The 248,733-nt window shown below is 45.9% G+C and overlaps 5 protein-coding genes, 1 long non-coding RNA gene, 1 other non-coding gene and 1 pseudogene across 22 annotated transcripts; 3 read left to right on the top strand and 5 right to left on the bottom strand.

The window, feature by feature from the left end:
* Window positions 1-12,904: 12,904 nt before the first annotated feature.
* On the bottom strand, window positions 12,905-12,969 carry LOC127696869 (U7 small nuclear RNA). Its single transcript, XR_007980321.1, has one exon. It is a non-coding gene; the product is annotated as a U7 small nuclear RNA (small nuclear RNA).
* Window positions 12,970-25,555: 12,586 nt separating this feature from the next.
* Window positions 25,556-44,371, bottom strand: Patz1 (POZ/BTB and AT hook containing zinc finger 1). Of its 7 annotated transcripts, none has more exons than XM_052199667.1 (5): window positions 42,192-44,371; window positions 40,765-40,828; window positions 35,073-35,244; window positions 28,310-28,447; window positions 25,556-26,980 (listed from the first exon to the last, which is right to left on the bottom strand). In XM_052199667.1, the coding sequence occupies exons 1-5, from the start codon at window positions 43,463-43,465 to the stop codon at window positions 26,562-26,564; spliced, it is 2,067 nt and encodes a 688-aa protein (XP_052055627.1). In that variant the 5' UTR covers window positions 43,466-44,371; the 3' UTR covers window positions 25,556-26,561. The 7 variants fall into 7 exon arrangements, with proteins under 7 accessions (XP_052055627.1, XP_052055628.1, XP_052055629.1 ...); XM_052199669.1 differs by having other exon boundaries at window positions 26,850-26,980; window positions 28,310-28,382; XM_052199672.1 differs by lacking the exon at window positions 28,310-28,447 and adding an exon at window positions 39,602-39,693 and having other exon boundaries at window positions 26,882-26,980.
* A 4,818-nt stretch (window positions 44,372-49,189) lies between these two features.
* LOC127696592 (uncharacterized) lies at window positions 49,190-59,018 on the top strand. The gene is made up of 5 exons (XR_007980262.1): window positions 49,190-49,310; window positions 49,386-49,528; window positions 49,660-49,770; window positions 54,024-54,161; window positions 58,859-59,018. It is a non-coding gene; the product is annotated as an uncharacterized LOC127696592 (long non-coding RNA).
* A 2,735-nt stretch (window positions 59,019-61,753) lies between these two features.
* Window positions 61,754-62,327, bottom strand: LOC127696771 (40S ribosomal protein S15a-like; annotated as a pseudogene).
* An 8,605-nt stretch (window positions 62,328-70,932) lies between these two features.
* On the top strand, window positions 70,933-88,952 carry Drg1 (developmentally regulated GTP binding protein 1). Its single transcript, XM_052198448.1, has 9 exons — window positions 70,933-71,075; window positions 72,280-72,403; window positions 75,153-75,328; window positions 77,961-78,030; window positions 80,762-80,931; window positions 84,791-84,921; window positions 86,371-86,538; window positions 86,756-86,878; window positions 88,503-88,952. Exons 1-9 carry the CDS (start codon window positions 71,034-71,036, stop codon window positions 88,600-88,602), a joined length of 1,104 nt encoding a protein of 367 aa, XP_052054408.1. The 5' UTR covers window positions 70,933-71,033; the 3' UTR covers window positions 88,603-88,952.
* A 4,750-nt stretch (window positions 88,953-93,702) lies between these two features.
* Window positions 93,703-140,904, bottom strand: Eif4enif1 (eukaryotic translation initiation factor 4E nuclear import factor 1). Of its 2 annotated transcripts, none has more exons than XM_052198441.1 (19): window positions 140,811-140,904; window positions 140,050-140,173; window positions 126,587-126,660; window positions 123,822-123,949; window positions 119,294-119,580; window positions 118,504-118,705; window positions 114,992-115,167; window positions 111,213-111,348; window positions 110,836-111,015; window positions 108,782-109,014; window positions 104,039-104,110; window positions 103,485-103,668; window positions 102,115-102,194; window positions 101,418-101,557; window positions 98,579-98,663; window positions 97,161-97,293; window positions 95,508-95,852; window positions 94,903-95,070; window positions 93,703-94,439 (listed from the first exon to the last, which is right to left on the bottom strand). In XM_052198441.1, the coding sequence occupies exons 2-19, from the start codon at window positions 140,143-140,145 to the stop codon at window positions 94,201-94,203; spliced, it is 2,958 nt and encodes a 985-aa protein (XP_052054401.1). In that variant the 5' UTR covers window positions 140,146-140,173; window positions 140,811-140,904; the 3' UTR covers window positions 93,703-94,200. The 2 variants fall into 2 exon arrangements, with proteins under 2 accessions (XP_052054401.1, XP_052054402.1); XM_052198442.1 differs by lacking the exon at window positions 140,811-140,904 and adding an exon at window positions 140,412-140,430.
* Sfi1 (SFI1 centrin binding protein) lies at window positions 140,426-205,638 on the top strand. 6 transcript variants are annotated; one of them, XR_007980157.1, is made up of 35 exons: window positions 140,426-140,516; window positions 150,161-150,515; window positions 151,544-151,637; window positions 155,821-155,943; window positions 157,405-157,575; window positions 159,288-159,359; window positions 161,019-161,129; window positions 162,591-162,685; window positions 168,477-168,594; window positions 175,163-175,265; window positions 179,559-179,715; window positions 184,118-184,279; window positions 185,496-185,566; window positions 186,852-186,944; window positions 188,060-188,157; window positions 189,798-189,864; window positions 192,596-192,726; window positions 193,563-193,644; window positions 193,897-194,075; window positions 194,593-194,668; window positions 195,088-195,183; window positions 195,533-195,609; window positions 196,519-196,621; window positions 198,026-198,122; window positions 200,209-200,369; window positions 200,771-200,845; window positions 201,482-201,556; window positions 201,659-201,835; window positions 201,908-202,167; window positions 202,848-202,952; window positions 203,062-203,248; window positions 204,302-204,439; window positions 204,547-204,625; window positions 205,193-205,304; window positions 205,383-205,481. XR_007980157.1 is itself a non-coding variant. In XM_052198437.1 (35 exons), the coding sequence occupies exons 4-35, from the start codon at window positions 155,921-155,923 to the stop codon at window positions 205,485-205,487; spliced, it is 3,660 nt and encodes a 1,219-aa protein (XP_052054397.1). In that variant the 5' UTR covers window positions 140,429-140,516; window positions 150,272-150,515; window positions 151,544-151,637; window positions 155,821-155,920; the 3' UTR covers window positions 205,488-205,638. The 6 variants fall into 6 exon arrangements, 5 of the variants coding, with proteins under 5 accessions (XP_052054397.1, XP_052054396.1, XP_052054398.1 ...); XM_052198437.1 differs by having other exon boundaries at window positions 140,429-140,516; window positions 150,272-150,515; window positions 204,302-204,443; window positions 205,383-205,638; XM_052198436.1 differs by having other exon boundaries at window positions 140,429-140,516; window positions 204,302-204,443; window positions 205,383-205,638.
* On the bottom strand, window positions 205,582-248,523 carry Pisd (phosphatidylserine decarboxylase). Of its 4 annotated transcripts, XM_052198443.1 has the most exons (8): window positions 248,436-248,523; window positions 237,997-238,076; window positions 228,218-228,393; window positions 208,332-208,568; window positions 207,982-208,120; window positions 207,626-207,772; window positions 207,218-207,378; window positions 205,582-206,686 (listed from the first exon to the last, which is right to left on the bottom strand). In XM_052198443.1, the coding sequence occupies exons 1-8, from the start codon at window positions 248,498-248,500 to the stop codon at window positions 206,462-206,464; spliced, it is 1,230 nt and encodes a 409-aa protein (XP_052054403.1). In that variant the 5' UTR covers window positions 248,501-248,523; the 3' UTR covers window positions 205,582-206,461. The 4 variants fall into 4 exon arrangements, with proteins under 4 accessions (XP_052054403.1, XP_052054407.1, XP_052054404.1 ...); XM_052198447.1 differs by lacking the exons at window positions 237,997-238,076; window positions 248,436-248,523 and adding an exon at window positions 210,045-210,210 and having other exon boundaries at window positions 228,218-228,345; XM_052198444.1 differs by lacking the exons at window positions 228,218-228,393; window positions 237,997-238,076; window positions 248,436-248,523 and adding exons at window positions 210,045-210,210; window positions 211,667-211,853.
* Window positions 248,524-248,733: the final 210 nt, after the last annotated feature.

Genomic DNA, 248,733 nt, shown 5'->3' with positions numbered 1-248,733 from the left:
TTTTTGAAAACATTACGTCCATACTGGAGAGATGTCTCAGTGGTTAAGAGCACTTGTCGTTCTTGCAGAGGATCTACGTTCAATTCCCAACACCTCGATTAAGACCATCTATATCCAGTTCCAGGAGATGCAGCTCCTCCTTCTGACACTCAAGGGTGCACATACACACATGCTGACAAAACACACATGTAAATAAACACCCCCCAAAAGGAGAGAGAGAGAGAGAGAGATTAGAGGGTAGTGTGTGCCCATGTGTGTAGATGAGGAAGTCAGAACAGGATGCCCAGTGTTTTACTGCCTTGAAACAGAGTTTCTTACTGCACCAGAAGTACGTGCGACCTTTAAGCTGGTCTGGCTGGCCGGTGATCCTCCTGGCTACACTCTCCAGTTTCAGGGATCCTCCTGGCTGTGCTCTCCAGTGCTGGGTTAGAGGTGCATATAACCATGTCTGGCTTTTAATGTGTGTGCTGAGGATTAGAGCTCAGATCTCATAGGTGCAGAGCCATGTTCTTTATAAACGTCTCAGTTGATAGTCTGCTTGCCTAACATGCCAGAAGCCTTGTGTTTGATTCCCAGTGCAACAAACTGAGTAGGGGAGTTGAGTCTGTAATCCCAGCTCAGGAAGTGGAGACAGGAGGATCAGAAGCTCCAGGTCATCCTTGAGTATGTACGGAGGAAGTTTAAAGCCAGCGTGGGCTACATGAGACCCTATTTAAAAAAAAAATTTTTTTTACTTTTGATAAACATTTTTGTTAATTTTACAAATATTTAGTTTTGAAAACCTACTACATATTAGATGATATTTTTAGATACTGGGACTTCATTGTGTGAACAAAATATTTGAATTCGTACTCTCATGAATCTTAAGTTCTAGTTGGAAAAGATGTATTTAAAGCATTGGCATTATCACTGAGAAGAATGTGAGATGGGCAAGAGACAGACAAGTGGAGAGGGTTTAACTGGATAGAGAATGTATGTGAACTGGGCGCATGCTCAACTTAGGAGGGGGGGGGCTGTTTACCACACTAGATGGTGGCATGAGTCTGGGAGAGTGAGTGAGGGGAACTAAAGTCACACGCAGTAGCCAGCTTTACTCAGAACATCAGAAAGTTTGCACTCTGAGGGTTAAGAATCACATGAGGCTGGAGAGATGGCTCAGCAGTTAAGAGCACTGACTGCTCTTCCAAAGGTCCTGAGTTCAGATCCCAGCACCCACATGGTAGCTCACGACTATCTGTAATGAGATCTGATGCCCTCTTCTGGTGTGTCTGAGGACAGCTACAGTGTAGTTACATATAATAAATAAATAAATCTTAAAAAAAAAAAAAAAAAGAATCACATGAGTAAGGTATTCAATCTTGAGGACAAGCCACAAGTCACAAAAACATGCTTTTCTGTAGAGGCACGTGAATAACAACAGCTGAAGTAAATTCACTTCTGTCTGCTACAAATGGGAGGGAGGGACACAGGAACACATTCCAAGAATAATTCTGTGTTTTGAAGAAACTGAGGTCTCAAGACTCTCTTTTTCTTGGAGTATTCTCACAAGCACTCAGAATTCTCATACAACTCCATTCTCGGACTCTGTTCTAATAGAGGATCCTGAGTTTTTGACACTTACTGGGCTACATATCAAGTTCAGGACTAATCTGAGGAATTTAGCGACAACTTGTTTCAAAATAAAAGTAAAGAATAGTGCATGGGTATGCCGGAGGCACTTGACAACGTGCTTGGCAAAAGTGAGCTTTTGAATTTCAGAGCAGCGAAGGTTCTTTGAGGTTGACCCAGTAGCACCTAATCTATTGTTCCTCCTGTGACTCAAAATGGGTGCTTCTGCTGGACTATTTCTCCTGAAGTCATTGTAAGGACAGGCTGTTGCGGCTAGTTAGCACGCACATCGTTTGTAGAGTGTCTACCACGCCCATGTGTGGATAGATACCAGTATGTCTACATCGGAACCCCAGGGCTCTGACGCCCTCCTCTGACTCCAAGAGCAGCAGCACTCACATACTCCTTAGACATAAAAATATAATAATTAAAAATGAATCTTAACAAACACGTAGGACTAGGTATGTAGCTCAGAGACAGAAGGCACAGCATGCACAGGGCTGTGAGGTCCATCATCAGGACTGACAATCCAAACCTATACATCAAGCATATATGAAATGCAAGTCCATACTTTTTTTTTTGGTTTTTTTCGAGACAGGGTTTCTCTGTGTAGGCCTGGCTGTCCTGGAACTCACTCTGTAGACCAGGCTGGCCTCGAACTCAGAAATCCGCCTGCCTCTGCCAACCAAGTGCTGGGATTAAAGGCATGTGCCACCACCACCCAGCAGCAAATCCATACTTTTAAAGAGATAACCTTGCAATTTGTAATTTTGACTAAAATATTATTTCTTTAACAAGATTCATAAAACTATTGCCTACAGTTTTTGTTTGTTTTGTTTTGGCACTAATATTTTTTGAAGGAATTGTAAGTCTGGAAAAACCATAAAATAGCCATAATACAATACGGGAAGAAGAAACATTCAATTGTGCATAATCAGAAAAAGGCTCAGTAATGATGACAGGCATACCTGTGAACTAAGCCTGATTTCATGAAGCTGGGCATCAAACCTATTAGGCTGAGAGTCCCTTTGTGACTACTGATGTTCATATTGACAGGGTCTCAGGCTATCCTTGAACTCCTGATCCTTCTGTTTCCACCTCCCAAGTGCTAGACCACAGGCACGCGCCCTTACACCTACAAATACAAACCTTCTATTACCGGGGGTGGGGGGGGTGGGGGACGGGGGGTGGGGTGAGGGGGTGGGGGGTGGGAGAAGGGGGGGAAGAGGGACTAAATCATGCTGATAAATTGGTTACAGGGAAGAAGAAAATAAGGAAAAGCTAAAAAAAAATATTGTAGCTTTTCATGTTTTCTATGTAGTGTGCCAAAGACACAGCACTGAATACAATATTGTAAAGTTTTGGGGTGTTCAGTTCGTAGGGTCTCTCTACATAGCCCTGGCTGTCTCAGAACTCACTATGTAGACCAGGGCAGTCTTGTACTGAGAGATTTACCTGTTCTGCCTCCCGAGAGGTGGGGATGGCAGTTTTTTTTTTTTTTTTTAAGATTTATTTTATGTGTATGAGTACACTGTAGCTGTCTTCAGACACACCGGAAGAAGGCGTCAGATCCCATTACAGATGGTTGTGAGCCACCATGTAGTTGCTGGGAATTGAACTCAGGATCTCTGAAAGAGCAGTCAGTGCTCTTAACTGCTGAGCCATCTCTCCAGCCTGTGATGGCAGTTTTTGAAAGAGAAAAATTGAGAGCACGGCAACAGGTTATGGAGTGGCCAGAAAGTTGTTGGTTTTCAGTTACTTGAAACCATGGTCAGCTCATAAGTCTTTTGAGCCCTGCAGTGGTGGCGCATGCCTTTAGGAGGCAGAGGCAGGCAGATATCTGAGTTCAAAGTCAGCCTGGTCTACAGAGTGAGTTCCAGGACAGCCAGGGTTATACAGAGAAACCCTGTCTCAAGAAAACAAAAAACAAACCCAAAAAGGCTTTTGGGCCAAAGTATTTTCACTTTAGTGTTAGACCATCACATCCCCTCTCAAGATTGCTAAGAGACTAACCTTGACTTGGGATGTGTAACCTAGCTGTGTCTGCAGAGTGATACATATTTTATCTGACTGCTCAGTGCATTACAAACAATGGTTTTCCATGGAACAGTAATAAATGTATCTAACATTGGGTCTTTTATGGGACAGATGCTGTTCATAGTGCTTTCTATACCTGTCTCTACAATCATTCAGAAACTGTGTAGAAATACCTCCTTGTACAATGAATCAGTTGTACAGAAGTTAAGCAGTTCTTTGAAACCCATAGAGATACGTGGACAGGAGGGCTGCTGGCTCAGGCCCATGCTCTCCACACCCTGCAAGGCTGAGAGGCTGAGACAGGATCACAAGCTGAAGTTCTGCCTTGAGTGCAGCCTGGGAACTTAGTGTAACCCTGTCTCAAAAAAGAAAAGCATGTAAACGAAACTTTTTATAAATAGGACAGAGCTATGGGTAGAGCTCGGTGCTGGAGCACTTGGCCTAGCGGGCACAGGATCCGGCTCACCCCGGTATTGCCCATCTCTTAACAGGTAAGTAATGGAGCCAGCCGCTTGCTCAGTGTGATGGGTACCTGTGCAGTAGCCACATGGCTGGACACGGGAGCTTTGATGTGAGAGGCAGAATTCTAAGTCTGGCCCCACCTCCCACTCCACTATCTCAGAGTACTACTAGAATGAATTTGGAGAAATTGCTGAGCCTTGCTGAACCTCAGTCCCCTACCTGTAAAAGGAAGCCGGTAATGTACTGTTCACAGGATGGCTGTAAAGAATGCCTTACACTTGACTGTTATTGACTGGTCTTGAACTTGCAGCAATCCTCCTGACTCTGCCCTCCCAAGTGCTGAGACACAGGGACAGCCTGTTTTATATAGTGAGTTCCAGGCCACCCAGGGCTTGAGTGAGAACCTATCTCAAAAAATAAATGTGTAATTGAATTATGAAATATTAAGTTAATGTCATCATCTCTGACTTTTTGTTTTTTGTTTGTTTGTTTTGGGGCACTTTTGTTGTTGTTGTTGTTTTTTGGTTTTTTTTCGAGACAGGGTTTCTCTGTATAGTCCTGGCTGTCCTGGAACTCAATGTGTAGACCAGGCTGGCCTCAAACTCAGAAATCTATCTGCCTCTGCCTCCCAAGTGCTCGGATTAAAGAAATGTGCCACCACTGCCTACCCATCTCTGTTTTCTTTCTTGCTTTTTTTTTTTTTTTTTTTTTTTTTTGGTTTTTTTGGATTTGTTTTTTTCAAGACAGGATTTCTCTGTATAGCCCTGGCTGTCCTGGAACTCACTCTGTAGACCAGGCTGGCCTCAAACTCAGAAATCTGCCTGCCTCTGCCTCCCAGGGTGCTGGGATTACAGGCATGTGCCACCACCGCCCGGCCATCTCTGTTTTCAAAGCACTGCACTAGTATTAAAAGTAGAATAAGAAAGCTGTGCTTTAAAAAAAAAAAAGATTTATTTATTTATTATATGTAAGTACAGTGTAGCTGTCTTCAGACACACCAGAAGAGGACATCAGATCTCATTATGGATGGTTGTAAGCCACCATGTGGTTGCTGGGATTTGAAGTCAGGACCTTCAGAAGAGCAGTCAGTGCTCTTAACTGCTGAGCCATCTCTCCAGCCCAAGCTGTGCTTCTTTGAGGCTCCAATGGAAAGTGGAGAAAGCAGGACAAACATGGGATCTGTTTACATATAGGAATTACAGGAAGATTGGCATTGCCTCAAATGCCTGTAATCACAGCAGTAGGAGGCTGGGGCAAGAGGATCCTTAAGTTTGAGGTTTTCTTGGGCTCAGTGAGATGCGGTCCAAACCAAAACCAGAAAAGATGGGGAGCAAGGGAGAGAATGAGAGAAAGAAAAAGCTGAGAGGATGATGGCTCAGTGGGTCAGAATAATTGTGCAGGCATGAGGCCCTGAGTTAGAAGCCCAGAGTTGAGGCCAGAGAGGACACTGGGTGTCTTTCTTGTCACTCTGGCACTGTAGTTTCCCTTAGGGCATGGCAGCAGTCTGAGGCAATGGCTTGTGAAGGTTCTCACAGACTTCAGGTATTGGGGTCCTTAACAGTTGCCTGTGGCCAGTGTTACAGATCTAATCCTGGGGTCTGAGACTTAAACCACTCCTGGAGTTGTTCCTGTGACTCACACATGTGTGCATGTACCCCCACCCTGCTTTCATTCAGGTCCTCTTGAATATTAGACAAGTACTCTATTACTACATCCCCAGCCCCTTTCACTTTCTTGATAGTCCTTCTGTGTGTAAAAGTTTTGAATCTTGTTGAACTGCAGTTCTGTCTTAAGTGGTTTTAATTCCACTGTGGAAAATTAATAGTCTATAGATCTACTTATTTTTAGACTCTTTAGTTTTGTTCATTGAGGTACACACACCCTCTATACCAGTATAATATAATTTTATTTAGCTTTGTAAATGTTCTTTTTGACTCTACTTTTTTAATTATTTTTTTTTAGCAATTCTCACTGTCACCCAGGCTGACTTCAAACTTCCAATCCCACCTCACCACACCCCCGACACACCCCTGGATTTCTTTCCTGTCTTTATTGAATACTCTTTTCCCTTTGAGCAACGCAGAGAATGCGCATCTCAGTGTTTTTTCCATAGACAGTTTTGAGTTTCTTTTCATCTTCTGAAAAATGAAGTTGACATTCCTTTTTAGGTTCTGTGCCCATGTCAATACAGTTCTCGGTGCATAACTATTTGTAACATAGCTCTTTAGTCTTTGTGCCTATTGAAGTTAGTGTAGATAAATGAATGGACTTTTATACAAGATGAAATTTAATTCTACATGTGAGATGGGTAGGGCAAAGTAAATCTGAAATTCAGGCTACTTGGGAAACTGAGTCAGAAGGATCACAAGATCAAGGCCTGCCTGGGACACCTTAGCAAGACCCTCAGTGGGAAAATTAAAAAGAACTGAAACACAACTAAACGTTAGAGCACTTGTAATGCCTGCAGTTCAATCCCCAGCACCACGTTTAAAAGGGGGCTGGAGGGCTGAAGAGGTGGCTCAGCAGTTAGAGCACTGGTCGCTCCTTAGAGGGAACAGGTGTAGTTTCCAGCACTCATGACAGCTCAGGACTATAACTCCAACTGAAGAGAATCTGATGCCCTCTTCTGGCCTCCAGGAACACTAGACTGGCACAGTCTATATACAGACATATGTATAGGCAAAGTATCCAAAAACATAAAATAAAAATTATGCAAAGATCATGTGGTAAAAGAGGCTTGAAAGTATATGGTATGTAACTATATTGTGTGTGTGTGTGTGTGTGTGTGTGTGAGAGAGAGAGAGAGAGAGAGAGAGAGAGAGAGAGAGAGACTGTGCCTCTGCAGAAACCAGAAATCAGCTTAGGTATTATTCCTCAGGCACTGTCCACTTTGTATTTTTGAGACAGGGTCTTTGGTTGATTTAGGACCCACAGATTAGGCTAGGCTAGGCTAGGGTCCACTTGTATCAGCCTCACAAGCACTGGGATTATAAGAAGTGCAATGGTACACTCAGCTTTTTCTTTTTTTAAGCAGGGGTTCTGGTGATCAAACTGAGGTCATTGTGCTTTCAAAGAAAGAACTTTACTGATTGAACCATCTCCCCAGCCCTGATATTTCTTGACTTGGATTAATAATATAGATTTTCTTAGGGTTGTTTTGATTTGCATTTCCCTAATGACTAATGAAGTTGAGCATTTTTTAAGATGCTTCTCCGCCATCCGAAGTTCTTCAGGTGAGAATTCTTTGTTTAACTCTGTACCCCATTTTTTAATAGGGTTGTTCGGTTTTCTGGAGTCTAACTTCTTGAGTTCTTTATATATATTGGATATTAGCCCTCTATCTGATGTAGGATTGGTGAAGATCTTTTCCCAATTTGTTGGTTGCCGATTTGTCCTCTTGATGGTGTCCTTTGCCTTACAGAAACTCTGTAACCTTATGAGGTCCCATTTGTCAATTCTTGCTCTTAGAGCATACGCTACTGGTGTTCTGTTCAGAAACTTTCTCCCTGTACCGATGTCTTCAAGGGTCTTCCCCAGTTTCTTTTCTATTAGCTTCAGAGTGTCTGGCTTTATGTGGAGGTCCTTGATCCATTTGGATTTGAGCTTAGTACAAGGAGACAAGGATGGATCAATTCGCATTCTTCTGCATGCTGACCTCCAGTTGAACCAGCACCATTTGTTGAAAAGGCTATCTTTTTTCCATTGGATGTTTTCAGCCTCTTTGTCGAGGATCAAGTGGCCATAAGTGTGTGGGTTCATTTCTGGATCTTCAATCCTGTTCCATTGATCCTCCTGCCTGTCACTGTACCAATACCATGCAGTTTTTAACACTATTGCTCTGTAGTATTGCTTGAGGTCAGGGATACTGATTCCCCCAGATTTTCTTTTGTTGCTGAGAATAGTTTTAGCTATCCTGGGTTTTTTGTTGTTCCAGATGAATTTGATAATTGCTCTTTCTAACTCTGTGAAGAATTGAGTTGGGATTTTGATGGGTATTGCATTGAATCTGTATATTGCTTTTGGCAAAATGGCCATTTTAACTATATTGATTCTACCGATCCATGAGCATGGGAGGTTTTCCCATTTTTTGAGGTCTATTTCATCTTACACCAGTCAGAATGGCTAAGATTAAAAATTCAGGAGACAGCAGGTGTTGGAGAGGGTGTGGAGAAAGAAGAACACTCCTCCACTGCTGGTGGGGTTGCAAATTGGTACAACCACTCTGGAAAGCAGTCTGGCGGTTCCCCTGAAAACTGGGCACCTCACTTCCAAAAGATCCTGCTATACCACTCCTGGGCATATACCCAGAGGATTCCCCACCATGTAATAAGGATACATGCTCTACTATGTTCATAGCACCCTATTTATAATTGCCAGATGCTGGAAAGAACCCAGGTATCCCTCAACAGAAGAGTGGATGCAAAAAATGTGGTATATCTACACAATGGAGTACTATTCAGCCATTAGAAACAATGAATTCATGAAATTCTTAGGCAAATGGATGGAGCTAGAGAACATCATACTAAGTGAGGTAACCCAGACTCAAAAGGTGATTCATGGTATGCACTCACTAATAAGTGGTTATTAACCTAGAAAACTGGAATACCCAAAACATAATCCACACATCAAATAAGGTACAAGAAGAAAGGAGGAGTGGCCCCTTGTTCTGGAAAGACTCAGTGAAACAGTATTCGGCAAAACCAGAACGGGGAAGTGGGAAGGGGTGGGTGGGAGGACAGGGGAAGAGAAGGGGGCTTACAGGACTTTCAGGGAGTGGGGGGCTAGAAAAGGGGAAATCATTTGAAATGTAAATAAATTATATCGAATAAAAAAATAATCAACAGAAGAAAAAAAATAATATAGATTTTCAGTGCTGGGGATTGAATGAGGGTCATGTGTGCAAGCTAGGTAAGCACTGAGCTACATTTGATTTTTATTTTTGGTGTATGTTGTTGTGTTATTTGGGGGAAGGGGTTGTTTTGTTTTGAGACAGGTTCTCACGATACAGTCTCCACTGGCCTGGAGCTTGCTATGTAGTCCAGGTTGGCCTTGAACTCATAGAGATCCGCTGGCCTCAACCTCTCAAGTACTGGGACTAAAGGCATATGCCACCATGCCCAGCTTTGCATTTAGTTTATCTTTAGACTTTTTCTGTTGGTATTTTGCCTTGCATGTATGTCCATGCACTGTGTACATGCCTGGTCCCCATGGAGACAAGAAGGCACCGTATCTCTTGCCATGGGTAAGCCTCCTCTTAGATAAACTGAACCTGGGTCCCTGCAAGCATAGCGAGTGCTCTTAACTGCCCAGCCGTTCCTCAAGCTGTGGCCTCGTTGTGTAGCTTCCAAGAGTGAGTGTATAAGATCACAATTTCCCACATTCCCCAGGTTTGCCTCCTTCCCCCCTTCCCCTTTCTCCCATTGTAACTATCCTCAGTTAGTGTGGTAGTGCAGTGAATATTTCTAAGCCACCATGAGTCATGATCCAGTATCATACTTCATGTACAGTTCTTCTAAAGAATCACAGCATACTAAATGCTCATTCCACAGATTTTTGTTGAGTCCTAAATAGATTCTTGGCATAGACCTGGGCATCCAGAGATGAGGCAGGCCCAGTCTCCTCCATGAACAGTACAGTAGGAGCACCGAGTGGGATGCTTCTGGACTTGGTGCTGCTTTCTAAGGAGTGGAACCATAGGTATTGATTGCAGACCTGTGACGCTGGAGGACTGGAGCAAAAATGTCCCCAGTTCAGTGAGTCCTGGACAATTTAAGAACTTCAGATGAATGCCAGGCGGTGGTGGCGCACGCCTGTAATCCCAGCACTTGGGAGGCAGAGGCAGGCGGATTTCTGAGTTCTAGGCCAGCCTGGTCTACAGAGTGAGTTCCAGGACAGCTGGGGCTACACAGAGAAACCCTGTCTTGAAAAACAAAAAACAAAAAACAAAAAACAAAAAAAAAAAAAAAACTTTGGATGAGCAGAGGTACTCAGTTTTCTTCCCTAATGGGATATCCTCTGTTAAACTTGGCTGGGGGTGAGGGGGTGGGGGACTGACCACATATAGACTGATAATCTTACAAGAGTTTGAAATGAACAAATGAAGAGATTAGCACATTGGGCTTCCAGGTACTTCTCAGTCAGCCAGTGCGACCACAGACAGCCAGTCTCGTTCCAGCTGTCCCTCTGCTCCCTTCTTTTACTGGGATGTGCTGGGGTAGAATTGCATTCATCACAGTTTTGTTCTCTGCTTGTTCTTGATGCTGTTCCTCTTGGATGATGAAAATATGCTTAATTTTGATTGCTTTTGGAAGGTTTTTTATTGTATGTAAATGAATGCTCTATCGGTATGTACACCTGCATGCCAGAAGAGAGCACCAGATCACAGTGTAGATGGTTTTGAGCCACCATGTGGGTGCTGGTAATTGAACTCAAGATCTCTGGAAGAGCAGCCAGTGCTCTGAACCGCTGAGCCATCTCTCCAGCCTCTTTTGGAAATTTTATTGTACCTAACAGTCTCTTTATGTCTGTGTTGGGGGCTGCACAAGTACACTTGTGTACACATTTCTGTATTGTGTAAGATATACTGTAAATTGAAGTTGAAACCTGGTAAATGCCAGGCCAGTGCTCTACCATTGAGCTATCTGTAGAATCAGTGCGTTGTGGCCTCACATTGTATGATGCTGTTTTTGGGGACTGGGAAAGTTAAGGCAAGGCCTTGCTTTGTAGCCTTTGCTAGTCTTAAACTTGACATGTAGACCAGGCTGGCCTTGAACTCAGAGATATGCCTGCTTCTGCATTCTGAGTCCTGGGATTAAAGGCATGTGTCCATCAGGCTTGTTTATGTGCATGTGTGTATGCCTGCATGAGTTTATGTGCACCACATCCATTCAGGTGCCTGTGGAGGCCAGAAGAGGGTGCTGAGTCCCTGTAAGCAGAGTTGAAGCTGGTTGTGAGCCGTCCGATGTGAGGGTTCGGATCACACTCCAGTGCTCTGACAGCAGCAAGTGCACTGAACCATCAGCCTCTCCCCAGCCCTGGCAATATCCTTTTGTCTGTCCCACTTGAGTCCCATGAGCCTCCTACCCACCACATTGTCCCAAATGCTTAGGGGCTTTGCCACCAGTTCTTCCAGTTCTTCATGGTAATGCCTGAGGTTAGGGATGAACTTGGGGCCTTTCGTTTCCTAAGAAGCACTTTATTAGTTGTTCTACATCCCCGGCCCCTTAGTAAATTGTTGGTTGGTGGGTAGACTCCATTGCTGTGTGACACTATTCATGGGGAGAGGGCACAAATGTTTTCTCATCCTAGACCGAATAGTGACAGAACAAAGAAAGATTCCACCAAAGTCAAATGGCAAACAATTGAGTGCCTTGGTGTTACCTACAGGAGTATGGGTGAAGAGTTACAAGACAGAAAGACTCAAAGACTGTATCATCCAACCCCCCACACACACACTCACACACACGGGCGGGGGCAGGGCAACTGGACAGGTTGGAGAAAGTTTCAGGCAGCTCAGCTGCTCCGAGCCTCTCTGATTCCTGTCCGAGCTGTCTCTCATGAGTTCTTACTGTCTATATATTTTGGGGATAAAGGGGCCTATGGTTTTTGCCCGTTTCACGGACTTGCTGAAATCTTTTGAGTTATGTACTTCCTGGGTTTTAATGAGTTTGCCCTCAGGATGGAATATTCACCAGAACATATTTTATTTTAACAGTTTTGCTTCAAGATGCAGTATTTTTTTAAAGATTTATTTATTATTATATGTAAATACACTATAGCCGTCTTCAGAAGAGGGCATCAGATCTCATTATAGATGGTTGTGAGCCACCATGTGTTTGTTGGGAATTGAACTCAGGACCTCTGGAAGAGCAGTCAGTGCTCTTAACCATTGAGCCATCTCTCCAGCCCCAGTAATAAAGGGGCCATCTTAAATAAAAAATAAACAGGACCATCTTTGATGTAATCTCTGTGAAACACTTTAGCATTATAGTTAACTCAGGAGCTTTTTTACCACCAAGGTGAAGAACAAGACAAGGATTTTCTCTCCGTAAGAAAAGTCATAGTAAATGCAATATAACAACAAAAAGAAATAATAAAAAGGTGCAAAGCTTGAAAGAAAAGAGAAGCCGGGAGGCGGTGGCGCACACCTTTAATCCCAGCACTTGGGAGGCAGAGGCAGGAAGATTTCTGAGTTCAAGGTCAGCCTGGTCTACAGAGTGAGTTCCAGGACAGCCAGGGCTACACAGAGAAACCCTGTTTCGGAAAGAAAAAAAAACAAGAAAGAAAAGAGATATGCTCACAGGTCACATGAATATCTTAGAAAATCCAAAGAACTAGCAGACAAGCTGTTCCCTTTTGTTTTTTTCCTTTGGATTTGGTTATATCAAGACAGGGTTTCTCTGTATAGTCCTGGGTGTCCTGGGGCTCACTCTGTAGACAAGGCTGGCCTCGAACTCAGAAATCTGCCTGCTTCTGCCTCCCAGAGTGCTGGGATTACAGATGTGCACCACCACCACCCGGCAAGACAAGCAGTTCCTAATAAGACATTGCAGAGAACGAGAACAAGAACACTGCAGGATGTAAGGTTAATATATGCCAAGGACCAGCCTTGCTTGGAGAGGGGGTTTTGGGAGAAACAACTTGAAGCCAGTGACGTCGGGTGCAAGCTGACAGCTCTGTGTTCTGCTTGAGACAGCTCTCCAGAGATCTCCAGACAGCTCTGTAGATAGCGCTTGGCTCTGTAGTCTGCTCAAGATAGCTCTCTGCTTGAGACAGCTCTCTCAGGCTAGAAAAAATTCTTGGATTTTTCCTACCAAAGTTAGAAATCCTGCTAGAAAAGTTCTAAAAGAGCTGTGTTCACTCTCCAAGTACTTCTCTCTGGGTAGCTCTCTCTCTTTCTCTCTCAGACCAAAATCTGGTCTTTTATTTACATATCAAGTGATTTACTCCACCTTTTGATTATCTCAAGAATCACCATTTCATGACCAAAGCACCTTGATCCTTAGGAAAAGACAGCAAGTGCATTTTTTTTAACATTGAAAATGAATTCAAAGATCTGCCTGCCTTTGTAAGCACAGACAATAAAGTAGCTGAGTGGGATCCCATCCTGATACTATTCCCATCATGCCTAGACTTAAATTCACTCTGTCCCAGGATAACCATGGACTCAGGAATCTGCTTGCAGTTGTATCTCTCTAACAAGCTGGTTTATTGGTGCAGCTACCTTTGTTCTTTTAGATCTGCGAAGCTCCATATACAATTAATATTGTATGCTTATATTTTGCATAGTTGAGAAATTATACATTCTGGAACTCATGTTCAAGCTCAGAGTTCTTTCCTACAGCCTTAAGGTCTGTCCTAAAAGTCACAGTGTTCATCATTTTTACTGAGGAACATGGACACACCCTCAACTCCCAGACTTGTGCTATTTCTAATTATCATGAAGTCATTAACCTTGGCAGGGGAAATATTTCCTGAAGGAGGAATATAAAGTAAAATATGTACATTATTATACAAACAAGCTCTACACCCACAGTAACCATAACCAGTCCTGGGGGCCCACGCCCTGCTGAACCATACTACAAAGTCTCTTCCATGGCCACGCAGGACTCGACAAACATATAAAACTCAGTTGTTTCCCAGTACACTCAAAGTGAGCCAGTAGAAAAATGGAACAAGTCATATTTAATGAGGTGCCTACAAAACTCTGATGAACAAAATCAAATAACATTGTCCAAGTTTGTGGTTAGGATGACTCAATGTTGCCAAAATATGTGAGTCCTTCCAACCCCAACCTATAGATTCATAACCATTCCAAAGTTCCAGTAAGTTATTTGTGGTTATAGACAGACTGATCCATAATGTTTGCATGGAGAGAGGAAAAAGACACAGAACAGCCAAACCAACACTGAAACAGGGGTCTTCAGACTCAAAACAAGGGGGTGCCAAGATGGCTCAGTGGGTAATGGTACTTGCCACCAAGCGTGACAACCTGAGTTCTATCCCTGGACCCACATCATAGAAAGAAAAAAACCAACAACCAACTGAAAGTTGTCCTCTGACTTCCACATTCAAGCTACACACATGCACATAAATAAATGCAAAACAAAATTTTCTTACACCTAGACAGCCTCTTATTGTGAGAAGACAATCACATACTTCATCAATAGACAAATAGATCAGTGCAAGAATAGGGCCCACAAAGAGCACAAGAGATACTGAAAGCGGATTTTTCTTAAGGTAGGTTTCACTATGTTGCCCAGAGCAATCCTGAGCTCCTGAGTCAGCCTTTGTCCTCCCAAGCAGCTGAGACTACAGGTATGTTACCCTGTTTCCAGTGGAGAGACTGGTCGTTGACAAAGGAACAGAGAATACACTATCTTGGTACAGAAAAACTATGCAGCCACATAAAGAAAAGTAGACTCATATATTATACACCTCACAAAAATTAATGTATTATAGAAAAAAAAATAAAATGTACAACCAAACATGGAACTCCACAAGGGGGTGGGAGCTAATGAAGGAGGGGCCATGGAGATGGCTCAGTACATAAAGACAATGTTTACCATGATAACAGCCCGAGTCTAATATCTGGGATGCACACAGTAAAAGAGAACCAGCTCTAGCAATAGTCATCTAACATGAGCATGCATGTGCACACGCATAATTATTCTTAACGTCTAGAGGGTGTAGGTTAGTGACGATAGAGACAACACATCAGGGCTAGTGGGTGGTCGATCCAGCACTCAGGAAGTTGAAGTAGGAGGCGCTCCACAGTTTGGATGCTGACCCAGATTATATCCCAGACAGACAGACAGACAGAAAGGTAAGGGAGAGAATGCCAAAGGCATCATGCAAATGCATGAAAGAAACCACTGATAGGATGGACTTAATGAAAATTACAAAAATGAATGTTCTGGGAAAGAATGTCAGAGAAGGAGAGGATGAACCAACACACTGAAAGAAAACACTTTCATGGGAACTGGAGAGATGGATCAGCAGTTAAGAGCACTGACTGTTCTTCCAGAGGTCCTGAGTTCAATTCCCAGCAACCACATGGTGTCTCACAACCATCCATAAAGAGATCTGATGCCCTCTTCTGGTGTGTCTAAAGACAGCCACAGTGTACTTAGATATAATAATAAATAAATCCTAAAAAAAAAAAAAAAACCAAACACTTTCATGACACACAGCTATGAAGGACTCTTGAGCAAATATACACAGAACTTTGGGGGCGGGGGGTTGCAGTTGGGCTCCGTGTAGCCCTGGCTGTCATGGAACTTACTGTGTAGACTAGGCTGGCCTCAAACTCAGACATACATTTGCCTTGCCTCCCAAGTGCTGGGAACTAAAGTCGTGCACCACCACTGCCAGACCAGAACTTCACTAAGTCACCCAGGCTGTCCTGAAACTTTTTCTTTCCTTAAGAAAAAATTTTTTGAATATATTAGATCTATTTAGGAGACAGAGTCTCACTATTGTAGTCCCGATTTGCCTGAAGCTCACTATGTAGACCAGGCTGGCCTCAAACTCCCAGAGATCCACTTGTCTCTACCTCTTGAGGGCTGGTAAAGTTGTGCACCACCACATCTGGCCCAAGATATATATTTTTAATTTTCTGTGTGTGGATGTTTTGCCAGCAGGTATGTGTGCATTCCATGTGTGCCTGGTACCCACAGAGGTTGGGGGTAGGGTGGGGGATGCAAAGATTCCTCTAGAACTGGAGTTACTGATGGCTGTGAGCTGCCTTGTTGGTCCTGGAAACTGAATCTGGGTCCTCTGCAAGAGCAACAAGTGCTCCTAAAACCTGAGCTGTCTCTCCAGTCCCTGCGTTGGAACTTTGAATTCTCCCTTATCTGTTTCTGTTGTTCAGGACCTCTGGAAGAACTCTTAACCAAAGAGTTCAAACCAAAGAATTAGACAAAGGTGAAAACAGAAAAAGCCAGTGAATGAGAAAGAGCAGATTGCTAGGGGCTGGAGAGATGGTTCAGTGGTTAAGAGCACTGATTATTCTTCCAGAGGTCCTGAATTCAATTCCCAGCAACCACAAGGTGGCTCACAACCATCTGTACTGGGATCTGATGCCCTCTACTGGTGTTTCTGAACACAGGGACAATGTATTCATATTCATATATATTTTTTTTTAAGTATGTACTAAGGGCTGAGCTACACAAATAGAAACAGTGTTTTTCAGTATATAACGTAATCTCAGTGTTAACAGTGTTAACAAATATCCTGAAACATATACTCTTGAAACTTAACCCATTTTAAAAAAGGAAAATAAAACATAAAAAACAACCTCTCCAAACTTTGGCTTAGTGTCAGGACACTCACTCATATTCAAATGCTGGCTTCCATCCCCAGCAATCACCTTTAATCAGAAGGAAAACCAGGAGGATCTCTGTAAGTTCAAAACCAGCTTTGTGTGTGTAATGAGACACAGTCTCAAAAACAAAACAAAATCAGAGCCAGTTGTGGTGCTGTACACAGTACTTGGAAAATAGAGGAAGGATCTGGAATTTGGGGCTTCCTAGAACTGATTATAAGGTCAAGGCCAGGATATGCTAAATAAGATTCTCTCAACAATGATGGAGGAGGAGGAGGAGAAGGAGGAGAAACTGTGGAAATGGTTCAGTGGTAAAGTGATTGTTGCCAAAGTATAAGAATCTTTTTTTTTAAGATTTATTTATTTATTATATGTAAGTACACTGTAGCTATCTTCAAACACCCCCAGAAGAGGGCATCAGATTTTATTACAGATGGTTGTGAGCCACCATGTGGTTGCTGGGATTTGAACTCAGGACCTTTAGAAGAACAGTCAGTGCTCTTAACCACTGAGCCATCTCTCCAGCCCAAGAATCTTGAGTTTGGAGCCCTTATACCTTCATAAAGCCACTCAACCGCACAGGTGCACAGGTGTGTAATCCCAGCACTGGCGCTCGCTCACCGCTCACCAGGGTGCCAGTCAGTGTGGCCAAATCGATGAGAAGGAACCCAGTGTCAGTCTCTGGCGTGCACACACACACACACATACACACGGAAAGGAAAAGGATTGCCATGTTCATGCCATATGATTCAGTAAGCATGTTCCTTGGTATTGACAGAGTTGTTGAAAGCATGTGTCTGCCCACCCAGCTACACATGGGCCAGGCTGTGTGTGCTCTATCACACAGGCAGGCTTGCGGAGGACATTCTATTCTCAACTACAGCATCTGCCTTCCACATGAGCCACCAAGAAAGCGAGCTGGAGACAGACATCTCAAAAATAAATATTAGGGCTGGGATTGTGTCTGATGTCAGTGTCTTTGCCTAGCATGAGCAAGCACCTGCATCAATCAACACACACAGAATCAATGAGTATTTTTGTTGGTTTTTTTTAAGGTTTAATTTTATACTTAATGGGTGTTTTACCTGTATGTATGTGCACCACATGTGTGCCTGGTACCTGTGGAGGCCAGAAGAGGCATAGGATACACTGGAACTCAAGTTAGTTACAGTTGTAAGCTACCATGTGGGTGCTGGGAACTGATTCTGGTCCCCTGAAAGAGTAGCTCTGAAGCATTGAGCCATCTCTCCAGCCCCAGAGTGGATCATCTTATATCATATCTTTAAAATGAGTCTTACAAAACAGAGACGCTTCTTACCACTTTTAAATTGTGTTGTTTCTGGGACCCAGCATCAAACTCAGACTTTATTCTTGGCCTTCTACCAAGCGCTCTTACCCCTGAGCCAACACCCCAAGCACTAGCTTGGTACACATCAAGCTACCCAAAGGGAAAGAAGGGCTTGACTTGTTAACAGTGAGAAGGACTCAAGCAAACCAGCTGCAATTACATTTCCTGTGTCTTTTAACTGTCAAACCTTGTAACATAAGCAATGTTGTTTACTTACAGCCTGCTGCTTTCTAGGGACTTTTATAAATTTTAACATTTTTATACAAATTTATTTCATTTGTGTGTGTGTGTTTGTGCATGTGTGTGCTTACATGGGTATCCTCAGAGGCCAGAGCTGTTACATCCTCTGGAGCTAGAGTCACAGGTAATTGTGAACTAACTTCCTGCTGCAAGTGCTTAGAGTCACACTTGGGTCCTCTGGAAGAGCAGCATGCAAATTTACCCACTGAGCTCTCTCTCCAGCCCATTGTATCATTTTTAGATTTATATGAGTATTTTGTCTTCACTTATTTATGCTTGCCAGAGTTAGAAGAGGGTGTCAGATCCCCTGGAACTATAGCTATGGGTGGCTGTGAGCTACCATGAGTCATACCTTGAACCCACCCAGGTTCTCTGCAAGAGCAACAAGTCTTCTTAACTGCCGAGCTATGTCTCCTGTACCAGAGTTACTTTCTTGGCTGTTTGTTTTCGAGTCAGGGTTCCTCTGTGTAGCCCTGGCTGTCCTGAAACTCACTGTGTAGACCAGGCTGGCCTCGAACTCGGAGATCTGCCTGCCTCTGCCTTCTAAGTGCTGGGATTAAAGGCATGTGCCACCACCACCCAGGCCACAATAGCTTCCCCATCCCCCACCCCATCCCCAGTCAGGGTTTCTCTGTATAGCCCTGGCTGTCCTGGAACTCACTCTGTAGACCAGGCTGGCCTCAAACTCAGAAAACCACCTGCCTCTGCCTCCCAAGTGCTGGGATTAAAGGTGTGCACCACCACACCCAGTTAGCCACAATAGCTTTTAACGTAAGCATTTTTCCTTGCATGGTATCAAATGTTTTGAGATGATCTTTATATATGAGCTAACCGATGGACATTTGCATGAGTTTTGTACAATAAGATCTTTGTTGTTCAGCTCAAAGACTCAGACTCCTAATTTAAAGGGGATATTTTAAAGATTGTTGACAATTTTGTGGGGATTTTTTTGTTGTTGTTGTTTTTGTGGTTTTTGAGACAGAGTATGTGTCATTGGGACTGGTCTCAAACTTGCTATATAGCTAAGTGTGACTTTGAATGTCTCTTGCACATTCCAAGTGCTATTACAAGTGTGTACACCACACCCAGTTTACCACGATACTGGGACAGAGCACCGGGCTTCCTGCAGGTTAGGCCAGCGCCCGAACAACCGAGCCACATCCCCAACCCATTCTTCTTATTGGTATTCTTATGCTTGTTTTTCCGGGAGTGGGTGTGTGCACTCTACAAAATAGTGGGAGGAATGTTGAGTCCCTGGTGAGGGTTGGCCCAGGACAAAGGAGAAAAGGGGAACTAATAAAGAGGTAGGCAGCAGGGAGGGGAAGAATGGCCAGCCACCAGGGGGCAGTAAGGGACGAGTTCTCTCCGGAATCATGGAAGGCCTGAAGCAGTAGTGTATCTGCACTAAGACTCAAACCCTCTGTGGCCTTGAACCTGTCCGTGTCCACATCTGAACACACTGATTTAGAACAAAATAAAGGAAAAGGTCTAGGTCCCAGCCTGAGCTGGTGCTGGAGGAGGAAGGGCTCAACTTCCCACCCCCAGACAGGGTTTCTGTGTAGACCTGGCTATCCTGAACTCACTCCGTAGACCAGGCTGGCCTCGAACTCAGAAATCGCCTGCCTCTGCCTCCCAAGTGCTGGGATTAAAAGTGTGTGCCAACACTGCCCAGAAGGGCTCATCTTTAAGGAGGGGGAATTCCACTAAAAAAAAAAAAATTAAAAATTTAAAAAAAGAAAAGAGCCCTCAAGGTTCCTTGTCAGTGTTGGGGTTCATCCTTGTGGGATGGACCAATGCATTTTGGTTTCAGTTACTCATGTGAAGAATAATATCCTTGTGGCAGGGGGGATTGGAGGGCAGAGTCCAGGCCCTCGTCCATAGAGACAAGGTTGACCTATTTGGAGTTCCAGGGTGCCTTTTACAGCTTAAAGTATTTAAGAAGTTTCCAAGACCTGGAGGGGAAGGAATCCTGGGAAGGGCCAAGTAGTGGAGCTGTCTAGCAGTCCCGGGTTTCCACCTCTCCCTGCATCATCCCGGAGGCTTGGTCTTTGCCGCTGCTCCAGCCCCTGCTTTGCAGGGAGACTCCGAGTGAGTGAGTGAGTGAGAAGTGTTAGTGAGCTGCAGGTGGAGCGGAGAGACCAAGTTAGGTTGTGGTGTGTTCATCCTGGCATGCAGCCCCAGTAAGCGCGCACTCAACCGTGTTTCTTTTCAGCCTGGTAACTGGCCAGCTCTTCCAGAGGCTCCTATGCAGTCTGACAGGGCTTTCCCTGGTAAATGAAGGGGTCTGTCAGTGTGATGTCCATTGGTATTTGTACTCACTAAGCCCTTGGTTCCTGTCACACCCACCTCTGCTTTTGCACTTGGTTTTCCTCATCCTCCATTATGTTCTCTCTCGTAGTAAAGAAATTTATTTATGCATATGTTCCATTCCCTATAACTATATGCTGAATATATGTAAGTTCATAATTATACATGTAATTGTTATACAAATTATCACATATATAAATTGTTATTGTTAATATATAAGTATACATACAGAACTAAACATATAAAAACATATGTATATAATTGTTTTATGTATATAAAATCTCCTAAGGCAAGGATTAAATCTTTTTTAGCATATGGTAACCATTTAGAAGGAACAGGTGTTGAATGGATTAGTGGCTGTAAAGTGTCAAGAACTATTCTAGGTAGTGGGAAAACAGATGAATTGTGTTTTTATACTTAACATTTTTACTTTACATATATATATGGGCCTTCTGCCTGCTTGTATCTGTGTACTAAATAAATCCCTGGTGCCTTTGGAGGCCAGAGGACGGCATAGCCTCCCAGGTGCTGGGAACACATGTCCTCTGGAAGCAGCCAGCTCGTCCGTCAGCATCACGCCATCTCTCCAGCCCTCAGGATGAGCTTCTTGACACCCCATCTTCAAAGAAACTTGGTCTTGTATGGGGAAAGTCACAAAAAAGATGGTAACAGGCTGGGGATAGGCTTTGGTGGTAGAGTGCTTGTCCAGCCTGCCTGTCCATTTGAGCCCGAGTATCACAAGGGGATAAGGGCCATGCACTAATGGTAACCGTGCAGACCAGGGAAGTGTGCAGAAGAGACATGCTGGGCTCCCCAGACAGCTCAGCTCTGAGCCCCCACCTTGCCCCTCACAGCTTCAGACATTAGCAGTCACTGCACTCTCCTGAACCTCCTCGTGGGTCACAGTGCGGGGCACACAGCAGGCATGCCAGCTGTCTCACAGCAGAGGTGGGGGCAGGGAAAACTGTAGACAGCAACAGTCAGATTTGGGCCTCTGGAGTTTCTCAGGCAGATAAAGAGATAAGAACTTTACGGGCAGAGGAAGCAGCTTACACAAGCAAACAAAGCTGTGAAGTTAAAGGGCTCAGGACTCCAGTACCAGTACATCAGGAATTCAGGCTAGCAAGAGCTACTTGGTGGGATCCTGTTCCCCACCCCACCCCCACGCATTCCTCCCCAAAAGGGCTAAGTGCTTCCTGCAAAACCTTGGGTTGGATCTGTAGGATCCACAGTGGAAGGGCAAACTCTAAAGAGCTATCCTATAAACCAGGTATGTTGTGCTTTAACCCAGCACTCAGGAGGCAGAAGGTAGATCTCGTGAGTTTGAGGCCAGCCAGGGCTACACAGAGAAACCTTGTCTCAAAAAACAGGGTAGAAAATGAATTGGTTAGGCAGCCCTGGTAACAAGCACATTGGACCTCCTTGTGTATATTTCCTCAGCACAGCCTTGCTAGAGGATACGGCACTGCACAGCTGACCAGCCTGAGCCGGCCAGCAGGAGGCTAAACCCTCTAAACCAGGATTAGCTGGTAAAAGCTGCACTCAGGGTAAAATGGCGGCTGGGGGCCCAGCCTCAGAATGATTGACTTTATTCAAGTTTATTCACAACTAAGTGCTTCACTTTCTTTGAACACAGCCCAAGCAAGCTGCTTTGAACTCCCTATGTGGCTGAGCCTGGCCTTGAACTCCTGATCTTCCTGCCTCTCTACCTCCTAGGAAGTGTTGGGATTATAAAAGTACACAACACCTAACCTGCAGTTTTAAATGGTCAAAATAAAACAAATCCTTCCTCTTTCAGTGACAAACATGCTCACCTGTTGGCAGTGCACAGAAATTGTCCTGTTCTTGTTCACTCTCATTACAATGAAGGCGCTGAGGCAAACTGAAGCAAGTTCTGAGTGTTTCCTAGTGTGCTTTACCAGCTATCAGCTACTTTGGTCTCCTAGCAGCCCTGGAAGAACTGCTTCTTTGTTATCGTTGGTTTTGGTGAGGAAACAGACCCACATCACTCTGACAGAGGTCCTGTAGGGTCTGAGCCAGGCTGGCAGTCTCCTGGGTAAGCATGAACCAGGGCAAGCATGAACCAGGGCACAGTGCTGATAACCCAGAGGAGAGACAGTGCTCAGAGAGAGCAGCAACAGTTAAGGGTGGGGTGGGGTGGGGTACTTCAAGTGAAACACATTCTGTGGGGCAGAGCAAAGAGGCACAAGGCTGGGGGTAAGCTTGTCCCCGTGGACACTGCGGCTGGGGTAAAGTCGTACCGGTCCCACTGCATGGCACAGAAGCTGCTCAGGTTGTCCGGCTGCCTGCCTTTCTCACTGCCTGGATCAAGCCTGCTGATTGTTAAAATAGCGCGTGCCTTATTCTGAGTGACTATGAATTGATATATGTCAAGGCCAGACAGGTAGTTGGCACCTTTAGTGTGTCATTATTACTAATGGTTAGTGTATTTATTTGTTAAGGACATATGACTGGAAAACATCATAAAGGCTGACAAGATTAAAAAAAAAAAAAAAAAAAAGACCTACAAGTGTGGACTTGTGCTCAGGAAATACCAAGTAGGAAGCAAATCCAGCCTGGGAAACTCAGAAATGAGCTACCCTACACAGAGTTGATTTTGGGGGAGGTGGGGGACTGCTAAGAAAAAGAAAGGCCAGGGTAAGACCAAGAGCCATTTACTCATTCCCACAGGGAGTCTGCTTTTGTACCCTCCTGATAATATTCTTAAGCTTACTACAGCCCTCCCCACCAGTCCTGTCACCCACATTACAAGCAAAGAAGGCTAGGCCAGGGTTGCATAAAGCATCGACTGCGTCCTGGAACTGCCACAGACCACCCCGCTAGGCCTCCAGCTTCTACTTTCTAGTGATCACATTTCTCTGCAGCTGTGTTCATTTGGACCATGGGGTCTCCCTTACCTTCACACGGTAGTCTGCCAGAGGTGGTGATGCAGGGCCCGGGCTGTGGCTTGTTCGTGGCCCAGACCTTCTAGCAGTAGCTGGGCTAGCTCTCGGCGTGCTCACAGGCAAATCTATATTAACTTTAGTAAAGCCCAGGGGAGTTTGGGGTGTGGCCCCAGTCGCTGTGGAAGGTCACTCTAAGCATGGGTAGATCCTTAGCTTATGATGACGGTCTTTCAGCCTCCCCTTGGTCTGCCGGTGGGGAGGCTGACCTTTGGAAATTTGCTCAGGACTTGGCAGCTCAGGAGCCAAAGCACACACCCTAGGTAGGTGTGAAGGCCATCACCCTTTCTGCACCGTGATCCCCACAGCTCTGTCTCGGGCGTGGAGGAGACAGGAGGGGCAGGAAAGGCACCTGCCTGCTTTGCTGTTCTGCCATAGGACAGTGAGAGAGAGAAATGCAGTGCCGGGGTGTCCAGGGCCAGAACTAAGAAAGCCTTAGGAAGGACTCAGGGCAGCTCCATCCAGTCCTTGACTCAAGGCCAGATCTGTACTTTAACACAAGTATGACTGGTGGCAAATTCTGTAATGGTCACAAAGCCACATACATCTATAACACTTGAACATTCTACATCAGCCTATTTGCTGAGTCGCATCAAGTGGCCAACCCTCTATTTTACAGTCCACAGAGCCCAGCAAGTCACCCAAGAGCTCATGTAAATGCATGGCTTGTTTTTAAAAGAATCTAACCAGAAGGCTCTGCCTTTAAACCAGAGCAGCAATGTAATCACTATTAACGTGGAGCTAAGTAAAGTTGTGCATTGTCCTTCTGGTCTGTTTCTCTCTTTATCACTGATTGTTACTTTTTTTCCTATTTGGAGATGAAAGACTATTTCTATTCATTTTGAGATTTCTCAAGGAGTGCTGTAAGCTTGCCAGTCCCTCTGGCGACTCCCACTAATCCTCTGTGGGGCTGGGGGATAGCTCAGCTAGTAAAGTGCTTGCCTTGAAAACATGACCTGATCTCGAGCCCCAGAACAAACCCATGCTTAAAAAAAAACTAACGCCAAACAAGTGATGTGCACTTGTAATCCCAGAACTGAGGAAGACAGGTGACCCCAGGGGCCTGCAGGCTAGCCAGCCTGGCCTACTTAGTGAACCCCAGGTCAGTGAAAGAACTCCTCAAAAAATAAGGTGGTAGCTGGAGAGGTGGCTCAGAAGCTAAAACATGGCTGCTCTTCCAGAGGACACAAGGTCAATTCCCAGCACCCACGTGGCAACACACATGCTTGTGCCTTTAGTTCCAGGGTTCCTGACATCATCAGACATACACGCAGGCAAAACACCAGTGAACATTAAAAAAAAGGATTGCCGGGCAGTGGTGGCACACGCCTGTAATCCCAGCACTCTGGGAGGCAGAGGCAGGTGGATTTCTGAGTTTGAGGCCAGCCTGGTCTACAGAGTGAGTTCCAGGACAGCCAGGGCTATACAGAGAAACCCTGTCTAAAAAAAAAATAAATAAAAAAAAATAAAAAACAACAAAAAAAATTGCTTCTATAGAACAGCACTGGAGCACTTGACCTCCATGTGAGCTCATCTGCAGACATTAGCGAATACACACACACATACACACACACACCACAGACTTTTCAACTCCTGTCCTGTTTGCTCCTCGCCACTCCTACCTCTACCTCAGAGAAAGGCTGGGAAGTCTCAGAACTAACAATGTCTTCAAAGACACATCTTTTCTTCATTCGTTCACAACTAGCAAACAGCAAAGCAAGCTAGATAACACGGGGGAGCAGACCTCAAGCAGCTACTTAGAGCACCCACCCACCTCGAAATAATTTTTCCCTGCCATGTCTCTCCATAGGAGATGACTGCCTTGAGTCCCCTCCCAAGCCCTTGCCTCACACCTTCCTGGACCACCCTACCTACTACGGACGCCTGCTGTCACTGACCCACCACTTTTGCTGTCTTTCCTCTTGTATTTCTCATTATCCAGAAGCCATATCCAAATCTGCTTCTTAACTCTCTCTCCAATTAAGTCCAAAGGCTATTTTGTTCATTACAGACCCTGAAGCATACTTGGTTCACAGCAGTGAAAAGATGGGATAAGTGTTGGTTGAGTTAATGAGTCCTGGAACTTAAGTCTTTTGGTGGGAACATGTACCCAGTGGTCTGCCAGGCACACTGGAACAGGTGCAGTGGAGAAGAAACAAGGTCTCTCTGGAAGCACTCACTGCCCCTTCCAGGCAGTGGGTACAGACTGCTGATTCCAGGTCCCAAAGACACAGCTGAAAAACTGGACTCCGGAGAAGGCAGAGGTATCGTACTAACATTTTTAATATAGTCTGATCAGGTCAATTCACAACACAAGGTCAACCTGGGCTTGCTCAAGTGTAACAGTCAAGGTACACAAGGTCTACCTGAGGTTCTCCCACCTTCCTGGCTCCCAATACCACCGAACCCTCTTCCTGATCAGACTGGAATTTTTTTTTAAAATTTTGCATAAAACTATTTCTTCCATAGACTTCAAACGACTAGCCAAGTTAATTATGGTACACCTAAACAGAGTTTAATACTAACCCTAATGTGTGACTGCGGTTTACAAAGAGCTCTGTGTCACCTGGGGTAGCTTTCAGTAGCAATTCACTACAACTGGTCCTAAAAATAACAATAAGAATTAGAGAATCAAAACCCAACAGCAAATTGAATGGTTAAAATCAAGTAAGAACTGGAATTTGGGGTAGAGGTGTCCTCAGTAGACGAGCTTGTCCTGGTGGTGAACTGTCAGCTTCAAGCAGCTCAGGAAGACCAGGGCCAGCCTGAGAGGACACTCATCGCATGGTCCATGGGATGCTGTAGGTTTCTGGCTTCCTTAAAAATAGTTGGCCATAAGAGGGTAGAGACCCTACTTAGCTTCTTTTGAGGACAGAGAAGAGGGGAGGAATGGAAGAAGTGGGAGGGAACAAAACTACCTCGCAAGGCCCAAGAGTCCTTGGAGTTGGGTTTGGATCACCAAGAACTGAGCATCAGAAATTCTGGCTTCAGACCATTAGACTGGTGCTGCCTCGAAGGCCTATGTAGTGCTTTCTGACCTTGTCCCATACTGGGTCTCTCAGGTATTTCTACAGAGATATCAGTTGAGAGTCTATTTCTAAGACCACAGCGGGGTGGGGTAATGGAGGGAGGGAGAGGAGGGAAGGGCAGGGATGGGGGTTAAAAATGAATAAAACTCTCTCAGCTACAGAACCCAAAGGCATCACTTCCCCCGCATTCCCAGCAGTGCTTGGCAGTCCCCAGCAGTTGCTCTGTGGGGACACAGCATGTATCACTTCCCTTCAGGCCCCATGGGTTGCTGGTCCACCTCAGGATCCACTAAAGACGATGCAAACGCTGACTGAACAATCTGAAATCCAAAGGACTCAAGAAGAGACATGTTCTGCTGGGGAGAGAAAGGTGAACCAAGGGCGGGGCCCAGGTCCCCCAAGGGACCCCCAAGGGACCGAACATGCACCTTCTGGATGTGTTTGTTCAAGTAGGACTTCGAACGGAAGAAGCTCCCACATTCAGGGCATGGGTACTTCTTCTCCCCGTCAGACTCCATTTTGTTTTTAGGGACTGCCATGTCGCAGGAGAAGGAGCCGTTGGCACTCTGTTTCTCTGGCGTCTTCAGGTCACTGGCGTCTGAGAGGTCACCATAGGAATCAGAGCTCTCAATCAGATCCTGATGTGAGCATTTCTGGCCTTCTATGAAAAAACAAAACAGGGAAGAGATGAGGCCAGGCATCAGAGCTGTCCCCTCCTGGAGGGGCCTCGAGAGGTCAGCTCACAGGCCCTGGAGGGCCAACCCTGGCCAGTCACTAGCCTGGCGGAACCCACAGAGGTTTGGGTGGTCTGATTAGGAGTGTGGAATGCCTGTGGGGCAAGATGATAGTGCCCTGGAGCCACCAGCCTCCCTCACTATAAACTCTTCATGAGGATGTGTGCAGATTTCACCATCACCTCAGCCTGCTTCAAGGGAGGGAGGCTAGGAAGGGATTCCCCCCTACTCCCACCCAGAACGACCCAGAGAGCCCCAATTCTTAGGTGCTTGCAGAGGTGCCTCGGGGAGTAAAATTGTTCTGATTATGATGAGCAGGTGTCAGTGCCTTGTCCCTGTGCTACACCGGCAGCTACCTTCACACAGCAGGCAGAACTAGAACCATGAGTTCCTCTACTCAGCTAGATCCTTACTGATGGCTCACACAGCAACCAACACTTACACAAGGCCTCCCTTTCCACTTCTGCAAAGACCTTTCCAGGGCCATACAGCCAAAGGACACAGATGAAAAACGACTCTGAACATCTTTGTCAGCTGGGTAGCCCATCTAGACCAAGACATGGCCTTACTGCCCTACCTTGCCTGGTCCACACTGGGGTCTACTACCAACTACCAGCTTCCTGCCTGGGTCCAGAGAACCATGCCAAGATGGGAGGTCTGCGATGGGAGCATGGAGCATGCCATCTCTACCATCTGCCATGCCCCTGGCAAAAAGGCAACAACATGACACCCCAAACAACATGAACCAACAGGTTAACAGTGAGCCTGGAGACGCCTGTCACACCAACTCCAAATCAGAGGCAGGCAGGTAGCCATTTATCTGCCATGCATCTCACAAACCAGCCACTTACGGCAACAACCACCAGTATCATAGAAAAGCCAGCCACTGGCTCCCACCCACCCACAAGATCAACCAAGGAGAAAGCCTTCAGCACCAGGTCCACACCGCCCCACAGGGCAATAGGCAGTTTCTAGGGCAGAGTAACTTGTCATGCAGTGCTCCTCTTCCTGCCCCAGGACAACCCTGTAGGGCTCCAGTCAGTGGGGCTAGCCAAGAGGAAGGAAGAAGGCTGAGGAAGAGGAGGCAGGCTGGATCAGCAGTGCCCCAAAGCCTCACTCACTGCCCTGGAGTGAGACACCCGTGGCAAACTTTGTCCTAGAGTGCACTGCGATTCTTGCCTCCCCACCACCCGGCCCAGCGCCCCCACAACACAGTCTGCGCAGAGAAGCAAAGTGCAGAGCAAGGGGTCGCTTGCCTTTGTTGCCATAGGTCCTGGCGCAGTGGAACGCTGCTCCCCCATTCAGGATGGGTTCCTGGTGCCTGGAGACCTGGGGAAGGGGAACACCGTGGTGGGTTTTAACATGGACCTTTAAGTAGGAGGCAGAGGAGAAACCTAAACAAGACAAAAGGAGATGAGACCCCACAGCCAGCCAGAGATAGCTCTCTGCTCCCCATGCCTTTTCTCCGGCAGCTCTGGCTAGCATGCCCTGGTCAGCTGCACCTGGAAGGAGTCCTCGCCTTGGCTCAAAAGCATCTGCAATCATCACATGAGGCCATGAGGTTCAGGACGGAGCGCTCCACAGTCCACGAGTCAGCTTCTCTGTAAAGGCTACACTGAAGGGCCCAGGCCAGCCACCGGCTCGCTTGGTGCCGCAGTACCAGGAAGTTTGAGTAGATGTCCCATAGGCCCATGTCAGCTGCAGAGAGCATGGCTAGAACGTGGTCAGCAGAAGCCTGCTTTTATAATGTGAAGGGACGCCAGATGGAGACAAGTGAAGTCCCCAAGGACTGCTTCCAGGGGTCCCCTTTCTTCTAGCTGTTGGAGCATGCTCTATTTTAACCTTTCCACCTTCAGAATAATGATTTAAGAGATCCACCTTTTGAAGAATGGAGGCAGCTGTGACATCATGGTCATCCCTTATCTGTGGTGGTCTTTTCAGTTTGGTTTTGGAAAATGCGTCAAGTGCACCCAGAATGATTTCTCGCCATCTTGAAGTAGGCTCCACTTTACACCTCAAGCTTTGGTCAGTTCATAAGTATCTCAAGCTGGAAGAGCAGACGGTGGGCCAATCTCCACAGATGTCTATTACAAGGCCTTTGGAGGATGACAGCCACAAAACCAGGCAATAAAATGACTTGTTTCACAAGAAAGAGGTATGCCACTGAATCCCACCACAGTCAAGTATCAGAAAGTGCCTTCGGCAGGAACCAAAGCGTTTTAATATAAGGCTCAGTTGGGGTTGTCAGTGCCCTGTGTGTTCCTTTAATCCACTCTAGATCTGTCCAGCACATTCCGCGGGCACTTGCACTTCCATTTAAGTTTGTTTTATTGCATGTATTTACTTACTGGGGGGGGGGGGGTAGGTGGTGGCAGTCACACGACAGTTTGTCAGAGCTGGTTCTCTCCTACCATGGGACTCCCCAGCATTAAGCTCAGGTCTTCAGCCTCGGTGGCGAGTGCCTTTACCGCACAGAACCGTTCTGTTCGCCCCTTGTTCCCTTTTAAAATTACAGCCATAGAGTGCCCTGCTAAAGGTTCAGAGGTGGAAATGCATCGTGTGATTTCTGCACAACATTTTTTAACTGTGCGAACTGCAGGGTGGTGCATCCCAGGCTCAGGAAGCAGAGGCAGCTGGGTCTCTCTGGTCTAACAGAGTGAGTCCCAGGACAGTCAGGATTACACAGAGAAAACCTGTCTCAACAAACAAGCAAACAAAAAACTGTGAGTTGCTATAGTAGTCATACATTTCACTCATTTTCTGGTTGTTGTTTCTGTTTTTGTTTTTAATAACGGCCTCCGTGGCCCAGACTTCTGAGACTGTGGTGCCTCCCACAGCAGCTCCCAGAGCAGAAATTCTTGAATACTGCTTCAAGTGTAACAAAAGGTTCACTCTTTTTTTCTTATTTTCTTTCTCTTTCTCTCTTTTAAGATTTATTTACTCATTATAAATACACTGTAGCTGTCTTCAGACACACAGAAGAAGGCATCAGATGGCATTATGGATGGTTGTGAGTCACCTTGTGATTGCTGAGATTTGAACTCGGGACCTCTGGAAGAGCAGTCAGTGCTCTTAACCTCTGAGCCATCTCTTCCAGCCCCTTCTTTTCCTTTTTTTTTTTTTTTTTTTTAGTTTTTCCAGACAGCGTTTCTCTGGGTATCCTTGGCACGCCTGGACCTCGCTCACTCTGTAGACCAGCCTGACCGGGAACTTGGAGATCACCTGTCTCTTCTTGCACCACCACTGCCCTCCTCAAAGATTCACTTTTAAATGCTGATGGCGACCTAGATCCCAACATGTTACTCTGTGTAGTCTGGAGAGTTCCCCAAACTTGCTACCCACTGTAAAGTATTATTATACCCATTTTGCCAATGAACAGAGAAAAGGCTTAATGTGGTAAAGGAATTTTTATGCATGTGACATGTATGGTCACCCACCGGCAGAACCTGGCCTCACTCCAGGAACCCTAGAAATACATGCTCTCAGAACTTGGCCCTTAACTACTGGGCTCTGGACCAGGTCTGTGCCTTGACTTGGGGACAGAAAGAAACAGTCTGGGACAGCTGTGGACAGCCTGCCCGCTTTTCTGGGTTCTAACTCACAGCAGTGTAAGGTTTCCTTGTCCTTTCCATCGCTTTCTCAGATCTGACAGACATTGCTAATTTGAATGGCAAGACCCTTCTCGTCTGCATCTCTTCTCCCAGCAGCTACTGACTTTACAGCTTGTTTTCCTATGTGATGGCTGCTCTCGATTGTCAGCCTGGGTACCTCTGGAATTAACTGAAACCCAAGCAGCTGGGGACACCTGTGAGAGATTGTTTTTCTTAACTAATTTGAAGTGGGAATAAAATAATTTTAATCTGGGTCTTCTGAGGTGGGAAGATGCAAATTTTAATCTGGGCCACACCCTTGGCTAGCGGCCTGTATAGCCACAGCAGAAGGAAGCTCTGCCTTCCTGCTCTCGCTCTCCCTCTCCCTGGCAAGCCCATCCGTCCACGGCACTGGAACCCACTTCTTTGGGATTCTGGAGTGGGCTGAAGACCAGCTGAGCACCCAGCCTCGTGGACAACTTGCTGCTCCTGGGCCTCCGGGTGGCAGACATCTGCTGTTGGGCTAGCGGACCTCGGCCGTAAAGCATTCTAATCGATCAGTCCCTTCTCATGGATCTACGTTCTCACATTCTATCAGTTCTGTTCCTCTGGAGAAGTGGACTAATATGCCCTGACATTTTTCTTTCGAGCTCTAATAAAATTGCCCTTGAGCCTCAAAACAAACAACAAAGAAGTCCTCTGGACTTGTATGATGTTTATTATCACCACTACTGTGTGATAATAAATGTGTTAGAGTGGGGCTGCTAGCCCCCCCCCCCCCCCAGTACAGCAGGTGGTGGTAGTGGTCCAGGGGCAAACTGGGATCAGGACAGTGTTTCCTTTCTACTGAAGCTACTTTAGAGATCGATGCGGATCAGGTGCTAGCTTTCTAGCCTGCCTGGAAAGCTGTCTCTCATTGTACTTAAGTGTTTGGCTTGGGGCCAGACACTGGAGACCAGCCATTCCTAAGAAGCAGGTTGCAGTCAGGAGTGGTAGGCTAGGCTAAGGGGAAGGGGAGGAGGCTCCTAGCCCTTTAAACACAAGCCAGCCGGTACAGTGCTGCTACTTCACAAGGGAACTAACTCTCCTTTGGTTTCCATCCCTTTGGGCCTCTTCTGACGCAGTATGAAGCCCCGCTCGCACATGCCAGGGCAGGTCCACTACGATCAAAATGAATGGGGGGGAAAGCACCAGGAATTACTGTATTCACTCTGTGTAGGGAGAGAGAGTTATCCACCTCCGGAGTACAGCACATACACAAGAAAAACACCCTGCACATTGCTAAAAATCATTCTAAGGAAAACGCAGCCGGATCCTCCTGACTGTTTTGAATTGTACTATCTATAGCAAACTCACTTGGCAAGGGGAAAGAACGGAGCCACAGCTGCCACTTAAAGCCCACAGCTTAAGCACAGCAGCTCGGCAAGCCAAGTGTTGGGACGACACAGACGCTGAGTTTCTGAGCAGAACGCATCTTCAAGGCCAGATGTAGTTAGCTGAAATTGGGGTCACCCACCCTCTCTCTGGCCAAGAGTTGGCCAAAGAGGCAGCTTGATGTGGGTGGGGCCTCCGTTCTGTGACAACAGGAGCTGGCCAAAGCACTGTGCCCACATCAGCAGGGCCCGTCCCCTCTCCAAAGTCACTTCTTCAGTTATACCTTCCTGTCCGGTGTTCCCGAGGCTCACATTCTAGTCCTTGTCCATGCAGATTGGGGACTGCTTTCTGTGTCCAAACCCCAAAGGATTAACTTGACCAGGGCATTTAAGCCTCTGCCAATACAGGAGAAAGGCACAGCAGTACCTTGCTGCTGTATATAGTCAGTTATCTGACAGGAAGAAGTTTCCTCCGTCTGGTTTTGGTTGTTGTTTTATGATAGAAGGTTCTGACTGGCCTACTACTTGCTATTTTAGCCCAGTCGAGACTTGAATTCATAAGAATACTGCCTCCACCTTCCGAGTGCCACAGGAGTAGGCAGGTAGACCTGACCCTTTCTGCTCTGTGACAAGGTCGCACCTGCGCAGCCTTGGTTGGCTTGGAATGTGAGCTGTCTCCTTGCTTTAGTCTCCCAAACGCAACCAAGCAAGAGGGAAACTTTTGAGGCCAGCCTGGGCTTTATGTCAAAGCTGTAAGGGCGGCTCAGTGGTCTAAGAGCACTCCTCTGTACAACACCCAGGTTTCATTCCCAGCACCCACATCACGGCTTATGACCACCTCTAACTCCAGTTCTAGGTGATCCAATGACTTCCACGGGTTCCTGCATGCACATGGTCAACATACATGCACTCGTACACACATATATACATAAAATTTAAAAATAAATATTAAAAAGCAACAAAGCATTATTGGGAATGAAAGCGTTCAGAAGACACTTGTAAGACATCTGAGTGTTACCTGAGACCTCTGGGCAGCGCCAGGAACTGAACACAAAGCTAGGGCATCCCAGGCAGTGCTCACCACTGAGTCACAACCCCAGCTCTCAGAACAGTCCTTTATTTAAGCCCGATAGCCTCAGAGGCACAGGGCAAAGCCCCCTCATCCTCTTCCAGAAAAAGTCTTTCTTCCACCCTCTTGCTAGTTTTGTTGGCATCGGTGTGCTGCAGTTGTTATCTGGTATTTCTGCCGAAGAACGAGTCCAGAGGTAGCATCTACTTTTTCCTCTTCCACAAAACCTACGCGTAGTCCTCCTCTCTTCCAAGTGCCCAGCGAGAGCTAGACTTGGAGGAATGGGGGTCTTCCTTCAGTGGGCTGCACTTTACCTGGTCACCTGGCTTGTGGCTGTGGTTCAAGGTTCAAGTCCTCTTTGCAGATCATGAGGAACTGTATTGTGATGGGCTGGCTTCCCTGCTGCCTTCACTCCCCTGGGCTTCCTCTCAGCCCGGCGTCTGCGGCCCCCTGTCAGTTCCTTCTTGCCCTTTTCCATCATCTGGGCAGGACTGTCTGGTTTGGAGTTTATTTTTCTTTCTTTTGGCTTTCTGATTTTATCATTAACATCCTTCACCACCTTTAGCAGCTTTCAGCTCTGTCTGTGCACCGGGTCAGTTCAGGAACCAGTAACTTTATAGGAAACGTGACAAAGTCCTGCTGATGGTGCATTGTAGAAAGTTCAGTGTTACTTGGGAGTACACTCTGGAAGCCAGGTTAGGATGAAGCAAGGTTAAGAAGCCAGCTTTCTAAGACTGGAGCGTCCCCAGTCAAAGCTGGCCCACACAACACCCCACCCCCATGCCCACCCCGTTTGCTCCTAGAGGGAAACTTGAAGCCGCTGAAGCCGCAGAGCCTCTGTGCTCGCACTCACAGCAGGTTTCCTAGTGGAATAAGCGTCAGTGATCAGAGCTTATCAAGGCAAACCTGCGGTGGGCGTGTGTAGCCTCCGAACAGCACCTGGTTCCAAGACTCCAATAAAACCATCCACCCAGCAAGAGCACATCCATCAAGAACTTTGGGACCCGCGGAGACAGCGCCCTGTTCAAACCACACTATCACCGAGCATCACCGAACCATTTTACCACTTCACAACGTAAGGGGAGGCGTCCTAAAGGTACAACTCTGGATCCAGAGAACTCTCAGCCACTTCTGCTTAGGGTCCTCACAGAAACCCCACAAGAGGGAAAGGGGAGGGTCTAAGAAGAAGAAGCAAAAGGAGAGCCCAAAGTTACCTAGAAAGCCGCTGGAACTAAACCGCGAGTCTCCCTCCTGACTCCTCATTCGATGCTCAACCAGTCATAGACCAGATTTACAAAGACACTGACAAGAGTGCTCCAGGAGAACGAGCCTCGTGCCCAGCTGGTCAGAGCACGCATAGGAGGCCTCACACCACAGCCGCCCCAGCCTCTCCGCACAGACACTGTGCTTGCAAACAAACTCTCAGAACTGCCGACAGCTGGCTCAAGCCAGCAGACCCTCAGACATGCGGGAGTCCACCTGACACGAAACTGCAGCCAAGGCTAGACTGCTAGGCCAGCCTCAGCCTCAGGCACACTGCCCTGCCCAGCAAACTCAGAACTCTTGTCCACTTTTGCCTTTCCTCAAGGCCACAATCTGCTTGGAATCTCTTTTAAACATTTATACTTAGAAAGTTTTTGTCTCTTGTTCATCTCCAGGGCCAGCCTCTTTGCCAGTGAGTGGGCTAGCAGGATCCTTCTATTGCCCATTCAGGCTAATGACTCCCAGCCAAGGCCTTTAAAGTTTATTTGTGAATTCTTGCATCCTGCCACTTGAGCAGGTGAATCTGACCCCCAAGCTTGGGAATCCCGTGAGTCTTTCCTTCTGTTCCCATCATTAAGTCTCTTGGAAAGGAAGAGGTTTCAAACAACTAGCTGAGTGATGTGGTCAAAGCCTGGGTGAGGAGGGCATTTCTCGTTCGGTAGAGAGGGTGGGCTCCCCACAAGATCAGGCCCACTCTGAAGTGAGGAAAGAGTGGGGAAATTACCTCGGTTACAGATACTGCAGAAGTTGCTGGGCCCCTCGCTGTGCTTCTTCAGGTGGTCTGCCATGTACGCTGCCCGCAGGTACTTCCCACATACCTGGCAGGGCACCTTGTCTTCGTGACAGGCCAAGTGGGAGCGCAGGCGGTCTCGAGTCGCAAAGGAGGCGTTGCAGGTCTGAGTGCAGAAAGGAGACCAGCGTGAGGAACAAGAGGTCCTGCAGCTGCCAAGCACGCCAGTCAGCCCGTGCAATCAGTCCCTTTGAAGACTGGACAGCGCAGCCTGGCTCCACTCACCGCACCCAGTGGCTGCCCTTCCTTCCCACAGTGCCTTCTCATGGTTTATCTGATTTGGAATTATTGGTTCTTTACCACAGGCAAGCTCAAAGCATTGCCAGCCAAGGCCTATGTGCTTGTACTGAGTGAAAAGTTAAGTATTTATTCATTTTTTCCCCCAGCCCCTTGGTTTTTGAGACCTGGTCTCATGCAACCCAGTCATGCTAACCTGACTCTTACACAGCAGAACCTGATGTTGAACTGAGCTCCTTCTGCAGTGCGGGATTACAGGTGCTCACCACCACCACTATTCACTCTTAACTAGAAAGCACTGACCTTAGTTAGGAGCACTGGCCAGAAGTGAGTCACAGCACAGAAGCCAGGCTTCCTGTTCTCCACCCCAAGCTTCCCCTTACGGCCTCATCCAAAGAATCCAATGTATCCATTTCATTCAAATATGACATTCATGTTGGCTACAGGGAAATGGGAAAGGCAGGACAAAGTACAAAGAGAACACTTCCTAATATTCTTGTAATGCAAATAAAAAAGCAGCTTATAAAATAAATGAATGTCGGTCAGTTCTGCTAAGGTGAGACTGAGAAAGCGGACTGCAGGCATCAGAGCCATCTGCGGTGTGACTGTGGGGAAGTGGTGGGAAGGACGAGGACGGCGCCTGCCTACAGCACTGAACAGGCTCTGAGCACAGCCTGACAGAGGTGTGTGTGTGTGTGTGTGTGTAGTTCATCCACAGAGCAGCCCTAGGAATGTGCCGCCATCTAAAAGCACAACCCAGCACAACTCACGGCCAAGTCCTGCAGCTACGACCTACACTGAGGACGAGGGTCCAGCCCCCTACTCTCCAACAGCCCTCCTCTGCTGGGGTGTGCAAAGGCTGGGGTGCCTTGGGGACCACAGAATGTCACAAAGGCCCAGAAAAAAGGCCGGCCCGGTGGATTTCAAGCTATGTTTGGTTCCACAGGGATACCTCAGGGGCTCACGTCACACTGGACTTATTTCTCGTCTCCGTGCATGCTCTCTGCTTTAGGACTGTGAGGGGAAGTGGCTCTCACATCTGAGGGTGAAGAGGGTTAACTGGCTAGGATGGAGCTGCCTCCAGTTCCTGGTTAGAAGTGGATCTTGATAACCTGAAATCTCAAGGTGATAGTGTCTGAACACCATCACCACACACACACCTTACTGTATGGGCAAAGCCCAAAGTCGAGTGCTGTGACGGTAGATGCCGCCGCAGTTGGCCTCAACCCCAGATAGTTGCAGCACCAGCTCCCCGGTGCCCTGCAGCCACAGGTGAACAGTACTAACTTAAAACAGACAACTCGTCCCAGTGAAACTCTGCTTGTATGCTTCCTGTTTAACCTTGTGACAAAGGAAGCTTAACTTTGGGAAATGAACTTGCCTGAGACATGGGACTCAGGTACGAGAGAAAGGAGCACTCTAACACCTGGACCAGTCTTCAAGCAGTTCTCCCAGCTGAACAGAGGTTGCCCTACGAGGATGCAGAAGGACCTAGCTGAGAACAGGTCTCTAATTACGCCCTCAGCATTTCTGAAGTCAGCACAGGCACATTCTATGAAAGGAGTCGCCCCTGACCCTATGAGCTTGGTACCCAGTCCTCTCCTGGGCAACCCAGAAAGCATCAGGAGAACCAAACTCAGGCATATCATCATGACAGTGAGAGGCCACGGTGACAGGGAATTCAGTCTTCCAACCAGCCTGCGATCTGTAAACCACAGAAAGGTTCTCATACACTTCGGGGACCGTGAGGACTGCGAGGACTGTGAACGTGCTCTTTTGTCCAAGGACAAGAGCTGGCTCAGCCAGAGATTCAAGAACCGCCCTAACCCTGTAGCTATGAGTGGGGGCAGGTAGTTGTTGTTTTGAGACAAGGGCTTACCAGGTAGCCCTGGCTGTCCTATAACTCACTCTGTAGACTAGGCCATCCTTGAACTCAAGATCCACCTGCCACGGCCTCCTGAGTGCTGGCATTAGAGGTAGGCACCACCTCAACTACCAAGAAAGTTTCAAGTCTCAGAACAGAACTCTAAAGAACTGACAAGGACCAGGTGAAAAGAATTAGTATTCTTCCCCGTTCCAGAGAGAGGAGGCCCAAGGCACGAAAGCTACTTTGCTGCTTTTACCAACCACTTGGGATTGTTCCTGTAAAGGCTTTGCCCTGTCATACTCTGGTACCCAAGATAGTGGACAGCCAGCCCTCCATTATCCCCAACTGGATTAAATGTTTGGGGATTAACTAAGAAAAGTTAAAACCACAGCTGCAGCTGGTGTCCCTACCCGGTCCTCCACTGATTATCTCCTAAGGAGCCCGGAGCAAACATAATTAGGAACACCAGTCTTCTGCTGGGATAAAGAAGCCACAACGGAAATGACCACCTTGTCACCAGGCTAGCCCACAGAAGTTGTTGGCGTTCCTGTCCAGCGAGTCCTGTGGCTGGAGTCCCCAGGGTTTTCTGTGTTTAAAGTCCAAGTCTGGACCAACCAGAACTTTGGACAACACAGAGCACAGGTCACAGGACTCAGGAGAGCTTTGAGGGGCTGAGGAAGACAGGCCTTAAAAAGGACGCCCAGAACCTGAGTCTCAGAACTCCGCATCCTGTAGACAGGGAGTAAACAGAAGGGCCTTGAAAGGAGGCACAGTGTGACTGCCGGTTGGCTTGAGTGCCTACTGTGTGCACAGCCAAGGTTCACAAAGTCTGCTGCTGTTAGGAGGCATGCTAACACTACCTGCTACTGCTCCTCCCACGTCCCCTAAAGCTTCGGTCCTGAGCGGAACCCCAGGAGCACTAGCACGTACGTGCCAAGCCCAGGCGGACTTAGCAGTTCGAAAGCAACAGGGTGCATCTTGTGAAGCTTCCCGCAGCCAGGAAAAAAAAAATCTACAGGCCACACATGAAAGTCCAGCTCCAGTGGCTTCAACTGCCTCGTGCACCTCAGCTCAGCCTTACCTAACCAGCCTCAGGCATGGGGCCACCAGAAGCAATGGGAGATGGCTGAGACACTCCAGTCTCTCAGCTCTGGCTAAATTCCAGGCCCAGTCAATGGCTGGGGTATGTAGACCCGGTGAGGGAGTCTCAGGCCTGAGGCTCCCTGCTCCGTAACTTTTCTATCGTCTGAGTAACTGGCCCCTTTTATCCTCTATGGCTAAAGAGGTCCCTGCACGTTAACCAAGCCTACAGTGTGACAGCCAGCACCTTGCTGGGTCCTCTTTAAAAGGTTCTAGCTACTGTCAGGTCTGTGAAATTGTGTGCTGAAGGCAAAGGTAGGGCAGGAGCTGGCTCATACACCAAGGGACAGCGATGCCAGTTGTCATGACAGACCAAGGACAAAACACACAAAGCCTCAGATGTTAGAATGAAAACTTTTATCACCGATCCTGCTCTCCAGGCGGTCTGCAGGGGCTAAGGGACACACCAGGGGGCCCTGGGAGGGAGTGTCTACCTGGTCAGCCCACAGAGCCCTGGATCACAATACAAAGCTACGGGTTAGTTTAGTTCTGAGCAGACCAGCTTAAAACAAAACAAAACAAAAGAAACAACAATAAAAAAAAAAAAAAAACCACCTCAGCCATGAGAACTCACTAGCCAGAACTGAAAGCAGGCCCTTGTGAGAGTTCAGCTGTGCAGTAGTCGAAGCTGTACTGGACACTTGTCTGGAGGTGGGGTGACTCCCCCAAGTAGGAGGAGGATGACTAGGAACCCCAGTCAGTGTGAAAAGTGAGCCGGGGGAAGGGCACAGCAGCTGGGGCTTGACTCCCTAGAACCCTAACTTCTAGATTCCCCAGACAAGGGTAGCCGCCCTGCTGAGGTAGGGGAGGGGAAACAGAGAGAGCATTCAGAAAGGAGCCTAGGGGTCGGGGAGCCCTCAGAAAGGGGGGCCTTCCTATCACTACTTGAGAGCTTTGAGCTGGCAAGTGTTAGGACATCTTGGGAGGAGCTGGCAGTGGTGGGCAGGAACCATCTTGCTAGCTAGCCTCTGCCAAAAGCAGGGGTCTCCAGCGGGTCCACCATTCGCCTCCACCTCTCTGGGAGGACCCAGGCTAGCCTACAGGCCACTGAGTAAAAGCCCGGCTGCCGTCAGGGGTGGTCCATCCCTGTCTCAGGTATCCTGGTGGGGCTGAGCAGAGGAGTGCAGGGCCGGGATGGGCCGAACTCAGGCTTTCAAGGGCTGGGAAGGACTTTTTTAGAGAGAGGGGAAAGGCGGTATCAGGAACCGAATGGGACGACCTCCACAAAGCAGGCTGGGCAAAGTCCCATGATGGCAGGTCGCTAGGAAGAGGTTCCAGGGGTGGCAGGCCGCTGCTGCTCCCAACCCACACCTGGAAAAAGGGCAGAGAGTGCAGGTTACCCCCCCAGGCCACCGGGCATACCCCCACTGCCCTCTGGGATTCTCCTATCCTGTCTGGGGCTACTCAGCTCACTACCTGGGAGTCAGAATGTGCTCTGTGACAACAGAGACCAGAGATGGAGAGGCGGAAAGCAGCAAGGCAGAGACAGATCCCAGCAGGCCTATCTGGAGTCAGCACCCCTGGGAGAGGCTGCCTGGCAGAGCATCTGTGAACAGTGCTTCCCCTCGTCCTTGAGGCTCTGTGAGGCTGCGGACAGCCACTCCTCCCTATATTCTCCTGAACCCACCCTTGCCAGCAGGTCAGGAGAAGCAGGTCTCCCCTGTCAGAGGCTGTAGGAGAGCTCATGACACGCACGGCCTTGACATCAGTGGAAGGGACTTGCCACAGCAGAAGGGAGATAACCAAGAAGACAGTGGTTGGTGGACTTTGCATCAGAGGCCAAGAAAGAAAACTCATTTTCTAGGTGCCAGCAGAGTCCCTAGACAGAGTTCAAGCAGAGGAGAAAATGTGGTCCAGCCTTCCCTACTGATTCCACACTGAAGAGCAAGTCTTGCCTCACTCTTGCTGTTTGTGTGGGAGATGGGACCGCCCCCGCCCTACCTACGGTCTCTTCTTTTGCTATGCTTTCTCCACTGAAGGAACCCAGGAGTTCCCACTCAGCTCAAGCCAGGGAAGGGTTGTTGGCTGGGCTACCAGAAGCCCGAAACCCCTACGGTTCATACGAATTACTGGGAACCAGCAGCCAGGTCCAGCTAGGTGTCAGATCCACCAGCCCGGGAGCCCACAAATGCCAGGACAGGAGAGCTAAGCAACAGAAGGGAGGAAAAGACTGTGGAGACTAGAAACAAGTGACCAAAAAAGAAAAAAAAAAGTCTCATAGCCCTGGGGAAGCAAAGGAGGCTGGGGCTAGGACAAAGGAGAGCAGAGGAAGGACTGGGGCGACAAGGGGGGCGGGGTGTGCAAGGCAGTGCTCAGGCCAAGGCTGGGAGGCCAGCAGCACTCTTCCACCCGACTGCACCTGCGCCCTGGCCCAGCCCCTACCTGGCACTTGTGAGGCCGCTCAGAAGTGTGCACCTGCTTGACGTGTCCGTTCAAGTGATCCGGCCTGGAAAGACATTAATAGACGGTAAAAACAAGACGTCAAAAAAGATGGGCCAAACTTGGCCAGTCGCCCTCCACTCCCACCACCCCCCCCTTCTAGTGAGAACTCCACCCCAGCAAGACAAAGACAAAGTCACCACCCGGCTCTAGCTCCGGGGGCCCAAGCATCTCAGCCATTTCCCCCCCCTGGGGGGAGGGGAAGCAAATGTTTCCCTGTGATCTAGCTAACCCCACCCCACCCCACCCCCTGCAGAAATTCAATGATTCCTAGGACCTGAGGCAGCAGCTTTGGAATGACACAGGGATGCTTTGCCCAGCCTTTCAGGGAGGGGTGGGTGTGGGACTCATTGTCCAGACCAAAGCCCCTTAGAAGCAAGGCATTGCGTTCCCCTCCCCCCAGCCTCTCCCGCCACCGCAGCCAATGAACGCCACCCGCATGGAATTCAGTCCCCAGAGGCCAGGGAGGGAGCTCTAAGTCCCCAGCTGGACTGGCAGGCCAGATGCCCGCCAGAGCAGGTGGGCAGGGGCTGTCTGACCGGTAAGACTGGTTCCTAGTTGGGGCCTCTCTGGGGTAATTCTGTCCCTAAGCTCTCACATATACAAGATCCTTGGGATTTCAGTTAAAAGCAGACCAACCGGGAGAAAAACAAAAACAAAACCAGCCCTCTGCTCCCAGGCAGGTCCTCAGTTCCCAAGGCTCACGAGAAAAGTTGAAAAGAAGGTCTGTCCCAAGAACAGACGGAGGACCTGTGGGTCCCCTGGATTCCGAAGCCACCAGGTCAGAGCGCATCAGATTCCAGTATTACTATTGCAAAACAGGCCTGCGTAGCCGGCTTTTATGCCTCTCCAGCCTAGGGTCACATGAGGGGCAAAGCTGGAGAACCTACAGCTGCAGGCCAGCCTGCTCCAACGGGAGGGTCTGGGCCTCGGGAGTGGAAGGCGTCCCAGACACACTTGTTCAGTTCCTCCCTCCTAAGCCATTCAGGCGGGGAAAGTCGAGGGAGGAGCCCAGCCTCCCGCCCCCAGAGGGGGCCCCACGCCTGGTGCCGGAAACACAAAGGGAACCAGGGGAGAAGAATGGGGAGGCCCAATGGCTCTGGCCTAAGGAATCTGGCCCCTTCCTACAGGCCCCCAGGAGGGCGACGCTAGCAGGGCACCCTGGTGCTGGAGCCCTTGCCTGAAGCATAGATACAACTCTTGGTCACACCATCTCAAAGCCAGAGATCTTAAAACATTTAAACATAGTATATACTCTATTACGGTCCAGTGACCCTCTACCCCCACAAGATCCACATCCCCAGATCCTGGCAAGACAGAACTAAGATAATACACAGCAGGGAGGTGGGGGGGGAGGGTGCCATCCTCACCTGGAGAAACCTTTCCCACAGCTCTGGCAGATGTACGGTTTGCCCACTGACCCATCATGGGACCTCACATGGTACGACATGCGGTCTTTTCTCTTGAACCGCAGACCACACACCGGGCACGAATACGGCTTCTCCCCAGAGTGGGACAGCTTATGCCGGTTGAGATGGTAGACGTCACGAAAGATCTTGCCACAGATCTCACAAGCCACTTGCTTCCTGGTCCGGCTCCTTTTTCTGGGGCCGTCGGGGTCCTCGGAGATGGGTAAGCCATTCTCACCCAGCCTTGGAGGAGGAAGATCGATATAGCCCAACTGGAGGCTTGTGACGCCGTGCTGGGCCTCATGTTGCCGGAGCCGGTTGGCATCAGTGAACACCTTCCCGCACAGGCCACATGGAAGGATGCCTGCTTCCCTCAAGCCCCCTGGAGATCCAAACATGGAGTCCAGCAGGTTGGCCTTCCTGGGGCGCCCCCGGCCTCGCTTGCCAGTCAGTTGAGGTGCACTGGATGCCACATTGGGGAATGGAGAAGTCAGTAGTTGGGGGGAGAGGGGTCCAGCCACCATGGGCAATCTGTCCACCCCAGGTAACACAGGCAGGGAAGCTTGGCCCGCAATAGCAGCAGCACCTGTGGCCCTGGCAGCCTCCTCCTCGGGCTGCATGCTGCCAGCAATACCGTTACTGTTGGCTGCCATGGCTGCCCCGTTGGTCATGTCCAAAGGGAAGCCCAAGTCAGAAGTCCCAGGAGGGCGAAAGAGCATGATATCAGCCCGGGCAGGGGGCACCAGGATCTGCACGTTGGACTGTTTGATTACTTCCTGGCAGATCTCGATGACCGACCTCATCAGCAGGAACTTGGCGGCCGTCATGAGCTCGGGGAAGCTCTCTAGGCGCACAACGATTCGGGACGTGTAAGCGAAGTCCAGGATGTCTCCAAACACTTTGGAACTGATGGTGTGCATTTCCAGTTCGCGGCTACCTCCAGCCCCGCCGCCTGGAGCCGCCGCCGCGCCTCCCACATCAGCAGGACCACCGTCTGCAGCTCCGCCGTCGCCTAACTGGGCGCTGAACACAGACTCAAAGTACTCGCTGCAGGCAGCCAGTACGGCGCGGTGCGCTGGGAAGCTCTCGTCGCCTACCCGTAGGAGCACGTCGCAAAAGCGCCCACCGTTTTTACGTTGTTGGTTCAGGTTGTGCAGCATCTCCGTACTGTGTCTGCTCACCTGGTAGGTGTAGCAGCCCGACGGACCGCAAGAAGCGTCGTTGACCCGCTCCATGGTCGCTGCCCCTTCCCCCACTCGCCGGGCCGGGCACCCACCAGTCCCTTGTCCCTTCCCTTAGGCAGCGAGACGCCTTGTGCAGCGGACCACTCACACTCCCGGCACGTGCGGCCCAGGGTTCGGTAGTACTCTCAGGTGCGTCCAGCGCACACGCCCCCTGCTTTAATAAAAAAGGGCTAGACCCAGCGGGGCACTGCCCCCCACATAGCCGCCCTTAACCTCCGCGGGACCCGCGTAGCACTCCCTCTCCGCCTGCCCGCCTCCCTCTCTAGGTCTACCTTCCAGGGGGTAAACGAGCGAAGAGGTGCGCCCCTCCTGCAATCGCGGCTGCCACCTCCCCTCCCGCCCGCCAGGCGGCGCCGGCGCGCAGCCAAAAGACGCGCGCGCGCGGGGAGGAGGAGGGGTCCGCCGCGCAAGCGCAAGCGCGCGCTCGGAGGCTTTTCCCGGGCCCACTGGGGGCGCGCGCTGCGTCCCCTGCAAAGCGCGAGCCGGGGTGGGGGCGCCGGAGCAAAGGAAACAAAAGGCGAAGGCGAAGGCGGCGGTCCGCGCGCACTGGGGCGGTGGCGTAGGCCGAGTCTTGGAGCCCGGCGAAGGCGGCGGCCGAAGAGAGCGGGTGGCAGCAGCAGGGTGGGCCCTTTCCCAAGCCTGGCACGAGTGGCGGCGGCGCTGCGGCCCCAGGCTCCGTGCGTTCGGAACGGAGGAAAGATGGCAGCGGCTGCACTTCCTCTTGCACTTTCACCCCTGGGGGGAGGAGAAGGAGGGGGCGATACCAACAACACCCCCCCCAGCTTGCAGAAAGAAAAAAGCAGCGAGCTCGGCGTGGGGGGTCTCGGTGGCCCGGGCCCAGCACGTGCGCATCGGGCTCCCTAGCCTGGGCCGCCTAGCGCAGCAAACTTTCCACTTTCTTTGTGCCGAGCGCCCCCCCCTCACCCAGCGGAGGATGCACGTCCCCCATTCCCTATTTATACACCCCCCCCTGCAGCTCCGCTCCCCCCGCTTCCTGCCCCCACTCCCCAGCTCCGCCAATGCTAGCACAGCCTGATCCTCCGCCTCCCCACCCCGCCCGCGGGGCCGGGGGCTGCAGCCTCAGCCCCCCCCCCCCCCCCCGACCCCGACCAATACGATCCGAGCGCCAAGCCAGCAAACCAGCTACAGCCGCCCCTCCGCTGCCCGCCCAGAGTGTAGGCGAGCGTGCGGGAGGGGCGGCCGGAGCCTGAGGATCTGAGCCCCCCCAGCCTGCCTTGCGCACCCGCAGGTCGGACGGGCATCAGCACCCTGCCTAGCTCTCCTTTGATGGACGAAATCCCTAGAAGTAGGCTGAGATCTCCTGCTCTGCAGCCCTAGGAAGGACGCGGGATCCCGACCCGACGCAAGCGGAACCTTCTGCCTGCCTCACACTGACCGAGGCAAATGCCCTGCACGCCTGGATAACTAGAGATAGGTCGTTTTCCCCACCCACCGCTACTTGGGCTTTGTGCCCCAGGGAGCGTGAAGTCGCCAGCCCGCTCAGGGAAGGGACAGTATGATGGCGATGGGCAAAAATCAAAGTCCCCTGCATATCCCAGCAGTTTTGTAAGAAAATTAGAAAATCCAGAGATCAAGAAGCCCCCTCGATCTTCCCCAAGCATGCTTATTAGCCCTTGCCGCCCGGCAAAATGCCGGCCCCTCTGACCACGGACCGCGCGTCCAGGCCTGAGCGCTTTGTCCCTAAGACGCCTGAGGATGATTAGGCGAGGGTTGGACACAGGTTCGTCTGCTGCGGCTGTCGCTAAGCTATTGGTCTCAGAGCAAGTAGGCAAAGCACGTGTACGGGCGCGAAGTTCCCACAGTTGCTAGAGGAGCTAAGTACGCATTCCAAACTTTGCACGGTTCCAAAATGAGCGCTTCCATTAAATGTAGCGGGGTGTGTGGAAAAGCATTCTGGGTATTACCATGCAAATGAACGGCACGGGCTTTCAACTCTGCTGGGGGTTCCCACCACCGTGCGCCTAGCCGCGCCTCTCAGCTCACTGAGGCTTTTCGGGCGGCCTAAAAGAGGACCCTAGTTCAAATCCTAGACCGGAACTCTCTCGTTATGTCTTGGTGTAAGTTACTTGGCTTCTGTGAGCCAGTTTTGTAGCCTGTGCCCCGGACAAAGTTGAGAATTCACCCTCCTCAGACAGTGCACTCCAGACTTAACGGGATAAAATGAGGAATGAGGCTTGAGGAAAATTTCCTTACCCTAAAGGAAGATCTGTTCCCTTAAGCCCAAATCCTGTGTTAGAGCAGTCTAGTTATTGCTTTTAATTTCTTGGTCACAGTATTTTGGAGGCAGATTCTAGGAACTAGAAGTTCTTGTGTTCAATTGTGCTATTGAGGGTTCCAAGGTAGATCATTTACCTAGTATGTGCTGGGCTCCTGTTCTTTCCCAGGGCTTGGGACCAGAAAGAGAAAGGTCTACTTACTCAGTTCTCATTGTACTTATATTTTCCCACGTTAGAGAAAATGGAAAAGTGAGTGACTTGCCGACACTGTCAGTAGTAGCATCAGGAAATCAATCCAACTGTGTGTCTTCCTCACCAGGGAACTGAACCCCATGAGTGGTTTCTATGGGGCAGGCACTGGATCACAGCAGTCTGTGTTTAGAAAACTGGATGGCATATCCAGAGGGTCCACCTTGCAAAGTGACGTTCACAGGGCGCCTCATCTACAGAGCTCTGAGGAAAGCTAGGACACACATTAGCCCCATTTTGCAAAGGCTGAGGCTGGAGCAAGTTTAGTGACTCAGGACCCCGCCTTGGAGAAGAGGCAGGTGGTTAAGACCAGTGTTGACCTCAGCCCAGAGTTTTCTCCTGCATGTCACCTTGGTACAATTGATTATACAGGGGCCAGAGTTTTTCCATACCCCTGTTTTCCGTCATGCTCTGCTGTCTCTTGGGCCCCCAGACACCTATCCTGTAACTTTAGGCTTCCAGATGTCAGATGTGTTTATAAAATCTCATTACTTGTCTGGCTGTCTGGCTGTCTGTCGGTCTCTCTCTCTCTCTCTCTCTCTCTCTCTCTCTCACACACACACACACACATACACATGCCAAAGAATGAGCAGGCTGAGGCTCAGTGGTGTTAAATAACCGGTCCAAGATGACACGAAGGAGTCCAACCTAGAGTCTCCAATCTTTAAAGCTGTCCTGCCTGAGCCTCCATCGACCGCTTAACAAGCCGGGCTAAGATAACTCTAGTTGCGATCTTTCCCCCTCCACGTCTGTCAACAGAGCCTACTGCCTCGTTCTCAGTTTCCAGGCTACACCTTGAAGAGAAACAGAGCTCACAATCCCCGAGTCTGCCTCCTGCTGCTGGTCTGCTGGACCTTCTTTGGTTGCCATGGAAACTGTGTACCTCAGTCTTGGCTCGGAACCAGATGGTTAGCAAACTGAAGAGCATCATTGGCTCTCTGGCTGAGGGAAGCCGTCAAGGTCATCCATTCGTTCATTAGATTGGTATTGATTGAGCACCTACTAAGCACCAGACTTTCTTTGTTTTGTTTTGTGGGGGGTTTAGATGCTAGAGAGAGTACAGTAGTAAACAAACTAGACTTCAGACCTTGCCGTCAAGAATTCCAAAGCCCAGAGAGACAGACAAGACAAAAAATGAGGACACAAAAAAATTCTTCTCCCTGTTTCTCTGGCCAATCCAAGTTCCCCTTCCCATGGAGCCCCTCTCCCGGACCATCCTTGACCAACATAAAGCGCCACTCAACCTTTACAGCTTCCTTTCTCTTGCTAATTATTTTTCCTGACTGTAAAATCATAGGAATTTTAGAACATATATGAAAGCAACAAGAAATATAAGAGCCTGTGACTTCACCACCAAGAGTTAAGTGCTACCAATACTTCCTTTGAAGATTTTCTACACCTGTACTAGGTTTTTTGTTATATTCCCTCTCTCTCTCTCTCTCTCTCTCTCTCTCTCTGTCTCTCTCTCTCTGTCTCTCTGTTTGGTTTTTCAACACAGGATTTCTCTGTGTACCCTTGGAACTCACTATGTAGACAAGGCTGGTCTCAAACTCACAGAGATCCGCCTGCATCTGCTTCTCCAGTGCAGGATTAAAGGCCTGTGCCACCACGCTGGGCCTCTCTCCTGCTTTTTGTTTATAATTTTTTAGAATATTTTTTATTTCTTCATATATATATAATTATCTTGATGACATCTAAGATAAATGTTCCTTCTTACTACCCCAACCTCCCTATACTCCTCCCTTTCATAACTTTTTAAATATTTATTTTTAAGTATGTGAGTACACTGTAGCTGTCCTCATACACACCAGAAGGTATCAGATCCCTTTACAGATGGTTGTGAGCCACCATGTTTCTGGGAATTGAACTCAGGACCTCTGGAAGAACAGTCGGTGCTCTTAACCGCTGAGCCATCTCTCCAGCCCCCTTTACATCTTTTTTTTTCTTAAATAATTGTCTTAGGGTTTCTATTCCTGCACAAAACATCATGACCAAGAAGCAAGCTGGGGAGAAAAGGATTTATTTCAGCTTATACTTCCATATTGCTGTTCCTCACCAAAGAAAGGCAGGACAGGAACTCACACAGGACAGGAACCTAGAGGCAGGAGCTGATGCAGAGGCCATGGAGAGGCGCTGCTTACTGGCTTGCTTCCCCTGGCCTGCTCAGCTTGCTTTCTTATAGAACCCAAGACTACCAGCCCAGGGATGGCACCAGCCACAATGGTGGTTTCTTTCTTTGTGGTAACTCCAGCTTGTGTCAAGTTGACACACAATAACTCAGTGAGTGCAGTTGGTGCTGTCTGTGCCCAGGGCATGGGGCCACCCACTGATGGCCTAGCATTTCTTCAAAGAGAAATGAGGCCTTCTGCCACTTCTGTCCATCATTCCTCAGTGAATGATGGAACCCTTCCATTCCTGCCTGCTGATAACTGGCTTAATATCCAGGTAACCACAGCTGCTGTGAGTTCCTGCTGAAAGTGACCCCAGCTCTGTCCTGTAGACAGCATGTGACAGCACTTCTCCACTTAAAAAACAAAACAAGGCTGACTTACAGCCAGATGCCCCACACAAACACACCTCCAATGAATAACTAGGAAAACAGCTCCAGCCACCAATCCCAAGGTTTTCCTAATTTTTTTAGTATTATTTTCTCTATGTATTATTTTATAATATTGTTTCTGAAATATATTGTATAGATTGGTATAATATCTTAGCAGAAAAAAAATATGCTTTCCGCTAAACCCGATATCCCAAGTTGAATCCCCGGGGACCCACATGCAAGAGTGATGGAGCTAACTCTCAACGGTTGTCCTTGGGCTTTTGTAACCTCCTCACACACAAGTGGATAAATTAATTTAAACTTTTAAAATGTATTTTCTGCATGGCATGGTAGCACGTATCTATAGGCACGTAGGAACCAGAGGTAGGAGGACTGCCCGCAGGTTCAAGGCCAGCCTTCTCTACATAGTGAATACCAGACCTACCAGGGCTACATTATGAGACCTTGTCTAAAACAAAACATTTTTAAAATGCCAAGAATAATAATTAAAAAAAAAAAAAAAAAAGCTGGGCGGTGGTGGTGTACACCTGTAATCCCAGCACTCTGGGAGGCAGAGGCAGGTGGATTTCTGAGTTCGAGGCCAGCTTGTTCTACAGAGTGAGTTCCAGGACAGCCAGGGCTATACAGAGAAACCCTGTCTAAAAAAAAAAAAACAAAAACAAAAAAAAAAAAAAACAAATCCACCCCCCCCCAAAAAAATAATAAAAATCTATGTTTTCCCAGCGCCTTCCAAAGTTCCACAAGGACAAAACCTAGGCGCTGATGACAGCCAAGCCGTTGGCTACCCAAGGTAATGAGGCCCTGTTTTTGTTACCCTCCACTACAAGCCTAAGAGATTCCTACTCTGAAGATTCCTGTTTTACAGACTGAGGACTAGGCAGGTGACAGCCCTGGGTGACACCCTCACTGAAGACAGCTGGGGTGTGAGGAGCAGCGCACAGGTGACAGCGGGAACCCAGGGCTCTGAACAGCTGGCTCTCTGGTCACAGCAGCAAGAAGAGCACTCAGGTGGGACCGGAGGGCACACAGGCAGGCCCTCTTGCTGACACTAGAGCTTCGGGTAAAAGATGCTGGTTCTCATAGTCCCCTCAACCGTCCTCTGGGGAGGGGAATCATTGCTATCTTTTTATCATTTGCAGGAGTTGTTTGTCTCAGACAGGGTCTCTCCAGGCAGCCCAAAATGGCCTCAAAATCCTGGGAGAATTTGGTGGTGTAGGGATCAAACCCAGGACCTTATTTATGCACACGAGGTAAGCACTCTACGGCTGAGCCATGCGCCCAGTCCCTCTGGTTTTCCCATGACAGGCTTCCATGGCTACAGAGATGTGACAAGCACACACCCTGCCCGGGAGGCCACATCCTTGTGCTCCATGACTGATGTGTAGGAGCCAGGGGATTAAAAGTCCCCAACTTCCATCCAGAGGAGTTATCCCAGCCCTTCTCTTCCGTGGTCTTGGGGTCCTGGCAAACACCTAGTGGGTCACCATTTTATCACTGACTATGTTTCCTGTTTCTGTGTGGCCAGCAGAGACCTTAGCCCTTTTAGAAACAAAAACAGAGAAAACAACAGATAAAACCCCCTTCATGTGTATACACATGAATGCATTTCTGTATTTAGGAAACTTTCTTTCTTTTGGGATCCTGAAAAAGAAACCCAGGAATCGTCCCTTGCTAAGCCTGGGATCAGTGATACTGAGTTACACTACCGGCCCCAGAATTGTTTTAGGAAAGGAGGCAGGAGCTGAACAGAGTCTTACTATGACCCAGGCTCCAACTCATCAATCTTCTCGCCTTAGCCCCCCAAGGGCTGGCCTTGCAGGCGTGAGCCACCACACTTGTGTTTTGATTCTGCTGTCCTTGTTGTTCCCAACTGAAGAGTCAAGGGGTTCGCTGGGCAAATAGGACACACATATAATCAAGGTGTCTTGTATGTGCACGCGCATCGCATTCTCTCTCTCCTCTCTCCCTCCCTCCTCCAAACAAATAACCAGCTGAAGAAAACTCACTATATATTATAAATAATATCTTTAATAATAAAATGTAATATGAAAATAGTGCTTGGATGTGTGTGTGTGTACAATGTGTGCCAGTGTGAGCACTCATGGAGACCAGAGGAGAATGTCCTACTCTCTTTATTCCTTTTGAGACAGAGTTTCTACTGAACCCACAAGTAAGCCAGTGGACAGCAAGGCCCAGAGACCCTTCCGCACAGCCCTGGCGTTGCGGACGCACAGATGTTCGCGCCTAGCTGTTTCCCTGAGTGCTGGGATCCACACTCAGGTGCCCACACTTGCACAACAAATGCTATTATGAGTTGAAGCAAGTGTTTCACCTAATCACAACGATGTTTTTTTTTTAATTTATTTTATTCAGATGAGTACACTGTCGCTGTCTTCAGACACATCAGAAAAAGGCATCGTATCTCATTACAGATGGTTGTGAGCCACCATGTGGTTACTGGGAATTGAACTCAGGACCTCTGGAAGAGAAGTCGGTGCTCTTAACAGGCTCTGAGCCATTTCTCCAGCCTGTTTTTACATTTAAAAAAAAAATCAAGTATTTATGCTGGTCTCAAACTCCTTATCCTTCCTTCTCTAAGTGTTGAGATCATAGGAATATTCTACTAAGCTGACACACATATTTGTGTGTGTGTGTGTGTGTGTGTGTGAGAGAGAGAGAGAGAGAGAGAGAGAGAGAGAGAGAGAGAAAGAGAGAGAATATCAGAGAACAACTTTCAGAACTGTTCTCTCTTTGTCCCATGTGGGTCTCCGAAGCTGAGCTCAGGTCATCAGGCTTTAAACCGGCACCTTGTGGGGGGGGGGGTCTACCGTCTCCCCAGGCCTTCCTTTGTTTGTTTTGTTTTGTGGCTTTTGTTTTTTGCATGTGGAGTACTTGTATAGGCATGCTTTGCCATGGGAAGCTACGTAGATGTGAGGGTTTGAATACACTCATTTGCACAAGCACATGGAGGTGCAAGGTTGATTGGCAGTTCTGCTACCTCATCCATGTCACTCAAACCCAGTACCCATCAGCATGACCAGTGTGGCCCCCTGACTCTACTTTTCAAAGTTGGAATTTACAGGTAAGCCATTAAATAGATTTTAGGGGTTCGACACTCCCCAGACTTTGGTTTCTTTTTTGAGTGAGTCAGGCTTTGAACTCACGACCCTACCACCTTAGTCTGCCACATCCTAGGATTCATAAGCCTGTGTCACTGTGCCCTGCTTTTACGTTTCTTCTCAACACTACCTCATTATCTTCCTTGTCCAGCTCCATGTGTTGCACATAGAAGACACTCATACATATTTGTTGAATAAATAAAAATATCATTCTGAGGGAGTAACGGTGTGGTGTTGCACAGCAGTTGAACTGTTTGCCTAGCATATGCAGAGCTCTAGGTTCAATCCTGGTACTAAATCATTCTCCGATTTCAAACAACCAACTATTTTGCTTCATGTAAACAGGAAGGACTGTGTGTTTGCAGACCCTGCCGCTCAGTGGGTGAGTTGGTGCCCCTCTGCAGAGAGGTTCCGCAGTCTATTTTAAAGCCTTGGCAATGCATTTAGCTTCTGATCCAGTAATTTCAGTTGTTGGTATTAGTGTGCTGCGTGCCGGGACAGAGACGGGCTTGGGAGTTTTCAGGGCATCAAGCTGTACCTCAGGTCGGGTGTGGGAGCACTTGCCTGGTAAAGGGCAAGACCTGTGTCATTTCCAGGGCCAGGTAAACAACACAGGGCTGCACTTGGTGGCACATACCTGTAATTGAACCTGAAGGCATGAAGATGCCACTCGGGAAGGAGGGGGAGAATGGGGGTGGGGGGTTAGACAGCATCTTGGAGATGCAGTCAGGTCTGACATGTGGGGTTCAGGTCATTAAGCCAGTAAAGTGCTTTGAATTGCTCAGTTGTCTTGCCCCCCACCCACCTTGAACTTTTTTTTTTTTCTGAGAAAGGTTTTTCTATGTAGCCCTGGCTGTCCTGGAACTTGCTCAGAGGCCTTGTACCACAGAGATCCACCTGCCTCTGTAACTTTAATTTTTCAAATCTTTTGTTTGTTTGTTTGTTTGTTTGTTTTTTCTTTTTCTTTTTTTCCGAGATAGGGTTTCTCTGTGTAGCCCTGGCTGTCCTGGAACTCACTTTGTAAACCAGGCTGGCCTTGAAGTCAGAAATCTGCCTGCCTCTGCCTCCCAAGTGCTGGGATTAGAGGTGTGGGCCACCACTGCCCAGCCAAATCCTATTTTTTTTTCTTTTTTGGTTTTTTGGATTTGGTTTTTTCGAGACAGGGTTTCTCTGTATAGCCCTGGCTGTCCTGGAACTTACTCTGTAGACCAGGCTGGCCTCGAACTCGGAAATCCACCTGCTTCTGCCTCCCAGAGTGCTGGGATTACAGGCGTGCGCCACCACTGCCCGGCCCCCAAATCCTATTTTTAATGATGGTTCTTAAACACTTTAACCTCCCTTTAGCCCACCACCCACCAGAGGTAGAGGAAAAGGAAGGATATGGGGTAAGTGGACCTGTTTAGAAAGGTTCTTTGGAGCAACTCCCATCTGTGTTGTCTGGAAATCGGCAGTTCAGTGCACAGGTCAGCAGGCAGCGGCAGCTCCATCCACTCACAAACACCTTCCGGATACACCAGCTGTCCAGTTCGGTAGAGTTGGGTTAGCAACAGTGTCCCAACCTGGCAGAGACAGCCAGGCCTCAGTCAGCAGGAGGGACCAGCAGGAACCCCAGGAGAAGTTCTCAGCTGTGCCTCTCTCAGGGAAGCAAAGATCTGCACAGCCAGCTCTACAGTCAAGCCTACCTCAGCCTCAGTCACTGTCTGCCAGGTCCTATTTATACCCTCCAAACACCATGTGTCCTCCAAGTGCCTTGCCTCAGCATATATATCCAATCAGCCAAAGAAGAGGCAAGAAACTGCAGCACATCACCAGAAGGCTTCTCTCCATCGTGTCTATGCTGCTCAACCATGCAATATAAGGCAGATCAATACATGTGTGTAGTTAGCAAAGAATCTATTGCCGGGCGGTGGTGGCACACGCCTGTAATCCCAGCATCTTGGAGAACGTCTCGCTGAAGCAGACACAGGAGAGAGGATGTTCTGCCAAAGCACAAAAGTGAAAGGACACGTGACAATAGATTCTTTGCTTTTTATTTTTTATTTTTTTTATTTTTTATTTTTTTTGATTTGGTTTTTTTCGAGACAGGGTTTCTCTGTGTAGCCCTGGCTGTCCTGGAACTCACTCTGTGGACCAGGCTGGCCTCGAACTCAGAAATCTGCCTGCCTCTGCCTCCTGAGCGCTGGGATTAAAGGTGTGCACTACCACTGCCAGGCATAACCACCACTGTTAATCCCAGAGTCATCGTTCCAGGCCAAACTGACCTTTTTTTTTTTTTTAATATAAATAATGAAATCTAGAAACCATCTGTATGGACCCAATCAACACCGTGGGTAAAAGTGAGAAAGCTTTAACTTTGACTCCTGGGTGATGTCTGCTCCCTCCAGCTCCCTTTGTCCAAGTTGGACAGTGGCACCGGGAGGAAGGCTGAGAGGGTGGCTGCACTCCTGACACACGGCAGCGTGGACACTTGAAGTAGGTGACGCCTGTTGAACTGAGCTGATCCCAGCTGAGGGGTGGACAAGGTGAGCATAAGGCTGGCTTCCGATGGCTGTCCATGCCGGTCTCTGCCCGCCTCAGACATTTCCTGCTGCACTGCTCTTGTCTACAACTGCCTTTAAAATCAGCTTACAACATAGTGCCTTTCTTTTTGGTATTTTATGTTCTGTTTTTGTTATTGTTTGTTTGGTATTTTATGTTAGTTTTGTTTCTGCCTGGGTTAGGGTCACAGCACCCCACAACTGTCTGTGACTTTAGCGGTTCTGCCCTCAACCAACACCAAGCACACAATGTCTGTGACATACTCATAGACAAAATATACATAAAAATAAATTACAAGGTAAGTTTAAAAAGGGCTGGGTGTGGTGGTCCACACCTTTAACCTCAGCACTCGGGAGGCAGAGGCAGGTAGATCTATGAGTTCAAGTCCAGCTTGGTCCACAGGGTTTAAAGTTTAGAAAGAACTGAGAAATTGGGGGCTAATGGGATGACAAAAGATTTGACAGAATAGGATCCGCCCAACTCTCAGGAGAACAGAGAGGAGAGAGGTGTGAGGACAGAGAGCAGGGCAGAGAGAGAGGAGGAGGAGGAGGAGGTTTTACCAGCAGAATTTTACAGAGACAGCTGGTGAACAAGCTAGGCACTGGTGAAGATAGAATGAGCCAGAGAATGAGGAGGAGCCAGAGGATTAGAACAGATTGCAAGAGTTAGTTTGAATCCAAGCAGAGCAACTCCGTCATAAAGTGAAAAGAAGCCAGTTTGAACCAGTCAACGTGGAGAAGAGTTTTCCGCCAAAACAGCTGAGCTGAATTAACCAGCTGCAGTTCAGAAAGAACTAGAAAGAGTGAGTTTATTCAGCAGTAAGTCTCAGAGGCTGAAAACATTCTAGGCCTAGATTAGATTACACAGAAGCCAAAAGCTTCCAGGACTAGGCCCAGCTTAGCAGATGGAGGCAGTACGCCTCAGAAACAACAATTACATCTGTGGAATGAAAGTTGCTTTGACAACTAGATCTACCAGTTCCCGAAGGCCAAGGCCCCATGCACGGCATGCACGGATTGGTGCTGCTGTCGTTCTGGGAGCAAGCTTGCTGGCTGTAGCGGCTCCCCGTGCTCAGTCCTGCTGCCCCTGCCTCAAGGAGCCACCTTTCTCCCTCCTGCTGTTGCCACACAGAGGCCCAAAGTCCATCTTGGACATCCTGTTACAGAAGCAGAAAATGAACGAAGACCCCAGAGAATCCAGCTCTTTTGTCACAGGTTAAAGTTGTGAAGGTTGAATTTCCTTAAGGAAAAACCGGAGTACAGGTATAGCATTATCTCAGGTGGGGTGGGGTCTGACAGGGTTTCCAGAGGAGACTGAGGTGAGAGGTGGAGGGGGGATGACAGGTCCTAACCAGCCTGGGTACCACCTGTGTGCTCTGGGATCTGGGTAGATAAAGGAAGACAGTAAAAGATGTCCTCTTCCTGGAAGCCAGGACTCATTCTTCACCTCTGACCTTGAACATCTGGATTCACCCAATGGGGCTGAAGAGAGGAATTACCATTCATTTCCCTCATAATAGATGGATTCAAAACATTTTATCCAACATTTAGCATTCTTTTATTTACTATTCACAGGAACTCCTACTATAGCCTTGTGGGCCTAAGAAGGAACGTCCCAACCTCTTCCCTTTCCTGGCTGGCTTCTGCCCGGCCTCGGAAGGGATGTTAGGATTTACTTCTTTCTGAGACCGCTCTCAGCTGTACTCTCCAACACAGACCCGCACAGTTCGAGGTCACTGGTCCGTCCACTTTGCTTCTCACCTACCTTTCAGTGGATTTTGATTCAATCTATCCCACTTCCTTCCCTTCCAGTTCTGCTCCGCCCCCTGATTGGGCGTGACTGTCCTTCAAGCCAAGCAGCTACCTGCCATCTTGGGGCATTCAGCTGTACCCCCTTACACAAGGATCTCCCCAGCTGCTCTGGTTGATATTCATACCACCTCAGTGGAGGGGTGGCAGAGTCACAGGACCATCACTTACTGTCCAGCTGCTCCATTGTGCATAACTCTGCCTGAAGTGCACATGACCCCAGAGAAAGGGCTCCACCCCTCCTCCCTGCTGGGCAAAGCTTTCCGGGTGAGACAGTTGAAGGGGGAGCGTCCACACCCCTGTAAGTAACCCCCATTAGCTCCTCTAAGGAAGACCAAGAAACGATTTGTCTCCCAGAGAGAACATTAGCAGAATGGTGCCTCAGTTGGTCTTTGGGACCTTAGGAGAAGGGGCAGACATCCTGTCTCCATTTCCCTGGGAAGGGATTTAAGCAACATCTCCCACAACCTCTACTTTCCACTCCCAATTCCACATACTATTTTTCTAAAAAAGGAATTAATTTTTTACATTTATTTAATTATACATGGATGAGTATTTGCACATGGTATACATACATGCATGCATGTATGTATGTATACATGCATGTATATATACCACGTGCAAAACTGGTACTTGAGGACGGCCTCAGATTCCCTGGAACTGGGGCCACAGATGGTTGTGAGCCACCAATGCATGCTGGGAGCCCATCCTGGTTCCTCTAGAAGAGCAACAAGTACTCTCATTTCCTCCCAGCCAAAAATGCAGAAGGGAGGAAAGGCTAAGGTACCTATTAGCATACCAAAGCATCTGTGGGTATGCTAATAGCAGGCTCCCTCCGGACTTTCCTCACTTCCTCCCTCCCCTGAACTCCCCTAGTTCAAGACTCCACTCGCACAGTTACTCATTTTGCTTATAACCCTGCTATTTTTGGTATGTTCTTTCTCTTTGACCAATCCCTTGTTGTTTCCATTCACCACCCCCGCTCCCATCATGCTCCTGCTTCTCTCATGTCCAGCCTGCTGGCCGTTCGCCTGCTCTGGACTCCGTACAATACACACCTTCCCCTTTAACCATACTGCGCAGCGGATATGTTGTCAGTTTACACCTCCACTTACACAGCCGCTTGGTCCTGCCCTGTTGTGCGTGCGTGCAGGACAGTCTGCTGGAGCATAGGTGGCCTCTCAGTGGCCTCATCTCTGAGGAAACGGACCCCCTCCCCCTGCAGCCGCAGACTGCTAGGGGCTCCTCCGTTGGTGTAAGACTTTTTGAGTCTCTGCCCTGTCCATGGTGGGGATTTGGCGCCTTGATCTCAGCAGGTCTCGCGCCTGTGTCACGGTTGCTGTGGGTTTCTGTAGGCGGTGGTGCTGTGGTGGTCAGCAAATCCTGTTCGCTTCCGTGCGCTGCCTCTGGTTCTCACGGTTTTCCCAGGCCCTCTTCCACATGAGTCCCCGCGTTCACGGGTGTGTGTGTGTATGTGTGTGTGGTGTAGAGGTCCCACTTAGAGCTGAGCACCGCTCACTCGCTTATTCTCCGGACACTGCTGGTCAGTGTCATCTACTGTCCTCCAAAGGTTCCTTTTGTTTTGCTTTGTTCTCACTGTTTTACTGTTCTAATGTTTTTCTGATGAGAGTAGAGTGATGGGCTAGTCTGATCCTGATGGCCCACCAGTTGATGATTTGTTTTTTTTAACATCTCTGTCAATAATCAGGTGAGTCTCCTCTCATAGTGTCTCCACTGCCACTGAAAAGTGTCACAACCTGGGGATGGACGAAGCCTTCCTTTGGCACCTGGGAGACATCCAGGACCCAAACCACAGCACTGACTTACCACTGTTTTTTTGGGGGGGTGGGGGAGGTTCTAGACAGGGTTTCTCTGTGTAGCCCTGGCTGTCCTGGAACTCACTCTGTAGACCAGGCTGGCCTCAAACTCAGAAATCCACCTGCCTCTGCCTCCCAGAGTGCTGGGATTAAAGGCGTGAGCCACCACTGCCCAGCACCAACCAGCCTTATTATATAAATTTGTTTTACAAAACTTCATTTCTAGTAAACATTTTGTTCTGGGGAAGGCACATTTAAGATTAGATTGTTTTTCCTTCTCAGCAAAAAAAAAAAAAAGACTTCTGGCAAGGCAGTGGTGGTGCGCGTCTGTAATCCCAACACTCTGGGAGGCAGAGACAGGCAGATTTCTGAGTTTGAGGCCAGCCTGGTCTACAGAGTGAATTCCAGGACAGCCAGGGCTATACAGAGAAACCCTGTCTCAAAAAAAAAAAAAAAAAAAAGACTTCTGGTGGGGCCTTGGCCTTGTAGCTTAGTTGATGGTAGAGTGCATGCTTTAGCATTCATGAAGCTCTGAGTTTGATCTCCAGCATTTCCTGGTGCACACCTGTCACCCAGTGGACAGGAGGTGGGGACTGGGAGTTCAAGGTCCTCTTTAGCTATGCTATATATAGAGTCAGGGTTAGCCTGGGATACCTGAGACTCAGTTTCAACAAACACCTGTACTTCCTTTTTTTTTTTTAAGATTTATTTATGATTATATGTGAGTATGAGTACACTGTAACTGTCTTCAGACACACCAGAAGAGGGCATCAGATCTCATTACAGATGGTTGTGAGCCACCATATAGTTGCTGGGATTTGAACTCAGGACCTCTGGAAGAGCAATTAGTGCTCTTAACCACTGAGCCATCTCATCAGCCGTGTACTTCCTTTTTCACAGCACTATAGTGTACAGAGCCATATTGGGGCAGTCATGCACTTGGTCAGAGTTTGACTTTGATCAAGGTTAACTTCTCCCAGATAGCCAGGATCCAGCTCCACCTAGGGCCGAGTGCTCGAGTGCTCGAAGTAAAGGTTAAGTTCATTGTTCCTCCAGGTCTAGGAATTCCTGAATTAAGCAGGTGACCCACCCAGCTGCCGGAGCAGTCAAGACGAGGACCTCCAAGAGAAGCTAGACAACTTCCACCGGAACTCAGCCTGGAGTCTGGGGGGAAGGGTTTGCCCAAACTGTTAAAAGGTCTGGCGCCATTAAAGTTTCTGGCTTTGATCAGTGAATATTGTCTTAGCCATACTTCTTTTCGCCCCTCTTCCCTATTTATCCCTCAGCTTCTGTTCCAGAAACCCACTTCGTAATAGCTGCAGGCAGCTATGGAACCCAACACTATAGGGTCTGGAGAGAAGACTGGTGGTTTGTATAAGCTTGACCCATAGGGAGTGGCACTGCTGGGAGGTGTGGTCTTGTTGGAGGAAGTGGCACTGTGGAGGTGGGCTTTAAGACCTTCCACCTAGCTGCTTGCAAGAGTCTGTTTGCCTTTGGAACGAGATGCAGAACTCCCAGCTCCTCCGGTGCCTGCCTGGACGCTGCCATGCTTCCTGCCGTGACGATAATGGACTGAACCTCAGAACCAGTAACCCAGCCCCAGTGAAATGTCCTTTATAAAAGGGTTGCCTTCGATACAAAGAAGATGAGCTTGACTCTGTGAAAAGATGACATGCAAATTCTTGAAGTGTTCCATATTTAAAAGTAAATAAATAAAAGAGTTGCCTTGGTTATGGTGTCTCTTCACTGCAATGGAAACTAAGACAGGACCTGAGTTCATGGACGCTCAAAACTATAGCTCCAGTTGCGGACATCTGAAGAAGTCTCCATATACTGTGCAGATATATATGCAAGCAAGATGTGTATATGCAGAAAATATATTTTTTAAAAAGCCTTGATTCTAATGGTATTATGTAGGTTTAGAAAGAAATCCAGTTTCAAAAAAAATGAAGTGGAATATAATTACAGAACTCAATGTAAACCTCGGGTTTCCACACATATATGTACACATGAACACATGTACCCCAACCTCAACATGGGTGCATGTACATACAAAGATTTAAAAAATAAAAAGAACTGTTGGGTGACGGTGACACACGCCTGTCACAGAACGTGATGGCAGAGGCAGGTGGATAGCTACAGTTCACGGCCAGCCTGTTCCACAAAGAAAGTTCACGGCCAGCCTGTTCCACAAAGAAAGTTCACGGCCAGCCTGTTCCACAAAGAAAGTTCACGGCCAGCCTGTTCCACAAAGAAAGTTCACGGCCAGCCTGTTCCACAAAGAAAGTTCCAGGCCAGCCAGGCCTAAAGAAACCCTGTCTTGAAAGAAAAAACAAAAAGAGAGATGGCTCAGCAGACAACACTGACTGCTCTTCCAGAGGTCCTGAGTTCAATTCCCAGCAACCACATGGTGGCTCACAACCATCCATAATGCGATCCAACACCCTCTTCTGGAGTGTCTGAAGACAGCTACAGTATACTCCTATACATAAAATAAATAAATATTAAAAAGAAAAAAAGAAAGAAAAGAAAAAAGCAAAAAGAAGGAGAACCATTAAAAAAAAATTTAAAAATATGACAGATCTGTGACAGCAGTGCTAGATAAAAGAACTTAACAGACTAGAATAATCAGAGAGAACTTATCAAATATGCAAATATGGTGCAAGACAGCATTGCTGAGGGCCTGGGGAAGATTATCTGGGAGGGCAGGATGCTTTTCTCTGGCAGCTTTGAGGGAAGTTACTCATCTTATCACTCAGACCATTTGTGTGGGGTTCACATCTGGTCACATCTTGTTGAGGAGTAGATTTTCAGCTTAAGTGGCCTTTTTGAGACTATTTGTGTCAGGTACCACGGCTCACTCCCGGTTGGGCTCCAGAAGTCTGTGTGAGAAACCATGAGTCAGCCGCAAATGGTGGCGGCCTGATAGTGCGAATTTTTGTTTCAGCATGTTATCTTTCTGTTTGTGTCCTTTGTGAGTGTCTTTTCCTTCTCCTTTCCCGCTATCACAGCTTGACAGAACAGAGTTCCTCTCTTGCCTTTTCTTTCTTTTCAGTTATTTTTAACAAGTTGCTATTTTATTAATATTTTGCTATTTTTTCTTTATTATTGATTTTAATTTGTTTTGGTTCTTCCCAAGCCAAGTTTCTCTGTGTAGTCCTGTGTTTTCTGGAACTCTCTCTGTAGACCAGGCTGGCTTCAAACTCAGAGATCCACCTGTTTCTGCCTCCCAAGTGCTGGGACTAGAGGCGTGTGCCACCACCCTGCCTGTCTGCCTGGTTCTTTTATCAAGTCATTTGAAGGATGTTGCTCAGTGGTAGAGAACTTCTTGAGTCTCTGAGTTCAGTCATCAGTACTGGGTGGGGGGAAGTATGCTTGTAATTAACTATTTATTTATTTATTTATTGGTTTTTTGAGACAGGGTTTCTCTGTATAGCCCTGGAGTGTCCTGGAACTCACTCTGTAGACCAAGCTGGCCTCGAACTCAGAAATCCACCTGCCTCTGCCTCCCAAGTGCTGGGATTACAGGGGTGCGCCACCAGCCACCACTGCCCAGCTGTAATTAACTTTTTAAAAAGAGGTTTATCTAAATAATGAAAAAAAGAGACTTATTTATTTTATGTATGTGAGTACACTGTAGCTGTCTTCAGACACACCAGAAGAGGGCATCAGATCTCATTACAGATGGTTGTGAACCACCATGTGGTTGCTGGGAATTGAACTCTGGACCTGTGGAAGAACAGTCAGTGCTCTTAACCATTGAGCCATCTCTCCAGTTCCCCATGTAATTAATTTGAACATTTAATTTATGTATCCTTTTCCAAATAAATATAAAAACTTAATACTAGAAATTTTCCTTTAATTATAGCTCTATAAATATTTTTCAGGATTACTATGCACTATTTTATTTCATTTTTTCCCCATGGTCCACGAAGGCTTTTTATTTATGCTTTACATTTTAAAAAAGAATCCCAGGATTTTCCCTCCTGTATGTTTTCGTCTTGCCTCTTCATGGTCCGTGATGCCAGCTGAGGTTGTCAGCACACTGAAACCAAACTGCTGTCATGGGAGTCAATCGCTCTGCCATTTCTCTAGATCTTTATGTTGAACATCAAATCCAGGGTTTATAACTCCACACTTGTTCAACCTTCCTGTGAAGTGCACAACGATCTTCCCAGCTCTATGACCATCAATGAGCTCGAATTCACCAGTGTTTCATCTTCACAGTTAAGAACCAAAGCTAGAGATAGCTAGGCAGTGTTGGCTCACATCTTTAATCCCAGCACTCAGGAGGCAGAGGCAGGTGGATTTCTGAGTTCGAGGACAGCCTGATCTACAGAGTGAGTTCCAGGACACCGGGACAGCCAGGGCTACACAGAGAAACCCTGTCTCGATTAAAAAAAAAAATCTTAACAATGAGTTTAGAACACGGCCTGATGCCCAGGACCTGGCAGTTGCCTCTCTTCTCAGAGCTGTTGATGCTCTTGAGACCATCAGCCAAAACATTCATTTGCAACATGGTGAGGGAAGATGGCAGAAAGATCTATTTTGTTTTGTTTTGTTTTGTTTTGTTTTGTTTTATTTTATTTTGTTTTCTGAGATAGGGTTTCTCTGTGTAGCCCTGGCTGTCCTGGAACTCACTCTGTAGACCAGGCTGGCCTCGAACTCAGAAATCCGCCTGCCTCTGCCTCATACTTGCTTACTCTTACACACACTCATACACACACAAACACACACATATACTCACACACACATACTATAATAGATAAAAAATTTAAAGAGAATTACATATTTTAGAACATTCTTTTTTTTATTGCTTAAATAATTGTTCATATCAAGTAGTTCCACGATTTGAGGTAAACTTTTGCCAGCACAGAAGAGGAGGCCAGTGGATTGACAGATTGTGGCTGGTCAGAGGAAGAGAGTGGGTGTTTGGCGGGGTGGGGTATGGCGGACAGACTGACTGGCTATAGGACTTTCTCCCCTTGTATGCCTCTCCCACCCTGAGGCAATGTGAGGCTCTTTGCAAAAACATCCCTATCCCACCTTCTCTGTCTTTGATCATCTGCTCATAAAGTTTTCTTTCCCAAGTTCGTCCCTTTCTGTCCCCTCTGTCACCTAAATCAGATGTCCTGTAAGAACCTTCCTGTTTCTTCTGACACTTGTTATACTGGGCTTTGTGTTACTGAGGCCTGGGTGTGCCTGAATCTTCTTTACTTTCTTCTCTTCCTGAGGAATCTCTCTCTTTGCTGTTGTTTCTGAGGCTGGCCTGGAGCTCAGTACGTGGACTGCCTGATGGTGCGGGCTATAGACATTGGTTATTCAGCAGATAGCATTAGTAAGCACCTATCTCAGAGGGAGGACTGCCCACCATCTCCTGCTGTGATAGGCAGGGAAACTTAGATGTGTTTAGAAGTGGTAACAGCAGACAGGGGCACAGCTGTATTATTGCCTGTCTAGCATGTAAGGCACTGTGTTTCGTGTGTAGCAATGTGTAGCAACATGCATGCCAACATGGGTAACAAGACTAACAAGGCTTCTTGGGTATTGTTAGCATGTTGGGGCAGTGAGACTTGATTTGCTCTAAATTATGTAGCTGTCTGCATAAATACTCACTTAGAAAAAAAAACACACACTTTACCAGTTGGGGTGAATCTAGCATTTGGGAGTCACAGGCATGAGTTCAAAGCCAGCATGGAGTTCTAGACCAGCCAGGGTGAAAGAGTGAGACCTCTCTCTCTCTCTCTCTCTCTCTCTCTCTCTCTCTCTCTCTCTCTCTCTCTCTCTCGATTTGTTTTTTTTTTTGTTGTTGTTGTTGTTGTTGTTGTTTTCCGAGACAGGGTTTCTCTGTGTAGCCCTGGCTGTCCTGGAACTCAGTCTGTAGACCAGGTTGGCCTCAAACTCAGAAATCTGCCTGCCTCTGCCTCCCAGAGTGCCGGGATTACAGGCGTGGGTTACCACCACCTGGCCGCCCCCATCTCAAAAGGTAAAAAAAAGAATTGCTGGTTCTGCTTAATATGAAAGAAAAGTTTAAGAATAGTAGAATAATTTTATGGAGCCAGGTGGTGGTGGTGCATGCCTTTAATGTCAGCACTTGAGAGGCAGAGGCAGGCAGATTTCTGAGTTCGAGGCCAGCCTGGTCTACAGAGTGAGTTCCAGGACAGCCAGGGCTACACAGAGAAATCCTGTCTTGGGGGGGAGGAGCACTGACTCACTGACTGCTCTTCTGAAGGTCCTGAGTTCAAATCCTAGCAACCACATGATGACTCACAACCATCCATAATGAGATCTGACACCATCTTCCGTCTTCTGGGGTGTCTGAAGACAGCTATAGTATACTTACATAATAACTAAATAAATCTTTAAAAAAAGAGTAGTTTTATGTGTATCTGTGTTTATGTGCATTTATGTTCATGCCCCATGTGAGTGGTGCTATGGGAAATCAGAAGCCATCGGATACCCTGGAAATGGGGTTATGCAGAGTAAGCTGTCTCCCTATGCTCCTACCCCATCCCCAGTATTAAAGACATATTGTGTATGGAGTACTGTGCATGCTGTAGCATGAGTGTTGAAGTTAGAAGACAACTTTGTGGGATCTGTTCTTTGTACTTTGTCATGGCTGCTGCAAAAGAATGCACATTGTCAGGCAACAAGTGCCTTCGTTTGCTGAGCCATTTTGTAGGCCCCTTAAATTTGTTTATTTGGTTGGTTTAGTTTTTTGCGGGACAGGGTTTCTCTACATAGTCCCGGCTGTTCTGGAACTCACATAGATTTGTCTGACTCTTTTCTGAATGCTGAGCTTAAAGGCATGTAACACCAGACCTGGCTAAATTCTTGCACTGTTGTTTTTCCTGCAGGTATGTCTGTGTGAGGGTGTCAGATTCTGGAGTTACAGACAATTGTGAGCTGATGTGTGGATGCTGGGATTTTAACCCTGGTTCTCCAGAGCAATCAGTGCTCTTAACTTCCTGAGGTATGTAGGAAGACCCTGCCTTAGTTAGAGTTTCATTGCTATAAGGAGACACCAGGACCAAGGCCAACTCTTATAAAGGGAAACATTTAATTGTGGCTGGCTTACAGGTCCAGAGCTCTATTATCATGGAGGGAAGCATGGCAGTGAACAGGTAGACATGGTGCTAGAAGAGCCAAGAGTTCTACATCTTGATCCAAAGTAGAAGTAGACTGTCTTCAGCAGGCAGGCAGGGGGAGGGTCTCTTCTGCATAAGGTGGAGCTTGAGCACTAGGAGACCCCAAGGCCCGCCTACACAGTGACACATTTCCTACAACAAGGCCACACCCATTTCGACAAGGCCACACCTCCTAATGCCACTTCCTATGGGTCAAGCATATTCAAACCACCACAGACCCTGTCTGGAAAAATAAATAAATAGCACAAAGTCCTGGGTTAAATCAAAGCAGCACATAAAAACCCTTGTGGCAGGCACATGCCTGCTGTTCAGACCTCTTATCCCCATAACAAGTTCAGAGCTGACAGAGTGCCTTGGCTGTAAAAACAGAACTCCTATGATTTTATAGCTGACCTTGTTAATTGATTAGTCAGCCACAATCCTGAGACAAATGTTTGCTGAGACAGCCTGTTGCCATAGATTGTAAAATATTTTTTATTTGCTTGATGTAATTGTCATCTCTGAGAATTATTGTCTTGTCCTGGAAGCTTCTAGCCTTTACACAATCTATTCTAGGCCTAGAATGTTTTCAGCTTCTGAGACTGAATACACTTATTCTTTCTAGTTCTTTCTGAACTCTGGCTGGCTGGTTCTGTCTTCTCTCTCTCTCTCTCTCTCTCTCTCTCTCTCTCTCTCTCTCTCTTTCTCTCTCCCTCTCTCCCTCTCTATCTGAATTGCTCTATTTGGCCTCAAACTAACTCTGAGAATTTGTTCTAATCTTCTGGATCCTTCTTACTTTTTGGCTCATTCTATCTTCACCTGTGTCTAGCTTGATCTCTCTCTGCAACCTGTCTCTCTATAACTATCCAGATAAAACTGCCTGCCCACCCCTCGTGTGTGTGTGTGTGTGTGTGTGTGTGTGTGTGTGTGCTGCTCCCCTAAGTATTCTCTTCTTTGTCTCTTCTCTTCTAATTAGAGTTGGACAGATCCTAGTCTGTTAAATCTTTCTCTGATTCATCACTTTGTCTGCCACTCAATTTGACATCACTTTCAAACATGGCTGCTTCCTTCTACAAACTAACTTGACCTTCAATGTTTGGGATTAAAGGTGTGTGACAAGGGAGTGTCTGTATTCCAGCCAGAGGGATTAAATACATGTTCAAAGGGCTGAGCTATACCACACCTAGAAACGTTCTTTTAGTTTTTTCTTTAGTAAAATAACACATTCTTGGAGGTTCACAGTCATCAAATATCCTGTAGCAAAAGCTAGTCTGTCTCACCTGAACCGACAGCTCTGAGAAGAGGGACCCAGGTCCACAGCTCCTCCTACAGGTTCCTCAGCTTCCACATTCTCAAACTTTAAACTCCAAGTACTCTTGACCTCATGAATCCCTCCACTCCCCTTTCCCTGAGAAGGTTTATGTTCCTTAGTGTGTGTACCAATAAATACAGTACCGTCTGCTGAGGTCAGACTCTGGTCTCTCTCTTTCTTTCTTTTTTCTTTTTGGTTTTTCAAGACAGGGTTTCTCTGTATAGCTCTGGCTGTCCTGGAACTTACTCTGTAGACCAGGCTGGCCTTGAATTCAAAAATCAGCCTGCCTCTGCCTCCCAAAGGGAGGGGATCAAAGGTGTGTGCCACCACTGCCAGGCTCTGGTCTCTTCCTTACCTTTTGTCTCTTTTACTCTGTGCTTTGAAATCTAACAAAGGTCAACCTGGACTACAGGAGACTTTACTATGAACCTTTCCCCCAAAAGATTAGCAGATGGTTCACGTGGTAAAAGTGCTTTCTGGTCAAATCTTGATGACATGAGTCCACCCTGGGCCTCTAGTGGAAGGTGAGGGAGTTGACCTCTGACCTTCATGAGTCCATCCTGGGCCCCACAGTGGAAGGTGAGGGAGTTGGCCTCTGACCTTCTTTCATGAGTCTATCCTGGGCCTCACAGTGGAAGGAGAAAGAGTTCATCTTTGTACCCGTACACACACACACACACACACACACACACACACACACACACACACACAGATTTCTTTAAGATTTCTTTAATTTCAGAGCTACACAGAGAAACCCTGTCTCGGAAAAAAAAAAGATTTCTTTAATTTCATGTATATGAATAATTTGCCTGTGTACATCTCTGCATACCTCACTGTGCCTAGTCTTCTCAGAGGCCAGAAGACACGTTGGTCAGATCCCCTGGAGTGGGGTTACAGATGGTTATGAGAAGGTCCTTGGTTCTGGGAATCAAACCAGGATCCCCTACAAGAGCAGCAAGTGTGAAGTATGAGGAACTGCTGAACCCTTGTTCTACTACACTAGACACTCCCCCCACCCCCCCTGCCCATTTTTTTAAACAACAACAGCAACAACAACAACAAAATGTGCCATTGGGGAAGCAAAACCTAGAGCCCCTACCTAGCCTTGACTGCCAAGGAACACTTAAAAACTGTGAAACAGGGCTGGAGAGATGGCTCAGTGGTTAAGAGCACTGACTGCTCTTCTGAAGGTCCAGAGTTCAAATTCCAGCAACCACATGGTGGCTCACAACCATCTGTAATGGGATCTGATGCTCTCTTTAGGGGTGACTGAAGACAGCTACAGTGTACTTACATATAATAAATAAATAAATCTTCAGGCTGGAGTGAGCAAGGCCGGAGTGAGGGGGGACAGAGCAAGAAGAAAAAGTGGAGACAGCTACAGTGTACTTAAATGTAATAAATAAATAAATAAATAAATAAATAAATCTCTCTTATTGTTTTGGTTTTTTGAGACAGGGTTTCTCTGTGTAGTCCTGGCTGTCCTAGAACTCACTCTGTAGACCAGGCTGGCCTTGAACTCAGAAATCTGCCTGCCTCTGCCTCCCAAGTGCTGAGATTACGGGCATGCACCACCACAGCCGGGCTTGACATTAGTATTTTACTTGAGGTGATCTATCTTTGAATTTACCATGTAGCCCAGGCTACCTCCAAACTCACAGGATCTGTCTGCCTCAAATTCCAAGGCTGAAGTTACAGGTGTGAGCTGCCACACCTAGCTTCACAGGTTTATTCCCGTTCTATGGCCACAGGATCTCTCTGAAACATGGCTGTAAGGAGCTGGACTTACTCGGCCTAGATGTGCTCCTGATGTGCATACTTACTAAGGTAGGGCCTGTGCCTGCTTTGCTTTCCCTTGTCCCAGACCTGCCAGGCACCATCAGCGCCCAGTAAATGATTACTGGATGAACAGGATTGCCACCTGACGCTCTGAAGGTGAATATTACCCTCTGGCACACTATGGACAGCGCAGTCCAGCGTGTCTTTGAACAGGGTTAACTTAGCTGCAGGCCCTATTGAGAACCTCCTGCAGAGGGGTGCTTTGCTATGGTTCCATATTCCATGAGTGCTCTGGGTGGAATGGCCGCTGATTTGATTTTATCTGTCTTTTAAGACAGATCTATGGCCACGCCCCTTTCCAGCTGGACTTCCTGCCTCCTCTTCCCTTCTCCATTACTAATGGTGCTGGATCAAGTTACCTCATTATTCCTTAATTTATTTATGAAAAGGCTGAGGTTAAAGAAAAGAGGCAAAGCCAGGGCCCTCCGGGAACTTTCTGTAAAAGCTTTTCTTTCCCTTTCCCCTCCCTACAGCCAGACACAATTTCTCATCTTACCCCTGGCAAGCTGGAATAGTTTTTATTTACAAACTCATATAAATAAACCCTTCTCTGGGTGGGGCGTAGGCCAGCTGTATGGGTAAGCCTGTTCTGTCCATTCCTGATGGATTAATCTATCAACACAGTCCCTTATACAGAGCCGGCTTCTTTCAGGACAGCAGAACAGTCCCGGGCATGCTGGCTACCTCTCCATAACCAAACACGTGAAGAAGAGAAGGCTTTTTTCTTTTTTTAAAGATGTATTTATTAGGGACTGGAGAGATGGCTCAGAGGTTAAGGGCACTGACTGCTCTTCTGAAGGTCCTGAGTTCAACTCCCAGCAACCACATGGTGGCTCACAACCATCCATAATGAGATCCGACTGAAGACAGATCTGAAGACAGTGTACTCATATAAATAATAAATCTTTAAAAAAAAGATTTATTATATACACAGAGCACCAGATCTCATTACAGATGGTTGTGAGCCACCATGTGGGTGCTGGGAATTGAACTCAGGACCTCTGGAAGAGCAGTCAGTGCTCTCTGAGTCATCTCTCCAGCCCAAGAGAAGTCTTTTAAATGTTATCACTACACAGTATTTGTAGGTGCATCAATCGTGTATAGAATGGAAGCACAGAAATATATGTGAGTCAGCAAGATGGCTCCATGTATAAAGGTGCCTCCTGCCACGCCTGAGGATCCAGGCTTGTCCCTGGGGCCCATACTGTCTTCTGATCTCCATATGAGCACAGACCTCTAGGGACAGGGAGCTAAAGAGATGGTTCAGTGATTAAGAGTACTGTCTGTTCTTCCAGAGAACCCAAGTTCAATTCCTACTACCCACGTGGCAGCTTACAACTAACTCTCTGTATCTCACACCAAGGAACCTAAATTATATTTGTATATATAATTTATACATATAAAATATCTATAATTTTATGTATATAAATCATACATACCCTAAATATATGTATAATTTTTAAAAATTTAAAGAGAAAGTAGAACCAAGTAAAATAAGATTAAAAAAAAATCAGAAAACAAAGTGTCTTAGCACTCAGAACTAAGAGGCAGGCAAGATCTGAGTTCAAGGCCAGCCTGGTCTACAGAGTGAGTTCAGGACAGCCAGGGCTACACAGAGATTTCTGTCTCTAGAGAACAAAAACAAAAACTCAAGTAAAAGGTGGAGTGGTGGTATACTCCTTCAATCTCGGCACCTAGTCAGCGGATCTGGGTGAGTTCTAGGCCAGCCTGGTCACATAATGAATTTCAGGTCATCCAAAGCTACACAGTGAGATAAGGTGAAGGGTGCCTTCATGTCCTTCACAGTCACACCCACAGGAGGCTGAGCACTTTCATCTCTGGGTCCCGGGACCCTCCAGATACTGATGTCCCTGAGTCATGAGTCCCTGGCATTATAGGAAAAACCGTGTTTTGGAATTCATTTATTTCCCTCCTCCTTTTTACTTTCTTCTTCTTCCAGTTTTTTTCGAGACAGGTTCTCTGCTTTGACTGTCCTGGAACTGCTTCCCAAGTACTGGGATCAAAGGCATGCGTCTCTATCATCTGGTTTATCTACTTTTGCAAGAATGTACTTTCTGGCCTGCTGTGTGGTAGTCGAGTGTTTTTCTTGAACGCAGGAGACCCGAGGATCCACCATCAGCACCCAGAAACAAATTCGTGTACTTCTAACTAGCAGCCTAAAGGGGATAGTGAACCAAGGCACAGTTCCGTTTGTCCATCTGACAAGCCCGGGACACACTTCCAGGCAGACCACATGTGCACACTTCAGAGGCTGTAACCCTATTTTACGGAACAGAGATGCTTTTACAGCTATCTACTCCCTTCTAGTGAGCGCTAATATAATTTTCAACTTTTCAACCCTATAGCTGTTGCAAGTAACGGTTTTCTCTGCACTAGATCAGTCGATCTACTAACTGTGGCTCGCTGAGTGCCACCCTTTCTTCGGGGTTCCTGGTAAACAAAGGAACCCTCAAAAACTGCCCCCCCCCGAAGCTCTCCACCACCCAGAAAGCCGAGGTCACCGGGGCGTCTCTCCTGATGAAGAAAGGGGGCCCCAAGTATCTGCGCGCACTTTAATGGGAGCCGGGACTAGGTCTTTCACAGCTCGCACGCTGTACACGGAGCCGACAGGGCGAGCGCAAGTCCGGCGGGGTGGGGCCGAGCTGCGCGTGACCCTGGGCGCGCTCCGGGAAGTTGGCCCGAGCGACCGCTCTGGTCACCGCGGCCGCGGGCTCTATGACACCGCTCTGGCTGGCGGAACAGGGAGGAGTCGACGGAGAAGGCGGAGCCCGCCGGGCACCGAGTGAGTCGGCGCGGACTTTTCTCCGAACCGTGTCGCGAGAATTAGCAAGTCCCGCGCTTGCGCACTGCAGCGGCGGCCAGCGGCGGGGCCAGCGCGCGGAGGGCCATCTAGCTAGTGTGAAGGCCGGTGCGGCCTCGAGCCCCCGCCACCATGAGCGGGACCTTAGCGAAGATCGCGGAGATCGAAGCCGAGGTAAAGGGCGCAGTCGGCGCTTCCCTCCCGGCCCGAGCGTGACTTCTGCAGCAGTGCCGCTTCTCCGGTGTTCGGTCCGCGGCGTCAGGGCCTGGTTTCCGCCCCAGTGCCACCAACTCCCGTCGCTCCCTTAGCCTCAGCCTGCACGGCCTCAGCCCCTTATCGTGCACCCCCTCCCTGAGCTCCTCTTGGGCCCGGCCTCTCAGCTTCCATCAGCCAGCTTCCTCTCTGCTCTGCCTCCCAGATCCCACACCCAGCCCTCTGCCAATGCTCGCTCCGGTTTTCGGTGCAGATCTCGGTATTATTTCTGGTTTTCTTGCCCTTCTCGGAGCCACACGACTTCTGTCCCAGACTCCGTGACCTGATCACTTATTTTGAGGTCCTGTCCCGTTATTCCTTGCCTGCTTGCCACTCACTCATGATCCCCCTTTGGCACGTCATTGGTTGTGGCAGTAAGATCTGGAATAAATTGATTGTCCCTGGATAGCGTGTCCTCCCTGAGAAGTTCAGGGCTTTTAAAAAAAGTCCGTAAAGTGGGGCCCTTCTTTTAGATCAGGTACAGTGGAAACGAATCAGCAGATGGATTTTTAACCCCATCTGTGGATAGGAATTGGAATGACCTTGGGTCCTGTCACTTTGGGCCTCATTTGTTTCTTCTGTAGTGAAGAAAATGAACTGGATGGTAAGGAGAGGGAATTCAGTGTGTGTGTGTGTGTGTGTGTGGTGTCAGCATAACTTAGGGGAATCAGTTCAGTCATGGCTTCTGGACCTGAGATAGGTCTTCACATCTGGCAGCAAGTCTATTTATTCTTTGAGTGTATCTAACTGGCCCTGGATTTTTTCCCCTCTCTTCCCTCTCTCCTTTGTTTGGAAACCTCTGGATGTTGTGGTGTAGACAGGCTGCCCCTCTTGCTGGCATTAGCCAGGCTTGATTTTTCTTTTTGAAAAAATACTAAGGTGGAGCTCAGGAGCAGAGGCTGGTGGAACACTAATGAATTCAATGCCGACCTGGTTTACCTAGTAACTTGTAGGACAGTCAAGACTACATAAAGAGACAGACCCTCATGTAAGAAAAATTAAAATGGTTACACTGACATTAGTAGGTACTAGAAAACCAAAACATTGTGTTCTCAGTTTTTGGGAGCATTCAGGATTTTTTTCCTGATATGCTGCAGATTTTATGACTGTGATTCTTCCCTGATAGATGGCTCGGACTCAAAAAAACAAGGCTACAGCCCATCACCTTGGACTGCTTAAGGCTCGCCTTGCTAAGCTTCGAAGAGAACTCATCACTCCAAAAGGTGGCGGCGGTGGTGGGCCAGGCGAAGGTTTGTAGTTCCATGTAATATGTGTGTATATATAATATGTATGTGTGGTTTCTGTTACACTAATACAAATGTCTAATGTGTGTATGTGAGTGTTGTATATTCATATGCCAATAGAAAATTGTTTTGTTTTTCCTTTCAAGACAGGGTCTCACTATATACCTCTTATCCTGGAACTTACTATATAGTCTAGGCTAGCCTTGAATTCACAGAGATCCATTTGCCTCTCAAGTGCTGGGATTAAAAGTGCACAACACTAGCTGTGTGGTGGTGGGTGTACACCTGTAATCCCAGCACTCTGGGAAGCAGAGGCCGGTGAATTTCTGAGTTCGAGGCCAGCCTGGACTACAGAGTGTGTTCCAGGACAGCCAGGGCTATACAGAGAAACCTTGTCTCGAAAAAAAACCAAATCCAAAAAAAACCAAAAAAAGAAAAAAAAAAGTGCACAACACTGCCAGGCTTCTGAGAATGTGTCTCTCTGTGTGTATATGTGCTTAGGAAGATCAGACATTATTACTTTATTTCTTTTCTTTCTTTTTTTTTCAAATTGAGGTAGGGTCTTACTGATCCTGAAACTCACGAGTTCACTTAGACTATTGATTCTTCAGGCTCTGCAGACCTGCCTGTAATCCAGCAATGGGATTGTGGGCGTGTGCTGCTGTTGCCAGGCTTTCGCCTGTGGGTGCTGGGAATCCACAAACAGGCTTTTTTTGTGTTTTTTTTTTGGATTTGTTTTTTTTTTCCCCCAAGACAGGGTTTCTCTGTGTAGCCCTGAACTCACTCTGTAGACCAGGCTGACCTTGAACTCCCGTCTGCCTCTGCCTCTGCCTCTCTAGTGCTGGGATTACAGGCGTGCGCTGCCGCCATCACCACCACCACCTGGCCACAAACAGGTCTTATGCTTGTGTGGCATGTGTGGTTATTCTGGCCTCTCTCTGTAGACCAGGCTGGCCTTGAACTTAAAGGGATATGTCCTGCTCTGCCTCCCAAGTGCTGGGTTAAAGGCATGCAAACACCACATTAGGCTGTAGTTAATGTTTTTAGTTGGACAGTGGTGGCCAGTAGTGAGAACTAGAGGGTAGAGGGAGAAACCGGATATTAACCTCCAGCTTCTGCAAGCATGTACAATCTCAAACGCAACTAGCATACCTGTAATCACAGTACTTGGGAGTGAGGCTGGAGGATTGCAAAGTCCAGCCTTAACAATGTGGTCTACACTATATAAGTAATCCTATTTCAAAAAATCTGGTCCTATCATTCCCAGGGATAGGATAAAATCCAACCCAAGCTAAATACAGAGCTTAACTCTCTGCCTTGTTTCTGTGAGTCTGTCTGTTGTTTGAGACACTGTCACGCTTTGAGGCCAGGCTGACTCTAACCTCTCACAGTGCCTTCTGCCTCTGCCTCCAGAATGCTGGGATTAAAGGTGTTCAACACTAATCCTGGCTTTATTTTTTTGATTTTTAATTTAATATTTTAGGTTTCTATGTGTCTATGTGTGTGTGAAGGATAATGGTATATATGCCTTTGATGCCAGCACGTAGGGGACAGGACAACCAGAGCTACAGAGTGAGACTCTGTCTCAAAAGAAACAATTTTAAAAAAACCAAAATAAATTAGATGTGTGCATATATGTGGTTACTTGTTTGCATGTGCACCGGAGCTTTCAGAGCCCAGGAGGAGTAAAATCCCTGGAACTGCAGGACAGCTGTGCATGCTGAGAGCCAAGCCTGGGCACTGTGCAAGAGCCGCAAAGAGCCATCTCTTTCCAGCCCCATTCCAGTCCGTGTATGTGCTCTGCCTGTGTGCATCTTTGTACCGTGTGTGAAGTACCCCCGGAGGCCAGAAGAGCATATTGTATCCATCAGATCCCCTGAAACTGGAGTTACAGATCCTTGTTACCTGCCATGTAGGTGCTAGGGGGTTGAGTCTGGTCCTCTGCAAGAGCAACCAGTGCTCCAGCCTCAGTGTTTTATGTTTTTGAGAAAGGATCTCAGATATTCCAAGCTGTCCTCTAAACTTCTGTTCCTCTTGCTTTTTCCCTTCAAGTACTGTGATTATAGGCATATATCACCATGCCCGGCTAACCTTCATCATCTTCTCCTCCCTTCTCCTTTTCTTTTTCTTTTTCTTTTTCTTTTTCTTTTTCTTTTCTTTTCCCTTCTCTTCTCTTTTTTTTGTTTTTCTCTTCTCTTCTCCCCTGCCCTCCCCTCCCCTCCCCTCCCCTCCTCTTCTCTCTCTTTTTTTTTGAAACAGGGTTTCTCTGTATAGCCCTGGCTGCCCTGGAACTCACTCTGTAGACCAGGTTGGCCTAGAACTCAGAAATCCACATGCAAAGGCATGTGTTGCCACCACTTGGTTTGGATTTGGTTTTTTTGAGACAGGGTTTCTCTGTATAGCCCTGGCTGTCCTGGAACTCACTCTGTAGACCAGGCTGGCCTCAAACTCAGAAATCCGCCTGCCTCTGCCTCCCGGAGTGCTGGGATTAAAGGCATGCACCACCACCACCTTGTTGCCACCACTTGGAATGAATTCTTTTGTAATCTTTGGGCCTTAAAAATTAAGTGATAAAGGATTTCTTTGTTTTAGTCAAGTACTGCATTAAATTGAATTGTGAATGTCATGCTAGAGTTGTATTTTAGAAGTTAGAAAGTTAGAAAACCAGACCAACAATAATATGAAAAGAATTGGCTGAGGTGTACTATACTGAAGGATAATCACCTGTGTTTTTGATGTTTCTTTACTGTTTTAGGTTTTGATGTGGCCAAGACAGGTGATGCTCGAATTGGGTTTGTGGGTTTTCCATCTGTGGGGAAGTCAACCCTGCTAAGTAACTTAGCAGGAGTGTATTCTGAAGTGGCAGCCTACGAATTCACTACGTTGACCACAGTTCCTGGTGTCATCAGATATAAAGGTGCCAAGATCCAGGTGAGTAAGAATTTTCAGGCCAAGAAAGGGAAGAAATGCATTGTTTTCATTCCTTCAGGAAGCACTTCATTAGTAGCACACAGTAGGTCAGGTCTGTCTTGTTATTTAGTAACCCCTTGGTTCTTCACAGTTACTACACTTAACACTAAAGTTAAGACAGTGAAATAGGCCCCATGAAAATATACGAAAGAAAGGGTCTGCTTTTTCATCTGACAGTGAGGGAAGAACATCTAAGACAGGGCTTTATGCACAAAATGACTTGCAGAAGTGGATCTTTTTTAAGAAAAGGTTTTTTTTTTTTTTGATTTTTTTTTTTTTCCAAGACAGGGTTTCTCTGTATAGCCCTGGCTGTCCTAGAACTCACTCTGTAGACCAGGCTGGCCTCGAACTCAGAAATCCACCTGCCTCTGCCTCCCAGAGTGCTGGGATTACAGGAATGCGCCACCACTGCCTGACAAGAAAAGTGTTTTTTTTTTTTTAATTATTTTTTATCTTTATTTCATGTTCATTGGTGTTTTGCCTGAATCTATATCTGTGAAGGTGTATGATTCCCTGGAACTAGAGTTACAAGATGGTTATGTGCTGCCATGTGGGTGCTGGGAATTGAACTCAGGACCTCTGGAAGAACAGCCAGTGCTCTTAACTGTTGAGCTATTTCTCCAGCCCAAGAAAAGGTCTTATTATGTAGTTAAGGCTAGCCTTGAACTCCCGGGTTTGTCCTTGCTGCAGCCTATGAAGTGCTAGAATTAGAGGCGTGTGGCACTGCACTTGGGTTGGCAGTGTTTTGAAGTTAGTGTATGTCCTAATCATAGTTTCTGTTGCTGTGGTGGAATACCATGACCAGTTGGAGAGGAAAGGGAATATATGTATGTATGTATGCATGCCTGCTGCGTGTGTTTGTATGTGTGTGCGTGTAAAGACCAGAGTTTGAGATTGGAATGTCTTCCTCTGGTGCTCTCCGCTTTAATATTTTTGAGACGTAGTTTCTTCTCTGAACTCAGAGCTCATTGCTTCTGCAAGCCCTGGGAACTCCCACTTCACCCCACCCCCTGAGGTTATTACAGGAGCATCTGCTCTTGCTTCCGTGTGGATTCTGGGGGATCTGAACTCAAGTCCTCCTGCTTTTTGTTTACCTCAGATCCACCAAGCTCTCATCTCCCAGCACTAGTAACTTTGTTTTTGAGACAGATTCTTTCTGTGTAGCTCAGCCTGGCCTTGAGTTTGAGATTCTGCCTTTGCATCTATTGTGGGAGCTACAACTGGCTTGATGTTAATTTCTTTGAGTTTATTAAGTTAGTATTTGCAGAGCTTCTGAACTACCATGTTTTTTCAGAGCTAGTAAATGTTTCAGGGGAGATACTTTGAAAAAAATCTGCATTCTAATTCTCAAGATTTTATTTCATTATTAGGTTTATTTATGTGTCTGAGTATTTTTCCACATGTGTGCCTATGTACCAAGAGGGTGTTGGGAGCCCCTGGAAGTGAAGTTACAGATGATTGTGAGCAACTATGTGGTGCTGGACACTGAACCCCTGTCTTCTCAAAGGCACAGTCTCAGTGCTGAGCTATCTCTCCAAGTGCTTAACCTTTTCTGTGTTGTTACAGTGTTCCTGTGTGTTTCAGAATCCAGCACATTCCTTAAAATGTCTTTACTCCTTTATGGTGTCCTGTGACTTTCTTTCTTTCTTTTTTTTTTTGTTTGTTTGTTTGTTTGTTTTTTGGATTTGGTTTTTTTTGAAACAGGGTTTCTCTGTGTGGCCCTGGCTGTCCTGGAACTCACTCTGTAGACCCGGCTGGGCTTGAACTCAGAAATCCGCCTGTCTCTGGCTCCCAGAGTGCTGGGATTATAGGCGTGCGCTACCACCGCCCAGCTAACTGTGACTTTCAATGCTTTTTATCATTACATTTGTTAACTGGATTTCTAATAGAAGAGTTGTCCTTCGCCATGCAGTCAATAATTTATATAAATGTTGGGTTGTGGATATTTTGTTTTATGTGTTATAAATCAGTGTTGTATATACTCACATTTTACTAGCTTTGACCATTAGACAGTTTTTGTTTGTTTGTTCCGTTTTATCTTAGTTTGTCCAGACAGGGTTACTTTGTGTAGTCCTGGAACTCTGTGGTCCAAGTCATCCAGGTGGCATAGAGGTCATCTAGGTATTACACCTGTGGTCTCGCTGTGGAAGCGACTAGCCATGTAGATCTGTTTCTGCTTGGAGAAGCTTGGAGAAGCCCCTGGCCATACAGGTAATGCAGAGGTCACCGAGATTATTAGCCACCTCTGGTCCTGCTTGTGTGAGATTGGTACGGCCTGACCCCTTCAGATAGCACAAGGATCACCTAGGCTGTTAGCCACTTCTAGTCCCAGCCTTAGGAGCAGAAAACAGGTTATACATTTTTTTTTTCCTTTGAAAAGACAATCCTTCAAGTATTAAATTTCTAGGTTCCCTAATGTTATCTGTAAGTTCAAGGACCTTCATGTTCCCAACACAAAGAAAAGTTGGACTTAGTTCTAATAAATTTTAGATACTAGAGAAGTACTAGTATCAAAGAGGACACTTGTTAGTGTGATTGGTGTATTCATATTTATAACTGGTTGTTCATTTTGCTCCCACTCTTACTTTTGCAGCTCCTGGATCTCCCAGGTATTATTGAAGGTGCCAAGGATGGGAAAGGAAGAGGTCGTCAAGTCATTGCAGGTCAGTGGTCTGGGGCTACCCTCTGGGGTATCACAGATAGCTTCTGTTGGAGAACACTCTTTTAATTACCCAGTCTTGTAAGTTCTGGCCATTGCACATGTCATCCTCCTTTTTTTCCTAGCATGATCCTTATTCAGTAGAAATCCTTAATTTTGATCGATTGTAATTTGTCTCTAATATTTTTTGGACTTATTTTATATGTATTATTTATAAGGCTTGCTTTGACTGCATGTATGTATATATGTGTATCACATGTGTGTCTAGTGCTTGGGGAGGCCAGAAAAGGTGGTCATATCCCCTTGATGAGGGGCTTATAAGGGCCTGCTACCATGCCCAGCATTTTTACTTTTATGTATGTATGTATGTATGTATGTATGTATGTATGTATGTATGTATTTATTGGTTTTTCTTTTTTTTTTTTTTTATTTATTGGTTTTTCTTTTTTTCTTTTTTCTTTTTTCTTTTCTTTTTTTTTTTTTTTTTTTTTTTTTTGCTTTTTCGAGACAGGGTTTCTCTGTGTAGCCCTGACTGTCCTGAACTCACTCTGTAGACCAGGCTGGCCTTGAACTCAGAAATCCCCCTGCCTCTGCCTCCTAAGCGCTGGGATTAAGTAAGTGTAGCACCACTGCTCGGCTTTTTTATTTTTTAAAGTTTTAAAAATTTTTAATTCTTTTTGGGATCAGTTCTGGGGCTAAAACTCACGTCCTGATGTAAGTAGTTTACTTTCTGAACTATCTCCCCAACCTTGCAAGTTCTTACCTTTATCTTTCCTTAGGTTTTGTTGTTGTTATTTATTTTTATTATTTGAGTGAGGGTTTTGTCTGTATGCATGTGTAGCTTAGTGCCCGTGGAAGTCAGAAGAGTGCATTGTATCCTTTGGGCCTGGAATCCTGGGTGGTCATGAGTGTGAGGAAACCAATCTAGGTTCTTTGCAAGTGCTTCCAATCACTGGTCATCTCTCCAGCCTTGGGACTTAGTATTCTAATATACTTATCATGCTTTTAGTTTCTTGTGACAGAGTATGTCACAAAAAATTAAAAGACTTATTTTGGTTTAATATGACAGAGAGAACCTAGCAACATCTTATATTGATCAGGAGAAGAGGTGGACAGAAAGAGAAAGAGGATGAGGAGGGGACAATCTAATAAATACACAAAAAGATTCAACATTGTCATTGCAAGAGAGGTCATTAAATACCAATTAATATCACTGGCTGTTGGTAAGGATGCAAAGTACTTGGGAGGTTTTATTCACTGCTAATGGTAATATAAACTTATGTAAACACTTAGGTGACTGTTTAACAGTTTTTAATAACCTATATAATGTGATTTGGTGCAACAGTTTCACTGGTATTTATGTAGGAAAAATGAAAACTTACCCCAGAAAGACTTACCCACAGAAAGAATGACTGTTTAAAGCAGACTCAAATGTCCCTCCATAGGTGAATAGCAGGTAATAGATTACTATTCAGTTATAAAAGAAACAAGTTGTGGTTGAATATGAGGAAGTGTCAGAATAAAAGATTTGATCAGCCAGGCGGTGGTGGCGCACGCCTTTAATCCCAGCACTTGGGAGGCAGAGGCAGGTGGATTTCTGAGTTCGAGGCCAGCCTGGTCTACAGAGTGAGTTCCAGGACAGCCAGGGCTATACAGAGAAACCCTGTCTTGAAAAACCAAAAAAAAAGATTTGAGCAGAAAAGATGACATTTTATTCCATTTTTGTGAAAGTCTAAAATGTATAAACTACCCCTAGTGATAGAAAGTAGATAATTGATTGACAAAGGATAAGAGAAACTGGTGCAACTCTCAGGGGTGATAAGAATTTTCTGTATATTTTGACTTGCTTGTTTTTCTTTTTTTCTTTTTTTTTTTTTTTTTAATTTTGTATGTTTTTTTTTTTTCTGCATGTGAGTACACTGCCACAGTCCTCAGAGCATCGTATCCTATTGCAGATGGTTGTGAGCCACCATGTGGGTGCTGGGAATTGAACTCAGGATCTCTGGAAGTACAGTCAGTGCTCGGGTCCCCACTGGCTTATTTTTGACATAGTTTCATATTGCCTAGTTGTCCTTAATTTGTTATGTAGCTGAGCCTGCCCTGATCTTTGTGCTGTGATTGCAAGTGTCTGCTGCTCCAATTATCTTGACTATCCTGACTATTGGGGTGATTATATATCAGTAAATCATCTGCAAAACAACTATAATTTGTTTTTGTAAATTGTAATTCAATAAGGTTGATTAAATAATGTTAAGTGTGGGCTGGGGAGATAGCTCAGTGGTTAAGAGCAATGGCTGGTCTTGGAGAGAGGATCCAGGTGTGATTCTCAACACCCACTTGGCAGCTTACAACCCTCTGTCTCCAGTGTCAGAGGATCTTCTGGCCTTTGGGAGGAGTGTTCAGGCAAACACTCAAACACATTAAAAAACAATGTAGTTATTTTAGAGTTTGTACTTAAAAAATGTTTCTAAACTTATAGTTATTATTTGATGTGTATCTTTCTTTTGATTGTTTTAATCATATATAAAAGATGGGCCAGTTTTCTGGGTAGTTGTCTGATGACTTTAAGACATAACTGCCAATTGATAGCTCATATAAATATTTGGCAATCTTAATCATTTTATATGCATATAACAGAAACCATCTCAGTCAGTAGCTACAAACACTTCTGTTTGAGTTTTAGATTCTGTTTGAGACTGTATGTATTCAACTTAGGGTATCATTTTCACCCTCAGTGGCCCGAACCTGTAATTTGATCTTGATTGTTCTGGATGTCTTAAAACCCTTGGGACATAAGAAGATAATTGAAAATGAGTTGGAAGGCTTTGGGATTCGCTTGAACAGCAAACCCCCCAACATTGGCTTTAAGAAGAAAGACAAGGGAGGCATTAATCTCACAGCCACTGTAAGTGGGGAAGGGAACGTGGGACAGATCTACTGACTGAGGGATTGGAGTGAAAAGTGGATTCAAGTGTGCAGAAATGGATTATTTGAGAATTTTCTGGCTTTTTCCTACCTTTATTGAGATCATTCTGTGACCTTTTAATGAGTGATTGATAACAAAGATCAGGTTAGGACAGGAGTCATTCTCAGATTGACTTTTTCAACTTTATTTCTTCTTTTTGGTTCTCTACATAGAGTGATGCGGACATTTGGAACAACATGTCTGTGAATTAGTTGCCAATATCTTGTGCTTTCATTTATTTATCATGACTTTAGAAAGCACTAACCAGAGGCCAAGAGTTATTTTAAGCTCTGGACAGTGACAAAGGGAGGGAGGATGTAGAGGAAGGCACAAAATAGTCAGGGACCCTCGCGTTTGGGTACGTGAACAGTTACTAAGGGAATAGTAGACAGAAGTTCCAGATGAAGAGTAAACTAGGAAAGTGAGGAGGCCGTGTTTGTCCCTCCTCCCCAGACTGCTGGTGTCTCAGGTGGGCCTCAAACTTAATGGGCAGTGGTGGCGCACACCTGTAATCCCAGCACTCTGGGAGGCAGAGGCAGGCGGATTTCTGAGTTTGAGGCCAGCCTGGTCTACAGAGTCAGTTCCAGAACAGCCAGGGCGACACAGAGAAACCCTGTCTCGGAAAAACCAAAATCTAAAAAACCAAAAAAAAGTTATTTATGTGTATTTTATGTACATGAGTGTTTTGCCTGCATTTATGTCTATCACATGTGTGCAGTGCCTGAGGAAACCAAAAGAGGGCATCAAATACTCTGGAGTTGCCTGGCAGGAGCTGAAGCTAAGCCCTCTGCCAGAGCAACAGGTGCTCTCAACTGCTGAGCCATGTCTCCAGCCCCAGTGTTTATTTTTTTATTTTATATTTTAGTGTTTTGAGACAAGGCCTTTTATTTACCAGACTGGCCATGAACTTGGTATATTTCCAAGGCTTGCCTTTAACCCCTGAGTCTCCTTTCACTTCTTAGGTTTTAGAGTCATATGATACCACGCCCGACTTTTTGACTTAGAGTTAATGATATCTTAATCCAAATAAGCTTTTGTGTTTAATTGGTTTAAGAGATACAAAGAAGGAACCATGTAAGAGAGTATTACAATGCTTCCTTGAAGAACTATGTCTTGTAGTATAGCAGCATATTTCTGTAATTTCAGTAGTTTGGGAGTTGAGACCAATTGTGAGGTTTAAATAGCTCGGGCTACATAGCAAAAGCCTGTCTCAAAAACAAAAGGCTTTGGTTTGGCACTAGGAAGGCAGAGGCAAGTGGATCTCACAGAGAAATCCTATCTTTTTTTTTTTTTAAAGGTTTATGTATATGAGTTCTGTCACTGTCTTTAGAAAAGGGCATCCAATCCTATTACAGATGGTTGTGAGCCACCATGTGGTTGCTGGGAATTGAACTCAGGACCTCTGGAAGAGCAATCTTAACTCTTAAACACTGAGCCATCTCTCTAGCCCCGAGAAACCCTATCTTTTAAAAGAAAATAAACACAGTTTATTTTTTAATTTTGTGCATGTGGCTGTTTTCTGTGCATGATACATTAGAGTCATCACTTGTGTGCTTGGTGCTAGGAGGCCAAACATGTTTTTTTTAGACAGGGTCACACTATGAAGTACTAACTGGCCTGGAAGTCTCTGTGGAGACCATATTGGTTTTGAATTCAAAAGAGTTCTGCTTTCTTCTGTCTGCTGATGCTGGCATTAAAGGTATCCATCACCAAGCTAGATAATGACTTCTTTTTTTTTTCCCCCTTGGTTTTTTGAGATAGGGTTTCTCTGTGTAGCCTAGGCTGTCATGGAACTTACTCTGTAGACCAGGCTGGCCTTGAATTCAGAAATCCACCTGCCTTTGCCTCCCAAGTGCTGGCATTAAAGGCATGCACCACTACCGCCTGGCTAGACTTTTATGTTTTTAAAGTTTTTTCTTTAAGATTTATTTATTAATTATATCTAAGTACACTGTAGCTGTCTTCAGGCACTTCAGAAGAGGGTGTCAGATCTAATTACGGATGGTTGTGAGCCACCATTGGTTCCTGGGATTTGAGCTCAGGACCTTCGAAAGAGGAGTCAGCAGTGCTCTTAACTGCTGAGCCATCTCTCCAACCCCTAATGACCTCTTCTTTAAAAAATTATATTTGGCCGGGCGGTGGTGGCGCACACCTGTAATCCCAGCACTCTGGGAGGCAGAGGCAGGCGGATTTCTGAGTTCGAGGCCAGCCTGGTCTACAGAGTGAGTTCCAGGACAGCCAGGGCTATACAGAGAAACCCTGTCTCGAAAAAGCCAAATCCAAAATAAACAAAAACAAAAACAAAAAATTATATTTTACTTTGTATGTGTGTATGTGGGCTTGTATAGTGTGGGGGAGTGGGTGTTTGTGGTGGTGGTCAGAGAAATTACACCAGAGAAATCCTGGTGTCAGGCCTCCTAGTATTAAGAGTGAGTCTCCCTAGGTGGATGCTGGGAATGAACTGTGGTTCTTTGTAAGAACAGCAAGCACTCTTAAGTGCTGAGCTGTCTCTCCAGCCTCCCTGGTAACTTGTTACAGCAGGGTTGTAGCAGGAGGAGAGGTAGGTGGTTCTGAATGCAGCCAGCAGGACTCAGAGCCTCACTGTGAACAAGAGGTGACCATGCTTCTTTGAAAAACTACGCCTTGTAGTGTAAGAGGTGATTATGGAGGTTTTCCTGAACTAGAAAATGAACTTTTATTATACATCTGTACTTTGATTATACATTTGCACTTTTTTTGGACACATTTGCAGTGCAAAGTCATGGGAAGATCAGGACAGTGGATTTGAGATATACTTAGATATCCCAGTGCTTCTCTTAGAAATGTCTTTGGCAGATGGTCTAGCCTGGAGATTTAAGCCTAGATGATATTACTAAGGATATAAGTGTAGACAGAAAAGAAAATTTAAGACAAGACAACTTAATAAGGAAAACTGGAGAAAATTAGCTATTATTCAGACCAAATAAAATGTTTCTGATAGGAGATTAAGCAGTGTTATCAAATGCTGCAGTTTCGGTCAATGAATTAAGGTCTGAGAATTACCTGAGTTCAAATAAACTTAAGTTTAAGCTATCTCCTTTTATAAATAAAGGAGATTTATTTAGTTATATTTGAATTTATGTCTTTGAATTAGTATGCTATAGCTATTGTTAATAACTGTTGGCTGGCTTGAACTTTAGGATTACCAAAGTGAATGTTAGGTTGATAGTGGAATTAGGACTGCCTTAATGACCTGTTCTATTGTCACATTCTGAGATACTGAATATAGGACTTCAGTGTATGAATTACAGGGCATGGGCTAGGATACAGGACACAATTGCAAATTACATACCGACCTATGAGTTTAGAAAGGCTTTTTAGTTATATTCTACTATAAATTATTTACTCTTATCCGGGGCAATGTAAGAATTTAAATTTTAGCTAGAATTTTCTAGGTACAAGGCAGGGATATAGCTTGGTAGGTAGGATGCTTGCTTAGCATGTCAGAACCTTGGGCAAAGTCCACAGTGCCAGGTTAACAGAGCATGGTGTTGCATGCCTTTGGTCTAAGCACTTGCGAATCATAGTTAGGATTAGCATTATTCTTGGCTACTTGGTGAATTAGAAATCATTCTGAAAAAGAAAAGGTGCATGGATGCTGGGCATGGTGGTGCATTCCTTTAATCCCAGCACCCAGGCAGAAGATGGATGATGTTTATAAGTTCTAGGCCAGCTAGAGCTGTGTACTAAGACACTGTCTCAAAGAGAAAAGGACCTGCTTCCTTGTCCTCCCTGATTTGTCATTGTTTATTCTGTGCAGTGTCCTCAGAGTGAACTAGATGCTGAGACCGTGAAGAGCATTCTGGCTGAATATAAAATCCATAATGCGGACGTGACTCTGCGCAGTGATGCCACAGCTGATGACCTCATTGATGTGGTTGAAGGAAACAGGTACCTGATTCTTTGTAACTGAGTTTAAAGCTTTTGAGGTATGGAAGAAGTGGTCAAGGCAGGCCCGGCTAGCTGTGCTCACAAGTATGGGTTGGTCTTCATTTCTAACTTCTTTCCTACCTCTACAGTTTGATCAGTAATGTTTCCTGTTTTAGTCACTTGCTGTGATCTATGCTGACTCTTCAGCTCTGTCAAGTGGTCGTTGAAGAGAGTGGTCAGTCTGTTCTCTCCAGTTGCCCAATTGAGCAGTTGTTCAGGCCATCTTGTGGAAGTCAAGAGAGTGCCAAGATGTGTCTCTTCCATGCATCTTAACAGCATATGGCTGAAACCTTGTTCTATGAAACACCACTACTGTTAGCACTTGTAATAAACCAGTCTGTTGAAGTGATTCCTAGCATTTACAGAGAATCTTCTTTCTTTTTGTGTTTATATGAAGAATTTGACTTTAACTGAAAATAAATGCTTTGTACATTTTAAGTGAAGCAACTAAAATATGAGAAGTTGCAACTTGCCTAGTTTTTAGTAATCTTAGCTGTGATACTGATTAGACAGTAGGAATTTTACATTCCTAATGATATATTTTAAAAATAAGTTTGGGGCTGGAGAGATGGGTAAGTGGTTAGGAGCACTGACTGCTCTTCCAAAGGTCCTGAATTCTATAGACCAGGCTGGCCTCGAACTCAGAAATCCACTTGCCTCTGCCTCCCAAGTGCTGGGATTAAAGGCGTGCGCCACCACCGCTCGGCTTATTTATTTATTTCTAAAGATTTATTTATTTTATTTATTAGTACACTGTCACTGTCTTCAGACGCACCAGAAGAGGGTGGCAGATCTCATTACAGATGGTTGTGAGGCACCATGTGTTTGCTGGGAATTGAACTCAGGATGTTCGGGAGAGTAGTCAGTGCTCTTAACTGCTGAGCCATCTCTTCAGCTCCATGCACAAGGTTCTCCTTTTTGTGGATATGTCTGGACCTGTGTGCACATGCACAAGGAGGCCAGCAGAGGGTGGCCCCTGCAGGCCAGAGAGGGAGCCTCTGGAGGTAGCAAAGAGATAATTAATAAGGCAGTTTGGATAGTGGTGACCAAATGAGGTCTTGTGGAGGAGCTGCAAGTGCATTCATTTTTGTAGAGAACAAAATATATATATACTTACTATTATTTTGTGTGTGTGAGAAAGACAGACATATTTGTGAGTGTGTATACGAAGGAGGTCACACTTGTGGAGGTCATGTGGAGGTCAGAGGACAGCTTGGTGGAGTTGGTTCTCCTTGCACCTTGAGTTCTAGGGCTCAGGCCTGCCTGGGAGGCGCTTGTACACCTTGCTTCCTATGAACTGTGATGATGATCGTTTTGGAGAGCCTCTGATTTGGGGCTTAGGTGAAGTAACTTTATTGGTAGTCACTGTTTTGTCAGCAATCCAACTTAACATTTCTTCTCCTTCCATAGAGTTTACATTCCATGTATTTATGTATTAAATAAGATTGATCAGATCTCCATTGAGGAGTTGGATATTATCTATAAGGTGCCTCACTGTGTACCCATTTCTGCTCATCACCGCTGGAATTTTGATGACCTTTTGGAGAAGATTTGGGACTATCTGAAACTAGTGAGAATGTGAGTCTTAATGATAGCTTTGGGGATCTGTCACAAATGTCTCTTTTCTGGAGATAGAAGTAAAATGCTTCCTATAGACCATTGGTCATGTTGAGGGCTCTGTCCTCAGATTGGAGATCACTCTGACTTGATCTTGGAGCAATAGAGGGTTGGTTTATGTTCAGCTCATGCACACTTTTAAGAAGGCAGCAACCCTTATGTCTTTTCTCTGTTCTAGTTACACCAAACCCAAAGGCCAGTTACCAGATTACACATCTCCAGTAGTACTGCCTTATTCTAGGACCACGGTGGAAGATTTCTGCATGAAGATTCACAAAAATCTTATCAAAGAATTTAAATAGTAAGCATCATGGGCATGTGGTGCCTCCTTGTCTTGTGAGTTGCTGATTTTATTAATAGTACTAATTCTTGGAGGAAGAGTAAAGAAACCAGGTAACAGAGGCTGAAGTGATTTCTTTTTTTTTTTTTTTTTTTCTTTTTTTTTGGTTTTTCGAGACAGGGTTTCTCTGTGTAGCCCTGGCTGTCCTGGAACTCACTCTGTAGATCAGGCTGGCCTCAAACTCAGAAATCCGCCTGTCTCTGACTCTACTACTGCCTGGCTCTGAGGGGATTTCTGGATTTCTTGATTTCTTGCTATCTCTTTTTGTAATTTAACAGGCCTCCCTATGTATCCCTGGCTAGTCTGGAACTTGCTTTTTAGACCATGCTTGCCTTGAGCTTACAGGTCACCGAGGTCTGCCTACCACTGCCTCCTGACAACTGGGGTTAGAGGTGTGTACTAACATGACTGCCTTGTTTTTTTGCATGGATGCCTCAATGTGGTGCCGGGAATCAAACTTTTTGTTGTCTGCAAGAGCAGCAGTGCTCTCAGCCACTTACCCATCCCTCCAGCTCCCTCTCAATGTCTTCTTAAACAGAGTTCTCTGTGTGGTCCTGGCTATCCAGGAACTCACATTTTAGACAAGACTGGCCTTGAATTCATAGAGAGCCACCTGCCCCTGCCCCTGCCCCTGCCCCTGCCCCTGCCCCTGCCCCTGGAGTGTTGGGACCACAGGTGTGCTCCACCAAAATCTAACTTTCTCAGTATGTTCTTAAAGCCATGCCTACCTAGTTGGAGCAAGAGTTCCAGATGCCTCTTCAATTCAGGAGTGGTTGGTGGGACAGAGGTTTCTGCCTTGCCCTCATTAATTCACCTTCCCTTTAGCAGATATTAGTTTTAGGGGCTGGGGAGATGGCTCAGTGGATAAGAATGCATGCATGTTAAGCAAGGAGATCTGAGTTCAAATCATCTGCTGTCACATAAAAGCTGTGCATGCCCCACATGTCTATAAGCCCCGCATTAGAGATGGGTGGAGGCTGCACTTGGTGCCTGGCTAGTCTCCCTCTTCTGGAGAAGCTTTAAGTGCACTTAATTGCTTAGACACACCTTTCTAGCCTGTTTTGCTTTTGTTTTTGAAACATGGTTTCTCTGTGTAACAACATCCTTGGTTATCCTGAACTCTAAGATTTACCTGTCTCTGCCCTGAGTGTGTCCACTCCGGCTCAGCGGGTTTAAACTTTAATTGCCTGTAGAATGAGGGCGGTCCCATGACCCCTTACAGCCTTGCTCTAGAAAGTGGCTTTGACTGTTGCTTTATTCTGATGTCTTTGGAAGAGAGCTTTTGTCTGTTGTAGTTCTGTGTCTCTTAAGATCCAGGATGCTAGCCGGGCAGTGGTGGTACATGCCTTTAATCCCAGCACTTGGGAGGCAGAGGCAGGTGGATTTCTGAGTTCAAGGCCAGCTTGGTCTACAGAGTGAGTTCCAGGACAGCCAGGTCTACACAGAGAAACCCTGTCTCGGAAGAAACCAAAAAAAAAAAAAAAAAAAAAGATCCAGGATGCTAAATTTGATAAGTTTGGCACCTAGGCAGTTAGGGCAGCAGCGGTTTGTCACGGCCACTGAGTCTTTATTCCTCTCTGTACAGCGCTTTGGTCTGGGGTCTCTCTGTGAAACACAACCCTCAGAAAGTGGGTAAAGACCACACATTGGAAGATGAAGACGTCATCCAGATTGTGAAGAAGTGACATCCTGTTCCCATGTGCTGGCTGGCCACAGCAGTGTCCTTCCGACCACGCACCTTCCTCTGCCCCTCCCGTCTTCGGCAGCCTCTGGATTAGGACACAGGGATGGATATGGAGACTTCCAAACTGACACGCAGCTTGTTTTTGTTTTGTTTTTGAGTTAGTCTCTCATGCATTTCAGGCTGGCTTTGGACTCCTTGCGACTGAGGCTTGCCCAACATTCTTTATTCATCAGTCTCTATCTCCCAAGTGCTGGGCCTCCTACTGTGTCCTTGTAACACCTCAGCAACATCACCTTCCCTACTTTGGTGTCCCTTGTATTGAATTGTATAAAAAACCTGGTGGGCCCGTTGGCCATGTGTCACTCATTGTCAGACTTGCTGTGGGATGAGGTGAATAAGGGAGCGGCTGCTTCGTCCTGAGAAGTGGTGTGTGGAGAATGGGACGTGTGCTGACCCTTTGTCCATTGGTGGGATGCCACAATGATATGCTTTTACCTTGGTTTGGGTGTCTGTTCTTTCTAGTGGTTCTTCTCAGGACATGAGAGGAAGGTATACTGGGGAAAGGTAACTGGATTTCCTCCAGCTGGTCTGTTTTGAAACTATATGTATATATATATGGATAGCAGTTGAGTGGACTGTTGTGAGGAGGGGTTTGAGAGTGGGGTTCGAGTTGCGAGTTTTCTATTAGCTATGCACCTAAAAAGGTTACTCAGTTTTTGTGAACCTCAGTCTCATCATGTAATACAGGGACGGTGGGACAATGGTGTTAACTTTTTAAGGTTGGGATTGCTGGTGTTAAGGGGTGGGTTTGGGAAGTTGCTTGGCACAGTGTCAATCATGGGAAGTATTCACTGTATGGTGGTTCCTGTTGTCACTCAGAGTGTTTTTGGTTTTTTTGCCTTTTTTCTTGAGACAGGGTTTCTCTGTATAGACCAGGCTGGCCCTGAACTCCGAGATCCGACTTGCCTTTGCCTCCCAAGTGCTGGCATAAAAGGCCTGCGCCACCACCGGCCATCTGGAAGATTATTTTAATGTGGTCTGAAGGGATGATAGAGGAAGCGTTGAGGAACCATGGGTTTGTAGGAGAACTAGCTCATCTTCAAAGGAGATAAGCTAGAGCCTTTAGAGGTCTGAGGAAAGCTGTGGGGTTTACCACACATGGCCCTTGGCTCAGGGCTTTTCCTTTGGGTTTAACACTGTCCTTGGATTCAGGTCGGCCTCACAAACCTCAGAATATAGACTGATTTGTGACTGGGACATTGACTGGTAGGCTATGATTGGAAGCCTGACCCTACGCTACAATGAAGAATTGGCTTTCAGAACTGTGGAATTTCTAGCTATGTTTCTTCTGCAGTGAAAGCCTAGATTTTTTGGGAGTCTTTAGACCAAGCAAGATTCACTTTGCTTAAACCACAGGATGCTAAAGAGAGAAGGAAGTACAAATCCTGGGCAAGGCTTTGGTGGTTTTGAAGAGGCCTTGAGTCCATTGTTCAGTCCCCTCTCCACTTCCCTACCTTCCCGTCCAGTTGCAGGCCCACAGGATTTCAGAAGCTTCAGCCTGGTGTGGCAAACGCCTATAATTTGGAATGTAGAGGCAAGAGGGTTAGGAGTTGAAAATGATGCCTGATGGCATGCAGAATAGCTCAGGGCTGGCCTTGCCCACATGACATGCTGTCTCCAGCCTGCCACCAAACATACATTAATTTACCTTAGCTCTTTGGGGCTTAGACTTGACGGCTCTGAAGGAAGACAGTTTGTGTCAGATACAGGAGCTGGGAATGCGCTGCTGTGGTTGGGATCTGCCACAGGTGTTTCCAGGTTCTGGCCTTTTACTCAAAAAAATAGATGTGCACTAGAAGCAAGGTTTGGAACAAAGTGATAGTATAGATTATGGAAGGTAACACTGTCAAAGATTGACTACAGGCTGAGTGAGGGAGTACTTAGGGACCCAAGGCTGTATTGCCTAGGGTCTCAAGCTATCTAAAGAGAGGAAGGGTAGATTACTAATGAGCAGAGTTTGGGGTTCTCTATTTTTAAAAAGTTTTAAAATGTTTATATCAAGCAAGGCAAGATTTCTGTTGTCCTTGCTGGCCCGGAACTTGATTGGTCTTGAACTCAGAGATGATCCTACTTCTGCCTCCCAAGTGCTAATTAAAGATACGTGTCACCATGCCTGCCTTGGTGTTTTCTATTTATAGGTTATATATTCCTTTTTCCTATTGCATATGTCACTTCCCAAATTACATCTCAGTCATCTATGCATCCAATCATGAATAGGCACAAGATGGTAGATTTCCGCTAAAAGTTACTTAGAAGGAGTTTGCATTATTGCATATTACCCAGAATCAGTTAAGGCCAGGTCAGCCTTTCTATTCATACGTATAAACGATGGTAATATCCTTTAAGAGAAACTTTCTAGGTTTATTATCACAGGCAAGCCATGTTACTGTTAAGCTGTGGGAATGTGTGTAGCCTGCGGCAGTTGAAGGATTGGAAGCAGTTCTGGTATGTTTTAAGTGCACGGTGTATTTGGTATAGAGCCTAGGCTGCCTAGTCCCCTAGTCCGTTATGAGAAGAAATGTATAATGGAAACCAAACAGGGTCTCTGGTTAAACTCTTGGGCTTTCCTCCCCCAGGCTGCTGAATAGTTGCATTCTTATTTATTCACGCAGTCATTCTTTGGCTTTGTGACAAGGTCAGAGCCAGGTGGTCGTGGTTCACATTTTAGTTCTAGTGCTCAGGAGTCAGAGACAAGTGGTTCTACAGAGGCCAGCCTGGTTTACAGATCGAATTGTAGGACAGACAAGGATACATAGAGAAACTTGTTCTCAAAAAATGAAAAACAAAAACCAGAGGGGTATGTGTCAATCATCTGGCTAGAAGTGAATTTAGAGATCCTCCTGCCCCTGCCTCCCAAGTGTATGGATTAAAGGCATAGTCTACACTGAGGTGTGCTCTTACAGCCAAAGACTTTTCTCCTGAGGTCTAAGGGTCTAAGGAAGGCTTGTGGTGTGAGTCTCATGGCATGGAATGAATTTCCCGTTTGGTTTCCTTGGCTTTATTATAGCTAAGCAGACCCACCATTCTAAAGCACCGCTCATTAGTTGGGATGCTAATGCTCATTTAAGAGCTTAATATTGAAAAGGCATTTTCACAGAATTCATATGGCACTCCAGTTGCTTTCATTAGGTCATTTGAGAAACCAGATTCTCTCATCTATTCACCACAGCTTGCTGGTATTTGTAGGCAGGTAGCTCCTTTTGAAAATGACAACATGTCTCTCAGAGCCTTGAGCTGAATATCATCCAGAGAGTATTTGCTAGAGATTTGCTTATGTCTCACTAAATTACTAAGAAAGAAGTGTGCTTAGTCCTATAGACTGTCTCATTTGTGGACAAAGGGCTAGTGTCCATCATTGACTAACCTAGTCTGTATGTCAGTATACAGCCTTTGTACACTGTTCCCACTTCTGATTTCTACTGTCTTCACAAGGACTCCTGGTTCTTCAGTTTCCTTTGGGAAGTGCCACTTGCCCTCTTTTAATGTTTTTAGTCGTGTTTTGCTTATGTATATGTCTACATTCCACATGTGTGCTTGGTCACTGCAGAGGCCAGAAGAGGGTGTCAGATACCCTGAAACTAGAGTTAATGACACACTTCAATAACCATGTGGTACTTGAAATGGAACCTGGGTTCTCTAGAACAGGCTGTGCTGCTGTTTATTTTTAGCCTTTTTTAAAGCTTTGTTTTTCACATCTTTCCAGTCCCAAATGTTTCTAAATGTGTGTGATACATACTAGATGACCACAACATTGCTCTGGAGACACCTTTCCCTTCTGAGACTAGAATCTCTGGCTGGCCTTGTTCTAGCTAATCCTGTGTTAAATGTATGGAGTCATAGGGATACATGTGTGAGGTACCTCTCTTTTTGCCCAGGCATTACTGCTTTTTCTGTAAGGTTCTTATTCCTTTGAAGATTGTGTTTATGTATTCATTTTTTTTTGAGATTAAGTTTCAGGTAGACAAAGCTAGTCTTGAACTTCACTATATAGGGCTTACCTTGAACTCTTGAGTTTCTTCCACCTTTCTTCATTTAGCTTCTGTACACATTTTTTACATTTGTGTTTATGAATGCTCTGCTGTATGTACGCCCCACCAGAGAGAATCAGATCCTTTTATAGGTGGCTGTGCGCCACCACGTTAGTGCCTAAGATTGAACTCAGGACCTGTGGAAGAGCAGCCAGTTCTCTACCGCTGAGCCACCTTTGCAGCCTGTCTATACACATTTAACACCCCTGGTTCCTTTGTGCTGTGTTTTGCTGATTAGTGTTTGCCTTTGTTATCTGTCCACCAGCTTCAGCCTTTAGAGTAATTCTCTATTGGCAGTTTGACCCATCCTGCCCCTTACCTTACTACCACTGTTGGCTCAGCAGGACACCCAGGAAAAGTACAACAGTGTTCCTTTGCTGACAAGTGGACTGCTTTTTCCAGATTCCTCTTGAAGATGAGGAATCACTGAGAGAATGACAGCATCTAATGAGCTTGGAAGTACCAGACTGCCCTGATTCAGAGACAGGTTTGGTTGAAAAGTAACCCTTTTCTCACTCCCCAGGAAAGTGGGCAGCTGAAGGATTATAATCAATATTGTCAAGATTTGGGAGCCCCCGCAGTCAAAGTCCAAGAAAATATTATGAAATTGAGAATGGCTTAATCTCTACAGTAGAATTATAATAGCATTTGTGGCCCTAAATCCATAATTAATCCAGTGATTGGGCAAATTAATTTGAACCTGAGTATAACAAAGAGACTGAAAAACCTGTAATCAGTATACTATCCTTCAGAATGCTTTACATGCAATTTACATAATACTGGGCCTCAAGTTGTAACTTAACAATTTTGAGAGAAATTAATGCAGCAGAGGCAAGGGAAAGACTTAATACCATATATGACTTCCCTAAAGGTATATAGATATGCCTTGATACTTGCCACAAGCTACTCGTGCAGAAGTAATTCCAGAATTCCTAAGGTAAAATTAAAACATGAAAAGAATTCATTTAGACTGTCTTAAGTTCATGGAGGAAATAAACACAGTACCAGTCATATCGTTCACACACGTGGCATATGCAACTTTTAATAAACCAAAAGAAAAAGTCCCAAATATACAAGTGAAAAAAATCCAAACAGTTGACACAGGCCTAACTGATAGTTACTTTATGTACAGCTGTATGTATAAGTTCAAAAAAAGCTATCCTATTTGTATGTACAAAAGTTTATACACAGGTCTGTACATAAGGGTCTATACATTTTATTTTCTCAGAACCCTTAGGTGTCACCTCTAGAAGACACCAACACTTCATTCACATATTTTATAAAAGAAAGACTTCCAGAACTGACAATCTTGTGTCCCTTATATTTGAACCATGTAGGCTCCATTTGATTATTTAACAGCCTTCTGTCATAATGTAGATCATGGTAGTATGTGGATCCCCTAACCATCTTCACACAGCGTGCTCCAATGTAAATCCCATTACACAGATGGGGAACGAGTCATGACCAGGGTGCCCCACAGGTCCAGGTATGGGTGAGCCAGTCTGCCCCCGTCACTGTCTGTATTCCAGTTCATCTACACTGATGACTTTGGTGGGCATGGAGGGAAGAGGCTGCTGTAGCACATCTGAGCCAAACCATTTGGCAAGGCCCACAGGGGAGCTGCTCCTCTGGCTGGTGCGGTGCTCCAGCTGGGAGTGCATGTGGGGCAGGCCCGACCGGCTGGGTACATTCTGAGGAGTCTGAACGTTGATAGCTGCTGCCTGGGAACCAGAGCCTGGAGGATGCAGAACTGTGGGGAGAAGAATGTCAGTGCAGCCTAGTAGCTCTGCACTAGGCCATGCTTCATCCACACCTCACCCACAGATACCCACAAGTCTACTAAGGAGACCCTTGGATACTTGAGTCTTGTTCTCACTACTGAAAGTATTTTCTGACCTATACACAGCCAGAGCATGCCTGGCTCCCACTGTCCTTGCAGTGTAATATCCTGGCCAGAGACTGTACAGGTCAGCTCACCTGTTTTTCTAGTGATACCTAAGGAACAAAGGGGCAGAGATAACTCACTGCTGTTGAAAAATCTCAGAAACTTCGAGTGTGATCAGCTAGCCTGGCCTATTTGTTTTCTTTTTTTCTTTTATTGTTTTTTTGAGACAGCCCTGGCTGTCCTGAAACTCAGAAATCCACCTACCTCTGCCTCCTAAGGGCTGGGATTAAAGGCGCGCACCGGTGCCTGACCTATTTGTAAACCTTACCTGAGCGCTGTAGCTGCTGCTGCATCACTGCCAAATGCAGAGGGGTCCCAGGACGAGGGTTTAGGAGAGGGTGACTAGCAGCAGAGACTAAAGGGTATAGGGGTTGACCCAGGAGAGGGCCAGATAGTCCCTGCAAAGGAGCCATGTCTATCCCAGGCGGAAGCACACCTGATGGAGAGAAAAGAAATTTGTGAGTTGTGTCAATGTTCCTAAAAATGTCAAATTTTACTCTTTTTGTTGATTTGCAAACTGGTAAGGAGGTGGGTGTGGTGAACACTTGCCACCATATGACAGGATCTTTGAGTATACAGCCACACACACAATTTTAAATGAATGCCAAAGCCAGGGTTCCTCAGTGTAGCCTTGGCTATCGTAGAGCTCAACGAGACACACCTGCCTCTGCTTTCTGATTAAAGGCCTGTACTACCACTGTCTGGCAGGTTTTCTAATCTTTTTGTGAGTTAAGGAAGTGAGACTGGATTGGACTCACTACTTAGGCAGAAAAAGAATGCAAATCTAGTAAGGTCTTTTTGGAATATAATGTAACGCTTAATTAGTGGCAGCAATTTTTATACTAGGACCAATACTCAATGCCCACAACTCACCAGCTTGGAGCAAACTTGGAAGGTGCTGTGGATGTACCCCTTGGGCTATCAACCTTTGGACTAATCCTGGGTGAAGCTGGTGCGCAGGTCGAACAATAGGAACATGAGGGACGAGGGGAACTTGGTGGGTAGGACGGAGAAAAGGTGTTCCTGGGACTGGGGATGCCAAGGTGGGTGTTTTCCTCCCAGCTGCTTTAGGTCGATAATCTTGTTCTTTGGTATAACGGTTGGTTTGGGACAGTGGGGTGGAGCATGAAGACCTCTGTAATGTCAGAAGTTTAGGATTTGTTGTAGGAGAAGAGTCTTGATCAGTACTGGGTATGGGATTGGATGACAGCAGATTATCTGTAAAGATTCATTCACAAGATATTTTGGTATTGATATCCTTCATCAATTTATTTCAATTCCCAACAACACAGCCAATCTTACTTTTTAAAAATCTGACAATTCTTGTCCCCTCTTAACCAGGTTAGATGCTTTCATGGAACGTTACAGGAGTCGAGCTATGGTCACAGAGTAGTTAGGCCTTGAGCTACGACTAGATGCCAAAATTGTGTTTTAACCTTTTCTTATGTATGTGGATGGCGTTTTGCTTGCATGTAGTCTGTGCGCCTGTGAGTTCAGGGCTCAGAGAGGCTGGGGAGGGTGCTAGGTAACCTAAGGTTGAAGTCACAGAAGGCTGTGAGCTATCATGTGGGTGCTGGCAATTGAACCTAGGTCCTCTGGAAGTGCAAACAGTGCCCTGATCTATCTCTCCAGCCCATAGATGCCAAGGTTTTCAAATTCTTTCTTTGCTGAAATGATTTTTTTTTTTTTTTTTGGTTTTGGTTTTTCGAGAAAGGGTTTCTCTGTGTAGCCCTAGCTGTCCTGGAACTCATTCTTTAGACCAGGCTAGCCTCGGAACTCAGAAATCTGCCTGCCTCTCCTTCCCAAGTGCTGGGATTAAAGGCATGTGCCACCAATGCCCAGATAAATTTTTAGTTGTCATTTCCTTTCCTGGGGAAGGAACATGAACCCATAGTCTTGTACATGCTGGCAAATATTCTATTACTTAGTACAACTGAGTTGCATTCCCGGTGCATAAAAGTTTTTTGATATAACCCAAAAACCTCTTGACATAGTGTTTCAAAATAAAAAGCACAAGTTGCCAGGCATGTAGTTGAGGCACCTTTAATTCCAGGAATTGGGAGGCAGAGACCAGCAGATCTCTGTGAGTTTGAGGTTAGCCGCAGCTACACAGTAAGATCCAACAACAAAACAACGAACATGCATCTATCTATCTTCCTGGATACCTGGATACTCTGTGAAGAGGACCTAGTCCCAGCACCCACATGTATCTCACAACCACCTGTAGCTCCAATTCTAGAGGTTCTGATGCCCTCTTCTGGCCTCCTTAGGCACTGGATGCACATGGTACAGACATACCCACAAGCAAACAAACACATATGTTAAACAGAAAGATTTGAGCTATATCGACGTGCTAAATGAATTTGTTATTCAACTTGGAAGATTGTAAGAATCATAAGCTAAAGCACATATGTATCCCAGCTGGCCCCAATGTCAAGTGAGCAAGTCTGACTGAGCTCCCAACCATCTTCCTGACACTACAGTCGGGTGCCTAGGTTCTGACGCACAGACGGTAAACAGTAGTACCTTCGCTTGCCTTCTGAGTATCCTCTTTACCATCACCAGGAACCACTGGTCCAGGTGCCATTTCCTCCTTGCTTTTCTCTCTGCTTTCATACATCTTCCGGATCACTGAGGTAGGGGTGAAGGAAGGAGAAAGCTGCAGAGAAGAGGAGGCAGAAATCAGCACACTCACATGCCTTTCCCTAATACTAAGCCAGTCTTTTTTTTTTTTAAACTTTTTTTGGACATTTAATCCTGGGGATTAAACCTCAGGTCTACACATGCTGGAAGTAAGTTCTTGACCACTGGGCTATGCAGCACTTGCTCTTAAGCCTGGCTTTCTTTCCCAGGTGGAGCCATCTTCAATAGGGTGAACAGTCCCCATTTTGCCGACATGGGCAGAGGCAACTCTACTGTTCTGGTCTATAGCTACTAGAAGAGAATACAAAGGGGCAAGTAGTTATTGTCCCAAGAGCTTCAACCCATTTTGCTACCCTGTAAAATGGGCCTGCGTGTGTTCTCCTGTTCCTAACCCTGAGACAGGGCTAAGAAAAAGGAAGAGCATGACTGGTAAATGGAAAGAGATGTTTCAGAGACAAGCTCAGAACCTATGATAACCCTTTGTTCCTCCATTTTTCTTTTAAAATTATATACATGAAAATTCAATTAACTTACAGGTCTTGTCACCTTACTAGAACTTACCATTACGGATTCTTCGTTCCTGTTTATTTTATAATGAAATTATGTAATTTTATAAAGGAACAGATGGGGCCTAACTCATGAATAGAATTCCTTGCAGAGTTTCTCTAAGCAAGAGCTTTTGGGTTATTTAGTGCAGAGTCCCATATGCAGTCCTGAAGCACAGAACAATTAATTGTTCTTTCCCGTTATCTATCAGCTTTGATTGGATAATAAAAGTCTCTATCAGTTAAAAACAAAATCCAACCCACTGGTAAAGCCAGACTTATCACAAACCAATAAACCCATAAGAGAATAATCTACAGACCTGCCGGCATTTTCACTGGACTCCGTCATGTGACCACTCTTCTCTCATTTCCTGCCTTGCATTTGTCCTATTTTCCCATGACAGCTAATTTTGTTTCGTTTTATTTTTGGAGGGTCACACTAGGTCCTCACGTAAGGCCCCAGACTGGTCTAAAATTCTATTTGCCTCTGCCTTTCAAGTTCTGAAGTACTTGTCACCAGGCCAGACCCAGCTATTTTTTAAGCACTGATGAATTGTTTCATGGCACAAGTTCACCTATCCAGAGCATACTTTCTTTACAAGAATAATGTGTTAGGGGAAGATGTAATGAACAGACATATATGAAAGTTCAGTATTCCTTTGGGAAGGCATTCAGAGACACAGGTAACACACTGGTGCAACACAGATAACCAAATGGAGAAATCTTGAAGCCACGCAGATACTAAAGATCACTAACCATGCTTGTGATGGAGGCGGCAGGAGCTGGGGAAGAGGAATTTCCTCGGTGCATGGGTGCTGGTGACTTTGACATTCGCTGTTGCCTGCAAACCAATTAACAGTGCCAGTCAGCTCCAAAGTACTCAATGCCAAGTCTTAAAACTATGTAACTCAAGAACCAGTCCAGGAACTTAGCATACCTTCGTTTATCCAATTTAATTTCTCAAACATTCAAAATATAAAAAAGTGCATGGTAAATTCTGAGGGAAGAGAAAAGCTCTGTGTAGTGGGAGCAGTCAATAACCTGAGGCAAACTAAGGGACATAGATGTAAGATACTAACAATGGCAGATCTCTGTGTTCGAACCCAACTGGTCTTCAGAGTCAGTTTCAGAACAACAAGGGGTACATAGAGAAATCCTGACCAAACAAAGAAAAAAAAGCTAAGGAGAAGAAACAAGGTTCAGGCAGAGAGCACAGGGAATCAAGGGCTTTGGGCATGTAGAGTTCTCTATGCTGGTGTACAGTTTAGTCGCTAGAACAAACAGTTGGCTAGAAGCCTTCACTCTGGGGGCTGGAATACTTCAGATAGGTGAAAGCAGCAATTCACAGTGCCTGCAATGTAGCTGATGCTCTATCTCTAAGATACTAGTTCAAATCAAACAGAGTTGGGAACATCAGTTATTTCATAACCCAGTTGTATTCTTCAAGCCCTACCAAATGAGGTTTTGTTCTTTTTAGAGGTAGGGTCTCTTTACACAGTACTGACTACTGTGAAACTCACTGTGTAGACCAAGCTGGCCTTGAATTCAGACATCCTCCTACTCTGCCTCCCAAGTGTTAGGATTTTTATCCCCTCTATTTATTCTCCTTATCACAGAGGGAAAGAGGAAATAGGGCTGACATAGAAACAGGCTGAGAAAAAAGCTTATGTGTATGCATTGGCTAGGTGAGTGTTTCACTATAACTAAAGTGAATGAGCAAAATCCTCTGCATCAGGCAATGCTGGGATCTAAATCTGTAAGCTTTCCTCAGCATTCAGAAGCTCTATGACATTCTGAGATCAAGTCTGAGTGCATGGCAAAGTACTCTAAGTGGGAAAGATCTCCAAACCTGGAAGCTTCAGACAATTTATCATTTACTCCTTTTTGTACACAAAGCATTTTTGTGTTAGGCAACACTGTCAGCGCAGGAGACACAACAATGAACAAAACAGATGACATCTCTACTCTTAAGGGAATACTCTCAGGCTGCAGGGCAAAAGCAGGGAAACAGACCAAATAACCAAAACAAACAAAAAATGCCCAGTTAAGAAATAGAAACAACAAAACAAGCTGTGCTGCAGAGATGGCTCAGTGGTTAGTGCTCTTCCCAGAGGAAAAAGTACCAGGGAGTCCAACTCCCACTGCCCACATGGCAGCTCATTACTTGAAACTCCAGTTCCAGGTTCCTCTTCTGGTCTCTTGGGGATCCTGCACACATGGTACATATAAACTCACACAGACACACTAACCACGTGAGAACACACACACAAATTGTAAAAAGAAAAAAGCCTGGATCCATTAGTTCTATCAACAAACTGATGAAACAAAATCCCACATGAAGAGTGAATCTGTAAGTTAGTACATACAATCTATGACAAGAGGAAGCTACATCAAGTTTTGCTTTTCAACATCTCAAATAGTTGACTAAGAAGACTGTGATGCACATACACATAATCCTGGCACACAGGAGGGAAAGCCAAGAGACTGAGGACACCTGGGCTACACGGTTCAAGGCCAGGCATTTTGAGGCCATGATCCAAAAGACCAAGGGCTGGCTGAACGTAATGGTACCCACTCACAATTCCATCACTCTAGAAACAGACACAGAAGGTTTGCCAGGAACTTTAGTTCAATATACAGCGAGACGCTACCCATGTCTCAAAACAAACAACAAAAACAACAGAAACAAGGCTAGGCAGTGCACACCTTTAATCTCAGCACTCAGAAGACACTGACAGGTGGATCTCTTGAGTTCGAATCCAGTCTATTCTACAGAGTGAGTTCCAGGACAGTCAGAGATAAACAGAAATTCTCTGTCTCAAAACAAAAAAGCAAAACCAAAACTAAACCAAAACCCCTCAGAAACAAGAGTTAGTGGGTAAAATGTGTAAGAAAGTACTTCTCTAGTATGTCCAGGGTCCTGAGTTCAGTCCCCAGCACTGAAAAAAAAAAAAAAAAAACTAACTGGTAAAAACACAATCAATTAAAAAAATGTATTTACTTGTAATAACTTATAGGTACAATTATGATAGTATCTTCTTCTGATTATGTAGCTAACTGGAACCCAAAAGTTATTTACAAATTAAGAATATAAAACACTACATAGAATTTTAAAAAAAAATGAAGGTAGTGATCACTACTATTATTACTATTATTATTATTACTATTATTATTACCATCATCATTGGTTTTTTGAGACAGGGTTTCTCTGTGTAGCTCTGGCTGTCTTGGAACTCACTCTATAGACCAGGCTGACCTCAAACTCAGAAATCTGCCTGCCTCTGCCTCCCAAGTGCTGGGATTAAAGGTTTGTGCCACCACTGCCTGGCGGTAGTGATTATTTTTAAAGGTTAGACATTGTGCACTTGAGGGAGGTAAAAAGGTAACACTGACAAAGGGGACACAGGAGGACCTTGGAGATTTCAACCGTATTTCCTCTACCAATAGCATCTGCGGTAGGATGGAATTCCTATCTTACACTGGATCAGCATATGCAAGTTATATTTATGATACATGATTCATGATGAATATGATTCATACCAGTCTCAGGAAGACCATTTATAAATTAGTACCCAAATCTGTACAAGTAATTTACCTGTTTCTGAGCCCATCTCTGGTTCTGTCCACTTGTGGTTTGCTAAAACCAGGCTGGTAGAAGGGTGCTGCCTGTATTGCAAGGTCATGTGGTAGGGCTAGCCCTTCCAAAGCAGCTTGCTGCAATTCTAGCTGGCTCATCTGATCAATAGAAATAGCAGAAGACAGATAATCAGTAAAAGAATGAGGAAGTTCAACTCGTTTTTCACAAAGGTATGTCTCATGGTTTAAACAGTAGCTGAAAAATTGAATATTGCAAATAACTAAGTTATGCTGGTGTCCACTGAACAATATTTTTAAAAATTAACCAGTGGAATGAGAGATAGCTCAGTAGTTAAGAGCATTTATTGCTATTGCAGAGTGACTCCCAGGTTCAATTCTCAGACCCACATGGGAGGCAGTTCACAATTGTCTATAACTCCAATTCCAGGAGATCCAATGCCTTTCTGACAACTCCTTGGCAATGAGCACATACATGGTACACAAACATAAACAGAAGCAAAACATTCATACACATAAAGTAAATCTAAAGAAAAATTTTAATTTAAATAATACTCATCACTCAGCAATTTTCTCCTCTGTGTGAACATGAACTATAGTCACTGCAGAACAGACCATGCATCATTGTTGCAGTTCAATTCTCTACCCCACAAGCAACAGCAAGAACAAAAAGGCAAAGAGAAAGAGCTCAGCCTGACCTGGGCTGTGACAGGACTCATGGGCTTGCGCATGCCTTGGAATGGATCTCCAAGTAGTTGCTGGGGTCCTGATGGGAAACCTGCCAGGAAGGTTTCAGAGTCAACGAGTGTCAAGCAGTAGCGCCCAGGACAGCATAAGCACGCAACCAGTGTTGTCTCTTTGGTCTGAGAGTATAGGCCCTTCTCCCTCTCCTTCCACAACGAGTATATGGGCCTTAAGCAGAACTCTTAATGGTATTTCCTGCTGGTATAACCTTTACCCTGTCACCTTTGTCCTGTTCTGAGAGCTCTCGGGCTAAGAACATTTCTTCTTCTTTTTTTGTACTCTTTATTTTCCTTCCTTCCTTCCTTATTTATTTTATGGTAGGAGAGGTGGTCCTATGGTTAAGACTGCTCTTTCCAGGTCCTGAGTTAAATTTCCAGAACAACATGGTTGCTTCACAGCCATCTGGTACTTTTGCTAAAAACATTTCTATTCATCAAACTGGACATGCTTGACCATCCAGCTGGCACTAAAGCAGAATCCAGTGCTCTTAGACCTTCCTTACAACTCTACACGACTGTGGACAATGTTACGGTATACTACTGGCAACGGCAAGGAGCCAGCTGCCTCTAGTGTTCCAACGGTAGAAACACCAAGCCCACTGGAATTGCTTCTTCCAGGCACATTGTGAAACAACCACAGGACTCCACTGCGCACTGTTTACCAATTTCAAGTGCTGGCCAGAAAGCTATTTCTTGTGACTGGCTCCTTCGTGTAGCCTCAAACTCATTATGTAGCCCAGGATGGCCTTAAAACGTGAGACCCTTGTGCTTCATCATCTCAAGTTCTGAGATTACAGGAGTGTGCCATCATCACTCCTGGCCTTCCGAAAGTTCTTTATCAAGGATAGACGTAAGAATCCAAACTAACGGGCTGGAGAGATGGCTCAGCGGTTAAGAGCACCGACTGCTCTTCCGAAGGTCCTGAGTTCAAATCTCAGAAACCACATGGTGGCTCACAATCATCCGTAATGAGATCTGGTGCCCCCGTGTGTCTGAAGACAGCTATAGTATACTTACAAATAATAAAAAATAAATCTTTAAAAAAAAAAAAAAGCAAGGGGTTGTGGTCTACAGAGTGAGTTCCAGGACAGCCACGGCTTCACAGAGAAAAACCCTGTCACGGAAAAAACAAACAAACAAAACAAAACAAAACAAAAAAAAAACCCCCAAAAACCCACCCCCTCCCCAAAAAAACAAACCAAAAAAAGAAAACGGGCATGCTTATGAGCAGTTATTAGTTGGGAACCCGAGTCAGTGGTGGAGTGCTTAACTAGCAGGCATGAGGCTCTCGGCTCAATCTCCACAACTGCTAAAACACTAGTTACCAATTGGTGATGGTATCCTTGGTTGAAGGTAGTCTGCTGAGGCTGCTTGAGTTCGAAACACCTGTGACATTGGAGGAGAGGGCGCTCTTTGGCTCAATAAAGATGCAGTAGGCTCCAAACTCCCCATAAGGCCACTGAGAAGATTGGAAGAAGCAGGTCTCTGAACCGGTTGACCCAGAAGTTCCTATAGGCAGAAATGCCAGATCCCTGTGAACAAACCTATTTCTTCTTTCTAGTCAAAAGCTTTGAAATATCAATTCAGTTTTGGAAGTTAGCCAATGACTCTTCCTTGCAGCACTGAGGATCTGGCATCTATACATAAAAGACATTTCCCCAAATGTTTAGCTACCAACATTTGCTTTAAGTTAGTGCTACAGATACAGATTAGATAATCAAGTTCCAAAGAAACAACAAACTGGTAAACTAGAAACATTTAAAGCCATTGCACTCCACCCTCTGTGCATTGGGATAGCAGCATAACCTTACGTAGCAAAAGTATATCTGACTGTCACACACAGGTCACTCTGAGGGATAAGTGTAAGATTATAACATACCTGTAGGATGTTTTTAGAAACAGGCTGGCTTGGAATCTCAGCAGGGGCCAACAAGTGACTTTCAAGGTTTCGCTAAACAAAACAGAACAAAACAAAACTGTTTTTAATGTCAACACAATTTATAGGTTGGAGACCATATATATCAAAAAAAATATGCAACTCCCAAGGGAGTTGACTGTTAACAGCAGAATGATACTCAACATCTCAGAAAGCTTTCTTAAAGATTTATTTTATGTACATAAATACACTGATGCTGTCTCCAGACACACCAGAAGAGGGCATCAGATCCCATTACAGATGGTTGTGAGCCACCATGTGGTTGCTGGGAATTGAACTCAGGACCTCTAGAAAGGTAGTCAGTGCTCTTAACCAATGAGCCATCTCTCCAGCCCCCACAGAAAACTTTCAACCAACTCTCTCTTATCCCATACAGCTCTAAGGATCCTTCCCATGTGCATGAAGAGTCATTAGGAAATATTCCCAAAGCCAGAGTCCATTCCTGCGACCATGACAATCTGCCCCTATGATCAAAAAAGGGTTAGACAGATACCACAATTTATGAGATTTTCACTTTGAAGGAACCCTTACTGATCATTGTCATTAATGAGATTTATTGACTGAAGTATTAAAAACAAGGGCTGGAGAGAGCTCAGTTGTTAAGAGACTGACTGCTCTCCCAGTGGACCAAGTTGGACACTATGCCCAGCACCATATGACAGCTCACAAACCATCTATTACTCCAGTTCAAGGAGATCAGAAGTCTTGAGTTCAAAGTTAGCCTGGTATACATGGTGAATTCTAGACAGCCAGACCAACAGAGACCCTGTCTCATATAAAACTAAAAACCTCAGAAACTTAAATGTTACTATTTTATAAGTTAAGCTCCTTAAAATGTCTCATATGTGTGACAAAATTCAATCTCCTCTGCCAACAGACAAGTATCTAACCTGCACCCTCCATACCCCCAACACTGGATATCTGAATACTGTGTGACCACTAAGCTCAGCTAGAAGTATATTCTGATGCCAATTCCCTTTCCAGTAGATGGATCTATCCAAGTCAATAGCAGGCTCCAAGCCTTTTATTATTGGTTTTAGAATAAGGGCTAAGTGCAGATGATTTGAATAAAGAGACAACTTACTCCATGGCTTAGCACATTAGCAGGAGTCTGCAATTCCATGTAAGACAGTTTGGGGATAAACTTCATTACTTAGATGGACACAATCAGATGAGAACTAGTATCCAGCAGTCAGGACTAAAGACACTGACTTTAGCAGTAGAGCAGGATCTCACATGCAAACCAAGCCAACAGATACAATTCTGAGTTTGTGTAAATATTTGTCTAGCCGCTTATTACCAGGTGTCACCACACCTGAAACTAGGCATACATAAAAGCATGGAAACTCTAATATCAAATCAACTGTACTTACAACTTAAGGTCAATATTGTACAAAAACAATAAAAGGTTGAGATATGAACTACTGAACTGCCTTCTCTTTCCTTCAAGACTGTCTATGTAGCCCACGCTGGTTTCAAATTCCCTTCTCTTGCTTCCCCCCAACTGCTCCCAACTCTTTTGCCTCCACTTCCTTGGAGACTAACACTGGAAGGAAAAACAAACCCGATGACCGGATTTGAATAAAAAACTAGTTGTCAGGATGGCCGAGCAGTCTAAGGCGCTGCATTAACTTCGCAGTCTCCCCTGGAGGTATGGGTTTGAATCCCACTTCTGATAAATTGTAGCAGGGCAGTGGTGGTGCACACCTTTAATCCCAGCACTTGGGAGGCAGAATCAGATAGAATTCTGAGTTCGAAGCCAGCCTGTCTACAGAGTAAGTTCCAGGACAATCAGAGCTACACAGAGAAACCCTGTCTTGGAAAAAAAAAAGGCAACAAACAAACAAACAAAACAAAAAGAGATAATCAGTGCCAACCCCCAGGGTGACAGGAAAGGACAGCAGGAGTACTGAATTGCATCTATAGCCACTCGTTTTATGAACCCTGTCTTGCTGTGCAGTTCATGCTAGCATAAACTTACTAGGTAGTTTAGGTTGGCCTTAATCCCCCAAATGCTAGGATGTGTGACATCATACCTCATTTGACAGCATGGGTTTCCAGTACTTCTTTGTGTGGCAATAACTTTGAACCAGTTTATAGGATCTTTCTCCTCTGAGTTGTACAGTATAACCTGAGATGTACAACCTTGCTTCTTAAGGGCAAAAAGAAAGGCACCTGTTTTAACTGTTGGTCAGACAAGAAAAGCTGACAATCACTCCCTTCACTTGGTACACAACAACCAGGGCTGGAGAGACAATCAGCAGGAAAAGTGCCTGTTGTCAAGTCTTTTTTGTTTTTTGGATTTGGTTTTTTCGAGACAGGGTTTCTCTGTATAGCCCTGGCTGTCCTGGAGCTCACTCTGTAGACCAGGCTGGCCTCAAATTCAGAAATCCACCTGCCTCTGCCTCCCAGAGTGCTGGGATTACAGGCATGCGCCACCACCACCAGGCTCCTGTTGTCAAGTCTTAAAATCCAAATTCAATTCCATGACACAGTATGCAAAGAGAAAACCAATTCCCTCAAGTTGCCTCTAACCTGTACCCATGTTGTGGCATATGCCCATAAAAATGTAAACATATATAAATTCTTTTTAAAATGCATTTTTAAAAAGACATAGTAAATCAAATATTTATTACTGTTCACACAATAACTATTTGTAGTTCCTAGCCAAAAAGTTGAGGAAAAGAGGCAAAATTCAATCTGACAGACTTGCTATAACACAGCAACTGAAACTAGGCTTCATTCTTTACATCTATCTTGCTTCCCCATCCTTTTGTATACAAGGGATAGTGTGACATTAAAACCAAGCCTGAGCCGGGCAGTGGTGGTGCACGCCTGTAATCCCAGCACTCTGGGAGGCAGAGGCAGGCGGATTTCTGAGTTCGAGGCCAGCCTGGTCTACAGAGTGAGTTCCAGGACAGCCAGGGCTACACAGAGAAACCCTGTCTCGAAAAAACCAAATCCAAAAAAACTAAAAAACAAAAAAACAAAAAACAACAACAACAACAACAACAAAAAAAAAACGGAAAAATAAACCCAAAAAACCCAGAAAAAGAAAAAAAAAAAAGAAAACCAAGCCTGAAACTCACTTTCTAAACACCATTATGATACAAATCACTATATGTTATAGATTTGCATTAGGGGCTGGAGAGATGACACGGTAATTAAAAGGTGGGGGTCACAATTTAAAATATAAATCTGCACAAACTAGATTTATCCCTTAAAATGAACAACAAAATCAATCACAGCTTTTTACTATTAGTAAATTAACAAGAGTAACTGTTGTATGAAACACTATGGTGGCCAGATGTGGTGACACAGATCTTTAATCTGAACACTCAGGAGGCAGAGGCAGGTGGATGTCTGATTCTGAGTCTGATAAGTTTCATGACAGCTAAGGCAACACAGAAAAACCTGTCTTTTTAAACAAAACAAAAACAAAAACAAAACAAAACAAAAAACAACCAAAATAAAACAAAATCTCATATCTTTGATATTTATTTGGGGGAGGGGGAAAGGGAGGGAGGAGGCTCTCAGGACCAGGCTATCCTTTGAATTTGTTAATTATCCTGATCCCACTTTCCAAGTAGTGATGGAGCTACCAGTCTTTACCACCATGCTCAGACCTTACCACCTTTGGCATTGTAATTCATCAATGTGACTGTCTGATCAAGAGAGCAGGCAATCCAGATATTTGAGAGTGTGCACAAAGTGTGAAAATAAAGACTTCACTATTGGAGGCCGGTGAAACTGCTCAGCGGTTAGCACACCGGCTCCTCTTCCAGAGGACGTGTATTCATTTCCTAGCACCCACATGGTAGCTCAGAACCATCTGAAACTCAAGTTTCAGGGCAGCCTGATGTCCTTTCGGGGCCTGTGTGCAGCAGGCATGAAGTAGTGCACAGACATATACACAGACAAAATGGTCATACAGAAAAAATTAAATAAATCTTATAAAAATTTACTATAAAATTGTCTATGGCTAGGCACTGGTGACTCATATCTTTAATGTCAACATTTAGAAGGCAGAAGCTGGGAGATCTTTGAGTTTGTCAACAGCCTGGTTTACAGTCTGAGTTCCAGGACATCCAGGGATACACAGACAAACTATCTGGAGGGTAGAGGTGGGGTGGGGGGTGGGGGTTGAAAACAAAATAAAACAACTAGGTATCAGGTGGCCCTACCTGGTCCTGAGCTCCTGATCCTCTCAGACACTAGGGTTACAGGCACACATCACTATGATCAGTTCAGCACAAGGGATCAATTTCTTATTTTTCTCTCCTTTTTGCATCGATAACCCCACATACTAGGTATGTGTTTCTCCAAACTGGGTGAAAAAATCCACAACTCAATTACTTTCCTTTCTTAGGAAAGGACTTCATTAAAGTTATTGCATTAACTGATGCAACAGATTGAATTATTCAATCATCCTATGAATTGAATGTATGTCCCAAACATACACATTATTCACAGATGTGCCTTTTCTAATAACAAATCAATATCCATAATTAAGGAATAAACACACACCAAAGTCCAAACAACTTCTAAAGAAATTTCCAAAGACCAAACAAGTTCTAAAGAAATTTCCAAAGTACTCAGAATACCTTTATCAAACCCATTTATTATTGCAGTGGAAGGTGATACAGTAACAGGGAGAGGCTGGGTAAGGTGGTACTGAATACTTACACTGACTTTGGGCTGGGTAGGCAAAGTCCCACTAGCTTTCATGGTGTTAACTAGTTTGTTGAATGCAGTCATATCTCCATCTTTCTTGAGCTGTCGATTGCTAGTCACAGCACTCAGGGTCTCCTCTAAATGTTCTGCCATGAAGGGAGTTGAATTCTTCATTTGCTGGTCCACCTTCAAGCCCTTCAGCCCTGCTTCTACCTCTTCCACTGAAAGTACAACCCCTGAATGTGCTGAGAAGTTGAGAAAGTTCTTGTTACACCAAGTAAAGGGTATTTAGAAAGAATTCTCACTGGCTGCCAATGACAATTATTTTATCACTGAAGTAAGGCCGTCAAAAAGGCTGACACTAAAATAGGCAACCTGAACAATTAAGATCAGTTAGGAATAAGGCTGAAATTACAGACACCGAAAGGGAGGGTTGACACCTTTTATCCCAGGACCTAAGGAGGCATAGGCCAGCCATACACAGTGAGTCTCAGGACTAAAGAGACCCAGTCTCAAAAACAGAGAGGGTTTATAGTAGAAAGGGAGAGTGACACGTCTGAAGAAATGACTGAGTGATTAAGAGCCCATATTATTCCTACAGAGGTCCTGACTTCAATTCCCAGTAGCCATACCAGACAGCTCACAACTGCCCATAACTCTAGTTTCAGAGAACCTGTATATCTCACCACTTTGGGCACATACCGAGTTTCACTTTCATTTGTTCAGGTTTGGTATTTTGTTATCTATTGCAATGCTAAGTACAGGCCTCCTAGGACCTGGTTGTCCCAAACATGCAGACTTTGCCCCCAAATGATTTCTGATTGGTAAATAAAGATGCCAACAGCCGTCAGCTGGGCAGAGACATGGGGTTTAGGTTTACTGGACTTGAGGTCAGAGAAGAAGGTGCAGGAGGAAGAAGCAGCCACCATGAGCCATTAAAAAAACGTGGCCCAGAGGGCTGGCCAAGTGGAGTTAAGTGCAGCCCAGGTGAAACACAGTAAGTATTAAGTAATAACTTGGGGTTATTGATAGGAAAGTAGATTTTAACAACATCAAAGGTAGGCAGATGCCCAGCTGTTGTGCTGTTTAAGGCTTACTGTAAATATAAAGGCCATATTTGTCTTTTATCCAGGAACTAAGGGGTCAAAGGAAGGGTAGAAACACTGGGTTGGTAATTAATAAGTTTCTACAATATACCTTCACATAAATAAATAGTTGAAAAAGGAAATGGGGGCTGGAGAGATGGATCAGCTGTTAAGAGCACTGACTGCTCTTCCAGAGGTCCTGAGTTCAATTTCTACCACCCACATGGTGGCTCACAACTATTTGTAATGGGATCCGATGCCCTCTTCTGATTTGTCTGAAGATAGCTACAGTGTACTCAAAAAAAAAAAAAAAGGAAGAAATGGAATAAACTACACCAAAAATATTTAGATGCTAGAAACTGGGATGGCAGAACTATGGGGTATGAGATTTCAAACCTTGGTAAGATCTCTACATAGTGAGTTCCAGAATAAGCAGAACTACATAAAGAGACACTGTCTCAAAACACTTCATCCTATCTGTCACACAGAAAGATACTTTGTAATAAATCTTCCCAGACTCTTCTACCAGGGACAAGAATCCAGATAATTTAACAGTAGCAAGGCCTCACTGTGGTCTCCAGGCACTAACTTGTTGCCTAAGTGAGAACATGGCAAATGGCAGCAGTGTTGTGAAGAGCAGGCAGGCTATGCTTGGAAGGACAGAAGCATTCACTGGGCTGCTGCTATGACTGGGCCTCAAGGAAAAACCAGAGAGGACGGGTGGAGCTCACACCTTTAATATGAGCACTCTGGAGGCAGAGGCAGAGGTTCTCGGAGTTAACATATAACATATAACAAATCTAGGCCAGCCAGAGCTCAAGGCCGCGTGGCACCATGCTTGGATCTTCTTGAAAAACACTAAATTGCTGGTATCGCCTGACTTGATGAGAAGTAGTACATTAAAACTATTCTTTTCTTAGAACATTTAAGAACGCGGAAATTTAAAATAATAGCTAAAGCAGATTCTCAACAAATACTTACAGCTCTCCTTAAGTTTTTCTTTATTTGCAGAAAGGCTAGAAAGAAGAGGCTTTAAATCGACTTTGGCTTTTTGTAGCATTTCTAAAATGTCCACTTTATTTTCAGCATGTTCTTCCGATGGTATGGGAGCAAAATAATTCCCCGAGTTCTGTCCAGGAGAGAGGACGGCTTGCTCCAAACCTGATTTTGTAAATAAATGTCACAGTTGGTCCCATGGAGAATTAAAAACATCCCTTCCACAGCATAAAAAGAATAGAAACTGAAGGCTTTTCAGTATCCAAAACCTCTTTAACCCTAGTAGACCACTGATTAAGGAAGAAATGAAGCACAGCAGGGAAGGCCCACCTGACACCCAAGACTAGATGTGAAGTCCTTACCTGCCAGTCTCTCAAGTTCTTCATGAGGTGTGGATCCAAGGCTGCTGGATCTGCTCCCTGACCGGCTTGGGTTAGAGAACCACCTACTGAAGCGGCTGGCAGAGACCGACCCTTCCCCTAGAACATCTTCTATCATCTGATAAGAAAGGCAAAGGGGTTAAGGTGCAAAGACCATTGAGGTTAAATGTTAAGCCACTGACTCTGAAATTCCCTTTGACACTGCTGACCCAAAACCACTTTCAGAACTTAGGGACTGAGCCTTCTTCTTCCCTTTCCTGGACCTTTTCTGAGCAATGGAAATTTGGGCACGAAAAGCAGAGACCCCCTAAGCACAGACAGCAAAGTCTCCACGGTAGAGTGTTGCAGCGCTCTACCATTTGTCCCATTAGAAAGGCCATCTTCTCAGGAGACTTAGTTTCAAAACTAGTCAGCATCAGAGTGATGATGATGGCTTCAGTCAGGCATTGCTTAAAAAGGAATGCCTGAATGAAACTGTTGGTTCTCCCGACTGAAAAATTCAATTCAATCTTGACAACCTCGAGAAGCCAGAGGATAGAAATTAATTCTAGGATATTATCATTATTCCAACTAATGGTGGTGCCACACATGTAACTCTAGCACTTGAGAGGTGAGGGCAGCCTGGACAAGACATTGAGACCCTGTCTCAAAACACAAGCATCAAAAGGAAGAACACACAGAGGAACAACAGCTCCAGTCAGAGCACAGACAGTGGGTATAGAAGTACCCGAAATGATACTTCGCAGTGGAACAAATGAGCACAGGCAAAATACTACCAATTTGGCGTAAACAGCAATTATATAAAAAAAACCCCAAATCCAAACCAAAACAAAAACACCCCAGAACAAAACACCCCAAAAACACCCCAAAAACAAAAAGGTGTAGTTACTGTTTCAATGTTTAAAAAATGTAAACTTTTCCGGGCGGTGGTGACCCATGCCTGTAATCGCAGCACACTGGGAGGCAGAGGCAGGCGATTTCTGAGTTCAAGGCCAACCTGGTCTACAGAGTGAGTTCCAGGACAGCCAGGGCTACACAGAGAAACCCTGTCTCGGAAAAAAAAAAAAAAAGTTCAATTCCCAACAACCACATGGTGGCTCACAACCACATGGTGCCTCTTCTGGTGTGTCCGAAGACAGTAATAGTGGTGTACTCATATGCATAAAATAGACAAATTAAAAAAACATTTTAAAAGTAAAATTCTTTATCTACTAAGAATTTTAATTTACAAATAAAAATGATGGCTTTGCATTTTATCCTAATTAATATAATCTTACTAAATAGAAGTCAGAAGACACAAAGGGAATAAATATAAAGTTACCTGTACATTTTCTCAAGATATTAAAGTATTGAGACTATATTTTCTGTTTTTCTGAGACAGTTTTACTCTGTGGAGCCCTGACTGTCCTGGAACTCACTATGTAGACCAGAATGGCTTCAAACTGAGAGACCTGTCTGCCTCTGCCTCCCGAAAGCTGGGATCAAAGGCGAGCACCACCACTGCCCAGGGAGGGAGTAATTTTGATGTTTTGCTCTGTTACCAACTTTGTTTTCTTTTTAAAATTTGGCGATTTAAACTTTAAATTTTATTATATAAATTTTAAAACACTATGAACATTTTGCCTGCTTACTGGAGGCCAGATGAGGGGGCTAGATACCCGGGAATTGCAGTGAAGAGATAGTTGTGAGTTTCCATGTAGATAATGGTCCCTAAGAGCAGATATTGGTCTTAACCACTAAACAAACTCTCCTGGTCCCAGTTTTGTGTTTTGTAAAATTTTATATTCAAGAACACGAACACTTTTACACATTTGTGAAAATATTCATCTAAAAACAACAACAAAAAACCCCTAAGGGCTTGAGGTTTAAAAGAAACCTGAAAATACTCTGAAAATACTGGTTTTTCTTTTCCTTTTCCTTTTTTTTTGGATTTGGTTTTGTCAAGACAGGGTTTCTCTGTGTAGCTCTGGCTGTCCTGGAACTCATTCTGTACACCAGGCTGGCCTCGAACTCAGAAACCCACCTGCCTCTGCCTCTGAGTACTGGGATTACAGGTGTGTGCCACCACTGCCCCCCCCCCCTTTTTATACAGGGTTTCTCTGTGTGGTCTTGGCTAACCTAGATCTCATTCTGCAGATCAGGCTGGCCTCAAACTCATTTCTGTCACTGCCTCCCAAGTGTTGAGACTAAAAACATTCACTATCACACCTGGCAAGTTTGGTCATTTTCAACATAGGAGCAATAACAGCAGAACCTCTTTCCTGCACAGGAAATGGGCACAGCTTTGATTTCTAAGTCAGGATATTTTTGCTATGTCCTTTTCAGCTATTGGATGATGGAAGAGCTGGGAGATGTGATGTTAGCTATCCTTAGTAGAGGGTTTTTTAAATTAAAAAGTGTATACATATATATTTGGGGAGTGGTGATAGAGGCCTTTAATTTCTGAGTTCGAGGCCATTTAAGGATATACAATGACACTGTCTCAAAACAACAACAAAAAAAGATACCCATCCCTGGGGAAAACAAGAAACACTAGGTCAAATTTAACCATAATTAGCTGTTTCATCCTTTTTAAATTAAACAAATTTTTAAATATGAGTTTTACAACCTCTCTTCTCTCTCTTATTCTCTCACTCTCAGCCTCTCTCTTGCCCCCTCTTGGGCTCTCCTTCCCTCTCCCCTTTCATCACACAGTCACGGCAGGGCTCTGCTTCTCTCTTTTTTAAATAGGACATACATACATAATTTATTTATTTATTTATTTATTTATTTAATGTAAGTACACTGTAGCTGTCTTCAGACACACCAGAAGAGGGCGTCAGATCCCGTTATAGATGGCTGTGAGCCACCATGTGGTTGCTGGGATTTGAACTCAGATCCTTCAGAAGAAGAGTCGGCGCTCTTAACCACTGAGTCATCTCACCAGCCCAAAGTTAAGGTTCTCTCTCTCTCTCTCCTTTTTTTTTTTTTTTTTTTTGAGACAGGATTTTTCTGCGTAAACCTGCCTGTCCTGGAACTCACTCTGTAGACCAGGCTATCCTTGAATGAACTCAGAAATCCTGCCTGCCCCTGCCTCCCAAGTGCTGGGACTAAAGGTGTGCACCACCATTGCCCTGGCCTCTGCTTCTCTATTCTCTCCCTCTGTCTGCCTCTACTACCCCCTTAACTCCCCTCCCCATGCCTGAATAAACTCTATTCTATACTTTAATTAAAAAAAAAAAAAAAAAAGATGGGTTTTACTATGCAGTCAAGCAGGCCTTAAAATGACAATATAGCTCCAGCTAACCTCAGACTCAAACTCATCTCAGCATCCCAAGTGCTAAGATTCTAGGTGCACACCTCCACACCCAGATTCTGTAATTTTTTTAATTTGTGCACACGCGTGTGCATGAATGTGTGTATGGGGCAGGTATATATGGACAATTCTGTGTGGGGCACACATGTGTTTGGGAGCATGTGCTGTGTGTAAGCAGAGGTCAATAGGTTGATGCTAGGCATTTTATCACTCTCTATACATTGAACCACGGTCTCCATTTGAGCCCAGAGCTCACCAACAGGGCAAGTTCAGCTTGCTCCAAGAAACCTGTCTCCACTTTCGGTGAGCTGGGGTTACTGGAGGACCATCATGGTGCCCCAACATTTACTTGAGTTCTAGAGATCTAAATTTCATTCAGTCTTCACAATTGCACAGCAAGGGTTTTATGCACTGAGCAATCCTCTAGCCCCTCCATCCATGTTTACAAATGTGTTATTACACTCACCGAAGCCAAGCATGGCACCTTATCAAGGTTGAAGAATTCATTAAAGTCAAATTCTCCTGGGGACTGCTCAGGCAGGATGACATCCCTTGGAACTTCCTGATCAGCAGAGGGCTCCTGGGCCAGAATCACCTCCACCTCGTCCTCTTCAGCCACCCCTCCATTGCACTCCACTATGCCTGAAAACAAAACCAAGACAGAAACCACCTGTTCAGTTACATACCCAGTCTTACTCTGTGCCTGTAGCCATCAATAAACATGCAGAAGACACATGTGATTGTAAACAGACTTCTTCTTCTGTAGGTATGGCACTTCCTATAATAAATCACTTAGTACCCTTTCTCTGGGAACTGGAAGAAAAAAAAGTTCTTGCTAAGTAGCCAAAACACTAACAGAGTAGGAAAAGGACTGTGGACCCACTCCTAAATATGCCAAGTTTTCTACAGTATAGTGGTTTTTCTTTAAAAAAAAAAAAAAAGGAAAAAAATGATATTTACTTAGTATGTGTGTATATATGTGTTCGTGTGTATTGTATGGCATAATGTGTGCAGGTATCTGTAAGGCCAGAGAAGAAGGCATTGGCTCCCTCTTGGTGAATGCCTAACATATACATGTGCTTTTGAGCTGCTTGATGTGAGTACTAGGAAGTGAAGCCAAATTATTTGGCACTGTTTATACATGCATCTGGTATCACTGTACATGGGCAATTTTTATTTGTCTTTAAGTTTGGCTATAGTCCATGACCAATGTAAAGTTCGACTGTTACCCCTTCTAGTAAACCAACCCTGCCTTTAAAAATTTTTTTCTTAAGTACACTGATCTCCCCTTTAAAAAATACTGGTATTTATTACAGCAGTTCTCTAGTGAGACAGATCTTTACAGGATGATATCCTGCTCTAATGAGCTCTGTCTTAATCTTCAAGGTCAGGAATATCTGAAAGTCAGAAATGTCCACTTTTTTTTAGTTTAAGGCAAAATATGACCAAAACAGAAAACCAACCAACAAACCAACAAACAAAATAAAAAAAACCCCTGAAAACCCCAAATCTACTTTTTACAACTGGTTAACACACACACACACACCCCAAAACAAATATCGTTTAGAGTCATGACTCAGTGGCTAAGAATATATATGCTCATCCTGAGGATCTTGAGTTCAGATTGTAGCACCTACATCAGGAATCATAACTGTCTGTTGATGTGGCAATTCAGGCCTCCTAGCACATATGTGCATGTATACAAAGAAAAAAGTTGAAAAACCCTAACCAAACACAAAATAAACCATGTATGAATCCGTCAGCTGAATTCTCCTCCTCTGCATAAAACTGAGCTTACTGGCACATGCCTATAATCCCAGAACTCAGGTGGGGAAGGAAAACCAGAAAATCAAAGTTATGCATGATTACATTTCCAAGTCACATCTTATGTCAAAAAACAAAACAATAACACAAAAGCCAGGGGCTGGAGAGATGGCTCAGCCGTTAAGAGCACTGACTGCTCTTCCAGAGGTCCTGAGTTTAATTCTCAACAACCACATGGTGGCTCACAACCATCTGTAATGGGATCTAATGTCTTCTTCTAGTGTGTGAAGACAGCAACAGTGTACTCATCTTAAAGACAAGACAAAACAAGGCAACCAAAAAAGCAAACTCAAAACCAACAGAAAACCAACGAAGGATTACAGATATCCCTCAGTGGTAGAGCATTTGCTTCACAAGTTCAAGGACCTGGCTCTATCTCTACTACAGCAATAACTCTAAATCAACTTAAGAGAAACACTGTTGGCCTGGGAGGTAGCTCAGACTAGAGTGCCTGCCCAGTATACATGAAGGCTCTGAGTTGATTGTACCTCCAGCAATGCACACACAAAATTAAAACAAACAAACAATAATGGCCTTGGATTATGGTACAGTACAGTCTGAGACCACCCTTAGCTACATTGGATTTGGTGCCTGCCAGTCTGGGCTACATGAGACCTTGTCCCAGAACAAAACCCCGCACAAATGGCTGACATTTGAATTTTATCTCAGACACAGAACACATTATTTTCAACAGAAGCTTGGTCTCTCACATCAGTTATACAGCCACACTGGCTGATGATACTTGATTCTGGTGGAGAGAGACACTGGTATCTCTCAAAGGCAATTGAGCAGAATCTCCCAAGTGGGTGGTGTTGGCACCTGATTTTAATCCTAGCACTTAAGTGGCAGTGGCAGGTAGATATCTAAGGCTGAGGCCAGCTTGGTCTACAGAACTAGTTCCAGGACAGCCTGGGGTACACAGAGAAACCCTGTCTCAAACAACAACAACAACAACAACAACAACAAAAACCCTCAGAATCTCCAAAGTTATCTATGAATTCCCTGAACCAGAAGAGTATGTGCCGACACTTAAAAAAACAAAAGCCTACTGCACTTAAAGTATACAAAAACAAACAAAAAAGAAAACAGAAAAGTATTATGATGTCTCCTTTATTCTCAATTTAAAATATATTTCCAAGTTTGTTTGTTTTTTTAAATTATTTATTTATTTATTATATGTAAATACACTGTAGCTATCTTCAGACACACCAGAAGAGGGCATCAGATCTCATTACGGATGGTTGTGAGCCACCATGTGGTTACTGGGACTTGAACTCAGGACCTCTGTAAGAGCAGACAGTGCTCTTAACCGCTGAGCCATCTCTCCAGCCCCCCAAGTTTGTTTTAACTTATTTGGAAGTTGATACTAATTATCATTAAGAGCTTTCCCATTACCTAATATCTGCCAAACATATGTATTTTTTCCAACTATACTTGAAATAAGTACCCAGGAGAGTCTAAGTTCTTTTTTCTATTATAAAATTTATTTTTATTTTATATACATTAGTGTTTTACCTGCATGTATGTGGGTGCTGGATCCCCTGGAACTAGAGTTACAGTTATAATCTATCATGTGGGTGCTAGAAACTAAACCCAGGTCCTCTGGAAGAATAACCAATGATATTAACCACCGAACCATCTCTCCAGCCCCAAGTCCGAGTCCTTTTTTTTTTTTTTTTTTTTTTTTAAAAATGACTTATTTATTACAGTATTCTGCCTGCATGTATGTCTGCATGCCAGAAGAGGTCGTCTGATCTTGTTATAGATGGTTGTGAGCTATCATGTGGTTGCTGGGATTTGAACTCAGGACCTTTGGAAGAGCAGTCAGTGCTCTTAACCAATGAGCCATCTCTCTAGCCCCAAGTCTGAGTTCTTAGGAGTATATTTCATAATCATGATAAAGGTATATATGCCTAAAAGATTTGGCAGGCAAGGTCTTTACAAACAGACCCCCCAAAATAAAGCCAGATTTCATATCATGATAAAGGTATACATGCCTAAAAGATTTGACAGGCAAGGTCTTTACAAATAGACCCCCCAAAATAAAGCCAGAACACTAAAAACTTACCATTTACAAACTGACACCCATCACTAACTGATATTAAAGCAATCATCATGTCATTATTTCAAAACAAGTTGAAAATTGGTACTGACCTTCCTTCACAGAGGCAGTCCGCCGCCTTGTTCTTTTTCTCCCTTTGTGATCCTCTTCTAGAATCTTATCATCAAAGCCAGTCAACTCTATGGTTTCAGACTGACTGGTGGGTCCAGCTGAAAACCATTCTGGTTCTTCCTCAGTGTATGAGTCGTTTCTTCTACGCTCACCAAAGACACGTTTACTATCTCCAAACTCCCTCTGAAAGAAATACAAAGAGCAAGACTGAATGAATGACTGTAAAGTTCTAATGCGCCACTGTAGCCAGTCTTAATGAATTGATGACAGAAGCTGAAACACAGATGCTGTGTGCCCTGCATCTGGAGTGCATCCCCATTCTTGCACTGCCTTCTGAGTTCTCTGTGAGAGGTCTGTGATCCCCAGCTTTTCAAAGTAACTGGGGGGGGGGGGAGTGGGAGTGGGAGTGGGAGGGTGTTAGGAATATGCAACTCAGACTATGCTGGGGCACTTGCCAACAAGGTGCGGCCCTGAGTTTGATTCTCCACCATTATGAGAGCATCAACATAGAAATTCAGTATAAAGGAGGCGAGCATCAAATTTCTAAGCACTCAGGACTGGAGAGATGGCTCAGCAGTTAAGAGCACTGGCTGCTCGTTCAGGTCCTGAGTTCAAATGCCAGCAACCACATGGTGGCTCACAACCATCTGTAATGAGATCTGACAGTCTTTTCTGGAGTGTCTGAAGACAGCTACGGTGTACTTACATATAATAAATAAATTAAAAAAAAAAATCCAAGCACTTGAGAACCAAGGGGGTTAGAGGACAAACCCTGAAACGCTTGTCCTTGTAGTCCCTCTCTCTGTCTCGGTCTCTCAAGTCTCTCAGGTCCTTATCACTGAGACGGTGATCCTTCTCAAAGGCCCGGGCAGAAATTATCCTTCCACTGCCAATCCTTCGTCCACCAAGCAGGCGAAGCCCATCACTGTCTTTCTCCAATGGACTACCAGAGCGTCGGGAGCTAACAGCAGCTGTCACATGGCAGCCACCTCCAAAGCTTCGCCTCTGTGGGCTGAGAACAACATCCAAGTCATCTTCTTTCACTCGCTCTCGTGGATCTAAAAAGATGCCAGAAAGAGAAAGGTAAGCAAACCAACATGTCCTCGGCTGGCAATTGGGCTTATCAACAGATTCAAGGTAAAAACCCTTACAATAGTGCATGCATGCATATGCTGTGGCCCCTTTGTGGGGGATGTCTGTGGGGACAGGCTCTTTCCTTCCTCCATGTTGTCAGTCTTTAAACTCAGGTTGTCAGGCTTGGCAACAAGTGCCTTTGTCAATGAGATGGCTCATTATAATTCTTTTTTACATTAAAATTTAAAATATTTTTTCTTCAGAGAAACAAATGTACTTCATAATAAATGATTTTCTATGGTTAATCTACTTTTGCATAACTAAAATTTTATGCATACAATTTTAGCTAATCTTTTGTCTATTAATAAGACATGTATTTGAAAAAAAATGATTAGAAAGCAATAGTGAACGATATTCACACAACAAATGAACTTTATAGTGAATGTGTATGCCTGTAATCTCAATACTCAGGATGCTGAAGCAGGAGTATTACCATGAGTTCAAACCCAGCCTGTTTCAAAACAACAGATTAACTTTTAACTTGGTTCAATATTCAGTATTGAATTTTAATGCATCTAAACGTGTAACCTAAACTGTAAGAGAACACCAGTGCTGATGGTTAGGCCCGGTGTGTCTGAGGCCCAGCAGCTAGAGAGTTATCCACTGAGAAAGCCTGGTGAGCAAGGTTTGCTTCAGGTTTAAACCATTCTTTCAAGAAACTATTTAGAAATTTAAGATTGGGAAAAAAACATTTATAGGCACATTTCTCAGAAAAACACAAAACTACAGCACATAAAAACCTCAGTAACAGGGGGGCTGGAAAGATGGCTCATTGATTAAGAGCACTGGCTGCTTTTCCAAAGAACCCAGATTCAATTTCCAGCACCACGTAGCAGCTCACAACCATCTCTAACTGTAGTCCACGGGATTCAATGCCCTCTTCTATTATGCAGATGTACACATAGACAAAACACAATGTACATGAAATCCTTAAATCTTTCTTTCCGAGATAGGGTTTCTCTGTGTAGTCCTGGTTGTCCTAAAATTCCCTCTGCAGACCAGGATGGCTTTAAACTCTGAGACCTATCTGCCTCTGTCTCCCAAGAGTTGGGATTATAGGTGTGTACCAACACTGCTTGGCTCCTTAAATAAACTAAAAAATAAAATAAATAAAAAATGGACTAGTAAGCTAGACATAGTATAGAATGCCCGCCTATAAAGCCAGTACTTGGTAGTCTAAGGTAGGGACTGCTGAGTATGAGGTCGATCTGGGCACACCTGTTTCAAAAAACTAGAACAACAAAAAAGGATAAATGATTGAACAGACACTTCAGCAAAGATATGTGGATGGCACAATATACTGTAACAGCACTATGTACCAGTAGAGAGCTATATTTAAGAAGACTAACAATTTCAAGTGCTACCAAGATGTGGAGCAAGCAGAAAATACTGCTAACAGGATTATAAAATGTCCAGCTACCTTAAAAATAAGAAGCCTGAAGATTGCTAGGAACTGAACTTTGAAAGAGCAGTTATTGCATCTCTCCAGTTTCGGGGTAGTTTCTTAAGACATTGTATATACATACTAGCCATAACATTTCTAAGTATTCACCCACAAGATAAATACTCCTATATCCATGCTCATACTTACACCTAAATATTCACAGAAACTTTGGTTAGAAACAAATCAAATTATTATTCACAGATAAATGGATATAATGAATTTATACAATGAAATATTATTAAGCAATAAAAAGAAATGAACTACACATTCAACAACATGGATAAAGCCAGCTATAGTTCATGAGAGACTGACCCTGAGGGATAAACAGCCTGGTCTACAGAATAACCTTGTTTCCAGAAAGAAGCTTCACTGAAGAAAATGTATGGTGACAATTCTAGTTACATACAATTTTAAGAGTGCAAACTCATCTAGAAGAGCAGCTCATTTCTTGGAGGTAATAAGAAGGGGTAAAAAGGAGGCACTCAAACACTAGAGAACTGATAGGAGAGAACAGAATGCTTATTATTTTGATTGTAATAATGGGTTCATACAAATATACATGTCAGAACATCAAAGGCATGTTGTATGTATGGGTTCCATATGTAAATTCAATTTCAATAAAAGTAAAAAAAGCATGTCACAAGAAGATCCAAAGAGTCAACTAATCTGGGACCACGGGGCTCACAGAGCCTGGGCGACCCACAGGGAGCATGCAGGAGCTGGACCTGGACCCCCTACACATTTGTAGCAAATGTGCAGCTTGGTCTTTATGTGGGTCCCCTAAGAAGTGGACCAGAGGCTGCCTAGAGCTTTATTCCCTGTCATAGGATCCCCTTCCCCCTACCTGGACTCCCTGGTTGGGTCTCAGTGGGAGAGGATGTGCCTAGTCCTGCAGGGACTAGATATCCTAGATATCCCTAGGATGGGATGGTACCCAAGGGAAGCTCCACTTCTATGGGAAGGGGAGGAGCAATGGAAGATGTATTTTTATATATTAATAAATATGCATATTAATATATATATATATTAAAAAAGAAAGAAAGAAAAAGAAATAGAAAAGCATGTCACAAACAAAAAAACTAACCTAAAGCAGAGCCCAAGTAAGAAAAACACGTTTTAGGCTCTTTTTTTAAATCAGAAACAGCTTTTGGCTTATTTTAATTATTTTTCAGTGCCTCACCATTTAAAGTTACAAAGATCTTCCTGCTTTCTACCTTCTTAGTGCTGGGATTAAAGACTTGAATGACTAGCTGTCAACAAATAGCTCTTTCTAGAAGGTGAAGCAGGGTCTCATATAGACCAGCCTCTAGCTCACTATGTATGACTGAGGATGAGTTCAAACTTCTGGTGCTCCTTCTACCTCCTGGGTGCTCAGATTAGAGGCTTGAACTACCATGCTCAATTTATTCAGTGCTAGAAATTAAACCTAGGGCTTCATGTATGCACAGCAGGTGTGCTAGTTTGAATATGCTAGGCCCAGCGAGTGGCACTACTTGGAGGAGTGGCCTTGGAGAAACTGTGTCACTTGTGTGTGTGGCTTTAAGAACCAGTATTCTCCTAATGGACTTCAGATTAAGATGTAGAACTCTCAGTTCTTCCTGCACCATGCCTGCCTGGATGCTGTAATGCCCCTGCCTTGATGATAATGGACTGAACCTCTGAGCCTATAAGCCAGCCCCAATTAAATGCTGTCCTTACAAGAGTTGCCGTGGTCATGGTGTCTGGTCACAGCAGTAAAACCCTAACTAAGACAGGAGACAAACACACTACCATCTGTGCTATATCCCCAGCTGTCTTAGTTTCCTTCCCTGGTGTTGTGATAAAAAGTATTGAACAACTTAAGGGAGCAGGGGCTTATTCTGACTCACAGTTCAAGGATACAGTCCATAAAAGCAAAAAAAAAAAAAAAAAAAAACAAAAAAAAACAAGGCAGCAACAGCTTCTCCCCCGCCTCCCCCGAGACAGGGTTTCTTTGTGTAGCCCTGACTGTCCTGGAACTCACTCTGTAGACCAGGCTGGCCTCGAACTCAGAAATCCGCCAGCCTCTGCCTCCCAAGTGCTGGGATTAAAGGTGCACCGCCTGGCTCAGCAGCAATAGTTTCAAACAGCTGGTCACATTTAATACATAATCAGGAAGCAGACCCAGGTGTGTGTGTGTTCGCTTTCTCCATTTTATATTAATTCCCAGAGAATAGTCCCACCCACAGTTAAGACAAGGTTTCTCATATTAATCAGTTAACCTAAGGACCACAATCCCTCACAGGCAGACACCAAGGCTAAATAATTCCTGCACATGTCCTGGATGCTTATCTTCTAGGTGACTTCACATGTATTAAGCTGTCAATACTTTCAGATCAGCAAAGACAATGGTACTTTATAATTCAAAAGCATTGGGCTAGAGAGATGGCTCAGTGGTTAAGAGCACTTCCTATCCTGACTTCAAATTCCAGCAACCACATGGTGACTCACAACAATCTGAAACAAGATCTGATGACCTTTTCAAAAAGAAAAAAAGTATAATTCAAAAGCACACAGCCACTGTTATAGAAAGACTATTACTATGATTTTACTCAGCTCATTATGAAAAAGACAGCTGGTAAATGAGTTTTCTGATGATATTTCTCTTTGATATGTAAAACTCTTAAGGTCTAAGAAAGAAATCAGAAACCAGGAGCACGTTCTCCAAATCACACTACCATTAATAAATGACTGTGCACTTACCTGCTATTTTGCGCACTAGGGAAGGTCGATCTGATTCTGGCTCTTTCTTCAGACTTTCCACTGGCGAGCTCCGCCCCGAGGCTGGGTAGAGAGAGGCATGCCACTTCTCAGGGTCCCAGACACCATCACTACAGGTCAGAGAATAGCATTAGTTAGAGTTTGAAGATTAATTCTAATAGGCCCTCATTTCTAAATTTCATTAGGTTACATGATAACTATGGCTACTTCAAAATAATTACACTATTCAAGATGAAAGCAGAAACATTTATTATTTGAGTTTATTTCGAATTAACATAACACCAATAGGTACTTGAAAAACAAGAGTCTATATACAAATGAAACTGTCAGTCCAGAAACCCTGGGCTCTGTATGAACATGTAACTGTTCCACAGAAAGATCTTTCCCAAGTTCTGCAGAGGAGTCTTTAACTTTTTGACCTAAGTACCTCCTAAACAGTATGGTGTATATTTTTCTAGAATTTTTTTGTTGGCTTGAGTTTATTGTTATTTTGAGACAGTCTCTCTCACTACATAGCCCTGGTGGGACTAGAACTTACTATGTAGACCAGATTTACACCAATCCTCTTGTCCCTAACTCCTGAGTGCTGGGGTTAAAGGCATGCAGCACCAGACTGGGATAGAATTTCCATGTGTAATCTCGGGATTTTCCTAAAGCAGCTCTTACATTTTTTTTCCTTTACTGGGGATTAGACTCACTGGCACTCTACCTGCCTCTAGCTTAGCCATGAACACTGCTTGGAAAGCGTTCAGTTGAAAGTCAACAGTTCTGAAGCCCTCACAACAGGGAGTTACTCTCCACCTTCTAGGGTGTCTGTGAGGGATCCAACAAGCGCTCACTCTGCTTCACTGTCACTAGGCACAATATCTAATTTAGCATAAAAGCTAGTATGTCTGCTCATGATAACTCTATTTTATACAAAGAAAAAAGTTATAATAATAAAAATTTAAGTATACAAAGGCTTTACGATTTTAATGAAAAAACAAACAAGCCTATCTAAGACCCATGAAAATTCCTAGCCAATCAAAATAGCCATTATTTGGGTATCATCACCATCAGGAGAATGTGGTGATTTGTCTAGATTCAACAGACCTTCTCAACAGCCTGTATATAGGTTTTAAAAGTCTGTCCAGAGAGAAGATGTGGCTTAATGATAAAAACATTCACCAAACATGGGTAAGGCCTTGGGTTCCACCCCTAGCGCTAGGTGTGTGGGTATGTGGCACAATGAACCAAGAAAATTAAACATTTTATAAGTAAAAATAGTGGCCCACATGATATTTAAGAAATTACTAAAACTGCCAGGCATGGTGCGCCATGCCTTTTTTTCTCAGCACTTGGGAGGCAGAGACAAGTAGATCTCTGTAGTTTGAGGCAAGTATGGCTTATAGAGTGGATTGTAGGACAGCAAGGGCTATGTAAAAAGATCTTGTCTCAAAAACCCAAACCAAACCAAAACACCACAAAAATCCCCAAACAAACAAACAAACACTAAGGTAACCTTAAAAATATAATATAGGGAGCTGGAGAGATAGCTCAGGGGTTAAAAGCACTGACTGCTTTTCCAAAGGTTCAGAGTTCAATTCCCAGCAACTACATGGTGGCTCGTAACCATTTGTAATGGGATCTTCTGGTGTGTCTGAAGATAGCTACAGTGTACTCATATAAATAAACAAATCTTTAAAAAGGAGAAAGAAATACAATATAGTATTATTGTACATTTTCTTTTTTTTTTATTCCATATATTCTTTATTTACATTTCAAGTGGTTTTCCCTTTCCTGGATCCCCTCCCTCCCCTACTATACATTTTCAGATCATTTTTTAAGCCAGCTTCTTTAAACCTTTGCTTTTCCTGGAGGAACCTAAAACACAATAAGGCTTATCTAAATGGCTGTGATAAAGTCCTCATTCAACTTCCCCAAAGCAATGTTAAAGAAGTGAAATCACAGCAAGAACCACTGGGTCTGGGGAAGAAACCTTGGTATGAAGACTCCTGGGTTTAAATCTGCTCTGTGACTGTAACCGAGGCATTCTGTAGTTTAGTTTCAGTACTGGTTAGTTGATGGTCATGCTATTAACGCTTAAAAAACCTTCCTCAGTCATAGTGCTAACTAAACAACAACTTTCCAACAATGAAATTGTTTTCATTTAAATAAATTTTTATCTACTTACTTTTAAACTTATTTTTAAATTTTAACTTATATGTATGTACATATGAGTTCAAGTGTCCACATTGACCAGAGGTGTCAGATACTCCTGAAACTGGAGTTGACAGGTTGTGATCCACCTAGTGTGGGTGCTAAGAAGTCAACCTTGGCCCACAGAAAAAGCAGATGCTTATCTGCTGAGCCATCATTCTAGCCCCGACAATGCAATTCTTGTTTTGTTGTTGTTGTTGTTTTGGTTTTTGTGAGACAGGATTTCTCTGTGTAGCCCTGGCTGTCCTGGAACTCTCTCTGTAGACCAGACTGGCCTCGAACTCAGAAATCCACCTGCCTCTGTCTCCCAAGTGCTGGGATCAAAGGCGTGTGTCAATGCAATTTTTTTTTTTTTTTGGGTTTTTTGGATTTGGTTTTTTCGAGACAGGGTTTCTCTGTATAGACCTGGCTGTCCTGGAACTCACTCTGTAGACGAGGCTGGCCTCGAACTCAGAAATCTGCCTGCCTCTGCCTCCCAGAGTGCTGGGATTACAGCGTGGACCACCACCACCCGGCGACAATGCAATTCTGAACACTAATACTCATACCTGTCATATTTTTCAGAGAGGCATGATGGCCTCTGCTTGGAGTATGGCCGTTCTTTTATATCCAAGAGCTCCTCCTAAAAAGAGAAATCACATGAAAATTCTGAACTACATTTCTCAGGCCACATACTTCCAATTTATTTCCCTTCTGTGTATCTACTTTAAATATTTTATATGAGATTTTTTTGGTAGGGAGGGCAGGGAGCAATTTGAGATAAGTTCTCTAGACTGACCCTGAACTAACGATCAGCTCCTGCTTCTTGAGTGCTGAGATCACAGGTGTGGCTTTCACACAATTCTTACAATTTTGGAGTTAAAATTCCAAAAGGACTAGAATTTGATCAGGGAATTTATAAGACGCTCAAGATTATCTTTATGACTGGAATTAAAGATATGTACCACTATACCCAACTCAACGGTCCTTAATTCACTTATATCCTTAACTATTTTGGTGCCCAAACAGTTCCAGATTTTGTCAGGGGGAGCTTCAAGTGGGCTATCTGTCCAAAGCTTTAGCAAAACACTCACTGCCTTCTGCAGGGTATAGCAGTACACACTTGGAGCCCCAGCACTTAGGAGGCTGAGAGGAGTTTCAGGCCAGCCTAGGTTACATAATGGAATTGAGTCCAAAAGTTATAAATAAATGGGCAACATTGCCTTTCTGGTTTATCTTGTGTCCATCCTGACTCACTCTGGAGTCAGCCATTACTATGAGCAACTCTAGTTCCTTGAAGTGTGGAATGGTACTAGAAGTCAAGGCCTAAGATCTGGGTAGATTCTCATTTGCTTGTAATTTTAAGTCCTTTCATCAGAATCACAAATGTACATCCATCTATATGTGTATCCATAAACTATTAATACACACACCTGGTTATAGAAATGATTAGCCACAAATTCTATTACCTCTTATTAGAACACAATCATACATAAAACAAATTACACTGCCATTCATTAACTTTTTGATGAATACAATGCTCCAAATGCTTTGCAGAACATGGCAGGTCCCACTACTAGGTGACCTCTGCAAGGCACCTTTTCAGTTCTGAAAAACAATGCACAATGATTCTTACTTCTTAAGTCTTAGGCTAAAACTGGAAGGCAGCTCCCAGCCTAAAGCAACCATTGCACACAAGAACACCATGAATTCACAATGTTTTCAGAACAGCAAGTTGCCCTATGACCAGAAGACACTGCAGTCTTAAAATCAGGCTATGTGGTGAGGATGACAGCATAACCTGTCAGCAATCCTAGCACTCAGGAGGTAGAGGCAGGATGAATACAAAAGAGCAGGAACAATTACACAGTGAGATCTGTCTCAAAACCTGAGACTGGAACTAAGCAGGCAGATGACAGCAAACCGCCCATGGTGTCATCATACCTCTGTCATACAGGTATTTGAATGCATTTAGGATCCACTTATAAATTACTGATTTTTTTGTTTGTTTGGTTTTTTTTTTTTTTTTGAGACACTTTTATTTTGTAGCTTTGGCTGTCCTGAAACTCATTATGTAAACCAGGCTGGCCTCCAACTCAAAAAGATCCACCTACCTCTGGCTCTGGAGTACTGGATTAAAAGCATGTCCCACCAGGCACAGTCTGAATTACTGTTGTCTACACCCCCAACCCTCCACCCCCCTCACACGGTTTCTCCGTGTAACCCTTGTGATTCTGGAACTCTGTAGACCATGCTGGCTTTGAACTCACAAAGATCCACCTGCCTCTGCTTCCTGAGGACTGGGACTAAAGGCCTGCACCATTATTGTCCACCCAAGAGAAACTCTGAGATCTAGAGGCAATAGCTTTCTGTTTGTTTTGATAGAGGGCCCAGACCACAGCTCAGGAGCAGAGTACTTGCTGAGAGTTTATACACCTGTGTTAGGTCCCTAGTACAACCCCCTCCCAATCGAACCCCCAAATTTCCAGTAGAAATGGAAAGGAATTTAGAAAATACAAAACTGCAATTTTCTACTACTAGAATGCAAAGACTATTATAATCCTCCTCCCCAAATGCTGAACTAAGAACCCTACTTTACTACTAAACCAAAGACAATATACCTCACACTTAAATGCATATTGTCAAAAAAGAAACCCAAAGCAAAACAAACAAAAAAATCAATAAGGGGGAAATTTTGTTTGTAATGCTTTTTCCCAGGAGATAAAGAATTTAATAATAATTCACAAACATATAAGAGAAAATAGATGTAGTAATACACACTGTAGAGGCTAGAAAGGAGGAGCGTGAGTTTGGAGCCATCTTGGGCTATAAGATCTTGTCTCAACAAACCACCATCACCACCCCCAAAAATACCCAAAAGCACACACGCAAAAAACCAAACACAAAACAAAAGGTGCATCCTCCCACAAACAATTCAAATTAATGGGGTTGGAGAGATGGGTCAGGGGTTAAAAGCATTGGCTGTTCTTCCAGAGGACCCCAGACCCCAGTTCAATATCCTGAACCCACACGGCAGCTCACAATTGTCTGTAACTCAAAATTCCACTAGCTCCAACTCCTTCACACAGATATACATCTAAGCCAAACACCAAATGTACAGTTTTTAAAAAATTAAAAAACAAACAAACAAAAAACAAATTAATATAGGTTACAAAAAGCTTTACAAAAAAAAAAAAAGTAAAATCAAGGGACTAGTGAATGGCTTATCAGATAAAGGCTAATTTCAATCCCTGGCACCTACATGGTAAAAGAGGAACAGACTCTTTGGCTTCCATACATATATATGCAAGCATGTACATTTTTTTTTTTTAAAGAGACAAGGTCCCAAAGAAATGACTATAACTAAATGTAATATATTATCCTCGAAACAATCCTCAAGTGTGATTTTAGTTTTAAGAAACTGTGTTGGGGGCTAAAGAAATAGCTCAGCAGTTAAGAGCACTGACTATTCTTACAGATGTCTGAGTTCAATTCCCAGCAACCTCATGATGGCTCACAACCATCTGTAATGGGCTCTGATGTCCTCTTCTGGTGGGTCTGAAGATAGCGACAGTATACTCATATACATAAAACAAATAAATCTTTACCAAAAAAATGTGTTGGGAACTGGGAGTGGGGGAGATGGGGAGAGTGGAGTAGGAGATGGGGAGAGTGGAGTAGGGGCATGGGGGAAAAGCACTCAGAAGGCAGAGGCAGGTGGAGTTCTATGAGTTCATGGCTAGCCTGGTCTACAGAGGGAATTCCAGAACAGTTAGTACCACACAGAGAAACTTTATCTCAAAAAAAATAGCCAGGCGGTAGTGGCGCACGCCTGTAATCCCAGCACTCTGGGAGGCAGAGGCAGGCGGATTTCTGAGTTTGAGGCCAGCTTGGTCTACAGAGTGAGTTCCAGGACAGCCAGGGCTATACAGAGAAATCCTGTCTCGAAGAAACCAAAACCAAAAAACCAAACAAACAAAACGATACTATTACATGCTCTTTAGTTATAACTAATGTACTACATACTAAATACCAAAAAGTCAACAGAGTAAATGAACTGAAGGGCATATGGGAAACCTCTATGTATGTAAAAATTAGCTAAAATTTTAATCAAGGGGCAGGGGCTGTAGCTCAATTTTTGCTTAGCCAGCATGTGGAAAAACTAGATAGGAAATATAAAAAATGGTATGGCTGCTGTAGAATACATTTGCAATTCCTCAAAAAAGTTAAACAACATCAAATAATTCCACTCCTCAGTAGATACAAAAAAGTAAAAACAGTCTATCCCAAAATGTATACACAGATGCTTACAATGGCAACTCACAATAGTCAAAGAATAAAAACAACCTACGTTGTCTATTAGTGAGTATACAAACCATGATATAGCCACCCAGTGAAATACATTAGCAATCAAAAGAACAAAATTATCATATACAGGATGGAATACAACACAAAATTAGGCAATAGAAAAAAAAGTTCAAAATGAACCTGCAGAACTGCAGAATACTACACTAACTGAAGGAAGTCAAAACCTACTATTCTATATCATGTGTTCTGACAGGAAAATCTATGCTGATACAAAATAGATTAATCGCTTCTAGGAAGGGAGGGGAAAGGACAGTGACTGTAAGCAGCAGAGTTAGTTTGGGGATGAAAGTGATCTGGAGGAAGTGCACAGTAATGATAGTTGTACAACTGTGATTTCATCAGAAACAGCTGAATAGATTTCATACTTTAAAAAATAACTGAATTATAGCAAATTTTAAAGTTTATTTAAAGCAACCTGACAAAATAGCTCAGTTGGTAATGTGTTTTCCTTCTAAGTAGGAAGCCCAGAATCTACTTGCTTAAAAACAAAACAAAAAAACAAAACAAAAAAAAACAAAACAAGGGACTGGACAGATGGCTCAGTGATTAGGAGTACTGGTTGTTCTTCCAGAGGTCCTGAGTTCAATTCCCAGCAATCACATAGTGGCTTTCAACTATCTGTAATGGAATCTGATTGCCTCTTCTGGCATGTATCATATATGCACACAAAACACTCATACATAAAAATATAAAAAGAAGCAAGGAAGGAGGGAAAGGAAGGAAGGAAGGAAAGTAAGAGGGAGCAATGCATAGTTAAGACAAGAGACAGCCAGATTCCTGGAGCTCACTGGCTAGCCTGCCAGTCTGATATAGTCCATTAGGTACAGGACAGACAAATAAGGCAGATAACACCTGAGATCACATACTTACAGACACACATATAATCCTGGGTTATAACCACAAACATCTTAAGAAATGGCTAGTTTTGAGGCCTCAAGGTATGAGATATCCCTGTCCAAATCCTATGAGTATAGTGCTGACTTTCCAAACAACTTTGTGGACCTCAGAGATTAAGAATTAATGCTGAGCCGGGCAGTGGTGGCGCACACCTGTAATCCCAGCACTCTGGGAGGCAGAGGCAGGCGGATTTCTGAGTTCAAGGCCAGCCTGGTCTACAGAGTGAGTTCCAGGACAGCCAGGGCTATACAGAGAAACCCTGTCTCGAACAAAGCAAAAAAAAAAAAAAAAAAAAAAAAAGAATAAATGCTGGGGGCCTAGTGGTACACAACATTAATCCTAACACTAAGGCAGAGGAAAGAGGATCTCTGAGTGTTGAGACCAGCCTATTCTACACAGCTAGTTCCGCACAAGCCAGGGTTATACTATGAGACTGTGTCAGAAAAAAATCAACATACAAACATAAGCAGGCAATGGTGGTACACAGGTTTAATTCCAGCACTTGGGAGACAGAGGGAGTTTCAGGACAGCTGGGGCTATACAGAGAAATCCTGTCTTGAAACAAACAAAACTGAGTATAATGTTCTTGGGCTTGGGGTGTAACAGAACTCTTACATGAGTGAGGCTTTGGGCTTTCATCCTTGATACCATGAAAGAAAAATAAAGGCACTGTTACACGTTTTTGATCCTAACACTCCATCTGTGATTTCAAGCGAGCCTGGTCTACATAAAGAGACTGGCTCACAAAAACAAAAATCCAAAAACAAAAGAAAAAGAAACTAATACTTTAAATTATGTTGCTCAAAATGTGGATATTTAGGTGGGCAGAAGCCTTCTTGCTGGATTGGGAGAGCTGAAATGAACTACATTCAAGAAACGTCCCAAGGTATTTAAGAGACTATTAGCTAAATCAACACAGTTTACTCTTCCTTTCTCTAAGGAAGGGCCTTCCTCTGTATTGTAGGTCTGGCTAGTCTTGAACTCAAGAGATGCACCTGCTTCTGCCTCTTGGATGTTGGGATTAAAACGATACAGCTGGCAATTTCACCAAGCCTTAACATCATTTATTCCAAGAAAAGAACCCCTTTATGGGTATTTTCAAAGCAAATGTTTGATTTTGGCTGCAGATACCTACTGTAACGGGAGATGCTTGTTCCTCCTGAGCATTTCATCAGAATGTGAGAACACTCTTCTGTTGACTTTACAGACTGCAGACCAAACCCCTGAAATCATCCCATACATATGAGAGGATTTAGTCCTTGACTTATCAGTATTTGCACAAGTTTCTAACACTTGACCAGGCAGAAAGAAGCTACTAATTAACTGCTTAAACCACACATACCCAAGGAAGCTGTGTCAGACTCCCTTAAAAATCTTGTCAACCTTCCCAAAACAATCAATCTGGGAGATACTGACACACACTCCAGTAATCAGTGTAAAAGGAGACCATGAGTAAGTCTGGATAGAAATCCAAAGCAACAATGGCTAAGTTCCTGGTCCAAATACTTCTCTAAGAACTCTCTACAGGAAAGCAGCATTAGAATCCTTACATCATTGTAAAGTCACAAATGTGACAATGCAGAAGGGGACAAAAGAGGACTCTCTTTGTAAAAAGAATTAGATTCTTTTTGTTGTTGTTTGAGTCAGGGTCTCTATCATATAGCATTGAGTAATCTGGAACTCATTACATAGACCAGGCTGGCCTCAAACTCATAGAGATCTATTAGCCTGTGACTCTGGAGGACTGGGATTAAAGGCATATGCTGGGCTGGAGAGATGGCGCAGCGGTTAAGAGCAATGACTGCTCTTCTAGAGGTCCTGAGTTCAAATCCCAGCAACCACAAGGTGGCTCACAACCATCTATAATGGGATCCGATGTCCTCTTCTGGGGTGTCTGAAGTCAGCTACAATGTACTTATATACATAACTAAAAAAAAAAAAAAAAAAAAAAAGAAAGAAAAAAAAAAAGAAGAAGAAGAAGAGAGACAGGCAGTGGTGGCACACGCCTGCCTTTAATCCCAGCACTTGGGAGGCAGAGGCAGGCAGATTTCGGAATTTGAGGCCAGCCTGGTCTACAGAGTGAGTTCCAGGACAGTCAGGGCTACACAGAGAAACCCTGTCTTGAAAAACAAAAACAAGCACAAATCAAAACAAAAAGGCACGTGCCACCACATACTGGCACTGAATTTGATTATTAACAGTTCAGTACAAATAGGCTGTCTTGCTTTACTTTTCTTTCAAGACAGGGTTTCCTGATCTGGGTTTTAAAAATCAAGATTTTATTCTGGCAGGGGTGGTGCATGCCTTTAATCCCAGTACTTGGGAGGTAGAGGCAGACGGATTTCTAAGTTCGAGGCCAGCTGGGTCGGCAGAGTGAGTTCCAGGACAGCCAGGGCTACACAGAGAAACCCTGTCTCAAAAAACCAAAAAAAAAAAAAAAATCAATCAATCAATCAATCAATCAATCAAGACTTTAGTGCATTAAGTTCAAAGCCCTCTAGAAGAGTCCTATGCTCTTCCTAAAGAATGCTCTTGTCCTAACAATCGCCATTAGGTGGAGGCCCATCTCTGATCTCCTCTTCCAGTCCCTACCTTCCATCTGGCCATCAATACTGGGCTGGTCCTATCAGGCTTCTTATGGTAATGAGACACGGCTTTAAAAATAGGCAATAATGGGGGCTAGGGAGACAGTTCAGTGGACAGGAGTACTTGCTGTACAAACCCATGGAACTGAGTTTGAATCCTCTGGATCCATCTAAAGATCAGAAAATGGCTATACCCAGAATGGGGATGGAGAATAATGGATCCCATGAGCTTGCTGGCCGGCCAGGCTTGCCAAAATATGAGCTTCTGACTCAGTGAAGAACTGTGTCTCAGGACAATAAAGCAGACAGCACATACACGCATGGGTGTCACTACCTACACACTCACAGAGGTGCAACATACATATCCAACATATACAAAGACAACAATGGGGTAAAAACACCTGTGGCAGGCAATTAGGACAATATCACTGATGAATCTAGCCAACTACTAAATGAGATGCCAGGAATAATTTTGTAGATGGTTAGCACCACACTGAGCCATACCCACTCTAACCTAATGGTGGCTGATCTAACAAGAGATTTTTCTAGTGGAAAATGCACAGGAAACTGAAAATGTTGCTAGAAAAACAACACTACCCCACCTAGTTTTCTTTTGTTCAAATTTCCCCCGCTGTGCACCTGGCCAATGCAACAAAAATAAACCTTGCCTTTTAAATAGTCTATATAACTGTTAAAAAACAATGTAAAACTAGCCGGGCGTGGTGGCACACACCTGTAATCCCAGCACTCTGGGAGGCAGAGGCAGGCAGACTTCTGAGTTTGAGGCCAGCCTGGTCTACAGAGTGAGTTCCAGGACAGCCAGGGCTACACAGAGAAACCCTATCTCAAAAAAAAACCAAAACAAACAATCAAACAAAAAAACAAAAAAAAAAAAAAAAAAAGTAAAACTACAGAACAGTAAGCAGGTTCAAGAAAACCCCAAACATTAACGTTGCTTCGGAGTTAGACTGTTGATGGACAGCAGACATGACAGTAGACATGACAGATGGACAGCTTAGGGTAAGAGAGTATACCTAGTAGGCATTAGGTCATACAGGCTCCATGCCAGACAAAAACAGCAAAAGAAAGCAGTTATTTGCTCTATTTAGAAAGCAGTTGTCTTGATTCTAAAGCTGGTATTAAAATGAGACCCATCTTTGAATAGGCCTGTTTAATACATCATATAGTTCTTAGCAGAAATATGTACCAGACACTGGACCTGCACTTTCCCATTTAATTACCATAGAAGCTCCTAGAAAATCAGCAGTATTATCTTCATTTTAGAGGAAAAGGATTAAGATTAAGAAAAGCTTAAGTGACCAGGAGGCATGCCTTTTATCCCAGCATGGGATGACAAGAGAGTTTGAGGCCAGGCCAGCTCGAGACAGAGACTGGCTAAGTTTAAGATTGAAGGTCACACAGGTTAATGGTAAAGTAGTAATTCAGTCCATGAGTGGCACTCAACAATCCTTAGCCTCTCCTTCCTTCTCTTCTCCAAACCTTGCAAGGACAAGCTAGATCACCCCTTTCTGAAGCTATGCCACTAATTACCAGACTTGTTCCTGTGTAGCTGGACCACTGGGAACCCTCAGCAAACTCCCATATCCTTGAACAGGTTGCCGGTAAGCCTAGCATCCTATTACAGCAACCTTTCTTGAATTAAAGGTCCCTCCTAAAAATTTCTGTGTGCAATGACTGGCGTCTTATCTAGCTAAAGTTCCTACCATGATGGGCAAGTAGGAGAACACCATGGGAATCAAAGAATCTGAGTCCCAACTTTTCAAGGTGAGCTAGAACTAGAAAGGTAAGAAATGCCAGAACTGGGCTGGAGAGATGGCTCAGCAGTTAAGAGAACTGACTGCTCTTCCAGAGGACCTGAGTTCAAATCCCAGCAACCACATGATGGCTCACAACCATCTGTAATGGGATCCAATGCCCTCGTCTGGTGTGTCTGATGACAGTAACAGCGTACTCACATAAAATAAATAAATCTTTAAAAAAAAAAGTCAGAACCCAGTACCTATGGTCTTGCCAGCCAGCTAAGAACTTCCAGTTACCTACATCCTGAACAACTGACATATTAAGAATGGATAATGGCTGGGCAGTGGTGGCGCACGCCTGTAATCCCAGCACTCTGGGAGGCAGAGGCAGGCGGATTTCTGAGTTCGAGGCCAGCCTGGTCTACAGGGTGAGTTCCAGGACAGCCAGGGCTATACAGAGAAACCCTGTGGGGGGTGGGGGAGAATGGATAACGATTTTTTTTGTTTTGTTTTTTTTTTTGAGACAGGGTTTCTCTGTATAGTCTCGGCTGTCCTGGAACTCACTTTGTTGACCAGGCTGGCCTCACCTCTGCTGCCCAAATGCTGGGATTAAAGGCATGCAATATTCTTATTTTTATGCTAAATATATCACTGAATTGTCACCACTTAGAGGTTACTACTCAACTCAGTTTATGGGCAACTCAGTTTATGGGCAGTACATATAAAATGGCCAAAGATGATTTTTGTATAGAAAATGTATCAACCAATTCCCAACTTTTACCTAGAATTTAAATCTTACTGTTTTCTAAGGCTTACTCCCGGTCACCCCTGCGACCCGCCCCCAATCCCTGGCCCCAGAACAGGAAGACAGTGTCTCATTACATAGCCCTGGCTGTCCTGGAACTCACTCTGCAGACCAGGCTGGCCTCAAACTCACTGACACCTGTCCACTCTGCCTCTGAAAGCTCTGATTAAAAGCATGTGCTTCTCTGCTCAGCTGCAACACATAGCTTTTGTTCTTGGGACCACAGCTTAGCAAAACAGACCAGAGATTAAATATTAATGACTTAAGACTCACAGGATGACAGGAGCACATGATCAACCCATTTAACTTATACTATCCTGTCACAGAAGCTTAAGTGCTGGCGTGAAGACATCATGTGACTTTAACTTGAATTCCAAAGATACACTTGGAAGCAAAGCAGAGGCCACTTTGAACCTCAGGGTACAGCTATCTATCTCAGTTATCTGACAATACCATTTGCCATTCTGATGATGATTATGGTCATCTGACCAATATCACAAGAAAAGACAAACCTTCATTCAGGTCCACCCCTCATGCTTTTTGATGCCTGTAGACCTATATTGTAATTCCTGGGCACATTAAAGGAATGAGACTAAAGAAAACCAATGTTTGCCCTAGAAAGCATCCCACAAAACTACTACATTTTATACTACCAAGGGAAACAAAATAAGACTTTTCACATTATCCCTAAACTAAGAGTCAAAGGTAGGGTACCCTCTCACCTAATGTATTGTTCTCATCTTCTAAGTCAACATCTTGTACTTATAAAGACTTCTGCAGAACACACTATTTAAAAAAAAAAAAAATCACTGATAGCTGGGCAGTACTGGGACACATCTTTAATCCCAGGACTCAGGAGGCAGAGGCAGGAGAACCTCTGTGAGTTCCAGGCCAGCCTAGTCTACAGTGAGTTGTAGGACAGCTAGGACTACACAGAAAAACCTTGTCTCAAAAAAACCCACACAAACAACAAACAAAAACCCAACAAACAAACAACACTGATGACAGAAGCTCCCCCTACTACTCCTAGACATCTGGCCCATAAATGTAAACCTGAAGTAGAAGTTACTAAATGTTGTATTTATTTCAGTAATTTGATCTCTGTATCTAAAAGGGAATAGAATGCCTCAAATGTTACTGTAGTTGTTGAACTAATAATACTCATACAGTGCTGACAACACAGAATCATCTCAAGTTTTTTTCAAAGAGAGACAGGCTGCTCTCAATGAAATAACTAGAATGTTGAGAATTCTACCTTAACACTGCCCTAACATCACTATATATACACTATCCTAACATTACTATAGATACATCTGCTTCAATAAGAAGCAATCCTATTTCCATGTAAAAAACCTAAGCTCCTCAATAATTAAGCTTAAATTGTTTTTCTTTTTTTCTTTTGGTTGAGTCCTGGGATTAAAGGCATGTACCACTACTATCAGTTTTGTTTTGTTTTTGAGGCATGGTTTCTCTGTGTAACCCTGGTTGTCTTGGAACTAGCCTTGTAGACCAGGTTGGCCAAAAACTCAGGGATCTGCTTGCCTGCCTCTGCCATCCGAAGGTTGGGATTAAAATCCCGTACTACTGTACCTGGCTTCTTTCTTCTTACTCAAGACAGGGCTGTTGCTAGTATGCCAAGCTGACTGTGAAGTCATGGTAATTCTCCTGTTTCACCTTCTCAGGTGCTAGAATTACGGGTATGCGCTACTATCTCAGATAAAAATCCTTTGGTTAAACCGGGCAGTAGGTAGCACATGCCTTTAAGCCCAGCGCTTGGGAGGCAGAGGCAGGCGGATCTCTGAGTTTGAGGCCAGCCTGGTCTACAGAGTGAGTTCCAGGACAGCCAGGGCTATGTATGGTTTTACTGCCAAAATGGCTAACACTGACTTGTGTGTAGCGAATGGCTCATGCTTAAAAGCCCAGCATTCACAAGGCTAAGGCAGGAAGATTGTGAGCTTGAATACAGTGAGCTACATAGGAAAAAAAAAATGAACAACACTAATCTGTTTTATCATTTTCCTTTTGAGACAAAATATTAGAACATCACTCAGAATTTTAATTCAAAAAGTGCTTGAAGCTGAAGGCACTTGTACTACTGTACAAGTACCAAGTGCTTCACATTTGAAAAGTTTTACTCTTGTTTGTAAGGCACTTAGTAGGTTAGAATACAGGAAGATTAAGAGTTCAAGGCCAGCTTCACATCAGGTTTAAGGCCAGCTTGGGCTACATGAGACTCCTTGAAAAAAGCCAAACAAGAGCTAGGAAATTTGAAATCAAATAACCTTGCAAGTAGTTCAAAGCCATTCCCTTCATCCTATACATTTGGAATTCACCTGCCAACGTTTGAAGCAATGAGTTTAAGTTGTGGAGTCCTTTCCAAGCACGAGAGCATCTATATTTGGAAGGCAAAGCCTGAAGAGTTCAAAAGCTTTCCGACAAATGTTCATCTCAGCAATAAGCAGGCAGGGGCGAATGGCTTTCTGTGCATTTAAAGCCAGCATGGTCTTCATTAGTGAATTCCAGAACAGCCAGGGCTATGTAGAAAGACTCTGACAGCTAACATCCTATCACAACAGAACACACCGTGATAGGAAAGCACTGAATCAAGAACTCATGTTACACTTAAGAATTCCCTCCAAGGCATACTTAGTCATTTATTTAACCATTCATTCTCTCTTTACTTCTGAAAATGGCTACCTGACACCATCTGACACTTTATACCAACCAGGGAAAAGTAAAGGCAGTACACAAACTAGACCTAGCTTTAGTAAGCATCCTAGGAGGCCAGGGACAATAGGCCATGCTGAAGTTCATGATAGTATTCATACCGAGGAATTCTGACATGGGCTCAACTAAAGCTGTCCTGTCATCCGCATTTCAAGACTTTCTCCTTTAGGAACACTTTACTCTAGCCCTAGACATTTTAGAAAGCTAGAAACTAATTTACAGTTCACTGCAACTTGTTAATCTGTTCGGGAACACTCAGCAGCCAATATGACACAGATGCAGTATTTTACTACCTATAAAACCTTGCTGTGGTTTCCAGTCAGAGAAGACAGTAAGACAACCAGTTTAAAAGCAGCTCTACACACCTCTAAATTCACACTCAGAGGCTGAAGCAAGAGGGTATCACATAAAAACATATCTCCAAAAACTAATAGATGAATTAAATCACTATGAGTTTTCAGCAATGAAATGACTGAATGCTTGCTTTTGTGAGCTTATATCCAATTTATAAAAAGGAAAAAAAAAAGATTAAAAAGCCAATTACTCCAGCTAGACTCCTAGAGAAGTGGACTTCTAAGAAAATGTCCATACAAAAGACACTGATTCTGTGAAACATCCCAGAGCTGGAACTCTCACCGGATCCCTGCCACCCAATCGTCCAACTGTTAAAGAACATCTGGGTACACACACTTATCTACAAATTTCATACAGGGTCTGAGACAATAGCTTTTCACCTAAAACCTACAGTTAAACCCAGTAGTCACACTTAAAAATGACCAAACCTGATGCTTTACAAGATTTAGTCCCGGATGAGTCAGAGCAAAACTACCACTTTAAATAATTCCAATGAAATAGCTACACTTTATTACTTCATCTGAAACAAAACTTACTTTTGTATAGCGATGGGGAGATTTGGAGGTGGGCAGTTTCTTCAAGTCAAGGAAAGCATCTCCATTTTCTGTTTCATCCACACTTCTCTTCTCCATGGCTTCTTGGTGTACAATGTTTTTGCACCTGGAAGACAAAGTTAAGCACAAAGCTGTCAAACAGAACAATAAATATTCTGAAGCCTTAGCTGCTTACGAAACTGGAACTTTGCAGGGAAAAAACCTCTAGTTTTGTTTAAAAAAAAAAAAAAAGCCCAAACTACGCTATGAACCAGAACTAAACTGGAAAGAGAACCACCTGAAGTATTCAGAGTATCCATAGCAAAGGAAAGCAGAAGTAGAAGAGGCCCAAATCAGGGTACAACCTTTAATTATCCTTAATACAAAGGGAAACCAAAATAGTCGCTGCCACCCACGAGAATCGACCGGGCGCCGGTGGTGGCGGTGAAGTTTCCCGGAGTAGAGTAGAGGTAGGACTGGTTGGGCTGCCGATCCGGGAAGTCGGGCTGCTGGAAAGTGCCTGTCACTTGTCAATGGATGGCACCAGCTGCCCCTCATTACCCCAGTGTAAGGGGCTGAGGAACCAGCCGGAGCGCACCTCTCTCAGCCGGCCACACCTGTGGCCATGTGAGGGGCGTCCGCGGCGAGGGAGGGCCAGTGCGGGCCTCCTCTGGGAAACTCCGGCTCCTTAAACGAACCCCCGGGCCCTCACCCAGGCCCCGGGCTAGAGGCTCCGCCGGAAGAAGGGCAGGAACGGTACTCACGGAGGGTGGCGGGCCGCAGGGAGCAGGAACCAAGTCCACAGGTCGGCCGCCTAGAGCCGGCGCAGGCCCGCCTGCTGCCCGCCGGCCGCCCGCGCGCCTCGCGCCTCTGCCGCCCCCTGCGCGCGCCCTGCCGCCCGCGCTCCCGGGGCAGCGCGCCGTCCTCGCACGCAGGCCGGGGTCCTGCGCTTGCCGTATCCTTGCTCGGAGCGCCCGCTGCCGGGCGGCCCCGAGCCTCGGCCGCCGAGTTCCCCCGCGCCCGCTCCAGGCCCGGCGTCGCTGTCCGCGGCCTGCGCTTGCGCCCCCCCCCCCACCCGCTCGGGCTGGCTCTCCTCAGCCGCCGTAACCACGGCCCGGCCCTCCGGCGCAGCTCTCCGCCCCCTCCCCCTAATAACCCCCCGTCGCGCACCGCGGGGACCCAGGCACCGCCCTCCCAGTGCGCAGGACCTGGGGTGTCCGCGGCGGTGCCTGGCGGAAAAGCCGCACTGGGCGGCGCTATCCGCCGCGCTAAGTTCTGCGTGGGCCAGATGGCGAGGGCACAATAACCAGAAGGGCACGGCGGCTACCGGAAGGTGATCGCGATTGGAGCTGTGGGAGCCGGCGCCCGGGCTCACAGGCGGCCGCTGTGGGCAACTCAAGGAAGGGCACCGCGTTCCCAAGCGTCATGAGGGGCGGAGCCAGCGGCGCGCTGTCCGGGACCCGCGCCACGCGGGCGCGAGCGTGGTGGTCTGGGTGGGTCTGTGTTGTCTAGTTGCTAGCAGTCACCGGGCTGGGCCACTCCTGGAACTTTTGCTGCAGGGGTCAGCTAGGAAGACATTGTGGCGATCTGTTTGTTTACTATTGGTGTGATCAAGGGTAAAGTTCTGAGCGGCCCGATTTTTCGCGCTTTTTTGTCTGCTAAAATTGTCCCTAAAGTTACTATGAAGAGCATTAGTCATAAGAGATGGTGCATTAATAAGCAAGTTTGTCAGTATTATTTGTGATCCCACTCCACGTGAAGGAAATTGACTAATTAAAGTATCTTTCAGTGGATAATCTGAATTTTGCCTTACCCTGCACGAGAAGGGAAGAGTTAAGTATCTAAGGGAAATGAGAAAGCCTGGTCGATATTGAGAGCTTGGCCTTTGCCCGAGTGCTGAAACTCAAGTTGATGGAGGACACAGATACGCATATAAGTGACTAATACAAGAACTGCCACTCTGGGAGGGTCACTTGTGAACAGGTCTGTAAGAGTATGCCGAGCTGTTCCTGTACGGTGGGACTGCCCAGAATCGATATTTCTTTGTCATGGAGGAAGGCAGTTTTGTTTTGCTTTGTTTTGTTTTCCTCTTAACGGCGAGGTTGGACATGATGGCCTAAACCCGTAATCTTAATTTTTTGGAGTTTGAGACAAGGAGTCGAAAGCCAGTGTGAGCAGTATGGCATTAATTTTACTTGGGAAACCACTTCCCTTTCTTTCTGTGAGTCTTGGCAACAAAAGTAAATTTTTTTCCGTTTGTAATGATTAATAAACTATCTTTTGTGACAGGTTTTCACTATATAACCCTGGCTGGCTTTCCCAAGTGCTGGGATTGCGGGATTGTGTGTGTCTCCAGAATGCAGACAACAGAGAAACATTTGCAATTAGGCTTGATTCTCCATTGTCATATAGGCTTTGTAGAATTAGGAAATTATTTATCTTTAGCTTAGTTTGGGAGATGAAAATAGCAGTACTGAAGATTAAATTTGGTAACAAGGGGGGGAGCCTTATGTAATATGTATAAAGTTTCTCGAAAAAAATTAATATTTCCTATGGAAAGACACATTGTAAAGAACCAACACTGGTTGCTTTTATTTTCTTAAAAGCCATGTTTTCTAGGCTGGAGGTATAGCTCAAAGATAAGAGTGCTTTCTTGATCCTTAGCACCACAGACAGAACAAAAACAACCGATTTTCTTTGGGATCTAGATGGAGAGAAATAGGACTAATCCTCTTGATATAGAGTACAGAAGGTACCCACTCCCAGGTGCTGAGTTAGAGACCCAGAGCCAGGATCCACCTAAGTCATACAGTTTTAGGAGTCAAGCCCAGCTAATCAGTGCTAACCAAGTACTCTTTTTTTTTTTTTTTAAAGATTTATTTATTTGGGTTGGAGAGATGGCTCAGCGGTTAAGAGCACTGACTGCTCTTCTGAAGGTCCTGAGTTCAAATCCCAGCAACCACATGGTGGCTCACAGCTATCTGTAATGAGATCTGACACCCTCTTCTTGGTGTGTCTGAAGACAGCTACAGTGTACTTACATATAACAATAAATAAATCTCTTTTAAAAAAAAGATTTATTTATTTCATGTATGTGAATACACTGTTGCTGTTTTCAGACACATCAAAAAATGCCCATTACAGATGGCTGGGAATTGAACTCAGGACCTCTGGAAGAACAGTCAGTGTTCTTAACCTCTTAACCATTGAACCATCTCTCCAGCCCCCAAGTACTCTTAAAAATTAAGCAAGCAGCCGGGCAGTGGTGGCACATGTCTTTAATCCCAGTGCTCGGGAGGCAGAGGCAGGTGGATTTCTGAGTTCAAGGCCAGATTGGTCTACAGAGTGAGTTGCAGGACAGCCAGGGCTACACAGAGAAACCCTGTCTCGGGGAAAAAAACAAACAAACAAACAAAAAAACCTGAGTTAGCTACTTTTCTAGCCCAGGAAATTATTTTCTTGAAGCTATCAAGGGTCACTTAGTGAAATCTGAGTCTGTCTTGTAGATAAATTAGAGGTGATATTAGAATAGACTGGGTTTGGACATAGCAACACCCAGCCTGGAATTGTCACATTCAGGACACAGGCATATTTGAACTCCAGGATAGCATAGTCTATATCATGAGTTCTAGGCCAGCCAGGGCTAGCTACATAGTGAGATCCTGTCTCAAAAAATGAAAGGCATGCATGTAGCACACTGCCTCCCTTCAGGTAAATCACTAATACACACAAAATAAATCTTAAAAAATTAAAAAGTAAACAAAAATAGGGACTGAAGATATGTGGTAGAGTACAAGCTTAATATGTTGAAGGTATTTAATCTGATCCCTAGCAACCACTAAAAAACAAAAACAAAGCAAGCCAAACCCCAAACCAGAGGATTAGGCCAGTATTTTGCTCCACAGATTTATAAATTGGGTAGGTAGTGACAGCTGATCTCATTCATTCATCACCTTAAGGCCAGGAACTAAGACCCCTTAAAGGGTCCCTTATGCACATGCTTGGAAATGGGAGGGTCTGTGCACCATGGCTATGGGGCTTTGGAACACACATGCCCTTTTTTTATTTAAAAATATGTGTATGTGTGTGTGTGTGTACATGACATGCCTGGTACCCTCAGAGGTCCGAAGGTAATTCATCTGAAACTGGAATTACAGTGGAGTCAACACATGGATGCTGGGAACTGTATGTGAGTTCTCTAGTACTCTGCATGAACATCTCAAACATACCTGAAGTCTTCATTATGTGTGTGCACCACATGTGTGCCTGGTGTCCTCAGAAGTTAGAGGAGGGTAGCAGATCAGCCTGGAACTGGAATTACAGATGGGTTTTGAGACACCATGTGGGTACTGGGAATTGAACGTGGGTCCTCTGGAAGAACAAGTGTTCTTAACTTCTGAACCATTTTTTTCACTGTGGCAGGATCTTTGATCACACTGTGAACCCTGAGATTGGGTTATTTACTGGGAAAAAAAGTTTTTAGTTGTGGTGTGACTCAGACATTTAATCCAAGAGCTGCTTGAATATCATAAATAGAATTAAATAAAATCAATCATAGGTCAAGAAGTGGAACAAGCAACTAGTTGACAGGAAGTGAACATAGAATTATTAAGGAAAAAAAAAAACAGAGTAAGAGGTAGGAAGCCAGAGAGACAGATGCACAGGAAGTGGAAGGGAGGACCATTGAATGTGAAGGAGTTTTTTCTTTGAGTTGGTATGAGAGAGGGGATTCCCGGTGGGAAGTATGCTGAGGAGGAAGGTCAGCGGGTACTCTCTGCCTCTCTAGCAGGCGGTTCACCCCAGCATCTAGCTCCCGAGGAGTCTTCATTGGTAAAACCAAACGATGGAGATTTTGTTAAAAATAACCAACACTTTACCTCCCTCTACATGGCCTATTTTTTGTTGTTGTTTGTTTTGTTTTGTTTTGTTTGTTTGTTTGTTTTTTTTTGGTTTATTCGAGACAGGGTTTCTCTGTATCCTGTAACTCACTCTGTAGACCAGGCTGGCCTCGAACTCAGAAATCCACCTGCCTCTATCTCCCTGAGTGCTGGGATTATAAGCATGTGCCAACACCACCCGGCTTACATGGCCTTTTAATATGGCCTGGGTTTCAGGTTTTAAGTATGAATGTCCAGATAGTCACTGTGTGGGTTCTTGTTTTTTGTTTTTCCCTTGCTGAGAATGGAACCCAAGACCTTGCATACACTAGGACGGGGCTCTATCAAAAGCCATACATGTCATTGCCTTTTTCTAACATGCTCTTGAAGTCAGTTTTACTTTTGCTATATCCCACATTCTGGGCTTTGTAAAAGACTCAAAAACTGCATTCTGTAAAAGAGGACAAGACTTTTCTATATGGGAGAAATATAAGCTTTTATATTAAAAGTTCCACATATGGGCTGGAGAGATGGCTCAGTGGTTAAGACCACCTGCTGCTCTTCCACAGGTCCCGAGTTCAAATCCCAGCAACCACATGGTGGTTCAGAGATGGTGGTAAAGAGATCTGACGCTCTCTTCTGCAGTGTCTGAAGACAGCTACACTGTACTTACATATAATAAATAAATCTTAAAAAAAAAAAAAAGTTCAGCTGGGCGGTGGTGGCGCACTCCTTTAATCCCAGCACTTGGGAGGCAGAGGCAGGTAGATTTCTGAGTTCGAGGCCAGCCTGGTCTACAGAGTGAGTTCCAGGACAGTCAGGGCTACACAGAGAAACCCTGTCTCGAAAAACACACACAAAATAAATAAATAAATAAATAAATAAGAAAGAAAGAAAAAGTTCTACATGTATGATAATAGTGCTTAAGAAACTTGCTGTCAGGGCTGGAGAGATGGCTCAGCAGTTAAGAGTACTGACTGCCCTTCTGAAGGTCCTGAGTTCAAATCCCAGCAACCACATGATGGCTCACAACCATCCGTAATGAGATCTATTCCCTCTTCTGGGGTGTCTGAAGACAACTACAGTGTACTTACATATAATAAATAAATCTTTAAAAAAAAGAAAAAGAAACTTGCTGGTAGGGATGATACCTAGAACTAAATTCCTGAGCCCTCTGGTCTATTCTAGTTTGGGCCTACTTTCTATTGGAGGCTTCTCTAATGGACTGTAGAACTGTGACCTCTCCTCTCTTCATTCTTTTTTAAAGAATTATTTTATGTATGAGTACATTGTAGCTGTGTTCAGACATACCAGGAGGTATCAGATCCTATTACAGATGGTTGTGAGCCACCTTGTTGCTGGGAATTGAACTCAGGACCTCTGAAAGAGCAGTCAGTACTCTTAACTGCTGAGCCAGCTTCCCAGCCCCAACTGCCCCCCTCTCTTCATTCTTAAAGGCTTTATTTTACCTTGTGAAAAAGAAGACAGTTGCTACTTAGGATTAAAGGCAAAACTTTACTAAGGAGGGGCACCTGTAAACTTTCACCTCTGTGGAAAACTAGGCACTTGCTAAGCCTTGCTTCATATCTTTCTCTCTTTCTTTCTTCCTTTCTTCCTTCCTTTCTTCCTTTCTTCCTTTCTTCCTTTCTTCCTTCCTTTCTTCCTTTCTCTTTCTTTCTTTCTTTCTTTCTTTCTTTCTTTCTTTCTTTCTTTCTTTCTTTCTTTCTTTCTTTCTTTCTTTCTTTCTTTTCTTTCTTTCTTTTTCTTGAGACAGGGTTTCTCTATTATGTTGCCCTGGTTGTGAACCAGGCTGGCCTTGAACTTAGAAAGATCCACCTGTCTCTTCCTCCTGAGTGCTGGGATTAAAGCTCTTTTCTTGATTTCATCTTTGAAACAGTGGTGCTGGAGGGTTGGTCACCACTGTGCAGCTCAATGCCTGTGCCCAGGAACTATACCCTGTACACACCCTCAAAGTGACTGGCCAGGAAACCAAAGTTCACGTGGCCTCACTGGACGGTATTGTCCCCGAAGGTCAAGACGTGTTTCTGGCAGGCTCAACACTAGAGGATGATGCCACCCTAGGTCAGTGTGGTGTAGAGCCCCTGACTACTCTGGAAGTAGCTGGCTGCATGGTAGGGAGTAAAGTTCCTGGTTCCCTGACTTGTGCTGGAAGAGTGGGAGATCATACTCCCAAGGTGGCCAAACAGGAGAAGAAGACAGGCCCGGCTAAGTGACAGGAGTGGTACCCCTGTTGCTCTGTCAACGTTGTGGCCACCTTTGGCAAGAAGAAGGGCCCCTATTGTGATCCTGGCACTCGTTTTTTTTTTTTTTTTTTTTTTTTTTTGGGATTTGCTTTTTTCAAGACAGGGTTTCTCTGTATAGTCCTGGCTGTCCTGGAACTCACTTTGTAGACCAGGCTGGCCTCGAACACAGAAATCTGCCTGCCTCTGCCTCCCAGAGTGCTGGGATTACAGGCGTGCGCCATCACCGCCTGGCTGATCCTGGCACTCTTATAAGCTACTTTGCCCAGAAAAAAAAATCTCCACTAGGTCCTTTGGTTTTATACAAAGGAAATACTTCATGAAGTACTAGATACAAAGAAGGCTATACTATTATTACTATATGTGGTTGTTTGAATGAAAGTTGCCCCCACAGGTTTATTCCCTGTTGTTGGAACTGGTTGGAAAGAACTAGGAGCTGTGGACTTGTTGGAGGAGGTCTGTCCCAGGGGCCAGGTTCTGACTGGCATCTTCTACAGTGTGCCCTCTCTGCCTCTCTGCAGATCAAGATGTGAGATCTTAGCTTCTGTTCCAGGGCTATGCCTGCCTGCTTCCTCGCTCCCCACATGGTGCCCTCCTATCCCTCTAGAGCTATGAACCCCAAATAAACCCTACCTTTCTAAGTTGCCTTGGCCATGGGGTTTTTAATCCAACGTGGCAGGAGTAAGAGTCCCAAGCAGCAACATGTTGAGTGCAGGACCAGGGAAGAGAAATAAGACAAAAGCAATAGCTGTGACCAGGAGGTCTTCCATAAGCCGATGACTTATCCTAAGCTAGTTTATTAAGAAGTACAGCATTAGGCTGGAGAGATGGCTCAGTGGTTAAGAGCACTGGCTGCTCTTCCAGAGGTCCTGAGTTCAATTCCCAGCAACCACATTGTGGCTCACAACCATCCCATGAGATCTCTAATGGGATCTGATGCCCTCTTCTGGTGTATGTGAAGACAGCTACAGTGTACAAAAATTAATAAATTAAAAAAAATAAGTACAGTCGGGCCTGCCTTTAATCCCAGCACTTGGGATGCAGAGACAGGTGGATTTCTGAGTTTGAGGTCAGCCTGGTCTATAGAGTGAGTTCCAGGACAGCCATGGCTACATAGAGAAACCCTGTCTCAAAAAACCAAAAATGTACAGCATCATATATAGTATTTCTGGGATTTGGGGTGAGGAACAGCTAAGGTTAGCAGAGAGCTAAGTTATACATGTTGGTAAAGAAAACACAGGATACCTCAGGCACAGTTGCCTAAGGATTGGGGGCTGGGAGACAGAGGGGAGAGTTGAGTCCCCAGAAACCACAATCTCGAATTCTATGAGGCAACAGACAGCCCTTGCAAGTCACTCAGGTTTGATTCCCAGCACCTATATAATTGATAGTCACCTATAGCTCCAGCTCAGGGAATCCAATGCCTTGGATTTCCAGGGCACCTGCACTCACTTGACCATTCCCCATCAGACACATGCACACATACACATAATTTCTTGTCCTGGACATGTCAAACTTATATAATTTATGTGAAGCTACTGGTAAGACTAGTTTATAGTAAATTAAAAAGGGATCTAGTATGCTAGGCAGTGGTGGCACATGCCTTGGGAGGCAGAGGCAGGTGGATTTCTGAGTTCGAGGCCAGCCTGGTCTTCAGAGTGAGTTCCAGGACAGCCAGGGCTATACAGAGAAACCTTGTCTCGAAAAACAAAAACAAACAATCAAAAAACAAAAAAAACCCAAAACAAACAAACAAAAAAACCCAAACAACAACAACAACAACAAAAACCCAAAAAGGGTTCTAGTATTTTGACTATGAAATTAATCTAATTATCTTAGCAATACTTGAAGCTGTAACTTAGGATAAGCATTATCCCCCAAAGGTTGGTTTTGTCAATATGTTTTATTTTGTATACTCTATAACTTTATTCTGTTGGCCTTTTTGAAACAAGATTTTCTTTTATTAGCATTGGCTAGCCTGGAATTCTCTATGTAGAGGAGGCTAGCCTAAAACTCATATTCACCTACTTCTGCCTCTCCAGTGTTGGGATTAAAGGTATGTGCTACCACACCTGACTCCATTGATTTTTTTTGTTTGTTTGTTTGTTTTTGTTTTTGGAGACAGGGTTTCTCTGTGTAGCCTTGGCTGTCCTGGAACTCACTTTGAGGGGCAGGCTGGCTTCGAACTCAACAGAGATTCACATGCCTCTGCAACCATTCCTTTCCCTCTCCATCCCCCCAACCCCTTTCTTTTTTTGAAGACAGTCTTTCCAAATTTCTGACAGTGATCTTAAAATTAGTGTTTCCCCGCCCCCCACCCCCTCAACCTCCTGAGTAGCTAAGGGAGTACAGACATGCACCGGCAGGCCAGATTTATTTTTATTACCTCTATTTTTTTGTGTGCATGGCCATGGCTTGTGGCTAGAGGTCAAAGGATGACTTTTGAGAGTGAATCCTTTTTTGCCATAGGAATCCTGGAGATTGAGCTCAGGTCCTATGGCTCAGGGACAGGTGCCTTTACCTGCTGACTGGATTTAAACACCATTTCCTTACCCATTCTGAGTCTCATTCTAGCTCAGGCAGTGCTGAAATTCACTCAATAGGCCAGGTTGTTTTTAACCTGCAGGGATTCCCCTGCCTTAGCCTCCCACAAATGACTGCCACCAATAACTTCTTTTAAATCTTTGAATTACAAAATCACCACTTGTAAAAAGGCAAAACCCGTATTTCTTGGGTTTAGTCTTTTTAAACATTTTGAGTATGAGTGCTTTGCTTGCACATAGGTCAAAAGAGAGCGCGACTTGGAGTCACAACCGTTTATGAGCCACCATGTGGGTATTTTGAGTCTGGATGCGTGAAATGCGTGAAAAGTGCCTTTAATTGCTGAGTCATATCTCTTGCCCTTTCGTTTTCGTCTTCAGACACCCACCCAACAGTTTCCACTGTTCTTAGTATTTATCTCATTTTTCCTGGAAGTTCTGTCTTTTAAAGATACGGCTATTTGGCCTGTTTGATGCGGAGATTACTGACGTGAGCCACCACGCAATGAAGACAGACACTTTTCCGTCCCACACTGGTCCCGTGCAGGAGTTGTAACTGGAGACCCGCTTCCAAGAAGCGCTGAAACTTCAAATCAAGAAAACGGCAGGAAGCCGAGCTCAGAGAGAAGCCTCTGTTTCCCGGAAGGCAGCGCGCACTGAACGCTACAGAGCGGCTTCCGGCGCGGGACGCGTTGCTGTGGAGACGGGGGCGGGGCCGCCGCCGGCGAAGAGCGGGAAACTCCTTTGCTACTACCTCCGTCTGGCGTCTGCCGAGGAGTCGCCTCCCTCAGGTACGAGACCGGGCCTAACGCCCCCAGCCTTTGACTGGCTCGTCCTCCTGCTTTGAAGCTGCCGGAGCGCGTGTGTCTAGGAGCTTTGTCCTGTGACGGCTTGGCTGGGGCTTCCGCTCTTCTGTAGAAGTGCAGACGATGCTGCCTACCCACAAGGCTCTAGTCCATGCGTGGGAGTGCGAGCAGTGCGTGCTTAAGGTCGCTCGCAGTCACGGTTGCGCTCCCGCTGTTTCTGCAGGGTCTATGCATCCTTCTGCCCCTGGTGGAGAGCTCCTCAGGGTGATTCTCCCGCCCGTGCTATGCTTACTAGTCTGCGCAAATCCATAATCGATTCAGGGGCGTGGCGGCGCGTAGGGCTTGTGTACACCGATCTCAAGTGACCAAGCAGAGAGCTGAACCCACGTTGCCTTTGTACCATGGAACCTCTTCTGGTGGAGTTCCTGAAGGTGTATTGATGTTTGAACGCCAGTGGCAGCTTTGCCACCTGTTAACCTTGGGCATCAACCTGGAAAGTGACAATAAGCGCCAGCTGATTGTTAAAATGGGTCGTTGATAAAAAGTGCTTCCGGAAAAATGTGTGGAACCTGTGCTGTAAATGTTATCTTAATTGTAGTCTGAGAGCCTTTCATTGCGTGGGTAGACTGCTGGTGTCCTGGAGGCTTCGGAACCCATTTCTACCACCTCTGTAACACAAGGTAGCTCACACTAGCCTCATAACCCAGGCTAACTCCCAATTCATGATTATTCTAAAACATTTTAAAAATTTTTATGTGTGTGACTTTTTTGCCTGCATGGGTGTCTGTGTACCCTGTGTGTACCAGTTTTCCTTAGAGGCCCAAATGGAGAGGTCAGAAGAGGCCATTGGATCCCCAGAACTGGAGTTACAGGAGATTGTGAGCCACCCTTGGGTCCTGGCAACTTAATCTGGGTACTTTGGAAAGCCGTCAGCTGTTTCGTTGTTCTCAACAGTTGAGCCATAACTTAAGCCCCCATACCCCCCTAACAAAATTTACTTTTATTATTTGTAGTTCTGTGTCTGTGGGGTACGTGTGAGTTTGTACAGGCGCCCTTGAGCCAAGAGAGTTGGATCTCTTACTGGGTCCCTTGGAACTGTCCTTACAGGTGAGTGTAACCCATCCATTCTCTGTGGTAGGAATCAAACTCAATTTCTCTGCTAGAATATCATGTAGTATAAACTGCTGAGGTGTTTCTCCAGCCCTGATCTCAGCTTTTCAAACTGTAGGTCACAATTCCATATGGGAAGAGTCTTGAAACATTTGTCAAGAGTAAAGAAAGGCTTCTAAACATGTGGCCAAAATGAATTAAAAAAAAATCAAATGTTATGAATCTGAGTTATTTGGGCAAGCACTCATCTGTGTTGTATCATGTAACCTTGTTTATGCTGGGTTTTGCTTCTGTCATGGATGTGAAGTCTCAGTGCAAGCAGTCACATAAGCACAGGGCAACACGCAAGGCCCGTTCATGATCAAGTTATGGACTGCAGTATTTTTTTACTTTTTTTTAAAAGTTGGAGCCTGGTTGGTGGTGGCGCACGCCTGTAATCCCAGCGCTCTGAGAGGTAGAGGCAGGCAGATTTCTGAGTTCAAGGCCAGCCTGGTCTACATAGTGAGCTCCAGGACAACCAGGCTATACAGCGAAACCCTGTCACGAAAAAACCAAATCCTGAAAAACCAAAAACCAACCAACCAAACAAACAAACAAAAAGTTGGAAACTGCCTCTCTATGTAGCTTCCTTTCTTTCTCTGTCTCTTTTTTTCTTTCTTTTTCTCTTTCATCAAAAGAAGGCAGATCTCTGTGTGTTTGAGGCCAGCCTGATAAACATAGTGAGTTTCAGGACAGTCAAAGCTACACAGAGAGATCCTACCTCAACAATCAAATCAAAGCAAAACATCAAGCACACATACAAAAGTGGAATCATAATATATGGACTATTTAAGTATGTACTTACTGTTACATTTACTGGTTTTTTTTTCCCCCAGGGTCTCACTGTGTAGCCCTGACTGTCCTGGAATCACAGGGTGGTCTGGAGTTCACAGAGACTTGCCTCCCTCTGCCTCTCAAGGGCTACTAACGAGGGTGTGTGTCACCATGCTAGGCCCTGAACGTTCTCATCCAAGCTTGTGTGCAGCCATGGTTTCAGTTTTCTTTGGTATATGACTAATAGTGGAATTTCTGGATCAGTTTATCCTTAATTATCATCCTCTTAGTAGGACCATCAGTGTGTGCAACTGAAAGCCAGTGTCTAACAATCTTGGTTTTTCTTGGGCTGTCTTTGTAACATTTTATATATTTTCCTGGATGGTGGCAGTGCAAATTTTTAATCCCACCACTTGGAAGGCAGAGGTAGGCAGATCTTGAATCCAAGGCCAGCCTGGTCTACACAGCGAGTTCCAAGACAGGCAAGGCTACACAAAGAAACCCTGTCTTGAAAAACCAAAATCAAAAAAGAAAAATAATAACTGCAACAACAAAAATTTATGTATATTTCAACTTAGAAGCTAATTCATGTCCTTGTTGAGAAGAAACCTATCTTTTAGCCTTTCAGTACTATTTTTGAGGGTGGGGTAGGGGTTGAGACAGGTTCAGCCTTGCATGGCTGTCTTAGAACTCAGTCTGTAGACCAGGCTGGCCCGGAACTAACAGATATCTTCCTGCCTCTGCCTCCCGGGTGCTGGGAGTAAAGGTGTGCACCACCACCGCCTTTCAGTACTTTTTAATTTCATCTGTGAGGTTCCAGACATTTGTTTGTTTTGGGGCAGGGTTTTGATACACAGACCTTGTTGGCCTCAAACTTGCAGTGATTTGGGGGTGGAGAGAAGGCTCAGGTTAAAAACACTTCTCTTTCTTGTAGGGGACCCAGATTCAGTTCCTAGCATCCACATGGTGCCCGTAACTCCAATTCAGGGAATCTGATACCCCCTTTGGCCTCCAAGGAAGCTAGGCACTCATGTGGTACTCATACATACCATAGGCAAAGCGCTCCTAGACATACCCAGAATACATACATCTTTTTTTTTTTAATTTTTAAAGATTTACTTCTTTATTTTATGAGTACACTGTTGCTGTCTTCAGACACACCAGAAGAAGGCATTGATTCTCATTATAGATGGTTGTGAGCCACCATGTGGTGGAATTGAACTCAGAATCTCTCAAAGAGCAATCAGTGCTCTTAACTGTTGAGCCATTTCTGCAGTCCCAGAATACGTAAATTTTAAAGAAAGAGAAAAGCTTGCAGGCAGAGATCCTCCTGTCTCTGGGATTATAGGTGTGTGGCACCATGCCCAGTTCAGGGCCGATGACTGACCCTAGAGTTCTTTTTTTTTTTTTTTAAAGATTTATTTATTTATTATATGTAAGTACACTGTAGCTATCTTCAGACACTCCAGAAGAAGGAGTCAGATCTTGTTACAGATTGTTGTGAGCCACCATGTGGTTGCTGAGACTTGAACTCAGGACCTTCAGAGGAGCAGTCAGTGCTCTTAACCACTGAGCCATCTCTCCAGCCCGACCCTAGAGTTCTTTTGGTGGTAGGAAAGCACAATTAAACCATCTCCAGCCTTAAATGCAGATTTAATATCAGTTAAAAACTTCACTTTCAAGGATGAGATCTTTCATGGTTAATTTGTTGTTTCATTGAATGGTGTGGCCTTAATTATGATGGTGACATGAATTTCTTAGAGTATCATTGTAAGTATATTGTTTATAAACCAGCTTATAAGTAACTTTAAGAATACAAATTAGAATGCTGGGCGTGGTGGCGCACGCCTGTAATCCCAGCACTTGGGAGGCAGAGGCAGGCGGATTTCTGAGTTCGAGGACCTGGTCTACAGAGTGAGTTCCAGGACTGCCAGCTCTATACAGAGAAACCCTGTCTTGAAAAACAAAACAAAACAAAACAAAAAAAAAATTCAAATTATAAAGAATAAAGTGTCTTGGCTACTTTTAAGTCATTGGACACAAGAGTTATCTGGAGTGAGAATCCCAATTGAAAATTTGCTCATATAAGACCCAGCTGTAGGGCATTTTCTTAGTGATTGATCAGGGAGGGCCTAACCTATTGTGGGTAGTGTCACCCTTGGCTGGTGGTCCTGGGTTCATAAGATGGCTGAGTAAGCCATAGAGAATAAGTCAGCACCCCTCCATGGCCTCTACATCAGTTCCTGCCTCTAGATTCCTACCCTGTTTGAGTTCCTGCCTTTACTTCCTTCAGTGATATTGTTGGCATTCAGGAATCGCCCCACAAACCATACGGACACCGATCTCAGTCAGACAGGGATAGTTTATTAGCATACACCTCTGGACTAGTCAGCCAGGGCCATGGTCCAGATTCGGGAACTGAAGCATGCTATTAAGTTAAGATTCTATAGGGTTTTAAATTCCAAAATCCATAAACATATGTGTCAAGGTATTTCACCAATCAGGATTTAGGGATAGCGGACTTCCTTAGGAACTTGATTTTGTAGTACATCTATCCTGCTCTCATTGGTTGGGTATTCAACTGTGGCAGGGGACTTACGTTGTCTAAGATTCATGTCCTAATTTGTCTACCAGGATGGGACTTCTAATATTCATGGCTTAACTTACCAACCAGGAATTCAGCTACCCACTAACATCTCTCTTTCTTCCAAATAGGATTCAGATCCCAGGGAAGTCTTGGGAATTTAAACTTCACTAGGCCACTACTCAAAGTGGAAGTCTTGTTTCAGATAGTTTCTTATGTTAATCCAAGTGTCTCATGTTGGAGTCTATCCTAGGGGCAGCTTATACCATAAAAGCTTACACATAGGTGTAGGAAGTACTGTTGGGCGGTTGGTTCGTGTTCAAGCTGTGGATAACTATACAGAACAGTTCTACTGTCTTCTATTTTGATTGCTTTCCAGGGGCACTGAATATGTAATCAGTCTTGACATGAGAAAGTTTCCTAGTAACAGTAGAAACATGAACAAGTTTCCTTTTAATGACAGGCTGTCAAATAACAGCTACTTAGGCCTTAACATTTTACGTAGACCTTCCTAGGTAAAATGGCCATAATATTTTACCTAGGTCCTAACATTATGAAAGTATAAGCCAAATAGACCCTTTCCTTCCCAAGTTGCTTTCGTCATGGTGTTTCATCACAGCAACAGAAACCTTACAAGGACAGAAAGAGACCTTCTATGATTAGTTAGAGTTGAATTAAGAAGTAGAGGAGCAGGGACCTCCGCTCCAGAGCAGGCAGGCAGCTATTTAGAAGTGTGACCTCCAGGAGTGTACAAGCACTTACTCTATTTTATCTTTCTTGCAGTTATAAGAGGAAGATAAAAGGCTTTGGTTCATCAATAATCTGGTCACAGAAATACGTATCAACCTCTGGTTAAATTTCCATCAAGAGGATTTAACAGAGAATGGAGAAGAAGATTGGCTCTAGGTATGTGATGGATTAGGGCAAAAATGACAGCTGAGGTTAATGGCTCAACTTCTGGGATCATGGGCATGTGGCACCACGCCTGGGCAGTGTGGGAAATTCAGTGTTTGGTTAAAAGTATGTGTTTTCAGCCCAGGAAGCGGTGCTGCACACCTTTAATGCCAGCACTCAGGAGGCAGCGGTAGGCAGATCTCTGAGTCCATAGCTAGTGTGGTTTACAGAGTGAGTTCCAGGATAGCCAGGGCTACACAGAAAAGTCTCTTTCAAAAAAATCAAGCAGTCAGTCAATCAGTCATGAGGTTTTTATATTGATATTAAAGTCATGTTATCTGAAAATCTTTTCTAATTGCTTTTTCAAAAGGCTTTTTGAGCCCGGTGTAGAGGTCATCCCAGTGCTTGGTGAAACCAGGAGCATTAGATTAGGAAGTCAAGGCCAATCAGGGCTATATAAAATCCAGTCTGGAAAAAAAAAACCAAAAACAAAAATAAAGATTTTCTGATCATTTTCTTGTTTAAGTAGCTAATTTAAATTTTTATTTTGAATATTTTACTCTTTGTGTGTGTGTGCCCTCCCCACCTCCCCCAGCCCCACTACCCTCCCAAGACCCCCCACCTATCCACCCTCCTCACACAGCATACAGAGGTCACAGGGCACTGGATCTCTTGAAGCTAGAGTTAACAGTTTATTTTTATTTTTCAAGACAGAGTTTCTTTGTATAGCCCTGGCTGTCCTAGAACTCACTATATAGACTAGGCTGGCCTTGAACTTAGAGATCTACCTGCCTCTGCCTTCTGAGTGCTGAGGTTAAAGGTGTGAGCTACCACCACTCAGCTAAAATTTTTATTTTTATGTGTCTAGGTGTTTTACTTGCATATATGTCTGTGTACCAGTTCATGTCTAAGACTTTTGGAGGGCAGAGGTATCAGATCCCCTAACCTGAGTTACAAATGGTTTTGAGCTGTCCTGTGGCTGCTGGGAATGTAACCCAGGTCCTCTGGGTTTATACTTAGGAACTTGTTTGTACTTTATAAATGATCCTCTTTACAATAGAATAAAAACTAGTTAAAGAACATACCAGACCTACTGGGTAGTGGTAGTACATGCCTTTCACCTCAGTACTCAGGAGGCAGAGGCAGGTGGATCTCTGTGAGTTCGAGGCCAGCCTGGTCTACAGAGTGAGTTCTAGGGCAGACAACCAGGGCTGCACAGAGAAACCCTGTCTCCAAAACCAAAAAGAACATACTAGGCCTGCAGACCCCACCTGCTGTTCTCTATCTCCCACTTAGAGCTGACCTTGGGGTGCTATTTCTGTCAGAGGTCAGGCTGCTTTCTGTTTGGGGCATAGTCAGCACTTAGTCTCCATGGGTGTAACAGTATAACTTTGTTCAATGTTAAAATGTAGTTATATTGAATGAAAGGATTTTTTTCTTTTTTCTTTTCCTCTCTGCTTGCTCAAATGTAAGGTCTTTTAGGGATGGCGTGGTTAAGAAACCTTGTTCTCCAAAGGCATTGCCCCTCAAAAAGTCTTCTGCCTTCTCTGGGATCCAGAGGGAGTTACCTAGAAGCTGCCACTCCTTATACTATCATGCCTCACAAAATTGGACTCGACACCGATTACAAGAACTGCGCATCAGGTGAGACTTTTCATCTTTTTTTCCTTCTGGACCAAAATGGGATTAAAAAGATGATGTGTATATGCTCTCAGGTTGAGTTCTGCCACTGACCGCTCTAAGCTCCCACAGGCTGGCTCCACCCCAGATCCCCAGGTTTAAACTAGTCAGGCACAGAAAAGGTCCCTAACTAATCTTGTCCATGTTAAACTGTGTAGGACTCAATTTACTAGAACCTTTGAGACTTACAGACTCAGAGTTTTACTATAGCAGTTGCCTGTCTTTAAAGGAATAGTTATAAAATGGCTGGTTTGGCAAGTCAATGGCAGAATACCTGCTTAAGCTGCAAGAGGCTCTGGGTTCCATTCACACACACACACACACACACACACACCCAGAGATGGCTGGGGAAACATGACTGTACTGTGGAAACTGAATAAAGCCCAGACTTAACCTTATTTATGCATTTGTTTTGTTTACTAGACTTGTAAAATAATAATAATAATAATAATAATAATAATAATAATAATAAAAACAAAAAACAAACAGGATCTTGAGTCAGGTGAGATGGCATGTGTTTTTAATCCTAGCACTCAGGAGGCAAAAATGGATTTCTGAGACTTTAGCAGCCTAAGCTATGTATAAAGCAAAACCGTGAACTCAAAAAGAAGGTGCTTGATTTTAGGGTTTTTTTTTTTTTTTTGGTTTTTGTTTTTGGTTTTTGTGTTTTGCTTTTTTTTTTCCCCCCGAGATAGGGTTTCTCTGTGGTGTAGCCCTGGCTGTCCTGAAACTCATTTTTGTTTTTGTTTTTGTTTTTGTTTTGTTTTGTTTTGTTTTTGAGACAGGGTTTCTCTGTGTAGCCCTGGCTGTCCTGGAATTCACTCTGTAGACCAGGCTGGCCTCGAACTCGGAAATCCACCTGCCTCTGCCTCCCAAGTGCTGGGATTACAGGCATGCACCACCATACCCGGCCTATGTTTTGCTTTTAAACAATTCTTTTTTTTTGTTTGTTTTTTGTTTTTTGTTTTTTGTTTTTTTTTTAAAGATTTATTGATTTATTTTATGTATGTGCATACACTGTCGCTCTCTTCAGACACCCCAGAAGAAGACATCAGATTCCATCAGATGGTTGTGAGCCACCATGTGGTTGCTGGGATTTGAACTCAGGACCTTCAGAAGAGCAGTCAGTGCTCTTAACCCCTGAGCCATCTCTCCAGCCCCTTGTTTTTTGTTTTTTAAAGATTTATTTACTTATAAGTAAGTATACTGTAGCTGTCTTCAGACACTCCTGAAGAGGGAGTCAGATTTCATTACGGATAGTTGTGAGCCACCATGTGGGTGCTGGGATTTGAACTAAGGACCTTTGGAAAAGCAGTCAGTGCTCTTGACCACTGAGCCATCTCTCCAGCCCTATGTTTTGCTTTTAAAGATAGGGTTTCTCTGTGTAGTCCTGGCTGTCCTGGAACCTTCTCTGTAGATCATACTGGCCTTGAACTCATAGATCTGCCTTCCTCTGCCTCCTGAGTGCTGGGGTCTATCACCACTGCCTGGCTTGATTTTAGTTTTATAAGCCTGTCCTCTCCATTTTCTGTTTAGTGCAAGATTAACTATGACATTATCTCTTAATTCAGACGATGGTTCCTCCACTTGAAACCTTAAAGGTTCCCTCTCTTTTCCAGAAAGCCTGTTAGCAAGATAGTGTTTAAAGTGTGTGTGTCCTTTTTTTTTTTTTTCAGGTGTGTGGCCAGAAAGTTCCTGTATTTGTGGATGCGAGTGACTTTTGGAAGAGTCACTCCCTCCAGAGCCAGGTACTGCTGTCTTGGATGTTTGGATGCTGTGCTGCTGCTGAACTTCTTTTGTTTATGTTCATTTTTTTTTTTTTTATTTAAGAAATTTCTCCCCTCTTCTGCCAGGTGGTGGTGCACGCCTTTAATCATAGTATTTCAAAGGCAGAGGCAGTCAGATTTATGAGTTTGAGGACAACCTGGTCTATAGAGCTAGTTCCAGGACAGCCAGGGCTACACAGAGAAATCCTTTTTTTTTTTTTTTTTTTTTTTTTTTTTCTTTCTGAGACAGGGTTTCTCTGTATAGTCCTGGCTGTCCTGGAACTCACTCTGTAGACCAGTTCTCTTCTGCCCTCTTCTGGTGTGTCTGAAGATGGACAGTGTATTCACATACATAAAACAAATAAATAAACCTTTAAAAAATTAAAAAAAAAAGCTGATAATGATTGTGGTAATGTTGATGAGGAAATGAAAGGGATAAGAGATATTTTAACTAAAAAAAAAAAAATTTTTTTTCCCTTAAAACAGGATTTCTGCCAGCGGTGGTGGCGCACGCCTTTAATCCCAGCACTTGGGAGGCAGAGGCAGGCAGATTTCTGAATTCGAGGCCAGCCTGGTCTACAGAGTGAGTTCCAGGACAGCCAGGGCTACACAGAGAAACCCTGTCTTGAAAAACCAAAAAAAAAAAAAAAGAAAAAAGAAAAAAAGATGTGTAAGCCAGGCGTTGGTGGCACATGCCTTTAATCTCAGCACTTGGGAGGCGGAGGCAGGCAGATTTCTGAGAAACCCTGTCTCGAAAAACAAAAACAAAAGCAAAAACAACAAAAAAAAAGATGTGTAATTACTACTTTTTAGTAATAAAAAACATTTTTTAGGACTGGGCATGGTAGCACATACCTGTATCCCAGCTTTTGGCAGGTTAAGCCAGGAGAAGGCTTAGAGGGTCAAGGTGCTTGCTGTGGCCAGGGCTGGCAGCAAACTCCGTTCATCCTACTACTCTGGAAGCAGAGGCAGGAGGTTCCTTTGAGTGCAGGGCAAAGCTGGTCTACATAGTGAGACTCATGACTGCCAGGCTACACAGAGAAACCATGTCTCAGAAAACTAAAAAGAAAAGTGGGCCTTGCTCTTAAGGCCCAGGACTTGGCACAGTCTCTGGAACCTTCCCTGCTGCGCTTGGCTTGACACAAAGAAGAGAGAGTAAAGTCTCTGATTTACTCTAAACAGTTAAAACTTGACAGTTACAGTAGCGTTCCATTTCTACTATTAAGTTTGTGTATGGTGCGTGACTGTGTACATGCCCTGATACACTTGAGGAGGCCAGAGCACCACTTTGCACAGTCACTTCTCTCTTTCCACCTTTACATGGTCCCAAGATCAAGCACAAGTTGTCCGGCTTCTGTGACTTTATCTCACCTGCTCCCCAGACTCGTAGTTTTTGATTGCCTCCTAGTGTGAGAGGATTTCAGCTTTCCCTAGTGTCTGTAATAACCCAAGTCCTTAGTGTGGTTGGTTGTCTTGGTCCTGGTGTATGCCACACTGAGCTTGTGATCTGACAACCAGGGCATCAAGGCACTTGGCTCTTTTCCTTGAGAGGGTAAGGGCAGTGTGAAGTGACACTGACTGGACAGAGATGTCAGCCCAGCTGCCTCACATCAGCGTTCTGATGTTCTCTCCTTTCCTTAGGCTTTTCCATGAGCAGAAAATACTACAGAAGGTCTTCAGAGAATGGAGGGAAGAATGGTGGGTCTCCCAGAGGGAGTGGAAGCTCTGCGTGAGGGCTGACTGTCACTACAGGTTGGCTTTTATGTCTCATTACTTTATGCTTAACTGTCAAACAGTTATTCAATGTCTTGTTTCTGTTTCACAGGAGTAAAGTTTTGGATTGTTTTCTAGCTTTTTAAAAGTCCTTTGAGGCTAAGCAAATCCTTACTCACTTCCGGTTATGTCTGCACACACATACACGTGGACTTGGAAGTGTCACTCAAGGATTCCATTTATTTCTAAATCTGAGAGTTTTGTTTTGTATAGTGATTAACTCTAGCATACTGATTATGATCTAGAAAGGGCATGTCCCACATAGACATTTGGAAACCAGGCTGGGTCAGGTAGCTGAATGAGGTAGCAAGAGCTTAGCCTGTGCAAGGTCGTGGGTTAATCTCTAGCACCAAAAACACAATTTAAAAACTAAAGGGGCACAAGAAAGATCTTTTATGCCACTCATATTGCAAGAATAAATTAAAAGAGAAAAGTAAAAATTACATCAGATACCTGTTTTTAGGGCAAGTGAGGTAACTTAGCAGGTCAAGACACCTGCTGCCTCCTGATGACTCCAGCTGGGTCCCCAGAACCACATAGGCAAGAGCCAGCTCTGTTCTGCACAGTGTCCTCAGACCTCTACACTTCCACCACACCTTTGGCTACAAGGGGAGAGAGGGAGGGGGCAGAGGGAGAGGGAGGAGAGGGAGGGAGAAAAACAAAAACCAAAACCCCCAAAACCAAAAAAAACAAACGAAAACTCAGACAGCTTTGAGGACTTGGAAAGCAGAGCTGCCTTGGAGCAGTGAAGTGTCTCTCCTTTATCACATGCTGCTGTGCAGAGAGTGATTCCTTCAAGGAGAGACGTTTCACTGTGGCTGGAGAAAATGAATTTATTGAGGCCTTACAAGGCTTCATCGGTTTAGGAGCTTTGATGTTAATACAGAAATAGTGTGTCTGATGTATGGCTCAGAGTTAGATAAGCGTGTCCTCCACTGTGGAGCACAGCGGGGCAGGAAGGAACTCACTGGTGTGGACAGTAGGGAGGCTGGCGTTTTGAGCTATATTATATATGCAGGGGCTTTGCCTATATGTATGTCTATGCACCATGCATGCGGAATACATCAGAAGCCCGAAAAGGGTGTTAGATTCCCTGGAACTGGAGTTATAGATGGTTGTGAGCTGCCATGTGGGTGCTGGGAACCTAACCCAGGTCCTAGAGAAGCAACCAGTGTTCGTAAACACGGAGCAGTCTCTCCAGCCCCAATTATTTTTTTTTCAGATGCTTCTACCATCAAGGGTCAGAACAGTCCATTATTTCCTAGAGAAATCCTTGTGCTATTCTTAGGTAGCACCCACATTCCAAACAACCTTAACGAGTCCTTGTCAATCCTGTCAACTATAGCTTTCCCCTTCTAGAACATTCCTCAGTGTAGAAGCACTGGGTAGAAGTTACTTTGTTGTCTTACTGTAAGACCCGTTTGCATTTTGGCTCCTCAGATACTACTTGTACAACCTGATTTTCCAGAACTGGAAGACCTTCGTGCACCAGCAACAGGAGATGAGGAAGAGGTTCCGACTAGCTGAGCATCATGGTGAGAGATGGGAGAGTGTATCTCTCTCTCCCCCCTTTTTTTTTTCTTTTCGAGACTGTCTTTCTCTGTATAGCCTTCCGGCTGTGCTGGAACTCTGTAGACCAGGCTTGACCTCGAACTCAGAAATCCACCTGCCTCTGCCTCCCAAGTGCTGGGATTAAAGGTATGTGCCACCACCTCCCGGCTGAGAGTGTGTCTCATGAAGCCTTGCCTGGCTCTCCCAGGAGTTCTGGGAAGGAGTATCACCTGGGTGAAGCAGAAGACATGCCTGATTTCCTTTCTTCTTCGTAGAGTGTGATCAGATGCTGTGTCTACATATTTTGTAGTTTGGACATTTGAAGCTCATTAGGCAGAATGTGTGAGCTGACTGGACCTGGCCTACTGGTTTGCCTTAAATTTAGCAAAGCACAATTGCTCTCCCATGGTATAGACCTGCACTTCTTCCCTTCCCTGTCTCGGTGTGTGTGTTTGTATCTCCCTGTGTGAATGTCCGCTGTAGTTATAAACCTTTTGTTAAAGTCATGATTTGTGGGTGCTTTCTTCTAGTCTGTGGTTTGTCTTTGTAGCTTTATGGTGTCTGTTGAAATGCTTTCTTTTAGAAGTTTATTTTATATTTATTTCTTTTATGTATATTAAATGTTTTGCTGCATGTTTGTCCATACGCCACATGTGTGCCTGGTGCTTATAGAGGTCAGAAGTGGGCTTCTGTTTTGGAATAGGAGTTATTCATATGGTTGCTAGCCGTCCGCCATGTGAGTGCTGGGCATGAAATGTGCGTCTTCTGTAAGAGCAGCCAGTGCTTTTAACTACTGAGCCAGCGCTCCAACCCTATTTAAGATCTTTTAAATGGGGTTGTTTGTGTTCTTACAGTTTTGAGAGTTTTGTTCGATCTTGTTCTGGTGCTGATGATATATATTCTAAGGCATGCACAGTGTTAGAATAATCTCAGCTGTTTGGAAGGCTGAGGCAGAGGACATTTGAACTCAGGAATTGAGACAAACCTGGACCACAATGAAAGACTCCCTTAAACAAAGGTGTGTGTGTTCATGTCTCCCTCTGAATGTCTGCTGTAGTTATGAGCCTTTTATTAAAGTCATGATTTGCAGGTGTTTTTGTCCAGACTGGCTTCAATCTTGTGATCACCTACCTGAGTCTCTTGAATGATCTGAAATTATGTTTAGTAAAATCTGATAAGGTCCTCTATACCTAGATTCTCTATGTTGAAGGGTTTTAGCTTGACTTCAAGCTTTAGTAGCTGTAGGATGATTTAGTCTCTTCTCTTGGTTTGTCTTTGTATTATTTTAACTTTGATGTTTAATTGATCTATTTTTTTTGTTTTATATTATTAATGTCACATCTTACCTGCCATTATTTTTATTTTATGTGTATAACTTTTTCCTGTGAGTATGTATGTGCATTACATGCGTGTAGTGCCTGTAGAGTCGACAAGAGAGCTTCAGATTCCCTGGACAGGGGGTTGTGTGCCACCATGTGGGTCTTGGGAATCCTGGGTCCTCTGCAAGAGCAGCCGGTATATTTAACTAAGGGCTGAGCAGTCTTTCCAGCCTCTCTGTCGGTTCTTCTGTAGATACTCAGACAGTGCCTTTTCCTTTCTTGGCCTCCCCAGGACTGAGATTAGAGGTGCCTGCTGCCCCACCCAGCTTCTCATGGGGTTCTGAGGGGTCAAACTCAGGTCCTCATGCTTGTGCCACAAGCAGCTTGCTGATCGAGCATCTCCCCAACCACCTTCCCTCTTTGTTATTTTGACACAGGGTCTTGGTAAGTTGCTCAGACTGGCTTCAATTTTGTGATCGCCTACCTGAGTCTCTTGAATGATCTTAAATTATTTGTTAAATTTTTAGTAAAATCCAATAAGGTCCTCTATGCCTGGATTCTCTTTGTTGAAGGGTTTTAGCTAGACTTCAAGCTTTAGTAGCTGTAGGATGATTTACTCTCTTCATTGAGCTTCCAAGGAATTGGCTCATTTTTATATGGTATCAGATTTATGAGTCAATAGTTTTCCCTATTTTTTAAAAAAGATTTATTTATTTCATATATGTGGGTACACTGTTGCTGTCTTCAGACATACCAGAAGAGGGTGTCGGATCCCCATTGCAGATGGTTGTGGGCTACCATGTGGTTGCTGGGAATTGAACTCAGGACCTCTGGAAGAAGTGATCTTAACCACTCCAGCCCCAGTTTTCAGATATTACGCAGAATCTGTAGTTATAAAGTCACAGTCCTCTTGACTTTCCTCTGAGAGACCAGACCTGGCTGGGCAGTTCCGGCTGATGTGAGTGCTGAGATCACAGGCACACAACCCTTCCAACCCTCTTTGCTTCTTCTTCTTCTTCTTTTTTTTTTTTAAATTTGTGATATTAGGAATAATTGAATCTTTTTAAAAATGATTTATTTATTTATTATATTTAAGTACACTGTAGCTGTATTTGGACACACCAGAAGAGGGCATCGGATCTTATTACAGATGGTTGTGAGCCACCATGTGGTTGCTGGGATTTGAACTCAGGACTTCTGGAAGAGCAGTCAGGGCTCTTAACTGCTGAGCCATCTCTCCAGCCCCCCTCTTTGCTTCTGAGATGATGGTTTATGTCAGTCTGCCTCCAACTCCACCTGTTTTATTGACTTTGTTAAGAGTCCTAGTTTCTTTCTGTGCTGTGATAAAATGCTGCCCAAGGCTGGCTTGATGGCTCTGGCTTGGGGAGGCTTTTGTCAAGGATGCCAATGCAGGAGCGCAAGGCAGGAACAGAGTAGAGACCATGGAGGAAATCTGCTTTCTGGCTTGCTCCCCTTGACCCTGTATTGTGTCCTGGAAGGTAAAATAAACCCTTCCCATCTCAGGTTGGTTCGGGTTATTGTTGTATTGTAGCCATAGGAGGTAAGCAAGGACATCAAATAACTGACGTCTGTATCCATGGTATTCTCTATGGCTTTCCTGTCTCTAGTGCCTTCCTTGATTTGTATTCCTGTCGTTACCTTGAGCTGACTTCTGCAAGCTTTGGTTTGGATTTGGCCCTCTCGTTAGTTTTTTTTTTTTTTTTTGAGACAAGATCTCACACACACACACACACACACACACACACACACACATATACATACATACATACACACACAGCTCTGGTTGCCATCTTTGTCTAGATTTTTAAAAAGTATGTTTACTTTTATTATTTTTAATAATAGGCACATCTAATACTCAGAGATCTGTCTCTCTGTCTCCTGAGGGCTGTGTTTAAAGACCTGTACCACCATGCCTTTTCTTAAATTAAAAATCATATTTTATTTCTATGTGTACATATGTGCATACTTGTATATGAGTACCCATGGGGGCCAGAAAATGTTGCTCGTTCACCTGGAATGGGGTTATAGTTGTAAGCTGTTCAAAGTGGGTACTGGGAACCAAACTCAGGTCTTTTGGAAGAAGAAACAGTACTTGGTTCTTTTATTCTTTAATCCCAGCATTTGGGGTGCAGAGTATAGGAATCTCTGAATTCAAGGCCTGCCTAGTCTATATAGAGACTTACAGGACAGCCAGTGCTACACAGACACCAAAAGGGGTGCACCACTCGTAACCAGCTCGACAGCTCTCCGTCGTGTTTCTAAAAAATACATATATTTATTTTTATGATTTTTAATGTGTAGGTGTGCCAGCTGATGATGTACACCTGGAATCCCAGCACTTGGGAGGGAGAGACAAGTGGATCTCTTGAGTTTGAGGCCAGCCTGGTCTACTGAGCAAGTTCCAGGACAGCCAGGATACACAGAGAAACCCTGTCTCAAAAAACAAACAAAAAGAAAAGGTCTTCTATGACTCCTAGACAGTTGAGAACCTGGCGTAAAAAAGGGGGGAGGGGAGTTCCTGAGTTGTCTCAAGACATACTTCTCTTGGAACTTAGAAAATTATTTTATGTACTAATGTTTTGCCTTCACATATGTATGCGCAACGTGTGTGTTTGGCGTACACAGAGGTCAGGTGAAAACACTGGATCCTTTGGAACTGGAATCGCGGACTGTTGTGAGCTACTGTATGTGTGCTGGGGACTGGGCAGCCAGTGTTCCTAACTGCCTCTCTGCCTCACCCCTCAGGGCCTGGCCTTGGACTCCTTCAGTTAAGGTTTCTAGTGTGTTCCATTGTGCTAATACACAGGATGCTATTTAGTATGATTTCAGTTCTTTTACTACTTTAAGGCATAGATTGTCTTTGGTCACGTGGTTGGTTTGGGTTTGGGTTTTATTTTTTTGAGACAGGGTTTCTCTTACTGTCCTGGAACTCACTCTGTAGACCAGGCTGCCTTGAACTCACAAGAGATCCACCTGCCTCTGCCTCCAGAGTGCTAGGATTAAAGGTGTGCACTACCACCTTCCTGATTGCATAGATTTCTTTTCTTTTCTTTTCTTTTCTTTTCTTTTCTTTTCTTTTCTTTTCTTTTCTTTTTTTCTTTTCTTCTCTTCTCTCTTCTTTCTTTTTTTCTTTCTTTCTTTCTCTTTCTTTCCTCTTTCTTTCTTTCTTTCCTTCCTTCCTTCCTTCCTTTCTTCCTTCCTTCCTTCCTTCCTTCCTTCCTTCCTTTTTTCTTTTCTTTTCTTTTCTTTTGTTTTCTTTTGTTTTCTTTTGTTTTCTTTTTGGTTTTTTGAGACAGGGTTTCTCTATGTAGCCCTGGCTGTCCTGGAACAGGACAGTTAAAAGATTGTTTCCACAGTTGGGAAAATGGGTGTCACTGAAACTGCTTTGCAAGGGAAGCATGAGGACCTGAGTTCCATTCCTTCGAACCCACGTAAAAAGCCAGGCACGCCTCCACTCCTAGCATGGGGAAGTGGAGGCAGGAGGATTCCGGTGGCTCTCTGGCTTAGCTAGTCTAGTTTCATTGGTGGGCTCCAAGTTTACTGAGAGGCCCTGTCTTGATAAAGAAGGCCAGATGTGGTATGGTAGTGCACATCTCTGATCCCAGCACTTTGGGAGACAGGTAGGAGGATTCTGTGAGTTTGAGGGTAGCCTGGTCTGCCCTCCTAGAGGGAGTTCCAAACCTGTCAGGCTACATAGAGACTCGATCCCAAAGAAACAGAAGGAGGAGGTGGCAGGGATGGATGCCACACAGAGTGCCAGCAGAGTGCAGGTTACCTTTAAAAGCTTGTTAACATCACCACTTGTCATTTGAGTTGTCTTGCATCTTTCTTCATTTGTAACACTACACAGTATTTCCAGCAGAGGGCACTTGGAGAGTGGAGAACAGATACTGGCTTTGAAGATGGGCTAAGCACAGAAAGGCTTTGAGCTGGCATCTTAACACAATACATTCCTTGCACCCTTTAAGGGTTTTCTTATATTTGTGTGTTTGTTTAAGTGTGTGTGTGTGGGGTTCCTGTGTACCAGCTATGCTTGTATGAGGTCAGAAGACAACCTGCAGGAGTCACTTTTCCTTTTGTGTGGACTCCAGAGATTGAACTCAGACCACCAGGTTTGAGTAGCAGCAAAACTCCTTAATCACTGAGACATCTCACTGGCCCCCTCTCTCTACCCTTTCTATTTTTTTCTGATTTTATTTTCAATTATGTTTATGTGTTTATATCCATGTGTAGAGATGTGCAGATGCCTGCAGAGGCCAGAAGAAAGGCATCGGATCCATCCAGGAGCTGGAGTCATAGGTGCTTATGAGCTGCCCAGTGTGGCCGCTGGGAACTGAACTGGACCTGTGCAAGAACAGTAGATGCTCTTAACTGCTGAGCCATCCCTCCAGTCAGTTTCCACCTTTTTATAAAGATATCTCTTTGATGTCTCTAGATACGAAGCAGAAGATGTGCCAAGCCTGGAAGTCCTGGTTGATATACGTGGTTGCTCGTAGGACCAAGCTTCACATGAAGACCACTGCTGTAGAGTTTAGGAGGCGGAGTGTCTTATGGTGAGTGTGTAGGGAACAACAGGTCAGCAAACATCATTTTACCTTAGCATTGGTATGATGCTTTAGTTCACTCAGCACAGTGCTTAGGACACAGTTGATACCTATGGATAGCCATTGATAACATTCAACTGTAAAAGTGAACTGTTTTTCTTTTTTCTTTTTTTGTTTTTTTCAAGACAGGGTTTCTCTGTATAGCCCTGGCTGTCCTGGAACTCATGGTGTAGACCAGGCTGGCCTTGAACTCAGAAATCTACCTGCCTCTGCCTCCCAGAGTGCTGGGATTACAGGCGTGCGCCACTACTGCCCGGCTGTAGGGCATTTTCTTAATGATTGATGGGGGAGGGCCCAGCTCATTGTATGTGGTGCCACCCCTGGGCTGGTGGTCCTGGCTTCAATAAGAAAGCAGGCTGAGCAAGCCATGAGGAGCAAGCCAGTAAGCAGCAGCACTCAGTGGTCTCTGCATCAACTCCTGCCTCCATGTTTCTTTTCTGTTTGATTTCTTGTCCTGACTTCCTTCATTGATGAATCATGATGTGGATGTGTAAGCCAAATAAACTCTTAACTTGCCAAGTTACTTTGGTCATAGTGTTTCACCACAGCAATAGAAATACCAGTTAGGATGGTGGTACAGGGAGTTAATGTAGGGTCTATCACGTGGTTGATAAATACTCCACCACTTTTTCCTTAGCTGTCTTTTTTTCTCTGTAGACCAGGCTGGCCTCGAACTCACAGACTTCTTCCTGTCTTACCTCTTGAGTGCTGGGATTAAACCAAATTGCACCATGCCCAGATCCTTAGCTGTCTTTACTTTTTATTTTGTGTAGTCTGGCCTTGAATTTTCTCTATAGTCCAAGCTAGTGTTTGGCCTTTGACCCTCTTGACTTAGCCAATTAGTTGGGGTTACAGGTGTGCACTCACAGGTGGGACTGTGAATATGTTAAAATGCAAAGTATTCATTTATTTCTTGGCATAAAATATAAGTACATTACTACATACATCATCATTTACAGTAAGGTTCAGAAAAGTTGAAGGACTTGTCTGAATTCTTGTAAATCTGTCACTGAAAAAAAAAATGAGAGCTCACTCTCCTCTGCAGCCACTGCACTGCATCTCACCAGGGTCACTATCCATTGCAGCTACTGCACTGCATCTCACCAGGGCTCACTGTCCACTGCAGTCACTGCACTGCATCTCACCAGGGTCACTATCCATTGCAGTCACTGCACTGCATCTCACCAGGGCTCACTGTCCACTGCAGTCACTGCACTGCATCTCACCAGGGTCACTATCCATTGCAGCTACTGCACTGCATCTCACCAGGGCTCACTGTCCACTGCAGTCACTGCACTGCATCTCACCAGGGCTCACTGTCCACTATAGTCACTACACTGCATCTCACCAGGGCTCACTGTCCACTATAGTCACTGCACTGCATCTCACCAGGGCTCACTGTCCACTATAGTCACTGCACTGCATCTCACCAGGGCTCACTGTCCACTGCAGTCACTGCACTGCATCTCACCAGGGCTCACTGTCCACTGCAGTCACTGCACTGCATCTCACCAGGGTTCACTGTCCACTGTAGTCACTGCACTGCATCTCACCAGGGCTCACTGTCCACTATAGTCACTGCACTGCATCTCACCAGGGCTCACTGTCCACTATAGTCACTGCACTGCATCTCACCAGGGTCACTATCCATTGCAGCCACTGCACTGCATCTCACCAGGGCTCACTGTCCACTGCAGTCACTGCACTGCATCTCACCAGGGCTCACTGTCCACTGCAGTCACTGCACTGCATCTCACCAGGGCTCACTGTCCACTGCAGTCACTGCACTGCATCTCACCAGGGTTCACTGTCCACTGTAGTCACTGCACTGCATCTCACCAGGGCTCACTGTCCACTATAGTCACTGCACTGCATCTCACTAGGGCTCACTGTCCATTGCAGCCACTGCACTGCATATCACCAGGGTCACTATCCATTGCAGCCACTGTACTGCATCTCACCAGGGCTCACAGTCCACTATAGTCACTTCACTTCATGCATCACACCAGGACTCACTGTCCACTATAATCACTGCACTGCATCTCACCAGGACTCACTGTCCACTGCAGCCACTGCACTGCGTCTCACCAGGGCTCACTGTCCACTATAGTCACTGTACTGCATCTCACCAGGGCTCACTATCCACTGCAGCCACTGCACTGCGTCTCACCAGGGCTCACTGTCCACTATAGTCACTGTACTGCATCTCACCAGGGCTCACTATCCACTGCAGCCACTGCACTGCATCTTACCAGGGCTCACTGTTCTCTGCAGCCACTGCACTGCATCTCACCAGGGCTCACTGTCCATTGCAGCCACTGCACTGCATCTCACCAGGTCTCACTGTTCTCTGCAGCCACTGCACTGCATCTCACCAGGGCTCACTGTCCATTGCAGCCACTGCACTGCATCTCACCAGGGCTCACTGTTCTCTGCAGCCACTGCTCTGCACGGCATCTCTCCAGCATTGCGCATTCAGGACAAAGCTTTGACATCCATGGTAAACTGAGGCACGGTATAGAGTTGGCAGTTGACTGGGGCCATTGAAAATGTTTCCCTGGAAGGCCAATGAAGAATTCCTTTGGAGGTCAAAAGTGAAAAAGAAAAAGAAAAGGGGAGAAGGAGTCACACACACACACACACACACACACACACACACACACACACACACGCACGATGGATGAAGCAAGCTTCAACAAGTTCCAATGAGTAAGCTCCAACTACTTTACATACATATATACATACATACATACATACACACACACACATTTGATGAATGAAGCAAAGTTCCAATAGCTTCACACATGCGTGCCACGCGCACACACACAAACACACAAACACAAACACACACAGTCACACATTGATTAGATGGAACAAAGCTCCAACAAGCAGGCTCCAACTTTATTTTTTCTCCCATAGCTTATATATCCCCACAAAACCTTTTAAACAATGTAAAATTACAATGTGATTACATTCCATTTTTCCTCTAGTGAATGATTATGAAAAAACACTATGTTCCTTAATACCTTTACATGAAAAAACATTATGTAGTACATGTAAAAAAAAGAGAGAGAAAGAAATTATCCCGAAGAACCCACACACATTTGTAACTAAGCAACTTAGAAATTGACAAAGTGTGAGCAAGCTAGGATAATTTTCTCAACAAGTTGTTCTTACTGGCAGGCAGCGATTTGTGGTTACAAAGAAAGGATCAATTATCTTATTTATCTTAAAAAGGAATCTGAGAGCAGAACTGAATACAAGAAGTTAATCATCACCTTGATCTTGCTTTAGCTGGTGCTAGTCAGCCTGCCCTTGTTCTTATTCCCTGACATTTTAAGGTTCCTAGCTCAACTAGGAAGAGTGTGCATTTCTGAATGTCAAATTGTTCCCTAAGGTTTTCTACATCAGAGACACTAACCAAAACATCTTATCCTAGTTTCACTAACAATCTGTTTTTCCAAATGCTTTCTAAGGGTGGTAGTTCTTGCTAACAAGCTACATTTCTAAGTTCTTTCCAGAGGTAGTGATTGGCTCATTGATGTATTCCAGCAGCAGTGCTTGAGAAAGATCAAGTCCTGCTATTGAGTGCCAGAGGTACTGCCCAGCGAGGGGCTGGAAGCCCTGTAGAGTCTTTGTCTACTTCTTAGATTAAGAGGGATGTGAAGACAACAACAGAGCACAACTCCACAGCAGCACGGTGTCCTTAGGACACAGAATACTTGGGGTTCTGCCTCCCTGAGGCACACCCATCGTGGCTGTGCTAACCAGTGGGCTGAATTCCATGAGTCCCAAAGCCATTTGCTGTTCCTTCTGCATGGCCCTGACACAGTCTACTTTGAATCTCTTGATCCATCTGACAAAGCCTCCTCATCACTGGCTCTGTGCTTCGCCCCTTGTGGTTCTCTGGGTCCTGAGTGTCAGTACTACACAAGCACAGGAGCGATCCGTACTGAGTACAGCCTGCTAGCTTTACAGTTCTATTACTTAGATTTGAATCCATGACCCAACATGTGTCATTGGATTATTTCACCTCTCCATATTGCTATTTTCTCTTCTGTGAAATAGGTTTACCATAGTTATCGTTCAAGGTTCTCCCTGGGAATAGATCAGATAATATCTGTAAATTAGTCAGCAGTGTCCAGGATATCTGCAGACAGAAAGAATTATCTGTTTATTTAGTATATGTGCATGTGTTAAAGTGTGATTGCACATGTGTATGAAGATTGGTTTCCTCCTACTTTCTACTTAAAAAAAAAAAAGATTTATGTGAGTACACTGTAGCTGTCTTCAGATACAACAGAAGAGGGCGTCAGATCTCATCACAGATGGTTGTGAGCCATCATGTGGTTGCTGGGAATTGAACTCAGGATCTTTGGAAGAGCAGTCAGTGCTCTTAACCACTGAGCCATCTCTCCAGGCCCCTTATTGATTGATTGATTGATAGATAGATACAGGATTTTACTATGCTAAGTCTTGATGACCTCAAACTCATAGAAATCCTCCTGCCTCTGCCTCCTGAGTTTACCACCATGCCAGGCTCTACCTTATTTTTTAAGAAAGGGTCCCTCACAGAACCTAGAGCTCACCAGTTCAGCTAGGTTGGCTGGCCATCTCTTGAGCTTCCAGGGAACCCTCTTGACTCTGCCCCTCAGCATGGAGGTTACAGATGCTTGTCGCTGAGTCGGAGCTTTTATGTGGGTACTAGAGATTCATATTCCTGCTTGTTTTTTTTTTTTTGTTTGTTTTTGTATATATGTGTGTGTGTGTATATTATTTATTATATGTAAGTACACTGTAGCTGTCTTCAGACACCAGAAGAGGGCATCAGATCTCCTTACAGATGGTTGTGAGCCACCATGTGGGTGCTGGGATTTGAACTCATGACCTTTGGAAGAGCAGTCGGTGCTCTTACCCACGGAGCCATCTCTCTAGCCCCCATACTCCTGCTTGTATAGCTAACACTTTACCATCTGAGCCATCTCCCCAGCTGTAAGAAATTGGTTAAGTAAAAATAAGTTATTTAAAATGTATTTAGCTGTTGTTTTAAAATGTTTAGTGTGTAGCTCTACCTGAGCCTGTTTCTGTATCATGAGTTCATTAACTCTGTATTTTTATTGAGGAATTAATGTTCTGGCACTGTCTGGGTGCTGAGCACTATGTTCATGATTTTGTCAGAAGAAGAATCAAATCTCTGTGGATGTGGAAGGGAGCAGTGGTCTAGGAAGGGAGGCCTTTGTGAGTAGAGACAAAGCCAAGCAAGGTGTTTCAGGGCATTTGTTTTGTTTGTTTGTTTCTTTTAGTGGGTAGAGATGACTGACTTAGTTTCTCTCCATAGCTTTTTGTTTTTTAGAAGGTCCATTTTTATTTTATGTGTATGAATATTTTGCCTACATGTAAGTTTGCATACCACTGTTTGTTCCTGGTACCTGTAGAGGCCGGAAGAGGGCACTGGATCCCCTGGGATTGGAGTTCCATATGCTTGTGAGCCAACAAGGGGGTGCTGGGATTCGAACCTGGGTCCTTTGGTGGAGTAGCTATGGATATGAACCTCTGAGCCTTCTCTGAAGCCCATGCAGGTTGTTTCTTACAGCAGAGATGGCAAGTTTCTGTTCCTCCCTGTTGTTTTCCAACCGCAAATAAGAAACTTGCTAAGAGGAGGAGGCTGCAGTGGGGGAAGGAAGGAGAGACCTTGCAAGCTTGGACACCTGAAAGCCATTGTTCTTTGTTTTCAGATGTCCCGTGACATCTGAGTTTTAAATGTTGGCAGCTCCTGTTTTTGAAAACTAAATTGTGGCGCCAAAGAATCAGGGCATGTCTATGGTGCTGCGGGGCGGGGACTGTTACTCAGTAGAGAGCCTGCCTGACATGCATATGGCCCTGAGTTCATCTTCAGTACTGCAGACAGACAAGCAAGTGGATGGATGATAGCTTGTAATGCCTAAGTCTCCATCTGACATTATAGTTTCTGACCCTTAAATAAAATTAATTAATTAATCCATCCACCTGTTTATTTATTCTTGTTTTTTCAAGACAGAGTTTTTTTGTGTAACAGCCCTGGCTGTCCTGAAACTCACTTTGTAGACCAAGCTGGCCTCAAACTCACAGACACTTGCTTGCCTCTGCCTCCTGAGTGCTGGGTTTAAGTCATGTACCACCACTGCCTGGCTAATAGTCCTTAATTTTTTTAAAATTACAATTTATTTAGTGTGTGAGGAAGAGATGATGCCTGTGGAGGCCAGAGACAACCTGTGGAAGTCAGTTTTCTCCGTCTACCACGTGAGTCCCAGGACTGAACTCAGATCGTGAGACTTGGTGACATGAGCAGGAGGATTGCATAATGACTTTTGCTTTTCTTTGCAGCAGTAGGTCAGCAGGAGTTAGTTTAGAGATGGCACTGTGTGGGAGAGAGACTTGGGCTAAAGTTCAAAAGCACAGCTTTAATTTAGTGGTCCTTCTTTCTTCTGGTGGGTTCCCCCAACCCTGGACTGACTCCATCTTTGATTTGCTCTTTCAGTTCCTGGTGGAGCAAGTGGAGGTGGCGACTAGAACAAGCCCGTGCGGAGCAGGCTCTCCAGGCAGTGGCTGTGAAGCACTGGGCCCGGAGCCTCCAGCTGCAGGTTTGTCTGGCTTACTCAGGATCATGTAGTTAGCAGGACGTCTTCTCTCTGCTGCTGCTTGCTGGGAGTGCAGCCCAGGAGTCTGGGGCGGTGGGGTGAGAGAGCAGAGTCTGGGTGCTGCAGGTGAAGCTGTAGGGAGGGTGCTGCCGGAAGGGATATGCACTTGTTCTCCATGCGATTTCCATGCTAATTTGTATGCAGTTTCGCTAAATTCACTAGAACCTGTCAGAAGTGTGTTCTTATTTCATTATCTTTCTCTGTAGCAAACTAGAAAATAATGCAGGTCAAAACCAATACTGGGAGGAGAACCCTGCAACTTTGTCCTCACAGGGTGTTTGGGTTTTGATTTTTGTTTTTCTTTTTTTTCTTTTTTTACAAAATGATTTATTTATGTATTTTATATATATGAGTGCTTTGTCTTAATGCAAGCCAGAAGAATAAATCAGATTCCATTACAGATGGTTGTGAGCCACCATGTGGGTGCTGGGAATTGAACTCAGAACCTCTGGAAGAGCAGTCAGTGCTCTTAACCACCCAGCTGTCTCTTCAGTCTTGGATTTTGATTTTTGAGACAGGGATCCCACAGAATCTGGACTGTCCTTGACCTTGCTATGTGGTGGGAGATGGCCTGACCTTCTGACCCTCTTGCGTCCTCCTTCCAAGCGCTAGGACCATGCTCATCGACTGAAAGCCGCCACTCTGTGCTGTGAATATATGTTATTAAAACAGGCCTAGTCTCTGAGTCACCTGTACACACTTGGCATACAAACACACCTGCACATGAACACACAGACACATAAACAAATGGAATTGCCTATCTTGAAGGCTGAAAAGATGATTTAGTGGATAAGAGTGCATACTCTCTCGCAGAAGACCTGAGTTAGGTTCCTAGAACCCATATAGAGCAGTTCACAACCACCTATAACTCCAGCTCCAGGGCATCCGATACCATCTGGTCTTGTTGGGTACCGGGACTCTCTCTTACACACATACACACACACACACACACACACACACACACACACGGCTGGGGAGATGGCTCAGTGAAACATACACAAAGGAGGGCTGGAGAGATGACTCAGAGGTTAAGAGCACTGACTGCTCTTCCAGAGGTCCTCAGTTCAATTCCCAACAACCACATGGTGGCTCATAACCATTTGTAATGAGATCTGATGCCCTTGTCTGGGACGAAGGTGTGTACATACAGATAGAACACTCATGCACATAAAATAAATAAATCATAAAAAGTAGTTAAGTTAAATAAAAATAAATAAATAAAAAATAGGAAAAATAATAATAAGAAAGAAAGAAAACTCCAGGTGAACTTTTGGCACAATGGTAGTTGGGGGGTGGGAGAGCGAGAGTGAGCACATATTATGATTTATTTTACATATGTAAGTTTTCTCCTTCATGTATGTTTTTTTTTTTTTGTTTTTTTTTTTGTTTTTTTTTGGATTTGGTTTTTGTCGAGACAGGGTTTCTCTGTCCTGGAACTCACTCTGTAGACCAGGCTGGCCTTGAATTCAGAAAACCCGCCTGCCTCTGCCTCCCAGAGTACTGGGATTACAGGCGTGCGCCACCACAGCCAGGCTCATGTATGTTTTTTTAAAGATTAATTTATTTACATGAATACACTGTAGCTGTCTTCAGACATACCCGAAGAGGGCATCGGATCTCATTGCAGTTGGTTGTGAGCCACCGTGTGGTTGTTGGGAATTGAACTGAGGACCTCTGGAAGAGCAGTCAGTGCTCTTAACCTCTGAGTCATCTCTCCAGCCCTCCTTTGTGTATGTTTGTGTGTGCACCATGTGTATGCCTGGTGTACAGGGAGGGCAAAAGAAGCATTGAATCCCCTACTGGGGTTGCAGATGGTAGTGAGGTATCATGTGGGTGCTAGGAATCAAGCCTGAATCGGGACTCTTCACCACTGAGCTATCTCTTCATGCTCAGATTCTGTTTATTTTGAATGTGACTGATAGACAGGATTTGCTCATGGAGAGATTAAATGTGACTCCTGGCTTTGGCTGAGCAGATGCAACAGTGGAGTTGCCATTTTGTCATGGGACCACTGAAGGAGAAGCAACCTTGTGGGTAAGAACTGGGAGGAGCAGTGCTCCTCACTCTGGGTGCTCAGCATGATACATCCTTGAGTTGCCACAGAGAGTACAGACAGATGCTGAGGGAGCATTTGGAATGCTGAGGAGGGGTCCAGGCAAGAACATGCCCTCCTGAGTCCTTGAGGGAGGATGGCATTTAAAGCCAGGAGCTAAGTGAACAAGTGGGCAAATAGAGTACCTGGAGAGTCGTGGACGGCCCTGTGAAGTCCTCAGCAGGAAGGAGTACCCACCAGAGAAGGTGCTGTGTGCTGGGTCAGGCAGTGTGAGGACACGCCTGACCTTTGAGCTGAGCCACGTGGAAATGGAAGATAGGCTGATAAGCACAGTTTCGGTGAGGGTGAGCTCGCCGAAGTGCTTTCAAGAAAGCCTGGTAGGGCTGGGCGTGGTGGCGCATGCCTTTAATTTTTTTTTGTTTTTAAAAAACTAAAAAAAAAAAAAAAGAAAAGAAAGAAAGGCTGGTAGGGAGAAGTTGCAAAATGGCTTTCTGAGGAGTTAGGTAAGGAAAGAACAAGTGTCAGCCACATGGCACAGTGTCTGTGGGCATTGTGTCTGCAGATCCCAGAAATGTGGATGGTACGTACTCCTCAGCATGTTCAACCCATTCTTTATCGGGTTTTGTTTTTTGAGGCAGACTCTTACTATGTAGTCCTGGCTGTCCTGGAACTCTCTACATAGACCAGGTTGGCCTTGACCTCACAGAGATCTCTTTGCCTCTGCCCCACAAGTTCTGGGATTAAAGACATGCACCACCACACCTAGCCATTCTTCTTCTTTCTTTCCTTTTTTTTTTTTTGGTTTTTTTGGATTTGGTTTTTTCAAGACAGGGTTTCTCTGCAAACATTCTTCTTTTTTATCCTGGTCATTTTGTAGGCCCGGCTCACAGATATCCACCTGCCTCTGCTCCGGCCCCCAGGACTAGGATTAAAGGTGTGTACCACCAACACCTACCTCATCATGTTTTGACAGCCATTTAAATATATTTTTTATTCCTTTTTAAATATTCAGGAAAAATGGTAAGGGGGCCAGGAGAAATGGCTAAACAGTTAAGGGCACACCCTACGTTTCCAGAGGACCAGGGTTCAGTTCTCAGCACCCTAGCTCACAAGTTCCTGTAACTCCAGCCCCAGGGTATCTGACTCCTCTGGCTTGCACAGGTACCTGCACACACATGCACACATATATAATTAAAAATAAAAAAAAATCAGGATCTTATGCTGAAGACCATTGTGGTCTCAAATTCGTGATTCTTCTGCCTCAGACTCCCTAGTCCTGAGGTTACAAGCAGGAGCTCTCATACCAGTTTAAGAGTAAATATAGTTCTTTCTCTCTTTGGACTTCTTTTTTTTTTTTAAGATTTATTTATTTACTTATTTATTTCATGTATGTGGGTATACTGTAGCTGTTTTCAGACACACCGGAAGAGGGCATCAGGTCCCATTACAGATTGTTATGAGCTACCATGTGGGTGCTGGGATTTGAACTCAGGACCTCTGGAAGAGCAGTCAGTGTTCTTGACCACGGAACCATCTCTCCAGCCCTGGACTTTCTTGACAGGGTCTCATGTAGGCCATCCTAGCCTCAAACCCCTGATCCTCTTGCTCCTGCCTCCTGCGTGCTAAGGTCTCAGGTGTATGGCACTGTGCCTGGCTTGTGCTAATTTTTTTTCAACTACTTCAAAATTGTTCATGCAACATACACCCAAAATCTACTTTGGTCATAGCTTTAAAACAAAAAAGCTTTCTTTTACATAGCAACAATGTCATTTATTTCCAATGCATTTCATATTGATGTGACAATGTGTAACATACAGTTCATATTACACAACTTTAAAACAGAACAGCCATTGACATCAGTATTCCCTCCACTTGATTCATCTTCCTTTAATGTTTCCATAGCATGCATCTCTCCTTCCTCCCTTGTGAATTTAGAAACATCCTGTCTTCCCTCAGTTCATTCAGCATCCCAGCTCAGCTCCAGTTTCTCTTGAGCTCCATCATGTACTTGCAAATTACTTTCTACAACTTCTCCCTCTTTTTCTGTGTACTTGTAACCTTTTCCTCCCTTACCCTTTCAGTTTGTTTTGTTTTGTTTGAGGCAGAACCTCATATAGCCCAGGCTAGCCCAGGCTCACTGTGTGGCTTTGAATGGTGTTGAATTCCTGATCTGGTCTTTTCAGGCTTGGCTGCGATGGCTAGAACAGCTTCTAATTAGCCGGCGAGAGAGGGGGAAGGTGGCCACTGCTGTGCGACACCATCAGCACCGACAGAAGCAGAGATGTTTGAACGCTTGGCTTAAATACCTTGGTATCTGCAGAGTGAAGAGATGGCAGAATGGTGAGTCAGAAGCTGAGGCTCCCATGCCAGGCCTGAGCAGATGGCTCTCCCCACTGTCTGTGGCCCTTCAGGAAGAGGACACAGAAGCTATTACATCACAATGGTGATGACAAGAAATTTAGAAAAAAAGGATATCATCCTTGGTTCTCATTTCTTTTTCTTTTTCTTTCTTTTTTTAAAAGATGTATTTATTTGCTGGGCAATGGTGGCACATGCCTTTAATCCCAGCACTTGGGAGGCAGAGGCAGGCAGATTTCTTGAGTTCGAGGCCAGCCTGGTCTACAGAGTGAGTTCCAGGGCTATACAGAGAAACCCTGTCTCAAAAAAAAAGCAAAACAAAGCAAAAAAAAGATATATTTATTGATAGTCTATGTATGAATATCCTGTCTTCATGCACACCAGAAAAGGGAAACAAATCCCATTATGGATGGTTGTGAGCCACCATGTGGGTGCTGGGAATTGAACTCAGGTCATCTGGAAGAGCAGTCAGTGCTCTTAACCACTGAGCCATCTTTTCAGTCCCCCAATTTGGCTTTTATTAACATCTCTGTTAGTTGGAAGGCAGCTTGTTTCTGGATAGATCACGCCAGGCCAGCACAATTCCATGAGAAGAGGTTTTTTTATTGAATGGGGGAGAGGAAGAAACAAGGAAGAGAAGAGTGAGAAAAAGGGGGGAGGGGTCGGGGTCTCTTTTATTCAGGCAGTGATGTAGGTGCCTGGTAATGAATGATGTGCATCTCTTTGCACAGGAGAGGCATTTGCCTAAAGTGTGTGGTAGTTGCCATGGCAACAGATGCAATTGGGTCCTTACTGCCTAGGGGTGATGTCATTTGCTGGATTTGGAGGCTGACTGTAAACTGCTTCTGATGCTAACACTAACTTTAAATTGTGTTAAAGTAATTACTATATACATTTTACTTCAAATGGGGCTGTCCCTATTGTGATGGGTATAATGTAATTTACAGTTTTTTTTTATTGTGCTTGTTTTTACATCTTTATTAAGAATGCTAGTTTTAGTGATTATTTGTATTTTTAGAATTAATTGCCTGTTTTTACTTTATTAGTACAGTATTTATTGATCTCCTTTCTGTCAAACTCTGAGCCAGCTACTTTCACAGGCTTCCTGAGAAAGTCAGGAAAAAGAACATACACGGTAGAGGAGACAAGGCCGGAAGGACTATGGAAGGTGGAGGTGGAAATACCTGCTTCACACATCGAAGCAAATGAGAAAAGTCACCATTAGGCAAAAGGGTCCCATGGCTTCTGAGAGGGCAAAGCTCAGAATCAGGAGAGGAGCTGTTGCTTTGGAAAAGGGTTCCTGGCCTAATCAGTCAGGAGACTCCCCAAACAGTTCCAGTTCAGCCACCCCGCCTCTGGCAGCCTCGCTGTGATGAACTCGGCTGCAAGACTGATGTCCCTTGAAGTTGTGCTGGTTTGGAAGCTGTAGCTAGGAACAGTGAGTGCAGGCTATGAGACTGCCACCCCAAGGTTCAACAGCCCTTGAGCTAGAGGTGAGCCTCAGGAGTGGGTAGAGGTGAACTTGGAACAGACCTACATTGGGGTGAGGAGCTGAGGAAGGAGAGCTTCTACAAGCAGATGATTTTTGTCTTTGCTTTTTACTTTGAGACAGGATATTGCCATGTAGTGCTGACAGGTCTCACGGGATGCTCCTCCTTGGCCTTGAGCTCACAGGAGTCTTCCTGCCTTTGCCTTCCCAGAGCTGGATTGAAGGCCTGTGCACCATGCCCGATGCTGTCACAGGCTTACTGTTACCTACTGAGCCATTTTCTGATACTGGACCTGGACCGGTCTTCAGTGACAGGGTTCTAAGTGAGAGGTGGCCAGGAGATGGGAAAATAAAGAGGGTAGAACAGGTGGGACCAGGCAGCCTTGCACAAGCTATGTCTCATGCTGGGCAAGCCTACCGGGAAGTGAAGCATCAGTTCCATGGGAGAAATAGGACAGAGGCAGCAGACGCTGTCGTGTTATAGGACCAACAAGCATTGTTGTACAAGGGCAACATAGGGTATCTTAAGAGCATCAGTGACAAAGCAATCCCCTTGCGACTGCTGACCACAGCCCCATGCGGTGGGAAGAGTTGGGTTCTCGGGATCTGAACCCCCTCCACAACCTCCAAAAGGCTGTGACCCAGACCACTTCTGGCTCTGTTGAGTATGTTTCTGATTTTAGATCAGAAGCTGTATTCCTTTTTGGTATATCATAGCCTCAGGGAGAGCCTGGGCTCAGACCCGTCCTCAGTAGACACTTGGGTTATTCGAGTTTGTCCTCCCTTGTACAAAATCATATAATTTGTGATGTTAAAATTTTTTTGGATATTGATTTTTTTAAGTGAAAAGGAAAGAAAAAAATTTAATATTTCACAGATTCGGTGAAAAGATTGGCACTGTGGGAGTCTCATGGACGCCATTACTGTGGTTTAGATTTCTCAATAGTTTTAGAATCAGATGACCCAGGGCTTTTACTTCTTTCTAAAATCAGGAGTATACTGGGCATAAGGCATAGCTTATGGGTCGGGCAGTGGTGGCGCACGCCTTTAATACCAGCATTTGGGAGGCAGAGGCAGGCGGATTTCTGAGTTCGAAGCCAGTCTGGTCTACAGAGTGAGTTCCAGGACAGCCAGGGGATACACAGAGAAACCCTGTCTCGAAAAACCAAAAACCAAAAACAAAACAAAACAAAACAAACAAAAAAAAAGACATAGCTTACGAAAGACCTCCTGACGCTAGATTTTCTATCTCATCATCCTCTCATCTTCTGGCCTCCTCCCCCTTCAGACCCTGTCACTGAGAACAGCCTGCTGGTTTAGGCCATCCCAGGAGTGTGCTCGCTGATGCTTTGTAAGCAAGCTTATTGAGTTTACACAGTAATGAAGCAAACACTGGACTGAACTCTAGATTGGGCTCTCTGGCTCTTGTCCAAGTGAATCCCATCTACCTCCTAGCCAACACTGCCTTGACAAGTTCCCTGTATCTGTTGGATAGAGCTGGTGGTAGACCAGCTCTTCAGTTGCCCATGGCTGGGGAGCAACGGCTTTGGGTTGTTTAGGATGATGAATTTTAATCGTGTGCCTCAAGCGACAGTCTCTTTGGAGGTCACAATTCACCAGCTATCTGGTCAGTGTTGGAAGGATGTGTACTCTGCAGCTCGGGTCAGCATGGCAGAAAGCTCACGAGGCTTTCCAGCAGGATAACTGCAGTGGTGCGTCATAGACCTGATGACTCCGCCCGTGCAGGAACCATCCACGTAGAGGCAGGAATCAAACAGCATCTTTCAAAGTTTCAGTTACCGTTCTTGACCATCAGCAGCTAACTAGAAGCCTCACCCCTTGGGGAGAAAATTTTGGTTTTTGTTTTTCAAGGCAGGGTTTCTTTGTATAGCCCTACCTGTCCTAGAACTCACGTTGTAAACCAGGCTGGCCTCACAGTCACAGAGATCAGCCTGCCTCTGCCTCTTGAGTGCTAGGATTGAAGGTGTGCGCCACCACTGCCTGACCAAGGAGAAGATTTTTTATTGCACATTTCTTTCTTGGTTTTGTTTCCATTGCTGTGATGAAGCTATGGCCAAACCAGCTGGGAGAAAGAAAGTGTTTATTTGTCAGTTAATAGGTTGCAGTCTATTACTATTGAGGGAAGCCAAGCAGGGACCTGGAGGCTGTAATAAAGCAGAAACCACGGAGGAGTGCTGCTTCCTGGCCTGCTGCCTTCCCTCTCTCTCAGTTACCATTCTTGCTTTTTTTTTTTTTGGATTTGGTTTTTTTGAGACAGGGTTTCTCTGTGTAGCCCTGGCTGTCCTGGAACTCACTCTGTAGACCAGGCTGGCCTCGAACTCAGAAATCCACCTGCCTCTGCCTCCCAGAGTGCTGGTATTACAGGCGTGCGCCACCACTGCCCGGCCCTCAGTTACCATTCTTATGAGGCCCAGACCCACCTGCCCAGGGATAGCATCACCCATGATGTACTGTGCCTCCTATATCAATCAGTTACTAATTTTAAAAAATGCCTCACAGACATGCCACAGTTCAATTTGGTGGAGACAATCAACCAATTCCCTCTTCCCAGATGTGTGAACTTGACAACCAGGATTAGCCATCACCCTTCCCTAAAATTATAGACGTCTTTTCTTGGAGAGAGAATAACCCAAGAGTCCCAATATCCTTCTAGTATCTAGACAACTCTTTTATGTAGTGGTGTTTGGGATTGAACCAAAGGAGCCTCACAGACTCTTAAGCACACATTCTCACTGAACTACACGGTTAAACCTTTAATAAGGATTCTTTGTGGGAGCGCTCTTGAATCCTGCTCACTGCCAGTAAGCAAGGTCCAACCCTTGTGACCTCTCCCTGCTTGGGGAGCAGCACCTAAGAGTTATTTTTCTGTTGCAGAGATGGCTGTACAATTCCACCGTGCTACTGTGCTCCAGATACATTTCTGTGACTGGCAGTGGGCTTGGGAGTGGAGGCAGAGCTTGTCTGCCCACCAGGCCCTGGTGGCAAAGCTGGCCAGGAGGATGGTCCTGCGGAGGGCCTTTGCACACTGGAAGCACTGTATCCTTCTTTGGTACTGGAATGTCCATCCCCCCAGGATGTCCTCAGTGTGAGGATCTGGATGCCTTAGACACCCATCCTGACATCGTCCATTCAAGTCTTGACTCATGTTTAACTTCAGCTTACTTTCTTGTGTTTGGTGAGCTAGGTAGGTTTCTATTTCTGTGATAAACACCATGACCAACAACATCTTGGAGAGGAGAGGGTTTATTTCACCTGACAGTTTATACTCTGTCATGAAGGGGCATCAGGATAGGAACTCAAGGCAGGAACTGGAGTAGAGTTCTCCAAGGCTTCTTCAGCCTTGAAACAACTGAAAGACCACCTGCCCAGTGGTGGGACCACTTACAGTGGACTGGGCCCTCCCACTTCAATCTTTAATCAAGAAAATGTCCCACAGACTTAGCTGCAGGCTAGTCAGATGGAGGCAGTTTCTCAATTCAGATCCCTCTTTCTAAATAACCCTGGTTGTGTCAAACTTAGAAAAAACTAATGAGCACCTGAGGGAAACCCAAAGCCTCCCAGGAGTCATTGTCCAGTAGGGAAACAGCTATGAAGTGGGTCTTGATAGTATGGTGTGATCATGCTACTGAAGGTTTGTATGAGATACATCCTGTGTGCCCTGCACTCAGGAGCAAGGAGGCAGAAGCATCTTACATGCAAGGCAAGCATGGCCACACCATCGAGACCCTAGCTGCAGACCCTAGCTGCAGACCCTAACTGCAGACCCTAGCTCCAGACCTTAGCTGCAGACCTTAGCTGCAGACCCTAGCTGCAGACCTTAGTTGTAGACCCTAGCTGCAGACCCTAGCTGCAGACCTTAGCTGCAGACCCTAGCTGGAGACCCTAGCTCCAGACTCCTAGCTCCAGACTCCTAGCTCCAGACCCTAGCTGCAGACCCTAGCTCCAGACTCCTAGCTCCAGACTCCTAGCTCCAGACTCTTAGCTCTAGACTCCTAGCTCCAGACCCTAGCTCAGACTTTATTTTTTTAAGTTAAAGTTCTTCTGGCAGAGACTGGGTATTCACACAGCTTTATTGATGAGAAGACTAAGTTTGATAGAACTTCCCTGGGTCAGTAGGAGGAGACAAGTGACTGTCAGCCTACTTAGCAGGCCTGTTATACTTAGAGCCATGCCCCTAGGTGGCTCACAGGAAGTATACATACTGTGTTGGGGCAGGAACCTTGTTAAACTGGAGGCCTTAACTTCCTGGCAGACATGCTGCTTCAGGCAGAGGAGGCTGCTCGGCATGAGGCAGCAGCAGACCACCGCCAGCACTACCTGCTGGTAAGAGAAGCACAGTCTGCGGCAGCCGTGGAGGCGTGCTCGCAGGACTCCTGCTCTATACTAGTCCCTGAGTGTAGCTGGCTCTGAGTTAGCTGTAGCCTGTGTTTTCATGTTGAGGCTGAGAAAGTAATGAGTGGAGACAGAGATTTGGAATTGAAAGGGAGCCTTAGAAGAGAACTGATCCTGGGGTCTTTACATAGTGGACCTCTTTTGAGGGGCAGAGACCAAACTCTTGTTTGTTTGTTTGTTTGTTTTCTGAGACAGGGTTTCTCTGTGTAGCCCTGGCTGTCCTGGAACTCACTCTGTAGACCAAGCTGGTCTTGAACTCAGAAATCCGCCTGCCTCTGCCTCCCAGAGTGCTGGGATTACAGGCATGTGTCACCACCACCTGGCCGCGAGACCAAACTCTTGATCCTAAGCCTGAGTCAGGGTCTAGAGAGTTGGTTCCTGTTTTGTGGGCTGCCCCTCCCTCAGAAGCTGGTCTTCAGAGGCTTTTAGGAACCCTGGTGCTCCAGAACACAGTGAGCTCGCTTAGCTCTGTCTACCCTCCCTCTCTGGCACTTTGCTTATGTTATATGTGTGTAATTGGGGACAGAGTTGGCAATGTGGTCCCAAGGATTCCATCCCTAGGGTCTTTTTCTGTTGCTTTGGTAAAATATCCCATTAAAAGTGACTGAGAAATGAAAAGAATCCATGTAGACACTGAAAGTCTATCCAGGCAGCAGGAGCTTGGAACAGCTGGCCGTGTTGCTCAGCTGTCCTCCCTGCTTACACAGCCCTGGGTCCTAGCCGGAGTGAGGGTGGACTTCCCATGCACGTTCATACACGGCCGTAGTCCTCAGTAGGCAGGAGCAGGTTCTCATCTCCCAAATAACTGTGGACTCCAACAAGTTGATAATGACCAGCCATCACAGATCCTCCTGAGTTCATTCTGGCAAACCACTTTTATAATTATGTAAATGTATATATACATTCACCCTTAGGTGGTTCCCAAGGGTGGGATTAGAGGCATGTATCACCATGCCCAGCTAATATTCAACCTTTTAGAATTCTTTTTCATATGGGTCAAGGGGAGTCCCCTAGTTAGAGGTGAGCTGTGCTTTCCTGTGAAGCCACTGTTACTGAGAGCCTGCTGGGTAAGCTAGCTTCTGTCAGGAACATGGTGGAGAAACTGCAGAGAACTGGAGCGGCCCTGAACCACAGTGGCTTCCAGTGATGCTTTCCTTGTTCATGCTTTTTCAGATCTCAATGCACCTTTATAATCTCCTGTCGTTTCTCTGTGTAGTATTCTTGCTTTAGAGCCTTAAAAGACAATGTGACCCAGGCCCGACTCCAGCGGATGAGGAGGAACCTTGCTCACCAGCTGCATGATCGAACAGTAAGAGTCCCCTCCCCCCACCCCAGGGCTTTGCCGTACGGTGAGCTCAGGCTGGCCTCAAGCTCACTGTATAGTCTGGACCTGAATGCACAGTCCTCTTGAGTTCTGGAATTAGAAGTGTGCCCTACTATGCATGGTACTCCATTTATTTTAGACTCTAAAATCCCGCTGCCCGTTTTCTTTGTTAATCTGTCTGTACCTGCTGATAGAGAAGCTTGTTTTAGCCTCTTTAGTGCTCCCTACTCACCCCGACCTACTCCAGTTTGCTAAGAAAACAGTGCTTGGCTTAGATGTTTGTCTCCCTGACCTAGGGTATCTCTCGTTAGACAGTACAAACCCTGTGTAGTCCTGTCCTCCAGAGGTTGTATGTTTCCACCTTAGGCAATTCTCCTCAATGGTTAGTTGACCAGGGGCAACAGTTCTCTTTACTGGTTTTGTTTCTGAGTGTAGTTTTTTTTTTTTAATGATTAAGCACACAGTAAAACAGAATATAATGATCTGCATATTACCTAGACTCTTTATTCAGTAGTATTTGTTTCAAATTTTTCCCTAAATAACCACATATTAAATTATAATACCTAAACACTTCAGCATGCATCACCTCCAGACAAGCAGTTTCACCTCGCAGCGTCTTTATAATCCTAACAGAATTAACAGCAGCTTTTCACTCCATCCAGGCCATTTTCAGATTTTCAGTTGTCCTTGAAAACGTCTTTTCAAGCAGGAGTCAATCAGTGTTACACTGTTGTTCGCCTTTGTCTGTCTGAAGACAGTCTTGCTGTATAGCCCAGATTGTCTCCATTTTTCATCTTTCTGTCTTCCCTCCCACCACACCTCGGTTATGATGCCTCCTCAGCACCTACCCCATAGCAAAGGTCTCTCAAGTGTACTCTGCATTCTAATTAAGAAGCCTCAGATTCTCTAGAGCTACTAGAAGCACCTTTTATTCTGGCCGGGAATATGTCTCCCTAGGCCAGCTGCTTTGAGCCAGCTGCTCCGGAGTGGGACAGTTCTGTCTCTGGGGACTCAAGAGTGAGCTGGGGTCAGTGCTTCCACCAAGAGCCCCCCTCTCTTCTCATTGTGATAAACTCAGTTTTCTTCCTGTCCTTCTGTAGCTGCTTCACAGGTTCTGGAACCTCTGGCAGTCTCGAATTGAACAGAGGGAGGAGAGGGTACAGCCGCCCTCACTGAATGCCGCCCAGAGCCACTACAGGTAGGAGCCTTGGCCTTTCTAGGGACACCTGGTAATTTTGATGCAGGGTTGTCCAAGAGCAATTACTCTGGCCTGAGTTAGTGCCAGACTCAGGTGTTTTAGCCAGACATGGACAGTGACCTTGATCCCAGTTCTCTGGTCTGCATAGCAAGTTCCAGAACAGCCATGAATGCACAGTGAGGCCTCTGTGTATATTTGCTGGCATCCTCTCTCGTGCACATATCATACTATACTCTGATATACTTGCCTAGGACTGTCACCTGGTACAGAACACAGAAAACAAGCGAGCAAGCAAACGGAAAACCACAAAGGCCTTGTCTTGGTGAGAGCCGCTCTATTCATAATGGCTCCTCATTGTGGGCTGTGTTTGGCAGGTTGATGGCAGCGAAATGATGCTATTTGCACTGAGTCTTGCCTACCACGGATGAGCCTGTGCGGTCACTGTCACTGCCTCCCTTCTCCCGTGGTGTGTGTGCATTGTGGCTGGTGACAGAGCTCAGCAGCAAAGGTCTTGCTCAGCGTAGGGAGATATTTTGGGCTCAGTCTATCTGGAAATAGGGATGTCCTTGATTGCTTAGGGACTGTCATCCTGTTAAATACGTTTATTTTAAAGTAAATACCTATGAAGGGGAATAAAAATATATAAAAAGAAAGTATAAAATGAAAGTAAACGTTGCTAGGCCTCTACTTCCAAGCTGGAGATGTTCACCTATTAAATGATGTCTTGACTCCTTTTCCTTCCTCAACTCATGGTGTCACCAGTGTCATTTGCAGTTGCTGGTTCAGTTTTAGAGCTTTTTATTATTGATTGATTGATTGATCGATTGTTCTAGAGATCCAATGCTTCTAACATGCTAAGCAGGCATCCTCCCATAATCTATCTCCCCAGCTTCAGAGCACATTTTTAATGAGTCAATAAGAATCCTACTATTTTAGGCTCAGCGCTGAAGAGCATGGACTGCTCTCTCAGAGGCCCCAAGTTTAATTCCCAGCACCCACAGAGTGACTAGCAACCATCTGTAACTCCAATTCCAGAGGACCCAATGCCCTCTATGGGCACTAGATAGGCATGGTACACACATACATGCAGGCAAACACTTAGACACATAAAATTGAAAAAGAAAGAAAAAATCAATTCAGAGTTGTCAAGGTCTGTCTCTATTCTAAATCCTGGTTTACAAAATCAAGCATATTATCCTCACATCTGGTATCATTCCATGGAAGTGACATCAGCCCTGGGGTTTGACCATAACTCCAGGAAGTTTGGAGATTTCCTGTCCTAAGTCCCAGACATACTGTGCTTGTGCGACTTGTCGAGGGCTGGAGTGTAGCTCAGTGGTAGGTCACTTGCTTAGCACATGTGCCCTGCAAAACATCAACCAACCAGGCCTCAAGAAAATGTTGGAAGTTTAAAGCCAGCTAAAATGTAAGTTCAGGAGTTCTCTGAGTTGGTGTTTCAGATCAGATAGTATGTTCTTCACTTTCCTCTTTCTGAGGATGAAACTAGGACGTCTGTGGGTACGCTGAAGCCCCAAGAAGTAACTGTACCCAGATATGGCTACTTAAAAACACAATAAAATCTTATAGTTTGAAACCTGGCAGCATCAATACGCAGTTTGGTTTTCTGTGTTTTGTTCCAGGATGACGGTCCTAGGCAAGTGTGTCAGGGTGTGGTTACAGTATGTGCACAAGAGGAGATGCCAGCAGGTATGGAGCGGTTGAAGCAGGCAGCTCAGCTGTCTACTAAGGGCGTCACTGGCCTTGTGGAGATGCATGGGGAAGGCCTGTATAGCGGGTCTGGTTCTGGGCAACAGGGGTTGCCTCCAGCCCTCACTGCTGTCACAGTCTGCACCCTAGTCCTCAGCGCTAGCAAGACAGAGGTGCTGACGGGAATGACTGGCTCTTCCCAGTCTGTTGGGCCCATACTCAGGGTCCATTGTTTTCTGGACTGCCCTTATGGGCCGGAACAAGTGGGGCTAGAGCAAGAGGGGAAAAGGGAAGGGGAAAACACCTTAAATGTTACCTGTCCATGTAGCCGTGTCAGGAGTTCTCCTGTTTTAGGGAAACAAGGTTATTCATTGTGAGTTTCTTTTAATACTTAATGTGGCTAGACACAGTGTTATATACCTTTAATCCTAGCACTTGAGAGGCAGAGGTTGGCAGATCTCTGAGTTTGAGGCCAGCCTGGGCTACAGAGTGATTTCTGGACAGCCAGGGCTACACAGAGAAACTCTTATCTTGGAAAACAAAAACAAACAAAAAGTGTAATGGCCACTAATGGTGCCTGCTTATTCTGATGCTCCAGAGACCGAGGGAGGACAATTAGGAGTTTTCATGCCAGTCTGAGCTACATATAGTGAGTTGTGGTTCAGTCTGGTCTACAGAGTTCTAGGACAGCCAGGGCTATAGAGACTGTCTCAAAAAAGAAACAAAGAAGCAAAAGTAACATGTAGAATGGTAAAATATCTACGTGTTACTAAATTGGGAAGATAAGTTCATGAGTTATTAGACTTTTTAAAGAATCTTTTTTAAAATTTATGTGTATGTATCCTCATGTCTGTGTGTACATGAGTGCAGTGCTTACAGAGGTCAGAAGAAGATGCTGGATCCTCTAGAACTGGAGTTAAAGACAGCTGGGAGTCACCATGAGACCCTTGAGTCCTGAAGGAACAGGAATGCTGTCAACCGCTGAACTATCCCTCTACCAGCCCTATAGCCCCAGAATTTTTGTTGGCCTTTTTTTTAATTACCATTTTATTGAATTCTTATGTCTCTACCTCTCTTCCAACCTTTCTCCGCCATAAACCCTTACAACCCCCAACACTAGGTAGGAGAGAAAGAAGCTTAGAGGGAACAGGGTGTAAACCTCTGTAGGGTACGCCCTGCTGACCGGGAGTCAGGGGGTTCGTTTCCTTGGGGCCAGTCCAATCTTTGTTATCAAAATACCCAGCAAACCAGGAATAGCAAACACAGCCACAGGGACCAGCAGGGACCGGCAGCTGCAGGCAGAGTAGCAGCCACCACAGGCCTTCTCCAGAGTCCCAAGTCTGCAGCTGGCGACTGTAAAAGGCAAATCATAATCACCTGCTGTGAAGCAGCCTCTTGTCCCACACCTGGGTTAAAACCAAAACATACTCACTTAATATATCTGGGTTTTTTAAGAAATGAAAATCCTAAGCCGGGCGGTGGTGACGCACGCCTGTAATCCCAGCACTTGGGAGGCAGAGGCAGGTGGATTTCTGAGTTCGAGGCCAGCCTGGTCTACAGAGTGAGTTCCAGGACAGCCAGGGCTATACAGAGGAACCCTGTCTGGGGTTGGGGTGGAGGGAAGAAACGAAAATTCTAACTGCACATTTTTTTCAAAAAATTATTTTTAGGGGACTAGAGAGATGGCTCAGCCATTAATAGCACTGACTGCTTTTCCAGAGGACTTGAGTTCAATTCCCAGCAACTACATGGTGGCTTACAACCATCTGTAATAGGATCAGATACCCTCTTCTGTGTCTGAAGACAGCTACAGTTTACTCTCATATACATAAAATAAATTAATCTTTTTTAAAAAATTATTTTTAGTTATGTATATTTCTGCATATATATGCACATGAGTGCAGTGTCTGAGTAGGCCCAAAGAGGACCTGAAGTTACAGGGACCGTGAGTGGTCTGATCCAGGTGTTTGCAACTGTCCAGAGGCCAAAATAAGGCATCAGACCTGCTGGGACTGGAGTTTCAGATGGCTCGGAACCATCATGTTGGTGATGGGAATCAATCCTGGGTGCTTTTAAGTGCTGAACCCTTTCCAGCCTGCCATTTGTCTGTCTGTCTGTCTGAGACAGGGTCTCATTGTACAGCTATTACTGGACTGGCTTCAACTATGTCGACCAGGCTGGCCTGAACTATGTAGACTAGTTTGGCCTTTAAACTCAGCAGTCACCTGCCTCTGCCCCTAGAGTGCTAAGATTAAAGGTGTGTGTCAACAAACCCAGCTTCAGTTAAATAAACACACATACACATATGTATACTTATTCATTTAGATATGTGTCTAGAAAGATAAAACTGCATGTAATTAAAGATGCAAATACTTTCATGTTTCACATTGCTTTTGTTGATTGTTGGTTTTGTTTTGTTTTAAAGATTTATTTATTTAATGTATATGAGTATACTGTCACTTCAGGCACACCAGAAGAGGGCATCAGATCCCATTTCATATGGCTGTAAGCCACCATGTGGTTGCTGGGAATTGAACTCAGGACCTCTGGAAGAGCAGTCAGTGCTCTTAACTGCTGAGCCATCTCTCCTGACTCTCATGGTACATTTTTAACCTGGCAAAGGTCAAACATAATAACATTTCATTCTGTTCCTACCTGTATGAGAAGCAGTCTTCTCTCAAAAGAGTGTGCCTCTGAACACTCACGGGGGCCATTTGTTATCTTGTTTTAGTTGTTGCAGGCCAGAGCAGACAGCCATTTCCAGCAGCGAGCACTGCCTGCTGCCTTCTACATGTGGTGCAGAGTCTGGCGACGGCGCCAGCAAGGACAGGTCCTCCACACAAGAGCAGTGCGCTTTCACAGGTATGCTGTGCAGTTCCTGTGTGTCTGGGACAGGCAGCTCTGATGTAGCACTGGTGACTCTGGAATGCTTTGGCCTTGTGTTACTGGTTTCCTAGCCCCCAGTCCCTGGTGCTCTGGGTTTTCAGTAATGGGGGCCTTTTGATCTCATGGAGCAGGAAAAATGAGCCCGTACCTTCCCCTGGGACACTTTGCGGTCATCCCTTTTGCAGTGTTCTCTGAACAGCGTGTGTTTTCTGCCTCTGCTCATCTTTCATGAGCATAATTTCCTGTTAGTGTTGTAATGAGAGCTTTGATGGAGCCTCACGTTGTGCGATTTCCCTAAAATGCTGTGCTCCTGTTCTATACGACATGGTCTTTTCAAGTCTTAAAACAGCAGTTCTCAACCTGTGGGTCATGACCTTTTCACATGGGTCATCTTAGACCATTTGAAAACACAAATATTTACATTATGATTTATAGCAGTAACAAGATTACAATTATGAAATAGCAGTAAAAATAATTTTATAGTTGGGGAGCAGTCATGACAACATAGGGAACTGTGTTAATGGGTTGCAGCATTAGGAAGGCTGAGAACAACCTCGGTCTTAGAATAATGGTTACCTACAGAGTTAAAAAGGTCAAGGAGCCACAGGGTGGTAAAGGCTTATATCTTTAATCCTAGCAACTTAGAGGGCAGAGGCAGTTTGATGTCTGTGAGTTTGAGGCCAGTGTAGTCTACAAAGTAAGGTCCAGGTGAGCCAAGTGCTACACAGGAAAACTAAAAACTAAAAATAAAAACTGTCTTTTGTTGGGAATGCTTGACTTCTAGTCAGTTTTCCTCATTTCTGTGTATTTAGAGAGATATTAGAGAAGCAAGTATTTGCTCTCTGGAGGCAGAAGATGTCTCAACATCGAGAAAACCGCTTGGCCGAGAGAATGGTGTGTAGCTCTCCTTGAGTGGGTTCCTGGGGGAGGAGCCATTTTATGCACTTGCCGTGGGGTGCTCCTCAGAAAGTTACACAAGCCCTGGTCACCTTGCCAGGCTCAGGAGCGTCTAGACACTGATGTCTGACGTCCCTTCAGCTCACTGGCAGCTGCTGGGGGAGGGTCTCTTCTGCTGGTCCACATTGTCCTCTTGCCTTTGACCTGCTGTCCTTCTGGATGGTTCTGCTTCCTCCCATCTCGCCTCAGGCTATACTGCAGGCAGAGCAGCAGCTTTTGCGTCGATTCTGGTTCCTGTGGCACCAGCAGGCAGCAGTGTGTCACCAGGAGCGACAGTGGCAAGCCATGGCCGTTGCCCACCACCACAGCGGGCTACTCAGGAGGGCTTTCTGCATCTGGAGGGAAAGCACCCAAGGATTTAGGAGAGAGTGAGTGGGGTTTCTACTCCAGAGCTCCTGCCCCCTCGGGCCAGCTTTGGCTGAGGCTGCCAGTGCGCACCCACAGTGGCCTGTCAGGTTGGGCTGGTTGTATGTCCTGGAGATTCAGCTGAATCAAGGGACAGGACCTTGGAATCTATCATCGGACTCTGATGCTCTGACACTCAGCTCCACCCTGCTTCCTGTCTGGGACCCATGTGGTTAGTGGCAGGGTGTAGACTCATGAGCCCGTTATCAGGTAGCTGGACACTTACCAGTGGGCAGGTTATACCAGTGTTTACGAGACCACAGGGCTACAACGAGAGTGGTGCAGCCCATGTGTCTGGTGCAGAGAAGGCCAGCCTTGAAGCCCCATGAGGTTTCCTGAAAATCTTTGAATCTCTGTGTCCTTTCATGGGAGAGGCCCAGGTCATCAGACAGCTCTTCAGAGAATCCTTCACTCCCCAGCTCAGTGAGGATGAGGCCCCTGTGGTCTGGTCCCTGCTGAGCATCTCCTGTTTCTCCACAGGAGGATGGGCAGGGCACAGGCCGCACACTTCCAGTCAGCACGGCTCCTGTGTTGGGCCTGGAGCATGTGGAGGGAGGTAAGGTACGGCCTGAGTGTGGCTTTTGGACAGGTGGAGCTGTTTGTCCACGTGACTCGGAGCAGACAGATGAGCTTCTCCATATGCCTCTGGTCAGGGCCACTGTGAGGAGGCAGTGCCAGCTTATGTGGGGCTGTTATTATCTGAGCTGACTGACTGTAAAGTCCCTGGTCTGGCCATTCACAGAAACTCTACTAAGGGTGTAACATTGAAGCCAACCCCTGTCTAGCCTTCCCTGTCAGGGTTCATTTGACACCCACCAACCCCTAGAGGGTTTCTGTGTATAGATGAGATTGAGGCTCAGTTGGTGTGTTGCCCTATGTGAGCTCACCAAATGGAAACCCAAGCCATTGCTCTAGTGAGCCCCCCCTGGCCCCAGCCCGGCCCCAGCCCACGGCCCCACTCTTTCCTGTGTACAGTGCCTCGCCCTGAGGATAGAAGAGCAGCAAAAGCTGAAGCGCGCGGCCCTGCACAGCCAGCGCACCCTGCTTCACAGGGCTCTGCAGACGTGGCTGGTGAGCCAGCTCTTCTTCCAGGCCTCCTCACTTTGGGGTAGGGGAGGTTTCTGGAAGCATTTGTCTTCCTTCCCAGAGTGATCTGGCAAGGCTCAAACATCAGGTCCCTGGGAAAGTGCTGCCTGGGGTGCCGCCTTCCTGGAGATCTAGTTTCTAAGAGTGTAGACGCTGGTCTTGTGGAGCATTAGAGTGAAGATAGGTGCTATCCTTGGAATGGAGACCTTCAGTCTCTTTCCTCTCTGATAGCTCTGGCCTGGTCGCCTCTGTGGTAAATGCACCTCTGAGGCCTACTTGTCTAGGGGGTAGTGTGAGCCCAGGGGTGGCCTCCAGTCGTCCTCGTCTCCCACAGGTGTACCAGGGCAGGGTGAGGAGTGTTCTACAGGAGGTGGCAGCCAGGGAGAGACAGCACCACAGGCAGCTGCTGGGGTGAGTCTTTAGTCCGTTCTCTCAGGTGATCTCTCAGTCTGAGGAAAGACCCTCCAGAATCAGGTGTGGGTGGGTGGGCAGTGCTGCCTAAAGTGTGAGAGAATGGCCTCATTCTGCTACTGCTTGAGTGTTTGATTCTGGCTTTCCCATGGCAAGCCATATCTTCTGGCTCACCTCAGCATGCCCTGATCTGCGCTGAGCAGGGAACCCGGAAGGTGCTCCCACACAGACCCTCACCAGAGGCCCACATAGGAGCCCGTTTGTTGTGTTCTGAGCGTTCTTCCCTCCAGGCTTCACCCATGCTAACTTTCTGTCTTCCTGACACACTGTTTGATCCTCACTCCTGTGTGTAGCCTGCGGCCTCTCTGACCCTCCAGGGCCATCTGTAACGTTCATCCCACCCCCACTCCTTATAATTGAAGTTCTGAACTCCTGTTCCCTCTCCCTTTGTATTTGTTCAGCACATGCTGTTCTGGCTGTGTATAGGCCATGGCCTGGTGGACTTTAAACAATCACTCCCTGAAGTCCTCACAAAGCACCATCCAGTCCCTCAGATAGACGAGACTGAGAGAGCAAGCAGGTGGTAGGGTTCATGCACCTCTTATCTCACTGTGAATCACCTGAGTTGTTACTGTCTGGCTATAGCTGTGTTCTCTTTATCATCTTCCTCTGAGGACTCAGGGATAGCCTGGTGTACTGCTGCCACCTGGTCCCTCCTGGTATCTGGCACAGAGCAGACACTCAGCATCTGTTATTGGGTGTGGACAAGGGCGTGAGCTTGAGAGTCATGAGACATGCTGTGGGGCAGCCTTTACTGAGGCACAGGGAAGAGGCAGTGTCTCTCAGACGCCTCCCAGGCCCATCCTGGTGACTGCCGGCCCTCTCCTCACCTGGCCCATGTCATTGCAGGAAGGTGTTACATCGCTGGAGAGAAAACACCATGGCCTGTTTGGATGGGGCCAAAAAAACCTCTCAAGCAAGAGTCCACTACAACAGGACTCTGTGCTCCAAGGTGAGGTACAAACTGCCTACCAGGGGGCTTGGGGCTCACAGTACAGTCTTTATTAATAGGCACTTAATAAGGGCCTCCCAGAGTGTGTAGGTAACCATCTTTCACACATGCATGTCTGTAGGTAGTTTTGATTGTACTGAGTTAGGAATCACTGTTCATTAAAGAAAAGAATGTCATTTAGGAAGCAAACTAGTTCTTACCAGAAAGAACCAGGATTTTCCATCTGTGTGCAACACTGAGCTCCGGGGCTGCTGCGATTCAGTGCCCTCGTTGGCAGACTGTGCCAGATCCTACCCACTGGCCGCCACACAGCACGGCTCAGGAGCCTTGCCTGAGAGCATGGGGCCTCCCAAGATGTTCTCGGTCATCTAGTTTGACATGACCCAGACCACATTTCCTTGGCTGGGGTGGATGTTGGAAATTTCCTCCAGGTCCCATGCTCTAGGGATGAGCAGGGCATTGTGGTTAATACAAGGAAGTAGTTCAAACAGAAACGGTCCCAGAGGCTGGCCCTGGGTCATGGCTGTTCTGGAAGAAAGCAGACTGTTGGGAACTCTGAGTGGCATAGATAGATTTACCTGCTGGTGACTGTGTAGTTCCCTGGGGAGGTGGCAGCTGCATTTAGTGAAGGCTGGCATCTTCTCACAGATGTTTAAGACAGCCTGGCCAGCCCCTGCCTTGGGAGATGAACAGATCTGGTTAGTTAATGCTCTGAAGAGAGACCACTCTGTGGGAGAGCAGTTTATGATTTGTGAGGCTGGTACCATGCTTCATCTGGCTCTGATCTCTTTAAATGTGTTTAGTGGTACTGGTGAGCTGTTCGAGCCTGAGGGCCTGAGTTCAAATCCCCACACCCATATAGAGTTGAATATCACTGTATGTAGCTGGTCTTTGGTACTTTGTGAGTTCTTTTTCTCACCTTTTATCCTTCCTGGCTTCACTCCCTATCACCAGATAGGAGAGAAAAAAGAACACACAAACACACACACACACACACACACACACACACACACACACGGGGGGGGGGGGGAGAGAGAGAGAGGGAGAGAGAGAGAGAGAGAGAGAGAGAAGGAGAGGGAGAGAGAAAGAGAGAGCTTAATGACTGACAACCACCAACTGCCCATTAGGGCTCTAGCACTTTTATACTCTCTGAAAAGTTCTCAGAATTCCAAATGTCACATGATCTGCAGCTGGCAAGTCACACCCCTGCTGGAGCATGAGGTAGTCTTGGTCAACTGCTGCAGACAGTCTGAAGCAGCCCATATCCCCAGACCTGAGACCGAAACCAAAGCAGTTCTCATCACAACTGCATGTGTCTGTAACTCTGTCTTGGAGTTAGAGTCACAGTGTGTCTTTGATATGAAAGTATGCAGTGACTACTGTATTTTCTCTGCCTGTCCCTAGGTCCTGGTCCAGTGGCGAGAGGTTGCATCAGTGCAGATATATTACCGACAGAAGGAGGCAGCTGCCCTCAGGGAGGCCCGGAAATCACTGGACAGGGGTAAGAGAGGCCTGTGGGGACCAACAGTAATGGGGAATGTGAGCACAGGCCTTCCAAGGTTCCCTGTGCTCCACAGGCTCTGTCCATGTGCTCGTTCCCTGTGCTCCCGTGACCAGGACGCTTCAAACAGGAACTCATTTGTCTCAGTGTCAGAGGCCAGAGGCTCTGCACGAGAATCCTTCCTGGGCTCTGCTAGCTTCTGGTTGTTGCCCTCTCTGGCCTTCCTTGGTGATGTATGTGTGTAGTATGTATGTATGTATGTATGTGTATATGTGTATATGATATATATTTATATAATATATAAATGTATTAAGTGAGCTTTAAAGTAATATTATTCACATCATACCTGAGATGCTCAGAGTCTGGTACTTGTCCTTGAGACTGGACCTCAATAGCCAGTCAGTACAGAATAGCTGGGGTCTTACTGGGTCAGGAAGCAGGGATGACGAGGTGGCTAGGCAGTCTACAAAGTGGGGTGCCGCAGTAGTGCCTCTGTGGTGCTGGAATCCCAGAAAGTTCCTGGAAAACTGTTTATTCTTAATCTGTGAAGCTTGAAGTGCTGATTTTGCTATGAGCAAGGGAGTAAGTAGTCGAAGCGCTCTCAGGGCCATCTCTGAAGGACTTTTCTTTCTTTCTTTTTTTAAAAGATGTATTTATTTATTATGTGTAAGTACACTGTCACTGTCTTCAGACACTCCAGATCTCATTACAGATGGTTGTGAGCCACCATGTAGTTGCTGGGAATTGAACTCAGGACCTCTGGAAGAGCAGTCAGTACTCTTAACCGCTGAGCCATCTCTCCAGTCCAGGAATAGACTTACGAAGTACAGGCTTGTAGTCCTAGCCTTGGAGGCCGGAAGGAGGCGTGCTGGAGCAAGGAGCTTGAGGGCAGCCTAGACCACACAGAGCGTCCTTCCTCTTTCTTTCTCCCGTTCTCTCCTCTGTAAGATTACATCATTTCTCCCTTCCCTCTCCTCCCCACAAACCACTTTTGCTCTCTTTGAAATCCTGGCCTGTTTTCTTGTTACTGTATGTATCCTGCTCAGTCAGTACAGTGTTTCAGAGCTGACCACTTAGTAGTGGATAACTAACTGGCAAGCTCTTTCCTGGGAGAGACTTTTTCTCCCACAGCATGTCTTAGCTTCCCAGTAGGTCTTTGTATAGAGCTGAGGCCTCGTGGGCCTTTCCTCATTCACCGTGACATCAGTGTCCATCAGTGTTGTTCCTGTGCAGCTCATATTTGGGCCGTCACATGGATGGTTTCTAACATTATAGGAGACACAGTGACACAGCAAACTCCCTGATCTGAATCTTTTCTTCCCTTCTTCCAACATATTCCACACTCAGGTGTGGGAGTGTTTTGTAGATCTATCTGTTGGGTCTGGGTTCTGTTACTCTGCATTTTGTCCCCTCTACTTCAGTACCTTCTTGTTAAGTTGTTACTTAGTGATGATGCTATAGTGGTAGCGAGGGAGATAGATACACTTAGGGCTACATCCAAGATGCAAAATGGCTGGTGGACACCATCCAAGATAAGGCTTGTGACTGCTGCCTTCTCTGGAGCCTGTGAATGGCTGCAGAGGTACCTCCTGTATTAGGCATTCCCAGGCCCCAGGGCACAGCCTGCACCACGGGGCTCAGAAAGATCACTTTATTGCTCTCTTGGTCATACCACAGGCTCACATGACTTCACTCTCTGAGCTTCATTTCCTGCCTCTTAAACTGAGGCTGTACCTTCTCCAAGGCTGGGCTCCAGCAGGAAGTTCCCTTTTGGTACTAAGAGGTCCTTCTACATGCCTAGCATGTTGGTGTTGCTCTGTGAGGCCTGGGACACCTGCAATGACTGTGGACAGCTATGGGACAGCACTTAGAGATGCAGCGAAAAGAAATTCTAGTTCCAGTTTCCAGGCTACAGAGATGATGAGGCCTGGCTGGCCTTCCACAGTGGCCATGGATCCTGTGGTGGTTTTCTCACAAAAGGCTGGCTGTCACATCACATAACCTCTCCACAGTCTAAGCTTTCCCATGCCACCAAGTCATTTATGAATGAACAGTACAGTTTTCAGCGGACTTACATCTGCTTCAGGGCGTCTCCGGAACTGGTTTCGGCGCTGGCGGCTCTGTAGCCAGAGGGAGGCCCAGCAGAGACTGCAGCTGGAGCAGGCCGCTCAGCATCACCGCTGGCAGCTGCTGATGGAAGCTATGGCCCGGTGGAAGGCACACCATCTGGGCTGTGTCAGAAAGAAGGTGAGGCACGTCAGGGGTGTCTTGAGCAGGTGCTCGTGTCCTGGGGAGGGGTCTCCAGACAGAATTCTCGGCAGCCAGTATTAGTGCTGGGATTCTGCAGACACAAGGCTGCAGGAACTGCTGCAGGCTCCCATGAACATAGGAATAGCCAGTCTCAGAGTCAAGGCTACCCCAGGAGAAGGCTGCTCAGACGAGAAACTGGCTTTCTCCTGACCCCTGACTTTTTAGATCTGGGGAAACTGTGGGGCTGTCAGACCCCTAACCTGGGCAGGGACGCTTGGCATCTGGGACAGCTCTTAGCAGAAAGGTGTTCACTTGGGTGGAGTGTCCCCACGCAGCAGCCCCAATGACCCTGAGTTAGGTGATATGTGGAGTCTGACCCTTGTGCATTTGCTCTCCAGTTTCTGCAGAGGCAAGCTGCCCAACTCCTGGCACAGAGGCTCGGGCGGGCCTGCTTCTGCCAGTGGAGGAAGCAGGTGAGGACCAGTGCAGCACTTCTCGTCTACGGGCAAGACTTCAGCCTCGAGCCATCTCAGCCCCACATCTAGTTCAGTCTGTAATACTGCCTTTGTCCCAGGGCTCCATCCCTGTGCCTCACCCCCACCCCTGCACTGTCAGCCTCCTTCATATGCCAGTTGTAGAAGGCCAGTCTCTTCGATTCAGGTTTCTCTTACAGTGTCACCTTAAATACACTGGAATAATACCCAAAAATTAATGTGAAATGAATTTCAAGTCTTTGATGGGGTCTTGAGAAGAAACCAGAAGGCCACACACAGTCTGCTCAGGAAAGCCAAGTTTATAGTCCACTCTCACTCTAGGCCGGAGGGCCTTCCGGCTCTGCTCCCTGCTCCCCCAGCATCGCTCTGTGAACCCTTTGGCTCTGTCCATTCACCACCTCTGACTGCCTTGTGCATTCTTCCTTTTGAACTGTCCTTTTTCCGTTCACAGTCCCTGAATATATTAGCTATCTCAAGGTGAGGATGAGGCCAGGGCCTGACCCCTCCCCACAGACGGAGGGTTGATGCTCCTCCAGCTGGTGAGCTGAGCTGAGAGTGGCCATTGGCATGCTGCCCGTGCATTCCTCTGAATAGCCCAATCTTTTTGGTCCACAGCTGGCAGTCAGGAAGCAAGAACAGTGGGGTACAGCCCGGGCCCTGTGGTTCTGGGCCTTCTCACTACAGGCAAAGGTAATGGTTCTACCGTTCCCTGGGAACTCCTGCCTTCCTGAGCTGCTCTGGGCTGGGTCGTGGGATCCCTCATGGAAGCCTGAGTCTCATCTCTTGTGCAAGGTGTGGACTGCGTGGCTGGGCTTCATACTTGAGAGGAGGAGGAAGAAGGCACGTCTGGAACGGGCCATGCAAGCCTACCACCAGCGGCTCCTACGGGAGGGTGCCACACGGCTTCTGCACTTCACCGCTGGTATGAAGGCCTTCCGACAGCAGCTCCAGACCCAGCAGCAGGTCAAGGTAAGCCAGAGCTACGGGTGGGGAGCTGGCAGGGCAGGGCAGGGCAAGAGCTGATGAGAAGTTGTGTTGTAGGCAGCCCACAGCCTCCACTGTGCAGTCCGCCACTGTGCTGAGCTATGGAAAAAGAAGGTACTTGGTCCAGACAAGACTTCTCAATCACCAGCACCCACCACATTCAGCAGGAGAGTGACATTTAAGGATTCCTTTCTCTCTGGACATGCTGCTGAGGCTGGAGATGCTGCCCTGGAGACAAAGAAGCTGCGAGCTCCCCCGTCTCAGGGAGTCCTGGGTAGTTTGGCAGTAGCTGCTGGGGAGCCCTGCCTCCCAGATCTGTGAGTGGCCCGTGGTTCACCTCTGCCTCTGGTTCTAGAACAAAAGCTGGGTGCACACAGGCTCGGCAAACAGCCATGGGAAGGACAAGATGAGAGTGCCACAGCCTTGTCACACCAGAGCTGCTCAGGGGCCTGTTCTGAGGAGACTGTTGTCCCTTCCTGTGCGACATCCACATCTCCCTCATGCCTTGTCTTAAGCTCGTAGCCTCTCTTCCTCCCTGTCAGAAGCCCAGCTTTTTGTGGGTACCTGATCTCTCCAGCTCCTTGGGTGGCTTCTCTCAGCCCCATGCGCACCACCCTCGAGAGGCAGTTGTCATTCCCAGAGTAACCAGCACTGAGTCTCAGGACTCACGGTGGGTAGAGTGTTGTGGGCCAGCCCCTATTTGTCCCTAGTCTTTCCCCTTCACCCCCAACATTGGCAGAACCTGAGTATCTCAGAGGGTCTTGTGATAGGAAAGAACATATGCTGTCTGTCAGCTTGCAAAGAAACAGGTGCAGCTCTAGCACCCGGGAATCAATCAGGCGGACTCCAGGGTTGTCTCGAGCTGCCTATGCTCAGACCTACCCTGTGCACATGCTGGCCTTCAGTCCCCCTGCAAAATGCCAAGGACTGAACCTTAGCAAGATCCTAGGTCCCCTGCAGACCTTGTCAGCCCAAGCAACAGACTATTTCTCTTCAGCAATGCGGCCCGCTCATCACGGAAACAACCCCGACGTCCGTCCTTCCTGCTGGACCATTTGGGAAGCCAGAGGTCTCCAGAGTGGGGCACCCTTGGGGAGCAGCAGTAAGTCCAAAGGCACTGAAAACTGTGTATTCCTATATTTTATTGGATGTGTGGTCCCTTTAATCCAGAGAAAGGTTCCATGGTGTGACCAGCTTCTGCTTCTGCTCAGGTTAGAGAAGCCCCTGGAAAAGGGTCAAAGTCTGACTCGGCCGGGAGGCTCCTCCCCGGTGAGACCCTTCCTACCTGTGGCCCTGCCGAATGTTTCTGGTCCGAAGCTGCCTCCTGAGGCCAGTCCAGGCCTGGAGCTGCTGCCTCCCTCCTCCTCCATGCCCCATGGGGCTGTAGGTGCTGCCAGGGTGAGTCTCCTGTGGTGCTTGTCCTCCGACCCTTCCTACTCTTCTTTCTAGAACACCTTGGTCACTTGAGAAGCTTAGGTGCCCTGCACACTAGGCCTGAAACTGCAGTGGCTGGTCTGCTAACACCCTAGGCCTTGAGAAACGCCTGCTGTCGAGACTAAAAGACCCTCATGGGTGGGCTCCCAGCAGGGCCTCTGGCCTTGGGGGACAGGCAGGAGCTTGGAGTGGGAAGAAGAAATTGAGGGGCTGTTGTAGGCCCCACATCTGGCCTGAACTCAGAGCACCAAGTGGCTGGGGCAGCCGTGAGCCGTGGTGTGATTAGACATGCTAGTGCTCTGGCTGTAGCTTCTCACTGTGGGGCAGGACTTGCTATGGTAGGTATGGTGAGGGAGAAAAAGGAATCAGGGTCACTTAAGAAAGAATTTTTTTACTAAAAGAAGGAATCTGGGGTGGGGTCCAGTGTCTGCTAAGGCCGATGGTTCCTTTTACCTTATCAGATTTGGGAGAGCAGCACTCAATGGCCTTGAGTATCTACACTGCAGGGCAAAGCGCCACCTAGAAGAGCATAGGGCACACAGGGTCCTGGGCAGAGGGTCCTAGGCAGAGGTTGCCAGGGGGTGCTCCTGAAAACAGCTGGCAGTTCCTAAAAGTTGGTGCTGACTGGGGAGGGGTAGAGACAGGAAGGAGGCAGTTTCTGGTGAAGCGTGGCTGGTAACAAGTGACATATCCCAATCCCAGCACTTAGGCCATGGAGCAGGAGGATGGAGCTCAAAATGAGCCTGGGCTTTATAGCAAGACTCGTGTCTCAGTAAATTAGTATTTAAATAAGTATTTAAAATAGTGGCACACAGAAGAAGAGGAGCCTTGGGGATGCAGGAGTGTGGGGTAGAAGCACCACACTGGACCAGTCTTCCCTGAGGCTGAACAGGCAGGGCAAGGCCTTGTGTGTGTTGGCTAGTGACCCTCGTCACTGCAGGCCCAGTGGGCAATGGATCGGGACTTCCCCGGAGTCCACTCTAGCTTGTTCAGCATCCACCCTTCTTTCCTCTACAGGGGTCAACAAAGCCCAGCATCACTGGACCTCAACCTTGGGTGTGTCCATCCTTAACCCGGGACCCTGATCCCTATCTTCTCCTCCCTGGAGAGTCCACAAGCACCAGGACTGGGCCTGGTTATCGGGCTGAGGCTACAGTGAGTAAGTCAAGGCGCTAGGACCACCCTTCCATCAAAGCCCTTCCAGTCCTTTTGGTTCTAAAGCGGGTGGTGGACAAGGTGAAGCTTACCTTCCTGTTGCGCAGGCCACACAGAACTCGAAGCTGAGTTGGAGGGGATCCAGCAGCAGTTACAGCATTACCAAACCACCAAGCAGAACCTCTGGTGAGGCCCACCAGGTGCCCTGGGACTGCCTATGGGAATAGCTGTGGCTTGGAAGGGCAGTTGGTTTCATTTCCTGTAGCAGGGGCTGGGACTCCTCTGTGCTCTAACTCCAGGGGTTGGGGTAAGTGTCCTCTGGCACCTTTATCCACTCTCTAGAAGGGCCAATTGGCCTTATCTAGGTTGGAAGTCCTGCTTTCCATTTGAAGGCTATGTAAAGCCAAGCCAAGACTTGCCTGGGTTCCATTACTTATCCAACAACCATAACTGTAATGCTAGCGAGGGACAGACAGGGTGGGCCTGAGTTCTGTTACACCCAGTGTTCTGGGAAGTGTCAGCATAACAGCAGCTTTCAGAGACCTCAGGGAAAAGGACTGGTGCCCCTAGAAAGGGGCAGGAAGAGTAGTCTTTACACAGGCTCTGAGTTTTACACGGGCTTCGCTGTTTGCTGGGGAAGACAGAAGATTATTGGCCTTTCTCTCGAAGCACTTTATTAGCCAATATGCCTCTTCAAAGGGCTTCCTTGAGGCTGTGCCAAGAACCCAGCCCGATAGGTGTCCCCATTTCCAGGTCATGCCAGCGACAAGCCAACAGCCTGCGTAGGTGGCTGGAGCTAAGCCAGGAGGAGCCAAGATCTGAGGACCTTCATCTAGAAGAGCAGGTGAAAACAGAACTGGAGGAGGTAAGACCCAGGTCAGCCCAGGGCCAGCACCTCGCTGTACTTCCTTTCAGCTTTCCTTGTCCCCCCCCCCCCCCCCAGGTGGAACTACAGATCCAGCAGCTGGCTAAGGAGCTCGAGGCCCAGCGTCGGCCTGTTGGTACATGCATTGCTCGAGTGCGGGCCCTGAGACAGGCCCTGTGCTAGTGGGCTCGCCCCTGGGGGACAGATGCTCTCCTTCACAAGGCCTTGGACACCCCACCCCACCCCACCCTCAACAACAAAATACAAAGCTACAATGCAGTTTTTGTTTTGTTTTTTAATTTTAAAATGTCTTGCAATTAAATGAATTACTGTTGAGACGTCTCCTACTTTTCATACAAAATACTGTACTACTGATACAGTTGAAAAAGTTAAATGATTTCTCCTGCAAGAGAAATTCATGGCATTCCCAAGATCAACATGAGCTCTGGTCTTGTCCCTAGTACTGGGCTCCCCATGGTCTGCACACCTGTCTTCTAGGCACTGACCACACCCTCTGCCCCCAACAGTCCCTAGACCAATAGCAGCATGCCCTCCACTTCCCCTCTGGACCCCACCAGGCAAGTCCAGCAAAAGGATTCGGCCAGTTTCTTAGAGCCCACAGAGGTCTACATCATTAGTCGTTGTCCTCAGAAGACACTGGCAGAGTCCAGGACAACACACTCAGCAGTGTATAAATGATTTTACTTTTCCAGCAAGCAGACAGGTGAAATTTTGGGAACAGAAAGCAGTTATGAAGGCCATGCGGCCTGCTCTAGGAAGACAGTAAATCCACAGTCTGTGCCCAGGAGGTACCTCACCCTGTGACAGGTGGGGCGCAGCTAGAGGGTGTGGCAGTACACAACCGTTCTCACAATGCACAGCCAGGAATTGGGGGTGGGGAGTCTGCCTTGCACAAAATTTTAGAACACCCCTCAAAGTGATTTGGGGGTCACATCACACCCACCCACTCTCTGAAAAGGGGCCTAGGTCCCAAGAGACCCAGAACCTCTCCTCTGCACCTCTGGACAGGCAGGAGCACATCATTCAGGTCCTGTAAGGTCAACCCCACAGTACTCCTCACCCAGACAGCCTGGGGCTCCGCTGAAGACCCTCATGCTCCTGTGCGGGAAGATCCCTTGGCAGCCACACCAAGAGGACTAGAGGGAGCCCAGTGCTTCCCCAAAGCGGATCTTCTGCCCGGCCTTCAGCCTGAAGTTGAAGTCCTTGGGCGCCTCAAAGATGAGCACAATGGTGGAGCCCAGGTTGAACTCCCCAAGGGGCTCGCCCTTGCGCATGGGAATGCCCTCCTTGTTGGCATGAGTTGCGAAGCTCAGATCATTGTAGGAGCCCTTGCTGTACCTGGGGCTGTTTGTGTGCAGGTCCTAGGGGCAAGAAGGAAAAAGTTAATTAGCATTGTTGCCTATCCTCAACCCTGCCCAGCCCGGGTGACAGAGACAACCTCTCAGGGCAAAGGCCGAACACTAATCAACACTCCTAGCACCTGTGTGACCTCGACAAGGAGGGGCAGGAGTCGAGACATAAATGCTGCAAGGCTGGCGCCAGCAGCCACTCACACCTAAAAAGGCCGAGTGGGTACCAGATTTTCTCACACAAGCCAATTCTACTCTCCCACAGGCTCCATCTTTGCCTCTGATCAGGGCTCCTGGCAGAAGCAGTGTGTTAGGAGTGGGATTAGTTCCTTCACCTCACCAGCCATCTCCAGGCAGGTGAATGGCCACAGACTGGGCAACAGGAAGACTGGGTGGGCATGGGTGTGCGCAGAGTAGCTGCTCAGCAGAGCCACGCCAGGCCGGAGCTGGAACACCCCTCCCCCACCATGAAATTGATAAGCTTAAAGATCTGGCTGTACAGCAAACGGAGTGGTTGGGCCCAAGACGGTTGGTTTTGCTCACTCGGTCGAAGTGGATGCGGATAGAGCCCACGTTGGTGGCTCCCACTGCTGTCAACGAGAAGAACCCATGTTTCCAGTCTCCAGTTAGGACTACACGCTCGTTGTGACAGAAGAGCTCTTTGATCCATCGGGCCATGCCAGGGTTCACTGACATCAGGGAACCTGAAGAGACAAGAGAACATGCTACCTTCTGCTCCGAGCCTGATGTGTTCTCAGCAGAATGCCGCAGAGCCAAGAGGGACTCAGGTGTCCCGAAGTCTAAGCAGGACCACAGATACCCTTGCCTGTGCCAGCCAGCCTCAAGTAGTCACCTGGCCTTGACAACACCAGCCTCAAGCTCAGTCCTTACAATCAAAAGGCCAAGGGCCTTTAAAGCCCAGAGGCATCTGTCTCCCACCCCTGGGCAGACCTGGGAAGTGGCGCCGATGTGAGACAGTCCAGTCAGTCGGGGAGTGGAAGCAGTGGTAGTCTCCTGGGGCCAGGTAGATGACACAGTGGTAGAGCTCATTCCCTTCCCGGGTGACCAGCTGGTTTCTGAAGGAGTCGCAGGAGGAAGCTGTTGGATGAGACAGAAGGCTCCAGGTGCCATTGATCCCCAGGGAGCCTGCCTGCACGAAGCCTTGCTGGAGCGCCCACAGAGACTTGGTTACAGCAGCCTGCTGCCCAAGGCCTTCCAGGCCTTTATCCCTCAGCCCCCACCCATGCCTTTGGTTATTAGCCTTTGCTGCCTACCCCAGCTCCAACTCTGACTAAGCGATGACCCACCTGGAGAGAAGGGCAGGTCCTCTGTACAGGCTCGAGGGCCCAGGAACGACTCCAAGGAGTAGGTTACGCCCTTTACCTGCTCCACCTCAGAGTTCTTCACCTGCCCAAAGGTGAGGATTTTGCCATCGGATGGGCTGGTCTGGAGGAGGCAGAGTTTTGATGGTAAGGAGGGGTGGTCGTCACCTTCAGTTGCTCCCCAAACTCTACCACCTGCCAAGTTCTCAGGGAGCTCCAGTGTAGGGCATAAGGGAGAGTCCCAGAGCACCACAGTCAATGTGGTGCTGCTAAGCCTGCTTAAAGGCAGACAGGATCTCATTTCTTAATGAGCGGAGACAAGGGCCAGGCCTTACCACGCAGTGCAAGCCGCAGACAGGCCGCGCCTGAGGCTTCAGCTTACGCCGGAAGAACTCGCTGAGGTTTCGGTAGTGTTGCAGGTCCTCCACTGCAGCCTCTGTCATGTTCACCCCGAAGGTCCAGATATACAGGCTGTAGACTGGCCTCCGGAGCCAGTAAGGAAGTTCCACCTGATTGAGGCGACCACAGGCACGTGACAGCAAACGCGTTGGCACGGACTTATACAGGGACACCTGTAGGCCACAGCACAGAGGCTGAGTTGGTCACAAAGTTGAGTGCTTTCATACACTCCAACACTCCATCCCCATGTGAGTGAGTGAGTGAGTGAGTGAGAGAGAAAGAACTCTAGAGAAGCCACCATGAAGGCCCAAGTGTTCAGGCTGGTTTGTGAGGTGGTTGTTTCTCAGAAGGAACCAGACTGCTCACCAAATACTCAAAACAAGGGCTGGATATACATGTAGCCTGTATCATTTTTGCTATTTCACACAAAGATCAAAGAGCAGGTGCCTTTGTCCCAGAGTGGAGATGGGGCTGAATAGTGTTGGTTCTTGGAAATGGAGGATGTGAGCAGGAACAGACCTGGTGCAAGCCTGAAAGACCACCTTGTCCCAGCTCACTGCCCACACTCCAGACACCTCAGGAAGGCATCAGGCTCCCAAGAGCACAGGGCAGCCCTACAGTCCTGAGCATCCTCTTCAGAGGAAGCAAGAATGGCGGGTTCACTCTCAGATCTACATCCACATCTGCACCTGAGCAAGCCCACGGCTCTCCACAGAGGCAGGAGGAAACGTGCTGTTACCCTCTAGTACAGAGCACCAGGAGACAGGTCCAAGTCCCACTTTCAGGCCAGAGGGTCCCGCAGAACACTTGAGCGTCTGCTACCACTGCTGTGGTGGCAGCACCAACTCCCTTAGGAGTGAAGTAATTTTACCAAGTTTCAACAGTCCTTCCCTGCACTAAATCAGTATCTCCTGACTGATGTTTAGTGACTTAGGCAAACAGAGCAATACCATCAAGTAGCCCAGGCTATGCTCTAGTGTCTTAGTGTACTACCTTGTACTTTCGTGGTGCCTACCTAGGCTACCAGTGGCCTAGAAGCAACAGGGCTTCCTTTTTGGAGTCAGTCTATCAAGAAGCTGAGAGCAAGAGCACCTTCCCAGCCCACGTGGCCAGGGCCTGCCTGGGGCAGCTGCCTGTGCAGCCCTGAGCTTCTCCAGTATGGATTTCCAACTAAAAGGCCCAGCCTGGCTGCAGGCGTCCTAAACTGCCCTCTGCTGTCTAGAATTTACTTGATGTTTCTTACAATCACCTGTTTTCTTCTGCATGTAGAAATCAGGGAGATTGTTTTCTGATTGACAAATATAAGTTCCTTCCAAAACTAGCGCAGTTCTGGACTGTCACAGGGCTGCCAACCAAGCAACCTTCTCACACATACCTACTTAAGAGTGCAGTCTCGACAGGTGGTGGTGGCACACACCTTTAATCCCAGCACTTGAGAGGCAGAGGCAGGTAGATTTCTGAGTTTGAGGCCAGCCTCGTCTACAGAGTGAGTTCCAGGACAGCCAGGGCTACACAGAGAAACCCTGTCTTGAAAAACAAACAAACAAACAAACAAACAAGTGCAGCCTCTGCTAAGTTGTCCCCTCTCTGTGCCTCCCCTTCAGGCCTGCCTAGGGAGGGCCACGGGTAGGAGGCCCATTTACACTTACCCTGCTCATGGGCCTCCATCCCACCCGGCTGAGGGGTCTGAGGGCACCGAAGGGCAGGAGATAGTGGAGGATGGTCAGGGGCCAGGAGCGCAGTTTCAGAGCAGGTCTAGACATGCAGCTCAGCTGGCCTAGCCTCCGCCGTAGGGCCAGCTGGGGGAAGTGCAACCTGCAGGACACATGTCCACACATGGCCTGGGTCAGTGCCTAAGCCTGAAGGACACTGGGGAGCAACCCCCTCAGCCAGTGCCATTCCTGCCCCCCTCAGTCAGTGCCATTCCTCCCCCCCACTCCCTGGGCCCCAGCAAGCTGCCTCTCCCTCCAATGGAACCAAAGAGTTCCAGCAGGCACTGCAGTACCTGTTCCATTCCCACCAACTCTGGCTGTGAGTCAGGGGCCTGGCTGCCTGACTACTGGGCCTGCTTCCCAGTGTCTCCCACCTGCCAGCTGACTGAGTAGGTGGCAGCAGGAGAGGGGCAGGGCAGGCATGACTCCTAGGAACCGCTAAGGCAGAGCACCAAGTGCAGCAGAGGCCCAGTAAAGGCCTCGGAGCCGTCCACTCCCTGGAGGGAAGGTGAGAGAGCCTGCCACCAGCTCCCATGCTAAGGAGGGCTGAGACCCAAAGACAGCTCTGCCCTCACAGCTGTCAGAAAGATGAGACACAGTGCATGAGCCTGGACAGTTGGGCGACACTGGCCAAGTCTTCTGTTACTCCATTGTGGCACCTGGGGGAATCTTCAGTCTTTTGCTTCCTCGTCTGCTAAATGATAGGGTGTAGCTGTGGCTTCATCCATCTCTCCAAGCCTCCTCCACAGGGTCGGGAGGCTCTCTGGCTCTCCACCTAGGTCCACAGTCACCTCCCTGCTCATGCATGACCCGTGGGGCCCACTGGATTTACAAGTTCATTGTCTTCTAGTCAGCCAGCTTTCCAAAGGCACAGAGAGGCCTTTTCACTGTAAGCTCAGCTTCCTGAATGCAACTAAGTTCCCAGTCACACAGTGGACATCATGAGACTATACTGCCACCCACTCTGAGAACATTTGAAAAACCACATTTGATTAACCAAGCTAAGGCTGCCATCTGAGCCTTGCTCAAGAGACGCTGAGGCCCGTCTCCTAGAAACCGAGCAAACTGAAGAACAAAAGAGGGGCAGCAGAGAGAGAGAGCGAGCTGGTGAGCGGCTCAGGCGCAGACAGCACACAAACTGTCAGGCGGTCCCCCTTTCTCCTCCACAGGACCCACTATGTCTTTAAAAGACAGGAGGAGGTGGCGGGGACCAAGCCAAGACAAATCAATACTCTCCTGCCCTGCAGGCTGCCCTGCCCAGGTCACTGCAGAAGAGCAGACACCAATCCAGGAGAGCTTGGGGGTGTATGGAGCAGGGGTCTCGAGTGGGAGAAGGGGGCCTCGACTCAGGACAGAAGCCCACTGCTCCCCGCCCACCCTCGCAGCCAGAGCCATGGGTACCTGAAGTGGGTCTCCTCCTCAGGGCACAGGATTCCCTCTTCAGGCCCCTCTAGCCAACCCCTTACTCCCACCTCCACACTGGGGCCACGGACGCCACGGACGCTCCTGCGATTAGGCTGGGGTACATTTAAGGTTAAGTCTCGTGGGCAGCATCTCACCATTTCGCTGCTGCTTGGAGCTCTGGTCCTGGCTGCTTCTCTGACTGACACATGCTGGGTAGGCACAGGGAGGGTGCTGGTGTGCGAGAGTGTGCTCGCTTACTTGCTCACTCGCTCGGGCGGGCTGGCTGGCTCACTCGCTCGCCTTTGTTTTCTCCTTACTCCCCTTCCCCTCAGCAGAGGAACGTCAGTGTGGTTGGTCACTGCTCCAGTTGTGGTGCCAATGCTTCTAGTTTCGGTTCACTCTTGGTGGCTGACAGGCACAGGTTAGAGGACCACAGCTACAGCAAACAGACAGGTACCAGTCACACACTATTTGCATCTCCTGATCAGGTCACCTGCTCTGGGTTTGCCGCTAGGGCAGAAGCCCTTGTCCTGGGCCATCCCTATCACTCAGGTTGGTCACCTGTCTGGTCCCTGCTCTGCTGGAGGGCATCAGGTGGGTGAAGCCCTGGGGCTGTCTGCTCCAGCCAGCCTGGTAGAGAGGTGACCAGATATTGCCAAGACTTCTAGGCGCCACTGGGTTCCAAAAGCACAAGGTGGGAATCTGAGCCCTCTGCTCCAGGCTGATGGCCCCTCCCTCAGAGGATCTGACCCATTTTCCACTCAGGTAGCATCTGAGGAATGACAGAGTGGGCAGCTAGCCAAGGACATCCAGGTAAGGCATCATGCAGTGTGCGCTGTAACATGCTGTAATCCCTCCTGGCCTGAAAGCCACTAAATCCCAAGTATGTTAGAGGCCTCGGGGAGAAGGGCAAGGCCACCAAGGCCTGGGGATGTACAGATTTCTCCCTGTGACTGCGGAAATGGAGGACTGCCCTACTCTAGCACACAAACATCTTCAAACTTTTCTCAAAAGATGGCAGCACTAGGTCAGCACACGTGGAAGCCCCATCCCATCAGGCCAGGGCTTCCCGTGCTTTAGGCTCAAGTGAGCCTCTTGCTAAGTTCTCCATCCACCATACCAGTTAGTATGCTCCGACCACTCCTACACCGAGTGCACGCACACCATTCTGGCCAAGCAACGGCTGGGGTGATGCGCCACTGTGAGCTGGTGCCAGGCCTCAGAGGCTCTATCATTGCTCTACAAAGTCCAGGCTTTGAAACAGGAGCAGAACTCACAGCCAGGATTAATAAGGAAACATGTATGACCTTGTGGAATGTGGGGGACCACATTCCCCCAAGAATGTGGTTTCCTGTCAAGGTGTCCATACTGTCCTGGGATGGACAAATAGGATGCTAACTGTGGCAGCTCTGAACACACAAGCCTGCAATACAGCTCAGCTAAGATACAGGTTCTCAACAGAGACTCAAACGGAACCTAGACATTTGGTTCTCCCACAGTGCTATGAGGGGCCAGTGAGGCCCTTCTAGGCTGGAGTCTTGGACAAGCTGGGTGTCCCATCAGGGCAGGGTGGCCTGGATTCCTCCTGCCTTCAGCAAGGCGGGTCAGAGACTGGGGGGGGGGGCCCAGCCTGCACTTGCCCACAGTGAGGGCAGGCACGGACGAGCAGCGCGTTCTCGCCTTCATCAGCCTTCTTTCCTACACTGCGATAACTAAAACTATCAAAAGCAGACCCCACAGAGCACCCGGGGAACAGGCTGAGGGAGTCCTGTCCGTCCAGCCTGGAGCTGCAAGGCCAGGGCCAGCCCTCAGCAATCTCTCGTGTCCCCTCTGAAGCTAAGCAGCTTCAACAGCAATGCTCTCATCTTCCCCAGGCCCCCACCTCCCCCGAAGAAGCCCTAGGACCCTCCCTAGCCTCTGAGTGAGTCCTGGACAAGGAGGAGCACTGAGGCAGGCAAGTGCTGACCCCACAGCCTCTGAGAGTCAAGTGCATCCTGGAGAGGCTAGCACAGACTTCCATCACAGGCCTGGGCATCCGTCACCTGGCCCATGATAATCAAGAGGGACCTCAGGTAAGCGTGCCTGACACTGCAGTCCTGAGTGCAGCTCAAGGACGCGGAGAGTCGCTGCCGCTCTCCCAGCCTGTTTTCATCTGGAAACACGGAAATTCCTTTGCCCACTTCCCTTGAGACTCAGGACATGGTTATAACCAAGGTCAGACCAACCTTGAAACCCTTATTTCCTACCTCAACCCTGTGGCTCCCCCAGCCTTACCTCCCTTTCTAGCAAGGGAATACTACAAGAAGACAAAAGGGGCGATTCTGAAAGGGGAGCCCAAAATATGAGGCAGTTCCGCCCAGTCAGTAGGAAGTAAGGGCCGGCGCAAGCACATGGGGGGAGTTCTGTGAGGACACGCTCTTCTGGGGCGCACAGCCACGCCCTTCTCCATCCACTGCTGCTTGGGACGAAGGCAAGGATACCTGGTCCGTAATGGAATGGAACATTCCAACGGAAGTCAACAAATGCAACAGCCCAGTTAACAGTTAGTATACGTATGGGTGTGAGAGGCGGGGTGGGCACTGAGTGGGTGGGTGGTATAGGCGTGCTCTGGGGTTTGTGCACACCTCCCATTTCTGCCTTGGTAGGTTCTGCTCTGGGCAGGAGATGAAAGGCAGGCGGACTCCAGCCCTTCCTGAGCAAGAGCCCTGCAATGCCCAGATCATGCAGCTCCTGCTCCCTTTCACTCACGCCCCCACCCTACAGGTTTTCTTCCCCAGCTCCCTGAGGCAGGGCCCCCTGGCAGCTGTGTCCAGGGAGACAGCTAACTCCTCTGCCTCTGTATTCCTGGGCTGGAGGTAGACAGACTTCACAAGTAACAGATAGGAAAACCCATCCACCCTGGGCAAATCCAGCAATTCTTCTGGGAAGTCATGGGCATGGAAGATGCGACAAAGAGAAGAAGGCTGGATGGCCTGTCATCAAGACAGCAGCTGAGGGTGGGGTGAGAGAAAGGGACAGACAAGTGTTCTTCAATTTCTCAAAGAAAAAAAATCTCTTGCCCCAAGGCAGAGACAGTAGGTCACTGACTCCTGGCCTCTGAGGTTGTTTGGTCTACAAGGGTCTACATGTTAGGTTGTAGACCTAACATGGCTGAGGCAGCACAGGAGAAAGGCATGCTGGGAGCCCAGGGCCACCCCCACTGCCTGCCTGGACTTCCCACACCTCCCAGCATCTTGCTCACTTCCTGCCCAGCCTTTGGGGGACTAGAGACGCTTCAGGGTGTGGAGGAAATGAGCTCAGGCAGACCAGCTGCCTGGGGTGGGGGCTTACGGGGACAGGAGAGCAAGACCTCCAGAGGGACCCCCCCCCCTGTGGGTCCCGCTGTGAAAGAGCCAACTCCATGTGCTAGAAGGCACTCCCACCCAGACCTCCTAGCCTCGGGGACAGGGAGGGAAGAGCCCTGAAGAGCTTGCCTGCTGCCACAGGTCCCACTTGTGGCTTCTCTCAGCTGTCACTCCAGAGAACAGCCTCACTGCAGTTTCTGGGCGCTGGTCTTCAGGTCCTCCAGCTTTGGCTAGGTTCTGAAGCTTTAGCCTCAGAGCAGGCAGGGGCTCTGGTTCCAGCTGAGGGCGGGGGCAGGAGGAGCAACACCAGACACTGTTAAAGCTAACACTCCCTCTGAGCTCCAAGCCGAGCAACAGAAGCCCGGAGGGCCCTTTAAGAGGAGGTGCTACAGGCTGGAGAAAAGAGGAAGAGGCCAGCAGGGGCCCTGGCCCCACCCTGTCATAGTCTCCAGACTGACCAAAGACTATGACCGCTCCCCAGCTCGCCACACAAGGCCCAGTAGAGAAATGCGGGCCAGCATTCCCCAGAGGATGCCTCCTGGGACTTCAGGGACCCCAATCCTCAGCTTCTGGGTGGCTTCTGGCTATGGCCCTTGTCACCAATCCTGCAAGACAGAGGCCTTGTAAGGTCTGTCTTCACTACAAAGCTACTTCCTGCATCACCTCCAGAAGTTCTACAAATACGTTAATCCTTACAATTTCTTCCAAAACCCATCATAAAGTAACAAGGTTAACCCTGGCAACTTCATCTGCCCCCAAGGCAACAGAACAGGACACATAAAGCCCAGACCCTAGAAGCAAGGTGGATGGATGAAAAAGAGAAGCTTTTAACAGCCGCTCACCCACAGCCTAGAAAACATGCAGTACTGGACACACCTTGTGGAATTCTCTTTCCTCACCCTGGATGGGAAGATCCCGGACCACAGTGAGCAGACCACCCTCTACTCAAAGCTGCCCAGCGGGCACTCAACTAACATAAAAGGAAATGAATGGGCCTCATTTTCTAGGGAAGGAGGAAGATCTGCTGTGGGGTCAACATTCTAACAAATGAACTTCACGTCTGTGCAGTCAGATCAGCAATGGCTGAGTGGCCTTGGGAACCTCAGTGTTTTCATGCGAGACTGCTACAAAGGGTTCACTTACAGCTCCTCTGACCACACAGAATTTCATTCCCTAAGTAACCTGATTGGAACAAGATGACATCCTGTCATCTTAGAGACGGTGGGTGGGTCACAAACCTGAAAAATCACTGCCATTGTTTAGACACAGCCCCACACACCTGTCCTCTTCACCTGGATCAAGCCCAAGCAAGTGCTATGTGACAGGCTCAAGGACTATGCTGCAGCAGAGGCAAGCAGACACCTAGAGGGCTGTCCTGTGAGACTCCATGTATTATTCCGCACCCACACCACACCATGAGACTGGGACACAGACTGCACGGAAGCTGCCTTTATTCACGTCATCTCTGCACCGTCACCTCTGCACCGGCAGACGGTGCCAATCAGTCCCTGACCCCTGAAGATTATCTGGAGTCTGGGGGAGTGGCTCAGTTCATAAAGCACTGGCTGTGCAAGCTGGAGACCTGACTTCGATCCCTGGGGACCTGGGCACCACATGTTTTCTTTGTAAGCAAACACCTTTAGGATTTCAAATGATAGTTAACAGGTGAATTTCTTTCTGGGGAACCCCACCCCATCATAAGATTGGCTCTTAAAATCCAACAAACAAACAAACAAACAAACAAACAAAAAAGCCAGGCAGTAGTGGCGCACGCCTGTAATCCCAGCACTCTGGGAGGCAGAGGCAGGCGGATTTCTGAGTTTGAGGCCAGCCTGGTCTACAGAGTGAGTTCCAGGACAGTCAGAGCTATACAGAGAAACCTTGTCTCGAAAAAAACCAAAAATCAAAAAAAAAAAAAAAATTAGTTCATTAACTAAACAGAGGTCCCCTTTGAGATACCTCTATGTCCCTCTATTCTGGGCCTCTCCTGGCTGAGACTGCCACCTAGTGCCAAAGGGAGATTTTGTAGGCTTGAAGACCACTTAGTTCCCAACAACTGATGGCAAGGGATCTGGAGCCCCTTAGTAGAACATAGGCTAGACCCAAGATGGGTGACTTTAGTGCATTCCCTGCCTCCACACTAATGCTCTGTGTCAGGGATTAGGTGTAGTTGAGGGACAAGGACGGCAAGTGCTCAGTCACCTCTTATTCCCCAAGTACCCGGAGGTGAGTAAATACGGCTGCTATCTCTGAGTAGCACAAGAAATCACAAGCAGGTTCATCTCCCACATGTCCATAGAAAGCCTGGGCAAGCAGGAAGTGCTCTCCACACAAGATTCTCTCAGTCCTCCTCAGTTCCTCCTTTTTGTTCAGAAATGCCTTATAGGAACCTCACCATAAACAACTTCTAGAAAGCCCTGTGGCCCAGCGCATTCACCTCCAGGTTGAGAGCACTACATGGAGACTGAGAGATGGCTTGCTTAGGGCAGGAGACACCCAGCAGAAAGCCTCCAAGTCATTACCTACCAGCCGAGGGGACAGGCCTTGTTTGTTTCTTATTTTATTTTATGCTGTCCTGTCCTGTCCTGTTTCTGTCAAGATGCCTAGAGTCACACTCAGTAGCCAAGTCAGCATGGAACTAAGTAGGTCCCAAGTAGTGCTGAAATTGTGGCACTCCCCTGCCTCAACCTCCTAAGATCTTGGATTATAGGCTGGCCTTGTTTTTAAACTGCACGTTTTGACACAGGCCTCAGCTTTCCCACACAATGGCAACCCAGTGCAAGGTAGCAATCTCCCAGTGGGACAGAGTTGGGCTTCAGCTGAGGGAGGCAGGAAGAGAAGTTACACTAGAGCACGGTTGGAGGCAGAGCATGGGTCCGCACAGAAGCAGCAAAGGTGCAGGTGCGGCCTGGAGATCCCTGAGAGCCCTCCCTCTTCTAGAACCCAGTTCTCCAAGTACAGGCCAGAAGTGTCGGAGGCCGAGCAGGTGAGCAGGCTTCCCACAACCACGTTCACTACTTGCCTATTTAACATGTACAACTGTTTTCTCAATACCTACTGTGTGCTCCTTGCCTGCACATACATACACAGCCTCCTCTGAGAACTGCAGGAAGTCAACCGCAGCCCTGCTTCTAATAATAATACAGCTACACAACTTACACACACTTAAAACTGTCCAAGCATGTGCAGTACTGTCCACAGTTGTGCACATGCTGGCATTGCGTGTTCCTCTGTGCTAGGCAGCAGCACCCTGAGGCGTGGGGCAGGGTGGACAGACTGAGAGGTGACTGTCTACCATCTGTGCTTTACTCATTCCTCAAATCCTTATCTTGTATCCTATATTTAAAGAAACCTCTAGGCTGAGGCTGACAGTAAGGAGGCAGGGAGAAGTGGGCGTCCTTGGCCGGCAACCCAGTCCAAGCCTGGCCTCCATACAGCTGCCTCCACCGCTCCTCAGACCATGTTTACACACAAGGCCCAAGATGGAGCCCAACCTAAGCATCCTTGCTTATGTTTCTCAAGTGCATAAAACAGTATTTAAAGGCAAGAATTTACAGCGCAATGTACTTTTAAAAATGCAAAGAAAAATAAAATACAGCACATGGAGATAAAGCAAGCATCAGTATTAACAACTACTGGGCAGTGGTCTTCCCTGTAGTAACTGACTTTCTTGACTTTTGTACTCCATACGGAGGTGTTTGCAGGGCTGGAGAGATGGCCCAGCTGGTGTAGTTCTTGCCTGAGTTTAGATCTCCAGGATCCTCATAAACAAAACCTGGTGTGGAAAAAAATCCCCCAAACCATAAAAACAAAAACTAAATGTGCTGTATGCACCTGTACCCCGGGGACGACCAACTGAGAGGCAGGAGGCTCGCTACACGTGCAAGTTCCAAGACAGTGAGAGACCTTGTCTCAAAGAGCAGCAGCCCAAAGACTGACACCTGAGGTTGTCTTTTGGTCTTGACCACATTGCAGTTTTCTGTGCCTATACAGCACCTGTTCCTACCCCCAAACATACACATGAATACAAGCATGCACATTAAAAAATAAAAGACTGCACAAAAAGTTCACATGTATGTGTAATCAAACACATGGGAAGCTGAGGCAGGTAGACCATCAACTGACACTAGCCTGGGCTACACATTGAGACTTGCATCTCAAAAATAAAAACAATAAAGCCGAGGCCAGGCCTGTCTGTCTGTCTGTCTGTCTGTCTGTCTCTCTGCTGCTGCCTGCTGCCTATGGGTCAGGACTAAGCTAGGCTCCACACCATTTCTGTCTGCTTCCCATCACGACAGTAACAGACTAACCTCTGAAACTGTAAGCAAACCTCCGACTAACTGCTTCCTCTCCTAAGAGCTGAGGTGGTCACGGTGTCTCTTCACAGCAACAATGAAGGCCTCTGGTCGGCCCAGCAAGGCAAACAGCTCCAGCAAGTCTTGCCCTTCACCTTTCTTCTCCTTGCTGAACAGTTAGATTACATTTCGAGCCCCCAGGGTCCGTTCCCGTATTTGGCCACTGACTCATTCCTGAGACAAAACACCAAGGTCCAATAATCAAATTCGTTATTCGGCCACTACACTCAATCAGGACTTACCAACTCCCCTCAGCACAGACTCTGCTTTTCTCTTTAGAAACCCTCTCCTGAAGAAAAATAAAACAAAACAAAAACCCTCTCCTGAAAACAACAACAACAAAACCTGCCTGCAGCTTGCTGTCCTCACACACCCCACCCCTGTAACAAATCTTTGTGCTGAGAATTTGCTGTCTGGGTATGTCCTGTATGACTCTGGGGGCCTCCAACAATCCCTTACAAATAGCACACAGTAATTAAGATACTTCCCTCTTCTTTCTATTCTGTAGGAGTGCTGTTTCCCAGAGCAATGCATCTTGGATAAAGAAATTTTAGCCGGTGATGGAAGGAAACACTTTTAACCCCAGCACTCAGAAGGCAGAGGCAGACAAATCTCTGAGTTCCAGGCCAGCCTGGTCTACAGGGCAAGTTTTAGGGCAGCTAGAGCTACACAGAAAAACCCAGTCTTGGAGAAGAAAAAAAAAAAAAACTCAAAAAAATTATTTTAAATTTTTTAAAATGTGTTTGGTATGCATGTCTATACATATTCCACATGCATGCTGGAATTCACAGGAGGGTATCTCTGGGGCTGGGGAGCCATGGAGCTATGGGAGCAGGACTAGAGCAAGAGAAGGACTGAGTGTGTCCAAGCCCTGGGAATCTATTCCTAAAACTGGCAGGAGTAGGATCATTACCCTCTGTTCAGGAACCTGCAGACCTAGCACCAACCTTCGCCTCACCAGAGGAGGTCATGAAACCCAGTAGCCAGGATAACCTTCCTCTCCTCTTACAAGGTTCAACAGTACCTAGAAATTCATCCTTATGCAAATAAGCCATCCCCAGGACCCTGGCCCCAGCCAATGATGTACACTCACTCCCCACAGGTTATTAAATATCCTTTGTTTTCCCCATTGACCAAACTGTCTCACTGAAGCCTGTTTCCAGACAGCCCACAATCTGTTGTCCTCACTTGCTGCTTGAGGTCTCTATTCCCCCCCCCCCCACACACACACACATACCCCATCTCATTTCCGGCCTTACTTCCCCACATAGGATTCACCAGTTGTGCCTGCAGGCTATCCTGCAGGGCAGGGAATAATGGATGTAAGATCCTCTGTGTTAGCATTAATTAGGCATTTCCACTGACCTGCTCTCCGGGACCAAGGGACAGCAGCTTACATCACCATCTGCTGCTGTCAGGTGCACCAGGTGCAGTGCACAAAAGGCCCTGGCCACCCTAGATCTGTCTGTCTGTCTTGTCTGATCTTTCCCTCTCTCATGTCCCCACTCCAAGCTGGCCTTTCCCTCTCCCCCATCGCCCAGTAACCTCTTGCCCTGTATCTTAAGTGTGGCTTGATTTTAGTGGCACATCTTGGCACATGCCCAGAGAGGTACTCTGGCCACTTTACCCTAACACACTGGAGCCACAATTATGGTTGTGAGCCATCACCACGCTCACAACCACGCTGGGAAGTACACCTGGTTTCTCTGCAAGAATAAGTGGTTCTTAACCACTAAGCCATCTCTCTAGTCTCCTAATCTTGTATTTTGAGACTGGGTCTCTCATAGATAGACTAGGCCAATAGGGCCCCAGAGGCTGATTTGTCTCCACCTCTGCAGCACTAGGTTACAAGTACACATTACCATTCCTGCCTTTTGCCTCTTGTGAGAGCCAAAGTTATGTTTTAAGTTTTAATTACTATGTCTAAAAGATCAACGAAACAAAAATGCCTTTAACCTGTAAATCCCTTGCCCAAGGACACATACTGAAGGCTACTGTTTATGAGAGATAGTATGCACATGTTTTTACCCTGTAAACAAGTTTATCTGACCCAACTGCACTGGATGTGCTTGATCATATGTGTGTGGACATACATGAGCAGGAAACACAGCAGGATGTACGACTGCCCAATTGGATGTAAACCGGAGGTTCGCAGGCAGGAGATATGTTGGCTATAGGCTTGCCCCTGATTAGATTTGGTTGGAACTACACACCCTGTGGATCTGCCTTTTTATGTATATGAATTTTTTAAAGATTTACTTATTTATTATATATATATATAAGTACACTGTAGCTGTCTTCAGACACACCAGAAGAGGGCGTCAGATCTCACTACTGATGGTTGTGAGCCACCATGTGGTTGCTGGTGATGGTTGTGAGCCACCATGTGGTTGCTGGTATTTGAACTCAGGACCTTTGGAAGAGCAGTCAGTGCTCTTAACCCCTGAGCCATCTCTCCAGCCTGGATTTGCCTTTTTAAGGCCCTGCAAAATGTAACTTATTGTCATTTTCTGGGAACCCAGGAATGGACCTGGCCAGAGTACATCATCCTGGCTAGTATTTAATTAAAGCTTGTTTCAAATGTTTCAAAATTGTGGTAGTGATCTTATTCTCACCCAGCAGGATTAACACTGTTGAAGCAGGTCCTCAGGCTTGTATGGCAAGCAGTTTATAGATTGCTACCTTCCACGCCCCTCTGTTCTGTTTCTTTTTTTTTTTTTTTAAAGATTTATTTATTATATGTAAGTACACTGTAGCTGTCTTCAGACACACCAGATCTCTTTAAGGATGGTTGTGAGCCACCATGTGGGTGCTGGGATTTGAACTCATAACCTTTGGAAGAGCAGTCGGTGCTCTTACCCACTGAGCCATCTCTCCAGCCCCCTCTGTTCTGTTTCTAAAGGATTACATATTTGTCAAAGAAAAGTGTCCATGGAACTAAATTTGTTTTGCTTTTTTTTTTTTTTTTTTGGTTTTTTGGATTTGGTTTTTTCAAGACAGGGTTTCTCTGTGTAGCCCTGGCTGTCCTGGAACTCACTCTGTAGACCAGGCTGGCCTCGAACTCAGAGATCTGCCTGCCTCTGCCTCCCAGAGTGCTGGGATTACAGGCGTATGCTACCACCGCCTGGCTTTGCCTTTGTTTTAGAGGCAGATCTTGTTGTCCAGGCTGACCCTAAACTCATGGGCCTAAGCAATATTCCTTCCTTAGCCTCCAGAGTACTAGGACTCTAGGCATATGCCACAAATATTCCCGAGTGGTGTAGGCCACTCTGAATGAGACCCTCATGTCCGTTTGCTTTGTTTTGAGACAAGGTCTTACTGTGTAACCCAGGCTGTCCTGGAGCTCCTTAGACAGACTAGGCTGCCCTGGGAGTAAAGGTGTATGCACTACATGCCCAGTCCCCTCATCTGTCTTTTACTTTCATAGCCTTGTAAGACCAACAGAGAGGACTGGCACTTTTCAGTTAAGATTCTCAGGTCCAGAGGAAACTACAGTTTCCTCAAACTCCGGAAGGCAGTCCTGAACTACAGGAGGAGGATTTCGGGCAGTTAGGTAAAAGCCAGCATTCCTCAGGGACACATGGGGCTTGTTCCCCTCTATCAAAAGGAGCCACTTCCCTTAGCACTGGCTATCCGCACTGCCTTTAGACACCAAAGCTCACATTGGACTCCAGACTCCCTCAGAATCACAAGTTATCAGTTACACACTTCAAAGTTCACACACGCCCTTGTCCTTTTACCTCAAGCTCCAACTCACAGGCTTCCCTCCCCCAGCTACTCATTCTTATAACCCTGCTGTTTTCAATGTGCTCTCTCTGTCTTCTTGAGCTTTCCCTCTCTCTGTGTTCCTCTCTCTGCCCTAGCTAGTCTCGCTCTCATATCCGTAAGAATGACCTTCCGTTAACCGTACCACGGAGGACTCACGTCAACAGTTGACACGAGGAAGCCTTCATTTTCTACACATTACAATCTCTGACTCACATTTTTGACTCAGAGGACTTGTACATTCAGATGAATATTATAGACGAAAATATTCATATTCTCCTACAAAAAGATTTTCCACCCTGGTCAAACTGGGGACATCTTCCTGCCTTTAGAGCAGGCAACTTACAGAAAAGGCTGTCCCTGGGGCCAGGGTCTTTTGTCATATACCTAGGTTGTGTTGTGTTCTGGAAATGTTAGCCCTTGCCTCTGGTCCTAGAAGCCAGGTATGTCATAGCCCCAAAAGACTAAGAGAGCCTCCCCTGGGAACGAGGGGCAGCAGGTAAAGGCAGTCCACAGGGTGAGGCGTAGTGAGCACAACAGCAGTTCTTCCTGGAGGCTCTGTGCACCATCCCTGATGCCAAGGCCACCCCGAGGAAAACCCTTATCCATTTGACCCACCTAATACAGGAAATGGAAGAAGCAGCCACCAAATGCCATGAAAGAAGAGAGAAATCTCAAGGGTGGAAAAATAACTGTTGGTTATGAGAGCCATGGATGGGAAATGGAGAAGCCGCTGAAGGAATGACGGAACCCGTCAGACTCTCTCCCTCCTTCACAGAGATCTGCTGTGTCTTCTCTCAACCTCCCTCCATAAAAAGCAGTATGTGTGAGTTGCAGGAGGGGCTTAGGATGGAGGGGGGGTGCATGGAAGAGTGTCCAGAGAGCAGAATAGAAGAACCAAATCTATTTCTCCATTTCTCTATTTCTCTCTCTCTCTCTCCTTCTCTTTCTTTCACTTTCTTTCCTTCCTTCCTTTCTTTTTAAAGATTTATTTATCTTACGTGCATGGATTTGGCCTGCATGTATGTCTAGATTCTTTAGAACTGGGGTTACAGTTCTGAGCTGCTGGATGGGTGCTGGGAAGCAAACCCCAGTCCCCTGAAGAACAGCCAGAACTCTTAACCACTGAGCCACCTCTGCAGCTCCGGACAGCAACATATTTTCAAGTAGATATCTTGTATTCCAAAACAGGAAGTGTGATCTACAAAAACATTAGCCAATACATGGGAAGAGGCAATGAGCAATATGCCATTAAAATGCCAAATAATATCTTTATGACTTGTGGGGACAAAGAGACAGCATATTTGAAATCACAATTGGCATGCAATGCAGTATACACAGATGACAGCAGGTACACCTCATAGTCCTCCGTCCCTGCTGCTCACAGCAAAGGTCTCTAAGTGCGTCCTCAGGTGGAAGGCCGGAGGCAGGCCTGCACAGTCCAAACGAACAGATACTTTGATCACCATAAACATCACCAGGCAGTTAGTGAACATCACCAGTTCCTGCAGAGGAACTCCTGAAGCTTTCCTCTGCCTCTCAGTGGTCCCTGGCTCCTCAACATCTCGGCTCCCTTTGGGAAGCCACCTTGCTCGCTGACAGGTAACACCCAACCGAGGCATGACACTGGTGCTGAGTGATGTCTCTGGCTCCTTGTAAGGCTGGACCTCAGCGCTACCTGCGGGTCAGTGTAGTAAGGCACTGATGCTGAGAAGAGGTGTAGAGTCTCTAACAACAGGTGAAGGATATACCGAGCTCAGGGCGTGTCCTTGACCTTCCTGCCCTCCCTCCTGTCCTTTTCTTCTTGGGAGCCATGCCGTTCAAACCAGCACATTCCACTCCCTGGCCCCATAGGCTTGCAGCCATAACATAATGCAAAATACAGTTAGTTCAACTTCCAACCTCCCCAGAGTCTATCACAATCTTAACAATGTTTGAAAGTCCAAAGTCTCCTCTGAGATTCATGTAATCTCTTAACTATAACCCCCTATAAGATAAAATAAAAAAGCAGATCGCATCCTCCTACCACACCATGTGCATGAGGAAGGGAGCACAGTGAGGAAAGACTGGACCACAGCAAGAGAGGAAAGCAGCTGGGTCAGCTCCACACCGCATCTCCATGTCTGATGTCAAAGCGCTCTTCAGACCTCCAGCTCCTTTCAGCTTTGTTGACTGCAGCACACTTCTCTCCTGGGCTGCTCCCACTCCCTGCTAGCAGCTTTCTTTGGCAGATATCCCACAGCTCTGGCATCTGGGATCTCTTAGGGTCTCCAAAGCAATCCTGGCTTCACCTTCACCGCTTCCCACAATGGCCTCTCAGCCTCCATGCAGGGACACCCTTGCTACTTTCTTCGATTCATGACTCTGAAGCCACAATCACGTGGCTAAAATTACCAAGTTCTATTGCTTGCTGGGGCTGGATATGTCCCCTGTGTTCAACTATATCTTCACTAGCTTTTTGTTTTCGATGGTTTTCTTCACTCTGAGGTTGGTTGTTCTAGAACTTGCTCTACAGACTCACCTGGAACTCAAGAGATCCACACGCCTCTGTCTCCTGAGTGCTGGAATCAAAAGCGTGAGCCATCACTCCTAGACTTAAGCTTTTCTTTCATTTCTTTTCTCTAGGTGGAAGATTAGCTTGTTGGAATCTCGTCCCCAGGTAATCACCCAGTTAATTCCATTTTATGTCCCTGAACACAGAATTTAGTTCCATTCCCCTTCCTGGTTCAATGCTAATACTTAAACCATACATCTTGTGTATTTCCTTTCTAAGCTTGCTCCATTTCAACAACAACAACAAAAAAATGTTATTCATAAGAGAGAAATCCACAAGACAGAATCTATGCTAGGCTGTTTTAAGATTTCATTAGTCAATGCAGCTAATCTAAATCTCTTTACCTTAGCCTTAGGCAGACTCCTCAGACAAGGGCAAAAATCAGACACATTTTCCACCAAATTCTTTAGACAATCTGTAGACAACATTCTAAAATCTTTTTTTCCCCCCTTAAACCTCTTGAGTCAGGCACCCACAGTTCAAATCACCCTGGAGCTCTTGGGACATACCTATCTCTGCCACCAAATGCCGAGGTGACAGGGACATGCTGCCATGCATGGCTTTTCACATGGGCCACTTGTCCTCCGGTCTCCATCCTTGTATAGTGAACGCTATTACCCACCTCCCCAGCTCCCTGAATTCGTCATTTTCAGAGATCACAAGAACGAATTGTTACAATTGGGAAAATCTTTTATTTGCAATGAGTTTAGGCAGGAACTGGAGATGAGGGGTGCTGCCAATTCAAGTCTTTCCTCACCCTGCTGCCACCACAAAAGTATTGCACACTACTTTCTATGGAATGAAATGCTGGCATTTTTTGCTTTTTTAAGTATAGAATAGAGTTTATTCAGGGCATGGGGAGGATGGTTAAGAGGGTAGTAGAGGTAAAGAAAGGCAGAGAGAAGGAGACTGTAGAGAAGCAGAGGCCGGCCATGACCATGTGGAGAGAGGAGGGAAGGGAAGAGCCAAGAGGTCAAGAGGGAAGCAGGAGTGAGAGAATAAGAGCGATGCTGGTATCTTACTTGAAAACCCAGTTCTGTAGCCATGTTACTCACATAAGCAATGGTTACCTAGAATTCCCACAGTTCTTTACCTCCAGGCATCTGAGAACTCACACTGCATAGGCCATTTCACATCAGTGTCTTGGCAGTCTAGGCTTGGGACCCTTCAAGGTCCCCAACTCCATCCTTTTACAACTATCATGTAAAAATCATGGTGCACACCTTTTAATATCATGTAGAGAATGAGGTAGAGAAATGATAAAGCTTGAGGCCAACCTAAGCAACTTAGTGAGACTCTGACTCAAAGTAAAATTAAAAAGGACTAGACGATAGCTCAGAAGTAAAGCCTGCATGCGGCCTGCAGGACACCCTGGGTTCAATCCACAGTGCCACAGAGAAACGGAGGGAGAGAGGAGAGGAGGGAAAGGAAGGGGGAAGGAGGCAAGGAAGAAGGGATAAGAAGGAACAGAGGAGGGAGGGAACAGAGATCTTTAACACTGGATTCTATTGGAGGAAATTGGTCAAAATCCACAATACTACAGAGACTATCCTGGAGGGAGGGAGCTCATCACACAGCAATGGCATCTGATCAGCCACAGAGACTGTAGGAACCTGGAGAGCAACCACCAGCCTGCTACTTCACAATTAGAGATACAGAGGACCAGGGAGAGAGTCACACTTCAAGTTCGTACAGTTGGCATGTGTCACTTGCCATCAGCAAGCTGAGGTCGTATCAGCTGAGGCAGACAAACAGTATGGAGGGAGGCCTGAGAAAATCCAAACACCAGAAAGCTTCAGTCCTCACCCTCTTCTGCCCAGTCCTGGGACAAGTCACAGGTCATTTGATGAATCAGGTCTTTCTATTGTTAAATTATGGATGAAGAAAAGACAATCTTGTGGGGCTTTTTGTAAATATGTGTGAGTGTAATGTGTGACATGTATGAGCTGGTATTAGAACAGAGGCTAGATGCCAGGTGTCCAGCTCTACCACCCTCTACCCTGTTCCCTTGAAACAGGGTGTCTCACTGAACCTGGACCTAGGTTAAAGGCAGCAAGTCCCAGCAGTCCTCTTGTGTCTGCTCTCCCACGGTGGTGACTTACAGGTACAGTGTCCAGCTTGTGCCTCATGCTTGGACCTCAGATGCTCTTACTTGATGAGCCATGTTCCTGACCCTAGATTACAGTTTTACATCAAATTTCAGTAAGTACTGACTGTCTGCTGAAGCAGAGGCTCCTCCTGGACACAGGAAGCAGAGGTGGAAGAGGCGCTCCATTACATAAGATGCACTGTACAGGGACACTGTGGCTGCCCCACCCCTCTCATGTGACAATCTGGTATGGTGCATTCTGAGTACTAATAAAGCAATTTGATTATAACAGTCTGGTTCCTCGTGAGAAAGAATCTTTATCACAAAAGGCAACACATCACCCTTCTTAGGCCCACAACAATAGCCAAGATAGCTGCTGGCAATACAAGTGTGAGAAATGATTCCAACAGCAAGCACTTTCTGCTCAGAGTGCAGGGGAGACCAGGGCCAGGTCTTTGAACAGAAGACAAGCTTTGTAGCATATCAAAGGTGTGATTCCTACAGCCATCAAAATCCATCAGACATGAGACCCAAGAAAGCAAATGTGATTTGTTCAAACAATTTCACAGCTGTGTGAGATGAGAGCACATCAGTCCTACCTCCCAGGGACTAGCAAGTTTGGGCGGAATCTCCAAGCCCAGCTTCTCCAGCTGCCGCTCCCTGTATTTCTCATACTGCCGGTACCCAGCATACCCTCCACCTGTGGCCAACAGGATGGGCACAGGGCGCAGCAGGAACAAGGATCGGACAGGAGCAGTATGGAATTTTCTGACACCTGTAACAGAAAAACACAAGGAGATTCTGAGCATGGGAGACAGAGGTAAAAATGAGTCATGCAATCACAGTACCAGAAGAGAGCCAGAAAGAAGTCCTCAGTGAAGGCCACTGGATTGGAGAATGCTCAAGTATAGCACCCTTCTTCATGTCATGCCACTCAGGAGAGGACAGGCATGCTGGCTATGGAACCAGGCATGGACTGAAAACAAAAACTCTGAACTATGCTGGGCTTCACTATGTAGGCTATGATCCCAGCTATTCCTGAGGCCAGCCTGGGTGACTCAGGGAGACCCAATCTCAAAATAACAAGCCAAATTGGCCCACTGATCTAGCTCGGTAATAGAGAACTCACCTAGGATATATAAGCCCTATGATCCATCCCTGGCACCATGAAAAGGACTGTCAGTTGTGGCAGCCCCTACCTTTAATCTCAGCACTTGGGAGGCAGAGGCAGGTAGATCTCTGAATTCAAGGCCAGCCTATCTATATATTGAGGTCCATGCTAAACAGAGATACACAGACCCTGTCTCACAACATCAAACCAAAACCGAACCAGAATCATAAATAAATGAAGGAGAGAGGGTGAGAGAGATAAGAAAATCTTCAAGATTGGTTTAGAACCAATCAAGGTAGGCTCAGCTGTCTACAGACATGCTACATAGACACCAGTTCTCACCTAGCTCTTCTCTCAGAAGTTACATGAGGTGATTTACAATTCTGGCCTTTACAAGTCAGGCTAGGCTCTGACATTCTAAAATGCACAAGCTTATAAGCTCCTGACAAGGAGCAACACCAGTCAAACACAGAAAGAGGCTTCATGGTCTTACTCACAGATGGAATCTAGAAAGTAACAGGGGCAAAACAGGCCAGTGGTCGAGCATGTCCTTAGCATGTGTAAGGGTTTGATTTCCAGCACCGCAGACTGTTTTTTTTTTCTTTTTTCCCCCGATTTTGGTGTTTTCGAGACAGGGTTTCTCTGTGTAGCCCTGGCTGTCCTTGAACTCAGAAATCCACCCCCGCCTCTGCCTCCCAGAGTGCTGGGATTACAGGCGTGCGCCACCACCACACGGCCGCAGACTGTTTTTAAAGGAGGTTAAAGTGAGAGCCGGGACAGGAAAGTCAAGGACCTGCAGTTGTAGTTCTGAACAATATGAGGATCACTGTTAACAATATTAGATAGTAATAACTTGCCAAAAGAGATTAGATGTGAGTACTCTTATCAATAACAATGAGAAAAGGAGTTACATGAGATGATGATTTCAGTAATTTGCTGGACTACATCAATCAGTTCACTGTGTATCTCTAGATAAACACGTTAGCACTCCGTCCTGCTGGCAGACCTGGTGGTACACTCCTATAATCCTCCACCAGGAGGGTGGAGGAAGGGGGACGGTGTTCACGGCCAGCCTGGGCTCCACAGCAAGACTCTAGCTCAAACAAAGAAATCAACATAAACCCAAACCCAAACCACATGCAATATAGACACTGAAGAAACCATAGCACAGCAAGAGCCCTCAGGAGCTGAGTCACGAACAGCAAAGCAGATCTGTGCTGTGACTTGACTGGGGGAGGCCCACAGCGCCTCATCTCCATGGTTGGTTTTAGTTACACGGTTTTGTTCTGAGACAGGGTCTCCCAGATAGCAAGCAGGCCTGCATCAAACTGATTGTGTAACTAAGACTGGCCTGATGCTCCTGCCTCTGGCTTTCAAGGGCTAGGCCTCTGTGTGTTGTCACCACAACCAGCACATTCTTTGTCACTGTTTATCCCTCTGAGGTACTGGGACTGAACCTAGTGTCTTGCCTGGGGTCCTTCCTGCTCATGCTTGGCGAGAGCTGCACTATGGAGCTCACACCACCCAGGGAGGTACACTCACAGTCACACCGAGGGAGGTACACTCACAGTCACACCGAGGGAGGTACACTCACAGTCACACCGAGGGAGGTACACACACAGTCACACCGAGGGAGGTACACTCACAGTCACACCGAGGGAGGTACACTCACAGTCACACCGCTGGTTCTTTGAACTGTATTTATTCAACCTGTGTATGTATGCACAGGCATCAATGTGTTGTACAGGCGCCAAGTGGATCCTGAGGACCAAAGAGGTTATCAGGTTTGGTAGGAAGAGCCTTTACCCACCAAGCCAGCTCACTGACATGTTCGCTTTTTTTTTAATAAGCAAATATGGATATCATAAATCTTGCCCATTGTCTAACCACTCCTAGTGATCCAGTTACTTGGTAGGTTATCTGGTGGAGAAGCCTGTCTTGCCTTGAAGGGCAGGCAACTTGGGGAGAGAGAGCACGTGAGAGTGCGCAGAAACAGACAGGAGGCTGACCTTTCAGAACTGTTTATTGAAACAAACATTGAAGGGCAGCGTCACTTCTGAGTGGGTGGGATGGAAATTATTGCAGCATGTCGCTTATGTTTCCCCCTTGGAGTCCTTCACTCCCCAAGTTGGCGTTAGACAGTTGTGGCTGTTGTAGGTGTAGGGAATCGTCCTCCAGAAGAGCAGGCAGTCTTCACCACTCGCCGTCTCTCCAGCCTTCACTTCCTATCAATTTAAGTTGTCTCAGAAACCTAACAGTATGAACTTAAACGCCAAAAGGACAGAGCTCTGATCCAGAAAGACTTGTCAGAGTGTGACAGCATAAGACACTGAATCCATCCTGGATCCCTGCTGAGGCCATTTTAGGTTTAACTGCCTTGATAGATAAGCCCATGGAAAATCACCCGACTCTATTCTGGGAGTCCGAGGTCAGGATGCCCCAGCTCACTTAGCGTAGCTTCTGTTAAGGCCCGCTTGTGCAGGACCCACTCTGGCTACCCACTTACTTTTCCTTCTGTTGAATTGCTTCCTTGCCTCAAACCTCCCCCTGAATCTGCTGCATGACACCAGGAGGTGGGTTTGTTTGTTTGGCCTTTAAAACCCTGACCCTAAACACTTGGAGCTATGCTAGGGTCCCGAATACCCCAGTGTAGGCCCAGACGGCTGGAATAAAGACTTTAACTGGCTATACATTGTGTCGAGCGGTCGTCCTTGGTGGCTCCCCTAAGAAGGGAAAGATCTAGCCCCACATTGCTCTTTCTGAACTGACTGGGGATGATACCTAGTCTGCAGCTGACACCCACAGGCACAATGCTCAATGTTTCCTGCTACCTTGTTTGTTTTTGTTTTTAAAGGCAAGGTCTTTCCTGCTTCAGTCTCCCAAGTGCTGCATTACAACCACCACAGCCAGCTTCATTTATAGGTTTTTCTCTTGACTTTTCTTTCTCTTCTTTTTTTATTTTGTAATTATATGTGTTTGTGTTCATGTGAGTGCAGGTGACAACTAAGTACAGAAGATGTCAGATCCCCTGGTGCTGAGGGGCAGAGGGGCAGAGGGGCAGAGGGGCAGAGAGGCAGAGGCAGAGGCAGAGGCAGAGGCAGGCAGATTTCTGAGTTCAAGGCCAGCCTGGTCTACAGAATGAGTTCCAGGATAGCCAGGGCTACACAGAGAAACCCTGTCTCGAAAAACCAGAAAAAAAGAATTCAAATTGACCAGTCTTAAATTATCGGAGAAAAACTCTTCAGCAACTTAAAATAACAGATCCCTTAGAAAGAGACTAGATTTTTTTGCTTCCTAAGTTCAGTCTCTACTCTGCAGAGCATCGTTTTCTGTGTCTGGTGCACCTGTGTGTCTTACCTCCCCATCCCCACAATGAACTCTACTCGACTGTTGTTTGCAGGGTTCACGATTTCTCCAGCTATCTATCACTTTGAGGGCTCATCGAGGACTTCTTCTGGGGAACACCGACTCATCTCATCAGAAACCAGGCTGGGCCGGGTGGTGGTGGCGGCGCACGCCTGTAATCCCAGCACTCTGCACTCTGCAGAGGCAGGCGGATTTCTGAGTTTGAGGCCAGCCTGGTCTACAGAGTGAGTTCCAGGACAGCCAGGGCTATACAGAGAAACCCTGTCTCAAAAAAACCAAATCCAAAAAACCCAAAAACAACAGCAAAAAAACAAAACCAGAAACCAGGCTGAGCCCTGAAAGGGTAAGAGGGTGTGTCCACAAAGCAGCTGGTTCCTTCCCTGTCCTGGAACACCACTCACTTTATTTTCTTTCTTACAAGGAAGAGAGTATGTACCCAAGAAACCAATTAAACTGGCGACTAGAAACCTGTGACTAGGCACTAAAACTGTTCTAACCTAGTCTGGATCCGCAGCGATGGTGCCTCGCTCTGATCACTGCCTCTGGTGCCTGAAGGAAGGATATTTTTAGGGAAATAGTTACTATGTGGAGAAAGACTAACCTCTGGATTTTTCAAAGCACCTGAATTTCCTATCTTGCCTCCTCTGCCACCTTTGAGACTGAGATAGGCTAACTACTGTTTTAACAAACTGGATGATATCTAAATTTCTTCTTTCCCTCTCTTTAGTAAAAAAAATTTAAAAAAAATAAAAAAATAAACAATAACCTATGAGAGACTTGACAGTGATTAGAGCTCCTCTGCTCCCTACACAGAATTCCTTCCCTGTTTCTTTACTTTGCAGAGGATGTGGTACTGCTTCCTCCTACAACCATGCTAACGAGCCAAAGTGTCTGTTTAAAGAAAAGGGCATAAAGGCCCACATTTGGTCTGTGAGATGTGTGGATCCCACAGGGTCTTGTGCCTGAAGGGAGAGTGGCTCACCGTACAAGGGAGCTGGGCTAACCTTGAAGGAAAAACAACCATGTAGCTTGTCGCCGTCTTGGCTGATAGCTTCAGTAAGATGGAAGCAACCATGTGGTCAGCAGCCATTATTGCTAATGTCATAAAGAAGGCCAATGCCATGTGACTTCACTGCCATCTTGGTTAATGTAACCACATGGCATAAACCAAATATGGCTGTACCCATAAAGTTTCCTGTTCCTACTGAGCCCTCTGGTTATCACTGTATCTGTCTTTCTGTCTCTGTCTCTCTGTCTCTCTAGACTAAAGAGGCGACACTAGGCCTCCAAGGTTTTTTCCTTAATGCTCTGCTTTGTGATTGAGCCTTTCAATTATAATAATAGAGGTTAACAAAAAGAAACAATCTAATAGGATCACTTTCTGAGTTCTTTTACATTTTTTTGTTCAGGTATGTTTACTATTCTTTAGAGTACAGGGATTTAAGCCCAATTTACATATGATGAATTACAAGAAGTGCCCTCCTAATTTAGTGTTGGGCTACCAATACCCTACAATGCTCCCAAGCGTTGTTGGGTAGATGGCCATGAAGAAACTGAAACCTAACCCTAACATTTCTCAGAACTCAGTGACTTGGGAACTTCGTTCATCAGATAACTGCAGTTTCCTCATTCCTCCCTACCAAGCCATCCACCTCGAAAGGGTATCTTCTATCCATAAACTGGTCTGATTGTATCAGGAACAGACCCCCTCCTGCTAGGCTCACCTCGGTCATCCTATTCATTTTTTTTTTGTTTGTTTGTTTGTTTGTTTTTTTTTTGAGACAGGGTTTCTCTCTATAGCCCTGGCTGTCCTGGAACTCACTCTGTAGACCAGGCTGGCCTCGAACTCAGAAATCTGCTTGCCTCTGCCTCCCAGAGTGCTGGGATTACAGGCATGTAATCCCACTGCCCGGCTATTGGTCAACTTATTCTAGTCAAGACAAGGAAAAAAAAATCTCCCAAGAGGGAGAAATCTGCCCTTAAGCCTTCAAGAACCTTGTGAAGGTTCTTGCTTTCCCAGGCTGGACTGCTGTTCTCCACCCTAGTAAGGCAGCCTAGCAGTCTGTTCCCCAGTAAACTTTCTGTCTACCGGTGGAGTGGTTTTGTTTGGTGGTTTAGTTTTGATTACTTATATTTAGACAGTATTCTTTTTTTTTTTTTTTTTTTGTTTGTTTTTGTTTTTGGTTTTTTTGAGACAGGGTTTCTCTGTGTAGCCCTGGCTGTCCTGGAACTCACTCTGTAGACCAGGCTGGCCTCAAACTCAGACATCCGCCTGACTCTGCCTCCCAGAGTGCTGGGATTACAGGCGTGCGCCACCACAGCCCGGCTGACAGTATTCTTTAAAAAAAATCACAAGTGTTTATCATGCTTGCTTCCTATTTGTAATAATAATAATAATAATAAATTTTTATAGCTCAAAAGAAAAAAACTGGGCACAATTTCAGGTAGCTCCTAAGACACAACAAATGATTCCCTTTTAAATTGTTTCAGCTAATATTCCAGATTCACTGGGGTCCTATTCCCCTTTGCAGCAGCTAGAGGTTACCTAATCCTTCAGGACAAAAAAGACCATTATTTAGATCCCAGAAAAGGAAAAAAAAACATAAAGATCTGTCTCTCAGAATGCAGGTCTTCTTAACTTTGCTCTGCCCTACAGATAAGGGTGTGTCTGTAGGGAACTAGTGTCTGTCCTGTGGGTGGGGTTAGAAGGAAACTAAAGTACATCAAGGACCACAGCCAGGGTATACCTGAAGAGTGCAGAGATGAACCACAGGCCTGGTGAATGCAATTCAGCCCCACACTGGGAACCAGCCTGGTGTGTTTAGGTCACACTGACCATCCTTGGATTGGCTATATATGCCCTTTCTGGATGCTGGGCTGAGAGACTCAAGGAGGATTAGGTGAACCTCCATCCATCTATCTCTCTCAATCTTATTTTCACTTTAAAGATGGTACTAGAATCTTCCAAGATTACTTCCAGTTCCCCACTGGCTTGTCTCTTGGATGACTATAGTACGTTAAAGTCCCTCAGGTACTTAGGAGACAGTTTCAGTCTCTTTCTCAATCAGTGCATGGTCTAAATACCTTCTATGGAAAATCAGAAGTGCCTCTCCTAGGAGCTCTGAATTATGACGTCATGCTTCAATTAGAGCTGCTCTGTAAACACGAGAGACATTCCCCTAAAGCTTCCTATGTCCATTTTTTCTTTGACTCTCAGGATCATCTAGACTGTGGTAAATACTCCAGGATGAACCCACAGATGGTAGCTAGACTAGACTTAGATGTATCTAATCAAGGTTTATTTTACAGTGCTTAATTTCCTGGCAGGCTTTACCTAAACACTAAAAATACCAACTGATGCAGCGACTGAGCCTATGGCTACCAACGGCCATATTTGGAGGCCTTAGCTGACGTGGTTAGCAGGATTTAAAAGGACGTTTCCCCTCATCCTCCAAGGCCAGCTAAGTCCCAAGTACTGTGGGGCATCTCTCAAAATGTCCTGTACTATAAATGTGGAGTGTAACTCGGTCACTGTTCAGAGAGGAGTGGACTATATAAGTGTCCAGTCTACAAGAGAGGGAGAAAATCCTCCACACTCCCAAAGGAAGCAAGGTCAAGCCAGGCCTTTGACTTAGCTTAATAGAGGTATTAACTGTCAAAAGAAAGACTAGAGGAGACAGAGGCTCCTCTCAAGACCAAGTAACCTTTGATCTTCAACTGGCCTTGACCACCTACATAATCTTCAACACCCAGAAGCAAAGTATAGCCAGGTTTAAATGATCAGGTTTCTTTAACAATCCTCAGACACTATGCTCAACAATGAGGTGCTATTTGGACATGAACTTCTCATAAGTGATTTGCTTCCTGATGGCCTTGTCTGTTTCTAGAAGGGTACTTTTCACAGTTGTAATAGGATGCCCTGTATCCTAACCAATCATCTTCCCTGCCAGATACCCTGTTGTCAAACTCACAGGTTTTGGAAATTATTCAAGATATCAAAATGGGCTGGGTATGATGGTGTACACCTTTAATGCCAGCACTTAGAATGGAGAGACAGGTGGATCCCTCAGGTTTGAATCCAGCCTGGTCTACAAAGTGAATTCCAAGATAGCCAGGGATACACAGAGAGACCCTGTCTCAAAAAAACAAAACAAACAAAAGCAAAACAAAACAAAACCAAAAATAAAATAAAATAAAGATGTCAAAACCATGTCCCTAGAACTTTAATGGAGAACCCTACAAAAAGGTATTTCTCTTTTAAAATGTCAATTAGATGCTGACATCTGGTTGTGACTTTAACAAATGGAACCTAGATTTCACGTGGGTTTGGCCCATATTATCGGTTCCCACAGGACATTGCAGCTAGCATATGGGCAGAGGTATTGCTTGGGACAATGTCATTTGTTTCCTGCCATAGGCCTTCTGCAGACTTCTGGAAAAAAGTCTTCAGCTGCACAATTATGCCTCACCTTATTAAACAAACTTACGATAACTATGATGTTGAGGAATTTTCTATTAACCTTGTCTGTTCCCTAGGGGGTTATAATAGAAGAGACCCAATGCCTGAAGAAAGGTTCCTTAAGCTCTAAAGCAGACAAATGGCAACCCAAGGGTACACCTTAAGGTGGATGATGGTAACAGAAAAGTCATTGATGTCGCTGTCATCTACGACAAAGCCTGCTGAGGAGTCTCTGGGTGGCATTCTTGCCTGCTCTGATGCACTATGCTCTGGGGGAATTATGGTCCTTCCAAAGTGTCACTTATGTTACAAATGCTACCTCACTCATACAACGACTCTAGAGGTACACACCATCACCAAATGGCTGTTTGGTGCTCTGTCTTTGCCATTGGCTGTTTTACCATGGCACCCTTAGAGCAATCCTCCCCTTAGGCACCGTGACTGCATTCTCTGCTGCTATCTGTTTTGTTCAAAATTCTTTCTTAATTCTTTAACTGGCAGAGAAAGCCAACATCATCAAGACCTGTAGACTGTATCAGCTCTAAGCTGCCCAGCGCCGGACTGGGAACAGAACCCAGGCCCTCTTAAAGACCAGTACATGCTCTTAACTACTGAGGAGCTCTTCAATGGTCCTCTTAACTTAAGTCTGTTGGTAAGCAGAGGTGGTCACATGCCCCAGGGACCGTGGCCTTGTGAGTACGGATGCTGTGTCTCTGCAGAACAGAATGAAGACTTCCGGTGCACTGCTTAGGCTCTCCCCGCGGTTCCATCCCGAGTCTAGTTAGTAATAGCCACAAGGGTTCCCATTAGTGCCCTGTTTGTAGTAAGCTTTCTGTTGTTCTCATCAACCACCTCATTTTATTCTCAGGGATAGTATTGGGCCATTAGAACTAGCATTCAGTGTGATAAAGAAATCATATATGTGACAAATAAAGACAGCACACTCGTCCCAGAATGTGTTCTCACACCACAGCACTGTCTCCTCATGGCTCCCGACTGAGCAGTCTCTCTGGAGTAGAGTTTGGCCTAAATACTGAAATACATCAACTGTTTATAGAGCCTCACTCTATAGCTCATGCTGCCTTCAAACCTATTATCTCCTGTCCCTGGCCTACTGAGGGCTGGCATTATAGGCATGCACCACCAGGCCCAGCTCACACTGGGTTTCTGACCCAGAAATTCTAAATCTACACAGTTGTCCTGGAAATGGCCAAGGTACTACTAAGACTGTCTGTGGCAGAAAGAGCTAGAAACAAATACGCAACAGTGAATGGCAGTCACACACAGAGTACTAGGTAGACAATGGCATGGTTGCCGAGGCTCCAGTGACGGCTACACACCAGTGCTTCAGGTTTTTAATTCTAACAACCCCATGTTTTTCCAACTTCCGGTTGAGGGAACCAATGGAGGACCAGCAAGACCTTCGACTGATTGCTTCTTACCTGTGTTACAGGCTTGAAAAGGCAGCTTCTGTAAGGTCCCCAGAAAATGGCGTGTGGCACTAGATTCATAGTGACAGGGGCTACAACCAAGAAAAATGCATCATTAGAATTTCAAACGTTGATTCTATTCAGAAACAGAATTAGTCTATTTAACCTACTTATTCTCGCTTGAAGAAAGTGTTAACCATTTTGATATTTGATGTTTAGCGTGACTCTGAGAAAGTCATACTGTCCACCTGCTATAGAAATGCACTGGGGGACTAGAGAGATGGCTCAGCAGTTAAGAGCACTGACTGCTCTTCCAGAGGTCCTGAGTTCAAATCCCAGCAACCAAGTGGTGGCTACCAACCATCTATAATGGGTATCCAATGCCAATGCCATCTTCTGCTGTGTCTCAAGACAGTAACGGTATACCCACATATATGAAATAAATATGGCTGGAATGGGGCTGGAAAAAAAATAAATAAAAAAGAAATGCACTGGGGCTGATCCAATAAAAAGTATGCACTTCCAGGTAAAAGCTCACAAATGAAAAGCCTCTAAGACACAATACAAAAATAGATAAGTTGCTTTATCTTAACTAACTGAGTTAGTTGTCAACCTAAAAAATGTTTTTAAGTGCTATAAAGGTGCTAAAGTGTAACCCTTCACAGCTGATGGCTTTGGTGGGGGTGGGGAGGGCCTCAGGGTTCGTTAAGGGGCTGGCCACTAGGAATCTGACTATGCGCCACTGAGTATATGGGCAACACAACTAGTCTTGGTGGTTTTGGGGGGAGGGCACACAGGTGAGGGTGGACCCAGGAGGGAGGGGGAACAAGTGTGAGCAGGATATAGTCCCAAAATAATTAAAAAATATTATGTTGGAAAATGTTTTTAAATTATTTTTTTAAATTTTTTTTTAATTTTAATTTATTTATTATATGAGTACACCGTTGTCTTCACACACACCGAAAGAGGGCATCAGATCCCATTACAGATGGTTGTGAGCCACCATGTGGTTGCTGGGATTTGAACTCAGGTCCTTTGGAAGAGCAACCGGTGCTCTTAACCACCGAGCCATCTCTCCAGCCCCTTTAAATTATTTTTTAACTCTGTGTACTCTATGTGGGTATGTGCACATGCCTGTAGAGGCCAGGGGAAGTTGTCAGATCCCCTGGAGCTGTAGTTACAGATGGTTGTCAGTGGCCCAACAAGTAGGGGTGCTGGGAACTGAACTTGGGTTGTTTCCAAGAACAACAAGCATGCACTCTTAACCACTAATGTTTCTCTCTCTCCCTCCTTCCCTTCTCTGTCCACCTCCAACCCACCCCACTCCCCTGCTGTTTTGAGACAAGATCTCACTATGTAGTTCAAGCTGACCTTGATTGTTCCCTCTTCCTGCCTCAGAGGAATGCTTGTGTACTACCAGGTAGGCTCTGGTATACAATGTTTTCAACTGTCTTTTGTAGCTACTTTGCCCTACAAGCTGCAGTGAAACAGATATAAAGAAACACTTACCAACTCTGAGTGGCATGATCTAAAAAGTGCCACATCCTGGTGGAAATCAATGTATCCTAATGCTGATGACTGCTACACTGACAAGCAGAGCAGTAATTCTACTTTGCAACTGGATTTCCCCTCATCAAAAAACAAACTTTCTCGCTGGAGAGATGGCTCAGCGGTTAAGAGCACTGACTGCTCTTCTGAAGGTCCTGAGTTCAAGTCCCAGCAACCACATGGTGGCCCACAACCATCTGTGATGAGGTCTGATGCCCTCTTCTTCTGGTGTGTCTGAAGACAGCTACTTACATACAATAAATAAATCTTTAAAAAAAAAAAACAACCTTCAATTCTCTGCATTACCATTTAGGTAACACCTTAGTTTCTGACACGTGTGTCTGTTTTCTGCCTCCTTATGTGATGCACATGTAGGCGGACACTTACTTTTTTCCCTTTGGAGGCAGGGAGGGTCTCAGCATATAAGTCTGGTTGGCCTAGAACTCACTTTTTAGGCTAGACTGATCTTGAACCTGCAGAGGTCCTCTGGCCTCTGCTTCCTGGGCTGTGGGACTAAGAACATGCACCATCATATCCAGCTTCAGTTTCCAAAATATTGACTGGAAATCTAAATAAAGAAACTACATCCTGGAGCTGGAGAAATGGCTCAGAGGTTAAGAGCACTGACTACTCATCCAGGGGGGTCCCGAGTTCAATTCCCAGCAACCACACGGTGGCTTACAACCATCTGTAATGAGATCTGATGCCCTCTTCTGGTGTGTCTAAAGACAGCAACTGTGTACTCAAATAAATAAATCTTTAAAAAAAAAAAGAAACTACATCCTTATCAGTAAATGTTTCTTTCTTCCTTGGAGCATATATGATATAAAAATGTAACTTTCATTATTATAAACATCTAAATTTATTTTTTTGTGAAAGCAGAAATGCATTTATGACTTTTGATGTAGTATTTAACTTATGGTTAGTTAAGTCCTATAAACATTATCAGATTTCAGTGTTTTGATTTCTTTTTTTCCTCAGGAAACTTAAAAGCACCCTCACCACATGACATTGATAGGCTAATGTGATGGGCCTAGTTCCTGCTGTAAGTGAAATGCAGGGCATCTCCGCCTGTGGGGAGCCATTAACAAATTTGGCAGCTGAGCAGTGGTGGTGCATGCCTTTAATCCCAGTACTTGGAAGGCAGAGGCAGGTGGATTTCTGAGTTCGAGGTCAGCCTGGTCTACAGAGTGCGTTCTAGAACAGCCAGGGCTACACAGAGAAACCCCGTCTCAAAAAATAAATAAATAATTAATTAATTAATAAAAAACAAACTTGGCATTGGCCCCTTAGAACTGTTGCTCTCACTGTAAAACAGTAAGCCTAAATAAAGCCTTGTTTTTCAAGTGGAATCAGAACAATAACTGTTACAACTGACTAAAGGGCAAAGTATACTGGGAAACTGACACTGGGCTCTCAGAACACAACAAAACAGTAACAGAGAGTTCTACACATTCCTCTGCTGTGTTTCATCTACCTCAGTGCTTTGGGGCGGATGTAGATGACATAACTCACCACTTCTGGATACACAGCACTGAGGTGGTCTGTTTGTGCACCTACCGTCCCCACACACTGTGCCATGATTATCAGCTTCTCTCTCATGCCATAAACCCTGCAATTCCTACGGTTTATACAGATGCCATGCACCACTCCTCTCTCTGCTCCCACCCACCTTTCCTCTCTTTTATCACGGCTTTTAAAGGGCTACCTTCACTGTCAATCATGTCCTCATGGTTTGACCCAATTACATCACCGCCAGTCAGAATTGCCAGTGCCCTCCATGTTCCACAAATCACTATGTACACCCCAGGTTTTTCTTGGCCTGGCAGCCAAAAAAGAGGGTAACCCCATCTCCCTGGATCTCACTCCTGACTTCTACCCACTGTCTCCCTAGAACTGCTCTCTTCAAACAGTAACAAGCTACCTAGTGTTCAACTGCTACTCCAGAGCTCAGGTCTAGGTGTTCAACCAGCTCCCCAGGACTCCTACTCTCCCCTGAAACTGACTTTGTCCTGAACAGATGTCCTGACCTAGGGTAGCACACCTTTAACTGGCACGAACCTGCTTCTTAGGCACCTGCTAGCCTACGTCTCCCAGCCTTTTTGGTGTGTGTGTGTGTGTGTGCGTGTTTTGTGTGTATTTCAAGACAGGGTTTCTTTGTATAGACCAGGCTGGCCTCATTCTGAGACCCACCTGCCTCTGCCTCCAGAGTGTAGGATTAAAGGTGTGTGTGTGCGCGCACACAGCCATCACCTGGATTCACAGCCTCTTTTGTAGCAAGTGTGAGGTGTGTGCCCAGTACAAGTGGCCCACCCACGGCACCTCTCAGTAGCTTAAACTATTACCACACAGAAGGCTCCTGAGTTTACCATGAAGGAAAAGGCACTCCCCCTCACCTAATGTATATAAACAAACCCAACCCCATCCTGGGGTGTGTGTGTGTCTTGCATGTGGGTGCCCTGCTGTCACACTGCCTTATTCCTCAGAGACAGGTCTCTCACTAAACCTGACCGTGGGCTGGCAGCCAATGAGCCCCGGCCATCCTGTCACTGTTCTCCCCTCTGCACTAGGGTTCCAGGCTAGGCCTTGAGCAGTGTGGTGGTTGGAGAGAGAATGGCCCCGTCGCTTTATATATCTGCAGGCTGAATGAACTGTTTAGAAAGATTAGGTGTGTACTTATTGATGAAAGTGTGTCACTGGGGACGGGCTTTGAGGTTTCCAGTATCTTTCTCCACCTGCTGCCCGTGGGGTGGGTTAGTCTGTAAAGCTCTCAGTTACTCCCACGCCTGTCTGCTTCCTGTCATAATAACTAACTCTAAAACTGTAAGCGAGCCCCCAGGTAAATGTTTCCATCTGTAAGACTTGCATTCACCATGGCCCCTTACAGCAATAGAACAGTGACTAAGACAAGCAGGAAACACTTGTCTTATAGAACCATTGTCTCACCCCCCCCCCCAACATACACAATGCATTAAAAAACACAAACAAACCAGGATTTCTAATATAGCCCTGGCTGTCCTGGAAACTCACTCTGTAGACCAGGCTGGCCTCAAACTCAATGATCTGCCTGTCTCTGCCTCCAAAGTGCTGTTATTAAAGGTGTATGCCACCTTACCCAGTTCTTTTAACATTTATTTTTGTTATATGTCTGGATGTTCTGCCTGCATGTTTGTCTGTGCCTGATACTCTCAGAGTCATAAAGAGGACATTGGGCCCCCTGGAACTAGAGTTACAGATGGCTTTGAGGTGTCATGTGAGTGCTGGGAATTGATCCTGGGTCTTCTGGAAGAACAGTCACTGCTCTTCACTGTCGTCTAGGTATCTCTAGTACCTAGGGCATTTTCTTAATTAGTGATTGATGTGAGAGGTCCCAGCCCACTGTGGGTGGGGCCACCCCTGGGCTGATGGTTCTGGGTTTTCTAAGAAGCAGGCTGAGCTAGCCAGTAAGCAGCATCCTCCATAGCCTCTGCAAGGCAGATCCTGCCCTGTGTGAGTTCCTGCCCTCACTGCTTCTAATGATGAACTGTACATAGAAGCTTAAGTAGAATAAACCCCTTCCACAACATGTTTCAACACAGCAATAGAAATGCTAAGACAAGCTGGTATCAGCAGAGTAGGGTATTGCTGTGACAACATGATCCTGGTTTGGGAGGACTGTGGAAGGACTTTTGGAACTTTGGGCTTAAAAAAAAAAGCCACTGAGTGAGTGTTGAGAGGCTGGAGCTTGGAAGAGTGTTGAGAGCAGTGCAGGTGGAGGTCTAGCTTGTGAAGTTTCAAAGGAAAATCTGAAGCCTCTATCAGGGCTGTTTACTGTTTTGAATTAAGATTCTGGTTAGTTGGGGATGAAGATTCAGCCATGATTAACAAGAAACTGGCACCAGTGAAGTGAAACCATTACTGGGACAGCTGATGATGGTGAGCTAGAGCTAAGAAATCAGTGGTGATTGGGAAGAGGCCAGCATCAGTCACAGATGAAATCCTGTAGTGCTTCCTTGGGGTTAGCACACAGAAGCTATGTTCCCGCAGCAGCCTGTACCTCCTGCCGCCAGTTGAACCTGGTAATGTGACAGTCACCTGGGTAGTACTGGTTTTGAAGGCATGTAGGGGACGTGGAGGCTTAGTACTGCAGCAGGGATAGAGTTCCAGAAAAGAGCGCAGGAGAGGCTACTGGTGAGATGCCAGTACCATAAAATGACCACCAAGAACAGTGGCAGCACTGGAGTGGAGCCAGCCGTGGTCTAGAAGACAAGTTGTGTGTGCAGCAGAAGGCGGAACTGGAGAAGCGAGCCAGGACCCTTGGAGTCACCCAGAGGATCACAAGTGGATACACTGAGGCATTTACACTGTTGGAATGTGGCTCTGCTTTGTTCCAATCGTGACTGTGCCCTGATTCTTTCTTCCTTTTTTTTTTTTTTTGTTGTTGTTTGTTTTTTCAAGATAGGGTTTCTCTGTGTAGCCCTGGCTGTCCTGGAACTCACTCTGTAGACCAGACTGAGGCCTCTGCCTCTCACGCACTGGGATTAAAGGCGTGCACCACCACTGCCTGGCAAGAGATTGAATTTTAAAGTGTTTGAGTTTGTAGTCTGTGGGACTTTTTAAGTTCATAAAATGTTTTATATGGTAACATCAATATTAATGTATGATCATGGGAATAGATAAGGGTGTGGCTTAGCAGTGAGGTACTCCTATGTCAAGTTGACAAGGGGATCAACTGTGCTGGCTACTTTTATGTCAACACAAGCTAGAATCATCTGGGAGATGGGAGTTTCAATTAAGAAAATACCTCCAGCCAGGCAGTGGCAGTAAATGTGTACAGAACCCACAGAGGATGGAAGAGGGCATCAGATACCTTGAGCTGGAGTTACAGATTGTCAGGAGTCACCATATAGATGCTAGGAACAGCTGAGCAATCTCTTCAGTCCCACAAAAAAAAAGAAAAAAAATTTTTTTTTTCTGTTTTATTTCCACAAAAGTTCACAGACAGCTCAGGAGGGCAATACACTTTGCCCAGAGACAAGTATTTGTACATCTTTAATTTTTAGAGAAAATTGCTAGGATTGTGTGTTTGTGTGTGTGTGTGTGTGTGTGCACAAGGCACCTATTTTCATCTATATCTGAACTGGAGTTACAAAGTGTTGTGAGTTGCCATGAAGGTGCTGTGAATGCAGCCCTGATCCCCTGTAAGAGCAGCAAGCGCTCTTAAGCACCGAGCAACCTCTGTAGCCCTAGAACATGTTTTTAATATCACATGGGTGCTAACATTTTAACTACAGCCCTCACTTCTCCCTCCTGCTTTCAAAGGCTAGGAGAGCTCTAAAGTTGAACTGGAAGGTCTCTTGAAAAGCTTTATTCAGTGGCTGGAGCAAGCGGGGCTGACCGGGAGGGGGGGCGGATGGAGAGTGAGAAAAGCTTTATCCCATACTGCACTTGATATTAAAACAGTTACAAAAGAATTACCCTTGTCTACTAAACTGTAAACTTCCTTAAGCATACGGCCAATTGCAAATTAACTAATCAGTAAACTGTACAATGTAAGTGGGTAGTGTTTATGCATGTGATTGGGATAGTCAGAGGCCAAATTTGGGATCATTCCCCATGATCCATCCAAACACTTGTTGGGTTTGTTCAGTTTTGTTTTATGTTTGTTGTTGTTGTTTTGCTTTGATATGGGGTCTGAGTATATACTTCTGGCTGGTTGGCATTCACTATGCAGACCAGGCTGTTCTTGAACTCATAGAGATCTACCTGCTTCTGTCTCCTGAGTGCTGAGATTAAAGGCATGCGTCTTGTTTTTGGGACAGGGTCCATCACTAGCCTAAAGGTCACCAATCAAGCTAGAATGGCTAGACAGTAAGCTCCAGGGATCTACCAGTCTCTACCCCATCACTGGGCTCATGGCTCAAACCATGAAACCTCTTTTTTAACAGAGGTTCTGGGAATACAATGCAGGTCCTTACACTTGCGATTCACCAGCTGAGTGTTGTCTGTTGCTCTCGGCCAGCAAGCCTTCACGTCTCCACCCTTCCCTTTTTGGTGCTGTGCCAAAGTGGTGGGTGCCATAACTATTTCTAATTGCAATTCCTGCATAAAGTGCCACTCCTAGGCCCTACTGTCTGGGCCTGCCTGAATTTACAACCTGGAGTGCTTGTATAAAACACACATCTCTTAGACCCCCAACCTATACCTCCTTTTGATATGAAACTAGCGTAAGATTGGTGCATAACTGCTAATCTCTATCTTTATTAAACACTCCAACCATCCCTATACATTTTGGCAGTTTGGTGGTGGTAATGCCACAGTCTTATAAAACCCGGGTTAGCCTATGACTACTGATATAGCCAAGGATGGTCTTGAAGAGAGAGGGGGGACAGCTTTTGGGAGTTGGTTCTTGCTCGTGCCTTGATTAGGCAGTCTTATTGCTCTAGCCCTGAGCTCCCAGAGCTCCCAGAGCACGCCTGTCCCTGCTTCCTATCTTGCTATAGGTGTGCTGCGATTAGAGATGAGGACCACTTAATTCAGCTTTCCATATGAGTTTTATGGACAGACTAGGGCCAGCCAGGGCTTTCCCCTGGAGTCACACCCAACTCACTCTTCTCATCAAACACATTTAGAAACCGTGCATGACACTAAATCAGAACCCAAGACGTTGTTCTCCTGTTACTGTACACATCGCTCAACTGAAACCCTTCTGGGCTGGAGAGATGGCGGCTCAGTGGCCGCTGCTCCTCCGGAGCACCTAGGCTTGGCCCCCAGCACCCGCTGTGGCTCATCCGGGTAACTCCAAGGGCTTCTGTGCGCACTGTGCACGTCTGCATCATACAAAAATACCTCGACACATACAAATACGTTTTAAAAAAAGAAACGTGAAGCTTTCCTCTACATCTTACAACTTAAAACTTATAAAAATGTTATCTTTTTTTTTTTGTATCAATACAGCTTCTATCTTAATGTAACAGAATTTGATAATTGTTAACTCTTCTCCTAGAGCAGCAGTTCTCAGCCTTTCTAAAGCTTCAACCCTTTAACACAGTTCCTCCTGTGTGACTCTCAACCATAACATTATTTTTGTTGCTACTTCATAACTTTAATTTTGCTGCTCTGATGAATTGTAATGTAATTATTTTTGGAGACAGAGGTTTGCCAAAGGAGTCACAACCAACATGTTGAGAACCACTGCTCTAGACAGGTCCTTAGCCCCTTCCACCCTGCCACCAAATCCCAGCCTTGCCTATTTACACTGGCAGCTAAGGATGGCTTTGTGTGTGTGTGTGTGTGTGTGTGTGGTTTTTCGAGACAGGGTTTCTCTGTGTAGCCCTTGGCTGTCCTGGAACTCACTCTGTAGACCAGGCTGGCTTCGAACTCAGAAATCCACCTGCCTATGCCTCCCAAGTGCTGGGGTTAAAGGCGTGTGTCCCCACTGCTGCCAAGCTAAGGATGGCTTTTTTGCTTTCCATTTTTTAATGGTGAGTGAGGCACATCCTTTTTACTATCATTTAACGTTCTTCAGGAGCTGGACAGATGGTTCTTAAGCAATTAACAGGACCTGGGTTCAATTCCTAGCAACCAATGGCAGCTCACAACCATCTGTAATTACAGTTCTAAGAACTAAATGCTTTCTTCTGACCTCCATGGGTACCAGGCACACGCATGGGTACACAGACATACGTGCTGGCAAAACATACACACATACACACACACACACATTTTAAATTGAGCGATGATGGTAGTATAGAAATGGCTCAGCAGTTAAGAGTACCAGAGTTTAGTTCCCAGCACCCATGTCGAACGGCTCATAACTGCGTGTAATTCCTACAGTTCCATGAAACTCTTTTTTGTTTGTTTGTTTTGTTTTGTTTTTTTGGATTTTTTTGGTTTTGTTGAGACAGGGTTTCTCTGTGTAGCCCTGGCTGTCCTGGAACTCACTCTGTAGACCAGGCTGGCCTTGAACTCAGAAATCCCCCTGCCTCTGCCTCCCAGAGTGCTGGGATTACAGGCGTGCGCCACCACCGCCCGGCTCCATGAACTCTTGATAGTCCTATGGACACCTACAACCACACATATGCATGCATGTACACACAGAGTGTAAAAAGGTAGTAGTATTTGTTAAAAAGAACTAAGTATGTAGGCTGGCTATTAAGTAATTCAGTCAAGTTGGAAACTGTTTCTTCTCTCTCATTTGGATTAAGAACTCTCTCCTCTTCTACCCTCTCACCCTTCAAAAAAGAATAAACGGCTGGCTCATGCCTGTAATCTCGGCTTTTGAGAAGCACGTGGCTGTGACAGGAAGACTGCTGTGATTTCGAGGCCAGCCTGGGTCACCTAATGAAACTGTATAGAACAGACAAAAAACAAACAAACAAACAAATGAACAGTCACTTACAAAGTCCCTCATGTCTCTCTCCCACTTCTAGCAGCCTAGGAATTTAGGAATCTAGATGAGGAATCTAGATGTCCGGGAATAGCAGGATAAGGACCACAATCCCACCACAGACTTTTCAGATAAAGAAACCTAATCCTGTCGCCTCAAAGCTTTAGAAGCCCAAGTGAAAGTCGCTCTGCAGTGCTGTGGTCTTCCAGGTTAAACCATCCCGTCAGGAATGCAAACACCTGAGAAAAGGAGATCGGCTCTGCTTCCATTCTAGAGACCAGCAGGCAGCATAATAAGGATCTGGCTGTCCCTGTGCACTTCCACCGAGTTGGAGAGGACCGGCGAGAGCCTTTAGGCCACACCCGAACTCATTTCACAGTCCACGCGGTGGCTTGTAGCACCTGCTCTTGAGAGAAGAGCGGCTCGGTGTCCTTCCTGTCAGACCTACTCGCGGCGACGAGAACTGGCTTCTCTCCCCAGAGCCTGGCTTGCTCCGTGCAGACCCCTGCCCCAGCAGCCTCCCGCCTGGCCATACCTGCTCCGCCACAGCACACCTCCACGTAGCGAACGCACACACGCGCGGCCCCCAGACGCCGCCATATCGCCTCCTCCTGGGCGGACACGCCCCCTTCCGCCCCGACGCACGCCCTTGTCGTCACCGGACCAATCAGGAACCTGGAAGGCTGGGCCCGGAAGCTTCTGCGTGCTGCTCCGCGGCTGCGGTCGCTGCTGCCTGGCCCGCTCCCGCGGAGTGTGTGGGCAGGCGCGCCGGGTCCGTGGGGTCCGCCGCTCCTGCGCCGGAAAAATCTGAGCTCCCTTGCGCTCAGGCACGC

The sequence above is a fragment of the Apodemus sylvaticus genome, chromosome 11 (genome assembly GCF_947179515.1).
Source record: "Apodemus sylvaticus chromosome 11, mApoSyl1.1, whole genome shotgun sequence".
Lineage (NCBI taxonomy): Eukaryota > Metazoa > Chordata > Mammalia > Rodentia > Muridae > Apodemus > Apodemus sylvaticus.
This window is presented reverse-complemented; position numbering and strand designations above follow the sequence as displayed.

Bases quoted from the DNA above. Each gene is read 5' to 3' on its own strand.
- Patz1 (XM_052199667.1), bottom strand. From the start codon at position 43,465: ATGGAGCGGGTCAACGACGCTTCTTGCGGTCCGTCGGGCTGCTACACC. The intron at 35,245-40,764 runs GTAGGGGCTGGG...TTCTGCACTCAG, and splicing joins AGCGGCCTCACAAGTGCCAG to ACCTGCAACGCCTCCTTTGC. The intron at 26,981-28,309 runs GCAAGCGACCCC...GTTTTTTCATAG, and splicing joins CAGGACCTATGGCAACAAAG to AAGGCCAGAAATGCTCACAT.
- Drg1 (XM_052198448.1), top strand. From the start codon at position 71,034: ATGAGCGGGACCTTAGCGAAGATCGCGGAGATCGAAGCCGAG. The intron at 71,076-72,279 runs GTAAAGGGCGCA...CTTCCCTGATAG, and splicing joins TCGCGGAGATCGAAGCCGAG to ATGGCTCGGACTCAAAAAAA. The intron at 72,404-75,152 runs GTTTGTAGTTCC...TTACTGTTTTAG, and splicing joins CGGTGGTGGGCCAGGCGAAG to GTTTTGATGTGGCCAAGACA.
- Eif4enif1 (XM_052198441.1), bottom strand. From the start codon at position 140,145: ATGGAGAAGAGAAGTGTGGATGAAACAGAAAATGGAGATGCTTTCCTT. The intron at 123,950-126,586 runs GTATGAGTATTA...TCTGACCTGTAG, and splicing joins CTCTCTGAAAAATATGACAG to TGATGGTGTCTGGGACCCTG. The intron at 102,195-103,484 runs GTAACTAGTGTT...CCTTCCTGGCAG, and splicing joins AAGGATACCATCACCAATTG to GTTTCCCATCAGGACCCCAG.
- Sfi1 (XM_052198437.1), top strand. From the start codon at position 155,921: ATGGAGAAGAAGATTGGCTCTAG. The intron at 201,836-201,907 runs GTAAGCCAGAGC...GTTGTGTTGTAG, and splicing joins AGACCCAGCAGCAGGTCAAG to GCAGCCCACAGCCTCCACTG. The intron at 204,626-205,192 runs GTGAGGCCCACC...CCCCATTTCCAG, and splicing joins ACCACCAAGCAGAACCTCTG to GTCATGCCAGCGACAAGCCA.
- Pisd (XM_052198443.1), bottom strand. From the start codon at position 248,500: ATGGCGGCGTCTGGGGGCCGCGCGTGTGTGCGTTCGCTACGTGGAGGT. The intron at 207,379-207,625 runs GTCTGCCCAGGG...TTGTCTCTTCAG, and splicing joins ACATCGGCGCCACTTCCCAG to GTTCCCTGATGTCAGTGAAC. The intron at 206,687-207,217 runs GTGAGCAAAACC...TCTTGCCCCTAG, and splicing joins TCCGCATCCACTTCGACCGA to GACCTGCACACAAACAGCCC.